Source organism: Micrasema longulum, unplaced genomic scaffold (assembly GCF_059751315.1).
Source record: "Micrasema longulum isolate JH-2025_06_02 unplaced genomic scaffold, ASM5975131v1 h1tg001161l, whole genome shotgun sequence".
Classification (NCBI taxonomy): Eukaryota; Metazoa; Arthropoda; class Insecta; order Trichoptera; family Brachycentridae; genus Micrasema; species Micrasema longulum.
Genome location: NW_028278348.1, coordinates 53,609 through 335,597, shown reverse-complemented (window position 1 = coordinate 335,597; position 281,989 = coordinate 53,609). Strand labels below are relative to the sequence as shown.

The 281,989-nt window shown below is 31.8% G+C and overlaps 3 protein-coding genes across 3 annotated transcripts; all 3 read left to right on the top strand.

Moving 5' to 3' along the window:
- Positions 1-43: 43 nt before the first annotated feature.
- Positions 44-717, top strand: LOC148276700 (uncharacterized; the record flags this gene model as incomplete). The annotated part of the gene is made up of 1 exon (XM_088233915.1): positions 44-717. A coding segment is annotated over one exon (674 nt), but the record flags the coding sequence as incomplete, so codon positions are not given.
- Positions 718-1,039: 322 nt separating this feature from the next.
- LOC148276699 (uncharacterized) lies at positions 1,040-1,696 on the top strand. Its single transcript, XM_088233914.1, has one exon. The coding sequence runs from the start codon at positions 1,040-1,042 to the stop codon at positions 1,694-1,696; it is 657 nt and encodes a 218-aa protein (XP_088090040.1).
- A 37,847-nt stretch (positions 1,697-39,543) lies between these two features.
- Positions 39,544-163,595, top strand: LOC148276698 (uncharacterized). Its single transcript, XM_088233913.1, has 5 exons — positions 39,544-39,613; positions 130,004-130,238; positions 149,313-149,474; positions 151,626-151,850; positions 162,981-163,595. Exons 2-5 carry the CDS (start codon positions 130,046-130,048, stop codon positions 163,127-163,129), a joined length of 729 nt encoding a protein of 242 aa, XP_088090039.1. The 5' UTR covers positions 39,544-39,613; positions 130,004-130,045; the 3' UTR covers positions 163,130-163,595.
- The last annotated feature ends 118,394 nt before the right edge of the window (positions 163,596-281,989 follow it).

The following is a 281,989-nucleotide window of genomic DNA, read 5'->3' as shown; positions in this document are numbered from 1 at the left end:
TAGGGCCCACCCGACCTTGCGAGGTCGGGACTATGGTTCGGAGGCCCCGGCTTCCTGAGAAAAGGGGAAGCCGACTGGCCGAAAGAGAAGAAGTTACTACAACAACCGGACGAGAAGACGCTGGAGCGGAAACAACCCCGCCACTTCGTGGGCCACATCAGACGGACGGAGGCCCTACCCCAGGTGCAGCGCTTCTCGTCGTGGACCCGACTCGTCAGGGCGACGGCATGGGTGCTGCGATTCATCGCACGATGCCGCCGCCACGAGTCCCTACCGTCCCCAGGGGGGACCTTTGAACTTCACGCCTCAGAAACACGGGCCGCAGAAATCATGCTGCTGAAGCGGTCCCAGGAGACGGCTTTCGGAGAAGAGCTGGAGCTCCTGAGACGAAAGGCGCCTATCCCGCCGCACAGCCGCCTCCATGCAGCGGCACCCTTCTTAGACAAAGAGGGAGTCATCCGGAAGGGAACGCGCATCCAAGCGGCACAGAGCTTCGCAGAGGACTGCAGCGCGCCGCCTATCATGGACGGGACCTGCCCATACACCCGGCTGCTGATCACGCACAGCCACCGGAAGGGTGGCCACCCGGGAGTCGAGAGGACGATCGCCGACCTGAGAGCCAGCTACCTCATCCTGCGACTCCGCGGGGCTGTGAGGAAGATAACACGATGGTGCCCGCTGTGTAAAATGCTGCGCAGCCGCCCCAACCCCCGCTGATGGGGCAACTGCCTGAGGCCCGACTGGCCTTCAGGACGCCGCCGTTCACGCACTGCGGGCTTGACTTCTTCGGGCCGATGATGATCACCAACGGCCGAAGAAAAGAAAAGCGCTATGGGGCACTGTTCACCTGCCTCACCACACGCGCGATCCACCTGGAGCTAGCGTCGTCCCTCGAAAGCGACTCCGCCATAATGGCCATAAGAAGGATGGCCGCCCGCAGAGGCTGCCCACACGCGTTATACTCGGACAACGCTACCAACTTCAGGGAGCGGACAAAGAGCTGAAACAGGCCGTAGACGAGCTCCTGGCGGACCCCAGAATGCTCGCCGAACTTACAGTTCGCAAAATTGAGTGGAAATTCATTCCGCCCTCATCACCTCATATGGGGGGAGCGTGGGAAAGACTCGTGAGATCTGTAAAACGAGCCCTCCACGCAACCCTCAACGAGCAGGCTCCAAGAGAGGAGACCCTCAAAACCATATTGGCTGAAGCAGAGTACACCGTGAACAATCACCCGCTCACGCATGTGTCAACCAAGCCCAACGACGAAGCACCGCTGACCCCGAACCACTTCTTGCTCGGGTCAGCCAATACACAGCCAACTCTGGCATATTATAACAAAAAGGAAGAAGGGGCCTGCCTTCATAAGCAATGGAGGATCGCCCAGAAAATGGCCGACATGTTTTGGCGCCGATGGCTGAAGGAGTACCTTCCCACCTTGGCGCACAGGAAGAAATGGCGCGAGCCCGCGCCTCCAATACAGGTCGGGGACCTCGCGCTCATCATGGACCCAAATCTGCCGCGGAATTCTTGGCCTCGCGGCAGAGTCACCCGTGCAGAACCAGCAGCTGACGGACAAGTACGAGTCGTCGAGGTGCGGACCACCAACGGCACCTACACCAGACCAGCGGTGAAGATCGCCGTACTAATGAAGGAAGAGGAACAACGCGCCCAGCAGGAAAATAGTACAGACTAGCTGCACGGGGGGAGTGTTCCGGACGCGTAAAATCGAATAAATTAAAATAATACAATAATTAGAAAGGATCCCCGGTAAATGTATAGAACTGATGGCTGGGCTCTCAATAAAGATAAAATGGTCACTTTCGAGCCTGGCCTCAGTATTACCGGGGAAAAATAGCTAGGTTAAAATGAATAAAATGTATAAAAATATATTATGTAAATGTCATGTTGCGCGCGTCGCGGCTGCCGACGAAATGGCCCGTACGGGCATTGAGCGCCCGTATTTACGCCACCTGCGGCCGGCGGCATGTAGCGAGTGGCGGGGAAAGATTACCCCCACCACTCCGAGGCAGCCGGCGCGGGTGGGATGGCCGACTCACGGAGCCCGACGCGCACCGCTTTATAAGGCGGTCAAATGGAAATATTAAATCAGTTGAGTTCCTAACTCTGAACAGTTCACACGTGTTTTATTCCGTTCTCCGTCCTGTTCGCCTTCCTGCACTTCGCTCTTCGCTCCGCTCTGCCTGCTGACTGCCTTCGCCTCTCTGCACCACTTGGACCGGGTGGAAAGTCCTTTTCAGGGCTATTGAGGTTGACTTGCGGTCGGCGCAGCTGTGCTCCTACCTTCCGACTTTGTCTTTGGCTCTGTCTGGGAGGGCGGCTTCCCACTTACGCCGGGAAGCTTGACTGCGGCAGACGCGGGTGACGAACCGGCGAAACTTTCATCGTGGTAACGCGTACGTTACAAAGGCTTTAAAAAGAAATACATAACTTTTATGAAAGGTAAAATTATGTGTCATAAAAAAACTTGTAACACTTTTTCATAAATAAATTAATGGTTTCTTTAGTATAAAACAAACTTTAATAGAAAATATTTCAAACGACAAAACTTGAATCATCAAAAAGTATTTTTTTATGACTTACTGAAGGGAAAATCTTCTTAACAATTTATGAGGCTTCTTAAGTATCAGTGGACTAGGTAAAAGGTCAAGACAAATATGAGAATAGGGAGCGTGTTTCGTTATTTTCTTTTCAAGAATATTCCTGGAGAGCCATAAATAGTAGTTGTATATAAAACAGCGTATTTTTAGAGCAAATATAGCAACAGAGACAAATTATTATATTATAAATGAGTTATAAATGAGTGAATGATGCGCGGAGGACAGAAAATAGAAACAGTATTTCGACGTAGGTTTTAATTATTTATTTATTTTTCTTAATGATTTGTTATTCGTTTTTGATTAGTTTGTTCGTTTCTTATTATAATTAAAGTTTGTTCATTTTTTATTCAAATTTTATTTTTTTGCACCACAACAGATTCGTTTAGAACATTTACCCGGATTCGTTTTAAAGATCTTGTGGCCTCTTTTCAGATCCACATATAGCAAAAACATATTTTTTTCGCGTTTGTGGTGTAGCAGTCAGCGCATTTGCCTACCATGCAAGAGGTTTCGGTTTCGATTCCTGACATGGTTAATGAAATGTTTATTTAAAAAGGTGTTATTACTCTTAAATAATCCATAGTCCCTGGACTGGTACCTGAAGGGTAAGATTGATCATTTTATCTTCTTGTAACAAAAAATGATCAAGATACACTGCGTTTAGTGTACCGATGCAGTGATCTATACACTATTAGGTGCGGAAAGGGAATCATAATAAAATCCAGCCTGTCTACAAACATTTAAAGATACTCAAAACATTGTTTTTTTAATAAATAATAATGGAACGCCTTTCACTCGAATAACGCTTGCAAATTGTAGAAATATACCTTTAAAACCAGTATTTGACTCGCCAAACGTATCTGACTCTTCGTGAAACTATGAATTTACTATATGACAAGTTAAGCGACAATATTATCTCCTGAAATGGTACTGTTAATAAATTGACCTCCACTTGATTTAACTTTTAACTGGCGTTGTTGCCCCTTTGGACCCATGTTGTTTTTTGTTTATTCCACTAATCTCGCGTTTTTTTTTGCCGAAGTGACCTCCTCTCCTCAGTACCTTCCTTTAGTCGAGGTGCAAATGTGCTAATGAGAGGACGTGTCGATCGGGCCAGTAAAAATAGCACTTTAATGAAGTAAGTGGGTCCAGCGGGGCTAAGACGCCATTTACGTAACTTTTTGTTTTGTGATATATCCATCATGGAAAAGCAAGTTGCCGGCCCAAGCGGTACCAGAGCTCGTACTACGGACCAAAAAGACGAAGTAGAACAGTGGATTCTCGAAAAACTCCATGATAACTGTCTTACATCATCACAAGTGGCTGAGCGACAAATCGTGGAGCTCCAATAGTACGAAAATATGTTTTGTGTGTCCTTTTGGCAAGCGTGTAAAGAAAATTATTTTATGATTTAAGTGTAAACATCTCATTTGTAACACATGCACTGTCAGAGAATGTCATAATCTTACAATTAAAAACATCTTTATTTGTAAGATTATGTGATCATTTTGAGAAAAAAAACATGTAGTAAGTTACATCGGTCACATTACTAAACACTGTTTTTACATTTTTTCATTTGGTCAATATTGTTGTTTAAGGCTGCTTCAAGTATTTATTTGTGTAAAATAAAGATGTTTTATTAACCAATGAACTGAACATTAACCATGTAAATATTACTGAATTTCAAAATCAAAATCGAACCTAAGACCCTTTTTAAATATATATTTTTAAAAAGGGTGGGTCCAACAGGGCTCTAACGCCAGTAACGTAATTTTTTACCACGACGCCAGTTAAGAGTTAACGCCATTGGATTATTCCCTATGAAGCTACGTAGGTAAAGTCCATGGTCTATGGAAACAAACCAACAACTTTTGAAGCATACGGAGCCAACATAACACGCACTATTTAAAAAATAATACCGAAATTGTTAATCAAAGTGGAATAACATTGGGCCGACATCATGCGTTACTTAACTGCTAGTCACGAAAGACACTTTTGTTGGATTTAATTTTAAAATGATCATCATCATCATCGTTACCTTTAAGCACTTAATGGTGCATAGGGCATTGAATTGGTACACCAATTGCAGCTATCTTGATAATTATTGTCTCACAAAGGTCTTATTTGTCTTACAGTTCAGGTGTCAGTCCAGGGACTATAAAATATTCTAGCGTTAAAACACCATTTAAAATAAATATTTCATCTCAACTGTGTCGAAGATAGAACCCGAGACCTTGCTTGGTAGACAAATGCGTTGACTACTACACCACAAGGCCGATAACTTTTTCGAAGACAAAAATTGGAAAAAAGTTATCGAATGGATTTCCTTATTATTTCATACCTAACAAAATCAAAACACCGCACACCCAAGATTCTTCTGAGACACCTATTCTCAAAACTCAGTAGTTTGCTGTTTTGTACCCTGTGAGGTGCCACGATTTGCATCCGTAGAGGAGAATAGGTGTTATGCAGGCGTAAAATAGGCGGCATTTGGTTTTTACTGTGAATATATCCAATCCCCAGACAGCCTCCATTCTGGGAAACGTGGCGCATGTTGCTTCTAGCCGCTTTCCCTGTTCTTTTTGAAAGATGCAATTTCCTATAACATATACTCCCAGGTATTTGAAACTCTAGATTTTTCGATGATTTGGTTTGACAGAGTTAGGAGATTTTTAGCATCAAGGCTCAAATTTTTACACGGTAAATGGGTTTTGAAATATTGATTTTTAAGCCCATGCAAGTTATTTAAACAAGTCAATAATAGGATGCGAGCCCTGTGAATTTCTAGAAATTCATATTTTTTTCTTTGTCTACGTTTCAACAACGATTATATAAAAGATGAAGGGGTTAAATGAAAAACCGCCACTGCGCATGATCACTGTTTTTGGAAAGACCAACTTAACCAGCAGCAAAAATACTATTTCTTTTATGTTCAGTGGTGACGCGAGAGAGAGCGCACGAACTAATCCAAGATGGTCCAAGGTCAGCCAACGCACTTGTTATTAAGGACGTTTACTACCACCTAATATACAATGGAAATCGACTCACCTGTTTGAAGTGTTCCCCCTCGGTCCACTAGATATTATATGCGGGAATGATGCGGATGTTAAGTTCTTTCTCGATTCAGCTCTGCGTATCAAGATTGGATATTGAATGCAGTGATGATAATAATGCTATTGATCTCAAAGTTATAATGCGTGAACTAAGAGGGAAGCTCTATCACATTGTTTCATAGAACGCAAGCGATGTTGGTTTGTTAATTAGCAACCAATTGGTGGCCATTTTGTTTTATTTGACAACATAAACATAACGGTTTGATCGGATGCTTTTGTAGCTGTACTTGGCTTTGTTTATAAATAACTTGGATATTACGTTATAATAAATGCAAATTGACTATGGTGAATTGCAATATATTTGGTTGCGGCAGTAGGAGCGTCAAAGGCGTTAAAGGAGTCAGTTTTTACAGGTAATTGATTTAGAATATTTTCCCATGATTAACATTGAAATTTGGCATTTATTGTCTCGACACGTGAATTAGGTTGCTTAAAAACTTTCCTTTTATCAACATACTTACTTCAGATACAATTTTTTCTCAATTTGGGAGGTAAATTTGTGAATTAAAGTATGTTTACTGTTGATAATGACAGTTGATAATATATCAGGGCCGCACTAGGCATCCATATAAGTGTGAGTTTTTATCGAGTAGAGGTCGATTAAAATTTTACGTGTAAATAGCAGAGTTAACCTTAAAATCGCTTCTAAAATGACGTGTCCGAATTTCAGGCCGCTACGACTCACCATTTCGGAGATGTAGCGGACAAGCAAACAAATTCAACACAGGACATTAGTTCCATGGAGTTGGGATTTATGTCTCAATAAATGTAACATAAGTATATTGTGAATAAAGTGAATAAATAAATATGAAAATTGACATACAAATGTACTTTCAGTTTTCAAAAATAAATATAGGCGAATTATAAAAAAATAAATTAGAATAACCCTGCTGCAATAATAAATACATAGGTACATATTAAAAAATATTTACAATGCAAATTGATATCCATTTGACGATTATCGACCTGAGTACGGCCCATTGTTTTGCTGCGAACTGTAGCTAACTTAATACCCAATAGTCAAAGAATGGTTTTCCTAGGTTTGGGCTCTTTCTATAGCTTGGCGCGTTATTACTCTGAGCTATTGACACTGTTGCGAAAACTATCACGCGGATCACAAAATAGATCTTCTTTTGATTTTCAGGAAAATACAGTTGTGTGTTTTATATTTGAATTTGGAATTTTTATATTGTTGAAATGCGGTAGGTACTGCCAGGCTGCTCAGGTTCCTACTTCTCAAGGAAAAGCCGACATTCAAAACATATAAATGGCAGAAAACATTCATGCGTAACCAACTGTGCAACCGCGTATGCAACTTATGCGCGGTATTGCAGGCAGCAAAATGATTATTTATTTTAAGTTGAATGTGCACACTGAACTTAAAAGAAAAATTTATTTGGCTACTGGTTTTGTTGATCTTCTCATTAATAGTGATCATGTAAAGTGGCCGTTTTGCATTTAAACCCCTCATAAATACACTTCAACCCAAAACTTAAGTAGAGTTAAATTAATGTGAGACAATAATTTATTTACGATTAACAAATTACAACAGGGATGGAGAATACCTTAAATAAGGGAATATGGAAATCTAGGCATTTACAGGGCTTGTGATCTATTTTTTGGCTGGTTTAAGTGGCCATTTTACACGCTGTGAAACATTCATCATTTTGCCTATGTTGAAAAATACATATTTCTTCAATTCTTCTATTTGTTGATTTGAGTGAAGTTAAAGAGCTGAAACATTTATTGTTGTGAAGAAATTCCTCTGATTGAATTATTTGACACACTAGGCAACGTCTGAAAACAATTTTTCGATTTTCAAACATCTTCATGGACCAGTTGGTTTTATTACAAAACTCTGTAAATGCCTAGACTTTCATATTCCCTTACGTAAGGTATTTTCTATCCCTGTTGTAATAAGTTAACCTTAACAACTCCCGAGGGGATGAAATCCAGTCTTTTGTCTACAAACATTAGGACAAACTCAAATATTGTAAATTTATTTAAGAAACAAAAGAAATATTTTTTTATTCTCGTACGCTGTGCATAGATAAAAAAGTAATGTTCTCGATACTAAAATAATAAAATTTTACTTGCATTTAAAAGTGTAAATTATTTTAGTTGTATATTTGTACCCAATTACAAAATTGGAGTACTGACATAAAACTTTCAGACCCATTTTATACAGAAATTTACATTTAATTTGTCGTAATTACCGAGCGTTGTTAGTGACAAGACAAATTAATTCACTCTGCTTCTCTTACATCGCTGATAAAGATATTCACAAGGTTTTCTTTGGGTTTTCAAAACATTTGAAAAGATCTGAAATCTCTGGAACGAACATCCCTTTGTCGAGAGGGGATGATAGCAGTTCAAATTTAAAATACGGGGCTCAACAACCTTAAGGAGGCCTTCATGGAACTCCAAGGAATAATATTAATACGGGTAAATAAGGGAGAAAGTGATGAGGAGATTGAATAAATAATAATTATTAAGTTATGAATTGTAATTATCATAAATACGGAAAACTCTCTTATTCTTTTGGATCGATTGAGTTCGCTCAAAAGACTCCATTATAATAAAATTAATATTTGAGCACAAGTTTTGTAATTTTTTATGTTAAATGATATAAGTTCGTATTTTGTGCCTCGGGTCTAAAAGAGCCAATGTCGGATTATTATTTTTCCTTCCCAAAATTTTACATAGGGCCGATGTCTATTTAAAAATACACTTATTTAACAAATTTATATGCAGATACATATGTGGTAGTGTTTTTTTTATTGACAATCGTTTCAAACTCCTAAAACAATTTATTATAACCTCACAAAATAGCTGTAAAATTACTAATTACTCTCCTGTAATATTATGATTTACGACATTGGACCTTTTAGACAAACTTGGTTTGCGTAAAATGAGTAAAGCAAATTTAATATACCAACCGGTTTAAAATTAGAAAATAATGTAGCTGCCAATAAGTCCTGTGTGGTCCTGTGGCTAATTTCTCGGACTTACGGATCAAAGGTCTGTGGTTCGAATCCCACTGTACCCCAACTCGATTCCTATTTTCTAATAGTAAGTTATTTACAACTCGTTGAAAATGGCCCTAAAAATGAATTATTTGGGTAAATCATAAGAACGCAAATATTTCTTTAAAAAAAAAAAAAACCAAAAACTATGAAGTGTTTCAAATAAATGTGGATATGTAAATTAAGGCTTAGTGGTAAATCAACATTTTTTTTAGTTTGTCCAAATTTTTGTAAACAAGGACTGGATTCAAGCCCCTGAAGAGCTGTTAATATTTACATATTACAGAGATGAAGATCTCTCTAGAGAAGGGAATAAAGAAGACGAGGCAACAACAGGGCTCATGACTTATCATTGGCTGGTTAAAGTAACCACTTTACACCCTGTGTAACATTCACCATTTTGCCTATATTTAAAAGTCTATATTCCTTCGATTTTTCTTTTTCTCAAGTTAGAGAGTTTAAACCTTTATTGTTGCGGGTGAGATTCATATGATTGAATTATTTCACCTAATAAATAGGCAACGCCTGAAAATATTTTTAAATTTCTAAAATTTTTCGTGGACCAAAAATGTTTTGAGTTTGTCCAAATTTTTTTGACAAGTACTGGATTCAACCCCCTAGAGAGCTGTTAATATTAACATATTACAACAGAGATAAAGGACTCTTTAGTCATAAAGTCAAGATGTCAGCTCTCAAACTTTTCAAATGTCAACAGGTAGAAGAATCGAAGAAATATAGATGTTTAAATATAGGAATAATGTTGAATGTTATACAGTGTGTAAAGTGGCCTCTTAAACCATTCAATGACAGGTCACAAGTTCTGCGGATGCCTAGTCTTCTATATTCCCTTCTCTTAAGAGTTCTTCACCTCTGTTGTAATATGTTTATAATGGTTTTTATTACACAGTGTGTAATGTGGCCATTTAAACCAGCTAATTACAGGTTTTCAGCCCTATTAATGGCAAGACTTCCATAATACCCTCCTCAAAAATATTTTTCTTCTTTGTTGCAATAAATTTTGATACTATAATTCTACATATTTTCGTCATCCAAAATTAGAAACACCTTCTTGTTGGAAAATAACGCCCGCCATCTTGATAATTTAAACGTATTTATATTTAAAATTGCTTGAGGCTTAATGTCAAATTAAAAGACCCCCTAGAACTTGTGCATTCGTTTTGGCGAAGCATCGCTAATGTCATTATGTAAATGTTATATCCAAATGAGCTGAGGCCTTAAGGTACTTTCACAAAGGGCGCTTTTTCACTCGTCCAAAGATAAAAAAAACAGTTTCTTCAAATTATTTTTTTATTATATTGTACGTTAATGTATTTATTTTACCCTTTTTTATATATTTCGCATCACAAGAACTAGATATATAGGAACGATTTGTCCGCCTTGTGGTCTTATGTTCAGCGTTTTTACCTACCATGCAAAAAGTCTCGCAATTGATTCTCAAGATGGTTGACCTAAAATATAAGTGATGATAATAAATTTATGATAACCTATTAAATTTAAAGATTTTTTTAAATTCTTTATGGGATTGCCTTTGCCTAGAACTGTCATCACGCATCAACATCAGGGTGCCCTGAAGAATGACTAGACAGATGCCACCTTTTTTTAGCAGCAATTAACGGACTCTGTTTACTGGAAATAACATATGAAATATACCCCATGAATTCGACAAACGTTATTCCCACGTATTAGGTATATTTAATGTCGTGTATTGTTCCCATAGAACAAACCTTTTGAACTTTTTAAAAGATAGTGAATCGCAGTTAAACCATTATTAAAATTATTATTTTATTTTTAAATCATTTTAACCTGAATGAACAATATTTTGAGTTTGTCCAAATTTTTGTAGACAGGAACTGAATTCGACTTCCCGGGGAGTCTTTATCTTAAATGTCCCTTATCTTAAATGTTCTTCATCTCTGTTGTAATATGTTAATATAAACAGCTCCCCAAAGAGTTGAATCCAGTCTTTATCTACAAAAATTTGGACAAACTCAAAATATTGTTTATAAATCCACCTGGTCCATGAAGAAGTGTAGAAATTGAAAAAAAATACATTTTCAGGCGTTGCCTAGTATGCAAGTGAAATAATACAATTAGATGAATCTCACACGCATAAATAAAGGTTTCAGCTCTTTAACTTCACTAACATCAACAGATGAAAGAATTGAAGAAATAAAGATGTTTAAATATAGGCAGAATGGTAAATGTTACACAGTGTGTCAAGTGGCCACTTAAACCAGCAATTGACAGGTCATAAGCCCTGTAGATGCCTAGACTTCTATATAACCTTATCTTAAATATTCTTCATCTCTCTTTAATATATTAATCTACTGAATGGGTTGTAAAATATTTTTTTAGTAAAATTTTCATTGCTTCTTCTTGAGTGAAAATAAATGTGTAAAAAAAAAAAATTAAACCAAGTATGTTCAAATAATAAGTTTCGTGAAAGAGAATTGCGACGTGTTTGTTAATAAAACAAATAAGATAAAATATATGACGCATATTTATCATGTTATGGTTATGTAACGATATTTGTTTGCTTACTCAAATATTTGCTAACACACGTATTACATAATCTTAATTATGATTAACTCAACTGAATTACTTCGGACATTTTTAATCGAACGGCGATAATCTAAAAAACACGCACTAAGCTTTATGCTTTTATTGGTTGTAAACTTCTGCTCAAAGAATCATGGCTTCTCACATGAAAGTAATCAAAAGTGAGAGTTCGCCATTACTCGAAATCCGTTTCTTATAAAGGCTTGGATTACGTCTATTTACCTGTTAGGCTTAGCGGATACACTAAACTTTACGGTCAGGTTTTTTTCTCTTTTCTTCTTAAGTTGGTAAACATGTACGTGGGCTCTTTGGCCAGCACTTAAACCAAGCTCAGACCCCTATTTTCCCGAAGAACGCCGTAGAAAGGGTTGATATTAGTTTTAAGGCCTTTTTGTACTGTCACAATATATTTCTGAAGAGATAAACATTATCTCATTTGGCTCGTCTCTTTTCGCTAAACAAATTTGGTGGAAGATCTAACCGTAGGAATTTATTGCTTTATTTTGGTGGTTAATAGAGATTTGTGTTTCGGAATTTTTTCATTAAAGAAACAGTAAATTCAATAGTCTAAGTCACTTAAAACAGATATTCACTGGTCTATGGCGTATACTCGTATGCTTCTAAAAAAGAAATACAGAGCTTTGGTTTTATTCATTCACATATTTCAATTACGAACAATAAAACTTTGGGGAACTTAATATCTTCCAGTCAATCAAAAAACAGTATTGTCAAAAAAAGAGTCGGTAAAAAATTTGTACTAAAAAAACAAAATATATATCAATTGATACTTATACGAAAAAACGAAATTAATTAAAAATAACAACTGTTTTTTAATGGGGAGATACGGCTTGCACATATGAACTTAAATAAAAGTACATTCGGCAGCCTCCGTGGTGTAGTGGTCAAGACGCTAGACTCACGCACGGAAGGTTCCGGGTTCGATTCCCGGTGAGAAAACAAAAATGAAAAAAATGTGATTTTTCTCAAGCCTGGGTGCTCTGTGATGTAATTCACCACTGTAATTAAGCCTCCTGGCCTGTTGTGGTGTAAAAAAAAAATTTTAAAAAAATAAATGTACATTATGTTATACATATTCCATGATGAGTAATGTGGCATCAGGAAGTGAGTTTGGAAGGAGAGAGAAAGCAAAACCAAGGAAAGGTGAAGAATATTTTTTTGAAAAATGCATAGAAATTAAGGGAGGTTAGGGTTCTAAAGATATATAGTAATACTCCAAAGTTGATAACTTCCAATTTAAATATCGATCAATTCATTGACATAGTTAGTGTTATTTTTTGATCAACAAGCACATTTGCCTTAGAAGGTATCTTAAAAACTAAATCTAACTACAATTAATAGTAATTGATAACAAAAAAATTGTTTTTGGAATAACTTGATTTAACGCTATAGTCAATCATTTTGATAAAACACAATTTAAATGTCTTGTATCAATAAAATAAATACCCTTTCTTGCGTACGCTCCTGCGCTTAAGTGTTGAATAAAATAAAAATAAACATTTTTTAAATGTCAATACTAAAATGAAGGCTTCTTAATTAAGGCTTTAAAACACTGACGTTACTTTTTACACAAAAGACAAAAAAAGGTCATTTAAATCATAAAAAATATAAAATTTAAATAATAAATAGTGTAATATGTTTTCTTTTCTGGGTGGATAAAAAATGCAGTTCGGAATGTGATAAAGTAAATCGATAAGAGGCAAGTCCACCTCGTAATTCAACGCGTTGAGTCCAGAATTCAAATTCTATTTTACACACATAATTGTATTTGTCATCTGCCCGGACACTAAAAATTCAGAAAAGGTATCTAAAAATATACAAAATAATATTCATATACTTAATTCCTTGCGCCAAATAATTTCAATTAAAAACAAAAATTAAATTTCAAAAAACTTATTTTAAGGAAGTGTCAAAAAGAAATGTGTAAGAAAGACACATTAAAAAATTTAAGGAATCAATTTCTTCTAAAAAGCAATATTTAGGTAAATTTGTTTGACAGGTTAACTGTGTAAAGCTAAAGGCAACACAATCGTAGCCATTTACAATAAGATGGTTGAAAATTTACCGATATTTTTCGGTATAGTAATTTCAAATCGACAATGCGAAAATATGCATATTTGTACACAATAGAGTAATTTTAAAAATCGGGATTTTTTTTTTAATGTCATAATTTGGTTGATGTTTATAATTCTAATGATGTGATTTTACTATGATTAAAGTTTTGATTCATTATTTACGGGATTAAAAACAAGCACATGCAAAAGAGCTCCAAGCTGGCACGTCACTTTAACGTCAAGCGTTATGTTTACCGAGTGCGCTTCTAACAAAAGTTGCGCACGAGTATGGTTCGTTCACGTAAAAGTGCCGTTTCTCCCATAGGACGGAAAATGTCTCGTTTTCAGGTAATTTAAAATATAAGTATTTAAAACCAATGTAGGTGATTTTTCATTAATGGAATTTAAATGTCTAGTGGAAAAAAAAAATTGTCAACATTTCAGTTGTTACTTAACCCGACGTCAATGAACCCATTTAACACTACGCGAGGAATGAGCCGGGTGTGTGATACCCGCAATTAAAAATGTATTATTTATCGTTTTATATTTCTATACTTTTTATTTCTTTCATGGATAAACTGCAATATAGATTTTATTCTTTTTCTTCCTATTGGCAGTATGTCCCATTTACTTGGTGTCACCCCTCTTGTCCTCGGTGTATACGTCGAACTAGGAGATTTTTGTTTGGCTTCCGTTTTACGGCCGGTTGCCACCTGACGCCAAGACAGTAGCCCATCTTGCTAACTGGGGCTAAAGATTCCACCGTTGACTATTATTTCTTCGCTGCCATCCTCAACACAACGTCCTGCCCGACGCCGTCGTCTTCCGACAGTCCATAGCCCGAAGTATGTCCGGCGGCCTGAGAGAAGACTTGTGCTCCTTCCGCCTGTTCCGCCGTACTGATGCACTTTATCTTTGCCATCACAGCCGTTGAGGTTTTCGCCCGTAGCCCATGGCAAAGGATCTATTTATTTATTTATTTATTAACGGACATTGTCCATGTATACAATTTATAAGGTTTAAATATTACAATAAAAGAATAGTTTAAAACATTTAAAGAAAAAGAAAGAAGCATTGACAAATATAAGGGACATCGAGACAAGATCTGGACTATTTATTTAGTGCTCGTTTACATCCTTGTAAACTTAAACCAAACAAGTCCAGATGATCTTGTCTCGAGTTAACAATACGACAAAGGCGGGTCATTGGAGAATTTAGGCCATAGTTTGTTCTATGCTGATCGATGAACAGTACTTCATTGTTTCTCAATCTACGAGTCGGAATATTGAATTTTACTTGTCCCAGTAATGATGGAACATCGATTATACCATTTAGTATGCCGAACATATATATGGAGTCAATATTAGTTCTACGTTTTTGTAGACTAGAAATATTTAACATTGACTCTATTTCAGCATAAGAATAATTATCTCTCTCTAGTCCAAGCATCCACGCTATTTTTCGAAGCAAGCGATGTTGGACTGATTCAATGTGATTTATGCGATTGACATAGAATGGAGACCAGACCACTATTCTAGGAGGCATATTCTAGAAGAGGGCGAACAGTTGAGCAATAAAGAGTTTTGATTGTACGGACATTAGTAAAATCAGAGGATATTCTGTTAATGAAGCCAAGTAATTTCAGTGATTTATTTACTGTATTATCTATATGCTCGTTGTATGTCAGTTTATAGTCCAAAACAACTCCTAAATCTCTGATGGACTTGAATACATCAATTTTGGAGTTTTCTAATAGGTACTCGAAGGAAATTTGTTGTTTTGTTCTATGAAATGACATTATTTTGCATTTTTTAATATTTAGTTCTAATTTATTGACTTTACACCATAGGTTAAAAGAGTTAATGTCTGATTGAAGAAGAAAGCAGTCTTGTAAAGTTTGAATTATTTTAAGAATTTTGTTGTTGTCCGCAAAGAGCCAAAAACGAGAGTAAGAGAATGATTTAGCAACATCATTAATAAACAAATTGAAAAGCAGGGGTGCCAAATGAGCACCCTGAGGTACACCCGATGTAACATCAATACTGGTTGATAAATAGTTATTTATCCGAACATTTTGTGTCCTACTAGTTAGATACGATTTAATAAATGATAGTAATGGATCTCTTATTCCCAAGGCATGTAATTTATACATGAGAATTTTATGATCTACTTTGTCAAATGCCTTAGAAAAATCTGTATAAAGAACGCGTTATACCCCCCAATACTGGGTTCTCACTCAAACTTAGCCACCTAAACACTTCGGTCTACTGAAGTGAATAGTGCCCACCTCCGCGACGTGGATGCGCTGAATGAGAATTACTACAGTGAGAACTGAGAAGGTGACTCAGTCCTCCAAGAGCCGGGTTAATGGTATTGTTTAGGTATGACAGGTAAATAAATGAACTCTCATTAACCATTGCCCGAGACCAAGAGCTGAAATATATATATTTTTTTATTGGAACGATTTTTAAAAATATGATAAATGATTTATTCGATAAATTGTGAAGCTACATATGTAAAAAGAAAAATTTAAACATTCTACGAAAAACAATAAAAAAGATACCGAAATAAACGGAGATTCAATTCGGGGGCTAAGGGTCATAAGGGCGAAACTACAAAAAATGCTGTTTTGTGTTAAGTACTAATCTGATATCCAAACAAAATATCCCGTTAGTGACAAAAAGATGAAACTCATCCGATAAGTAGTTACCTAGATAAATTTGTGTGAAACTACAAATGAAGCGTTTTGTTTAAAGTCAGAAGAATAAAACACCTTTTACATCATTTTGTTAATTTACTAATGTAAGCGCAAGTTAGGGTCATATAGACGAAAGCGTAGTTTCATATTTTTGTCTCTAAAACATTTTATGCTCTATTAACTGTATTTTTTATTTTCTTTATTTGTTACCCTTAAAAGACAGTATTATTTTTTGAAAACTGTTTTATGATTTATCTCAAAACTGTGTTTTTGTAGTTTCGCCCTTATGACCCTTAACCCCCGAATTATAACAACGAAAATCAACAAGATTTTAGGCGTGGCATAAAAAAAACTGAGGGATATCTTTCTGTATTGCACATATGTCCGAAATTGATACACAAAGTATGAACCTGGATGTGAGGGGTGCGCACAACGCATTACTAAAACAAAGTAAGCTATCAATATCTCAGTCTTATTACTCCAGCTACTGGATAAAAAGAGACGCGACGTTGTCAATTCAATAAGTAATGAGCATTTTAAAATGTGCCGGATATCTTACACCCAAGTTCATAGACGCCAGGGAAATTAAAAAAATGTATTTAAAAGACGTAAATAACAAAGAAATAATAATAATAACGTGAATCATAAATAAACACCATATGAAGTATGTAGAGATAATTATTGATAAATATTTTAAATGAACTAGAAAAACACATGCGTAACATTTGATCCCTAAATTTTTTATTTTTTTTTTTTAATTTATTTGGAAGTTCAACAAGAATACATACAATACATACATTTTTTAAGTGAGCATAACTAACGTTCTTTACATATATTCTCAATTATAGAACTTCAACATCTTTCATAAATTATATAAAATAAGAGTGTAAATTCAATTTAAGTAATGGTAAAGATTAAGTTTAGTGAAAGGTAAAAATTAAGAAAGATTTTTTTTTTTTTTTAAAGAAAAGAAAAGAGAAATTAAAAACATATAAGATATAATAAAAAAGACTAAAATTAATTTACATACACAAAACTAAGGATTAGGCATTTGATATAAGATACATAGTAATGTTTTTTTTATAACCATTTGCTCTATCATGATAAATGTCAATGTTAACTTTTTTTTCCATTTTGTTATAGAGTCTTAACATACTTGCAAGAGGGTTAAAATGTGCCATATTGTTTGTAAAAATTGGAAGGTAAAATGTATTAGGTGATCTAAGGCGCCTACGGGGAACGTACAATGACACACTTTGAACACAAAACACTGAATCAACATTATTGTGAATTATATTATACAAGTACATCATATCTATAATTTGTCTCCTAGTTTCTAACTTTTCAATTTTAAAATACTCCAAGCGCCCTTCATAACATTGAAGTATTCTGCCCATGTTACAATTAAACTCAAACAATTATATTATATAGTAGGATGGGAAGGCACTGATAAATGAATATATAAACCTCTCAAATCAGCTCAAAAATCGATTAATTAAATAATTTTTAATAAGTCCTTCAGGTACTCCAGCGTAAAGTTGTTTGATGAATTCGAGATCTTAGATATAGGACAATTATATATCTCTAAAATAATAAAGTTAGTGAAAGCAAATTGTTTTACCAAATCCCAAAACAAACACTCCCACACTACTAGAATTCAAATTAAAGGATGTAAGGTCTACTACAAACTTTGAATTCGGGCAAAGAAATTTCAGGTTTTTGAGCCCCAAAATATTGTTTGTATTACCCGATCATTGCAAAACCACGACCCGGATTTAATTAAATAAATTTGTAAAAAAATGGTTACTGGATTTAGGCACAGAAAAATTGAAAAACTTACTCAAAAACATTTTTTAATAATAAATGGTATAATTAAATATTGTATAACTGTATAATAGATAAACTAGTAGGTTGTCATGTTATTATTTATTTTGCATAAAAATGTCTGCCCTAAAACAGGTTGTGCTTAATAGGTAGACTGGTAATTTCCAGAGAAATTTATTACCTAGTAATGTATGTTTTAGATAAAAAAATTGTATTTTTTGTGAAGAAACCATGTTTTGTTATATCCAATAGGGTTAATATATATTTTTAAAAATGTCCCAAAGTGTATGCAACGGGTTATGCCTTTAACAAAGTATTTAAAACAAAATATTATTGAGCCAGTAATTATTATTATCTATAGAAAAAACGCATAATTATAAAAAGTATGCACAGTATTTAAAACCTTTATGAAAGGTGGTGATGGTTTATTCGCATCACTTACTAAAAAAAATCAGGTTAAAAATACGAACACTGTCTATATCGACTAACATCGATAAAACTCTTGTAGTATATCATTATAATCAACGTCCTGGAACTTATGGCCTATGTTCCCCCTCCTTCCGCCCCTGCCGCACTTTTCGTGACATTAATTTTCCCTGCATGGAGTTAAATTTATCCCCGGGGTAAATTTTTTCCCGCGCAAAATTACGAGAGGAAAAACGGCGGGTAATTTAACTGCAAATTAAATCAGAAACGTCAAAATGCAGACAATTTTGACCCAGAGATTCTCTGAATTATCTCACGTTGACTGAACATATTTTGATACCCGTATCAATTGAATTTTTTTTTTGTTTTTCCGTATTTTTTTAATTAAAAAAATACCAAAATAGCAGGGTGCGTTTTCAAACTATTTTTTTATATATTTTTATTTCGTTAATTACTCACCATATTGAAGCATTTATTGAATTTTCAGTATTTTTTTTTTCATTATCCACACTAGATGGCAAATAGAGCACAGCATTAGTACACTAAATGTAGCGTATATTGATCATCTGGTACAAGAAGATATGGTTATAAGCTTTAAGCGCCCTTCCCGGAACATAATATATTGCAACGTGGAACCACCAATCACGCCGAATTATCCACATTCGGTTTCCTTATTTAGGATTTTTACCCAAGTGGAGCTATTGAGTCGAAAATATGTATTTGTCCAGGATTTTGAGAGGTTCTTCCGGACACAGAGAGAAAAAATTTGAAAATATTAATCATTGTTAGAGACATCTGAAATGTTTGATAAAAAAACTCAATTGAATATTTATTATAATCATCATTTTCTTATCAAAACTCGATGATGCATAAAACACTGTATTGGTACACCAACTGCAACGTATCTCGTTCATATTTTGTTCATAACACTAAGCAAAGATGATCAGTCTTAAGCTCCAAGTGCTAGGATATGAAATAGTAAAAAAAAAATGTACAATGTCAACTATTTTGGGAATCAAACCCAATACCTTTTTCATGAAAGGTGGAACCATTGACTATAAGACATACATTTTTTGTCATAAATGCTTATATTATTTGATGTTTTTAAGTATCCTGCTTAAGTTTTTAACTTTTAAAAAAAAATGTCTTTTGTTTTTTTCAAAATATGTTTTAGGTATGCATTATTAAAGCTTTTTTTTGTTTTTGTGCGATCTTTTAAGCGTCCTTACCAAAAATAACAATGCGGTCTTTGTACTGTAGTGGTAAAAACGCTTGACTCATCCATGGAAGGTAAAGGGTTCAATAACCGGTGAAAAAGCATTTAAAAAAATCTCAAGCCCTTGTGTTTTGTCATGTAATTCGCCGCTGTAATAGGGGCCTTCTGGCGTGTTGTGTTGAAAAGAAAATAATTTTAAAAAATAAAATAAATTAATTAAGTTGCATTCCTTCTATCCGTGATTAATTTTACGGACCTTATGTTTACCTGTTTTTAAAAAATAATATAATTAATATAATATAATAAATAAAATATAATTGGCATGCTAAATGATTTCTTCAAGTTTTAATTATAATATCAGTCAAGATCCGAATAAAACGAAAAAATAAGCTAGTATTAAGTATTTGTTTTTTAATTCACATACACAGGCTGAATATTAATTTTTTTTTTTAAACAACAAACCAGGTCTGAAATAAAGAAAAAAAATCAAAAAAAGTATTTTCGGGCATTCGTTAACAGGTGAAATAATTCAAATCAATCTCACAAGTATTAATAAAGGTTATAATTTTTTCATTTCAAAAAACTATTGATGAAATAAAGATGTTTAACTATTGGCAGAGGGGTGAATGTTACAAAATGAGTTAATTAATAACTTAAACCAGCAATCTACAGGTTGTTAACTCTTTCTTGAAAAATTCATACATAGTTTAGCATTACAAATCAAATAACAGCACATTTAAAATTCACATAGTAAAAATGTTACAAAGCTTAAATGAAATAATTTTGTAGGAAATTTATAATATTGAAACCATAATGATCCAATATATCGAACCATGTATTTATCGTCAAAATTGCGACGTTTTTTCGGAAAATAGGGTGAAAAAATAAGGAAAATCTCGTCAAATCAGTGATTTTTCTACCTAAAACAATGTCAGTAAAATTTTCTCGAAATGCCACATTTATATTATTTTCTTATTAATGAATTCCGTTAAATAAGCTCTTAACTCCTAGGACCCCAAGGGGTAGATATTATTGATTCGGTTAGCTAAGGGAAATACAGGATTAAAATGTAAGAACCTACCTATTACAGGGTGAATCAAATTGTAACAAATAACATGATATGATTTTTCGGAAGGAAAAAAATCCTTTCAATTCTCTCCTTTAGAATCAATTTTACAAAATAATATTTTCATATATCTCCTTACTATTTGTTTTTTTGTATTAATTATAATCGACAATGTTTGCGATTCTTTTCTTCTTAGTTACATATTTATGTATGATACAGTATTTGAGGTTAGTTATTATAAGTTATATGTTTTTTTTATATTTTATGATAAAATAATCTCTACACTGTTTAAAGTTGAAAACAAAATATTAAAATTAGACAACATACAAATCAAAAGCGCTAAATAAAAAAAATAAAAAAATCCCGTGGTCCACTCCTGTAGACCCCTTACCCGGCACATCCTACCTTCACAAAAAAAATACTACCTGACAAACATATGTAACTTATTTCCCCCAAACGTTTAGATTGAATACGTAGTACACTATTAAAATAAAGTAGATTAATATGTTTTGAAGTAAATGATACCTTGATAAATAGTCTTATGGTAGCTCAGAAATCCACTTATAAAAAAGTTAGAAAATGATTTACAAGAAAAATGTTTGTATTTTTGTTCAGTTTTATTATTAATTAGCACAAAGAAACTGCTTCAAATATAAATTTCAAAATAATTAAAATTTCTTAATTCTTTTACAGATCAGATCGTTTTTTACTAGTTTATGCACCATATGCCGTTTGCTTTCATTGGCAACATATAGGTGCAAATGACACACGGCATAATAACACATAAAAACTGAATATGTAACTATGATTTGTTAGAAAATATAGAACCCTAAATATTAACAGAACTAATGATCTGTCATTGGCTGTTTTGATTATTTGATCACATTACTTTTCTAGGGTTCTCAAAATATTTTCGAAAATTCGGTTATATTAAACGCGTTTGCTCGTATGTAAAATATGTCATTTTACTTAATTTTTGATGAGGAGTAAATATTATGAAATTAAATAGGGCGCAAATATTACTACATTAAAAAAAATATAAGACAGTTGTCTGTTACAGTGTTAAAACAGAGTTTTGTGTGTAAAACAGAACCAGTAGCCTTTTCCTGTAACTAATTCGTTTCGTAAATTCATTCGTGTCGTATGAGCGAATTAGATTGCGTTAGAGTGAGATAGAGATATGACAAACGACGAAACGTAAGAGACATAATTGTGACAGAATAATCCTGCAGAATCCTAGACGAATGTTTTGGACTCGGTGGTAGCTCTCAGGTAAAAATTCTGAAAAACGGAATCGAGTGGAGAAACGTCCACTAAGTGGTGTAGTGGTTAGCGCGTTCACCTTCTATGTTTGAAGTACCTGGTTCAATTCCTGGCAGTCAATGTAAAATATTTTATTTGAAAGGTGGTTAGAATATTTTCCTTACCCTACCAGTAGAGTGTTAGAATAGTTTTATTTTTACCTTACTTTCCATGTAACATTGATGATTTAGATGCATTGCAGTCGGAGTATCAATTCAGTGGCCCATGCATCATTGAGTGTGAATTGGGAAAAGATACTGATGATGACTTACAGTTTTGGTTTTTGTTCTTGTAAACCCGGGACTATTTGACGGGACGGGATTCGAGAAGGTTGACACGAAACATTATCTTTTCATGTTGATTTTGGCATTTTTCTGAAAAGTAAGACTGATAACTTTACCTTTCTGTTCGAGATTATGTTAAAAGCTAAATTAAAATTTCATACTCACATAATAGGCGCTGTCTGTGACAATGCGTGCAAAATGTTGGGATTTGTTTTCCGAACAGCTAAGATGTTCTGAATACTTGTGTTTTTAGGCTTCTTTAAAATTCTGTAATGCAAAGTAGAATATAGTGTATATCTCTGATCTAGGTGTTATACGAGTTGAAGTACTCTTTGATGCTGGAGATGGTTTAAAAGAAATTTCTGAGGTGTTTTTACTTAAAAGAGTACGGATACTGTCCGTGATTGTACCCGTCAGACTACATAGTGGAAATGCTTAGCTACTGTAGTTCGGAGAAAAGAAGAAACGCATATTTTCTTATGTATTTTTTCCGATCGATCCGTGGTATCACAATCAATTAAAGTGCAAAAGAGTATTTTACTGTATGTTGCTAATGACTACCTTAGACATTGAAATTGGCGGCTTTAGCTGTTTTATTTTCTTGCTTGCCAACCCAGCTTGCCAATGGTAATGCCAGTAGGAAGAGCAATGTCTTTACTTAACCGTATATCTTCGAATCTTGAATCAAAGTTCAGAGGATAGCTTCTTTTAACTCAAATGACTGGGTATTTCCATTTTACTATTTTTTAAAACATTTAAATCGTGTTGCAAATTTTTTTCGTGTTGTGAATGCCTTGAATTTATTTTTTGTAATGTTAAAAAATCAAGACACGCGGCATATGATTTAACGTTAGGTGCAGATAAGTGTTTGATAATAATGATAATGAGGATATAGAAGTTGAAAAAGAAAAAAAATATTACGCAGATATGTGTCAATCTGAAACATAATATTATTTGTGATTTTGTGTATCGATTTGTTATTAATCAAAACGAATACCGCCAGAATTCAGTAGAGTAAATAATAGAAATGAGTTTATTTTTTCTGTGGGGATGTGAGGGAAATACTAATGATATTTACCAATTCCAAATAAACGTTCACCCTTTATTGGGGGACGATCGATTCTGTGACATTAACTCTGGAATCGTGAAGCAATCAATTTGCAATGGGAAACTGTCAACGAAATTACAAAAAAGTAGAGCGACAGAGTAGAAAGATTTATCGTATTGTGTATTCTCGTCTTTCAATCCATTAAGATGATAAATCCCTTTTATTAGGGGCTTTTGATGGAGGATTGTGGTAGCATTTAATTTTAACGATTTGAATGTAGACTTTCCCCTGAAATGGATGCGATAAAAATACAAATTTAACAATAAATATTACTAAATATTTGTGCATAACCGCTTACTAACTTTTTTATATGATGGTTGGTAAAATAATTTATTTAAAAAATTCTTCAACATCCCATCATTAAATTATTTATGTAAAAAAAATAAAAATATGATAAAAACAAAACCCATTATAGAATTTATAGAATGGTTTCAATACGTCGGTAGAAATATAAATATATATATAAATCGTGTTTCAATTACATTATAATGATAACTTTTACTATAAAATAATGATATTTATGCTAAGTACTTGTTTTAGTATATCAGTGTTATTATTGTATATGTTAGTGAGGGTGAGTATATAAATACTATGTGAGGGTGTGTGTTATATGTGTATGGGTGTGTGAGTATAGTATGTATGGGATAATGTGTATTGAATATAAGTGGACTTATTGAACAATGATTATCAAAGATTATCTGGTTTTTTTCGAACCTTAATGTGGAAATTTTTCAACTACCTTATCGAACGATGTAAAGTTGTTAAAAAAATAGTTACTCATTTAATTATTTATGCTTTATTAAGCAAATAAATAACATCTTTAGAATAAATACCGGATTCCACTAAACACTTTCACCATTGTAGATAAACAAAAATAAAACATCAACGTGCTGATAGGACACATGCTATCAAATGGTAACACCAACGTGCAATTGTTGGAACAATATATTTTAGTATGGCCTTTTGTTATATATTTTATTATAATGGTCATCATATTACCAAAAATAAAATTTAAAAAATGCAGTATGTATCTATATTTGCATATATTGTCGGCCTCATGGTGTAATGGTCAGAGCATTTGCCTACCCTGCAAGAGGTCTGTGCACCATGTCGGGGTTCGAACCCAAGACCTCTTGCAGGGTAGGCAAATGCTCTGACCATTACACCATGAGGCCGACAATATATGCAAATATAGATACATACTGCATTTTTTAAATTTTATTTTTGGTAATATGATGACCATTATAATAAAATATATAACAAAAGGCCATACTAAAATATATTGTTCCAACAATTGCACGTTGGTGTTACCATTTGATAGCATGTGTCCTATCAGCACGTTGATGTTTTATTTTTGTTTATCTACAATGGTGAAAGTGTTTAGTGGAATCCGGTATTTATTCTAAAGATGTTATTTATTTGCTTAATAAAGCATAAATAATTAAATGAGTAACTATTTTTTTAACAACTTTACATCGTTCGATAAGGTAGTTGAAAAATTTCCACATTAAGGTTCGAAAAAAACCAGATAATCTTTGATAATCATTGTTCAATAAGTCCACTTATATTCAATACACATTATCCCATACATACTATACTCACACACCCATACACATATAACACACACCCTCACATAGTATTTATATACTCACCCTCACTAACATATACAATAATAACACTGATATACTAAAACAAGTACTTAGCATAAATATCATTATTTTATAGTAAAAGTTATCATTATAATGTAATTGAAACACGATTTATATATATATTTATATTTCTACCGACGTATTGAAACCATTCTATAAATTCTATAATGGGTTTTGTTTTTATCATATTTTTATTTTTTTTACATAAATAATTTAATGATGGGATGTTGAAGAATTTTTTAAATAAATTATTTTACCAACCATCATATAAAAAAGTTAGTAAGCGGTTATGCACAAATATTTAGTAATATTTATTGTTAAATTTGTATTTTTATCGCATCCATTTCAGGGGAAAGTCTACATTCAAATCGTTAAAATTAAATGCTACCACAATCCTCCATCAAAAGCCCCTAATAAAAGGGATTTATCATCTTAATGGATTGAAAGACGAGAATACACAATACGATAAATCTTTCTACTCTGTCGCTCTACTTTTTTGTAATTTCGTTGACAGTTTCCCATTGCAAATTGATTGCTTCACGATTCCAGAGTTAATGTCACAGAATCGATCGTCCCCCAATAAAGGGTGAACGTTTATTTGGAATTGGTAAATATCATTAGTATTTCCCTCACATCCCCACAGAAAAAATAAACTCATTTCTATTATTTACTCTACTGAATTCTGGCGGTATTCGTTTTGATTAATAACAAATCGATACACAAAATCACAAATAATATTATGTTTCAGATTGACACATATCTGCGTAATATTTTTTTTCTTTTTCAACTTCTATATCCTCATTATCATTATTATCAAACACTTATCTGCACCTAACGTTAAATCATATGCCGCGTGTCTTGATTTTTTAACATTACAAAAAATAAATTCAAGGCATTCACAACACGAAAAAAATTTGCAACACGATTTAAATGTTTTAAAAAATAGTAAAATGGAAATACCCAGTCATTTGAGTTAAAAGAAGCTATCCTCTGAACTTTGATTCAAGATTCGAAGATATACGGTTAAGTAAAGACATTGCTCTTCCTACTGGCATTACCATTGGCAAGCTGGGTTGGCAAGCAAGAAAATAAAACAGCTAAAGCCGCCAATTTCAATGTCTAAGGTAGTCATTAGCAACATACAGTAAAATACTCTTTAAATTTAAAAATAAAGTTATTTATTAATAATTCTTGAAGGAATTCCATTGTTATGGTATAATAACTTTTATTTATACATAAGTTACTAATTCAAAATACTTGGTAAATTTCCTATGCTTTAAATAATTCTTCCTTGAATTATATAGATACTGTAGATTTTACTAAGTGTGAAATATCTATTGATGAAGTATTTTATTGGGAATGTTGTAAATACGTAAAGTGGCCACTTAACCCAGCCAATGACAGGTCATAAGCCCTGTAAACGCTCGAATATCCATAATCCTGAATTTGAAAAAATTCTACCTCATCTCTGTAGGGATATTAATAAAAAAGTATTTTATTGCTGAAAACTCTTTATTGCTCACTAGTTCAACCCCATCTAGAATACGCTTCTCCTATTTGTTCTCCATTCTACAATACTCATATTGACCATATCGAGTCTGTCCAACACCGTTTTCTAAGAAAAGTGGCATGGTTGCTCGGATTCCAAAGGGGTAATTATTCCTATTTTGAAATAGAGCAATCTCTTAATCTGTCTTCATTGGAGAGACGTATAACTGTGATGGATCTTATATGCATTTTCAAAATACTCAATGCTTTAAGTGATGTCCCATCTCTGTTGCAATCAATTTCTTTTCATGTTCCAAACCGTGTCACCAGAAGTCAAAATCTGCTATTTATAAAATCTTCTAAGAGCAACTTTGGTTTTTATACCCCAATGTCCAGAATGTGTAGATTAGTCAATTCATCACACGACTTGGAATTCTTTGGGATAGATCTTCTGGCTTTTCGTAGATCTCTTCGCGACTAAACTGTGTGGGACGAAATGGATTGGCATGGTTTAGCTCGAAGTCTTAGGTCTTTCGTTTTTATGAATATTTATTTATTTTATTTATTTTATTTTATTTTATTTTATTTTATTCCATTTTATTTGGGATTTTTACAGCTATTACATAAACAAAATAATTAGAAAAATCTTAAAAATACTAAAGCCAATTAAAAAAATCCACTGTAAATATAATGACACATAATATATAAGAAAAGAAGTTTAGTAATTGTATTTGTGTGACGTTTGTATTCATGTGTATGTGAATGTGTGTATGCGTGAATGAATGAGGGAGAGGATACATGTGCGTGTGTGAATGAAAGAGGGAGAGGGTGCGTTCGTATGGGTGCGTAAGTATGAAAATAATATATTTGCTTAAAACTTGTAAATTGTATTAAAAATGGTACAATAAAGAGCTTAGTGAAAAGTTAGAAACCTTTTTGTTAAAATTCAAATGACGAAATGATATAAATTGTTTTTTTTATATTTTTTTAAGTATGTTAAATTTCAAAACCGTATTCTGAAGAAAAAAAAAGCATTTTATTTTTTAAATTTAACTGATACACATCGAATGAATAATGTGGGACGAGTCCTATACAATACAGTAGGTAATCACAAAATGCGATATATTGTATATAATCATTGTTTTGCCCTTGTTTGTCTTTGTTAAATAGTTTTATGTTCTTTTTGTTCAGTTTCTTGCATTTATGTTTCTTTATGTAACTGTTGTAATTGGCTTAGGCCGTATATATAATAAATAAATAAGAATGTTTATTAGATCAATGTGCGCTTTCACTCTCTAATGGGCACTTTCATACTGATAAATACTATACAGTGTAAGCATAATTTATGTTTAACTAAATGTCATCTTAAGAGTAAGTACATTAAAAAAATAGATTGTATCTCTTTTAACCTATTTTTTTATTTATTTACATACATGTATATAGATGTATTTTGTCATATTGTTAACATTGTTAACATATGTCATTTGACCATATTGTTAACACAAATGGTACAAAAACTGCGTTTACTTGAACTTAATTCAAATATCAACACGTGTAACTATTGAAGGAATATGAATGTTCAAAAATAGGCAGAATGGTGAATGTAACACAACGTGTAAAGTGGCTACTTAAACCAGACAATGATAGGTCATATGTTTGTCAGATGCTTGCTCGGAGACACTTTTTATATATATGTAGCTCCAAGAGCGTTCAACGTCTTGGATGAACATATTATAGTCTCCAAAACAACGTCTATATTTAAGATGAAGATCCATAATTGGATTATATCGAGGGATAGAGACCACTGTATGAGATTGCTTCGGGAATAAATATATAACATCGCAGCTTTTTTCATTATTATCCATATACGTATATGTGTATATCATCACTGTCAAACTTATTATTATTTACTTTTCTACATTCCATTTTTCGACACGTATAAATTTTTACTATTTATATTTTTCTATTATTATTTTGTTTATTGTTTTGATTATTTTGCATATTGTTTTGATTACTTGTATATTGTTTTAATATGTAAATAAATATTTTTGATTTATATATCGAAAAGTCCCGACTTAACACGGAATTTTCTAACAAGTCGGGACATAAAAAACAAATAATTGTGTCTTTATAAAATTGTGCATTTTGTGCATTAAATGCTTTTTTTAACATTTGACCTACAAGGTGAGTTAATTTTTACCCTTTTCAGTGTATCAACTTAAAAGTTTAATTACAAAAATGCTTTCGATAAACATCTTCTTCATAACTTTCCTATAATTAGAAAAGCGTTTGCTCTTCCGGTCATCTCTGGTTCCGGAACCACTTAGTATTTCATCTCTTCCTTCAACTCCATTAACCCTAATCCTTCTCTCATCTCTCCATCTCCATGGGAATATTACATTAAGATGAGTTCTCCAAGATACTTAGAATACGACAGTTTTCATAAACCTACGTCTTACTTAAATTAGACGGAGCTTCGCAATTTGATACATTTTACACTCAAATTTTAAGGGCTTAAGGATCAGAGACCTCGACACTACAGAAACTTGAATTTCAGATTGTAGATCTGAAACTATTAGCATAATTTATCATGCACATGATGTATTTCTGTGAATACAAATCTGCTCATATGAATATTTAAATGAGATCATTAAATTAATATCATATTAATATAATTTTTCCTCTTGTCATTGAAGGCCCTGTCGCTATCACAATAGTGACATGTATTCAAAAGATTCATTTTTTTTGTATAATTCTTTTCAATAGAAGCTTTCATCTTCTGACCTGCCGCTTGGTAATTCACCGTTATTTGACGCTAGCAAGCCAAGGGGTAGTAATATAAAACTTCGAAGTAGAAAAAATCGAAAGTTGTTAAGGTCTTCAATTGAGATGAGCTGACAATTATAAACGAATAATCATCATAATGATTTTATGTACTTACATTCCATGTACGTGTCAGGTGTCTGGTTGTCAAATAATGAGTATCTCTTGCGATTCCCGTTGACAAAAATAGTGTTTTCCTCTTTCAATTAACTATTTATTTTCTAGGGCGCTTAGCTCTTGTGTGGCTGTGATGTCACACTAGTCGACACAAGACACAAAACTTGATATATCTCACTATTTATTATTTACATACAATATAACATTTTTATTATTTTTTAGAACATTTGATTTTTTTTTTTATAGGACTCAGCAAGCCAATTAATGTTTGATACGCACGCGCGTAATATGAGCAGCGTATTTACGATTTTTAATTTATTTTGTAAATTATATGTTTATTTGCATACATTATGTAAAAGGAATTATTAAACAGTATGTTTCCATGTTTTTTTTTTCAAATGTCTAAATAATAGAATATTCCGTCTTTTACTAGTGGTAATACGATGTTACATCACCGCGCGCAAAGGGGTTATTTACCACAGTCTGTTAAGAGTTAACAAACTGATTAATTGATATTGTTTTTGATTTTACTTAAAATTTAATTTGGATTTTGAGTAATACAATTTATTTTGTCATATTCGGTAGAAGAATTTGTGTATTTGGGGAGTGTGTTTACAAAGGGTGGAATACCAAGAAAGATACTGAGACGAGTGCCGGGAACAGGGCGAACGGTGCACTTAAATCAACCTTGTAAATAAATGTTCGTCAAAGGAGGCGAAATAAGCATTTTACAATACAGCCTTGGTGCCGAACCTTAAGTATGGGGCAAAGTATTAAATCGGAAAAACAAGCTAAAAAGAAAACTGTCAAAATGAGATATATGTACGATATGTCAGATGTAGAGTTTTGTGCATTGATTTTAGTATAATTTATTTTAAGTACCCTTGTTGATACGTTTATGGGGACAGATATAGTTTATAGTGACACAATCAGGAATGACCCATGCCTGTGAACTTGCCCTAACTCGCTAGAAAATCCGTGTTGAGTCGGGGCACTTACAATTCATACATAAACATACATACACATACATACACACATACATAAATATATATTCACACATATTTATACATATTATTATTTATACATACATATTATGTTTATACATATCATACTTCTTCTTCTTCAGCCTTGTTCTCTCCACTGCTGAATAAAGGCCTCTTCCAAACGTCTCCATTCCTTCCTATCACTCGCTTTCATAATCCAGGTATTACTGGCAAAAGAGGCAATGTCGTCGACCCATTTTTTCTGTGGCCTTCCAAAACTTGTTCTGTTATTCTAGGTGTCCACCGGCCATCATTTTGCCCCGCCAAGTGTCTTGCTCACTGCCATTTCAATTTCGCTGCCCGATTTATGATATCCACGACTGTGGTTCGGCGCCTTATTTCTTCATTTCTCACTCTATCTCTTAAACATACACCGAGCATCTGTCTTTCCATGGATCGTTGCGTGCATTTTAATTTCTGCCTATTTTTTTGTATTACAGACATGGTTTCTAGTCCGTATTTTGTCACCGGTCCGTATAATGATGTCATACTACATATGATTAATATATTATATTACCTATTGTATTTTTCATTACACTTTACATTTTAACAAATATATTGGCCGTTCACCTGTTATTCCACATTCTATCATAGTGTTCCATTCCATTTCGAGCAAACCAATTACTCTAATCAGATTTAAATTTTGAAAATTATTCAGACTCCTTTGTCACCTAATTCAATAAATCAAAGATTCTTGGAACTATTTGCATTATTTAAGGACAAGCAATACCAACAAAATAAAGATTAGAAATTTGTGTTGGTTTGGACATATAATGCGAATGGACGGCCAAACGGCTCAAAATATTTACGATGCGATTGACGGAATGTAGAAAATAAAAAAAACACCGAGAAAGACAAATTCAACAAATACTTAATGATAGACATGTCAAAAGACGAAATAATCGCCGCGCATGCATGACAAGATAAATGAATGTAGATGAAACAAAATTGGCGAATGAATCTTTAGATTGAAGTCTTTATCATATCTGCCTACTTCATATCACGGGCATTCTACGAAAAAGCATGAAGTCACATTATGTATATAGGTACAAGTTTAGAAATGTTTGATGTTTAAAGTTTGTTACACCTTAAAAATGAAATTAATAAAGTTAATGTTAAGAATTGAAAAATTGATTAAAATGTAACTACAATAAACAAGTATTTAAAATAACGTTTCTTTTTTATTTATAGTTTCCAAATAATAATATCACTGTGTGTGACTTGTTTTATTATTTTTATATGACAATATTTTTTTAAAAAATATTTTAAATGTAGGTTTAATAAAGAATAAACAAACAATATTTATTTTTAAATGTTTTTGGTACAACAATTTTACTTATAAAATAACGTAATTTTACAAGAAAACAGTACTGTTCATTTTCATTGTTCTCATATAATTACGTGTTGCCTACACTAAATGGATGCTGGCATACCAACTTTGAAACACGTGTGGATTTTTTTTTCTTATTTCCTGAACAGATTTATATGCTATTCATTTATCATGGAAAACGATTCGCTGGTAGTGCATTTTTCGGTGCATTTTTGTAGATTGCAGAGCATTTGCTGAAAAATTTTACTTAATGCTTTTTCCCGGTGTCCACAAAAAGCTTTTAGGTCGGTGCATCCTTCGAAATCAGTTTTACGTTCCGAAGCTCTGACATGAATTGCCGACATACAGTTTGCAGCAGATGTCCAGAATGTTGAGAACCGTAAATAAATTATGTTTAAATTTTCTGTATGAACGCCTTACAGGGAATAACATGTGACGAGGCATTCATTAACATGATTTATTTTAAGTGCCTAGTTATATAAGTACTGTAGTAAAATCTGTTTCTTGTGGTTATGGTATACAATTATTATTTCATCAATGTTTTACTGCAAGGTAGCGTGTATTAAATAAAACATGTCAACTTACACACATTGTCTTGAGTTGTACTGACTATGATTATATAAAAAAATTACAAATAAATTCCGTACAATACTGTTTGAACCTAGCCCTGCAAATTTGAACAATTTAACGATAAACGTAGCAACGTCGTTTTGAAGGCAACCGAAACTAATGGTGGTCGGAGAACGTCTGAATTAGCGCCGTGTTGCGCCTCCGTGTTGGCAGGTCTGTCACATAAAAAATTTGGTCTGGTACATGAAAAATCATAATTGTGCTCTATGATAAAATAAATTTTGAAAAAATAATAATAGTGGCATTCGTGGTGTAGTGATCAAGTCGCTTGACTCACACACGAAAGGTTTCGGGTTTGATTCCCGGTGAGAACACAAACATTGAATGTGATTTTTCTCAAGCCTGGGTATTCTGTGATGTAATTCACCACTGTAATTGGGCCTCCTGGCCTGTTGTGGTGCAAAAATAAAATTAAACAATCAACAAATATAATCTTTATTTTGTAGATAAAAAATGTTAAATTCACACTGTGTACAATATTATAATACTCGTATACAATATGTACAGTAAAAATATATATTAAATAGTCCAATATAAAGTAGTTGAGATGTTTCCACATGCTTGTTTTTGTTGCATCTATCTATGTAGGTAAACCCGTACTTAGTTAGATGCGAAATATATGTTCGTGATATTAATGGGGAATTGCACCCATAGGCACAGAAGACGATCCACAATAAATACAAATATAAATAAATATATCAGATGGATATAAATATTAGCTACTCAAAAAAGGTTCTCCATTTTAATTTAAATACATGTCAATATTTACATCTTTATATTACAGTTCACAGTCCTTATTTTTCAAACATGGTAAATAAATGAACGAGAAATGTTTTTTCTTTTCCTGTAATGTCCTTTTGGGAAACAGGGTGGAAGGTAGGAGTGATTGCTGTTAAATAGTGGGGTGCATAGACACCGTTGGAGATATTCTTTGTTATCTGTGACAATAGTGCTTCCGCGTCACACCTCAGGTATCAAAGACAATGCGGATTTTTTTTCTTCCTAAGGGTTGAAATGATTGCTTACCCTTTTTCCCGAAAGATAAAAAAATCCGAGCGCTTCGAAATCGGAAGGGAAGAACAATCCGGTTCTTTTAGAATAAATAGCTGAATCAAATTAAGGAAAAATAAACCTCAAAAAGGCATGAAATAACCAATTTAAGCCTTGGATTAATTGAAATATCAATTTTAAATAACGTAAGAATAGTAAAAGTAAAAGAAAAATTAAATCATTAAAAAAATGCCTTATGTTGACTGGTTTTTTAGCATAGAAAGTATTTTTTTGTCTAGCAACTTATCAAATTTAAAATCTGTTCAACTACGATATACTCATATCTTTTATTTTTGTATTTTTTGTTTTTTTGTGTTTTTTTTTGTAGCAGTACATCATATGAGTATATTTCAAAGTATAATAGAAATTAATTACATTCTCAGAAGTGACAACAACTCTATGAGGGGCTCAAAAAAATATTTTTTAAAGTTCATATTCAGAACAACAACAAAAAACAAAGTAAATTTGACATCTTTATAACTAAATATATGACAATAAAACATTAACCAAACAACTTGAACAATAAAATAAACGAATGTTTTTTTTTATAAAACATTGAAGATAAGAAGATAAGTCTTACGACAGTTCTAGAACAATGAAATACTGCAGTATGAAACCAACTTAAAAACCAATACTTCATATCTAGCCTGCCAGGAAACAATTCCAGGACCTCTAGCATGGTAGGCAAACGAGCCAACTAATACACTACGAGGCAGACTTCTCTCCACTAGATTTCTTTTTTCAGTATTTTTACCTGAGAGTAGCCATCGAGTTAAAATCGCTCGTCCAGAATTCTGGTTCTACATAGTCACATGCAGAGCTGTTTCCGCTCGGATACAGAAATGCATATTTGCGACTGGTTGCAAACAAACTCAAAATTTAAACACTCGATTAAATTTTAACAACTAAAACTATTCTCGAAATAAGTGAATTAGCAATAAAAACATGTAGCTAAGTAATTGAATCGGTTATTTGAGAAACCTGGCATGTCAGTCCGTCTAAACTTTTTAGAAAATCACAAAAAAACTGTTATTAAAATTTGAATGAAATATAAATAAAAAATGAAGCAAGGACTGTCTGTTTAGATAACGAACTTTTTTTTTTCTTTGTGAGGAATGAAGTAATAAGAAAACGGACGCAGCAAGCTCCGGTGACAAGTGTCATCAAGCGGAGGCGACACGGTTGGCTTGGCCATGTGCTGCGGATGCCTCCTGAGAGCCTTAACCGCGCTAGCCTACTTAACAAGGCATCAGGTTCTCGGCGTCCTGGACGTCCACTGCTGACTGTTTGTTGGCAGTTCGTGTCAGAACTACGGGACGCAAACCTGACTTGGGAGGATGCACAGAAGCTGGCAGCTAACAGAAATGCTTGGAAGATCTCTGTGGACACCATATGCTCGAACTAGGGAGCGGACATGAAATAATGAATGAATATTTTTTTTAAAAATAAATGGAACGGTTGACATGAAACGTTTGTTAAACTTTGAAACTTTGTTTTTACACAAGAAGAACAAAATATCTCTCCCAATTTTTTATTGTCGTCAGTATCTGACATTTTATATGTAATTTATTTAACATTCAGCAAAAACCAAAACAAATACACCAGATTACAGACGGACACAAAAGACTGTGGTAAATAATTCCTTTGCGCGCGTTGATGTAACATCGTGTAACTAAAAGCAAATAACGGAATATTCTAAGGTTCAGACATTTAAAAAAAAACATGAATACATACTGTCTAATAATTCATTTTCCATAATTTATAAAAAAAAAACAAATAATTTAGCCCTATTATAGCAAAATAAATTAAAAACCATAAATACGCCGGTCATCATCATCGCGTGTCCCCCATCACTGTCAGTAACCGACTGAATCTGTTTTGCACACCCACCGGCAACAGAACAGCGTCTCTATCTTTTTTGGTATGAGTTCTAACTTTGTGTTGTCTCTTATACAGATGTATGGCTGTGTTGGCGTCACGCATCACATTTATTCTTCGTGTAGCAAGGATAAATATTATTAATATTAAAATTAAGAACCAGCATAGTTATATACATTTAACTTTCCGAATCCCGTGTGTTAATACCAATTTGAAGATTACAAAATATACATTTAAAAAAAAAGAGATTCATCGAGCCTTGTATTGTATGTAAACAAGTGTGACATCACAGCCACAAAGTAGCAAAGGAAAAGCAACAGAATTAAAAAATGTCAAATCCATCAAAAACCTGACTTGCGGGGTTTCTCAAATGACCGATTCAATTATCGAACATGATAATAACACGCTTGTTACGAATAATGAAATAATTCAGAAGTATATTTTCTGTGGAAGTGCAGTGGGTGGGTGGTTAGCGCTCGTGCAACCCCTTAAACAGAATTAAGACTTGAGGTGAATTCTCTGGCATAGCATGGATATTAAATCTGATGCATATTTTCCGCAGATAAGGCTGAATTATTACGCAAACTTCCCTTTGCTAGTCGACAACGGTTCAGTGAAAAAGATACGCTTATACATATGTATTTACGAGTACAAGGAAGTTTTTTTAAAATTTTAAAATAAAGTAAGGTATTTTATCATTTTCAAACCTATTCAGTAGAAATAATTTTTATCAAATGGATTCCGTTTTCGGACGAATGTAGAGTAAAGTTCTGTATATGAAATAGAATTTGAATCCTGGAAGAGTATTTTTTATTTAATGGTTTCACTTAGGTCAATCCTGAAAAATAATATCGACGAGAGATAAATGAGCCAAAAATGATAATAAACGCTTACAGGGTACTAAAGATTGAACAACCTATAAAATCTTTCCAAAACGTCTAGATGTAATTTCTACAGTTCAGATGAAAAAACACCTTTACACATTTTATGTGAATGTGATGCTTTACAAAAGCTTCATCCTCGGGGGACCACTGGTTGAATCTGAGGATGTTAAAGGTCTCATTCCTTACATAAAAGCCCGATTTTTTAGAGATCTGGGTGGGGTGAGATTTAGCAAAATAAGAACTCCCGCTTTCCATAAAATAGCCAGGTTTTGGTAAAATAAACCAAAGTAGAGAACAAAATGCCGAACACTCTTCTAGTCGAATGGAAGGCCTGTTGACTACTGTCAACTGGCCGGCTTTTCCTAAAGAGTTTTAAGTGGTTTCCTTTCCACATGAGCAAATGCTGAGAAGTTCCTGATTGACCTACATTAGAATATCCTTTTCTTGACCCCAACAGTTTTGCTTAAATCAAAGTTATTAAATAGCACAAAAGTCCTTTTTTTTAAAATAAAAACCTTGTTTATTATAAGAAAGGTAAAAAATCAAGCAACTCCTATATAAAAAAAATATAAAAAAATAGCCAGATTATTAAAAGACATGGGCTTGGGGGGTGAGAACTATTCACGGGGATCCATCACAATAGATCTTCACAGATCGCAGTGACGTCAGGAGCTTGATAGCACTGACCCCCATCTTTGAAAATAAGAATTAGATAGTAAACGCGCGAATCACTATTTTTCTAGGCTGACAAATCTACACTAGATTTTTTTATTTTTAGAACTTTTCTGAGAAGAGGAAGTTTCAAAAATACTTGTGGGGAAGGAGAAAAAAATATTTATGAATTTTTTTATATTTATTCCCATTGAGTGAGTTAAATATGATATGTATATTTATAATGTTGCGTGGAGAAAAAAATATTTTTTCAGCACGTTTTAAATCTTAACAAGTATATGGTAAGCAAGCCAAAAGATTCTTATAACTTCGGATATCAGATAATAAAATGCATATGGCTAGGTGAATTTAATTTGACACATTTGATGTTTTTTATTTTCCAAAGACGCCATTAACAGGATTAGGAAAAAAAAAATATTTTTACTACGAGTACAGAGCAAAAAAAGTGTGGATGAATAAAAATACGTTTCCATTGTTCATCGTTACGAATAATTTATTTTAATCCACGGCAAAAGGCAATAGTTTCCCACCGTAATTAAGGCAGTGTCTAAGTTGACAGTTTATGACCCCTTCCGTACCAAGTTGACCCAGAATTGTACCGAAGTCATTTACGGAACTATGTATGTACATATGTATTTAGTATATAGACGCAATATACCCACGACGGGCTGTGGCCTGTAACATCACAAATGAAGTAATGTATGGCAAGGGAGCGGTAGTTTGTGACATACGACACTACTCAAATGTTACCCATGGCTATCTCAGGGTTAATTGAGATCAATCCGACCTTTAAAATATTTCTATCCATTTAATAAACTTTCAGGTCTAAGTAATAAGACATTTAAGCATAAAATGTGCCCATGTCTTCACAAACTACTATATAAAGAATGTCGTAGTTTGTGACATACGACGGAGTTGAAATGTTACAGATTTCTCAGATTTGTTTTCTCAGGGTTAATTAATATAAATTCAATATTTAAAAGATTTAATTGAATTAAACAAATCTTAAACTCTGCCGGATAAGAGGCAACATTATATAAAGGGTAATTGCAGTTTTATTAAATTATTGACAAGGGAATGACTTTTTTAGGTTTATTGAGATCAGATTGAAACACATTTTTTTTTTAAAGTTTTTCAAAAGAATTTTTTTAAATTGAAATTTTTTGTTTTTTTTTACAATAAACATAAGAGGTAAAACAGGGTATTGAAAAAAAAGGATTATTACACAACAATGAAATAAATATAAATAGTAAAAATAGTAAACAAAAAAACCCACAAAGGCATGGCCTGTTCGTGGGTATACAAGAAAATGTCAATGATTTTTTGCTCTTATAATAAAAAGACAACAACAACAACAACAACAAACCATCACGCCGTTTCCCCGTAGGGATAGGCAGAGAGGATAGAACGCCATAACACTCTATCTTGGCATACAGATCTCGCTTCCTCTACATTCATACATCTTCTTATGCACGCACGCCGATTATTCCTACTTTTGACATGTCCATCTCCAAGTATTTGATGGACTTGATCGTGCCATGTCTTTCTCGGTCTTCCTCGTTTTCTGCATCCATCAACATAATAAAAAGACAGTTATAATATTTTTGTGTAACATAAGAAAGAGAAAATAAAATATTCTGTAAAAAATAATACTGTATTTTTTTAATATTGTAATTAAAAAAGGTAATTTTTTTATTAAAAACATAAAAATATTCCTTATTATTAAAAGGGCAACAAAATATACTATGGAAAAAAGAGTTCATATCTTTAGTTTGTATCGATCATTTGATAAACTGCGTATTTATAGACTTTTATTTTAATGAAATATTTAAGATGTAACGTCAAACACAAAGAAGGTAATATGTTGATAATAGCGGTAGTTTGTTATATTGCGCAATTATTGTATTTCTGTTTTGTGTAAGTACTTTTTGATATAACAGATATAAAAAGAGATCCAATTAGAACGGAAAAAAATACTCTCAAAACTGATTGTACAAGGGTTTAAAATTGTAAAATGAGTTACCAGATAAAAATTAATAAATAAAAAGCCTTAACATATTTTACTCTTAAAAAAAAACGTTTAAATATTGAATTCTGATAATAACTTTGATGTAATCAAATGTTAATAAATCACGATCTTTGTTGATTTTTCTTGATAAAACACCGTTATGGTATTTTTGATATAAATATTAAACCTGTTACAAATTTATTTCTCTCTTTGTTGTATTCTCCGTATCATTTTGTTCATTTCTTACTTTTCTAATAATAAATATTACTAAATTCCAATTAAAGCTTAATAACAAATGTTCCCAACAGAAAAATGAAATGTTTTTCAAACTAAGAGAAAAAATAAAAATACTCACCTAATATTCTTATCTCAAATACTAAAAAAAAATACATGCCTAGTATGCATATAAATTTTAAATCCTATAAACAATTTACTAATCTTGAAGATGCGTACTAGGCAAAAATGCTTGTTGGTCAAATAAAACAAAATAAAAAAAAAATAACAATAGATTACTAATTTTATTTATTTTTTTAGGATATTTTTATCAAATGATATCGACTGATTAATGCTAAAATAATATAAAATATATGTAGACTAAAAAATAGTTTTGTTTGAAGTTAATATTTTTTGTTTCAGAATACGCCAGAAACCGATACATGGATGGTTAATTACGTATTTGCTTAACAACGGACTTTTATAAATAAGGTTAGTTCATTTTTGTTTTTTTTTCACTAGAACATGAATTTGATGGTGAAAATGATTAATCTTTAATTTATGAAAAGGGAATCGGAAGCGTTTTTTCCGCGTTATTAACAAACGCAATCACCGTAGGTATTTTGAACGCACTAGGGAAATATCACATACCGATGAAACATGATAAATGTTTTGAGGAAAATTCATTGTATTTAAAAATGGATATTGTGGAGAAATGTTTTCATACAAAATTATTTAAAGTATACGTCCTTACAAAATAGCGACATGTTTGGCCTTGACAATTTTCACGTCAACATTTGTGAGGATGTTCTATTAAAATTCAAACAATCACAAAGTATAAAATTGAACCAAATCGTGACGTATTAGAGGCGTGGCCAATGTAATGACACGTTTTCATGGGAATTTACTTTTTAATTCTTCTAATAAGTAGCAGCTTTCAAAATAACTGAAAGTGCTAGAAAAGGCGAGCGCTACATTCCACAGTATGAAAGCTGTCTGGAAAATGGTTATTTACTAAGTGAAAACTAAATGCCGTCCATATAAAGCCGGCAAAACACCTATTCTCCTCTACGGATGCGAATCATGGTACCTCACTGAGGCTCATAACAGACAAACTTCTAAGTTTTGAGAACAGATCTTTGTAAGAAATGAAGTAATAAGAGAACGGATGCAGAAAAATTCGGTGACAACTGTCATCAAGCGAAGGAAATCCAGTTGGTTTGGCCATGTGCTGCGGACGCCCCCTGAGAGACTTAACCACTCTTATCAACTTTAGTGACGTTAGGTTCTCGACGCCCTGGACGTCCACTGCTGACTGTTCGTCGGCAGTTTGTGTCAGAACTACGAGACGCGAACATGGAATGATGATGATGATGAATAAGTAAAAGAATTTTTTTTTCTACTCCAAAGTATTACATATTTCCCTATTATGTAAAAAAAGGAGGCACTGCATTATGATGTTCTAACTTGACTAAACCAATAAAAAATAACTTAAGTCTGGTTTCTAAATGTCAGAAATATAAGGAAAGAAGATAAAGAAAAAATACTACACATATTCCTAGAAAATATTTTTGGTAATATGAATGGTATTTTTTGGGTTATCCCGAGTAGGTTTTGTTTGTTGATTATGCGTTGTTTAAACGAAATGATGTGTACTAGTAGTTTGCTCCGGGTCGCAGTCGGCAGTAGGTTCATTTCGCACCTTTAGGACGAAAACGACTCAACTAAATAATCAATGTTTTTGAAAACTGCAAAAGAAGCATGTAAATTGTGACACCTTCGTATTCTTTCGTCGATTGTTTCCATTTTTTCAAAGAAGGCACCAAATTTGAAGTTAAATATTCCCACCCAAACGTTGCATTTTTTTTAAATGCAAAAAGATGGATAATGGTCATTGAAGTCGTTTTATGATCTTAACTCATTTGAAAGTTTTTTTGAGTTAAGTCGTTTTCAAATGCATTGAAGGTTTGGATTTGGTGTCATTTTATTGTTTGTTGTAAGTAGTGTTAGTAAACGGTTTGCCCACCACATACCGCATACCGCATCTGAGGACATAAGTCTTCTTAGAGGTGCCCACATGTACGAGACGCGTTTCCGCCTCGTATAAAGAATTGTGAGACTGTAAAAATCTCGGCAAGGCGCTGGTATTCTACTGCGAGCTGCGATAGGTATCAGTAGCCCGTAGGTATGAATATTTATTCCAAAAACTGTCGGCTGACAGTGGCGGCTAGCAGGTTGTAAATCCGCTTCTGGATTCGGCTGAGTCCAGGAAAGATGCAGTGAAGATCTGAAGACGAAGTGGCGAAGTAATCGGGCAGAGTAGAGTTAAAAGAGAGTGTTTACTGTTTTCGATCGATGTCTTTATTTCTCACATGTGCACATATTTATACAAGATTACAAAATCTGACCCTACGGTTAACTTAGGTATGGGAATGGTGCCGGCCCCCCACTCCTGTCAAGTATTCTCCCGAGCGGCCAACGTAAATAGGCGCCCCCTAGCCAACGTATAAGCCCCGACCCCCGCCTCCGTCCCTTCATTGCACAATCGAGCGCCGACTAGAGCGGACGTGAAAGGGCCGCTAGCTTGACACGCTCCCGCTCAATTCGTCCTTTATACGGCAGCGGCCGGTTAGGCACGGAATTAGCCTCGCAGACTCATACATACTAGGTTATATATTAAATACAAGTAAAATAATAATTGAAACATTTATACGAACATACAATAATAAAATAAAGGACTATGACGTCGGCTACACTCCCCCCTGTCGAGAGACACTCCTTAGTAATCAGACGTCATCTTGTTTTACATTAAGTACTGCGAGTTTGGCCGTTGGTCGCGTGAATTCGCCTTTCGCTGTCTTGACCCTTGCGGTTCTGATGATACCATCTCGTCCCGGGTTGACCTCGATAATTATCCCACGTGGCCACTCGTTCCGAGGTAGAGCTGGGTCCGTGATTATCACTACATCTCCTACTTCTAGCGGTTTTGTAATCTCCCTCCATTTTTGTCTCTGGGCGAGGGTTGGTAGGTATTCACGAAGCCATCTTTTCCAAAATTGATCGGCCATTCTTTGGGCGATTCGCCATTGTTTTTTAAGGCACACTTCTGGGGGCGTGTCTCGGTAGTCCGCTAAGCGAGGTTGGCTACCGTCATCACCTATCAAGAAATGCATAGGTGTTAGTGGTGGAGCGTCTCTCGCGTCGAGTGACAGGTGAGTCAGAGGTCTTGTATTCACAGTAAACTCTGCTTCTGCAATGGCTGTCAATAAAACTTCCTCTTTTGGGGCCTGTTCTTTTAATATTGCCATTAACGCGCGCTTTGCACTTCGGATCAACCTTTCCCAGCTACCCCCCATAAATGGGCTTGCCGGAGAGTTGAATTTCCATCGAATTCCCCGCACGGTGGCTGCATTCTGAAGCTCAGGATTGTCTGCGAGTTGTCGTACTGCTTCCGATATTTCTTTATCCGCTCCTTTGAAGTTAGTTCCGTTATCGGAATACATCGTGTTAGGGTGTCCGCGTCGCGCGGCCATCCTTCGAAGAGCTTGGATGGTCGCGTCCGCACTTAAAGAGTGAGTTATTTCGATATGAATCGCACGTGTCGTCATACATGTAAATAAGGCCCCGTAGCGCTTTTCTTTATGTCGCCCAACAGTTACATATAAAGGTCCAAACATATCGACTCCGCAGTGTGTAAACGGACGAACGTGATGATCTAGGCGTGCTACCGGTAATTGTCCCATTAATGGCGCAATCGGATGACTCCTTTCGTTTCGACAAAATTGGCAACGGTGTATTATTTGTCGAATATTTGATCTTAATTTTGTGATGAAGAAACGCTGCCTTAGATCACTCATCGTCTTCTCTGTACTTGCGTGATTAGCTTTTTCGTGGAAATTTCTTACAAGCAGGCGTGTATAAGCATGAGTTCCGTCTAAAATTATAGGCGACTTTATTTCGGCGGCCATGTTGTCTGTTGCCATTAATCTAGTACCCATTTTCAAAACATTATCCTTATCCAGGTATGGATTTAGACACGAAATTTTACTGGCTTTCGGGAGAGACTCCCCCCGTGAAAGGATTTCTATCTCTTTGTTGTAGCTATCGGATTGCGCAATCTTAATCCATGTAAGTTCCGATGCTGATATTTCTTGAGCAGTTAGTGTAGCGCTAATGATTCGCTCTCTTTTGCGACACCTGTTGACGAATCGAAAAATCCACGCCGTAGTTCTAATTAAACGTTGCCACGACGAAAACCTGTTCTGATCCGGGAGAGCATTCAGCATTATTGCACTGTTCAAACATATTGTTTCGGTCCGCAACTCTGTGTTAGCCAGGTTTCGATTTGTATTTAAACCTTTGACAGGTGGCCACATATCTTCAGAATATTTAAGGAATTCAGGACCTCCGAACCACATTCCTTTCATCGTAAGGTCAGGTATCTCTCCATCTCGGGTACCTAAATCTGCTGGATTCTGCTTTGTGGGCACCCATCTCCATTCCGTTGAGTTAGTAAGTTCGTCTATCTCACCCAATCTGTGTGCGACAAATGGTGAGTATGTTCGCGCATCACTCTGTACCCAAATTAAGACAGTTGTCGAGTCCGTCCAGTAAATAGTTTTTATAATACGGCTATCACATTCCTTTTTAATAGTAGCCGCTAGACGCGCTGCTATAAGAGCGGCTTGCAGTTCGAGCCGCGGTATCGATAAGGCACGCAATGGGCTCACCTTGCATTTACTGCCTATGAATGTGATTAAACTTTTGTCCATTGTCCTTTCGACGAAATATGCCACCGCACAGCTTGCTTGCTCCGAAGCGTCACAAAACACATGTAATTCTACCGGTGCTTCTTTATAGCTTGTGCATTGCCTCGGAATCGCGCAATTTGTTTCTTGTAAGATTTTCAACCATTTATGCCACTTTACCGCGTATTTTCCATCTACTTCAGTGTCCCAATTAGTTTTCGAACGCCATACCTCTTGTAGTAAGATACGAGGTCGGATTGTTAAACACCCAATGAATCCAAGGGGATCAAAAATGCTCATTACTTCACTAAGCATTTCGCGCTTGGTAGGTATATAGAGTTCGGACACCGCTGGAGTTTCTTTGAATTTAAACAAAAAATTGTCACTAACTGGATTCCACTTTATCCCGAGCACTCTTTCGGTTACATCTTGTCCACTTATTATATTTATAGATGTATTCGCACGCAGACTTTCCGGTATTGCTCGTACTACCTCTGGATTATTTGAGGCCCAATTTGTTAACTCAAAACCACCTCGTCCGAGCACTGTGGTAATATCGCTTCGCAATTGAATGCTTTCTTTTACCGAGTCGATTCCTATTAGAAAATCGTCTACATAAAAATTATTTAAAATGGCCATCTTTGCTTTCATCATTCCAAGTGATTGTTCCTCCGCTATTTTATTTTTAACAAACTGAGCGCTGCTCGGTGAGCATGTAGCTCCGAACGTCATTGAGCTCATGACCATCTCGCGGATATGTTCGTCTTCATTATCACGCCAAAGAAATCTTTGTGACTGTTGATCTTCGTCGCGTATTCGGATTCTCAGAAACATTTCTTTAATATCCGCCGCGAGGGCGATTTTTCCCTCTCGAAATCGTATCACGTTCCCTAGAAGTGAAGTTAGCATATCTGGTCCACTTAGTAAGCAATCGTTCAACGAAACACCGCGATATTTACTTGCGGCGTCGAAGACAATACGTAGCTTTCCGGATTTATTCACATGACTAACTGCGAAGTGCGGTAGGTAGTACGTTCTATTCGTCAATGTATTTTTCTCAATGCATGTGAGCTCTCGGGCATATCCCTTACTGATATACTCATTTATTTTCGATTTGTACGCGATAGCAAAGGATTCGTTTTTGCGAAATTTCTTTTCAATTAGTTCTAGTCTTCGTAGCGCCGTTTGCCGATTATTTGGGAGGCTTATGACGTCGTCTTTCCACAAAAGTCCTGTTTCCCATTGTCCCGATATCAGAGGTCGAGTAGTGTTTTGAAGAATATCAATTGCTCTTTTTTCACTGCAAGATATTCTAATTGTCGGCAAAATACCTAACGAGTCAACGGCATAATTTTCCTTCACAAGATTTTCTAATCGGGCGTTGTCTTGTATTGCGGCGATTGTTTGAAACGGTATTGTATTTGTACCGCCGTGAATTGCCTCTCCTAATGCAGTAACGGAGATAATATATCTCCCGCTTTTCCTTGCTTCCCTCGTTATAATCAAGGGAGCATTATCTTGGCCAATTAAAATTTGCGGGCGCACTGTTTTAATTTGTCCGGCGTCCATTACGGCTTGAGGCGGTAAATTTAAATATTGCATCGTGTTAGCTCGCATTTTGTATATTTCACTGTTATCACCGCGGATATTTACTGTTATGCGACGTGATGACTCATCCGTCACATTCATGCCACCGGCCCCGTGAATTTTTAGTCCTCGTATTTTCCCTGACGCACCTGCACGGTCCGCCACTTCACTGTCGATGAGGGTGATTGTAGACCCTTCATCCAACAAGGCGTACGAAGTCACTGTTCCCGCTGGTCCACTTATTTCCACCGGTAATAATTTTAAAAGAATCGGTCCGTTCGTTGACCACGTGTTTACAACTGTTCTATTTCGTGGGTTTTCATTGTCATAGCGGTTTTCACTTTCACTCACTAAATTCTCACTTGATTCTCTCCTTGCGGATTGATTTCCGTTCAAGGAATTGTTTTGTCGCGAAAACGATGAGCTCGAGGCTCCGACCTCGGCGGTAGGTCGATATTCGCGCACTTCTCCGCGGTTAGATTCGTGAAGCGTTTTATGGTGCAATGAACGGCACCTATCAACGCTGCACTCACGCGAATATTTACATTGCGTAACCCTATGCGATTCCCCTAAGCACGAAAAGCATAAGTTTTTACTTTTAACTATTTGCCATCGCTCGGCCACTGATAACTTTAAATAGTCCCGGCACGACTGAATAGGGTGAGATCGATTACACAATGCACACTTGTTCTTCTCACCTGTAGGTATTTGAGGCACTACCGCGGTATTTACTAACTCGCGTTTTCGATTGCCTTTTCCACTATAAATGTTCGGTTCGATACCTCCGCACAACATTGCGGCGCTCGATATTTCTTCTAGCCAGACAGAAAAATCTTTAACAGTGGCTCTGTTATTATCACCTCGTCTGGCCCCCCACCATGATGTACGCATACATAGCGGTAGTTTCGCTACTAGCTCGCTTAGTAACTGCGGGGTAGTAAGATATTCACCACCGAAGCCTTCCAGAGTGGCGATCACGTTGCTGATGGCACCAGATAGCTCGATCAGTGACTCCGTCGAACCAGTACCCTGAAGACATTGGAGTCTCCTTACTCTATCCAGCATGGCTGCGACGATGACTTCTTTTTGGCCAAAGCGCAGCTCCAAAGTTCGGATGATTTGTCCGACGTTACGCGGCTCTACGAGTAGCGCTGAGACCGCCTCTCTCGCTCGCCCCCTCAGGGCGCGCTGCAGACGTAGGAGGTTCTCCGGCTCTGATAGGCGGCACATCTCAGTTGATTGATGATACTGAGAGCTAAAGGTGGGCCACTCCAGCGGCTCTCCTGTGTAGACGGGCAGGTCCTTTGCGCTGGACTGTCGGGCCATCATGGCCCCAACTCTGCTGTCGTCTTCCACGTTAGGCGGCCTGGGGCTCCCTATCGACGAGGTTCTTATTGCTGAGGCCATCTCAGCAATAGCGGTGGCCATCTGCGCCATGGGATCTGCGGAGCGGTTGACCCACGTCTCTGTGAGTCCAGCAGCGCTCTCCTCAGATCCTTCCAATGGCGGGAGTATAGACGGTCTCTGTTCTCCGTCCAACGGCTGTGGGCGGCTCTCTCTTCTACTCTGGCGCTTCAGTTGGGTGCGAAGCTCCTTGTTCTGTGCCTTCAGGAATCTGATGGTGTTGGCTGATGCTTGAGAAGCGTTGTCAGAAGCATCGTCGTCGGATGATTCTCTTTCAGATATGGCGGGGTCCACCCGTTCGGCGGCGTTCTTCCCCGATCGCAATACAGGAGTCATCTTGGGCGGCTGTGATATTCAGTAGAAGATTCGGCAGTGAAGGACCACTTTGTACGAGACGCGTTTCCGCCTCGTATAAAGAATTGTGAGACTGTAAAAATCTCGGCAAGGCGCTGGTATTCTACTGCGAGCTGCGATAGGTATCAGTAGCCCGTAGGTATGAATATTTATTCCAAAAACTGTCGGCTGACAGTGGCGGCTAGCAGGTTGTAAATCCGCTTCTGGATTCGGCTGAGTCCAGGAAAGATGCAGTGAAGATCTGAAGACGAAGTGGCGAAGTAATCGGGCAGAGTAGAGTTAAAAGAGAGTGTTTACTGTTTTCGATCGATGTCTTTATTTCTCACATGTGCACATATTTATACAAGATTACAAAATCTGACCCTACGGTTAACTTAGGTATGGGAATGGTGCCGGCCCCCCACTCCTGTCAAGTATTCTCCCGAGCGGCCAACGTAAATAGGCGCCCCCTAGCCAACGTATAAGCCCCGACCCCCGCCTCCGTCCCTTCATTGCACAATCGAGCGCCGACTAGAGCGGACGTGAAAGGGCCGCTAGCTTGACACGCTCCCGCTCAATTCGTCCTTTATACGGCAGCGGCCGGTTAGGCACGGAATTAGCCTCGCAGACTCATACATACTAGGTTATATATTAAATACAAGTAAAATAATAATTGAAACATTTATACGAACATACAATAATAAAATAAAGGACTATGACGTCGGCTACACCACATATACGGAAAAGTTGCTCGTTGCCAAACGAAAATAGTTGCTGGAAGGAGCTTTCTGTAATCTAGTAGCCTTAGTACATTTGTACTGAAAGAAACTAATCCGGAAGTAGATACGATGCGTTTTATTTGTTTTTAAAAAAAGAAGGAAATAGATTCTTCACTAATTGGGATTTAATTGATTGGACATGATATATTCGCCAAAATGAGTAGAATTTTTTTTAAAAGCCTTAAATTTTTTTTTGGAAGTTAGCAGGTATGTATATCTACCAGGACCTATAACAAAGCCACAGATAGTAGCAAAAAGCTCCATTCGTTAATCCTTGAAAGAGGGAGAGAGACAAGACCATAAGATGTATTCAGAAGATTGATTAGGATATCGGCAGCATAAACAATATTGAAAACAAATAATTTTTCATTCAATTAACCACGACCTGATAAAAACTGCATAGCCAGTGATCAGGGATAACCCAAGGAGATTTTAAGCGGTGATGAATTGAAGGAAAAAAAACTTAAATTATCACGGGCTCAAATTAAACTTAACACGGTTAAATCAACACAATTATCAAAATCATCACCTTCCAAACCAAATGGGTGAATAGGACACTACATTCGAATGCCAAATGTAGCGTTTGTAAATTGTACGTACGTGTAGGTAAGGTGAGGTAAGGTATTTCGCGTCGATCCTGTCAGGAATCGAGACCGGGAACCCAAATAATTGTAGGTGAATACGCCGACTGCACTCCGAGGTCGACTTATCCCCACTCAATTTCATTTTTCCTATTTTTACCTGAGAGCAGCTATCGAGTCTTAAACAATTATTTTACATTATTTAGAAACATGTGTACAAAAAACTAAACAATAATAACATAATACTTTGTAGCAAAAATAAACAAGGGCCATAATGGTACACAATATTTTCATAAACACGATCAACATATAGGACTTCAAGCCAAACAATGCCAACTTGTCTTCATACCGCACTGTTTTAGTGGTGAAGAGATCTAAGAAAAGTTGGACGATCTATACCAAAGAATTCCAAGTTTTGTGAAGTATTAACTAATTTACATTTTCTGGACATTAGGGCATGCTCTTAAAAGATTTGATAAATAGCAGATATTGATTTCTGGTGATATGATTGGAAACGTGAAAATACATTAATTGTAACGGAGATAGGACATTATTTATAGCCTTAAGTGTTTTGAATATGCATTTCAAGTCCATCGTTTCTCTAACGTAGAGAAATTATGAGATATCTCTATTTCAAAATAGGTATATTTTAATATTTCAATTACCCCTGCGTATTTTTATTATTTTGTAATTGCAGAATCACTTTGTAAATTCATGTACATTTTGTGCATTTTTTGTATACTTTTGTCGCTATGTTTTATTTCGATAATCGTTCTTCGACGATAAAAAATATGAACCCTTCAAAATTCAGCGCGTGCAATAAATGAGCAAATTTTATGCTTGTTTGAAACACGGATAAAAAGACTATAAATTGAGCGGCAATCCGACTGGTGTGCGAGCAATAAATTTTTGAGCATGTACAGAGATCACTCATGGGAATCGGAAACAATAGCTGTGGCTCTTGAAAAAATAGGACTTTATTACCAAGTGCCAGGTGTATAGAGCGCGGACATAAATTCATTCAGCAAATTCCCAAAATGTCACACCACCAGCATTTTTTTCATCCTCGAATATGTTACATTTTAGGCATTTTAACTTATTTTGTGGCGTAGAATATTTTTGAAAGTCACGATGAATAACATCATACAATTTTTAAAATATTTTTTTTGGACGGGAAAAAGTAAACGTCAATTCCCTTCATAATTAAAAAGTACACATGTCACACAAAGTTCAGAAAAATCTTTAAAATTAGTTGGTGAAATTTCTTAGTTGATTGGTTGGTTTCATAAAGATTTTCGATCAATTTCAACAATTATGATCGGTTACAATAACAGATAAGAACTAGATTACGTAACGTCTTGCAGCTACAAACCGAAAGGACGGTAAGAAATCTAGCCCACCATTATGTTATTTTTTTATTGACTTTGTAGAATTTTAAATTTTTCACATAAATAGGAGTAAGTTACAATAAATCATGCAGCTACAGAGTGTATGGACGGTTAGAATGCTATACCATTCTTACAAAATGTAAGTCTTTGGTAGTAGATAACATTTATATACATATGGAAGCTAGATTAGAAACATCTTGCAGTTACAAAGCGTATGAATGAATGGAATTCTAATAGCACAAACAATTATTTCAATAAATTTACAAAAAATAAACATTAAGCAAAATTGTAAGTTTGTCAAGTGTTCATGATAAGAAGTGGGTAGTAATTTATTTGATTGCACTCACCTCGCATGCCAGTAAAGCTCTACAGCATATTTTACATTTAAGAGGTTAACATACTTCCTTGATTGGAAACTCTCACAGGTTTTGTTTAATGAAAAGGGACATGTGAGCAGATTTTTTATGTCAAGCAAATTATCGAGAAAAGCTGACAATTGAAAAAACTTACTTCAATGATTATGAAAAAGCTTTTGACTGTGTGAATTGGAGCAAATTATGGGTTATTCTCAATGAGATGATGGGTACCAGCACACCCTATTTACCTGATAAAATCACTTCGTAATAAAAGCTCAGCAATTGTGAATTTTAACAATGAACTATCATATAACTTCTTAGTTCGAAAAGACGTTAGACTGGGTTGCATGTTATCACCGGCTTGTTTAATATATAAGACTTTACTAAGGCACTTAACGGCTGGAAAAGAGGGTGCACAATTGGAGGAAAAAAGTTATCTTACCTCAAATATGCTGATAACACCATACTTATTGCACCGTCAGAAATTGAAATGAAAGAACTAATTGAGCCAATAGATGCTGCTATCTCAGACCTACTCTCCATGAATATAAGCAATAGCTAGCGTATGATCATTGATCGAGCTAATAAAGTAGCACTTTTATCCTTGTTGCATAACTTAGACAGAGTTGACAATTTCATTTATTTAGGTTCTCTTATCAGAGATGGTGGGTGTAAAGGTGAAATACGGCAACGTACTGCCAAAAGTGCTATGAGTCGGCTGGTGAAGATTTGGAAAAATTATAGTAAAATCATCAACACCAAAAGAGACTGGTCAAGGTCTTGCTTTTCTCAGTGTTCATGTATGGTGTGGAATGTTGGACACTGACAGAAAAGGAAAATAAAAAAATCAAAGCTTTCGAAATGTGGTGATGGCGGCATATGCTGCGGATCCCGTGGACAGCCGGATTCAGTACAAATGTATCTATACTCCAGAAACTTGACATAGGAGAAAAACTTACATCCATGTTTGAGAAAAGAATCCTGCAGTTTTTTGGACATATTTCCTAGGAGAACTCTGATAAATCGGAGAAAACTATTATCTGAGAAGTGTCGAAAGGAAAAGGTCACGTGAATGTTAACCGATAAGGTGAAGCAACATAGTCACTGAGTTATCAGAATTATCACTGACGAATGCCTATAGAAGAGCAAAATACCATTCCAGATAAAGAGAAACTGTCCACAGACGAGCCATGCATGGAGTCAGGCGTAATTACCAGTGGCGAGCGGTTATTTTTTAAATTGGTAAGCTATGAAAATTCTGATAAAATGTCCATAGCGGTAGTATGGCATATAAAAAACAAGCCTATTGTATGTTTAATAAATAATTCCTAATAAATGGCTCCAGCGCTTAATAGTTTCAGCAAAAATAATTTCTAATTTAGCATAAAAATTTGATTTAAAAAATACAATAAAAAAAAACATATTTGCAAAAAAAAAATTGGAACACCTATTGATTCGAACCCCCGCCTATGTCATTAGAAAGCAACGGTCTATCCGCGCAGCTATTTCATGTTTTGCGCTAGGTGTCTAAAAAGTAATAAATAAACTAAATAATTCATTAGCACATCTTCGGTGGAGTCAAACTATTATAACTTGTCTTGAAATAAAACACTATTTCTTAATAAATGATAATAATTTAAAAGTATTCCTTACCGAGTACGATAGTTCACCAAACAAAACATGAATAACGTTTTAAGAATAATTGTTTTATCGACTTTTATATCACATTATTATTCACAAAACGACATAAGTTATACATATTATAATTCTTCATATATATTTATTCTTAACACTATACACTAGTAACGTTTTTATCATAACTCTAACTAAATTTTAAAAGTTTAAATGGATACTGAAGAATAACCTACAATATTCAACTGTCATCGTATCCACAAAAACGAATTACAATTAAAAAACAATATGCGAATCTTTGTTTTTTAAAACCCACTAAAGGATTTATACTATATTATGGATCAAAATATCAATTCGTTTCGATTAAAATATCAAAATATTTATTTTCAAATTTAATTTCAACCCGCCGAAACATAAGTATGCTAAATTACTTACGACATACAAAATATATTCGTTATCTCTTTCTTACACATAACGAGTGCGTATATTGTCACCTCCCTTAGACTGTCGTAAGTCAAATTGATGTATTTTAAAGAATACTAGCCCTTATGAAAAAGTATTGAAAGACTAAATTGCATTAATGAAAGCTGCAAGATTTTACTGTAATCGCAAGTGTAATTTTTCGAACGAGATTCTAAAGTTTTAGGTTAAAGATGTATTTGAATTAGTGATTTTAAAGTGAGCAGAGTAATTTCGTGTAATCCAGTAGTTATAATTTTGACCAATAGAGGCGCAATTGGTCGCTGTATGGAATAAAGGAATATATAAATTTACTTACCCAAGAAAAGTAATATATTTTTTTGGTGATGTGTTTTTTCCTAATAATACTACAGTATTATAAAACATTACTTACGATGTCAAAAAATATGGTAATCTGCATGTAATCGATTATAAGGAGCATTCGCCACTGGTAATTACCATCCTCAGACATTAGGCACGGATCGATGAGAGAGAGAGTAATTTTACAATTTTTTTTAATGGAATTCATAAAATATTTTTTATTAAATTAAAAGCAGGGTGACACTTTAACCCTTTATTCCCTGAACATAGATTTTATAGATTTTTTAAACATTTGGTTTTTGAATTATGTTATTTATAGCTTGAAAATTATTACATATTAATATTTTTTGTTTTTATATTGAAAACTCTTTGAATAAATAAAATTGTAGCACAAAACTGTAATGTTGAGGAATTGCCATATACAAATTCGTTTATTTTCACTACGATATTTTTACAAAAATAAATGGAAACCCCACATTATAATCAAATCACAAAAGCATTTGAAAAAAAATTTACTTGATATAATAATTTCAATATCGAGGTTTGTAAAGGAGACGTGGTTTTATGTAACTAAACGGGTGATAGCTCTACGGAAAAACTGATCCCCAGGAGTCAGTTTTGGAACTAATTACTTCAAAATGGCCGAAACTAAAAGAAAATATCCAAATATGTACCTACAATGATTAGTTACATCCAATGCATCATCATAAAAGAGGTATATGAATTATTTTACACCTTGACAAATTTGTACCGTCAAGAAGCAAATTTAATGTTCGATTGACTAATAAGCGGCTTCATCGCTCTCGCGAGATCGTCAGACTAGTATGGTATTATTTTAATGAAAAGGTGCTAAAGCAACTTTCTCGAGAAATTAGGAAATTGCTCAATATTTTTCTTAGGAAAACACAAATGAGTTCAAAATTTAGTAAATTTAGTTTAGTAAAACTATTTCCGCTTAGAAGTAACACATCATTGATTTAAAACCCTCGATTTATTCACATTTAAAAGTACCTTGTATATATACTACACAGTTTTCTACGTGCCTTAAACGAACGTAGCATGTTAAATATACGTCAAACCCTAATGCTCAATGGCAGTAAACAAAAACACTTAGAGCTAGTTTACACAACATTCTCATAAGTTGAAAGGGGGTCCCACAAATGGCAAATTCCCCCCGTAAAAAGTTTCCCTTCTGCTTTCGTGGCATTCGTTCGCCCTCATTACAAATGAACAATCGATATCGCTAATTAGGAAGTTAAGTGTTTTTTTTTATTTGCGCTTTTTCATTATCATCAGATTCATCCTCTTATCCGCAGTAAATTGTGAATATAGTAGCCACCGGAAATAGGAAAATATCACGATTTTTGTTTAACATTTTTAAATTAATAGAAGACTATGAAATACTCTCAGTAAAAAAAATTTTTGGCTAATTATTTGTAGCATAAAAAAATTAATTTAAATTTGTACTTTTGAATTCCCGCAAAAATAGTCATTCCATTGACCACGCCTCTTATACGTCACGATTCATGTTTATTTGATCCCGGCCATTGAAATTTGTTTAAAACATTATTTATTTATTTATTATGGAAATCGTTTCGTCTTTTAAACTAAATCAAGGAACGAGAAAACGATTTTAAAAAGTAAGAACAACTACAGATTCCACAATAATTTATTATGAACACAGAAGAAGAGGAGAAAAAATCTATACTAAAAAAAAATAATATAAAAATTACATAAAAAGTAGGTACATAAAAGGGAGAAGAAACGGTTTAGTTCCAATTCTTCTTTCCTCCCCTCTCTCTCTGCTTCAATGAACATTAATATTTATTACTAAAAAAAATTCACAACCAAAACTAATTCATAAGATACAGGTAGTAGATGAATGTAAAAGAAAAAGTTCAAAGTTAAGCAGGAGATAAATTTTTAATGTCTCCAACAGATTTGTTTATCTATTAATTTTTACATAAACGGCATTCATTGCCTTTAACATATATTGAACATAAATATGAAAAAAAAATACTTTAACAAAAAATTATAAAATTGCATAGCTATAAAAAAAGTTACAAGTAGATTAATACACATAAGCAGCCAAAAATATTAACGAAATAAATACATAAATATGAAAAAAACAAAAAAACAAAACATTTTATTTATGAAAAAAAGTTTAAGAATAATATTGCGAGAGAAAAAAAGAAATCAGACTCGTTTTATAACTATCAAGTCCAGAACCAAATATATCAGCCTTGTCCTCATACTGATTGCCATATCTGTGGGGCCTAGGGATAGGCGAGTGCATGTGATAGTTGGTCCTAGAACTTGCAGAACAAAAAGGAGATCTGTGGTGGGTATGTCGACCTAAGTATTTACAGAGTAATATGTCGATGTCACTAAAACCGTCATTATAGGTAGTCTGTATTCTTCGAAGAGTTCTATTCTTCATATAATTAGTCTGTGAGCAATGTCGAAAAGTACAGAATGACGAGTTCTACGGACAAAGACTCGATATGAAATGCTTCTAACAATTTTTGGGCTATTGATTAGGTACTGTTTTATCACGGATCTTGACGCCACAACAACTAAGGCCTAACACGTCGCGTTTTTCTTGCAACGTATTTTTATTAAATTTATTTTTTACTTTTATGTATGAAAACATTTTTCTACAATATCCATATTGATTTTGAAAATACAATTAGTTATTCTAAATCCAATTCATAGATTTAATCGGTATTTGTAATTTAAATGAAATATTGGGGTAAATCATAAGAACGCAAATATTTCTAGGAACTCATTTATGGTAGGCAGACGGGTTTATGATTAAACCACGAGGCAGATTAATTTCCATTAAATTTAATTTTTTCCTGATTCTTAAGTACAGCTATTCCATCGAGCCGAAAATTTGTATCAATGGTTCTGGTTCTATTTGACACACATAACTATATTTTTTTTCCGTCCTTACAAGGACACTTCAAATTTCGAAAGTGCTACAATTATTAAAAGTTTTTTTTAAAAACCCGTAGCGATTGTTGTTTGTCAAACGCCACGAAGCAGATTTATAGCATGACTTGACAATTATTATACCAATTCGTCCCTTTAGTTCGTTTTTGTCCGACAGATTGAAACACAAATCTGTAGAAATAAAGAAGTTTTTTTTTTTACGAAAAAGGCATATATAATTACCGCAATTTTAGACAAAACACGTTAAAAAACTTTGAATTTTTTAAATGAAGGATTTTTTAAAACGACATTTCATTTAAAATAGTCTGTTGGACACAACATATTCAAAACATCTAAAATACTGATAACTTAGAGCTAATATCCAATTGCTAACGGTAAGGGAAATAGAAGATGACCAGACTCAGAAGTAAAAAAAAACACTATGGACAATTACTGTAAAAGCAGTAGCACTCATAGGTTCTATTAATAGGGTAGTTCAGAAGAGTTCAGTTTAGACATGAAGTGGTTTAGATCAGTTTGATTAAGTTTTCGCTGTTACTATCGCGCTTCATAACCAAATTATTTATTTCATTCAACATCTAATATTAACATGGAGTGCATAAACATATTTGTCTTTTGTTAACTCCAACTGATTTAGGAGCTCCTTCCATCAACAACCAAAAATCCTACATTTGTGATCCCGACGTGATTCAATGAATCCTACGCATGTGTTACAGGAAGGTAATGTCATCAGTTTTCCAAGGGCATTGAAAGCCCCGCTCACTTACCCGAATCTGTTTTAAAGGTGTTGTAAAGGATTTGTTCCAAGGATAGTGAAATATAGGATAGTGAATAGCCTTTATTATACGAACCATACCAGAATCTGATACAAACATCGAATGTTAAGGATTTGGGCGTTAGATTTGTGAGATCTCACATTTCATGAACACTAATATTGTGGTAATGCATTAAATATGTTAGAATTTGTTCTGCGTACTACCAGGGTTTTTGAATATAACCGCGTACTGAGAACTTTTTACAACTCCTTGGTGCAAAGTAGACTCGAGAGTAGCTCGATGATTTGGGGGCCACATGAACTGAAGTACTCTCTTATGTAAGTGAGATATCTCTACATGAGAGACTGCGGGCTTGGCTCCTTGGCTCTACCCGACAGAGTTTCTCCAGGGTATGCATGGCTACAACAGTTTAAAGACTAGAAGGAATGTGGAAAGGACTACACATTTTTATCGATTGTTGCGCGGTATGAAAGATAATTCTGAGATTATGATAATTACCTTCGACACCGTCAGCATGGTTTGTTTCATATTCCGATTTACAGGACCAAACTACCGATGGTTATGCCTGTTGGAAGGGCTACCGCTATGCTGAACAACATCGTTTTGGATGTTTATCGGTTCCATGTATCCGAAGGAGTTTTCCGGAGCAGGATTCTCCTACTATTTTGACAAGAGTCTCTTTATGTATTTTTGTCTTTTTATTATAATGGTGTAATAACTTATATTATTTACATATAAGTTATTAATTTAAAAAACACTTGGTACACTTCCACTAATTTATTTTGACCAATTAGCGCTTTCACCCTCTAATGGACATCTTCAGACTGGTGAATATTATACAGTGTTAGGATAATTTATATAAAACTAAAGTGCAGGTACATTTAAAAATAAGTTGAAAAAGATACAATACGCAATATTTCAATGGAACTTTTTATAAAATGAACGTCTCAAGATTTTAGTTTCTAATGTATGTATTATTTTTAATTTATTAATTGAATTGAATTGAATTAAATTGAATAATTTCATGTTGACCCTCCCAAGAATCTTTCTCTACGCGATTGATTGTTTTTAGGATTTTTACCTGCACTTGTCCAATATTCTCATTCTATTTCATACGTAGCAGTAACTGTATTCTTCTTCCGTCTGGACATAGACAATGGCAAGTTAGCTAGGGAAAACGTTTTTGTACTGCGCTCATGGCATTCGTTTGCCCTAATTACATATTTAGAGCAATCAATATCGTTAATTGTAATATTGTTCAGTAAAACAAGCCCGCTAAGCATTGATAAACTGCCAAGGTACAATTATTGCGCACGCACGGCCCGCACACTGGGGAAGTTTGAGAATTACACGGAACAAAGACGATAAGGAGGGCGACGACAGGACGACTACTTACTTGAAAGTGAAATAATTAGCAATAGCATATTAAAATATGTACGAAATTAAAACAGCATTAGCAAATGCTAATTCAACTTGCGATTCAAAAAAATACTAGGTGCTCAGCATGGGTAACACAATTTTGAAACGGTTCAAAAAGACGGTTTAAACGCTTCAAAGTGTTTAGCTGCAGCTCAAATTTCTAATAGGAGGCTCACAGCGGTACATTGTGATTTTCGTTCGAATCGTACGTGTGCGCGACGCTTCACAGAAAATCAAATATAAGACCAGCTGACTAAGCGCGTTAGCGCTGGTTCGGTAAACCATAGATTTATTTGTGTTTATAAATGTACGAATGTGACAGAATTTCATAAAAAAGCCAAAAATTGGCTGAAATACATACTTTTCCTTCTTAAGTTATTTAACTCTGAAAAAAAAATTCAGACATCACTTTTTTTAGTTTCCATTATGATTTAAATATACATAGTACATAATTTCGCATAGCGTCTGATCAGCGCGGGTGAAGATTGACCTGTGTAAACTGTAAATTTAACGTAGGTATGCAAAAAGCAGCCAGTCCACAATTTTTAAAATAATGATATATTGGTGTTATCGGGTGCAGTAAGGTCAATTCTACGTTTTGCTTAAAACAGACAGGCCGCTTTCATACAAAAAACTGTAATTATAACCTTTTGAAAATAGTGTCAATCACGAAAATGGCATTTCTCAATTTGCAAAAAACACTCACTGCACTAGACAAATATTACTGTACTTTCAAAAGAATTTAACCCCGTCAAATACATAATTAGATTCTTGTTTGTTTTATAAAAAAAACTAACGGATTCATTTTTGATCATTTGTCAAATTCCAAAAACATTTCAACCGTTGTGAAGGTTTGATTATTCACTCTTTTCGCAAACGTGATATTATCTCAGTTTTACTTTTCTACGGTTGATTTCTGCATAACAGCGTTCAATTCATATTTCCCATATTACAAAATATACAAAATAATCTTGAGTTACCCATACCCACTACGTGGCTCATATGTACTGGGTGTTAACGTAACCGTTTTTTCCGAACAAAAAATTTTTTTTTCAACAAAAACACAAAAATTACCCTAAAAATGGCTTCTGTAACGGTAGCCGAAACGTTGGAACAAACCCAACATAGATGAGATCACCCAAAAAAGTCACATATAAAGTCATAAATTACTTAAAGTAAAAAATAAACGTCATATTGTAAAGTTTTTAATGAAATTTCCTGAAACATCATTTTAGTTAGAGAAATAGCATTTTACTTGCTATGTTATTTTCGTTTGCAAATGAAATAAAAATGAATTCGGAATAATTTACAACCTACTACTTGCTGACAAACTTGGACGTCGTGCGCCAAAAGCGCTTTAGATTTGGCCAACCAAGATTTGTACTTTTTGTTTTAAATGGACGACATTTTTGTAATGATGATATTACTGTTTGCGAATTTTTTCCATTAGCAACTTTGCAAGAACCTTTTATCTGCTTCAAAGAAAATCCACAAATGTTTGTTTAATTTCATTAACACTTTATTTCTTACAGGACAAATTAAATTGCACAAAAAATTCACCCAATCCTAAAAAATAAAGCTTACGAGCATATTTAAATAAATAAATATTCTAAATATTTAAAGCATTAACTTTTAAACATATAACAAAATGTTATCAAATATTACACCACTTACAGACTTTTCTATGTCTACCGGTTTCAGGACGTACCCATCTCTTCTCTGGTCGCTAAAACCAGCCAATAACAGGTCATATGCTCTATAAATGCCTAGAGTTCCATATTTCCATATCTAAAATGTTTTTTATCTCTGTTGTCATTTGTTAATCTTATTGACTCCCTAGGCGGTATAATCCAGTCTTTTGTCTTCAAACTCAAAGTATAAGAATAAATAAAAGTGTTTTTAAAATAATATAAAAGATTAAATAAAATGTAATGATCATAATGTACAAATTATCGTTCTCTCGCTTCTATCTTATTGTACATTGAGCTATGCGTTTGTACGCCAGTTTTAGATAACTTTTTGTTGCGTGAAGGCACGAGACCTCAGAAAAATTAATTTACAACATGAATCAAACAAACGTTTTTAAAATAGTGAATATCTAAAAAGCCTTTATGATGATTTATTATATGAGCATATTGTTATTCTATAACTTTGGTGGCCTCCGTGGTGTAGTAGTTAAAAATTAAAAGTTAAAAGTCCGGGATCGGTTCCCGGTGAGAACACAAAAATTCAATGTAGTTTTTCTCAAGCCTGGGATTTTGTGTTGTAATTTACCACTGTAATTGGGCTTCCTGGCTTGTTGATGTGCAAAACAAAAACGCCGGACAAATATTCACTTAATGTTAGAGAAATACACGCAATAATAATATTTTAAACTTTTCATTTAATTCATGGATAATTTATGTCCTAAATAAATATATCAAATTTCAGTGTCACATTTGAGTGCTTTTGGAGGTTAAGGGATGAATTAATTTAAAATATGACGTAATAAAAGGTACGAGGCATCTGGGAAAGTGTGGGAGGAAAGAAATGTTTATTGTATCATAAAAATCACTGACTCAAGAGAAGCGGGGATTGCTTTTTCATACTAAAAAATAATTGGATGATTTTTAAATATTGCGTAGTAAATATTGTATATTACGAGTGTAAACAATTTATTACTGTTGGATTAAGATCTCCTTATTTAATAATTAATCATTTTTGGATGATTTACGTTGATTTTCAAATTACTGTAATTGTTTAAAAACTAAAAATGATATATTTTATAAGGATCTTTTCAAAACTTATTATGCATTTTAAAATACTGTTTAATTTAAACTAAAAATACATCTATAATTTTTCAATATTCCTTTACCTCACATTTTTACGTAACATTTATAATTCCATTAGGCATAGCTAAAAAGGTATTAGAAATATTTACAAAAATATTTGATTAAGAGTGATTTAATATTTCTTTAAAATTTTCAAAACGTATGTTAATTACAGTTGCATTTCATTTTCAAAATATTTTTTTTTAATGTAATTTTTTTATGAAAAAGTTTTTTTGCATTATTTTGGAAACGGGATTCTGAAAATAAAGATAAATCATAAAATATATACACATATATTGGTTCACAATGAAGCAACCACTGAATGCCCTTAAAAGTGAGAGTATTTTAACCCATCCAGATCAAAATGAATTCCTGTTGGTGTAAAAGATATTTTGTATTCTGTACGTAGTTTTTTTTTTTTCATTTTTGAATTAAAAGTTAATTTATAAGATACGCTTGATCTTAAACTGATAATAAATTAAGAAAAGTGCTGAAATATTTATTACAATCTTACAGTTTATGTTTAATAAATTAAGTGAGTTCAATTTTAATAAAATATGTTTAAAACTTAGTATAAATACATGTCCGCCCCAAAATAAATAAACTAACCAACGCAGCGCCCTAATTAAAATGAAAAAACGTTACGGTGTAGTGCGGATTACTAAGATAAGTTAATACAAATAGAGTTACTAAAGGATACCAGTAATAAAGCCCAGATTTTGGTAGGTAGAGAGTAAATGAATTATATATAATGTTTATTTAAATGAAAGGCTGAAAGCGCTGAGGCAACATTACTTATTTTTTATCCCACGGGAAACAAATCTGTCACTTTTAATGCCCTTTCATTATTTTTAGTTAAAATATCAATTCAAATACAGAAGACTGGGTATAAAAAAATAAAATAAAACTTGTTTTTTCAATTGATACAAATTGGCCGATTCAGTCGATTGCTCAATTTAACAGAATATGTGAACGTTTATATGAAATGAAACAAATTTGTACATTACGTAACAATGCTCGAAAATATACGTTTTGCATTAATTTTTAATGGGGATTGATTATTTAAACTCTGAACACAAAATACACAATCATTTCAATCGATCAATCCAACTGTATTTTATTTTGAATCATAATATGGTTCCCAAATAGTGCTACGTGGTATTTCACAAGGCGATAAAGAATTTTTATTTAATTATGTTTACATTTTTTTTTTTTAATACGTTTGCTTCCTCTTTCTATTATGTTTCATCTCAATTCATTCCAGGGCTTTTTTGGTATTATGGAGTTTCGGACAGACGTTACTATTTTATTTAACAGATCCATTTAACCGTTGTAATAATTATCGAAAAATAAATTGAGTTTGGATCTTGTAAATGTAAAAATAATAAAACTAAAATGTGTTATTTGCAAAGAGGCGATATTGTGTCGTGACGCGACGCTTAGTTTGAGAACAGGCGCCTCGACGCCTTATTTGGCCGTTATGCGTGCAAACTTCTACGAATCTATTTAACGAGTGTTTTTGTTTCCTGCGGTGATTGGGGTTAAATGAAGATCGTTAGAGTTCAACTTTTAGGGGTTGTTTCTTAGTACAAAGCATCAGTACAATATATCCCATTTTATCCCTGGTCAATTAAGCGTCGTAAAAATAATATTTTATGCCTTGGTTTCGGTGAACAAAATAATAATTTTAACTCAATAATTCTGATTTTATACCTTACCCGGCTCCAAAATTTTTATTTCACATATGGTTTTCCGTAGATCATACCAATTTTAGAACGTTTCTAATATTTAACCCATGAGCTTTCAAGATATTCTTAATTCTTTCTAAAATTATAACTGAGATATTTAAGACACCGATGTTCAACTTTAAATGAAAAATAAAAACTGTCTTTAAGATTTATGTTATGTAGTTTTTATTGTACTGTTAGAAAACATGCATGTTACAAATAGAAATTTTTAAAAAATGCCAAATTTGATGCTTATAAAATACTTCTTATTTAATTCAATAAAAAAAATAAAAAAAATTCATGATTTTTTTTATTAAGTAGGCATTTAACAATTTAAATCTTAATAAAAGTACTTTGAGTAAAAATATTTTGTTTGAACAATTATGAAGGTATCTATTTACACGAGTCAAATGAATTCAAAGTAAAATTATATTTGTAAAATAAATAAACAAACACAGAAACTAAATAAAATTATTTATTTATTTCGGCTTTATGGCATGCTGTAGAGATAAAAAAAAGAATATTTAAATAAGATTTTCTACGCGAAATTCAAGTAACCAATTTATTTAAGCACCCACGAATATATTGAAATAAATTAAAAAAAATTCTTTACATTGTCTATAACAATACATAAATTCCATAACAATAAGAGATCTTACCTTTCTTTTCTTCTATACTTTGTTACATTTTACCAAACCTATCCCCTAGAGTCCAATATATTTGTTACATAAGGTAGACATCAGAGACTTCTATTTCCTTAACGTTCAGGCAGTTGGTCAGTGGTTTGGGTTCTTTACCACATATTCTAAAGGCATGTGTGCAGTTTGCGGGCTATGTATAGCGTGTGAGCTCGCCAATAAATGACAGTAAAAGTTTTATTGTCTTTAAATTTCCTAGAGTTTTAACCATCGAAAAAAAAAGAAGATTGCAAATCAAATCAACAGACAATGGAAATTTGATGTGTATTATTTTAATAGATTTTTTATAACAGAAAAATACAAAGAGAAATATGCATTTTTATTTTTTGTAATGAAAACAGTCTAGTAAATTCAAATAAATAAAAATACGCTTTATATTAACAATATTGATTAAAATGCAAAAATAACATTGAATACTTGAAAAATAAATATTATTGAGTGTTACAAACAAAATTTAAAAAACGGATAGCGATTAAAAGTAAAAACTATCTTTAGTTGAATTATTATAGCGATAAATACATAAACATTATAAAACAGGAATTATACAAATACAAAAATAATATTGTAACTAGGCGGCTACCTACACGGTTAAATTTCGAAACACCACGCAATTTATTATCTCGGCTACGCTATGTAAAATGAACAAAAATATTTAAATTAATAATTTCATCACGTCATGAAGTCGCCCCTGGGTAGCGCCTGCTAACGTCAATCAACAAAAACATCCTCGTTTTAATTACAATATTTCGGCTACGCCATGAATCTCTTTTTTTAAATAATTTCTCAGGTCACAAAGTCGCCCCTGGGTAGCGCCTGCTGACGTCAATCAACAAAAAACATCCTCGTTTTTATAACAGTATTTTGGCTACGCCATGAATTTCTTATAAAAAATGTCAAAACGTCACAAAGCCACTCTCTGAGTGTCGCTACTGACATCATTTACAAAAACATAATTATTTGTGCTTTTTTCAGGTACGCAACATTTTTTTTTTAAATACACCTACCTAACCGATAAAATACTATTAGTAATTAAACCAAGGTGTGCTTTAAAGTTCCGTATGGCCAAATAATATTGTAGTTCAAGCATTGCTGCATTCACGTTGCTTTACTTCTGAAAGCTCAACTGCTATGTTTTTCTATGGTTATGTTTACTGTCATCTGTCATGTATTGGCGAGCTCACAGGCTATACTTACGCCCAGTTCGCATAGCAAACAAATAAAAAAAGGTTATTTATTTTGTCAAATTATTTCATTAATTTTTTTATTTATTTATTTACACTCTTTATCAAAATACAATTATATATAATTAATTTGAATAAAAATCTTTGTTGTTATACCTTATTAGGAGTTTTAATAAAACACCTCTAATCTGAAGAGTCAATTTCTAGATACAAGCAACATTATAATATACATTTTATTACCCTACCTCTTAAAAATGACTTTTTTTATTAGGTCAACCTGTAACTTCTTATTTTCTACATCCGCTTCTAAGTAGACTATTTGGACAAAACCAGCTATCTTCAGTAGACTTAATTGCCAGCCAGCATTTTTGCCTCCTTCCACGTCAATCCTGCAACCCACAGCTCCACCGATTGAAGTAGAAAGATTGTCATCGACGGCTTTCCAGGACAACGTGAGCCCGCGGGTTTAAGGAAGAGGCAACTTGGGTTCGGGTTTTTCTGGGGCATGCGCAGTGTGTGTTCAAGCAAGGTCCACTGCCGCATCCTCAAGACGTTCGTTATAAGAGGCTGCTGCGTCCGTTCTTGGACTTCAATGTTATTCATAAAATCGAACCACCTCATAACTAATATTCTTCTCAAGCACTTACTCTCAAAACTTAGAAGTTTGGTGTTCTGAGTTTTGGTAAGGTGCCAAGATTCGCTCCCGTATTGGAGAACTGGCATTATACAAGAGTTGAATAATCGGATTTTCGTTTTGACCGAGTATAGACTAGAGTTTCCAAAAACACGCATAATGTTCAAAATAATTCCTAATCGTGGTGCGAGCTCTTGCGAAATGTAAATAATACTTCTCTTATTAAAATTAAAATTATTGGTCTTCAATAATATTGATCCTATGAATAATTTACAGGTTTTTTATATTGGATACTTACACTACGATGTTTCAATGTGTTTTTTTCAATATTAATTATCGATTATTTAAAAAAGTGTATTCATAATAAAAGATTTGTAGAAAATATACGTATCTAGTGGCCTAAAAGCTTAAGAAAGAAATCGCACGGTAACTCTAAATCCTTTATCTTAAAATGTAAATAGCTCCACCGCAAGAGGTGTTCATAAAGTAAAACAAAATTTACATAAAAATATTTAGAAACTATTTAAAACACGGTTACGCACATAACGATGCACAATAATTTGTTTCTCAAGCGCACGACTAAAACTGGATCCTCCAAATTGGTTAAAATGAACTTTTTATTATTAAGCGTGATGGATCAAATCCAATATTCAGCAAAAAATGAGTACGGATATAGAAAAATAAGAAAAAGAAAGAAAATTTTTGACTGAAATATGACAGATATTATGAACCAATTTTTACAATTTAAGCCAAATTTAAATAATATGTAGCTAACCTTAAAATATGGAATTAAATGTAGATTACCGAGTACACTTATCGAATCACTGTATCTGCCCATTGAAAACTGTTATAATAAAATGCATTTACAGATCATGATAGTTGTTAACTTTTACTGTTTATATGTTTTGTACTCTTTCACCTTCGCAGACGTTAAATGTAACTCCCCTGAGTTTCTCAGTTCTAGTATGGCGATAGCACCACGATAACTTCTTCATTTTATGGCTTCAGGTCCTTTTTACGTACTTGGAACAAACGTGAACAAAATTTTATTTACATTTTACACATTTTTTATTGGCAATAACGGTCCTCTTAGGTTATGTTCACTGTTCTTCAATACTTGCCTCATAATAAAATGGATCGGTGTTTTTTTAAACCGACTCCAAAGTGTAATTGAGCTTAGTTTTTACCAATACAATATCCACAAATATATATATTTTCATTTCAGCTCAACCCAGGTTTTACCTAAAGAGCTGAAATATTGAAATTTGTTGCAATAGAGAGGGAAAACATTTTCGTGAAGGGAATGTGGGAGTCTAGGCAGGGCTTATGCCCTGTCATTGGCTGGTTTAAGTGGCCACTTTACACACTGTGCAACAATCACAATGTTAAGGATCTGGGCGTTAGATTTGTAAGCACTCTGACATTTCATGAACACATAGAGACAATCAGTGGTAATGCATTGAAGATGTTAGGATTTGTTCTGCGTACTGCCAGGGTTTTCGAAAATACCCGCGTACTGAGAACTCTTTACAACTCCTTGGTGCGAGGTAGACTCGAGAGTGGCTCGATGATTTGGGGGCCACATGAACTGAAGTACTCTCTTATGATAGAGAAAATACAAAAGAAGTTTCTGAGATATCTCTACATGAGAGAGTGCGGGTATTATCCTTGGCTCTACCCGACCAAGTTTCTCCAGGGTATGCTTGGCTACAACAGTTTTGAGACTAGAAGGAATGTGTATTTGACCACACTTTTTTATCGATTGTTGCGCGGTATGATCGATAATTCTAAAATTATGATGAGCATTGGTTTGTATGTTCCTGGTAATTACCTAAGACAGCGTCAGCATAGATTGTTTCATATTCCGATATTCAGGACCAACCTGCCTATGGTTATGCCTGTTGGAAGAGCTACCGCTATGTTGAACAACATCGCTCTGGATATTGATCTGTTTCATGTATCCGAAGGGGTTTTCCGGAGCAGGATTCTTCGACTCCTTTGACATGAGTCTCTTTCGTGTATTTTTTTTTTCCTTTTTTATAATATGTACGTATTGAATATATTTTTGTAATGTTTATGTTATATTTAAAATAAATAAATTGAATTGAATTGAATTGAAATTAAATTGAATTGAATCACTATTTTACCTATGTTTGAACATCCCCATTTCCTGAACTCTTCCATCTGTTGACTTTTGTGAAGAAAAAGAGATGAAATCTTTATCATGTGGGTGAGATTGATCCGGCTGAACCAATTCACCTGCTAGGTAACGCCTGAAAACAATTTTTCAACTTTTTATACTTCTTCTTTTACCAGGTCTTCTTTATCCAGCCAGTCTGCAAGCATTTGGACATACTCAAAACATTGTTGAATTAACTACCTGGTTATTTTCTCAAATTGATCACATATTCTTACAATAGAAAAAATGTTTTGTTGTTTGTTTGTTAAGTAAGATAAAATGAAACAATTTTAAAACATAAACAACACAAAAATAACTACGGGTAAAATACGCATTAGTTTTACTAATTGAAGCAGATTTTGCATACTCTGACACAACATGTGTTTCAAATGGGATTTTTACAGTTAAAACATAAATAAATTGTCTTTGCACGCTAGCCAGAAGGACACACAAACATCTTTTTCTATTACGACGCTCCAGGGGTGGTATTCTGGATCTTTTCTACCCCTAGAGAGTGATTAATTTGAAGATTTTATATTTTTTTCTTTGCTTCATAAAATGGCCACACTAATGATTAAACGTAAAAATGGTGTATGAAAACCGCTTCAAAAACGAAAAAAAACTAATACGGCATACAATACAATTCAACCTAATTAAGTGTTTTGGGTAATGTTTAAGGTCGCAATAATGGTCTAAATGAAAACTTTCATATTTTGTTGTAAGTGTCGCCATTATATAAAGCAAATGAAAATACATAAATCCTAAAATTAATCACTCTCTAGGGGGTAGAGAAGATCCAGAATACCACCTTAGGACTTGTTGTCGCTTAGCCACTGGTGACGATGTAGGATAATTATCATTGAGTTCTTCGAGAAGCCACTGTTCTATTTTGTCTTCTTGGTCTGTAGTTGAGTCCTCGTAAGTAAGTTCTCTAAACGTTATTCGAAAATCCCGTCGACGAAGAGGGTTCCTAATAACAATGTTTTGTCGCCATAGACTAATATATAACGGATCATCGTATTTCTTTTTTCGCGATAGTTGGAGGACCAACTCAAGCTACTTTTTATCCCGAAGTATATTATTCCTTCTAAATTATTTTTTGCTAAACGACAAAACTATTTTTTTTGTATTTATATTTATTTAAGAAGGGAAACATGAACAGAAAATATAAAAGGAAAAATAATGCAACCCACTAAACCACGAATCCGGCCTGTCAACAGGTTTATTATTTTTCCTTTACAAAGAAAAACGCAGTAGAAATTTTATAAATTTAAAAATTAATATAAACATTATTAAGAACTAAAAGCATACGTATTTTTTACACAATTTTTTTTTACAAAAATTTAAATAAATGACTGTTAATATAAAATAATAATCAAAATAAAGCCTTGTTCCATATGAGCCATTGAATTATTTTTTTCTTGTAACTAACTTGGTTCTTCCTAATTCCACGCGAGCGAAGCCGCGGGTAACCGCTAATACCAACATATAGCACTGTGTGCGCAAAAATAATTATAAATAAATTTGGCTTTTTTGTAAAAAAATGTTCTACGTAAACTATTGTTATGACGTTTCTTTTTTTGCATTTAGACCATAAAAAAATCAAATAAGATTTAAAACGAAGTATCTCTCCTATGGAGCTACAACTAAGATTGAGTTTTAGCCTCCCATAACTTTCGCTTCCAATTCTGTCTGTCGTCAGCCGCCATCTTTCAGTTTGTCACCTGGAGTTGTTTCATTGCATCTTTTCTCACTTCATCTTCCTATTTCAGCTTGAGTCTTCCCACTAATCACCTTCCACCCGAATGTCCGCTCATCAATCTTTAGGACGCGTGAATCAGGCATTCGCCGTACATGTCCGGCCCATCTTAATCTAAGCAACTTCATATGTGCCAAGATGCTTGAGGCCTAGTATAATGTAATTTATAATAAAAAATGAACTGAACAGCATGTATCTGGTATATGCTGTACAGATTTTAACTTCAAAAAAAATTTTTCGCGTTTTCCGCGCCACTGTTATCCTTTCTTGCTATTTCGCAAATTCTTCGGTGTACTTTTCTTTCAAAAATGTCCAACACAGTCGTCTATCCTCACTGCCAGTATTAACGCCTCACACCCATATGCCAATTCAGTTCCTTTAATTGTTTTATTTAAAAAAATCTGTTTTTCTGAAAACGTTACGCAATTTGAACACTGGAACCGAAGAAAAGTATGTTTTATTGGCTGTTGTAAATCTTTTTTTGGTTTCTGCTGAACGAAGCATACTGGGGTAATTTTGTTTTTTCTCCGATTAAATTTTTGTCCCGTTCAGTCAATATAGAGCTTTTATCATGGGAGAGAAAAAGCGAGATGTTTTTGGAAATAAATTGAGATTCATAAGATATAACAAACTGTATTATGCTGAACCACGTGAACAAAGTTCAAACGATATCCAAAGCTTGGGGGAGAAATTTGAGTTTAGATTAAAATGCGAGTACATTACATAAGATACGTAACAAATTTGTACTTATGCATCAAAGTCGTGGATTATTTATTTTTCATCAAACTCCTCCGTTTGAAGTAAAGTTATATTGCCGCTGTGTAATAAGCCGATTACTTCGATTATCTGCGTAGGCAATATTGCTCGGATGAAAATTATTTTGAAGGCCTTTTTTTGGGCAAAATGTTTACTAAATACATTTGTTTGTTTGATTTCCGTCAGTTTGCAAAAAAATCCAAGAAAGTAACTTTTGTAACAATATTTTGAGTATGTAAAAATGTGTGTAAACGATCTTAAATTTTACTCCCTAGAGACTGGAGTTATTAACATTTACTGCATGAAATTTTGTGAAATGATTCAGCCAGATGAATCTAAAACACATCAATAAAGGTTTCAGCTCTCTTACTTCAAAAAGTTGCAATAAGTTTAAATATAAAGAGTGCTTTCCAGCCTTATCCACAAACATTTGAATATGCTTAAAATGTAATTGACCAAACTAACTGGTCTAAAAATAAGTATTGAAATAGAAAAAAGATTTTAGACGTTGCCTTATAGGTTAAATAATTCAGCAAGATAAATCTAACTAAAACAAACAAAGGTTTACCTGTTTGTTTTCACAAAAGACAACAGATCGAAGAATTCAGGCAATGTGTATGTTTAAACAAAAGCTGAATGATGAATGTTACACAGTGTGTAAAGTGGCCACTAAAACCAACCAATGACAGGTCACAAGCTTTGTAAATGCCCAGACTTCCATATTCTCTTCTCATAAATGTTTTTCCTTTCTGTTGCTATAAATTTCAATATTTTTCAAATTGATTTTGTTGAAGTGCTATTTTCATAACTTCCTTTTTTTTTCTCGCTTACCCGCAGAAAAACAGTTTTGTTTCTTACATTTTTCTACACTTCAATACCACAACGCTTCGATACTTCGCATGTGAAATATGACGTTTTACTGCAGATAAAAAAAAAAAATGTTGTATGTTATAAGCTCAGTTTAAGCTTTGAACAACCGTTATTTTATTTTTACTCTCAAGGCTTGCTATTTTTTCAACACAACCTACAATAAATACGAGTATTAATAATTTGTTGCAAATATTTGATTATTTATTGATTCATTTCCACAACAAGCCAGGAGTCCCAATTTCAGTAGAAAATTACAGCACCGAAGAATCAGGCTTGAAAATTGTAATTTTTATTTTTATGATCTCACCAGGAATTGAGCCGTGATATATGCGTGAGAAATATGTTTCAGCTACTGCACCACGGAAGTCGTCAAAACCTAAAATGGTTTTATTATTATTCAGTTGTTATCAAACAATATATGAGGTCTTTTTTTTTTATCGTTGAATATTCAGCTAAAAAACCCAAACAAATAATGAGCGGATACGTAATATGTACCTACGTGCATAACAATCAATGTTTTTTTAAACAGGACCCGAGAAAAACTGGACACCTTAGAATATCATGCCTTAGTTTCTTAGTTCGTCCGTATTTCATATATCTATCGTTATTGAACTCAATCAAAATCGTATCCCATAGCCGCTATACACGAACGAAAACTTTGTGACTTGTGATAACTACCCTGATACTTGTACGGTATTGATTATTTTAATCTTAATCATGCGCCATAAAAAAATAAAGGCCCGAAATGCACAGTAGCGTTTTTTTACACTTTGACATAGAATTAAGTTTCCGCAGTTTCCTGAATGGAAAATTGACTGGAAATCATAAATTCATAACTGCGTTGAGTAAATTGGTAATAATAGCCCTCCACTGTTCCGCAATACGACTTTGAAAAGATAAGCCCAAAGCTAATATATTCAACACTTAATTTGTGGCATTTCATTACGAAGGGGTAGAGGGTTGAAAGGTCGCAATGAATTCCCAACTTATCAGTTTGTTTGTATTACTGTTTGTAAAAACACTTTAATGTATTACTACGTTGAGAAGGAGAGACATAGCCCGGGTGGCCTAGCGTGCACGTTCTTTGAAAGAGAATTTTAATATTCCTGTGAATTTATATTTAAATAAATAATGTTTCATTCTAAATTTTTAAATGCGTAACGCTTTTTGATAATTTTGATGCCTAAGGACCGATTTTGTAAACATTCGCCAGTAAGCTTCATACCATTTTTAAAAATTATTTTATTTATATACCGATTAACTATTTGATTCCTTTACGTAGTTTGAAACTATGTATTTCTTTTTGAATTATGTTTTTTAAAGCTTGAGAAAATTTCAGTATTTGGCTTGTTTTTTTAAAACTCCACATTATACAAAAAAATGAAGTCAGAGAATTGCTTTTTAAAAAATGTTTTTTTCTTTCTGAAATAAATAAAAAAACAATATTTTTATCAAAAAAGAAAAATACTGAAGAAAAAAAACTTATTTGCTTTTATAATTATGTTATAGAATTTTGTAAAGAAGCAGTAATTTTACATAACCAAAAGGGTGACAGCTCTACGCAAAACTGATCCCAAGAGTCATTTTTTAAAATGAATAACCTCAAAATGACCGAAACTACTAAAAAAATCCAAGTACGTACGTACGTAGTGATTATTTATTTCAAATTCATTATCATATAAGAGATACATGTGTTATTTTGTACCAGGAGAAATTTGTTCCGCCACCGAGTAAAGGGTTAAAGCTTGATGTAAACGTAAGTAACGATTTGTGGGTTAAATGATGCTTAAATGGCAACTACCCGAGTTCATCTGAATAAATGCATTTCGATTCGCCATCTTTAACGCCGCTGTCGTATTTGACACTTTTTTAATATTTTTTTTTTACATTTTTACAATTTAAAAAAAAATCACTTGTTATATTTTTACTAAAACTAAAATCCCACCAAGCCACTTTTTGTAGCTTGTTGGTGAAGATTATATTTATACTTACTTAATAATATTATTTACACTTATAAAAACAATGAATAGCAGATAAAAATTAACAGCCGGAAAGATCAGAATAAACATGCTTATACAAATAATAATAAATAAATTTATTATTTAAATACAAGAAAATATATGAAAAATTAAAATATTTACCCCTAATTGAAAGATGTTTTGATGCATTGATATTTGACATTGAACAAAAATAAAATAAAAATAGCTATATTAACTAGCGGACCCGACAGACGTTGTCCTGCCCGAACGTTGGCTTGCCTGCTCTTAGCTTGGAAAAATACTTTTCATTGATAAGTAGGTACTTAGGTACTTGTTTATGGTTGAGTTCCAAAACATAAAACAATTCATTTTAAAATACAGAATTCTTTTTGCAAATGTCAAACTCGGCTCTTCTCACCAACAGGGGTGCGCCTTATTCAGGAATGCGATTTCCAAAAATGTTTTGAACGTCAGTCTATATTATTGAGGTGTAACCAAAAATCCAGTTTAAGAAATCAGTGGAAAGAAGTTATAAAGAATATAAGGAAAAAATCTGATTGGGATCCATAAAAAGCGAATGTTGTTTGTAAACATACAAAAAAAGCTATTTTTAAACACAAAAAAAAACATCCTTCCATTTTTTTTGTGTATATGCATTGTCGTCGAATGCAACACTGGTCGATGAAAAAAATATTTTTGCTTCTAACTTTTTTTGCAGATTCAAATGAAAATTTTAATATCTACTAACACGCGCAGCGCAAAGATCTACATTTCGCCGAAAATCGAACGTAGATAGATTAAGCTGATTAGGGAGAGTTCAGTGACATAACACGAACAGAAGAATTTTATATGTAAAGACTACCATTTAAAAAAAAAAATCCTCCGCGTTGTTAAAGGAAAATATTATATATGTAGTATAAGATTTATACAAACAAACAAACGTTACATCATTGGCCTACTAGCAATAAAATTGGTCAGCTAACAACATTGGTTTATAAAACACACAACCGTCAGTTATCGTTACGAGCTGTTAATGGTTCGTAACGCTGGCGGAAATTTGATGGATTGTTTATAAACTCGTCATTAAGTAAATCAAACAATTAAACAAATATTTTTTTCATGCTTGATAGAAAATCACATACAAAACATGATAGAGGGATGATTATAATATTATTATTTTTAGTCTGATTGTGATCCCATGTAAGAGTTGTGGACTCACGGATCGAAGGTTTGAGGTTCAAATCCAACTATACTACAAGTTTATTTTAATTTTTCCCGCACAAGTTATAAACTACTCTTAGGAAATAGTCTGAAAATTGAAACATTCTAGGAAAAAATAAAACTCATAAATCTTTCAAATAAATTTAACAATAAACATTCAAATCACTATAAAGAAAAAATAGTTTATAATATTAAACGTTGTTTTCTTAGTTTTTTTTAATATTTTTTACTCTAGTAAAATGGCTACATAGTGCAGAGCCAATTCTACCGTATAAAACAAAATTTTATATTTGAAGCACTTATGGTGGTCTCAACATATCCCGCCATCGCTCGAACAAGGGTGAATGGATCCACCTTGCAGTGGCTTAGAGAAGCGCGTTTTTGGAGCTTTTTGAGCGTTCCGATAGACTCAGGCTCTTTGGCGAAGTTGGGCAGCGAAGGTCCATCTGTGAAAATTTCGGAGGCACTGCAGTACCTAGGCAGTCCAAATATTTGCCCGTATGAATAATTATACGTTATCCTTAATTTATTCCATGCTGCTTGCGTTTAATTGTTCCATAGTTCCGCTATATACATGGATGTCAAATACGATGTAAATATGATTTTCTTCACTTTGTCACCGCACTGAAAGAATCGTCTTGCTAGCATAGAGGCCCTGACATTGATGGCTGTTCTCTGTTTCTCTATGTCCTGATCATCTTTACAGTCAGTATGTGCCCCAGAAACTTCACTTTAACAGTTACCGTTAAACTGTTGTTGTCCAGGAATACAGGTGGTGATGGATGCATGAATTCAGAAAATAACCTCTTTTGTTTAAATATAAGTACGGCAGGTTTTTGGCATTGTATATCATATTGTGGTAGTTTGCATATTTTCGCAAATGTTGAATAACAATCTCATCCTGTTAATAGATGGTTATAATATATTTGAACACAATTCAACCATTATTTGTTTTCGAAGCTTAATATATTACCATAATATATTTCGTGCAAAGGAGGATGAAGAATACAGTTATGTTTGTCGAATAGAACTAGTATCCTAGACGAGTGTTTTCGACTCGGTGATTACTCTCAGATAAAAATCTTGAAAAAAGAAATCAAATGGCATGTGTAGTAGTTAACGAGTTTACCAACCATGCTTGAGGTCTTAGGTTCGATTCTTGGCAGCGTCGATTTGAAAAAATGTAGTAAAACATTGTGGATCTTCCCTGCAATATTTTACTGTTCTTGGACTGGCAATGAAAACGTCAGATCAAATCAGTCACCTAACTTCCATGTTATGAATAAAAGAGATACTTATTTACATAAAAATACAACATTGGGTGTGACCCTATTATAAACTTTAGGTTTTTAAACTTAGCAGTTGTTGCTGTTGGGGGGGAAGCAGTCAATATTTGATACAAATACAAAATGCTATACCGGTCCGGGACCAATTAGTACATTTTATATACCTTTTGAAAGCATTTTTTAAAGTTGCTTTCGCCCAGACCGCCTCAACACCCTTTTTTTTCTGGGCCTTCCACCGCCCCCTGCAGGCCTTCAGCGCGTTATCGTCCACTTTGAGAAAGACTGGTATAAATAAGTACTTAAAAAAAATACATAATATATGATGAAAAATTATAGCAAATTAAGAAAAAACTGGCTCAATAATATTTTTTTTAAAATTCTATTTTCTCAATTAAAAATACCCAATACCTTTAAATTATATCGTATATCTATTAAAATAAATTATTGTAATCTATTTTGATTCCTGATAGCATTAAGATTCGATAAATGAGTAATTTGATTGGAAAGAGAAATTCAATTAAGGTATAAAGGACCGCTCCCTTAAGGTATTAAATTACGAGTATTATTGTTTTATTGGGTATATTAAGAGTTAATCAAAAAACGAGTTCAAAGTTTACGATTTTTAAATAAAGTAATTGTAATTATGATTACAAAAAAATCAGCTCATATCGGCATGAAAAATATTTTAAATTTGATTCTCGACACAATCAATATTTGTTTTTTTAATTTTTAAAGCTGCTTTTACACGATAATATATTATTTTCTAAACTGGCACCTCATGCGTAAAATTTGCGCGCTGCAATTAATTTACCAATGCACTGTTCTAAGTATGGATAAGGAAATTAAATTATTCACTTAAAAACCCTGTTGGATATAAAACTAAAATATATAAATAACTTAGGCGTTTCCGTAGTTTTATTATGTATATTTATGTTTTTAAATAAAGTCATTTTATGAAAAAAATACTATTCGAGTAGGTATTGACACCGACATTTTTAGCATTAAGACACATTGAGGCACTATCGATAAAATCAAGAAAGCAGTATCGTGTTGGTTCGGTTATGTAGAGCGAATGGACTTCTGATAAAGGACTGAAAATATTAACTATGCAAATGTTACTGATTCAAAAATTTAAGAATACCGAAAAAGACAGCATGAACAAATCTAACAGGTACAATTATGATGGACATGTTGAAATTTGGAATAATTGGCGTGCGTGCATAAGGAGATCTAAGAATGTAGAAGAAGTGAGGTCTGTATGTACATACAAAGTTATGTGGTGTTTTATCAAAGCGAACGACGTAATGTTTAGTTTGTTTAAATTTTTTTCATTAAGAATGAGAATATGGAGAAAATTAGCTACGTTTTTATTATTATTACGTTTGGGTTATTTATTAAGCGCCACTTTTGTGAAAATCACTTCAAGGGCGCTGTACAATAAATAAATTTTCCAGCAAATCTTGCAGTTACAGAGCGCATAGACGGTAATAAATCTAGCCCCTATTTACATTTAAAAAAAAAATATTTTCATGATATTTAAAAAAACAAATTTTGAAAATGGAAGTTAGATAAGAAGAGTTTTTGCAGCTACTGAGCGCATGTACGGTTGGAATTCAAAACCCCATTTACACAATTTAGATATGTATTTGATAGTTGATAACATTTACCCATTGAACCTAGATTACCAAGGGTCTTGCAGCCGCAAAGCGCATGGATGCGTGGAATTCTAGCAAAATAAAATTAAATCAATAAATTTACAAAAAACATTATTGAGCAGATTAGTAAATTTGTCAAGTGTTAATGCTAAAATGTAGACAATAAAAATCTTAACAAATAAACCACGGTTTTAACATTATGGCTAGTAAAATAAATAAGAATATCCGAAGGGTGCATTTCGTAGATTGTAGATAGTTACTGCTGCACATGTGGCTAACAGACTGCTTGCTTATTCCAGGAATATGGTAGATGCCCACGTGTAGTTACCGAGGGAAAGGGCGATGCCCATTGTTCCAATGGTTTCCATTTTGGTCTGTATTGTTTCGTTTAGTGATGGGTACGCAATATTTCTGCTCAATTTTATTTTTGCGACAGACGCGTGTATGAGAGTGATAAAATAACTGATGTATCATTTTGCATGTTATTTATTTTTTAAAAGAAAAATAAATATTTGCATTCTTGTATTTAATGCAAATTTTAAATTTAAGTGCCATTTTCAACGAGTTATAAATGACTCATTATTAGAAAATAGGAATCAAGTTGGGGTAGAGCTGGATTTAAACCACGGATCTTTGACCCGTGAGTCCAAGACACTAGCCACGGGACCACAACCCAACTCAGAAATTATTAGAAAGCAGGTTTTTAAAACAAACTGTATTTATCAATAAGTTCACTTTTAGTAGCACTGTTGTAATTTATTGTGAGGGGTAGAACTCTAGATAGTTAAATTTTGATACTTTCGCGTCCCAAATGAATTCATTCTTAAACGGGTTTAATCAGTTCACATACTTTTTTATGATTTGAAAGTAATAAGCGCACTATTGTTAAAGTTTCCATTGTTCATAATTTGTTACATATTTTGGTCAGAATTAAGTTTAAAAAATTGCTATAAAACTAATTATTATAATTATAATTGTTACGGTTTATTAACAAAAACTACAGTTTATTTATTTAAAACATGTTTTAAATAATACGTTTCTCTGTATTATGTCTAGCCTGCTTAACTAGGTTTTTTGAGGCCGACATTTTTATGCAAAATAAAGAAAAACATGACTACTTACTAGTAAATTTATTAAAGAGTAATACAAAAATTAATTATAATATTTATTATTTAAGAATGTTTTAATTACGTTTTACAATTTGTCTCTACGTCAACCCAGTAACCAATTTTTTACAAATTTATTTGTTTAAATCCAGTCAAAGTTTTGCAATGTTCGGGTAAAATATTGAATATTTTGGGGCCCAGAAACCTGAAATTTCTTGCCCGAATTAAGAGTTTGTGGTAGACCCGGACCCATCCTCTTGTTTGGCTTCTGGTAGTGTGGGAGTGTTCCTTTTGGGATTTGGTAGAATAATTTGCATTCACAAATATTATTATTCTGAAGATATATTAACCTTATATCTGAGGTCCTGAATTCTTTAAGCAACTTTAAGCTGGGGTACCTGAAGAGCTTTTTTAGAATAATTTTAATGTTCGATTTTTGAGCAGATTCGATAGGTTTTAATACTGATTTATGAGTGCCTCTCCATTATATTATGCCATAAGTTATAATCGAGTTACATAAAATATAACACAGTCGTTTGAGTTTAATTGGGGATAACATGTTATGTTGAAACATGGAAGAGTTTTCTAATTTTTGTGTAATTATATTCTATGTGTTTTGTCCATTAAAATTATTCATCAATAATTATTCTTAAATATTTTAATCTTGAATGTTCTTATTTTTTCAATATTTGTCTAAGTATTGGCTACTTAAAAGAACAAACTCATTGTTGTCAAAAATAACCAAATTATTTTCGAATTTTAAGCTACGAAAACAATTTTACACCCAGCCGGTACGCAGCTGAACGCAAACATCTATCTCGTATGTTGATTGGGGATAAGTTTTTATAGACCTAAAGTATTTATATTGGATTAGTTTTCCAAGAACAAAGAATTTTGTATTATCCTAATTATTTAAACCAGATTATTTTATTCACAATATTTTGAGTATATTCAAACATCTGTAAAACAATTCTATTTTTTTTCCTGGCGGGATTGGTAACTTGTTGGATATGATTTGAATATATTTTGCATTCAAGAGAGCATACGTTCATAAAAATCTATACAGATCTTTAATATTTTGTTCGGATGCCAAAGTTATGTTTATATTATTTTCACGACTTGAACTGTCATTTTGAGAGGGGAAATTGCACCATACTTTTTATAAAGCAATATTCAGTGCTAGATGAACGTCAAAGGGAAAAATAACTGTACTTTAATACATTTTCCTCAGACGGTGAAAAGCGTACTATGAAAAATGGAAACTTGTTTATACAGTAATTATAATATGGGAAGTTTTAATTAAAATTTTACACTATTTATGTGAAATTTAATATGATTTGCATTTAGTTTTCATGGCATCAATCCTATTTTGAGCACTTTTTTGACATACAAATGGTATCGATTGAATTTTTAGAAAAAAATAAGCGATATTTCTCGATCAAATAGAAATGGAAAAACATCAAACTTCTAAGTTTTGAGAACAAGAGCTCGAGATTAATAATAAATACAAGATAGCTCTATTTTAAAACATATTATTTAAGTTGGAAAACGAACGCATGAGCCTCCTAAGCGAGTTTTTTGGGGTGGACCTGGCTTTTAGGCTGTTTACAACATTGGTTTATCCCAGGACTCAACCATTGTCCACGTGCAAACAGAAATTTATAAAACAAAACATTATTCCAAAAAAATATACGGGTATAAACAAGCAGGCTATCTCTGGGGAACAATGATTACTCCCTCCACTGCACGCAGGCGCAGATTGAACGAACTTCTTCTTTTATTTTTCTCTCTTTCACTCAACCACCAGCCACATAACAGCGTTTCTGTTTTCCTTGTTATAAGTTCTATTCTCGTGCTTTTTCTTAAACAGTAAAATGGATATGTTGCGATATTGGCATCACTCTCATCGGTATAATTATTCTTCGTATAGTAAGGATAAATATTTTTTATATTCAAATCTGGCTTTTTTTTTTTCACTAATTTATTTTCCAAATCTAATGTGAAAATTTAGGTTTTAAGATTACAAAAAATGCAACTTCATAATTTAAATAAATAAGAGGAATATATAAAATCTTGCGTCTTATGTAGACTCACATGTTCCACTTAGGAGCGGATAGTGGTAGAATAAGAATGGTATTCCTATCCGTATTCTACCATTGTGCCTAGGCGTACCTTTATACCAATTTTTTTAGTAAGGACCATTAAGTTACTTACAATTATTTAGATTTGTTGAACACACGGTAAAGAAATGCAGTGGTTTTACAAATAAAACAAAGAATACTATGAAGTAGATCTGAATACTGGAGGAGACAGAGAAGAGCGAATGACGTGTTGCGTTCCTTTGTAAAAGTTCATTGGGCACTACGGGCATGGATAATAACACATTCTCGTCCCTCACTCTAGGGTCCCCGCGGTAAGATTTTAAAAAAATCTCTTAAAACAAAACTTCTTCTGCGATAAAATCCAGTACTAACTTATTTGTCTACAAAAAATTATAAATACTTTCAAAACTGTCCATGTAAATTTTTCTAAGTTAAAAAAAGTGAAATAAAAATATATGAATCTTAAGTATTTTTCTTACTTCGAAAATTATTTCACATGAACAACCGATCGCCAATTGGTAGACTTACAAAAGTATGAAAAGATCGCGTGTTTGGGGGCGATATCGGTTAATTTGCGGAAACTCAAACAAAAGTCCAGTTTGCCGTATTTAAAGAAACGTAAATCGTTTTTTCTAGAAACCCCGGAAATGATTAGCATTTTTCCTTCGCTTAACTTTCTTTAATTTTTTTATAACACGTTTGACGGTATTTATGCAATTCATTAATCAGAAGTAAAACCAAATTTGGTTACTAAAGTTGTGCTACTTATTGGAATTCCAATTTACATTTGATAAAATATTCTGAAATAAAAATTATCTTACAATCGTTTCGCAGAGCCTCTTCAATCGTGCGCGAAGTATGCGGACGAGCGTAGTCATGTTGCAAGGTTATTGGCGCTAGGCTACCTCTCGACAAACTCGATGTCGGAAGTGTTTTAGAGTCTGTATGCACTGAGAACAATTAATCGTTGCCCTTCGATTCAGATAATCAATCACATAAACTCGGTTAGCATCCCAAAACACAGTCAAAAGATATTTTTTTGCGGATGGTTGTATTTCAAACTTTTTCGGCTGATGAGAAGACGGATGTGAATTTTCAGTGGTCTGTTTTTTTTGTTGCGCTACAAAAGTTGCTTGCAGAATTTTGATCGACGCGCAACTGCGTAGTACCCACCGAGCACAGATTTTATGGTATCAAAATTGTTAAAAATGAAGCCAACATGTTTTTTGGATATTCTAAAATGGTTTGGGATACGCATTTGAGTGATTTGTCGGTCATTTTTAATCAAATTGTCTACAAAATTCTGATGTTTATCATCTCAGGCAGTGATCGGACGTCAGCTGCGTGTTTCATCAACCATTATGACTTTTCCAGGCTCGCAACCATGAAATGTTACTACTCATTGATTTACAATAAATCTGTTAACAGAATCATCACTATAAACAGTCTTTAAACGACCATAAATCTCAGTAGGAGTCACTTTTTCAGCAATTAAAGTTTTGATAACAGCATACTGTTCAACTCGAGTAGACATAGTTCTAGAACACGTCTTCATACTTCCGCATCTCAAAATACACTGGATAAACAAGAAGCTTTCAAACCAAGCGCATTTGTAAAAAGGTGGAATGTTACTTCCACATACCACCTGGCGCGCTTCTAAAAGTCATTTCGTTCGCATCTACAAGCATGTGTGCATTAGTTTTCAGCCTACTCTCGTAGTTCTTGCCCTCCAAGCATAGATTTTTTAAGAACCTGGCGACTATGTGAAAGACGAGAGGTCTTATAATTAATATTCTCCTCCAAACCTAGATCTGTAAGAAAATAAACTATTCGACATAGGGTGAGTTCTTTAACATCCTCAAGTTTTACCAGTAAGCCCTCGAAGACTATTTATTTATTTAACTTTTTGTACATAATGTTATTTGTACATTGGCGGGCTTATTGCCAAATGGCAATTTCTTCCAACCAACCAATAAAATAACAGTTTTATTTTTATAATTCAAGTTACAGAACATATTCAATAAAAAAAAAAAAAGAGATTAAAAAGTGAAAAATATATAAAAATAGAAATAAACGTATTTGTTTATAAATTCTCTTAAATCAAAACTATTACTCAATGGGAAAAATGAAAAAAGCGGAAAGAGGAAAAAGGAAAGGAAGAGAGATTAAGGAAGAGAAAGGAGATGTTTCTTCAGACGTAATTTAAACAGAGATAATGTAGTAACATCTTTGATGGTGGATGGGAGATGATTCCACAGTCGAGCCGCATGGACACTATATGAGTTAGAGAGGAAAGACTAGCCTTATTTTATAAAATAAAACATTACATTAACATTAAACGTGTGTAGTTATGTTTCGAAATCAGTGAACATAAAAACGTATGTAAGTGATTATACATAAAAAATTGCTAAGGTTTTGTTAAAATGTTTGACCACAAAGTTAATGTTTCAAATGCGAATTGTAATAATTGTAATGTCAATAAATAAAATACTTTTTAAATGTACTTTTAAAGTACTTAGATAATGTAAACATGTTTTGTGTTCCTTGGTACTTTAAGTTGTTTACACATTTGATAGTTTTGAAAACAAAAATAAGGTATCAGTGAACGAAGCGATCGATGAAGTTCCCGACCCGACCGCATGGCGCCGCGCCTTACCGAAACTTAGGAAAAGTTTTCGCGTCTGGATGGTACCTAGGTATCTTGTAATTAATACAAACAATATAATTTGAGCCAGAATCAAAATTAATTAAACAATAACAAAGTCAACAAGAAAAACAAGATGAATACACTTATTTATACAAAACCTACAATAAGTTAATTTTCAAAAATGAATGTAATGTGCGTATTGGCTTCTGAGCTATTATTTAGTTCAGTTTGGTTCAGTGCCGAGAAAAGGAGTTTATTATAATAAACTAGCAGATCTGCCAGACGTTGTCCTGCCCAAAAATTGTCTTGCCTGCTATTAGCTGGTTCACCAAACGTTTGATATTCGAATTTTCGATAAACTATATACTAAGTGACATTTGACATTGAGTTCGACATTTCAACCTTTTCGTTTCGTCATTGTGTGATTTACTGTTGCCTAAAGCAAAAAAAAATGTAGTTTCACCACCAATATATAATTCTTCTGTATGTATGATGAATTTTAAATATTAAAATATTGAATTTAAATACGTACCTAGGTACTTTTTCATGGTTGAATTCCAAAACAAAAAATAATTCATTTAAGAAAAAGGATTCTTTTTGCAAATATCATACTCTGCTCTACTACCATAAGGGGTGCACTTTGTGTAGGAATGCGATTTCCAAAAATATATGAAATGTCAGGTAATATTATTTTATCATTACTAAAAATCTATAAAAAAGAATTAAATGGGTAGAAATTTTAAGGAGTTTTAGGAAAGAATCTGATTGTGATCATACAACACCATGCAACCATTTTTTTTGTAAATGCATTCTCGTCAAATGCAACCCTGGTAGGTCGATAAATAAAACATTTAGATTGAACATTTTAAGATTAAAAGACATCCGCACCGCGAATCTCTTTATTATGCAAAAATCTCACGCAAATCAGTTAAACTGTTTAGGAGTTTAGTGACATCACACGTACAGAAAAAAATTATATACACATAAAGATTATACAATATTTTCTGTTTGCAAATTTAGTCTTAGTAATGTGAGATATGATTTAAATGTAGAAATCTAATATATAATGAAATAATGTTGAAAAATATTAGAATCTTACGAAAATGATGAAACTAAAAAAAAAAAAACAAACTCTCAAAGTGCATGAAACGGAAAAAAATATATTGAACATTCCAAGAAGGTATAAGCTGATAGAAACATAGTAGAATCCAGTGAAATATAATAGTATATGATTTGACAAATAGTAAGATATTAAGGTTGTTAATAAGCTGGTTTAAATGACCACTTTGCATACTGGTCTCCTCTTCCATTTGTCATTTTTGTGTGGTGTAAAAACGCCAAAACCACTAATAATGTAGGGAGTTTAAACTTTTTAAAAGTTATACTGGCTAGGGGTGGAATTTTGAATCTTCTTTACCCCCTAGAGAGTGGTTTATTTGGGGATTTTTATTTTTTTAATGCAACAACGCTTTGCTTCATATAATGGCCGCACTGATGATTAAACGTCAAATTAAACATACAAAAGTTTCATAAACTGAAGAAAACAAAAACGGTTTGATAAATTCAACCTAATTAAGTGTTTTAGGTAATAGTTAAGGTCGCAATAATATTCTAACTAAATATATTCATATGCGGTTTCACGTGTCCGTATTTATTTGAAGTTAAATCATCAGTGTGACCGTAAATGAAGCAAAGTTTAGGTGCATGCAAAAAATAAGAATTTCCAAATTAATCACTCTCTATGGGATAGAGAAGATTCATAATACCACTCCTGATATTGCGAGAGCGATAAAAGCGGTTATTGGTCTATCCAAATAAGTGAATGAAAATGTCAATCTGCTGTTAATTTATCGATTTAATTAGCAATACATTTCTTTGAAATTGGGTTAATTGTAATTTAAGATATTTCTTTTCAAACGCAAAGTTAATCTTAACTCGCACAAAATTAAGAAAAACAAGTAACGTATCCCATTCGCTAATTTTAAGATATTCCTATAAAATACATGAGTATATATACTCGTACTTATTATTCACACCTCACACATACTATGCTGCATACAAAAAAGCTAAAAACACATTAGAAAATATAAAATCATCGCTAGATTTAAACCGCCTGACATTAAACTCGGATAAGACTCAATTGATAAACTCACGTCGCTTTTAGTGTGACAATCAAGGGCCAACCGCAATTTAATTTGAGTCTCAAACTTCATAACTAATATGCGGAACTGCGGAACACACATGCAAATGTCATATCTTTCAATGGCTGTATAGTATAAAATATTTGGGTTTATATATTGATTCAACGAACGCATAATACAAATTAAAAACCGACTAAATAAACGTACATAGTTATGTATATGGAAGATTAAGTGACATCATACACCCAGCAATTGCAAAAATGTAAAACATCGCATTGTGCCATTCGCAAATTGAATATGGCATCATAGCATGGAGAGCAAAAAACAAGACAGCACTTTATGCAATGAATATTGCACATAGAGCCAATTTAAAAATCCGCTTGAAAGTGGCAATCTGTACACCCTCACAAGAAGTAGTAACAAAGTTCAATGAAATGAACATAAGAAAAGCCTGTCTAAAATCACTCTGTTTCTGAAAGTATTTTTTTAAAACCCTGCATATCTGCAAACAAAAACGAGGTCTTTAGGAAAAAAACTCATTCAATTAGAGTAATTTCTGAGGGTGTGAGGACCAAAAGTCTTCAACAGCTTGCTGCAGAATTTCAAGGAACAAAAAAATTGACATATAAACGGATTATAGAGCTATCGGGGTAGTTAGTTTTATATGTTATTTATAATAAAGTGTGTTAAATACGCAATGACTTAAATGAAAATAGTGTTAAAGGTAAATACCAAATACTACAAATACCGATGAAAACATGTGAATCGGATTTTTTTTTAAATTTGTATTTTCAAAATCAACGATGTTTTGGAAAAATATTTTCATTCATAATTTTCAAATAAAGATTTGAAAAATACGTCTCCACAAAAACGCAACATGTTTGGCCTTGACCACTGTGACGTCAAAATTCGTGACGACATTCTCTTTAAATTTAAACGCTTACAAAGAAAGGTCGAAATTCAACCAAATCGTGACATATTAGGGGCGTGACCAATGCAATGAACCGTTTTTGTGGGAATTTAAAATTATAAATTTATAAATATTTTTTATGCTAATAATAAGCAGGAAAAAATTTTTTTTTACTCTACAGCGTTTCATTGGCCCAAAAAAAAGTTTTAATTCCCTGTTCTTGCCTTTATACAGTCTTAACAGACTTACTCAATAAAAAAAGTAATTTAAAAAACAAATGAAATAAAATACAATGTTTACGAGTATAATTAAATGTTTTCTCGTAAATAGGGTAACATTATTTTGAATTCATTCATTTGAATGAATCCATTATCAATTTCTGTATTGAAAAAGTTAATTCAATAAATTTTAATATCTTCATCAGATATTTGTTGCCTTTGGTTATGCAGCAAATTTCTATCAGATTCCGAACCTTTGTACGAAGAAGCCAATGGAATTCGAAATATCTCGATATCACAAAATGAGATAGAACTTTTCAGGTAACAAGTAACAACAACAAAAAACTTTATTTAACTTTAACTTTTCCTTCTTATACTCCACCCGAAGCCATTATAATTATTTTTCAAAGTCTAAAGTCAATACGAGTACCTATATTGTAAATTAAATTTATTCATTTATTCTATTGAAACAGCTGATTGATAGATTTTTTTAAAAATAAAATAATTTGGATGCATAAAATACAAAAAAACATAATTATTATATGCAAACACATGAAAAGTTGTCTTAATGTTTATTATTTATCCAACGTCATTATTAACTCTTGTGTGGCTGTGATGTCACACTAGTCTACATACGACACAAGCCTAATTATACCTCTTTTATTTTTCAAAGTAAATTAATCGTATTTTTTGTAATCTTAGATTGACACTTTCACACCGGATTTGGAAAGTTAAATTTGTATAACTATACTGGATGTAAATACAAAACATATTAATCTATGCCACGCGAAGAATGAATGTCCGCGAATTCAGCAACACATCTGTATAAGAGAGAGCACGAAGATAGAACTAACAAGGAAAACAGAGACGCTGTTCTGTGGCGGGTGTTGTGTAAAACAGATTCCGTCTTCAGTCAGTTGATGACAGTGATGGGGACGCACGCGCGTAATAAGACCGGCGTATTTATGATTTTAAATGTATTTTTCTAAAACAAGGCAAAATAAAATGTTTATTTTTACAAATTAAGAAAAAAGAATAACATATATTCATGGTTTATTTTCAAGCGTCTGAACTTTAGAATATTCCTTCTTTTGCTTGTGGTAACACGATGTTACATCACCACGCGCAAAGGAATTATTTACCACAGTATTTTAAGAGTTCAACATGTGAAAACGAGAAAAAGTGGTGTAATTTAATATAATTTATATATTTGGAATCTTGCCAACATAGCTGAATTTATTTTTGACTTTTATTTGTCACTTTGATAAAGTTTTACTTGTTTTTCAAATAATAAAGTCAAATTATCCATAATATTTTTTCTAAATCGGTATTTGTACTGAAAACAAGATTTATTTATTGCTGTATTTTCATTTTGTTTGTCTTTGATGTGCGTTTCTTAAGATATTCGCAAACCTATAAATAATTTGAAGTGATTTTTTGGTGATAAACGTTTTTTATTTTTAAAGCGCAGAGTTATTAAAAAAAAGGTTATTGTAAGAGTTTAACAAAATACAAAAACCATTAAAAAAAATATTTTTTTTACAAGATTTCCTTTTTTCGAAACTAAATTTATTCTTAAACTAATATTAAAGTTGAACAAATGTCGGTACTTTGACGGAAAGATGTATTATTTGTTAACTTATCAACTTAATAATATTTCCCGAAACCAAAACTACATGGCTCAGGTCACCGTCAAGATCATTAAAAAAAAAAAAATTTTTAAATAAATATTCGCGTTCCTTTAATTAACCGAAATATTTCATTTTGAAAGCCATTTTCAGCGAGTTGTAAATAACTCACTATTGAAAAATGGTAATCAAGTTGGGGTAGAGTAGGATTTGAAGCACGTACCTTTGAGACGTGAATCCGAGACACTAGCCACGGGACCACAACCCGATTTAATTTGATATATGTTTACATACGTATGCTCTTGATTGAGTTGTATTAATTCGGCAGTTCACAGATTTCCGTCCGAGTCCAAAGTTTGAATCCTACTCTCCAACAATTATTTCTCATTTTTTAATGCAGTCATTTTCAGCGAGCTAAAATGCCCCTTAAAAAGAACATTAGAGAATTTTTGTGAGCGCTTTGAACGAAAAAAAATATAAAGTAACAAGGACAACATATTGATTTTAAAAACTGACTTGCTAGAAATTGAATTCTGGTCTTAAAGATGATTTTACAAGTTTGTTTTTTTTAACAAATAAATATTTTAGTCATTTTCTTAAATATTACAGTTCTGGGGTCATGTCCATTTAGTTATTACTAACCGTGTTAGAAAATAGGAAACAAGTTGTGGTAGATCGGGTTCGAAATTCTACCACATTAGTTTTCGAAACTACCCACGGGACCACAACCAGTCTCAATTATTGACGTACAACATAATTCATTCAAATTAACAACGAAAATAACGAATAATTAGTATACATATATCGCACCCTGGAAATAACAGTGGCTCAACTAAAAAAAACTTACAGGAGAGTACACACACGCCCGCGCTATCAGGAAATCAACATTTATTCGCAAAAACAACGGCACAACTTAATGTTCACTCATTTGGACGTTGTACTATCAAGTTCCAAATCTTTTAAGAAATAACAATAGCACAATGATTATTGTGTCACTATTATTTCGTAAATTTCACGTGAAAAATTATACTGAAAAAAAAATATTATTTTTAAAAGTATTAAATGTAATATATATTTAAGAAGATTTCTGCATACTCTAAAATGATAGTTTTGGACTTGTGGCCCTATTATCGCTCAGCGCTGCTACACTGAATGATCTCGTGGCCGTAGAAAACACTTTCATACAGCCTTGAGAGCGTTTAGAATAGCAGCCCAGGTGTGGTTTAGTAAATAAATTTAAATTTTTTGCCATTTTTTTTTGTATTTTTGAGTAAGAATATAGGAACCAAAAAAATTGTAAAATTTGAGATAAAACTTTTAGTTAATATAATATGTATTCTTTTAAGATTTCACTAAAAATTCAACATTTTTTTTAAGTTAAGTACTTTTTCTATAATTCGACATATTACTTCACAGGCCCTGACCCAGTAATCCGGCGTTTTTACACAGGCAGCTACCAAGCGGGTAGCTCGGTAATTTCGAGCCTGAATTGGAGACGAGTGGCTGCATGTCGCGCTTTACTGGTGATATCCAGTAATCCGGCAGTGCTCTGGTCCAATAACTGCCGGATTACCGAGAAAACACTGTATGACGTAGTAGATATATTTATGTGAAATTCGTTAAGTTATATAAAATTATAATAAACGCACGAATTTCCTTGGTTTTCCTTGCGTACTCAAATTTGACTATGATTTAAACGGCTGTGTACAATAATTATGATAATTATTCAGCCATCAAAGGATTAGCAAGATATTATTTAATTACGAAGCATCAGTCACGCAAATAATTTAAATAATGTCATAAAATAATCTACATAATCCAAGGGCAAACTAATAATTATTATTAGCTACGGAAAGGGAATGGTTAGGTTTAGGTTAGCACTAATACTTATTAACAAATTTAAGGTTAAACGAAATCGTGACTTGCAAAAAAATAGATTTTGTTTTCTACAACACAAAAAAAACACGAAATCATTTTCAACTTGATTTAGTAGTAAAAATATTTTATAAAATGACCTTTAAATGAATTTTACTCGTGAAGTATTTTATGTGGTTCCCTTTTCAGCAAAGATAATAATAAAAATAATAATAATAATAATTATCAAAGTTTATTAACAAAAATAACAATAACTTTATCTACCACATAAACACTTAGGTAATAGATTTCTCTTGATCATGTCTAGTCTGCCTAACTAGGTACAACCTGTTTTAAGGCAGACATTTTTATGCAAAAATAAACAATAGCATTAATACCTACTTGTATTAACAAGCTAAACAGTTATACAATATTAAAAGGTTTTGAAATATTTAAATTTATTTCAACAGAGAGGGGAAAAGTTTTCGAGAAGGGAATATGGAAGTCTAGGCATTTACAGGGCTTATGACCTGTCATTGGCTGGTTTAAGTGGCCATTTTACACACTGTGTAACATTCACCATTCTGCCCATGTTTGAACATCCACATTTCCTCAACTCTTCCATCTGTTGACTTTTGTGAAGTGAAAGAGCTGAAACCTTTATCACGTGGGTGAGATTCATCCGGCTGAACCAAATCACCTACTAGGCAACGCCTGGAAACAATTTTCCAATTTTTATACTTCTTCTTTTACCAGGTAGTAATTCAACAATGTTTGATTATGTCCAAATGCTTGCAGACTGGCTGGATTTCCTCCCTAGGGAGTTGTTCATATTTGAATTTATTTCAACAGAGAGGAAAAAAGTTTTCGAGAAGGGAATATGGAAGTCTAGGCATTTACAGGGCTTATGACATGTCATTGGCTGGTTTAAGTGGCCACTTTACACACTGTGTAACATTCACCATTCTGCCCATGTTTGAACATCCACATTTCCTCAACTCTTCCATCTGTTGACTTTTGTGAAGTGAAAGAGCTGAAACCTTTATTACGTGGGTGAGATTCATCCGGCTGAACCAAATCACCTACTAGGCAACGCCAGGAAAATAATTCGAGTTTGTATTTGTGAACTCTTGTTTCGTATTTTTTCTGAAATGAATTAATATTATTTGTGATAAATAGGTATTCTGCGACATCTATCAATTTGCCGCGAGCACCGCCATTTGCAAATGGAGTCTGAAGAACATATCATTTCCTATTTCTGGTTTTCCTTTGGGAAACGTATCTGTTATCATCGAAATTCCTTTTCCGTTTGGCCTAGTCTCGAAGATATTTTATTTTGGGGCAAAAAGTTCAATCGGCAGGCCCGGAATTAAGATTTTTATAAATCCTTAAAATCACGTTGAAATTAAATAAATAAAATTTAAAACATAAAGTGCATTTTCCGTGTCTGGGCAGTAGAATAATAAAATATAACAAGATATATAAAAGATTTTTGTTTTAGACACAATATTGCTTTTAGATTAAATTTTTTAATAGGGAAATCGAGTGGAGATAAATTCGCCTCGTTGTACAATAGGGTAGGCCGATTTTTTTTTCCAAATTTTGAAATAAAAAGGGTCTAAATAGTTGCCTTTTGGATTATTTGCAATGCAAAAATATCAAAAAAAATATTCATACTACTTTTGGCCCTCAACCAGAGCTTTAAGTTTTTGAAAAAGTCGATTTTTTGCACTAAACCGGCTGTCGTTTTGTATTTAAGTGAGAAAAGCAGTCCAATTAAATTTTATTATGTGCATTAAACCTTATTAAATAAGCATCTACGGGTGTGAGTTGCACTTTGTTGTGTAATAAATGGGTAGCATTGTTTTAATGAGCCATTGTTTTCGTCAATATTTGCCGGGAGCTCAACGGAATCAGTTGCGCGGAGTGTAAACTTTTTGCATTTCGGTAAATTTAAAACGTGTTTGAATTTGCAATGTGATTAAATTAAATCTTTACTAACAAAATAATAATTTTATCAATGTAGATAATTAACAAAATGTTCAGACAGTGATAAACTTCAAACCTCGGTTGAGGGCCAAAAGTGGTATGGAATATTTTTTTAAATAATGTTTACGTTCAATGTGATCCAAAATGCAACTTTTTAGACCCCTTTCACTTTCATGTCTAATAAAATAAAAAACTTCATACATCATCGGCCCACTGTATTGTACAGTGGTTTTGCATTTGCCTACAGTGCTTGATGTCCCAGGTTCGATTGCTTGCAGGGTGGACGAGAAATATTGGTTTTTAAGGTGGTCCTTAACTGCAATATTTTTAGTCATAGGAAATATGACCACTTTTCTGATTATCGCAGGGAACTGAAATTATAGAGCGGCGAGACTATCACCCCCTCTTACTTCTGTTCACCGTGCTAAATAGTCCTAACGCTCCTTTATACCTCCGTGAAAAATTTCAACGTTTATAAGTTCAAAGATTACCCCTTTGTTCTTAATATCAAAGCAGCTTCTCACACCCATCCATAATTCTCTTCCTTCACTAATTTATATGGTGTCGATGAGGCTTGACTGTGGAATCATCTTCCATCTACTATCCGCCAGCACAGATGTTTTAACAGTGTCTCTGTTTAAATAACTTCCGAAGAAACACCTTTCTCTTCTTTAATCTGTCCCTTTTTCCTCTTTCCTCTTTATTAACATTTTCTTTTGAGAATTGGTTTTGATTTAAAGTAATTTAAAGATAAATATTTTAATTTCTATTTTTGTACGTCTTTAGCTTTTCATATTATGTTTTATTGAATGCGTTTTGAGACTTAAATTATACAAATAACACTTTTATTGTATTGGTTAGTTAGGATTTGGCAATAAGTCCATTAATTTACCAATTTGTATTTTGTACAAAAAACTACATAAAACAAACAAAAAAATATATATTTACCTCCCATATAACAAAAATGATCCAGAAATACTGTAATTAGAGTACTCATGTAGTTATCAATGCACCATTGGGTGCAGATAGAAAGACAATTCTGATTCAAGTAAAATATTGTCAAATATTCCGATTTCTATAAATTTACATAGTGAAAATTTAACTCAGCTAAATCGTACAATGATTTTTTTTTTAAATACATATATACTGCGACGTTTCCTTAATTCACAAAAAATCTTAATTCACTCTTTGGTGAGACTGAACTACTGAGCTCTATAAAATTACATATCCCAACAGGAAATTTAAGACAAAATTTACTTTTCTTATTGAAAATCATTGAGTTTATTATGGTTTTCACTCCGCCTTGCCTAGAACTCTAAGGCCTACCAACAAATATATTAATCTGGATTTTTTTGATAAGTTGTATTCTTTCATGCAATCAGTGGATTAAATTCGATCTCTTTCTTTCCGACTACCAACAAATATATTAATCTGGATTTTTTTTGATAAGTTGTCTTGTTTCATGCAATCAGTGGATCAAATTCAATCTATTTCTTTCCGATCTAGTCTAATATGCAATACCAATGGTTTTATTTAATGATTTTTTTCTAGCATGCAATCCATAATATATTGTGTTTATAAATGTTAACTAGGCATATATATAATTGAATAAAATACAGTAAAAAAAAGAAAGGGAAAAAAAATAATAGCAGAACAGTCCTCTTTAGAAAAAGTATCTTAGTGAAGAGGACTCTTAAATCAACTTGTTTTACATTTTTTATTATAAAAACAAAATAAAATAAATAAATGAAAATACCAAGACTTTTGTATTTTCTTCTCAAAAATGATTTTTGTCTGTTGCAACAAATTAAGATAATGTTTAATAATAAAAATCAAAGAATTTGTGCATTAAAATGAGTAACGAACTCTCAGAAATTCAGATGCCGTACATCTTGTAATTATGTTTACTGTAAAAAGTAAAAAGACAAAATTTGTAAATAGTAAATGAAACAATTGTTAATTTTAGTTTATGTACACGGTCATATTAACCTGCGTAAGGAAATAAATAAACAATGAAAATAATACTTCACCTGCGCACCACGAAAAAGAACGCCTATCAATATTTTTATTATTTTCATGATCAACTATCCTCAAAAATAATGTGCTTTTTTTATGGCGGAAAATAGAAAGTTGATGACAATAAACCGATTTAGACATAAAAAATCTAGAGTATGGTCCTGTATCCGTGAAGGAAAACGCTGACCATTCTCATACGCGACCGTGTTCAGAATCGAATAACCATATCTTGTTTTATGTTGGGACATAAAACTGAGACATTTCTTCCAGGACTTCTGACAAAGTCGGCATCTCTTGATCCATACAAATTACATTTTGATCACATTCCTTTGGAAGATGTATGGAAATGGATACGCATTGAAGAAAAAAGGGCCTCTTCGCGTTTGTACTCTAAATAATCCACGAAGATCTATCACTCTATGTAAATCTCTAAGCAGAAAAAAAATGGTTGGTTAGAGAGCTTTTAATAATAAGTCTGCCAAAGTGCAGTTGTTTTCGTTTTAAAATTTAAAAATAAATAATTATTTTATTTATTATTAATATTTAAAATTATAACATTTTCGTCAAACATCTTATTAAAAGTGAGTAAATAATTGTTTAACCATGGTTTAATATTTGAATTGACTATAGACCATTAGACACATACAAATCGAATTGTTATTGGTTATATGCAATCATTAATAGAATTTAATAAGTTTAGATTTAATAAAATATTTCGGAGTCACTAATATATTTCTGTCTCCAAATTTTCACATCAAGAGACCAATCTAAGTAACCTATGGAAATGTAAAAATGTAGACAGTTAAAACCTAATTGATGACCTGTTATTAGCTGGTTAACGTGATTACTTTAATAATCGTCACACAGCCCTATCCGCATCCAGTAATGCACAGCATACTGAATTAGTTTTCCAATAAGAGGGTATATTGATATTTTTTGTTACGTAGATGATAAGATGATCAGTCATTCGCTTCAGGTGCCAGTCCAGGAATTATATAACATTTTAGAACCAGCTTTCACCAATAAATATTTTTTGGTCACCTTGCCAGGAATAGCATGGTAGGCAAACGCAACAACCACTACACTATGGGGTGGGCTTATTTTTCTCCACTCGAATTACTTTGAAAGGATTTTAACCTGAGAAAGCACTCTTTCAGGGTTCTAGTTATGTTTTATTATTATTTTTTTAAATCTTCAAGTAGGGCAAACATAAATATATTCTTATTTGTGGTTTAATAATAATATTGTATGGATATTAATAAGTTCATTTATAAACGGTTTAGTCTTGATTTTATGTTTGAATTTTTTTTTTCCTGGAAATATTTTTTTCCCAATCATAATATTTTTTCACTACTTAACAAAAAGTTAAATTTTTTGACGCTATTTATCTAAATGGGAGTCAGAATTGTAGCTTTTCTCTTGAATTATGATCATGTTAAAGTTGGCTTTGATCAATTTTTTTTCCGAAATTTTGTGTTTTTTTTAGAATTAATAATTTTTTACCAAAGTATTATGAAATTGCAAAATATACTTTGTCTGTATATTTAATTAATTTATTATGGACGTTACCCTTGTGTATCTGTTTTTTCATAATAATAATTAAACTTTGTTTTGTAATATGGTTAATTTATTTAATTTTTCTTGGATTAAAAAAAATAATACGCTCTTACAGTGGTTAATATGTGGTCAAATAATTGTGTTGCAAATAATTTCGCATGAATCCTTATTAACAAATTTTCTTATTTTTCCCAAAATTTTTTTTTTGTTCTCAGAACCTTATTTTTATTTCACCCGGATATAGCTCAACACAAATAATATGTTTCTGAATAAAAAAAGTGTTTTTATGTTTATTGCACCCTCGATGAAGCAGTGGCCGTATGCTGTAACTAATTCGGTCATAACCCCAGAAAACCTGGTTTACGTTTTTGATGGACTTGTCGGATCCAACTTGATATTTGTAGCGGCACTAACACGAGAGCAGACCCTGATCTGGATTTCAACACTGGTGGCTGGTGAAAAAAAAGTTTAATAATGCGGCACACACGTACAACAAAATAAATGCGCGATGTACGACACGCGGTCTTAATGTGGCGGATGATCAAAGGATACTGAGGTGGGAAGTGAGCAGTAGTTGTGGATAAAAGGATGTAGAAAATGTGACAATACTTGACCAATGCATACTCACATAATTTGCAACCACAAAATGATCAGTCTTAAGCTATGAAAAATGAATTATTGCAGTGAAAAAACCAATACTTTATGTCAATTTTGATAAGAAGAAAGCCTGGGACTCTACAAAGCGGACATTTTATACTTGATTCAGGGTTCTGATTTTTTTTTTCTTTCTTATAAAGTAATTATGTTTTTTAGTGGCCCAGACACAGAATGATCATAATTTAAAGCATCTACTTAATTATTGCCTCGAGGTTACTCCGAATGCACTCAGCTCCTTTGCATACGCCTGCTTTAGGTCCACATTTTGTGTTGTAGTGGTGAGCGCATTTACATATATTGATATATAATATTTATTGAAATCTGGTTTTACGCTGTAACGTTCAGCATAACATAGACATCTTCTCCTTGTATACCAATAAAATGATGATTATATACGCTACGATATATATGCCAATATATTGCCCTAAAAGTACCAGTGGCGTGCACCAAGTTTTAATTAAATAGAGCAATGAGAATTATACTGAAAAAAAGCAAATATAATAGTGTTGAAAAAATGAGAAAACAATTGAACTGGATAGGAATAAAGAAAAGACCATTGTATAATGTATTTGTATTTATATATAAAGTGTTTAATAATCTTATGCCAAAGTATTTTATAAGTGAAATTATATTAAATAGAAATGTACATAAATATAGGACAAGAAATAGAAATAGGATAAAACTACCACTTAAGAAAAAAACAAAATCACAAAATAGCTTAATGTATAAAGGGTTAAAACTGTATGATGAGATGCCTGAAAGTATGAAGAATGAAAGAAAACTTACGGATTTAAAAAAAAAATGTTTTGTTTATTGTATAAAGTATTTGTTATAATTGTAAATATATTAGTTAATATACAATGTAATATTAACTAACTTATGTAAATAAATAAAATAAAAAATAATTAAGGATAAGCAGTAGGAAAAATAATATAATATACATACTACATAGTAAATGTTAAATTAGAAATCTTTCCAGATTTATTTATTTTATTTATTTATTTAATGAGCTAAATACACAATTTTACATAGACACAATTAAATGTTTTTTATGTCCCGACTTGTTAGAAAATTCCGTGTTAAGTCGGCGGTCTTCGATAGATAAATCAAAAATATTTATTTACTTGTATTAAAACAATAAACAAGTAATCAAAACAATATGCAAAATAATCAAAATAATTTACAAAATAACAGAAGAAAGATATAAATAATTCAAATATATACAATAATATTTTTAATTGAATCGGCATTCACTTCGTAACACTTCATAATAATTCAAATTTATACATTTCAAAAAATGGAATTTAGAAAATTTGTATAATAATACGTATGACATTGATGATATGCACTTAAACGTATATGGATAATAATGAAGACAGCAGCGGTGTTATATATTTATTCCCGAAGCAATCTCATACAGTGGTCTCTACCCCTCGATACAATCCAATTATGGAATTTCATCTTAAATATATACGTTGTTTTGGAGAAATTAATATGTTCATCCAAGACGTTGAACACTCTTGGTGCTATATATGAAAAGTGTCTCCGAGAAATCATCGTACGTGTTCTCGGTATTAAGAAATTTAGGTTACGCGAAAACCTCGTACGGGCATTTTGTTGGGAACTCCTTCCTTAGTCGCCTGACCAGAAAATTGTCAATTCATTATTGATATAGATTTGACGAATATTAAGAACTTTTACCAATTGAAATAATGGTTCAGATAGGTAGGTCGGAGGGCACCGAAGCATAACTCTAAGAATTAGTTTTTGCGTTCATGATTAGGGGGTTCAATTGAAGGATATTCTAGGATGAAATTATGATAGTGTAACTAAACATCGCCCAATATGAAAGACTGGCCAACAAAAGGCGCTGTCAAAACTTAAAAAAACAAAGAACACAAGACAGATCGCTCTCTTTTCCACACCGACAGCGCCTCGCAAATACCCGTCGTTGAATTTTTACAACTCTATTATAAATTTATTATATAAATAAAACACGAGTGATACTTTAATCCACAAATTTGGAATATCCAGTGACCGGTTTCATTGATTTTGCGACATCTTCGAGACTAGTATCTTTATTAAAGAGTTAAATGTATTTATACAGAACAGAGGTAAGGATAGATAATTCAAAGTTATATGTAAGTAAATTCAATAAAGTTATTTTTATCTTAAGGATCATTATCAAAATTTTTTTTTTGGGTTAACTAATATTACTAATGTTAACTAATGTTAACTAATATTAAACTATGGGTTATAATAAATTACAATGAACTTCCATAAAGAATTTTCACTTACAAACTTAAATGTTCTATTATAAATGTTTCATATCTTGTTTATTATCTTATCTCTTTCTGATATTAATTTATCAAATATTTTTGTGTACCGTATATTATATTATTTTCACATATATACTTACTGTTAACTAATTTTATTTTTTGTTTTTAATAATAATTTGTAGATACCGTTTTTTTATACTTATAAGCATATGAAAATGTATTTATTTTTTTGATTGAATTCTTTACAAGTTATTTACAATTTCCTTTTTAATTCAATTACTTTTATTATTTCCATTTAATTTTTTTTTTCTTTTTTACTATGTGAAGTCTCACTTTTTATTTTGCATGGCAGTATGCTTCTTATTGTTTCTAAATGTATACAAAAAAGCATTGTTTATCTTTTAAATTTTTACGCACTATGTTTGTACTTACCTGTATATTTTTTGTAAATGCCCCTTGGGCGTATTGTAAAATTAAATAAATAAATATCTTATAAATGTAAGTCAAGTCAGTAAGAAACATCTCAGTTAAGTTATCTTCATTACGAATCATTTAATAATCACGCTTAAATAATTTAATAAAACGGCTTTGATTTAATCTCATATCGGAATAAGTAATCTTCTAATGGATCTTATCCTAACAATAGTAGTGATAAATAAGCTGAACAAGTCAGGTAAAACGAACTTTTTTCTAAAAATTCTCAGGTCCATTTCCCGATATTTTATAACGCGTGATACTTTTTAGGGTTCACTACCTAAAGATAAAGGGGTGGTGTTTTATGAGTCTTGGGACCTAACAGGGGGTGTGGCGGGTGGTTGGTGGGGTGAGGGCGGGGGCGGGGGAGAGTAGTGTGTTGCCAGATACGCCATGCGATTAATATTAAGTTACCAAAAAATAGAATGAAACCGCAAATAATATATTTACTTTCTGACACAGACGAATGTTCTGAATTTCGCTTTATTTTAATCTTAAATTAGAAATGAGAAAATAAACAACTTACATGCAATGCCAACGTAAGGATAGTGGTATTTTTTTTACAATGTATACGTAAATGGAAAACATTCTCTTCGCATTATTTTTTGTTCGTGAGTTCACACTTGTAGTAGAGCGAATAGAACTTAAAATATTTTGGCAATTTCTTTTTTATTTATCTACATAATAAAGTAAACTAGTGGACCCGACAGATGTTGTCCTGCCCAAACGTGGGCTCGCCTGCTATTGCCTTGGAAAAGGACTTTTCATTGATAAGTAGGTACCTAGGTATTTATGTATGGTTGAATTCCAAAACATAAAATAATTAATTTTTAAATATGGAATTAATTTTTCTAATGTAAAACTCGACTCTTCTCGCCAACAGGGGTGCACTCTTCTCATAATTGCGATTTTTAAAAATGAATTAAATCTCAGTTTACATCATTTAAGTTTTACCAAAAATCCAGTAAAAAGAAATAAATGGGAAGAAATTATAAGGAATGTAAAGAAAAATCATATCAAGATTCATAAAAAGTGAATGTTGATTGTAAACATTCTAAAACAAACTTTTTTAAACATAAAAAAAAAACATCCTTCCATTTTTTTGGATATGCATTCTCGTCGAATACAACCCTGGTAGGTTGATGAAAAAAAGATTTATGGTTACTAACTTTTTTTAAAAATTCGATTGAAAATTTTAATTTCTACAAACACGCCTAGTGCAAAGATCTACATTTCGCTAAAAACCGCACGTAAATCGGTAAAACCGTTTAGGAGAAGTTCAATGACATCACGCGTATGGAATAATTATACATATAAAGAAAGTCAACAATATTTTAAGAAAAAAAAAACATGCATTTAGACAGGCTTATTGCTAAAAGCGATATTTTCTAGCCAACCGAAAAAATAGGCTAGTCAAAATTTGTACGCAATAAAAAAAGTCTTTAAAATACATATTTCATTTTGAATTACAGCTGTTTTTTGTGAGCTGATAGAACTCGCGTGGTATTATGGAAAAAAAACTAAATATTTTTTTTCTGTCGTTTGACAAGAATAATTTTCGCGATGGAATGATTTATTTTTTCGGGACAAAAAATAACCTGTATTGTTTGCCAATCTTTCAATTATTGCTATGCAGAAGAATGACGATCCATTATATCAGCGACGTAGTATCAATTCATTTTTCCACATAAGATTTTCCCAAGATGTGATTTAAAAAAAAAACAAATTAGCTTCCAATATTTGTCAGCTCTCTGGCTATTCCCATAGAAACATAAATAAACAGACAAACACACTTTAGCATTTATAATATAAGTATGTAAGTATGGATTAATTAAAACACTTTTTTATATCCATCAGATGAAGAAAAATATAAAAAGCTTGGAAGTATACAGAAAGAATCCAGAAAAGAAAAGGGGTAATTGATTTTGTCTTCAGACGGATGAATACCATAGTTATGCATGTAAAAGTGAACCAAAATCCTTTACGAATGTTTTTAGCTCGATGCCTACTTGAATTAAAAATCATGAAAAAGAAATAAAGAAATCACGAGGAGATAAATCTACCTCATAGTATGGTGGTTGGCCTGTTCGACTACTACGCTAAAGGTCCTGGGTTCGTTTCCTTGCAAGGTGGGCGTGAAACGAGGAGATGGACCATTTTATCACCATGTACATACAGACCTCGCCTCCTCTAGATATTTTGGTTATTTATTTATTATAGAACAAACTATGGCCTAAATTCTCCAATGACCCGCCTTTGTCGTATTGTTAACTCAAGACAAGATCTGGACTATTTTGGTTAAAGTTTACAACGATTTAAACGAGCACTAAATAAATAGTCCAGATCTTGTCTCGATGTCCCTTATGTTTGTCAATGCTTCTTTTCTTTTTTTAAAAATGTTTTGAACTATTCTTTTATTGTAATATTTAAACTTTATAAATTGTATACATGGACAATGTCCGTTAATAAATAAATAAATAAATAGATACAAATACAAATATATTACAAAAATAAATAATAACGTATCCCAAACTCTATGAGACTAAGAGTCCTGTGTTGAGTTGGAATACAACATAATGGAAAGTGGAAACATGTACATAATTAAATAATAGCAAAAATTAAAGTTATTCCATAAAAATATCTAAATAAACATCTGGACAACACGCTTAATAGTATTTAAATCTATGCAATATCTCGCAGCTGTCTCCTGCAATGGTCTCTTCTCTTAGACAAAATCCAGACTTATACACTCTTTCTGAAAATGGCTTTTGTTTTGGAGAACTTTATATGTTCATCCAGGAAACTAAACACTCTTGGGGCCACAAAAGAGAAATTCCTCTAAGCAAAAGTGGTACGTGTTTTTGGTATTAAATAACTCAAATTACAGAAAAACCTCGTACGAGCGTTCTGCTCGGATTTACTCTTGTAACCGCATGACCAGAAACGCGTCCAACACTCTTTAAAAAGAAATGTCTAATGTCCAGTACCCTCATGAATCGGAACAATATCTCAGATGGAAAAGTGGGGGGACATCTGAATTATTATTATGAGGCAGGCCGGGAACAGGGTGAACGGTGGACTAAAATAATTTTAGGAAACTAAATGCTTGTCGCAGGAGATGAAATCAGCAGTTCGCAATGGAGTCCCGGTATCGATGTTAATGTATGGAAGTGAAGTATAGAATTGTAAAAAAAATTATGGAAATAGCTTGAACGCTAGCGTAAGGCCTCGCAGGCGAATGTGTGGTAGAACAATGAATTTGCAAAACAGAAACATTTATATCGTACAGCGAAATGTAAAATGAAAAGAATATTTAGCGAAAAAACGATAAAAATGTTTTCGAAGCAAATGTTGAGCAAAAAAGACGCTTGCATGAGAAGATGTATGAATGCAGAGAAAGCGAGGTGTGTGCAAAAACAGAGTGATGTGGCGTTTCATCCTTTTTACCTACTTCTACATAGAACCACAATACATACAATCATTAAATATTGAAACATAGTTTATAGTGACACAAGCAGTAACGACCTATGCCTGTGGATTTGCCCCGACTTGTTAGAAAATCCATGTTGAGTTGGGGCACTTGTAATAATTTCACTCATACATAAGCAGGAGCATACAACACTTAATGTAATAATTAAACAAAATAACATTTTTTTAATCAAAATTAAGTTAATTATCAGGTTTTCATTTTCTCCTCGCTTGAAATCAAATGCGAAAAACATTTGACGAGAGAACGTCAACATATTTTTTATCATAACAATTTGAGACAAACGACACTTTTTTTTTTTAATGTTATGTTTTGTCTGTAATTAAATTAAACGAAGCAAAATAATACTTACGTATTTACGTCTTCATTATTTTGAATCGGAGTCTAAATTAATACAGTAAAAGGAATGTCTGAAGGATTTCGCTTTATTTTCGTCCTAAATAAAGTCAATTTTCTCGAGACAGGTACTGAAAGATAGTTCGGCCGTACATCACAAAGTTTCTCTAAGGACAAAATTCGAGCCCATAAAGTGTAGCGAGCGATACATATTTCCTCCAAACAGTCCGCCCAACGTAAACACATGACTATCTCTTACGATGGAGTTGTTCGTTAGGAACTTTAGTTGTTTTCTTTTATTAGTGAGAAGATAAATTGGGGCCACCCTGGGAAAGAAATATAAACTTTCGTAACTTTGATTAACTAAATTGTTTATGAATAAATATTTTTATGGGTCATGTATGTCTCAGCTTTTTGTTGTTGTAATAAATCTTGTTATGTATTTATCTTAAATCTTTTGAGACAGCTTTAGGTAAAAATATATGGTGTACATGCGCGGGATTAATTTTCTCGTGTTGAGGAAAGGAGAATAAAGTTCTTTGTATGAAATAAAAACGGGATAAAGACGATTTTGACTCAATGGCTTCTCTCAGGTAAAAATCCTTCAAAAGTAATTCGAAAGGTGATCTGCCTCGTGATGTATTGGTAAGTGTGTGTGGCAATATTACAAAAATGTTTTTTCACAACGCTGACAGATGCAGTCTATTTCCGTCATCATCATCAAACGAACTTCGAGATGACACAAACCTTACCGGACATGGAGCTTTGAGAAGTAATCTACGAAGGCTTAAAATAGGGAATGATGACTTTTGTCCATGCGATTATATCTCCTCACAGAGTGTCAAATATCCGTTATTTTAATGTTCAGCTTGCTAAGCCATTATCCTAAAGCAAAAAACAGGAGGGAGGAATATCTCTAACACATTTTGCCACATTTTTGAACTCAGCAACAATGGTAATTAGACGCATTTAAGTAATTAACATGGCGTAGAACACCTACCTCTAAACAAAAAAAAAAAACGGAATTAATGATTCAATCATCACTATACTAAAAACCACCTCAAGCAACCTGACGCTGATGTCTCAAAATAAGCAATAATTTTAATGACAACCAAAACCAATTATCGATTATTTTATTTTTGAGAGTATAAATTACGATTTACATAACATGTTAACAACCATATGCTTCCAAGGTTTATTAACTCTCTCTTCCCACTGATGTGTAACTAGTACGCATTGCATATAATAACGTTTACATGTCTTTAAATATAATAAAGATTGGGTTAATATTTTCAGTAATCCATCGTTATAAATTTAAAAATTTATTTTAATATATTTTTATGAAATAATATACACTTATTTTACAGAAAAAATGCATTTTATCAGAAATTGGAGATAAATCACGTATGTAATCAAAGTTTACTGATGTGTCGCATTGTCGCGGTAATTTAGTAAGAGTTCTGAATATACGATTGTCTCAAACATTATTTACGTCTCACTCTTGTTATGTATATATTCGTGTTATCTTATAGATATATTCGCGAGTGAAACATAGAATTCCACGCGTGATGCAGGCCATCTTAAACCACTGCCGTCGTAAACTAGTTGCTCTTAAAGCTCCGATAAGGGTGGTCCGTTTGCTCGTGTTGTGAGCATTAACTAATGGTGGTTTCATGTTTTTAGTGATCATATTTCAAATATTATATCATATGAGTTCAAATATATTTAATTAAAGCAATGAGGAACTTCAGTGGTTTTTTATTTGATTTATTATTATTTGTTAATAAATCATTAAACTAAGCTGAAAATAAATATTATTTATCAACACATATCGTATTAGTGCTTTGATTTTTAATGTTTTGTATTTCTGAAATAACTCGCGTGTGACGACAGAATTTTTTCTCTGTCTGTTCTCCCGATTGGTTCATTTACGATAAACAAACCGAATATTCCTCACCACAGCTGTTATATCATAGTTTGGTTTCTATGAACCAGTGACGTCGTACAAAGTAGTACGTTTTTACAAAAATATTTTTTCGTATATTTTCAAGAAACTTTGCAGTACTATTAAATGCTATATTTTTTACCTCGCGCAAGAAAACATTTTTCCAATTTCCCTTATTTCTGAAGTTCCTCGTAGTCTATTAATGTTCCATTTTATCAGATTGCAAATCCCCCATTTTCGTATGTACTTTGTATTTTTGTATATACCACAAAGCATCGGAACGCGCTGATTTTTTTAGCACATTTATTTTCAAATACTATTTGTTTTTATACTCAAAAACTTTTTATCCACATTAAAAATAATATTGTTTATTGAAAGTCCGTTTATTAAACATATACTGCCATTTAAAAGGATTTTTTAATGTTCTCATTATTTTGTTAAATGTGCAAAAAACGCAATTACGACAGTCTTTTTAAATTAAAGCATGGCAAACACAGTATAAGGAAAAAATATTGTGACCTCACTGTAAATCGAACCAGGAACTTTTGCATTTGAGGCAAGCGCAAGCGTATGGGCGATTGAAATGAAAAGGTGGTTTTATAAAAAGGTTTATTTTTAGTGCCGTTTTTGTGATAAATGACCTGAGCTTTACGCTTTGATGTAAAAAAAATACGTGGTTACATTTTAATCTAACTTTTAAGAAACATGGCATTTAAAAAAAAATGTCTGGGTTAGTTAAAAAAAGTCGGCTTTGTTTATGCTTTTTGGGTTTGGTTCTAGACAGTACCAACGTAAAACATTTGATTGTACCCGAAGTGTAAGACTGGTCACGTCACAATCCATGAAACAAAAATTATCTCGACACGCTGCAATTGAAGTACTAATGCAGTGCCCTATACACCACTAGGTGTGATAGAGAAATCATAATGATGATATTTAAATCTTCTTCTTCTTAACCCCCCTCTCCTCGATGGAGGTTGGAAACCATGGCAGCAATTTTTACTTTGTTGGCAGTTGCCCTGATCAAGGACTGAGTGCTGCAATGGAACCAGTCACGCAAGTATAATTAAAAAGTTTAAAATGATTTACTTTTCGTCTTTCTTCGTCTTTGGTACCTCTTTACCTTTATTTAAATAAAAAATATTAAACAACAATGTTTTGAGTTTGTCCAAATTTTTGTAGACAAGGACTGGATTCAACTCCCTGGGCAGCTGTTTATATTAACACATTACAACAGAGATAAAGAACATTGAAGAGAAGGTAATATAGAAGTCTAGGCATCTACAGGGCTTATGACCTGTCAATGGCTGGTTTAAGTGGCCACTTTACACACTGTGTAACATTTACCATTCTGCCCATATCTGAACATTTATATTCATTAAATTCTTTCATCTGTTGATGTTTGTGAAGTTAAAGAGCTGAAAAGTTTATTTATTATAAGTTTTATCTAGTCCTTGTTTACAAAAATTTGGACAAACTCACAAACGCGCCCCTGAGGTGATTTTCACAAAAATGGCGCTATATAAATCATCCAAACATTATTATTATTATTGTTGATAAATCCACCTGGTCCATGAAAAAGTATAGAAATTAAAAAAATAAGATTTTCAGGCGTTGCCTAGTATGTGGGTAAAACAATTCAATTAGATGAATCGCACCCGCATAAATAAAGGTTTCAGCTCTTTAATTTCACAAACATAAACAGATTAAAGAATTTAAGGAATACACATGTTCAAATGTGGGTAGAATGGTGAATATTACACAGTGAGTAAAATGGCCACTTAACCAGCCATTGACAGGTCATAAGCCCTGTAGACGCCGAGACTTCTACATTACCTATTCTAAAATGTTCTTCATCTCTGTTGTAATATGTTGATTACTGAACAAAATTTTTAGTTTGTCTAAATTTCTGTACACAAGGACTGGATTTTACCCCCTTGGAAGATTTTAAGATAACTATTGTATAACCACAGACGGAGAACATTTTAGAGAAGGGAATATGGAAGTCTAGGCATTTACAGGGCTTGTGATTCGACATTCACCATTTTGCTTATATTTAAACATAGATGTTTCTTCAATTTTTTCATCCGTTAATTTTTGTATAGTAAAGAGCTTTAACGTTAAACATAAGTTTAAACACAAGGTTTAAACAAAGGCAGAATGGTAATTGTTGCGCTGCGTGTAAAGCGGCTACTTTGACCAGTCAATAATCGCAAACTCTGTTATTGCATTTATTTAATTATCTAAAAAGTTTTTTATGTCTGTCATAATATTTAAATTGAAATAACTAGCTAAAAATTTCGATGGTAAACTTATTTAAAAAAGGGGCTTTTAGTTTTGTTTTTGTTCCTAATAATATTACTGAAAGCTTTAAAGAAAATCTGTGTTCAAAGTTACAACCGCATTATCACAGTGGCTTTTAAAAATGGAAACCAAACAAGTTTTATAACACTATTCTTCCCTTCCTATTGAAAAACAAGAAAATTGTAGCTGGCTGTAAAGGTCCGTTATTAAAAATGTATGCTTTAACCAATTCATACTTGAAGCCTGTGGGATTATGGGTAAAAAATAAACATCGACCTTTTATTCAGGGTTCAGTTCCCTACGAGGCTCCCTCTTGTAGAATTAAACCCAATTCAGTAAAATGAATATTATATAATAGTAAAACAATTTGGCGTTTGTTGCAGAACTAAAGTGAATCAATTTGTAAAATTGAATTTAACGTTTCAAATGAACGATACTATGTACTCGTACTTTAATGGATTTATGGCATAAATATATTATATTTGTTATTATTTCATATAAATTGATTTAAAACATTTCTGTTTTATGAGAATCGAAGATGTAACCGAATTTTAGATGGCCTAGTCGTTTCTCGCTACTGACGGGGTTTAAACCGTCAGTAGGGTCGCTGAGAGTCACATCTTGCTGGAGGGTGTGATTCTAATAAATTTTGCAAATGCCTAGTTGCATTCCACCGGCCACATTACTGACTAGTCCAACTCGTTAGCGTCCACGTTACGAACCCCGGGCAATGGGATCTTCCACATAACGGTGTGTTTACAGCAGATAACGAGAGGATGAAAACCAAGTTTCTGGTGCCTCCAAACCAGAACCAACCCGCTAAGAGAATGTAACCCCGGCGGAAAAATCCATCAAAAAAGGCAACGAAAAACCGCTCTGGTTATCTTCTCCCTGAAATCAATATGGCGAGTACTTCTAACAAGCAGTTGTCGTGACCTCGGTGTAGGGCAGGATCAAAATGCTTTCGCTGTAGTGATCGCCAACGTCGAAGAGACCTGATAAGGCACCACAAGAAGAAGAAGTCGTTTCTGAGACTTATTGTTAAGGCTGTATAGTTGTTTTTTTCAAAATCGTGCCCTTAAAAAAGTTTGGATAGAAACAATTATTTTTAAATGTATTTCTCTTTAAAAAATATATGTTCCAAATTTATAAGTGTAAAATAGGTAAAATAAATTTTAGACCGGCAGATTTCGCTTTTTAAAATTTAGACTTAACTTGAGTGCATCTACTTATACATATTTATGAAAAGATAATGTATTGTTTTAATGCACTGAAGATAATGATATATCTGATATATTTGAATCTGGGCCCCGATTACAATGGAAAGTTAAAATTTATTTTTAATTTTACCTACAAAGTAAAATAAAGTTTTGTGTATGAAAACCAGAATATGTATACAATTTTTTCTTCTAAACATGTTTAATTATAGGTTACCGACAAAGATATTTTACCTGTTAATTCAAATATACTCATTTTCGTACTCAAGTATCAGTTTTATATAGACAGTCGAAGATAACTCTCCATTGTAATCGGGGCCCTGAACTCAATAGTTATAAAACAAGTCTGTTTTCTTTTTTTTTTTCTTCTTGAAATATAATTCTTAAACTTTTCCCTATGTTTGAGAATGTTATTTTTATTTACTTTTTCATATTAATGTATATATTTCTTAAATAGTTTTTTATACTTATGTGTATTTACTTGTTATTGTTGTTACAGATATGCTATTTTATCATTTAATGTGTATTTATATAAAATCATCGTTCCCTTTCCGCAACTAATGGTGCATAGGACACTGCATTGGTACACCCATTGCCGCGTATCTTAATATATTTTGTTACATAAAGAGAAGATTGATGAGTCTTACGCTTCAGGTACCAGTCTAGGGACTACGAAATATTCTGGTTCGAAAACACCCTTTAAAATAAAACTTTCATATCAACTATGTCGGGAATCGAAACCGAGACCTCTTGCTTGGTAGGCAAACGCGCTGACCATACACCACGAGGCTGAAAAAAAATACAAATATATATATGTGTATATGTACCTACATTTTTTTTTTTTTCACATTTTGGTTAAATGTATTTGTTAAAGACTATTTATGCCTAAATACTCGTAATTTTCTTCATTTTTAATATTTTTTCTATTTGTTAATACTAACTACAAACTTTTAAATAACTTTTTTTACTTTTATTAAAATTTTTAAACAACTTCTATTATTGTTTTTTTTCCTTCTCTTTTCTGAACTTTCTTTGGTAACCTTACATATAATCATTTTAAAATATGGAAATTTCACTGGTCCATTAGAGTTAAGTCTAACTGTGTAAAATATAAAACTATTTAACCGTACCGTATGTTTTCTGAATAAAAGAAAATTAAAATAAAGTAAATAAGTAAATAAAAATATAAGATAAATAAGTAGTTAAATTATGAACAGGATAGTTATTAAACACTTAGTTAAGAACAACATTAATTTTAGTTTTAAAAAAAGCGTTGTTATCCCACAACTTCCTCAATTTTTTTTTATTCTATGTTTGATAGATTATTAATTCTATAATATATTCTTTCAAATTTTAATAAAACAGTTAAGCCCAAACCATTTTTTATGAAATTACGTTTTTTTGCCTTTAAATGTTTTCGACTGGCCCATGTTAATATTATTTCATTTCTGTAGAATGTTTTATAAGTATAAACCATTCTACAAAAATGAAATATTTACAACAAAACATTCTTTATTAAAAAAAAACAAAAAATATGATTCCATAAAACAGGGTTTGAACTTAATATTTTTTTTAATTTTTCGGCCTTACACGCAAATTGTATTTATGCTAATAAAATTATGGTAAAGGTACTTACGCAGATTCTCATTCTTGCTCGAAAATCAGTATTATTAAGAGGAAATTAAAAATTATAAAACATTTAAAGTTTTTTAGCACCGCTCGCTGTGTAATTTGTGTAAATTTTAATCAAAAGATTTTTATCTTACCTGCCTAATTTTATTGCCTTCTAATGGAAGAAAACAAAAAAATGTTAATGAAAATATATTTTCAGATACTGAAAACTGCTAATGAGATTTTATGTTTTTGCGAAAATAAAACACAAAAAACACAGTTGGCTTTTAATAATAATTAAGAACACTAAATAAATTTAAATTTAGTTTTGAGCTATGTTTATAAATAAGAATTAATGGAAAAATAACGAATTTTGTTAAATATCAATTATCTCGTATAATCCGATTTTAGAATTGTTATTTTTCTAGACTTATGGTTCGCACTTTTTAGTCGGCCTCGTAGTGTAATGATCAGCGCGTTTGCGTATCACGCAAGTGGTCATGGGTTCGATTTCCGACATGGTTGATATTAAATATTTATTTTGCACTATAATATTTCATAGTTCCTGGACTGGCACTTGAAGCGTAATCAATACTGGTCATCTTTCTCTTTCATTAACCTAAAATTATTAAGATACGCCGAGATTGGTGTATCCATTCAGTGCCCTTTGCACCTTTAGGTGCAAAAAGAGAATAATAATGATGATGGTGGTTTGCACTTTTGCCTACCATACACGAGGTCTCGGGTTAGATTCTCGATTAGGATGACGTAAAATATCTAAAATATTATTTCGTAGTTTTTGGACTGATGCCTGAATCATGAGATTAAAAAAAAAACGTGCCGATACAATAATAAATATAATTATTATATAAACGAATCTCACTTATATTAACTATGTATGTTTCTCTTCTTCTACACAAAAACCAACAATTTTAATTAATTATGTTTCTCTTCTTCTACACAAAAACCAACAATTTTTACCTACATATACAAATTAAAAATGTTTATATGTTTCAATATTTATTAATGATTTTTGTATACCTTCCACTATCATATTTTTATCCTTCGTTTGTATAATTTAAATTTAAAAAAATATATTATTTTCTCATTTTATTTTCGCTTTTTAACTTTTTTTTTTTTTTTATAGGAATTAATTATTTGTTAATGTTATTAAATGTGATTACCTTACTATGTCTACCGATTTCGAGTCGTGCCTTTCTTTTTGTCTAGACACCAACTAAACCAACATGCAAACCCACTTTACACCTTAACCATACTTGCACAAAAATATGAAACCAACGTGCCATGCATTTTAATACGCAAACCCCTACATGTACTGAATAGGTTATGAAAATATTTTATGTTGTGGGAGAAATAGTTGGAAAAAGAGGAAGAAGTTGATGGGAGGGGCGTGAGTTTCATAGGTAAAAGGGGACCATTACAATAAAACATCGTGTATTGGGCTGTATTGAAAGGTTGTTTGATTATTGATCAAATTTATATTATTTTTAAAGCGTTCCTAGTATGCATTATTTAAACATTATTTTCTTTTAATCCTTTTAATTGTATTGTTATATTTTTAAAAGTTATTTATTCAAATAAAAATGTTTATTTAAACAAATGAATAACGTATCCCTAACTCTATGAGGCCAAGAGCCATGTGTTGAGTTGAAATACAACAAAATAGAAAGTGAAAGCAAGCATATTAAATAATACAACAAATAAAAACTGTACCTGTAACCTGTTATTAAAGTAATGATTCAAATTGATTAGGTGATTTGCAAATTCAGATAAATTGTCATTGTGATTACACCTCATAATATGTTTTTAAACACGAATATCAAAATTTCTTGATGTTCTTCCAACGTAAACTGAAGGACAAGAATTGCATTTTAATTGGAAATCACCTGAATTATTTAATAAACTATTTTTATTTTTACTACTAAGAAATAATTAAAAATATTCTTATTTTTACAAGTTACAAACAAATATTTAATAACATTTAGTGAAATGTTTGGCCACAAAGTTAATACTTTAAATATGAATAATATTAATTGCATATTTATTTGATTTTATTTCTTTATCTTAATGTTTAATATTATTTTTTATGTTGACAATATTATGTCTGTGGTCTCTTTTTTAAATATTAATTTTCACCAATATCTGAGCAGTTGAAGACAAACTATACATGATTGTTTATTAAGACTAATATTGCTTGATACAATATTTTTCTTTTTTTATGAATATATAAACTGTATATTTTATTAATATATATTTTTTTTAAATACTGTAAAAAGTTATCACTTAAAACAGAAGATGCGGGTCATAGTCACTGTAAAAGACTGAACATCCATTACCCAATAATTGACATGTTCTTTATCACCAATGATATCACCAATGATAAAGAACATGTCAATTACCAATTACCAATAAATTTCCAATTAAATTAGTTGGAATCGGATTGTAATCCCGTGGCTAGTGTTGCGGACTCACGAATGCGAGGTTCGCGGTTGGAATAGCACTCTATCACAACTAGCTTTCCATTTCTAATAATGAGTTTTTTACAACTCATTGAAAATGGCTCGCATAATTTAAAAAAATGTTAAGATCATAGGAACGCTAATGTTTTTATTTTATTTAAAAAAAATGTATTTTTTAACCAATGATGGATGAATTTAAACATTTTTACCCCATCATGTTTATGAATTAAGTTACTTATTAATACAAATTAAATCTTTAGGGTTATGGACGCCGAGCCAGTTGCATTACAAAAAAGTCAATTAAAAAATAATTGTAATTTTTGTTTATTCAGAAAAACTAGAGCAATACAAAAAAATACATACAAATATTTTTTTAAAAAATCATAAAATAAAGCCAAATAAGTATTCCACATAAACACAATTATAAAAATCTAATTCATTTAGATATTAATATATTATGAAGAAGTGCATGTGTGCGAGTTTTTGTGTGTGAGGATGCGTGGGTGTAGAGTGTGGTTTAGGAAGGTATGTGAAAATGTGTGTGAGTGTATATGGGTGTGAGGGTGGGTTTAATGGAATAAGTTTAAAACCACTTTTTTTTTAAACATTTTTTTTCTATCGACCGGTTTCAAAGCTACACAAGCTTCTTAATAAGGATATAATTAATCTATGAATTTTATCCTATTTTATTTTAACAGTGATTACTAAATATTGCATCGATACATATGAAGCTAATTAGTCAAATCTTTTTGCCATGTTGTTATTGTGAAGATGGAGAATGTGAAGTGAAATAGATACGATCTTTACGGATACGGTTTTTATTTTTAGAAATGATTCATCTAAACAATTGTTGCATTTTCGTCTAAATTGGCAAAATTAGTTTTTAGCTGTACTTTTTGTCACGCAACTCATTTTGTCCGTTTTGATAAAAACACCAATATTATTAAACTTTTTAAATTTTTTTTTGGTGAAACTGGCCTTACGGTGATATTCACCGGTGTATGTATGTAAACTATGATTTAAAAATATATGTTTAAATATAATGAACAAACTATAATTGGTTAACCGTAACGCTTGATAAATTTACCAAAACCGCAATTGTACATTTTCTTAGCGCATTACTCATTCAATCCATTAATAATGTAATTCTTGCTCTTTGTGCGATTCAATATGTTATATTATATTGTGTTAGGTGGTAGCCAACGAAATGGGTGGGTGAAATCATTTCCCAAGAGCATATATATGTATGTATGTCTGTGATCTTAGCCATGATTTCCTTTTACCTCTTGGCTTGAAGGTGAGCGTTATAAATTCTTGGGTTTGTTGTTGATATCTGATTTCCAAAGAGTCATGTTGGTTTACACGATATATCCATTATGGAGAATTTGTATTTTGTTCATTATATATTGAATTTTTGTACACAAATACATGCAGAAACTCAAGAAAAACCACTCTTGAAAAAATAAATAGAAACAAAATAAACAGTTGTTTAAAATAACCGGAAATTCTTTTAAAAATTAACAATCTTTAGATTTATTAATGACAATGATACTTTCTTTATTTAATTTAAATTAAATCATTACATAGTACGTAAATGTAAAAAATTCAGTGGTTTTTTTTAAATATATTATAATTCGTTAATAAAATATTACACAAAGCCAAACATTTTATTCATCGTGTTATCCTAGTTTTGTATTTTTATAATTGCTTCGCCTGGTGACGTTTCAAATTATATTTTCGCTTTTTTGATGAGTTCTGCTTATGCGTCAGTTGACTTACCGTAAACCAGAAACATTTCAGAACTCTCTTATTATTGGTTGTTTCGGAAGAACTATTGACGTCATGCAAAATAGTTCGCTTTCATTAAAATCATTTTATTATCATTTTCATACATTTTCAAGAAACTTCGAGGTAATGTCATAATTTTTACTACACGCAAGAACACATTTTTCATGTCCAATTTCCCAAGAAGCAAAATTTTTTCACTAATCGAGTATTATTTTTAAATATTTTTCGTCTCAACACAACCCAGGTGATTTGTCCCATGAAGTTGGGACTTGTGTCTCAATAAACGTAAATACAATTTATTTGTTCATAAGTAAATACACATAGGACCTTATTATCAGGACTTGTACGTATACGAGTATGAGACCCAAAGTAGTTTTTACAAATTTTTGCACTAATAAACGTGAAATGTTATTTCATTTAGTGAAAAGGTTTTAAGTATTAAAAATATTATTTTTAGTTTACAAATAGTTTTTAGTGACACAAACAGAAACGAAACATTTGAGTGTTAAGTTAAGGTACAAAACCAAAAGATTTATGAGAAGGGAACACAGAATTCTAGGAATTAACATGGTGTATAAGCTGTCAATGACTGGTTCAATTTATAATTACCGAATAAACGTAAATGATAATGGGCAGAATGGTGTTTTCACATGATTCAATTATTATTTTTAAATCGTTTTATGAACGTTGTATTTTTAATAATATGTGCGTCAATTTATAATGATTTTAGATATTTTGTGTCTTATTTCAACGGCGTAGAGATTCTTGGAGTTGGTAAACTTGAAATTACCAATTTAATACAAGTATAAATAATATTAATATCATAAGCGCATAATTTAAAACATATTATCCTAAATAATCAAATTAATAACTACCTTTTGTAATCTGGCAACGCTTTATTTTTTCTATCCTATTTCATTCTGTTTTCTTAACGACGCAACCCAATGTTTAAATAAGACAAAGTTTGTAAAATATAAAATGCCTTCAAGGTAAACATAAACATGTTGTGACTAATTTTCAACTACACAAATATAATCAAAGATCTGATTAATGATTTACTAATTTCAGAAGAAAAGACTGTCTGCTTTAATGTTAGCAAAATATCTAAGCCAACCCAAAAACAATTTTTAAAATCTGAAACAGCCAAGACGCAGTACCCCCCGCCATCTGTTATTCGTGAGTGATAGCGCTTTACATCCCTTAAATTTGTTTCAACGACCGCCGCTAGATGGGAGGAATGTTCTGTTTCGACATAAGATAGGTTTCGGCTTTTACGCATTCTGATGTTATTTTACTAGCTAACATCGAAGATATTTGCGATATTTGTAAATATTTCTACAAAAAATTAAAGTGCAGTAAAATTAATTGATAATCGCAGATATTATTTGACGACTAAATACCGTTTTTCGTCAATCATTATTTTCGATATCACAAGCACACACTAATTGATTATAGGATCTAATGAATGGTGAGTTTCGAAAAGTTAAGTTTAGTATCGAGATTACGAAAAATTTACACTCCCAAAAAATATTTATCTAGTCAACCTTTTCCTCACTAACCATCCAAAAATTACACATGATCCAAACAGGGAGATCAAACGACTTTAGCGCCTACTTGTATCGTCACGAGAATAAAAAGTTGGAATTGTTTATGATCGTGCAATAATTTATTCATGTTTTCACGTACACATATTTTACTTATTCGTGTATTTTATTCATTTTTGTTAGTTTGCCGAATGCTTATGTACATAAAGTGAAATCAAACCATGTATTATTTACGTCTTTTTTGTTTTAATATTAAACGATTTGAAAATTTCAAAACAAAAACGAGAAAATGCTTCTATCCGTTATTTTCACGATTACAAAAAATATAGGCAAATAGCTTTAGAAATACTCAAGTTATCGAATTAAATCGGTCTATGGGGGATTCAAATCCCCTCCTTCGGTCCGACTAGGTTAATAGCTTTAGTTAAAACCTACTCATCAATACTATACATAAGCCGCTGCGTTGTTATTTCATTTTCAGAGTATCAATAAATTATTTGTTAAATACATGAAAGCAAGATGATCATTCTTACGCTTCGGCGCCGAATCAGAAACTTGAAATAAAACGATGTATTCATTATTGCATTTTTTTTGTATAATTTTTAACTGAAAGTAGCTATCGAGTTGAAAATACTAGTCCGGTTGTGTATCTATTTCACAAAGAAAAATGAATTATTTTTTTTACCCTTAAATGGAAAATTATCGTTTTATTGAAATTGCTTGCATGATGGTATTTCTAACATATGTAATTGTGAACTCATAGAATTTGTGGAGGAGTATAAGTATTTGGGTATTTTTATTGATCATAATTTTAAATGAGATCGTGATATATTTAAACTTTGTGATCGATTGCGGACTCTTGTGAGTACTTTTTATAAGTTATCTTTTATTTTACCTAAAATCACTATTAAAATTACTTATTTTTCTTTAGTAGAATCAATAATAGGATATGGTATAAAGTCATGGGGACATTCGACTAAAACTAATATTTAAATGATCCAGGGTCTACAGTACTCTTTAGTTAAGCGAATTGTATCTGCAGAGATTTACAAACAAAGAAGTAATAATTATCTCCTGTACAAAACAATCAAAACTCTGCCTGTTCTAGGACTACTGTGGCTTTACATCATTTTGGAACAATTTAATAGTAATACATTCAAGTTTCCTCTCAATCATAACCATAATACACGCTTCACGGCTAATGATGGCTTGGTAGTACCAAAAATATGTAATAAGTATGGAAATAGAACTCTCAAATATTAAATACCTAGAATTTTTAATTTATTACCAAAAGAACTTAAATTTAGCTCACATTGTAACAAGAGCAAAATAAGAGAGTGGCTACTCGGCGTTTGGTTTTTACTATTAATGTATTTTCTCTGTTTTTTATTTGAAGATCTTACGTGTGAATAATTGTTCTTTAAGAGACTAATGAAAACCCTAAGAATAAAGCGATTTCATGAATTTTCTCCGAAATAATTTGTGATTCGGGAAACGACCAGAGAATTTTTACCAGTATGTTTAATCAACAATGGATTCAGCTCTTTAACTTCACAAACATCAACAGATGAAAGAGTTGAAGGAATATAGATGTTCAAGTATGGGCAGAATGGTGAATGTTACACAGTGTGTAAAGTGGCCACTTAAACCAGCCATTGACAGGTCATAAGCCCTGTAGATGCCTAGACTTCTATATTACCTTCTCTTAAATGTTCTTCATATCTGTTGTAATATGTAAATCAACAATGTTCTGAGTATGTCCAAGTGTTTGTAGATGGACGGGATTTCCCTCCGAAGAAAACCTCACCAACATCAATAAAAGTCAGCTTTTTTACTTCTCAAAAGTCAACATATGACAGAGTTAAAAGAAAACGAGGCTCGCACAGAGACATGCATATTTTATAGGCCGAATTTTTTTAAATTATTTTTTTACTGATAATATTTCATCGATTCCAAACAAAAATATTATAACTGTCCATTATTTATTATAGGAGCAAAAATTCATTAACATTTTCTTGTATACCCACGAACAGGCCATGCCTTTGTGGGATTTTTTTGTTTACTATTTTTCTATTAATATGTATTTCATTGATACGTAAACATGCATTATTTTTTTAATATTCTGTTTTATAATTATGTTTATTGTAAAAAACAAAAAAAAATGTGTATATTTAAACCCAGGCAGAATGGTAAACGTTACACAGTGTATAAAGTGGCAACGTAAACTAGCCAATATTAATTCATATGACCGGTAGATGCCTAGACTTCCATATCCCTTTATTCCTCTCTGTTGCATTCAATTAAGATCTCAATAACTCGATAGGGGAGAAATCCAGCCTGTCTACAATCATACACACATACTCGAAACATTGTTGATAAAACTAATTGGTATAAAAAGTATAAAAAATAAATAATGGTTTTCATTTTCTTCAATTTCATCCACAGCAATAAAGATTTCAACCTTTTTACTTCTTATAATGATAATCTTCTGATAATTAAACATGGAAACAATTGTGAATGTTATAAAACCATTTAAACGAACCAATGACGGGTCATAGGCTCTGTAAATGCCTAGACCTCCATACCCCCTATAATTATTTTTTTTCCCTCTCTGTAGCAACAAATTAAGTTACAATAGTTTTATAGGGCGAGGTATAGCTATACAGAGCACATATATATCCAAGGCTACTTTCCAAAAAACAGATCGCATCACAAAATTTTCTTAAACTTCATCTCTGTTGTAATATGTTAAATTTTACTTTTCAAACGAGACTATAGATCTCTACTTGAGTATTAGTCCAAAAGAGTAGAAGGTACTAGATCAACGGTGGCATATCAATAAGCGCTCTTTATCTAAGAGGTTCTAATTGATCAATTCCAATCCGTCGCCTTATAAACGTTTGCTATGCCGTTTTGAATAGAGGGGAGGTATTCGGGGTATTTTCCAATTATCGGAAAACCGACTCAGCTGACGATTTTTTCAGGTCATTAATTTGCAATTTCAAAGTGTTTGAGTTCACGACGGCTTTCTTTCTCCAAAGAGATGGATAAATTTATTTCATTCCAGTGCACGCAAAATTTGTTATCTCCGCGATCAATTTGGACAGTTTAAACTTTGATCTTAGTCGGCCGAATTAGACGGCTCAATCATCTAGCAATCTCTTTTGCAGTCTTAAAGGCAAGCGGATTTATTTTCTTTTCCACTTCAGGAAAAATAATGACATTAATTACATCGATATCTTTGACATTTCATTCTTTTCAAGACTACAATTTGCCAAAAGTGTTTCTTCATTGAAATCAATCTTTTCGAATGTAAGCAATTTCGTAAAGTAAAAAGGCATTCAATTATACATTTGCACAGCAGCAAATATTTTCCTGTAAATATAATGATGTTTCGCTTTTGTTGTTTTTTATTTTGGAATTAAGTTGTTACCAATTGTTCATTGTCGCGTCTTTACGTTACATGGCGTAGAAACACCACGTTTGTTGTCTTTATGGATTTGAAATAAACAGTTATTTTTTAATAACAATTTTATATCTAGAACCCTGAGTTTCTTAATCAATTGGACGTGGATTGGAATTGGAGTGAGAAAAGCAGACGATTTTTTCAATATAAAATTTTAATTGTTTTTTTCCACCGATAGAACATTTTTTTTAAAAGAACCACCCTACCCAATTATTCTCTACTTATCCTCATACTTACCCAATTCACATACTCCAATGCCCTTTGCACCATTAGGTGCTGAAAGGTGATAATGATGATAAACAGTAACTATAAAGTATTAAGGGGGTATTTTTTCAGATCTTTTTTTTCAATTGATCTTCGTGTCTTGCGGGAGACCATTGAACAAACATGGATTAAAACAATTTAATGTTTGTTCTTCGAAATAATCCGTAATTTGGAGAACAACCTGAGACCTTTAAGTTTGAAATCTAGTATTGTGAGTGTGGGAAACTTTTTTTTAATATTTCGAATCAACTAAATGATGTACAATCAATTTGTAGTCACAAAGTGGTGTAGGTGGTACTTTGTTCACTGTGTAGTATTCATTACTCTGCCTATTTTAAAACATCTACATTTCTTCAACCCTACCATTTGTTGACTTTTGAGAAGTTTAATATGCTGATACCCTTATTGATGTAGATGATATTCATCTGGCTGAATTATTTTACCTACTAGGCAATGCCTAAAAGCACTTTTCAGTATTTTCCTCAATTTGTAAATATCTTTTAGCATATGTAAGTGGCCACTAAAACCAGTCAATTACAGGTCATAAGCCCTGTTAATACCAACACATCCATATTTCATTGTCAAAATGTTTTTCCTCTCTGTTGCAATAAATTTAGATCTTTACAGTTCTGACTGGTCTTAGTTGAAAACCTAAGCCTACCTGTCTTACAGACGAATCCCAGTACTTTATCTTTGAATATTGAAGGACTGTTTGATAACATATACGACACGGAAATTATCCCCCAAAATTGGACGAAATCAATATGCATTACAGTACCTTAAAAACTATCCCCAAAAAAATGTAATGATTATTGCCTTATTAGTGTTATGAGCCATATATTGAATTTTTTTCTTAAATAATATATGCCAAAATAGGACAAAGATGCAAGTGAGATTTAAATGACACTCAGTTTGGGTTCAAAAATGACTTTGGGACCCGGGAAGCGCTTACAACAATAAATATATTGCTGCAAAACTGTTTCAACCATATAAAAGTCATCTATGCTTATTTTATTTATTACGAAAAAGCATTTTACAGAGTAAAACACTCAGATTTGATAAAAATGCCACTAAGCTGCGGTGTAGAGGAGAAAGATGTGAGAATAATAAAAAACCTGTATTGGGACCAGAGCGCTATTATTAAACTGAAAAATGGAAATACTTCACAAGGTATTCCCATTCAGCGAGGAGTCGTTAGGGTAGTGTTCTCTTGCCTACTTTTTAAAACCTATACTTGGACTTGGCTCAAAAAAGCGCTGATTGGTACAAATCTCGGTGTGAAGGTACAAGGTGGAGCAATCAATGATATTCGATATCCAGATGACACCGTTCTAATTTCAGACAATATACAAGACCTTCAAGAATTGCTTGATAAGATTAACTCCGTCGGTGAGCGCTTTGGTTTAAATATTCATGAAAACAAAACTAAACTGATGGTTTTTAGCCAAGAAAGTCATTTTGAATCTCCAACTTAAAAGTCTCAATATTAAGAAAGTGAAACAGTTTAGGTACTTAAGCAGTATCATCACAAAAAATCTAGACCATGACATTGAAAAAAAATGCAGAATAGGAGAAGAAAAACAGGATTTAACAAAATGAAAATTATTCTTTGTGACGATAATATAAACCTTAAGCTGGGACAACAAATGGTCAAATGTCATATATGGTATGTCTTACATTATGGTGTAGAGGTGTGGACTCTTAAAGTTAATATTTTAAACCGCTTTGACGCATTTGAAATGTGGATCCACCGTAGAATGTTAAGAATATCTTGGACCGATATGATAACCAGCAATGAAGTATTACGTATAGGCCAATACTAATAGAAGACTATTCACCACTGTTTAGCTCCGTAAGATTTCATATTTTGGCCATGTGTCCAGAAGTGATAAATATGCCATACTTCAGTTTGTCATGAAGGGGAAGATCGAGGAACTTAGAGTGGTCGGAAGAAAACAGCTTTCCTGGTTTTAAAACACCCGTGAATGGACCAGGATTAGAACTGTGGAGGAGCTGTTTTACACTGCTCAGGATAGGGATGCTTTCTTTCAAGTGATCTTCAACGTCGGGCAGACTCGACATGACACGTGAAAAAAAGAAGACAACTCGTTAAAAATGGTCAGTCAAACGATTGAGGTAAATCACAAAACGCTAACTTTTAAATAAAAAAACGTTTTTTCTTTACAGATCGAATCTCTTACTCGATTTTGCATATTTGTTATATGTTTGTTTGAATTTTTTTTTTATTGAATCTCAACATTGTTTTAAAACGTCGATTGTGATTTTCCTTTTGCTGTTAATATTAACCAGTAAAATACGGAACGACCTGCGAAAGAGATATTAATAATAACATAATCGAGTAATGAAATGTTTATGGGTATGTGATATGAAAAAGCTTACCAATATGCCCCTCTGACAGAGTTCGAGGAAGTTAAGAGATTGCAAAGGGGAGCCGAAAGCGGATGTGGCGTGTATCAAAATAATTAAACGAATAGAACGAGAGAGGATACTGTTTCGGGGAAGCTGAAATCTGGAAACCGGATGTGGCGTACTTAAAAAAGTTGTTTTTTTTTATTTTTCATACAATGCAAAATTTCGCAGTTTCGCTTTTACCAAGTAATAATAAATAAACAGAAAAGTTATTTTTTTATGTTCAAAATATGCAAACGATACAAATATTAATGTTATTTTTTATTAGATACTTAAAATAAGTTACCAAGACCAAATTAAACCAGCTTTCAGATACAAAATACGTTTGATTTAACTTGTACTTTTTTGATTATTATCGCCATCATCAAACCCTTATCTACTCCTTGTGGTGCATAGGGCATTGTTTAATCAGGTGCAACGTATGTCGATCATCCGTTACAGGAAGTAAGGTGATCAGTCCTATGCTTTAAGAGCTAGATCAGGGACAATGAAATATTTTAGGGGAAAACCACAAAAAAAAAAAATTTTTGTCAAACAAAATTTAAAAATAATTGGTTCTTGAATTTTGAAAAAATTATAGCAAATACATATATTTTTTGGTCATCCATGTGTTTGTTCCCAAGAGAGTTGATTCTCAGGAACAGAGAATAAATGTGCAAATTCGACTTAGATATATGAATATACTCTTATCTTAAATTAATATGATGCCTTATTGGCCTATTAGGCACACTGAAAAAGATGCATTTGACCAAATCAGGAACACCAAAAAGATTATTAACACATTTTACAAAAAACCTGGGCAAATATTATTCTTATATAACTAATTTGAAGTAAATTCACCGTAGTTAATAGTTTAAATTTTCTCGCGGTAAATGCAGTTCAAAATTTATGAACCGGAGAAATGCATGCTGGATTTGATCAATTTTGTTACAATGGGTAGCATAGAGAGGTAATTAATTTGAATTAGTTTATTCTTACTGACTCCTTTGATGAACAATTTAATATTTTGATTGATAATTATAATAATAATAATAATAAAAATAAAAATAATAATAATCCAAATCATTTCTATCAAACTTATATGTTATTCTTATTTATATATTATGTAGGTGCATATAATATGCATTTGTGTGTTCATTTTGAATCAACGTTCGTTATTGTCAAACCTTGTTTTATTGTTGTCATTATTTCGTATTTACTGCATTTTGTGGTTACCTACTGTATTGTATAGGACTCGTTGCACATTATTCATTCGATGTGTATCAGTTAAATTGTAAAATAAAATGCTTTTTTTTTCAGAATACGGTTTTGAAATTTAACATACCTTAAAAAAAATAAATACAATTTATACCATTTCTTGATTTGAATTTTAACAGAAAGGTTTCTAACTTTTTTCTAAGCTCTTTATTGTTTTAATACAATTACAAGTTTTAAACAATTATTTTTTTATACTTACGCACCCACACCCACACACACGCACCCTCTCCCTCATTCATTCCCACACGCACATGTATCGTCTCCCTCATTCATTCACGCTACACACATTCACATACACATAAATACAAACGTTACACAAATACAATTACTTAACTTCTTTTCTTATATATTAAGTGTCATTATATTTACAGTGGATTTTTTAATTGGCTGTAGCATTGTTAAGATTTTTCTACTTATTTTGTTTATGTAATAGCTGTAAAAATTCCAAATAAAATAAAATAAATAAATAAAATAAATGAATAAATAAATAAATAAATAATATGGATTTAATATCTTTTGCTAACCTCAATACAGACCCATGCATTTGTAAACCTTTTTTGATTTAAATCAATATGACTGCTAAAAAAAGGGTTTTATAAAATATGATTATGAGATTTTCAATTTATTTTACAGAAGCAACAAATAAACAAACGAACTCCCATCTAAAAATGTTTTAATATATTCTAACTAAAATAAATTATATCCAAATAATAATATACGTATCATTCTGTAGAAATAAGAAAATAAATAGAATAAATTTTTATTATCGTTTCCAAGACATGGCAAGATGCCACCCTTAACAAAATCATATGTTTTATTCTCTACTAAATTGCTTCTCATCCAGATTACTTTTCAATGCATTTTTTTGGCTCAGTACAAAATTATCAAACACATAAATCTTCTCAGACAGTAAAATTCTCATAAATGAATTTTCAGTTCGCTACGTACTTCTCACCCTGGCCTGGTGGTGATTTATCAAACTAGATACCTAATATCATAAGAACACTCTTGCAGGAAGATTGCCTATTTGTTGGAAGGAAAATAATTTAATTGTGATGATTTATGGCAGACAGTTTTGCAAAACACTTCGGGAATGCTTTTTCTAGAAAATCTGTTTCAGTTTTATTTTTGAGACATGCAAATTACTCTCGCATTTTCAAAGTTCCCCGATCAATTTTATTTAAAATTAATCATATCCAAATCATAAACAGGAACATTTCTTTCAAGTGTTTAATGGACTATATTCTTTAAATGTTTTATGTGAAAGCTTTACGTTACGGTCACATTAAACCCTAAATCTTTAAATATATGAATTGACTGTACGTTTATAAAAGATAAATATTATGTTTGTGACGTCAACAATATTTTAAATTTCTTCAAATGTTTGTCAACAAGGACATAAAATTACAACAGAGACATAAAATTTTTTAATAATAGGAATATGTAAGTCTAGGAATTTTTAGAACGTATCACCTGTCATTACCTGGTTTAAGTGACCACTGTACACACTGTGTAACATTTATCATTCTGATTATGTTTCAGCATCCATATTACTTAAATTTTAACATCTTTTTTCTTGTCAATGATGCAAGTTGCGCTTGCAGTACGTCAAATCAAACGACAGAACAGGAAGTAATGTTGGGTCTGATGCAGTGGCGGCTGAAAGGGTTAAAATGGCGGGAGATTATTTTTTAATTTATTAAGTAGGTATATATGCATTTCACAGTCATCTCCACACTAATTATTTTTGTAAAAATACATTAATATACTTACCTATGTCCATATACATATTCTCAATATGATATATAAATTTACATAACATTTAACGAGTATTTTGGTCTTGCTCACTATAATATACTCACATAATAACTATCATTTTAACGAACTTATCCTTCTTTTGTATAGGTATGTAAAATACATCGAAACTAATTTATCATCGTATCTCTTCCAGTCAAGGCCAATGCCAATATTATAATTATTATTATCAATCTTATTTTCATCTTCCTTGTTTCATATTGTTATCTCTACCGGGACAATGCCTGCGTTCCAACTAATTTTGGGCGAAATATTTCGATTTCATGTACGTACAATAGGTTTCATCTTTTTCTTTCTCGTGCGAAAATGAAGGGAGAAAACATTAGCTTCGGGACAGTTACAGAAATGACCCGGGCGTGCGGGGATTTTCTTAATAATATTCTAGATAACAGGGACTTATATATTTGAATGAATGATTTTTTTGAGTCCATCAAACTTTAAAATTGCTCTTTAAAATTCATTAAAATTGACATATCATACATAGAAATTTTTCCACTGAATATTCTAACACAGATGGATAGCATTTAAAAAAAAGTAATATGGAAGTCTAAACAAAAACAGGGGTGGTATTTGGCATTCACTGGCATTCACTGGCATTGGCTGTTTTATATGGCCATTTTACACACTGGATCATATTCAATATTTTGCTTTTATTTGCACGTCTTCAAAATGTTGATGACATTTTGTATAATGCGGTTTGCAAGGCATGTAAACAAACTTGGACGCTTTCCAATATTAACTGCATTAAAACGATTACTAGCCTCATAAATTCAAAATAAATAAAGATCCACCAAACCATTTCCGCACAACACAAACAAACAAATGAAGGCGATTGGAAAAAATAACCAATGAATCGTTAACATAGCCAACAGGTTTTCAATAGTGTAGCCATTGCGTTCTGTTCCATAAAGTGTCAACTGAAATTACCTCGTTTCGTGAAGGGCCCTACAATAACGCACCCCACCCTCCATCCACTTTTGCTATTAAAAGAAAACAATTCCGCTTTATTTAACTTTGCTGGCCACCATTTTCCGGGCTTATTTGTTCCGACCGAACCGACGCGACGTGGACGACAAAGGAATGGTTTGTATTATTTAATAAAAATGAAATCAATATAAGGTATGTATATTCTTGATACGGGTTTATTTACTTACAGATTATGAAACATTTTTTTTTCACATAAGCTCTAAATCTATGGGATCAAAGTCTTGTGTTGAGTCGGGACGGAAAATTAATTAACAAAGACATATATCACCACAGATATTGAATAAAACCAGAAACATAATAAAAATGAAAGAAAATACGAGTATACATGAGGCACATCAATATGATAAACAGCAAACACAAACATTTTAATTTGGTAATGTATCCAAAATAAAACAAGTTTATTGGATTGTAATTCTACTTTATTTTTTATAAAATATACAAAGGGTATATTGTGACGCGTTTCGTCTTGTTAGGACATTTTCTAACAAACTCGGGTTTGTATATTTTGAAAAAAATAAAGTAGAATAACAATCCAATAAACTTGTTTTATTTTGGATACATTACCAAACTAAATATGGAATTCTACCAATTGTCTGCATACACAATAAACAAACATTTTATTTACATTTAACACAAAGGACGAATATATTCGAAAAATCATCAAAATAAACACTGATAAGAAAAAGTAAAAATATTATTTTCAAATAGTACACTTTGCAGAACGCGTTTGGTACACAAAGTAATGAAGTATTTTTAATTTTAAGACTGTTGTCCCATTTACACTGGAAATGAAAAAACGCAACCGATCAAAAATTTTTTTTTAGGTTGGTGGCTCAAAATACCAATAAATAAAAACAATTATTTTATTTCGTTTTCCAATTCAAAAGAGTACGAATATTCTTGTAAGTTTATATATAGTTGGATAATTTATATAGCGCCATTTTTGTGAAAATCACCTCAAGGGCGCTGTACAATTAATAAATATCCCAGTACGTCTTGCAGCTACAGAGCGCATGGACGGTTAGGATTCTAGTTCCTCGTTTTCAATTAATATAAATAAAAAATTATAACATATAGAAGCTAGATTACAGGACGCCTTGCAGCTACAGAGCGCATAGACAGTTTGAAATTTAGCCCCCATTTACACATTTTAAAAATTGACAAATAAATTTAGAGTGCTAATGAAACTAAAAAAAATAAAATAATATAAACAATAAAAAAGAGTAAGATTACAACACGTCTTGCAGCTACTAAGCGCATAGACGATTAGAATTCTAGACCCCATTTAATAAATTTAGGTAGTCTGAACAAAAGTAGTATTTTCCAGTTAGTTTAATATGACTTTTTTTTAAATTGACGATTTGGGCAAAATGGAAATTTTAGAAAAAAGGTTTTTTTTAAGATTAACCAAATATTTCATTATTTGGGGCATTTTCAAAGAGTAACAAATAACTCACTATTAAAAAACGGGAATCAAATTGAGGTAGAACGGAGTTCAAAGCAGGCCTGTGACATTAGCCACAAGCCCACAACCACGTTCTTATTATTAACTTATTGTTAAGTGTTTCTTATTCATGAACATAAAACGTGTTCTTTACCGGGAAGTCCCATGCCAAGGAATATATTACATTCAGGTTATGGTTCTGTGGCTATTGTCGTGGACTCACGGATCAGAGGTCCGAGGTTCGAGCCCCGTTCTACGAAAACTTAATATTTTTTATTTGAAATTTATTTATAAAATGGTTTATAAATGTATCCTTTGACAAAACAGTATTCATATTTTAACAACTAATGGACCAATACTTTTTTGTTTTAAATAAAAATAACAAATTTCCAAGTCTTTTATAAAACTTTATCCAGTGCTTTTATTTTATCTACGCCCTGTGGTGTATAGGACACTGCGTTGGCACTCCAATTGTAGCGTATTTTGATCATTTTTGTTAAGTGCAAGGTAACTATGCTATGCATTTATAATAACATGGTTTAAGTTTTTTGTTTTGTTATTGCTACATTAGTATAAAACTAATTATATACTTTATTACACAAAAAAATATCCATCTTAGAATAGGCTGAGCCTCGTTTAATAGAGACTATCCTAACCAGAGGACGCTCCGTATTCATTTTCTAATCCACTTGTTTTATTTAAATTTTCTGGTATTCAATATGTATACTTATTTATGCAATAAATTTATAAACATTTAAAATATATATTTGTCTTACGCTTCAGGTACAAATCCATGACAATTATTTATTTCTTTAAAATTGTAATGTTACGACTGTTTTTAAAAAATGTGCATTAGTTGTATCAAAATATGAAAAAATTAAATACAAACGGTTTTAAAAATGACAGAATAAGGGTAAAATAAACAAACGTGGCACGTGCCGTACAAATGAAAATAAAAACGTCACGTTATTTTCCCGCGTCGGTAGTTGGTACCATAATAAATACGAGCTTCATAAGACGAGACGGTACCATTCAGCAAAGCTACCTCCAATTGCAATCGGCACGGTATCGTGGTACTCGGTTGGGTAATTTCCATTGTAGTGACAAGTACGTGTTTGAACACTAATCTAAAGGATACTGGCCTAGCGTTTGCGCCCGGTGCTCAATTGTCCTATTTCCCCTATGCCTCTGGTTCGTACTTAAGAAGGGAGTCCAAAGCGTTGTAGGTACCACCAATCAAACGGAAAAAATACAGCCATCATCCTTATTTCCTCCTTATCTACTCCAATAGTTTAATATGTTTGTATTATTACGGTTTTCGTCCTTTTGAAGAGGGATCTGGGCCGCAACAAACGCCGCGCCGTCTTCATCGGTACATACCGAGACGGTATACTAAATTTTCCAACTATCTCTATTTACTTCGATATGCTCTACCGACTTGTCAATACGTGTTTTCATTACGTCATGTTAGACGTCATATGATCAAATTCAACCAATAAGTGAGGCCGAAACCTTACTCCGCGTTTAATGCTTAATTTAAATAAAAATATTTCTCTTTCGTATTTTAAACAAGCTTCTGCGATAAAAAGGAGTAACTTTGAAAAGATTTTAAAACAAAAAATCCCAGCTTGAAAATTTTTTCAAATGACATTTGACTATTTTCGAGGCGGTAAGCTTAATTTTTCATCTGTCCGTATCTACCGAGATATTATAGAGCCGGCTCTGTCGATATGTAGACACGTGCTTTAGGAAGATAGGGAAAAATGTGGAAAAATTGTAACATATAAATCCATTTTTCATAGTGGTGATATTTTTACCAAATTTCACAGGTCACATGATATTACGCATGCGTTTTTATTACCTTAAGTTTTAAATCCAAACGGTTCGATCCTGCTATATGTCAATGTAGCCACATCGAGCCTTATGGTTTAAAAACTCACAGTTACTTTAGAAATCAATTCGACTTCAACATTTAATGATTTCACTTTTGTATTTTAAATACTCTTTTAAGAAAAAAACTGGCCACCCCACAACGATGAAAATTTTAAACAAATCATAATTAAAGCGAAAATTGCTGGATGGAACCCAATTTCTATGATTTTTACTGCGTAGATGTGTGAACCGTGGAGTACTTGAATCCTTGGTACATACCAATAAATCCAATAAACTTGCTTAATCTTTGTAATAGCTCGGGAAATTTTTCTCTAACTAAACCGTAACGGGGAAGGTATGACGTTTTAAACTTTTGATTGGAATCGCAGCCTTGAAGCTGTTTTATAATGGGAAGTTAACATTTAACGTCAATTTTATCTACAAAGTAAAATTAAGTTTACTGCATGATAAATAGAATATGCATACATTTTTTTTCTTAATTTGTTCAATTAAAGGTTACTGATGAAGACACTTGAAATGTAAATCTCATTTTTATTCATTTCGGTAAAATATAAATAAAATACGGAAAATGATTGGAAATGTTATCAACGACTCCCACCTTGAAAAGTAAGAAAACTCGTTAAGAGGGTGGGGTTGTAGAAAGTAAACACATAAAGAACGTTTCGTATGCGACAGCTTGCCACTTGTGTATGTTTGTGGCGAAATGAGGACCACCCTTTCTAAATGACCTGATACGATTTTAATATTAGGAAGATATCCTTGGTAACAATTTAGTTGTACCACACATAGTAATATTAAATTGGACTTTCATATGATAATAATTAAATACTTGTGAGATATATGATAGTTAGATTATATAATCAAAATTTAAAACTAACTACATGATGAAAATTTAATCGGGGCCCTGATTTCACTACCAGTAGATAACTACATATTCAGATCATGTCTCACCTGTTCTTTTTTAATCCCTTAAAATATGTATGATTGAATATTTTTCCTTTTTGAAAATGTTTGTTTTTTTTGCATTTGAGCAGGTTTTTATTTCTTATTTATTTTAATTTTTGTCCTTTTAATTACTTTCAATGAGTTTCTTTTTTATGTTTATATCATTTCTATTTATGTAAATACTAACTCAAAACTGTTAAAATGACTTTTTTACTTTTATTTTAATTTTCAAACTTCTTTCATGTCATTTTATGTCTCAAATAATGTACAATAAACTTATGTATGTAAATAAATAAATAAATGTATGTTTTTTACCCTTATTATATTATTGTATTTAGAAAAAAAGTATCTTATAGAAAACCTTAGCATGTAATATTATATGGAAACTTCACTGGTCAATTAATGTTAAGTCTAATTTAGTTTACTATAAAACTTTGATATTGTACTCTATGTGTCCTTAATAAAAGAAAATATAGTAAAAAAAAACAAAAATGTCTCATTACCTGTAGATAACTACATTCAGATCATTTTTCACTACCAGTACATAACTACGTATGTTTTATTACCTTGTCTTATTTTATTTTCCTTATTTTTTTAGTCCTCACTGAGCTGGCCGCCGATGACCGAGTGACACGAGACAATGATGGACGGGCCAGAGGCGAGCCGCGTTGGCGGGCGCCGCTCCCGGGCTGGCTCCCAGGGTGGCAGCAGCGTGGGCAGCATCAGGAGGAGGGACTGGAGGGGCAGTAGCTCTGAAGACGAGACTCCGAGGATGGATCCGCAACTCTTCGCCACGTTACTGGCGCAAGCGACCGCTCACCAGCAGTACCCTGGTATGCATATACATTTACGTAATGTATGTTAACTTTACAGTATGAATAGGGTGAGTTATCCTGAAACAGGTAGATGAATAAATATATCTAGGAAATGTGTTTGCTAGGAATAAAAGTACTGAGAAATTAATGTATGTACCGCAAATAGGGAAAACGGTGCACTAAAATTAATTTTCACAAATGAATGATTGTAGCAGGAGGCAAAATTAGTTGGTCATAATAGAATTCTGATGCCAACGCTTATTTATGAAAAGAAAGGATAAAATTAAAAAACCAAACACTTCCGAATTCAGCAAATACTTAAAGATTAAAACGTTAAAAGTCGGAATAAATGGAGCGGGTTCATGAGAAGATGTATGCATTTAGAGTAATATGGCATTTCATCCTCTCTGCCCACCCCTACGACGAAAAGGCGTGTTGGTTTACGTCATATTTGTTATGGACAAACAATGGGCTTTTTGTGTCTGATGTTGTTATTAAAACACTTCGCTTGTCTTATGCAGATTTGATTCCCAATATGATAATAATAATTTGAATGCGATTTTTGCTAGCAAAAGTGTGATGCATTTCTAACGGGGCATATTTTCCTAGTTTAGTAAAAAAAAACTTTTTTCCCTAAATTCGATGTTTACTTATAGCCCATTTCACACGTTTGGTGCAAATCAACACGCCATGGTAAAATTAGGGATGATCAATAACATTTTATTTTTTAATTTATTGTGCACCAGAAAGCAACCCAATATGTATTTTGTTATCATGCGTACGATACATACAAGACTGAGACTGTGCGTGTACGCATAATTAACAAAAACATGTGCTTTTTAATATAATGAAATGTTGCCACAAAAAAATTCGTGGCCTCTGTTGTCAAATTTTCGTAACACCAGTTGTCAAATTGTCAAGACTAAAACAAATATTCCTGCATTTATAATGATGTCTTAATTTACATGAAAACACAATGTGAAATACGTTAATTTTACTCTAATGAACTTTTTCTTTTAGGGGATAAAAAAACATTGTTTATCTCTCGAATGTGCAATTTATTCTAGTAAGAATATTTTTTTAATACCTTAATAGAATTCAAACCAAAGATAATTTCGAAAATGTTTCAGGAGAATGAATATGTTTTATTTTACGTTGGAAGCAAGACTCAAAGAGAGTATACATAATTTCTTCAGTCCTTTGATTAATAAAACTGATTTGTTAAGAGTTTTCTTGACTCTTATCATGGCTAGCAATAAAATATATTTTTATTTTAATCTCCTTGTTTCTGATTAATTAAGCTTATTGTGCATGTCGAAAGAGTTTTCTTAATTGTGTATGTTTTTGATAATTTTAATTAACTCTTGTCTATGATGTAACACAAATCTACACAGGATGCAAGACTTGATATTTTTATCTCTGTTACTTATTTAAATGATGAAGTTTTATTTTTTGGAATCATCAAATCAACATTTTTATATCCGATTTGGAAAGTTTTTATCTTTACCATGCAAAGAATCATAATACAAATGAAAGTAATGCCAATACCACAAAAAATCTGTTTTACTTTATAAAAAAATCACGAGAATAGAACTTATAACAAAAAAAACTGAGACGCTGTTCTGTTGCCGGTGTTTATAGGAAAGAATCAATAAAAAAAAATTGTTCAATCTGTCGGTTATTGACGGAAGGCGAAAGCGCATGCTACTTATGTGACCGGCGGCGGCTTATTTATGATTTTTAATTTATTTTGCCAAAATTACATTATATTTTTTATAATCTATAGAAAAGAATGTATAAATAAAAATAGTTACCAGTAAATTTCTACCTTTTTTTTCTTCAAATGTCTAAACTTCAGAATCTCTTGTCTTTTTTGATGAACTCACCTCTACGTCTTCCATATATTTCACGAGTGTTAAACTGCAAACAAATGTGCACACAATACGGCCAAATTTTTGAACACCCAAAGGAAGTTGAAAAAAATGAAGTTACGGCAGAATTGACTTTTTAAAGACCTCAAAATGATTTATTTTTTTGAAAAAACGCACCCAGGCCTGTGAAAAATAACTGTTGTATAATAAATACACATTAGAAAAAAAATATTTTTATGCATAAGCAAAGCAATAAATAATCGGGATAAGAGGAAAAAAACAAAAAACCTTCCGAAAAAAATGTTTCGAAATGATAGTACCTTATAATAATTAATTTGGAAGCGACAGTCGAAGGAAAAATAACTAGAAGAAAAAAGCAGTTCAAGTCTAAAAAAACGAAAACAGAAGAGGCGAAGGGAAAAGGCAGTCGAGTTGTCACGTTTCCTGTTTATGTCGGAGATTCTCTCATCAACCCGGGCACTTTATAATAAAGTACCGATTGTCATGCTCCACAGAAAGGTATTTCAAACGAATCGTTCTCTGAACGTAACTCTATGAATCTAAGTATACTTTTACTTTGATTGAGAAGACAAGATTTAAATTAAACATTTCTACTTTCCTCACGACAAATGTGTAAAAATAGTCGAACATTAACAAAGTGACTTCATTAGAATGATGATTATTTGAAACATTTATATTATATTACTGATACTCAAAACATTACCTTTGTGGTGTAATAGATTTTCAATTCTAAGTGAATAATGCATTGTATAATGATAGCATTTACCAACTTCTCTGTTAATTGGTTTCGAGACGTACCCGTCTCTTCCTCAGAACACTAATTACACTTACATGCAAAACCTACTATCATCATAATTCCTTGATCCACAGCTAATGGTGCAAAGGGAACTGCATTGGTATATTAATCGCAGGGTATATTGATAAAAAAAATACATGAAGGTAAGATGTCTTTAGATCAGTCTTTCGTTTCAGGCACCAGTCTAGGGACGTTGAAATATTCTAGTGTAAAAATAACCTTTTATATGTAATATTAAAATATTATTAGCTTGTCCAAATGTTTGTAGTGAGAAGATTGAATTTCACCTTCTAGGGCCTACGGAGTTATTAAGATTAACAAATTAAAACTGAGATGGAAAAAAAATTTTAGAAGAAAATATGAAAGTTCAGGTATTTACAGGACTTATGTACTGTCATTTGGCTGGTTGAAGTAACTACTTTACACACATCTACAACCATTTGGAAACTAGTCCAAGAAACGCGAAATTGAAGTGTGAAGGTCAGATGAATATATTTACAAAACGAAAGGTTCCAGCCACCTTCACTTAAATCAACAGATGTAAATTGAAGAAATATGGATGTTCAAACACAGGCATGGAGGAAGGCTGCACTCCGGGGGACCTAATTATGGCAAACGACAAGGCGAAATCTGTCCCCGCATATTGGAGTGGGAGGATATAATCTAACCGGACACGCTTAGTAAATAACACAGGCAAAACGGTAAATGTTGTACAGTGTGAAATGTGGCCACTTTAACCAGCCAATGACAAGTCATAAGTTCTATTAAAGCCTAGACTTCTATTTTCCTTCCCTTAAATGTTCTAGTTTGTTATTATACATTTTTTCTTAGTTGTAATATTTTTTTATTGTTATGTAATAAAAAAGTTCATTGCAACGGAAAATTGGATACAAAAAAAATATTTTACTCGCTGTAAAAGTTAAATCATTTATATGTATGGCAAAGTTTCTCAAAAATGTATAAAAAAAATATTTTGAAAAATGAACAACTTTGAATGACGCCATACGTCCGAATCAACCAATGAAAGAGGGTTGTGATATATTTACAGTTTCCGGGAAGTCAACTTACCAATCAACAGAACTTACCGATTAAATCTTGGGATTTCAGGAGTTTTTTTTAAACACTAAAGCGATGAAAAAACAATCTAAATTTCATAAACCAATAAAAATTAATTAGTTATATGATTCCATAATTTTTTGGAAGATTGTCATATTTTTAGGTATTATTCAATTTTGTATAAATTATCTAAAGACATCTATTTAAAAAAAGTTACTGTGTTTTATACATTAAAAAAAATTCTGTCTACCTCAGAATAGGTATTTACTATACCTTTTGAGAATAAACAGTGCCTAATATGTTTGCTTGTACTTTAATTTTACTTTTTACTTAATTTTTACTTGTTTTTACTTTCATTTCGATTATTTGTATATTTTTTAACTTCTTTACTGTTTTGCAAAAATATCATAATACTACTATGCTTTGCAAAAAACCCCGATTTATTCGGCACTGAACTGGACTAAACTAAAATAAAAAAATACTCCGAACTTCCTCATTAAGAAGAATTTTTTTTCTTCTAGGTAATTAAGGTAAAAACACTATACAAACTTTATATTTAAAACGTGAGAATTAGTTTAATTTAATTAGAGCAGGTTACATGACAAACAACATGTATACTTCACGTCCTCATAAAGAATTAATGTAATGTCGTTTATATACGACAACAGCGGAGAATAAAAACAAAAAGGGGGAATGAAATGACAAATCACAACAGTTCTGCGTCATTAAATTGTATGCTCATTTATTGAATGGCAATAAAAAGCTACCGACTTGCGCTGCGCATGACCAATCGATATAAATAACATAACCTAACTGTTAATGTCAATAACCGATTATTTGAAAAAAACTCAAATGGGTACTTTGAGGTATATAACTAAAGTAAGCCTAAGCGTTTGAAGTATGGTCCCTCAACCTGCGACCAATTGTCATACATATATATGTTTGATAGAACGGACTTAAGTCTGTTGCGAGCAGTACTCAGCTCTTTTTGAACTTGTGAGTCTCCTAGAAATTATTAAAATGCCTACACGTACACTAAGACATTTCACAAATCGTTCTGTAGCTCAACCACAAATAACTATCGACGTGCTAATAAGCGCCGTGGTAACAATTTCTCACCGTGGTTATTTATTGTATTCGCGATCATAATATAACATCCGTGCAACACACATTAAATGTCAAAATATTTCAGTTTCGCGTCATATAACCCTGCTGCGCAATCACATATTTGAATTTCACCGGTGTAAATATGGAAAATATTCCAAAACTGCATTTTTTTAAAGTTATTTATTATTTACCATGCTATTCATTGCATTTAGCCGGCGATTGGCATATCAAATGTCGAGAAAAGCAGTCGCCATAGTAATTGTAATTTAATTTTCTCTTTTTTGTATTAGATACTTCTTATCATTTTGCAAACGCAATATATTGTATTATTTTTTATAATAAACGCCAATTTTTCGCCAATGAACCGTATTTATCTACGAGGAAAACAAAAAACAAACCGACTCACACTTAGAGATTAACACGCGTAATTTAAGCATGTTCATTATTGTTCATTGTGATCGCTCAAATGCTTAGCATGTTTTTAAGCACGTCGATAGTTATTTGTGATTAAGTTAATGAAAAAAACAGAAAGATATATGTTTTAATTAAAAAAAACATTTTATTCTTATGTTACCAGTTCTAATGTCCCAATAATTTTGTCAGTTACTCTACTCCTTCGTCTACAAATGTATTTTTCCGTATATGTAGTAAAACGGTTAACAAATGTAACGCGCATGCGGAAGGAAGCAACATTATGAATAAAACTCACAGTAGACCGATATAAACGGTCAGTGCTTTTTACTGTACTACGCGTTTTGCTTGCCAAAGTCGATATATAACGTGATGACGCTTGCATCCATCGCTGGCCATTCCATTTCATTTTGGGACGACTTTTTAGTTCGGATTTGTATGGAGTGTTTTTTTTATATATATATTATATCTCAATAACTGGGTAGCAACATTTAATGTTTGTCCAAATGTTTGTAGATAAACACTTAGACAAACTGAAAATATTATAGTACAAATAACTGAAATAAGAAGTTTAAAAATGCGAAATTTGTTTTCGGGTGCTGCCTAGTATGTGAAATAATCTAATCAGATGAATCTTTTCGCAAAATAAAGGTTTCAGAACTTTAACAACACTTAAATCATCAGATGGAAGAATGGATGAAATATGGATGTTCAAACATAAGCAAAATGGTAAATGTTACACAATGGCGGCCTCCGTGGTGTAGTGGTCAAGACTCTTGACTCACACACGGAAGGTTCCGGGTTCGATTCCCGGTGAGAACACAAAAATTAAATGTGATTTTTCTTAAGCCTGGGTGTTCTGTGATGTAGTTCACCACTGTAATTGGGCTTCCTGGCCTGTTGTGGTGGTTGTGGCCACCTAAACTATCCCATGACAAGTCATAAGCCCTGTGAATGCCTAAACTTCCGTATTTCTTTATCTGAAATGTTCTCCATCTCTGTTTTCATTTGTTTATCAACTGGGTAAATTTTTAGATATGTGGAAAGAATAACATTTTTGTAACAGGGACTATTTTGCGCAAAAGCGAAAAATTTACCAATAGACTACCTCAGTACAAAAATGTGAAGATAGTTTAAAATTATCTACATGACAGATATTCGTCTTTGATATTACCCTGCTCACATAACATCATGCGATTATTCATTAATTCCTGAAAAGAGCCTTTCAAATTCTTCGTCAAACACCCGCATATATTCAATGAAAACACATAATTTAACGAGATAACTCGAACCAATATGTAGAAAACCACGCAGCTAACGAAACCAGACCATAAAAATCTTCTTTTTACGTCTCGAATATAACTCTTCCACTTTACGAGTGGGATATATCCCGGGTTCGGTCATTTCCCGGGTTTCTCATCAATATTCAGTTTTCTCTTCGAGAACAGTTTAAAGTTCTTGGTACCTTTCAAGGGCGGCTCTCCCGTAGGAGCGATGTGGAGATGTAGAGGTCACATTCGTTCCCGCAAACCTCCTCACAAACTCGAGGCCAGGGAACTTTTATACTGGAAGATATAAGGGTCCGATCAACCGATTCAATTTGGTGAATAAACGTAAATATGTTTGTTTCTCAATAAAAGTCCCTTACCTGTGAGAAGTTTTATTTCTTTGATTTTAACTGGAAAATCAAATGTAATTAAAAAAAAATATTTTTCAGACATGTTGTTTTAGTTAATTATTCGACCTAACTCAACATATGACTTTGGTCTCGTGGAGTTGAAACTTCTATTGCGTCATTGTAATGAATATAAATAAAACATTATATCGCACCTTTCAGGCGAAAACGACTCGACTAAAAAAATCTACTTTTTGGGAAATTGCAAAAGAAGAATGTAAATTTTAACACCTTCGTATTCTTTCGTTGATTGTTTTGTATTTTTCGAAGTGAACACCAAACCGAAGGCTTTCAGCGATTAATCTATGAAAAAAAGCGCACTGAAAATAAATTATTTTACGTTTAAACACGACATTTATTAATTGAGTCATTAGATTTAAAAAACAAACAAAAGCACTTGGATAAATAAGAAAATGACATAATTTTTATTGTTTTTATTTATTCACAAAATGTCATAAACGTAAATAATTCACTTAGGCTATCGATAATTTAAATAATGAAATTAAATTAACTTAAATAAGTCATTTTGGTTTTCGGTAAGTCGGAACGAAACAATCATAAAGCTAAAATTAGTCATTTTAATATTTAAAAAAAAAAATAACTTGCCATTTGTATCGGAATAAAATTCTCAACCGGTTTTTGATCACTATATGTTTGTCTGCGTTGCGTCCTTCACACAGCAATGTAAATACAACACTTATTGCGTCGCTTCCGTACTGACTCGGAATCTAAATTTTCTGAGTAATAAAAAAACCGGTGTAACGGTTTTGTCCTATTCATACCGGAATGTTGCGTTTTTTTTAATGCAGAAAGATGCGTAATGTTCACTGAAGTTGTTTTATCGTCTTAACTCATTTTCAGCTTTTTTGGGGTTAAATCGTTTTCGTCCAAAAGGTGCAATATATTCATTAAATTATGAGTTCTTCAAAATATTTACTTCTGAGGACTTTCAGTAATATAATGCATAAATATTTTGAAATTATAATACATTCACGTTTATAAAACAAAATAGTGAGTAGAATATATCTTAATTAGTTTAGAGATTTAGATATAGTTCTTAGATTAATATCATTAGTTTTTTAGAAAAATGTGATTTGTACATGTAATCAATAATTTCAAAAAATATGTTTTTGAACCACAAAAATATTTTATGTAAACTTCAATTTTATAACAAATTGGCTAATAAATACCGTTTTCCTCACAAAAAATGGCCATACAATGGAATATTATCAATTGCGATATATTGCAAAATGTATTTTACTATCATGCGCTTTTTTTGAATATTTTATAAATACTTAAGTTGATAATCAAAAAATTTCATAAATTTTATAAAAATCAGTTTGTTGTTCAATAGTAACGTCTTGGACTCCTGAACAGAGTTTTAAGATTCGAATCCCGTTCTAAATCAACATGATTTACATTTTCTACCACATTTATTTCCGATTCATTAAAATAAGCCAAAAATTGAAATGAATGTATAATTTTATAATAGGGAAATATCACACCCTACGAATACCGAAAACAATATGGGAAATGTATTTAGAAAAAAAAATGTATTTTCTAAATCAATCCGAATTGTGGAAAAATGTTTTCATTCATAACTGTTTCGATAAAAATGATAAAAATACACCTCCAAGAAAACGCGTCAAGATTGGCCTGGACAATGGTAACGCCAAAATTCGTGACGTGAAGAATAATACACGATAGTATATTATTTTTTTTTCAACCAAATCGTGAAGAATCGTAGTCAATGCAATGAATCGTCTTCGTGGGAATTTAAAATATAAATTCAAATATATTTTTAATGCTTCAAATAAACACAATAAACATTTCTTTTACTTGACAGTATTTAAACGACCCTTTTTATTTCGTAATTGTAAATATACAATATAACATTCCCATATTGCAACGAAATTATTTTATTTCTACTTTGAAAAAATACGCGAGACGAGGACGACCAAGGAAGACGTGGCATGATCAGATAAATCAATATTTAAAGGTGGTCATGTCAAAAGCAGACAGAACTGAAGGGCATGTATGACAAGATGCATGAATGTGGAAGAAGCTAGAAATGTATGCCAGGATATACGTGTGTGGCGGTCTATACTCTCTGTCTACCCCTTCGGGAAAATGGCGTGATGGTAGTAATAGTAGAAGTAAAAAAAAAAACTTAAATGCATCGGCAAATTGCTCTTTAAATTAATCAACTAAGTTAATGCTAGTGAGCCTCTTCATCATTTTGAAAATTCTTTAATATAATTTCTTAATGTTGGGTAATTTTCCACTAAGCCATTTAAATCTGGTATAAAACTTGCCTTAATTTTGTATGTCTTGGAATTTGTGAAATAAATTGAAAATCGTAAAATATTTACTTGATAAATAATAATCTTGTTCGTTTCCATTAGTTTTCTACCCTTTAGTATTTCTCAGAAACGACTACTTCTAGAAGGTTATTGAATGTTTTACGAGATTTGGTTGTGCTAAAAGTAAGTATTAAATACTTCTTTGACATACTCGTATAATACAATAGAGATAAAGAACATTTATTTACGATTCAGTCTAAGTTTTTAATTGGATCAAAAAATAAAGGAGTTTCGAGTGTTCAAACATGAGCAGAATTATGAATGCTACAATGTTTAAGGTTAATAAATATACTAGATTAGACCACGATCTCCTCTTGACAGTGAAAATGTTTTTTCAATTAGAAAAAAGTGTTTTTTTTTAATACGTGAAAAAAATCAAACAAATCGCTGTTTATTTCAAATTATGTGTAATATGGTATTTCTTGATTACACGTCTTAATTTCTATGAAAAAACTTAGTTGGGTCTTAAAATTTATTTAGTTACATAATTAATTTATTTATTGATGTTACTATAAAGCGGATCAAACATCAATAAAGATGCGTGAAATCGTATAAAATGGCAGATGAATTATTTGTATTATAACAATTAGTAACGCAGATAGTAATTCACATGAAATTGTGGTATTTTCTTGCAGGGGAATTATTCATTTTACAATACACTTCGCTCAATTTTTTTTTCTGACAAAGTTCAATAAATGAAACTGCCAGTAACCAGTAAAACATTGTATTATGTGTTATGGGATTGAGAGTTTGATTTTTTTTTTGGTTCTAGTATTATTAATACATTTCTGCTTTTAGTTATGCAAGAGCTGTAAAAATCCCGAATCAAATAATTAAAAAATAAAATAAAATAAAACAAATTAAACAACAAATAAAATAATATAATAAAATAAACTAAAATAATATAATAAATTAAGAATTAAAACAAAACAAAATAAAATAACTAAATAAAGATAATAAGATAAAAAAAAGTAATGTAAAATGAAATAAAATAATGTAAAAAAATAAAAATATAAATAAAACTGTTGTTTTTAAAAACAGCTACCGATACCAAGACAAAATTGTCGAGAAATCTACTAGCGCGAACAAACGTCGCTTCCTGGATTCGCAAATAAATGCAGCAGAAGAGGCATCTCGCAGAAACGACTCCAAAGCACTGTTCAAAATCATTTGCCAATATGTGGCAAGACAATTCCATCCCCGGGTCTTGTTCGTTATCCCAAGGGGTGGTTGAGTCTGATATGAAGCGAGTGTGTGACTTCTGTTGGCGATGTTTCGGCAGAGGCTGTTTTATAAACATCCCTAAAGCATGCAAAATCATTGACCATTCTCCCCCGAGCTGAAAAAAAGTAGTTTAAATGCAATTATTCAGCCTCTCCATACTTTCAAGTCCGAGACACTCTAGAAGTCTGAGATTAGATGCATTTTTTACATTTTACATTTTTTTACATTTTTTTTTGCACCACAACAGGCCAGGAGGCCTAATTACAGTGGTGAATTACATCACAGAGCACTCAGGCTTGAGAAAAATCACATTTTAATTTTTGTGTTCTCACCGGGAATCGAACCCGGAACCTCCCGTCCGTGAGTCAAGCGTCTTGACCACTACACCACGGAGGCCGCCAGCAGCAGTCTTCTACAACGGGTGTCTTAAGGATACGGTAGTGGACCTGGCTTGAACACGTGTTGCGCACGCTTCGAGAAAAACTTAACCTTAATTGCATCTTTTTCAAACCTGTAAGCTCACACCGTCCTGAAAAGCCGATGACGATCTTTCGACTTTATTTGGTGGGATTAAAGAGCACTGAATTGACATTGGAGGAGGCGAGAGTGCTGGCAGGTAATAGAGACTCCTGGAGGCAACTGGTGATGTCCACATGCTCCACTTAGGAGAGGATGTAGGAAAGAAGAAAAATAAAGTATAAAAATATCAAATAAAAAATCAAAAAATAATCTAAAACAGTCAGAACCCCCGCTGATTGTGACAAAAAGTCACGATGACTTTTTGTCACAGTGTCAAGTGCTATGGAGATATATGAGAGGGCGCTCACTGTGGCGACATGACAATACGGTGACAAAATGTTCCAGTGTGACGCGACTGTCACCCGGCCCCAGCCTGTACATTGCTATGGGAGTGCGTTCACTAGGAATTTTCTGTCACTCTGCCGGCAGACGCCAACGAACGGACTTGTGTTGTAAATTTTTCAGTTATATTTAAGATTGACATATTATTCAAATAGTGATGAACAACATTCTATACAAGATAAAATAGAAGTCTAGCCATTTACAGAGCTTATGACCTGTCATTGGCTGGTTTAAGTGGCCACTTTACACATTGTCAAACATTCATCATTCTACCCATATTTGAACATTTTTATTCTTTCAACCCTATCATCTGTTGATGTTTGTGAAGTTAAAGAGCTGAAACTTTTATTTATGCGGACGAGATTTAAGGTGGCTGCTTCTTTGCACGTAGATGATATAAACGGCTAGCATTGTATACAAAAAAAAAGGAATTCTCTGATATTCGTTTGAAAGGGAAATTGTGGGATGAAATTTCCATTCAATTATTGTAAAACTATTTATAGACATTCAAAAATAATTTTAAACACCTGAGAGGATATTGACGTAATTCAGAATACAGGAAATAAAATTTACCATTTAATAATTGTTCATTATATATGGGACGTGCCTAGTAGTGTTTCTTTCATTTAATTTTCCTACTGCGTAATTCAAGAACGCAAATCACTGCGACCTCTTCGAAATCCATCGCTAAATGAATATTTTGTCACCAGTAGTGAGTAGTGAGTGCACCCACAGTGACACAACGTGACAGTGACAAAAAGTCACAGTCAGCGGGTGGTGTTAACAGAGATTTAAGTTTCGTACAGGTACAATGACTTTTCTTATTCATGTCGATGTAGCTTACCTTAACATAAGAGAACAGGTATGTCTACTTTCAAGAATATTTTTTAATTATTACCCAAACACTACGTATTTACGCAGAATTTGCACAATTTAAACATCCTAACCATACAAACGCCTTAAAACCGCTAAAGTTAAATGAGTGGGAAATCTGACAAAATTTAGATACCAAGTTATTTTGAAAACGAATTATTTGGGGAAAATTGCAATTTCAGGTTTTGGGCACTACACTGGGGCAGGAGCCCGGGGCACATCGGCCCAACATCATGAAGGTGTGCCGGCATTATTCCCTCATGAAATTATCTGATTAAATTTTCATATTCAATCTTGAGTTGTTTGCCCCTGAGAGACTTTCTCCACTCTCCCCCCTTTCATTCGATACACCCACGCCGAAATCTACCAGCGATTTTCCTGAAATGGCTTCCCTTCCCAGCCCTTGCACTGAAATATCAAATATGTTTTGTAAATAAAAATTATACAGATAAACAAATTATTTGCCAATTCTGTTGGCAGTCCGCCTTCTAAAACAAAATATGAATTTTTGTTATTGGAAATAATATTTAAAAAACCCGTGGTCGAAATTTTTATTGAATGTTCGTAATCAATTGAATATTACTGCTTATCGGCTTTTTTTGTCTACCGGTTTCGAGACGCACTTCAATAGGATTATTGTTACATTAACATCAAATTCCACTATACACATGTTAACAATTGTTATTAATAGCTAACACTAACGTGCACTGTATTTTTAAAAAAATGTATGTGAAAGAAGGCAATACTTTGAATTTACGAGTTAAAGGGTGACAATTTACCATACCTTGTGAGGGTAAACAGTATCTAATATAATAAAATAAATTTAAAAATAAAAATAAAAGTTTTTTTTTCTCGATTTGAGCATGCTGTGTTTACATTTAATTGATGAACAATATTCATTCATCAATTAAATGTAAACATTAAACCAATGTCATATGTATTGTTTATTATTTGTGAACCGTTATAAATAAAATAAAATAAATAAACAAAACAACTTTGTTTTTCACTTATTTTTTTTCCACTGACCGGTTCCAAAGCACCTTGCCGAAGAAGCTTGTTTGTTTTAAAACCGGTTGGTGGAAAAAAAAGTAGTGATTAAAAACAACGTCGTTTTATTTATTTTAATATAATGAATTGCCACAAAGTTAGTGCTTCAAATATTAAATATAAATTTAATATCTTAAATGTTTGTATTTAGTTTGATTTTACATAATTTATTGTACTACATCTAATTAAACTTAATTGTACCATATTTTTCTGTTTTGCAAGCAGAACATATTTTTATATTTACTATAATAAACACAGAATTTCAGCACAAAACTAAATTACAATGGAACCTTGTGAACGTGATATGAAATATATCATATTTTATAAATGCGCACTTTTTTTTCTATTTAAACAGCATGCGACAATTTCATCACAGAACCACAAAATCATAAATGTATTCATTATATTTCACACCTAAAATTTGATGCTTCGATGCATACTTTTTTAATCAATTCTTGTTCTATACGTTTGACTAATTTTATTGTTTTTTTTCATCCATGTAATATGGAAAAAATTGTTTCAAAGATAAAATACAGATGCTGTGATGGAGTTGGTCAGACGGTTAACTTTAAAACTGGCGTCGCGGGTTCAATTCCCGCCAGTTGCAAGAAAATAATCAAAAATTTTTTTTTTCTTAACTGGCCTGGGTTTTGTGGTGTATTTTCATAACTTCCTATCCTTCCCCCTGCTTATAATTAATTAGTTAAAATTGTTAAATGATATTGCATAAAATGATTTTATATGTAGAGTTGTGGCTTTTGATACGGCGTGCCCTATTCAAAGTCATTTTTAAAACTTAGTAATATGTAAAAAATGAACTATTGTAACATACCTAATTGAAAAATATTTTAAAACCCTTGAGTTTCAAAAAATAAACTATTATAACTTACAACGCAAATCAAAGACACTATAAAATCTTAAATTGGTCTCAAAAAATTCATTATAATAACATATCACGCGATATAAAGACATTTTAGAATCACAACTAGTTTTATGAGTTTAAACTTACAATTAGTCTTTAGTACCTTGATGTGTTTACCAAAAACCACGCAACTGAACTGAAAATAATTTAATACTGCTTTTAAATGGTTAATGTATTGTTGCGAATTAAGATCAATATGTGGCTAACATGATAACAACTTTGCAAAAATGTGTTAACTCCGCAAAAGTTTTGTTTATTTCTATATTACAAACGATAACTAACTGTTAGTAATTTGGGGATTCATATTGGAAGTAAATCCCAAGGTATTTGTAACGTCTGGTTTACAACATAAGGATTTTATTTCAATTGTGTATCACAATAAAATATACATGTAATATTGATAATTGTACTTTAAAAAAAAAATAAAACTAAAATTAACTTTATTTTATTGGGAAAAAAACGTTGCTTAAAACATGTTTGCGTTATTGTTATAACAAAGGTAACAGTTTTTAAGATGTGCTGTAAAAACGTGTTATCACGCTTTTTTGGTACCTTTTTTTGTTTAAACTTAATAGATATATAATTTTTATCACCTTTTTTGTACTATTAAGTACTTTTTATGTATTAAACTTTATAGCCAAGCTAAATAATTAATCATATTTGTGAAAAATGCGCATTACGTTTAACATCAGTTTATTATCTCAGTTTGCATACAAAGCTTATTTCCTAGTATTTATATTATGTACAATAGTTATTTTTTACGGGTCTGGATCCGTTCCTTCATTCTTTTTTACATTTTCATAACTAAGGTCTTCAGAAAGTTAATGTATTTTTCCGCAGGGGCTTCATTTTTTATTACTTCTTCTGGGTGTTCAAAAATTTGGCCAATACGGCACACAATACGTGTCCACATTTATTTGCAGTTTAACCTCTCGGCGTCAAACAAAGAACAGTCGTGTAATATGATATACATTATATTATATATATTATATATATTCGCCTTCTGGGTAACTGGTAACAAGACAGACATAACGAGAATACAAAGACAACAAAATAAAATTCTTAAACTAACATACAACCTACCCTACCTGACCTCTACGACTGAACTGTACCTAAAACACACCAGTTTGACATTAACTACTTGACTAAAATTGAGACCTTAAAAATTGTGCACAAAATAACACTGGGAAACATACAAGACGACGACATAATATTAGTCAAAAATGCTGACATACACAAATATAACACCAGACAACAAGAACACCATCATATTGAAAAAGCAAAGACAAACACAGGACAGTCAAAAATACTACATAATGGACTTAAACACTACAACGACCTACCTTACTACTTGAAAACTTTTACTGGGGACAAATTTAAAATCAATCTGAAAAAGCACATGATGACTGAACTAACGAGACTAGACGAGACATAAAATGACTAGACAATATTAAATTTCTAATGTAACCCTAACGGGTTTTTTAAAATTGTAAATAAATAAAAAAAAAAAAAATAAGGGCATTGGAAGCAATGATAGCAACCTCCAAAAAATATTTTTTTGGTTATGATGACATTCTGTTGTTTATCAACTTTATTTTTATAAAAATCATGAGTTGAGTTGCAAATGCAGTTTAAAATCATACTCCTGATGGTAATATCCATCAGCCATTTTATTTGACCAATTTTGCTTGAGATGGTGGCTTGAGATTTGAGTTTTCAAAATGGCCGTGCCGTACAAATATTAAGAAATTGTTTTGAATTCCTGTTTCTATCCGAGCTAACTTATAAGTATCTTAAAGTTAAGGTTCAGTGAACATAACATTTTTAACATGAAGACTCTCTTTAGCATTAGTGTAGCAGTTCTTGTTTATTTTTATCGAAAACACCAAAACGGGAGTTTGTTACCTTTGCTTCCAATTCCCTCATATGTCTTAGTTTGAGATTTGTGTTGCTTAACACATTTTTGCACATCACAACTCCTTCCAATTATTGTCTCATTAGCGTAATTCACACTTTATATCGCTATAAAATAATATATCATTTAGAAGCAGACATCATTATTTAATAGTTAAGATTTGAAATTGTGGGAATATAACAATTACCGAGTAGGCAAGATCAATCCTCCCTAGAATGTTTCACTTCTCCTCCTCGCCTTTCTCCCCTGGCTGGCCCCAGGGTATAGCCACATTATTTGTATAGGCCTTACCTAAGCCTTGTCGACACGCCGTAATGAAAACATTAAGTAAAGCGCCCATTGTCGCATTGTTAAGCCGTGCTTGGTGAAAAATAGATGCGCGTAAATTTCTAAACCCCCTTCAAAGGGTAATTATGGAAATTTGTTGAGACCATGGTGTAAACAAACACCCTGATGGATTCTTATATCTAAGGTGGCCCTGTTTGATACCCACTGCTTTGAATACAAAGATGGCGACCCAGTAATTCTCTAACACGTTTGTTTTCAATTAGTCAGAGTAAAAAAATCAATAAACGATGCCTTTCCTTCAATTTAAAATAGTAAAGATTATTTTTATTAAAAAAAAATAATAATAATATTTGCGTTCTTATGATTAAACCAAATATTTAATTTTGAGGGCCATTTTCAACGAGTTGTAAATAAATCACTATTTTTAATCAGATATCCTTTTTGTTTTTAAATGTTGAGTCTTGATTGCTTAAACATTGTAATTGATAAAACAATATTTAACCGTATAATATTTTTTGTTCTTCATTATAGTTCGTTATTAAGAAATAAATTTCGAGAACCAAATTTGAATTCATATATTTATTTTATTAATAAAACAAAATAAAATATTGAAGCTTGTAGATGACCTTCCTTATGTAACACCAACTAAAAAACTTCCGAAAAACTAAACAATTAAATGTTAATGAACTTATCAACTAGATTTTTTTAAGATTTATTCATAAGTTAGGCACTGACATCATTGTAGACAAAGAACTTAAACTTGAAAAAAAATGTCACATTCCGAAACGAGAGAAGAAAAATAGAGACTTATAAACCAGGGACTGAAATTATACAATAAACTACTAGACAAAACTAAACAAAAGACTCCGACAAAGTTTTCAAAATATGTAAAAAATATTATTATCAACAACGGAGTATGAATAAAAAAATATATCTTATTTTTTGTTTAGTTAATGTAACAATCCGTTAGGTTTAATAAATAAGTTTTTAAATAAAAAAAATAGTTGTCAAACGCTTGTTGGCCGTATTAAAATATTTACTCGTTTCCAAAGATCGATAGGTATTTTTCTGATGTAGGTATTTTTATACTTACATTTTTGCAGTCACTGGACTGCCGCCTAGAGCGTAAGACTGATTGTCTTACTTTTTAACGAAGGTCGCTTTCATCCTTCTTCATGCCAAATGATCTTGGACTATTTGCATCTACGCTGTTCCCGAACGCCTCACAATTTCGTCTCTTCGGCATAGCTGTAGCCGTCCGGGGTTTCTGGTAGTAATCCGAGAGCGTCAGCACAGGAGGCGTTTTGTCCATCTATTGTCTGAGCTGCGAGCAACACGACCAGCCCAGCACCATTTCAACTTTGCAACTTTTTCAATAATGTCTAGCACTCCTGTTTTGGTTCCAATGATTTCATTTCTTACTTTTTCTCTGAGACTAATCCCTAGCATAGCTCGCTTCATAGCTCTCTATGTGACTCTCAGTTTATACGCACTTTATATGTATGATGGTCTCAAACCCATATGTGGGTACTGGGAAAATACAGCAATCAAATACTTTTCAGTTAAAATTGATAGAGATTCAAACATTTTTCAAAATATCGTTAAGTTTTCCGAAATCTGCTCTTCCCAGCCCAACCAGTCGTTTGATCGATGTTAGATTTTTTTTGCTAAGTACAATTTTATTGCCAAGATTAGCATGTTTATTAACTGACTCTGTGGATACATTATCAATACATATCCTTTCAGAGATAGGTTTCATCTCTTTAGTTTTAAAACATTTAAGTTTGTAGGTGAAAATTCGTGATGGAAGTTCATTGTAATTTATTATATAAATAAAAGACGAATGATACTTTAATCCACAAATTTGGAATATCCAGTGATCGGTTTCATCGCTTTCGCAACATCTTCGAGACTAGTATCTGTATTAAGAAGTTCAATGTATTTATACAAAAAAGAGGTTAGGATAGATAATTCAAAGTTTTATAAAAGTAAATTAAATAAGGTTATTTTTATCTTAAGGATCATTCTCAATTTTTTTTTTACTAATGACTTTTTACCCTTTGTTTTTCAGAAATCATAATTTACAAAAATCACACTCACGAAAGATGGGACACTTACAATAAAATAAAATACTTAAACTCAATAAAAAAGCATTATATCAACTCATTAGTTAACCCGAAAAAAAAAATTGTTAATGATCCTTAAGATAAAAATAACTTTATTTAATTTACTGTCATTTAACTTTGAATTATCTATCCTTACCTCTGTTTTGTATAAATACATTGAACTCCTTAATAAAGATACCAGTCTCGAAGATGTCGCAAAAGCGATGAAACCGGTCACTGGATATTCCAAATTTGTAGATTAAATTATCACTCTTCTTTAGTTTTATTTAAGTTCATGCGTATTCCCATTTTTTTGTAGGCTTCAGTTCGTTAAGCATGAGAGAGAGTTTTTTGTCTTTGAAAAAAAATCATCAAGATATGCTTGATTATCAATGCAATGCCAAACGCACTATATGCACCGTATGGTGCAAAAAAAGAACGATGAAAATATAAATATACATATATATCAACTGTGGTGTGAACCCCTGTATCTGAACACTTATTCTTTCGCGACAAGGTTACACTAATTAAGCTTACAAATATTTATTTTATTTCAGGGGATCTCCGATCCTATAGACAGGATTGTGACGACCCAGGGGCTCCCTGTGTGCCTCGCAGCCCCCGCTCTCCCCAGCTCCGCCAATCTTCCCCTTTTCCCGTGGAGAGTACCAATAGGAGGCTGCACTATGCTGCGTCACAAGACCGCCTGCGTCCTAACGGTAAGAAAAGAGAGCTTATGAGCTTTCGATGAGTCATCAACGCTTTAGAAAAAAGCTCTAGAAAGTTATCAACCTTATATTTTAATTATTTATAATAACAACAACGAGTATACCCAAAAGTCATTATTATTTATGAACGCATACAAAAAAAAAAGTAATTATGCCATTTCAAATGTTTGTGTCGCAGTCTTTTCCTATAAATTATTATTTAGATATCTAACTTAAACATTACGAGACAATTTTTATATTTTTTAAAGAATTATATTTTCATAATATTGTTATAAAAGCACAGAAATAAACAACAAAAACAAAGATTTATTAAAATATTACAACAGAGATAAAAAACATTTTAGAGGAGGTAATACTGAAGTCTAGGCATCTACGGGGGTTACGACCTGTCATTGGCTAATTAAAGTGGCCACTTTACACACTGTGAAACATTTACCATTTTGCCCACATTTGAGCATCGATATTCCTTCCATTTTTTCATCTTTTGATGTTTGTGAAGTTAAAAAGCCGAAACCTTTATTTATCCGGGTTGGATTCATCTAATTGAATTATTTCACCTACATACTAGGCAACGCTAAAAAAATTGTTTTTTTTCAAATTCTATACTTTTTCTTGGACCAGGTGGATTAATTAATAATATTCAAGTCGGTTCAAATTTTTGTATACAAAGATTGGATTTAACTCCCTGCCACTTAAACCTGCCAATGACAAGTCATAAGCCTTGTAGATGCCTAGAATTATATATTAACTTTTCTAAATATTCATAATCTCTGTTGTAATATGTTAATATTAACAGCTCCCCAAGGAGTTGAATCCAGTTCATGTCTACTAAAATATGGACAAACTCACAATATTGTTAAATATATTTATATTAACTAATAATTTTTGATAAAAGGTCCATCTCACCATGTTACATCTGTTGGTCTTCTAATTGTTTTCTATCTTGAGTCATCAGTCATTGTGTAATGTTTTTTCAAAGGAATAAGTATTGATAAATTGTTAATTGAATCGGCATTCACTTCGTTACACTTTATTATATATTATATAGTATGAAAATAAAACTTTGTTATCAGTGTTTAACAATTTTTATTATTTAATCAATCCAATCACCCGTCGATGAAAGGAGTGCTCTCCCGAAACTGTAGTGTTTTTGTAAAATAATAAAAATAGTGTAACACTAAGAACAAAGTTTAATTTATTGATAAATTGCATTATACCCAGCAAATCTTTGTAATTTTTGGGTGCATTGAAGGTAAAAATGACGTTGTGCAAAAGGACTTTTATAATTGTGTATCATAAGTTAAAAAAAACTTTAAAAAAAAACAAACTTCATAAGATTCAGATATTAGAAACATCACTTCGCATTATTCCAACATAAGCAATATTATCTACTGTTTGTTTAACAGTTAACTTAGTATATACGGATTTAAAGTATCTATAGGTATTAGGTATTAACGGTATTCAGCTTAAGTATACATTTGTAAAATCTCATGAGAGATAAATACAAGAACTTAGGTAAATACTCACGGAAATACCTTTTATGTCAGGGTTCATGTGCCTTGTAACAGATTGATATTTTATTAAAAATCCGTTCGTAATCTCAAATAAAATAAATAAAATAATACTCTGAATGTATACATTTTTCATGTAATTTTTATAAAAACTTGGGAATATTTCGACACGATCAAATTTATATTGCAAGTTTTGACTAACGGCGCGTCGTGGTATTTTAAAATAATTCTAACGAAATCATTTATTTACTTGTTGGCTTATTTTAGTTCGGAGAAATACTTTCGGTGGAACGCACATCGCATTGATTTGAATCGTTTTTTTTTTTTTTAATATAGGGATGGTTGTGGAACTGTGCAAGTATTCAAAATACCTAGCGTCGGCGGCTCGCTAGCGTGTTTTGGGCCTTTATGTAAATTATGATCAAAATTTACAACGGTTACGTAAAACTTAAAATAATTATCAAAGTACTTTACGTTATAGAATTCCAATATGCTAGAAAAATCAGTTTTACGTTTGGATTGAGTATAATATTTATTTTCATGTAACCTTGAAAATATGTTTTTTTAAGTATTAAAAAATATTAATTCTTCGCTAAGGTACATAACTGACGATACTTTGTTTTCGTTTCAGGTGAGATTATTTACGCGACGAGCAACCCCAAGAAACTACCCTCCAACTCTAGCCTGAGTAGGTCTGGTTGGACGGGCGGTGGGCGGCGGAGCAGGGCGCTCACGCCCTCCAGTAGCGCCTCCAGCGGCCTGGAGGCCGGGCAGCCACCCCTTCAGGGGGGCCCTAGGCCGGACGCCTACATTATGGACCAGGATCCGAGACTGACCAGTCTTTGTATGAACCATGGTAAGGAATTATGTTGAAACATTTATATATTTCTTGTTTCCCCCATCCAGGAATCGAACTCAGGACCTTAAGCATGGCAGGAAAACACGTCAACAACTACACCACAAGTTGGACTTTTCTTCACTCAATTTCATTTTTTAAGATTTTTACTAATATATATATGTTATTTATTAAACATTATATTGACTAAATTTTGTACCCTAAATTTAAAGCGACAGAGGGGAAAAACACTTACGAGGACAGAATATAAAAGTCTTGGCATTTACAGGGCTTATGATCGATCGTTGGCTGGTTTAAATAGCCACTTTACACACATTCACCATTTTGCACTGTAAATACATAGGCTTGCATATTCTCTTCTAAAATGTGTTTTGCAATAAATTTAGATCTCAATAATTTCCTAGGAAGTGAAATTCAGTCTATCTACGAACATTTGGATATGCTTAAAACATTTTTGATAAATTTTGTTCAGTCTGTGTAGGTATAAAAATTGATATTAATTTTTAGTTTCTTCGCAAATAAGATTCAAAACTTTATTCCGTCTTAAATTTAACTGTTTTCGCATCCTTTTGAGTTTACCTCCGTTCGAAGTTTTATTTATAAAGTTAGTTTTTGTTCGAGCTGGAAGTTGTTTGTGCGCGATATATGACTGACAAAGTTACATAGAGTTTGGCATGTTTTCCTTATTCTGTTTGCATATTCGATTTGGAACTTTCTCTTCAGAACTCCGACGGGCCAAATGTAGGTCTGCTTATTCAATAACACGAAGTAAGTAATGATGTTCCATCCCAGAAGGAATATTATCATCAATAAACCAATCACACACGAGCGCTGAAGCCAGTTTTATTTGGTTTATATCAGGATATTTTGACCTAGAGATGGAATCATTAGCATTTGCATATTGATTTTACAAAAGAAAACGACAAATGCTAAAAATCTTAAGGATTTTTGCTTGTTGAATATAAAAAACCTCTATTCCCGTTGAAAAAGACATAATGAAACGTCAAAATGCTAGGATAAATATTTATTGTATGTCTGAATATTGTTTACATACAGGAATATATTATATTGTGGGGTTCAAACCATCAAGAGAGTCGCAGTGAGTCACATTTTGCTGGAGGGTGTCATTAGATAAAATGCTCAGAACGCCCAGTTGCATTCTGCCGGCAACACTACCGGGTAGTCAAACTCGTCAATAAACCACGTCGTGATTCCTTGGCAATGGAATCACATTTATAATCATAACAGATAACGAGAGAATGAAAGGCCAGTTTCTGGTGCCTCCAAACCAAAACCAATCAGCTAAGGGAGAAAACCCCGAAAAAAAAATCCACCAGAGAAGGCAACTGAGAACCACTCTGATCATATTTTCTCAGGAATCACTATAGCGAGTACATCTGATGAGCAGTTGTCCTGGCTGCGGAGTGGCGCGGAACGGAGATGCTTTCGCTGTAGTGATTGCCAACGTCAGAGGGACCTGATAAGGCATTGCAAGAAGAAGAAAAATATACTTGTACTTGTACGCTGCATATATAATACGTATAATTCGTAGTATCAATATTTATTATTTCGTGGGGATCAAAGTCCATTATTCGATGACACACACACATGCCAAACAATTTTACTTTAAATAAAGAGCATCAACACAAGAAGCCACTTAGCATTTTCTACTGAATACAATACATTATATTCTGTAAGATCAACAGTAAAAGTACATTTTTTCACATACTCGAAACCATTACAAAGACCATGGGTCTTTTTATCGGTTACATTACTACAAAATAATATTTTTTTTTGTCAATAAACGAGTTACTCTTTTAAAATGTTCAATTTCGCATATCGCAATATTTGTTGAATTTTACGTTTTTTTTCACTGTGTTTGAAAAATTATATGGAGGGCCTTTGTCGAATTTTGTCATTTATCCTCATGACAATATTGAAAAAAAAAAAAAAAAATGGCATACAGAAAACTGTATTTACCAACAATAGCTAATGTCCATTTTAGATTTTTTTAAAATTTAATTACGACAGGTTTGACTATTATTTTCAGTATTTCAACATTTACTTACTCCGAAGCCTTTCATATAGGTATACAAGACCAGCGGTACTGCACATCGGACGTTAATTCAATAACAAAATTAAATGACATAATCAGTGCGACGTCCTGGAGTACCTTAACTTAATTCCCGCAACGAGGAAACGAAGAAAAAAAAATGCCTCTAAATGGACAACAGGACGTAGTAACATCAGTAAATTACAACATATATTTCTCGTCGTTTCTCTCGCGCTCCGTAATAAAGTGTTGTATCTTATTCGTCATGTAATAAATACGCATTTAAACATAAACACAGTTTCTTATGTCAATCTTCAACTGGGATAGGAGCTCAAATTCTAGCAACCAGCAACAACCTACACTTTTAACAAAAACGTAACAAAATGACTGATGACTCAAGAAAGAAAGCAGAAGAAGACCAAACACTATTACATGATGAGATAACGTTATGTTTTATTATATTTTATTAACATATTTTGATTGTATTTATGACTAAAGAATAATTGCTAGCTATATAAGAACAAGTTTTACCTAGTGAGATAGCTAGCAACCATGCTTACCATTAATATGATGCACTATTTTCACTTATTATTTGTTTTGACTATCATAAGATTAAAGCTGTACTTCAATTAAAATAAATGCTTGTTTTGTCGAGCAGAAAATCTGAATCTGAATCTGAAAATCTCATTGTTGACTTACGAAAAACGTAAGGTTACATAATAACGCATTATCTTTAAGACGATAGTAGGTCAGGTTTTCGGATGAGTCCTACAGTTATTCAAAATAAATGCTAGCCTTTAAAACGAGTTTTTTTCTAAATCAATGCATCAATTTAACACAGTACTATAGCATAAATAAGTATAAAGTTTATAAATTATAGCTCTGCTCTTACACATGTACCGTTCTTAAAACTTCAAGTTCAAAGAATAAGCACTTTGGCGGACTTATTTTACAAGCAATATCTTCCAGCCAATCAAAAAACAGAATAGTCAAAAGAAGAGTTGGTCAAAAGTTTGTACTAAAAATCGAAAAAATGTATCAAAATGTACATAAAAAAAACCTAATTAATCAAAAATAACACCTGTTTTTAGGGAAAGATAAGGTTTGCACACATATTTTTTTTTTTTAAAAAGCAACAAAAAATGTGAAAAGTTAAAGTCAAACGAATTGCGCTGTTAAATACGGTCTGTATAAGAATCGGACCCACCAAGTTACATATTGTATAATTATTATGGTTGAATACATTACTTCTCTTTAAGAGCAAAATTGTTGTATTTAAAGAGAGTTTTTTCCGTATATTTTTTAAATGTGTTCTATATTACATTTCTATTTTTGAATAGTAAAAATATATAAATATGTTCGAAAAGAATCAAAGGAATAGTGAAAATATAAAATTGCGCATTATATTATCTGAAAGGAAAACTTATAAATATTTTGATCAATTTTTACGCTTTTTTACTTTTCTTTTAAATAATTCTATTTTAAATAACTGTTTTTCTGGAAAAGCATTAAAAACTGTTTCGATCTACTCGTGTAAAAAGTTATAGCTACTTAATTTGAATGCAAACAATTCCAGAAAAAAAAGTAGCGATAAAATGTTTAGTTCTCAGAAAAAGACATCAAATAAAATAAGCAGCTTTTTTACTTGTAATAAATTTTGCGTAGAAAAAAAATCTGTTTGAATAAGAAAACGTAAGCTAGAAATTGTGAAAAATGTAAATTACGTCTACTTGATAACAAAAAACAACATTGACATAAAAAGTGTCGAAAAACAATTTAGCGTAAAATATTGTCACAAGCAAAAGCATTTCACATGGCAATTTTTTGGCATTTCATAATATTGAGTAAAAAAAAGCAATAATTCCCTTCACTGCTTGACCCACATCTCACGTGGACGTTATTGCGTTGGATCTCTGGATGGCTGGAAGTGAGAAAGATAATATATTATGAATTTGATGAGAATTGGTATATTTAATGGAAAAGAAATATACAAAATCCATGTACGTGGAGATATCAGCGAAGTTCACTTCAGCGGTCAAAGAGCGCAGACCCTCGAGAGATATATCAAATAAGTATTTGTTGAAGGAATAAGAAATAAATTCGAGCCTCAACTTGGTTTTGGGAGAGCCTTTGTTATGAAGTAATCAGTTGAAAAACCGACACTGTTATTTCGATAAAAAAATATGAAACTAGACTCTTTCCGCGTTTATAACTAAAACCGTGGATTTCTGTAATAAAAATACATGGAACAACATTTTAAGTTTTGCCAACATTTTTGTTGACAAGGATAGGATTCAAACATCTACGGAATTATTTAAAAGAACTTATTGTTGTAAAAGAAATAAAACAACTTTGTTTTAACTACTTATTTTTTAACATATTACAACAGAGATGAAGAACATTTAAGAGAAGGTAATATAGAAGTCTAGGCATCTACAGGGCTTAGACCTGTCAATGGCTGGTTTAAGTGGCCACTTTACACACTGTGTAACATTCATGTTCTTCATCTCTGTTGTAATATGTTAATATAAACAGCTTCCCAGGGAGTTGAATCAAGTCTTTGTGTACAAAAATTTGGACAAACTCAAAATATTGTTGACTTATTTTTTAATTAACAAATTACAACAGGAATGGAGAATACCCTAAAAAAGGGAATATGGAAGTCTAGGCATTTACAGGGCTTATGACCTGTCGTTGGCTGGTTTAACTGGCCATGTTACACACTGTGTAACATGCACTTTTTGCCTATGTATGAACATTTATTTTCTTCATTTCTTCCATCTGTTGATTTAAGTGAAGTTAAAGAGCTGAAACCTTTATTGTTGTGAAGAGATTCATATGATTGAATTATTTCACATAATAGGCAACGCCTAAAACATTTTCCAATTTTTTGACTTCTTTTTGAACCCTTTGGTTTTATTTTATTAATTTATTAATTATTATTCATTTATTAATTATTAATTTGTCCAAATGTTTTTAGACAAAACACTGGATTTAACCCCGTTGGGAGTCATTAAGATTAACAATTTACAACAGGGATGGAGAATACCATGTAGAAGGGAATATGGAGGTCTAGGTATTTATAGGGCTTATGACCTGTCATTGGCTGGTTTAAGTGGCCATTTTACACACTGTGTAACATTCACCATTTTGATTATGATTTAAGATCTATATTTTTTCTATTCTTCCATTTGTTGATTTTAGAGAAATTAAAGAGCTGAAATTCATTATTTATAACTTTATTTTTTCTACCGACCGATTAATATAGAATGAAATAATAAATATCGAAATAAACAATATTTCCTCAAGTCCACTCCTGCCTAGTTTTGAGCGTATATATTTCAAATTACGCTTCTCATCCTTACAAGACCAAGATACTTGATTTATTATTTCCATACGAAGCACAATATTCATAGGATAAAATAGGATATAATTTATTAATTAAGTATACCTTGATAAAGAAGCTTGTATAGCTTTGAAACCGGTCGGTAGAAAAAATAAAAAATAGGTGGTTAAAACAAAGTGTTCTATTCCTTTCCATATTGAGATAAATATGTACATATACAATTACATAGAAAATAGGTACCTATTACTGAAATTACAACAATAACCAATGAACCAAAAATTATCTGTTTAAAAAAATTTTTTTTATACTAATGTCTACAACATATATAACGGGTAACATTATAATATGTATGTTAAATTTATAAACTTAATATGTTTCTTATATTTTTAAAATTTTAAACTATGTTATTTAAATTGTACAAATTGACTACGGGCGATAATAAATAATAAAAAAATAATAACAAGAGTTATCAAATCAAAAATTTAAATAAAAAGCTAAATTAAGATATATATACTTTTATTTTTTTAAAAGGGTGGGTCCGATGGGGCTTGGAAGCCAAATAAGAGTTATTGTAACTTTAAAATAAGAAAAAATAAAATGCGATGCGAGTAAAATGATTTAATTTTACACAATAAGTGCTATAACAATTGCAAATATTAAAAAAAATAAAAAAATCGACCGACGCGCGACGCCCTAATAATCTTATTTAATAATAATCAATCTTATTCCAGTAAATACGGCTAAATAGTGCATACCCAATTCTACCATATAAGACAAAAACACATTTAATTTATAGCAATGTAGAGATAACTTACAAAATATAGGTAACATAATATATGAACCGGGTTGTGGTCCCGTGGTAGTATTATGGACTCATGGGCCAAAGGTCCGAGGTTCAAATCCCACTCTACCATGACCCAATTTCCATTTGTATATCACAAGTTATTTACGACTTTCAGGAAATGATCTAAATATTTAAATATTTGAGTAAATAATAAACACTCAATTACATTTTTTTTAAATAAAAAATTACTAATAAATAATTTAAAAGTTGAAAACTTCCTAAAATTTTTTAACTGTAGTACAAAACTAAAATGAATAAAAATTATCAACTTGTAAGGAGAGATAAAATAAAATATTTTATTCAGTTATATTATTTTGTTTTGCCACGGGTTTTGTCATGAACCTAACGTTAAATGATCCCAAGGTAGGTATCATTATTATTTTATCCTTACCTAAAAAATAATTTGATATGTTTTTTTACCCTTGAGGGATATTACAAAGGATACTAATATAGGTAACTAAAAAAGGTTTTAGTAGGTACTATAAGTAGAAAGAGTATAGGACCAGGTCACGTGTTTCAGTCACATGCTAGTGGAGGAGTGAGGTAGTACTTTCGGACCCTAACGTGTGTCCAGCGTGCCCACGGGACATCAAGGCAATTGTATAAAAATACTTCTAAGGAAATGTTGCAGTGGTATTTGAAACAAGCCGATTTTTTAGAAATGTGAAATTTCACTTTGTTGAGTTGATTTAAGATAAAAACAAAGATTAAACTTTGGATTTTTTACTGAAATTCGATTATTACTAGTTAAAATTTGTGAAATTGAAAATAATTTGTGTTATGCAGTTTCCACACATATTGTATGCAGAGCAGTCCAATGATATCTTTTTTTAAAAAATACTTTTTCATACTGATTATCATAGAACTAACTATGGTTTTCATTACCCTGTGCCCAGAATTCTTAGGTCAGCCAACAAACATACCAGTCTTGATTTATTTGATAACAAGATGTCTTCTTTCATACGATCACTGAATCAAATTAAATAATGGACACCTCTCGCGCTTCCACTCCCATCAAATGTACTTTTAACCATTGCGTCTATCTACTTTCTTTAATAATAATTTTGTATGTATATGTAGAATTTTGGTAGTTGAGAATTGGAGTTCCTACTCCAGTTGGAGATTGACAGAAAATACACAAGGTTGCTGTTTAAATGCGTATTTATTACATGGCAAATAAGATACAACACTTCACTGTGTACCACCAACGTAGCAGCGATGATGGATTGAAGAGACCACACTTGAACTTCATGCTGGGACTGAGTAGCTTGGTCGAGCTGGACTGATTGACTGAACTGAACTAGTTAGGTTGACTGACTTTGACTGCATTCTGCTGTCTTATTAGAGGTTCCTACGTTTCTTTGTTGTTCATTGGTAAGGACGGTATGAATGTATTGCAGAACGATGCTCCCGATTTCATGTGCAATACTGATAGAGTTCCATGATACAATATGTTATATTGGATTGTAAAGAAAATGATGATATTGCTTTTTTCGGTCATCGGACTATTTCAGGTGAAACGTTTTAGCACGTGTGTGTCATCGATTATGGACTATGAACCCTACATATACAAACGTCGTTAAAAATGCCCATCGGGCGTATATAAATAAATCAGATTAGTAAAGCCGATATAAATGTGTTGGTGCCTGTCAGTCAACAAATTAAAAACACTTTTTTTCCTGCATAAGTAGGAATATTTCAATAATTTATAGGAAAACTTTTTGAAAAGCACACATAACTAAACTTTATTGAAGATTTTTTTTTATTGTCAAATCATTAAAAAAAATATTGTACTCCCAGGAGGAGTTAAAACAAACTCATTTTCGGACATTTATTCATACATTATTACTCAAGTGACTTAATTTAAGTGACATATAGCTATTTACCTAAGTGCCACAAAATTGCAGATCTAAGAATAATGTCATAGAAAATCAATGGAGCGTAAAATTTAACATTAGTTTGCTTTCTGTAAAATTAATAAATTAAAATTTATGTGCCATCTTGTTTCGTAATTTAATATTCTTGGCATAAAAAATATAAAAATTCATTTTGACTATCCAACAGAACGTAAAGAGAAAAAATGTAAACAAAGGTGTGAAATGCACATTTAAGCATACATTTTTTAAATTTATTTTATATTTTATTAATTCTTTCGTGGCCACTACTCACCTGGTCCAAAGTATCAAATGTATAATTGTGTGTATGTGTTACATCACATGAATTATGAAATAATATTTGTTTCGTTTGTATATTCTTAAAAATAAATCAGAAAATATTGTCCATTTTTGAGGTCCTGGGTTCAATTCCTAAGAGTTTTGACGTGGAATATTAATTTAAAAAGTTGTTTTTACTTAAATAATGTATTGTTCCTGGAAGCCTTGAAGCGTAAGACCTCACCTTCATGTTACACACGATCAATATACGCTGCATGCTGTGCACCAATGCAGTGGCGCATGCACCACAAGGTGTAGAGAGAGACACGGTGATGATGGTTGCATATCGTTACTTGATTTCACTGCTACAATATAGACTTAAAATCATTCAATATTTTGCCAGTGTTGGAAGGTTAATATTTCTACAATTTTGTGGAAAAGAGCTAAATCCTTCATTAATGGGATGTAGTGACAAGGGATTTCAGTGAAGAGGTATTTTAATATTGTTTTTATGTCACTATCTTGCCAATGCCTCCCTAATACTGTACAAAAAAGACAACCGCCCGTCGTTGTTGTCCCGTTTTCCGTAGCTCACAACAGATTTAATTTTGTTGTTTATTTTTAGAAAGTGTATCAGATTAAAATTTTCTGTGTCGGTACATTTGACTTTTTCCAAAAACGGTTATCATATTTATATACCATGCATACAAAGGCACCAGATAAAACTGGGCGCTTTGAATGGTTTTCGTATGGTTCTAGTTCTCAATATTATAAAGTAAACAATAATTTATTTTTTTTTAAAACAACTAAACATGGCAAATATCTTTAGTGTGTAAAAAAAATCATAAATCTAGTTCCATAATCCAGGGAAAAAATACAGGAGTGCGTTTATATGAAGAAAAGCGAAACCGTGTTTCCTATTAATGTGATAAGATGAACTAAATATTGAAAAAATAGCTAAACACGCTCAAAAACTGTTGATTAATAAACCGTTTTTTATTTTAGATTTTCGACAACTCTTCTCGTTATTTATTTTTTATTCAATGCTAAACTGGGACGGAAAAGTGGAGTGGGTTCCCTTGTTGACAAAATATCGGGTTGTGGATATTCGATATTTACGATAGTTGACCACATGAGCGCCAGAGCAGAAAGCTCTCGATCATTACGTCATATATTCTCATAAAGAGCTTTGTTTTACTTTACTTTGTTACATTAAAAAAATATCGAATTTCAGACAATGTTCAAGTTAAGTACTTGTACTTTTCTAGTCGTGACATTACATTTGTTTTCTCTCTTTTACAGTATTCTGGTTCTATTTGACACAGAGAACTGTATTCATCATCCGCCCAGACACAAATAATATCTAAAAAGGTGTAACTGATTACTTGTGATTTTAAACTGGTAGATTAACGTATCACCCGTCTTGTTTTTTCTTTTAAATCCAATTAACAGGCTCATATAAGCCCCAATTGATTGGCTTTTAATGTTATATATAATATATTAAAATAAAATAAAATCACTTTGTTTTTATGTACCACTTATATTTTTAATAATTAGATAACCAACTAGTTTCGGTAATACTTTGCCTTCTTCAGGGTAAGTTACAAACTAACATAACATGTATAAATTTTACAGTGATGGTAGAGTGGGCGTGGCTACGAGCGTAGAGAAGAGAGGGGGTTTGTGTGTGGATTTAGGCAGAGGGAACATATTTAAAATGGGACTATTACTAAGGTTTATTTGATTATCAATGATATTGAAATTTATATTTACAGCCTTTCTAATCTCCAATATTTCAAAATAATCAAGTGCATATCCTTTTTTGTTTGTATGTAGAATTTCGATGCAAACTTCAAAGTTGAATTAGTGACTATTTGTTAGAATATGGTCAGCAAACTCAGATTATTTTTTTTTAAGACATCTCATATGTTCTTTAACTCTAGTTTTAAAATAGTATTGCCAAAACTAATTGGTTGTCTAATTATAAAAAAATTAAGTGGTTCATAAAAACCAAGTGATTTCATTTTATTTTAATATATAAAATAATAATTTTCCAAAAAGTAAGTGATTCAAATTTCAAAAATATAATATATTGATTAAATAATATTTTGAGTTTTCCAAATTTTCGTTGACAAGGACTGGATTCAACTCCCTGGGGAGCTGTTTATATTAACATATTACAACAGAGATGAAGAACATGTACCACCATTTGCTACTCAAACCAGCCATTGACAGATCATAAGCCCTGTAGATGCCTAGACTTCTATATTACCTTCTCTTAAATGCTCTTCATCTCTGTTGTAATATGTTAATATTGATTAAACTTAGCATAAACAATCTTAACATAAACATTGTTTACTGGTGTATAATCTTAGAAACTATTTAAAAGTACGATTGGCTTAGTCATGGCAAGCCATGGCATGTCGACATGGCAAGTGTGACATATTTTAGCTAGAAGTGAAAACACCGCTCGCTTTTTGAATGCTTGCCTTTGTTGTAGAAACACACCGACAGTACCTTTAACTAAATCTGTTTCTGTTTGGTGAGATTTGGTTGTGTTCCTACAGCAAGGGCAGGCATTCAAGAAGCAAGCGGTGATGTCACTGACTCGCGATGTCACACTTGCCATGTCCGCCTAGATTATGCCACTGTTTGATAATTATACATTTTGTAAATTTAAGTACTTAAACCTGTTGATTGGCTAAAAAATGCTAATTGTTTTATTTATATATAGATCCGGGGGAAGAGTCACCCCCGGAGCCTGCGCCCCCCGAAGTGCCCCCACGTGGCCCTTCCTTGCGCCGAACTGGAGGACAAATGCCTCCTCAGAGTATGGAGCCTCCAGGAAACTGCACTTTCTACAATCAAGGTAGGATTTTTTAGCTAACGTGCATTAATAAATAATGGGTTTCAGTATTTATATAAATGCTATAAATCCAAATGATTTATATTATCATCATAGATTTATTATTTGCTGTTAAGGACAAACTGTGTCGTAAAATACCACGTATCTAACAAAGCTTTTAAAACCCCATAACCACGATCGCTTTAAGATATGGTAACAAATCTAGGTATCTGATCCTAAAACCGTGATATAAAAAATATTTTTAAATAAAAGTCGATTTGCATGAGAATGTAATAAAACTGGGTTGGGAGGTTTTTAACGTTGGAATTTTCGTTAGTAAAATAATTGATGCGTTAAATAAATGAAAAGCGTAAAACAATTAAACAATTAATGCCAAATATATGAAACTAGAGATACAAATATAAGATTACTAATGAGGACAAAGGCAGTCTCAAAACTCATTGTTCAAATGTTTGAAAATTTACAAGGAGTTCCCTGAAAAAATATAAGAAATAGAACTAGTTCGCTGACATTTTTTTCACTATGGACCATGGCAACAAATATCCTATTACATTTTTATTTTTTAGAATATTTTACTTTTAATTGGACCTTAGTTGATGGTTTGAAGTAAATTTTATTGACAAACATAATGTGATTATTTTATTGCTGACAGTTTTTCATAGTGACGCAATATCTCCTCCTACCATAAATTTAGTTAAGTTTCACGGACAGTTAAGCTGTATTTTCTCTGCAAATATCTGAAATAATTTTCATTTTTATTTCCTTAATGAAAGACACGATTTTGATGGCAATAGCCGTTTAAATCATAACGAGTTATGTTTTTTAAAATTTTATTGGTAGTCAAACGCATCAACCACGACACATAAATATTATTGTTAAATATACGCATTTTTATGCGAATCTAGATACCTTAGAAACTTTAGAGAATAAACCACGGAGTCAAATTCGACGAGATGTTTAGGAAACAAGATTTTCTGATTATGCGATTTCAAAAACATGATAACTTTTGAACCAAATGAGATAATTTTAGTCTATAAAGAACTTTCAATCTAACATAAGGTTTATTTTGACAGCAAAAGTACACGTTAAAATAGTAGATATGACACCACTGACGACTTTTACACTAAAACAAAGTGAACTTTTGATTCTTATTTCAGCTTAAAACAGCGTTTTTATGACGAAAGTGGACTTCCACGAATAAACTAATTTATTGCGATAACTTCTGCGTTTTTAACTTCAAAACGGCAAAAAAAAAGACTTCCGTGTTTTATCCTTTATGGTACAGATATGTTTTCAGTTTTCTAGAGATCTTCTAGAACTTATTAAATACTTTAAAATATTTAAGTGAATAAACAGCTAATTAAATAATTTTAAAAATATATTTTTCTATCAAAGGTGCCATACTTGTGCCGTTGTTAGATAGATGTTCCTTGACATATCATGTTACACATGGGACTTAGCATGCAAAGCCTGGTCCATTTTCCCTTATTAGATAATATATCGCCAATCACATTATTGGCAATGGACCAGCGATATAACGTGCTCCTATGATGATGCACTAAGTAATTTATTACCCAGTCTCATGAAATATACGGAGGTTTGAGAATTGGAGAAGCTATCCAAGTTTTAAGCCCATATAAGCCTTTAGGGTGTAACCGTGGAAGAATGTACATTTTTCATAATAAAACGCTACTCTAAGGGAATTCTCAATCGCTTTGTTCGTCCAACTTTTGCCATCAATTTTGCTGCAATCATTTTATTTGGAAATGTTATTAGGGCAAACTAAGTGAAAACATGGTCAAAATGGAAGGTAAATAAGATATTAAATAAAGGTTACTGGCCTTTTTTATATGTTATTGTGGAAATCACTTGAAGTTACAAATATTATGTACTTTACCCAATGAATGCTAAATATAATTGAAATGTTTATAATAAATTTATGTACGATGTATCTTGGATATTTAATTAGTTAACATGATACTCAATTACAGTGTAATTACAGTATTTGATACTATTTCTGATGTAGCCATTGACTCTTTAAGCACGTTTATGTTGTAACAGTGGACTCACTGATCAAAGGTTCGCGGTTCGAACCCCGCTCTATCACATCTTGATTCTCATGCAAAACAACAATACTTTTGGTTAAGAAAACCACGAAATAACATTATTATTTTCTTTTTGACATTTGTGGTTGTTGAACCCAGTGCTTATCAGCCACAAAAATAGATGGATTCTCTGAGCTAGACTGAGGGCAGTTATCAAAGCGTAGCGTTTAAAATGCTTTTTAAGTAAGAACGCACATACCGAGACGTCTAACTGTCTAACGATAAAGGCGCCTTTAAAAAAAGAGAGTGATTCCAGAAAAGGTATTTGGAATTCAATTTTGGTGGCAAGTGCGTCGTCTCCTTTGAGGTGGAATTTCCACTTCTCTTTACCCTCGCCGAGCGATACGATATTGCAAATTTTATATCCACGAGGATTCCGAGTGCCTACTTACGTTGAAAAAACTGATTTAATCTTATCAAGGAACGGTAGACGTATTTCGGTTAATAAAAAGCGTTAGAGATTGATGTTACTTAAGATTATATTGCCGTTTCTTAATTTTTTACGTAATTTAAAATGATCTAATTTGTTATTTCGACTTCAAGTTTTGTATCTTTGTGGATCGTATATAGCATTCCACCATAACTCGAGACAAAAAACTTCAAAGTTTTGAGGGTCAGTAATTGAGGAGAATAGTTGGTAAAAGGTGGTTTGATTTAGTATCGATTTTGAAATCTAAGAACGGATGGAAATATTTACGAATGAATCAATATAATCTGTTTTGCTTCACATTTTCATTGCAATCAAAAAAAAAATTGTCAGTCACGACGGTAAATTTCTGCGTAGCATCATGTCTGATCATGAAGAAAGACCGTTAGTGAAAATGCACGGGAGACAATTACCCACGAATATAAATGCCATTTTATTCGTATTCATTACGTTTCTTTTTAATTATACGCTATTGTCTCATTATCGGTGATCAAACGGACTTACCATTAAATTATTAAACGAACAAAGGCATGTGTGAATTTAAAATTCAAATTTCACTAAGTAAAATATATTTTTAGGGCTGAACAAGACAAGCTCAACAGTTTATTTTGGCTACATAAAAAAAATGTGTATGCCATTTATTTTATTTGGCTAATACCTATTTTTGGGTTAAAAGGCCTTCGTTTTCACGTGTTCGTGTACGGAGTGAAGTGCTGGACACTGAGAGAATCTGAAAATAAAAAAAAAATAAGCTTGTGAAATGTGATGTTTGCGGTGACTTCTGGGAATTCCATACACAGCCAGACGTACAAAAAATCCTGCAGTTTTTTGGACATATTTCCAGGGCCAACTCTGATCGTTTGAAGAAAACTGTCCTCCTGGAAAGTGTGGAATAAACAAAATTACTTACTTGTCAATCTACAATATGATGAGACCAGCATCATTGATGATTTCTCACGAAATGCCTACAGAACAGCACAAAACCGTTTCCAGGGGGAGGGAGACTGTCCACAGATAAGCCATGCTTGGAGTTAGGCGTATTCACCATCCTCAGATATGAGGCACAGATTGAAGAGAGAATACTTATCAGTATAATTAATTTTAATAAATAAATAAATTTTATTTACACGAAATCATTCAATGGGCTTAAGGTCAAAGGTATATGTAACTTGAATTAATTGGAAGCTTGCGTTAATAAAATATTTCCATAGAATTTCTTCTTCCATTAAACTAGCGGTGACAGTTTTTTTAATTTTTTTATTTTCTTTTATTTAGGAAACAGACAGGACAGTTACAAAGTTTAATATTTTACACAGTTAGACTTTACTCTAATGAACCAGTGTAATTTCCATATTATAAAGCAATTATATGTAAGGTTATTAATGAAAGTATAAAAAAGAGAAGGAGAAAAAAACATAAATGGAAGTTGTTTAAAAATTAAAATTTAAGCAAAAAAAAGATATTTTAAAGTTTGTAGTTTGTAGTGAGTATTTACAAATGGAAACAATATTAAAAATGAAAAAAGTTTGCAAGAGTAATTAAAAGTTAAGAATTAAAATAAAGGAGGAAAAACATGCTCAGATGTGAAAATAAAATAATATAGTAATAACATTAAAAAAAAAGGAAAAACATAAATATACACGTAAATATTTTAAGGGATTCAAAAAAACGATAGCAATATATTGATTTTTTATATATTCTTAATAAACGTAATTAAAAGTAGTTTAAAAGTATAAAAACATGTCAATGCAGCAGAAAAAAAAGAAAGACTAAAGAAAGAATAACAGGTACAGCAAGTAATCTTTAAAATTTGAAAAAGCAATGTAAGGAGAAGATTTTTAACTAAGAGAAGTCGATAAAATTTCATTAAAGCAATTTTAGCAGTAATACAAATTTCAGAAGAGAAATTTGATTAATTATAATAATATTAATGTACGTAATTTGAAGTGATGTAAGAGAAAAATATAAAGTCTAAAGAAAAAGAAAAGTATAAAGTCAAATTATTATCTCGGAGGTTCACCAGAGGCATAAACAGAAATGATCTTTTTGACTGACATGAAAAGTACATATGTTAATAATAATTAATGCAAGCTCGTCTATAAAAAAAAGTATAAACTCTCTTCGTCATCGTTTTTCAATCCGCACGGGTCAGTTGGAATGTAATATATTAAGTCACGGAAGGTAACTACCCTTAAATTGAAATGCTATTTTCTTTTCGCTAGTACCGTGTCTATTTTGAATTATACGCCATTGAATGATGTTAAATTGAACGTAGTTATGCAGAAAGTAGCCAGTCCACAGTAAAAAATTGGTATTATTGGGTGTTGTAAGGTCAATTTTATGTTCTGCTAAAAACAGAAAGGGCGGTTTCATACAAAAAACTGTAATAATCACCTTCTGAAAATATTGTCGATCAAAAACGGCATTTCTCAATATGCAGAAAAACACTCACGGCACTAGAAAAATCTTACGGTACTTTAAAAATCATTTAACCCCGTCAAAAACGTAATTTGATATTTGTTTCTAATATAAAAAAAACTAATGTATTAATTTTATATTATTTGTCATAAGTCAAAAACATTCCAACTGTTGTGTAGAATTGATTATTTACTCTTTTCACAAACGTGCAATTATCTCAGATTCACTTTTCTATGACTGGCTGCTTTCGGCATAACTGCGTTTTATTTTTAATCAGAAAAAATATTTATTTTCTTTAGTATTAATAAAAAGTGGTTCGTTTGAAACAAAACTGGAAAATTTCATTCGGAAAACATTGGTTTTAATAAAAAATAACTATGAGTTCATTGACGTAATCTAATTGGACCAAATAAAGTTTTTGAAGTTAAAAACGGTTTTTATTTTCTGTTTGTTTAATTGTGCGTAAAAACGGGCAAAGCCAAATAGATTTAATTTAATTATGCCATATTTTGTTTCCATTTTGGGTGCTGGAATCGAAATTCCGAACAGTGGAAAACCATTAAATGAAAGAAAACATTAATTTGCGTGATATTGAGGTTGAAACAATACCAGTTGAGTATTTAAACCATTGCGCATTGTTAGTTTATAGAGGAGGCTTTGTAAATTTTATTTACAGTGAACACAATATGTGTCCTATTGTACAATAAATTTTCAGAGCAACATTTATTTATTTATTTAAACACTTTATGTACACATACAGTTTACATACATATGTATAAGGGCGGGCATATTACCTAAAGGCAATTTCTTCCTACCAACCTAAACCCTTCAATTTGAGAAAATCAGTATTATATAAACAAATTGTAGGTATTTTATAATATTTTCATTATTAAACAAAATATTAATGTACACATTTATTTTTTAAGAAATAAAAACTGACTACAAATCTACACTCTACTATGAAAAGAGGAGAAGGTAAAGAGAGAAGGAAAAAGAGAGGAGAAATTAAAAACTCAAATATTCAGAACGTGACATATCATACGTGATTTGAATGTAAACGCATATTTGGTCAGCATATTTGCCTCCCATGCAAGAGGTGTCGGTGGAAAAATGGGTTTTTATACTAAAAAATTTCATGGTTCCTGGACAGCTACTTAAAACGTAAGACTGATCATCTTACCTTTATGTAACAAGAATAGTCAAGATACGGTGCAATTGGTATACCAATGCAGAGCCCTATGCACCATAAGATGGGAAAAGGGAATTATGATAAACCTTAAAGTTAGTTTTATAAGTAAAACTTTTTTCAAATTATAATTTAGTTTCCAATTAGCCTCTCGGTCCTTCGTCCTGTGACGTCACGCTCCCCCCCTTCCGGATTCCCGCCAATTACACATGGCAAGTACGAGCAGTTAGCACTCCTCTGGCTACACGATAATCTAGTTAGTATTCATGGACTATGCAAATGGCCATCGTATATATTGCAGAGGCCTCGAACCTCACAAATAGTGCTGTCATTAAAAATAAATTCAAAACTCAGAACTAAAATAAAAAATACTTTTACAATAGAGATGAAACTATTGAGAATAGGGGAATCTAGGCATTAACAAGGCTTCTGACCTGTCATTGAATGGTTTAAAAGGCCAATTTACATACTGTGAAACATTTACCATTCTGCATATGTTTAAACATCAATCAGTGGTGCGAAAACAAATTATCACGCGGATGCTGAGCGAAAAATACAGGGGGCTAAGCCTTAGGGCTTTAACGATATTATTGAGAGGAGTGGACTGTATTTAATTTAAATAGAAGGCGTTCCTCTGTTATTGGTGGCGTCCGCCTACCCCCAACTGAAGGAATGTCTCAATCGAATATATAAAAACTTTAAATGCTCTTCTTAATGCTTGGCAATCGCGATGGGAATCTTTTCCTTCAGGGAGGGTTACCTTTCTTTTTTTCCTTCAATCCATCAGCGCTTAGAATCTTCTTGGGTTATCCCCGATCACTGAACTACGCAGTTTTTATCAGCTTATGGTAAATTTAATCAAAAAATATTTGTTTTTAATATTGTTGACTCCCCTTCGTGCTACAGCGGATATCCTAACAATTCTTCTGAACACATCCTGTGGTCTTGTCTTTTTCTCCTTCTCTATGATTACCGAATGGAGCTTCTCGCTACTATCCTTGGCCCTGTTATAGGTCCTGTCGGATATACAGATCTGGTGGCTCCTAAAAAGAATTTCAAGGCTTTTAAAATGTTTTGTAATCATTTCGGCGAATTGATCATGTCCAATCAATTTAATCCCAGTCAGTGAAGAATTTACATCCCTCTCTTCTTAATCTAATGAAGTACATATTATTTACTTCTGGATTACTTTCTTTCAGCACAAAGATGCTAAGACTACCAGATTTCAGAGAGCTCTTTCGAGCAGCTTTTTTCGTTTGACAACGAGCAAATTTTTTGTGTATGTGGGCACCGCCAAGGAGACTTATGTCCTCAGATGCGGTGTGCGGTATGTGGTGGGTAAGCTGGCTCAGTATTAGGCATAGAAGAAACATTCACATTCTATGACTTCTTCACCATATTTTGAATAATCGATAATGAGAGAGCTCTTCCAACCTCTATCACAACACGGACTACGTCTTCGCTCTAGTAACGAGAGAACCCTTTTAAACCCCTTAACCGCTCTAATTTTCTTGTCTCCTCTTTCACAGTAGTAGCTGCTCAATTGTATAAAAATTCATCCACTAATGTTAGAGACACCCCTTCTTTATTTACATTTAAATCAAGATTGAAATTTCACTATCTAAATGTTTGAGTTGTTCCTTTCTCCTTCTTCTTTCCATCCTATCACCTCTCATCTCCTCTCTTCATAGTACAGTGAGAATTTTTGAGTAATTTAAAAAAAAATTGTTACATAAAATTGTATTCTGTCAAAATATGTCCATATACTTATAATTTTCTCAAACTTTAGGTTTGGGTAGGTAAGCAGAAATTGCCTTAAAGCATTATGCCCGCCATTATATGTATATAAATTGTATATGTATATTTTTTTAAATTTATTTTTGCACCACAACAGGCCAGGAGGCCCAATCACAGTGGTGAATTACCCAGGCTTGAGAAAAATCACATTAAAATTTTTGCGTTCTCATCGGGAATCGAACACGGAACCTTCCATGCGTGAGTCAAGCGTCTTAATATATTTAAAGTGTCTAAATAAATAAATATAAACATCAAAATAATTAGGCAAAGGATTTTTCGTTCCGAATATTTTGCGTGTTTAAATTTTGGACTAAGGTTCAATAAAGTTGAAATTTCCTGGTAGGAGGTCTATTTAGGCATAATGCTGTGATTGTAAAGCATCTCGCCTCCACGGAGGCTCCATGGGAAGTTTTCATGAATAAAGATTTCACAAGTGAAGGATATCGCTTCCTCGGAAGGGTTTGGCATTATGTGAAGGGTGTTCGTTTGTATGATACGCGTTTTATAATACTGAGATACCTGACTATGCATTAACAAACAACAAAAAAATGCACCTTTACATCGCCATAAAAGAACAAAACTGTTTAAAAACATAATGTTTTTATACATAAAGAGATAGCTAGCAACCGTATCTACAATTATATCATGTAAATACTGTTTTTACAATATTGTTTACGTGTATTATTTAAAGAATTAAGATGAACTAAACTATAATAAACGCCGGTTTGAAAAAAGTTATTTTTCAACATTATTGATTAAATCAGTGTTCTTACATTCAAGAAGTGATTTTATTACTCATGACACACATTCCACGTATTCCTAAATCATGCCATGATTTAAAAAAACAAAAATATTTGAAAATTTATTTATGAACCCTTTACGGGTTAAATCCACTTAAAAAAAAAAAATCTTTTTTAATTAATATTCTACTGTGAATTATAATATTTTAACTTCGTTTGTAAAGGGTGTCTGAGTTTTTCGTTTAGTTTTGTCGGGTAGTTGAAAATATAATGTTAGTACCTGGTTTATTAGTCTCGACTGTCCTTATCTCGTTTTGAAATGTTATTTTATAATGATATATGATATTGTTTTGATATTTTCGTATTAACTACAATATTTTTCAGTTTTGGTTCTTCGTCTACAATTACATCAGTGGCTTATTTCATACATTTTAAGTATTCTAGTTGAAAAAGTTTAGTTCGATAGAATTGTTTTGTTTGTTAAAAGAGTTCGTCAGTTGTTGTTAGATAAGAAAAGTATTACACTAACTCATATTTTGTTTTCTTTTTCTTTATTAAAAAAAAAAAAAATCTCAATTACTATTATATATGTATATTTATATCTGTGTGGATTTAAATGTGAATATGTAATATTTTACATGTATTTTATTCATATTTTTTAGACACTATAAGTATGATATATTAAATCATGTAAATGAATGCCTCCACACGGGTTGTGTCCAGTGAGGTATTCAGATTTTTAAAAAAGTTTTATGTAAAACGTGAAATAATAAATAAATAAATAAACATATTTTAACAATGTTTGAGTATGTCCAAATGCTTGCAGACTGGCTGGATTTTCTCTCTAGGGAGTTGTTCATATTTAAATTTATCTTCACAAACTTTACTTCACAAAAGTCAACAGATGGAAGAGTTGAGGAAATGTGGATGTTCAAACATGGGCAGAATGGTGAATGTTACACAGTGTGTAAAGTGGCCACTTAAACCATCCAATGACAGGTCATAAGCCCTGTAAATGCCTAGACTTCCACATCCCCTTCTCAAAAACTGTTGAAATAAATTTAAACATATTTTATTTTGCTGCCTTTTTAGTCTGTTTATGTCATTTTGATAACCCGTTCCCAATGAAAGATGCATATTACATATTTTCGTTTTTACATAGGCTTCATACATTTGATTTATTTCGTTCACGTGATAAAATTTTTGATTTTGAAACAAAGACTCGATAATGTTACCACTTAACTAATTAAATTATGACATTAATTGTCCATATAAATTATCTTTCTATTGTTAGTCCTAAGTATTTAAGACAATCAATTTTAATTTGTCGTTCATATTTCATGTATTTTTTTTCTACATTCTCCTCCTCCTCAGTATATAGTAATAGTCAGCGCATTTATCTACCATTCAAGAGGTCTCGGGTTCAATTTCCGACATGATTAATATAAAATATTTATTTAAAAGGATGTATTCACACCAGAATATTTCATAGTCTCTAGACTGGTATCTGAAGCGTGAGACTGATCATCTTACCTTCGTGTAAAAAATAATATGATCAAGATACACTGCGATTAGTGTGTCATTGCAGTGCCTTATGCACTATTAGGTGCGGAAAGGGAATTATGATGATGATATTCAAAACTGATAATATTACTTTTTTTTTCATTAAGCGTAAGTAAGTTTGTATTTGTCCATACAGTCAATATAGTTAGGTCATTATTTATGTCATTGTTTGTTAATACGTCAGTTTGATTTTGATAGAATAGTCCAATGCCGTCAGCATACATCATAATTTTCCTTTTAAATAAATAGTAAGTCTTTAATATATGAAATATATATTAATGGACCTAAAATAAATTGACAGACCCTTGTGATATACTTGATTATACCCATTGTACATTCAAATAGATTCTAAGATAAGGTTAAGTTAATCCATTGTATTAGATATCACTAATGCCAATCTACCAGAGCTCTTACAAGCCTATTAATTGGCTTTAAAAATATATCAACTAGTCTAAGAACTTATGTCCGAATCGTAGTCTTGTGGTCAGTGCGTGCAATAATAATTTTAATATAATTAATGAATTAATTATAATAATTATATTTTAGTTGTATTTTCCATTCTATGAATGTTAATTTATGTCAAAAGTCTTAGAAATACTGAGAGAAGCACATATTCGGGGTAGTAATTATTTTTTGTATGTTTATTTATTTATTTATTTTATTTATTATCATTTTATTACACACAAAAAATTATAATTTATACAAAGTTGCTTTGACCGCCTAACTAAGGTTATTTACCCCGTTCAAAGACAGTCAACAAAATATAAAAAAACAGTTATCAATATATAGAAACAGTCATACAAATACAGGACAAAGTGAAAAACAAAGTTAAAAAATGGACTAAAAACATGGTAAAAAATGTAATAAAAAAACGAAGCAAAAACATAATAAAAAAAAGGAATAAATGTAGTGAAACCATTAAAAATATGTAAATATGTCCATAAAAATGTGTTGAAGCTCAGTAAAATGCGAAATAAAAACAGAATACATAGTAAGAAACATATTAAAAGTCATAGTAAAAAATGAATGTATGTGTAAAGCAAAAAGCATATTTAAAAAAAAACATAGCAAAATACAGAGTAGAAAAAGAAAAAAAAACATATTAAAAAATAAAGTAAAAGATGTAATAAAAAAAAAACAACTTCTACATTTGTTTTATTTTTCATAGCTTGAATTGTTACGTCTTCATACACGCATAAACATATGTGCGGACTAATAGTACAAAAAAATGTAAATTTGTATTTGACATGCTCTTTGTTTATCTTTATTTTTGAAAAATAAAATTTAAAAAAATGGTTATAATACAATTTAATAATGTACAGTACCCTAGACTGGGCGGGACTAATTCGGCGGAATTAAGGGGTGCTGGATTGACATGGGAAGAAGCAAGAGTGCTGGCTGGTGATAGGGTCTCCTGGAAGCAACTGGTGATGTCCACATGCTCCACTTAGGAGCGGATGTGGAAAAGAAGAAGAAGAAGAGGACCCTAGACTGGCACCTGAAGTACAAGACTGATCATCTTACATTCATATGACAAAAACTTACCAAACTAGGTTGCGATTAGTAATACCAATGTATCATATTATTTGGTGGGGAGAAGATAATGAATGGGGATGATGATGAGTTTTATCCGTAAACTTTAAAAAAATATTTTCAGGCGCTGATATTCGCAAGATATTTGAATTTTTTAAACTCATATATATCTAGCGATATAAAATTATGAATGAATATTGACATTATTTGTAGGTTCAATTTATTTATTTTATAAACGTTTAATGCATACACGAAAAAATTAATACTAAAATTTAAATATACAAAGATGGTAAAATAAAAATACCCAGCAGTTATAGAAAAAGGAAGCTCTCCTCTCTGAACTTTTTTTCACTAATATGAAAAATGTCGATATCCGAAGAGTTACGGTTGAGTAAAGACATTGCTCTTCCTACTGGCATAACCATCGGCAGGTTGGTTCTGCAAGCAGAAAGATAAAACAGCTTAAGCTGCCTATGTCTAAGGTAGTCATTAGGGACATAAAGAAAAATACTCTTCGTTACACCTATGTTGATCGTAATACCACGGATCAATCGGAAAAAATACATAAACAAGTATGCATTTCTTCTTTTCTCCAAACTATTGTAGCCAAGCATTCCCAGTATGAAGTCAAACGGGTACAACCTCGGATAATATCCGCACTCCCTTAAGTAAAGATACCTTAGAAATTTCTTCTGAACCATCTCCAGCATAAGAGAGTACTTCAATTAGTATGTTCCTCAGCCTCGTGGTGTAATGGTCAGCGCGTTACCCTGCCTTTTAAAAGGTATCGGGTTCGATTCCCGACATGGTTGATGTGAAATATTTATTTAAAGGGGTGTTTTCTCAATATAATATTTCAGTCTCTGAACTGGCACCTGAAGCGTAAGACTGATCATCTTACCTTCATGTAACAAAAATGATCAAAATACCCTGCGATTGGTGTACCAATGTAGTGTTATATGCACCATTAGGTGCGGAAAGGGAATACTGCTGATATATTATGTTATATTATTATATTGTAATAAAACTTTCTTTTTCACGCAATTTTTTCATAAAATTATTTTATGCTTTTTATATGTTAAAGAATGTGAAAAGTACACATAATATTTTTTAAACATACTCGTATTACAACTGAGATAAAGAATGTTTTGGAGAAGGGAATATAGGAGACTAGGAATAAAAATGTTCAAATAAAGGCAGAATGGTGAATGTTACAAAGTGTGTGTGGCTACTTAAACCAGCCAATGACAGGTCATAAGCCCTGTGGATGTCTAGACTTCTATATTCCTTTTTCCGAAACGTTCTTCATCTCTGTTGTAAGATGTCAATGTTTACAGCTCCCTAAGGGGTTGAATCTAGTCCTTGTCTACAAAAATTTGAACAAACTTAAAACTTTATTTTTTAGTATGTGTATTTTTATACATACACAAATCTGGATTTCTCCCGAGGGGGTTGTGAATGGTTTCTCATTTAATAAGATATATACAAAAATCAAAATGTTACCTGTGTCGATATTCGCTAATAAGCGGAATGGGGAATGTTGTAAAACGTAAAGTGGCCACTTAACCCAGCCAATGACAGGTCATAAGCCCTGTAAACGCTCGAATATCCATAATCCTGAATTTAAATAAATTCTACCCCATCTCTGTAGGGATATTAATAAAAAATATAAACTTAGAACTATTTATTTTTTTAAATAATGAAGGCAGGTTAGGGTTCTAAGGATATTTCAGTGCCAATATTATATATTAAAAAAAGGCAACTGTAATTAATTAAAAAAAATAATATTTAATCGCTTTAAATAAGATGTAATAATTATATTTTGCGTTTTACTTTTATGAACTCTTTTGATGTATGGATTTTATGGGTAGGTTATATTTGACAAGTACTAGGTAGCTTGTTCTGTGGGCGTTTTCTTTGACAAAAAGGGTAACAGGCAAAATAGCACATCAATCATTTGGTCTTCAGTGTATACACGTCTCTTTTTATATTGAGTAAGTGTTGCTTGATATGGTGTGAAGAAAATATAATGCGGTGTGGATTTTTCAATGTAGTTCAGTGAAAAATAAATATTCTAGGAAAACAACAAATACCTGCATCACTTAAATATTTCTGGGTTTGTGAGAAAGATTTTGTTGTTTAAATAGTGTAATTGCCAATTAAGCATAATTTATTTAATAAGTCGAAACCTTTTTTATTTTTTGTCTCTCGTCCTTTTCCTTATCACTAAAGATGGCGGCTGCACTCGGTCAGTCGTTTTGTGGTCTGCCTCCAGGCAGTCCTGTTCTGGGCAGAGCAAAGAGCATTGGTCACTGAAGATTCTAGCGAAGATTTAGTTAATTCTTCTGTTGCTGTGATGTCACACTTGTCGACAAACGATACAAGACTTGATATATTTCTCTTATTTTTTTTAAACGATGAAGTTGTATTTTTTCATAATAATCAAATTGACATTTTCACACCGAATTTGAAAAGTTAATTTGTATAACTATGCTGAATTTTAACACAAAAAATATTTTATTTTACTACCCGAAGACTGGTGTCCACAAATACAGCAATACATCTGTATTAGAGAGAGCACGGAGATGGAACACATAACAAGGAAGACAAAGACGCTGTTCTATAGCTGCCGTAGCTGATGTTGTGTGGAACAAATAAAGTCGGTTGTTGACAGTGAAGGGGATGCACGCGTGTATTATGAGTGGCAAATTTATGTTTATTTTTATAAAGCATGAAAAAGAAATTATTTAACTGTATGTCTCCATGTTTTTTTTTCAAATGTCTAAGCTTTAGAATAATGCGTCTTTTGCTTTTGGTAACACGATGTTACATCACCGCGCGCAAAGGAATGATTTATCACAGTTTTTTAAGGGTTAAGTCACTCCATCGGGTAAGCGAGCAACCTCTGGATCTTTTCTCCTCTATTTCATCCATCACAACAAGCTTTTAGAGGCTGACGGGTTCACTTCTGGCGATGTGTCAAAAAGGTTGGATTCGCTTGTAACATATGTTATAGTTGACAGCCAATCCCCAATATTTAATTAATTCAATATGGACACATTTGTATGCACCACTGTCCATGGAATCCGAAGCACTCTTCTCTAACATTTCATTTTAAACACATCAATCTTTTTTCTCTCTGACTCTCTCAATGCCCATGTTTCTACTTTGTATAGGAATAATGAGAAAATCAGAGTTTGAACAAGATGAACCTTCGTATTTTTGGTAATGCTTTGATCCTTCCATATTTTGACTAGTCAACCTATTGCATCTTTAGTCAAAGCGATCCGCTTTTTCATTTTTATGTCACAAACACCGGTATCGCTGATGTTTAAGCCCAAATAGACAGTCATGAAATTTTTCAAGATGATATTAAATGTTCTATGAAAAAAGTTTATTGACTCCATCAATCACCAACATATTATAAATATCTCCACTAAATATTCTCCATCACAAAAAAAGTTTACATTTTCAAGTAAAGATCTCCTGTTATGTTGTACGATGTACTGATTTTGATAGCTCACTAAGGAAGACAAACTAGTATTTGTAATTACTTAACATGTTTAAATCTATTGCAACAGAGGTTGCAATAGATTTAAACATGTTATGTAAAACCAACGGAAAAACATTTTTCAGAAGAGAAAATGGAAATCTAGGCATTAACTGGGCTTATGACCTGTCGTTGGATGGCGTAATTGTCTTTTTACAGTCTGTGTACCATTCACCATTCACCATTCACCATTTTGCCTGTTTTAACATTTGAATGTTTGAACATATATTGTACGTTAGTAATGTTATTTAAAATTTTATTGTGGACATTAATTCCTAAATACTATTGCGTTGTACTATCAAAAATGACCGAGCCGAGATTTTTTTTTAAAACCTGAATTTCTAATTATTCTGATTGATTATCGTAATTTCAAAACTTATTTAAAACATTGGCCAATGAGAGGTCATAAACCCTGTAATTACTTAGACTTTCATATTTACTTCTTAAAAAATTTTTCCCTCGTAAAAATACCTAGTAAAAAAACCATACTCTGAAACATAATAAATGACATAATAAAATAATTATATACTCGTATGTATGGTCAAAAACATATTAAAATAAAAATACAGTAAAATACGTAGTAAAAATTTAGTAAAAAACATATTAAAAGACATCAGATGTGAAAATCACTAGGCAGAATGGTGAATGTTACAGGGTGTGTAAAATAATCACAATTTTTTTTAAATAACAGGTCATAAGTCCTGTAAATGCCTTTGTAAATATAAAATGCACATTTGCCCATATTTTTTTCTCTTCGGTTGAGATATATATCATAAAGTTAATTCTTTAGTTTCTGTTGAGATATTGATATCTTTAGATGATATCCTAAGGGATTCAATCCCAGTATTGGTCTACAAACATTTGTTAATTCGCAAATACGATTAAAAATTTGAAATCGCTTGATTGTTACTAACCTTACTAGATAAATAGAATGATTAGTATTGGTATGATGATGCTTTTTCAATTTTTTTATGATTAATTACTGTTAATTCCGTTAGGTTCTATTTTAGTCACCATAAAGTGTTTTTATGTACGAGAGGCAAATGAAAATGCGTTATTATTTAACATCCTAAAGCTTAAGCTTTCAAAGCTCCGAGAGTGATGCATCAAAAAGCTTTCAAGTCCTACGCTGCATGACCAAACATGATCTGTCAAGGGGAAGTTTTATATTAGTTGGAGCTTCTAACACCATCGCAAATACTATTAATTACATATTTTAAAAATAGAATATTCAAGATTATTTATCTATAATTTCATGCAATTAATCTCTGTTATAAAAGCGAGAAATAAATACTCAGTATTATACATAAACTCCAAACTGATAAAATTGATTTTCCCTGTCCCCCTTTCAAACTTTCTCAAATAATTGTGACCGGTTGAAACTAAGATATTCATAAAATTTTTATTTATTAAAAGGTACTCTTAACACAACTTTTCAAATGCATTAAAAGCCGCTAATACACGAACAAACATTTAAAACAAAACAACAAATTAACCGTTATTTATTGGTTTTAAAATTATTGTGTTTTTATCATTTTTTTTGTTACATTTTCATCTCTTCAATGTTCCTATTATAAAATAGGAATTCAGCAGTGGCAGAGCAAGACTCGAAAGTGAAAAGTGATGTTTATTCTTTAAATTTAACATTTTAAACTGATTATCATAACATTCCGACACGACGAAGTCAACAAGGAACAATTGTGACTTGAAAAATTTGGTGTATTTGTTCGGTAAGGAGTTATTTGAGTATTTTCCATTTAGTTATTATTCAATTTGTAAAATAAAAATACATTTTTATTATTCAATTATTGTTTTAAATATAAGAAAAATTAATTACCTAAACTTTATCACGTCCTAAATTTATTCATTTTTTTTTTATTTTAGAATATAAAAATGACAGAAAATTTGAAAGAAACTAATTTGAAAAATTAGGTTATTCCTGGAGAGGGAGATTGTTTATTGTAATCCAGAAAAATATATGACATTTTAAAAAATATCATAACAATAAATAAGATTACTCTTAGAAAGCCGTGCTACAAAATTCCTTTACACGCGGTGATGTAACATCATGTTAACATAAGCAAAAGAGAGAATATTTTGAAGAGTAAACATTTGAAATAAAAAAAAAACATAAAAACATACTGTTAAATAATAATTTTTTCATAATTTATAAAGGTTAGTATATAACTTTGTCCTTTTTTAGCAAAATAAATGTATAATCATAAATACACCGGTCATATAACTAGCGTGCGCAAACGCCTACTACCAATAATCAACTGATTGAACGAATTTCTTCTTTTGTTTTTGTCTCTTTCACACAAACACCGAATACAAAACAGTTTCTCTTTTTTCGTTGTTATAAGTTATATTCTCGTGCTCTTTCTTATACAATAAAACTGATTCATTGTGGCATTGCCATCACTTTCATTCGTATAATTATTCTTTGCATACTAAGGATAATTATTTTTTATATTATCCAATGTAAAATCCAGCATATTAACTCAAATTTTACTTTCCAAATCCGATGTGAAAATGTCCATATAAAGATTTAAAAAATACAAATTTATCATTTAAATAAATAAGAGAGATATTTCAAGTCTTGTATCATATATATAGACACGTGTTGCATCATAACCACACGAGAGTTAAAATTGAAAAATAAATGTAGTCGATTGTAAACTATTTTCGTGTTCAAAATAAACTTTGTTAGCAAGTTATAATTTTTATTTGTATTCTTAAAATTGTAATGATCTCTATATTTACACTCTTCATTTAGGAAATATTTTTTTTCACAGTATTTTAAAAATATCTTTTACGTCCAGTGATAAAAAAGAGTTATGATGAATTTATGTAATTTTATCTTCACTCAAAAATAATTCTACGAAAGGAAGAAAAACAAAATCCGATATCTTAACATTAATCCGTTTTTTCTTAGAGTGCGGATGGTTTCTTTTGAGATTTTTTCAAAAGCAGATCATAATTACTTTGATGATAATTTAATGTTTTTAAAGGAATCTCACAAAGGGTAGAAATTAAAAGGCAGAGGTACAGAGTGCCGGAAACCATTTCCTCGCTCTCCTCCAAAAGAGAATATATATTTTTATAGAAAATAAAAACCCATCTCCTTTGCGTTTCTTCTTTACGATTCCTTTGTTAAATATCACAGACTCGAACATTTTATTTTGTAATCCTACTTGAATTATGACCCCCCAAATTTCTGTTCCTTTTTTTTCAGAACCATAAGGAATATCAAATGAGGCTCTCCGGCAAATCCATTATCTACCTGTCCTATCTTCTGTTCCTAAGAAATGAAAATTGGAAAATAGATTTGTAATTTTCTTACAACAGAAATGTTTTTTTTTGTATAATTATAAAACAGGATGACGAGATGTTAATGGTACTTATATTGATAAAAATTTTGGTTCAATTTTAGTATCCAATAGATTATCAAAAATAATTCTTGGAATATTAAATATCCGCTTTCTTCCTAGATACTTTCAGAATTATTTATATGATTACGTTTCCATCTATGTCATTACTGTTTTTCGCTCAATCAGATAAGTCATTCTATTTTAGTCAAAAAAATAATTTCTGCTTTTTTAAATGTGTGCATAGAACTTCAAAACAAATTGTGCTGAATTAAAGTTTTAAATGAGATTTTATAAATGAAAACAGCAAAAATGTCGGTAATTAAATGAACAAAATTTTTTGCGATCCAATTATTACTTATTATTTTTATATTTATCAAAAATTAGGGTAGATAAAAATTTAAAACGCGTTTAATCACAAAACATTAGGCTGGTTTTAGGAATTATATTTGTATTTGAAATCAATAAATATCTTATGCAAAACATATAAGGTAAGCATGTTTTTTAGGGCATTTTGTTGCGTATTTTAAAAAAATTAAAGAGAGTGACAAGTATCTCCACCCTAAAAAATATTTCAACGGTGATCTAATCTGAAGCAGATACTCTTCGAACCATCGAGATTATAGGAGGAAGAATAACACTACCCTTGACATTTTCTTTTATACTGCCATTACATATTGGTCGTTAAATCTTCTAAGGCACGGGAAGGCGCCATAAGTAAAGTAATTACGTAATGAAAGCCTTAAGGAAGAAAGACTATCGTTAAAAGGAAGACTAAGACAATCAAAGAGGAGGGGAGAGATCGACAAATAATGGTTCATTCTATTTAGACGCCTTCGTGATAGGAGAGAAAGCGAGGGATAGAGAGGGGTGTACAAACTTCACCAAGAGAGCACGTTCGTACTTAGCTTGAGGAAAAAATTAACCCATTTAGCAGATGTCCGTTTGTACTGGAGAGTGGAAAGGAATACTTAATTAGTTTCCTGGCTAAATATGAAATACCAGAACTCAAGGGGACTTGCAAGACATGCTGTGCATCCCTTATCAACATACTTAGCATCACAAACGAACAATTTCTGCTGCAGGTTCTAATATTCTTAAGCAATTATTATTTTGCTGAAAACCTTGTTATTTAATTTTTTTATTTCGTTTTCTCAAAAGGACTATAAAGTTTGTATACTTTTATTTTGCTGTTAAAATTTGACATTATTTGTGTTGCTTATAATTCACAGAGAGAAATTAAGAAAAGAAACTACGTCTGCAGTTTGGCGGGAATTTAAGTATTGTAAATGTGAAATTATTCAATAAAAAAAGTATAAGAACGACCAATAATTGATGAAAATATTTATACCAAAATTATGCAAAATAATAGTACATTTATTTTACGTTTACAAAATACCTACTGGAGATAAATAGTTAGTGAAATAAAATATGTCTTCTTGATACTCGTACATAATTATTTATATCACATAAATTAAGACATTAATAAAGAATATATCTTCAAGGCTCAGTAAGTGAAAGCTTAAAGAAAATTAATCAATAAAACTGTATAACCTTAAACGAATAAACTTATTTTTTTGTTCTTAAAATAGTTCAATTATTATAATATGCGAACGAAAATGGCAACAGGAAGTAAAATAATTAATAAGTAATTTACATTCATTAATAATTTACTGTAGTGGCTATAAAAAATTTGAAATGTCAGTTGAATTAATTTTTTTTTATTGACTTACCAATTTTAAGGTTACGTTAACATTAGAAATATGAAATAATTATACATAATCTTTCAATATCTAATTACCTTTTAAGATTCTCGAGATTCTCAAATTGTGCACATAACTGTTTGAAAATATTGTTTAAATCATGACAAATAATCTAGTTGGTATTAACAAGTCAGAAAAAACACTTATGTTTTAACAACAAAATTATGGTGTTATGTTAAGTAATTTTTTGTCTGTTTTTTTTCACATTTATGTTGCTTAGGTACATAAAAATGTAATTTGTTATTATTTCTCAAACAGTTTACTTTTTAAAATCGGGATGTAACGGTATACCTAGCCAAGTTTAGTACCTTTTGTCATTCGGGTATCTTACAAGCTTTGTCCATAGATGGCTCCAGCCGACAACATTTTAAGGGTGTATCCAAAAATCTATGAATGGCTACTTTGTAGAGTCAACAAATGAATATAGTGAAACTATTCAGCATTACATAAAATATTTCTTTTAGTCAATATGTCACACAAATTCAGTGCGTTTTTATGTATTTAAACATTGAAAACGTTAAAAAACAGTATGCCCTCAGTGCCGTGTCGTGTGCACTACAAAAGGGGCCGGTTAAATAAAATAAGACGATATAGTTTTATTTCTAAAATATAAGAATTAACTACATAATATATTAATTCTTAGGTAAGTGAAGTTTGCATGAATTAACCATAAAAATTAAACTTTTTCGGTCGATTTGCTAAAAGTTTACAACTCCATTTAAGTAATAAATTCATTACATCATTATAAAGTTAAATTACTTGAAATTTTACAAGACGCGTTGATAAAAAAGAACTTGCTAGTGGAATATTTTTTTAATTTTTTATAATTGTGAAGTCTCACGTTATTTTTTTTTTTAATTTAAAAATAAATGTCAATAAAATACTGTCCAGTAAAAAAAAAATTATTAGTAGCACAAAAAATACTTAAATTTTGAATTTTGAATTCCCGCAAAAAACGGTCATTCCATTGGCCATGCCCTTAAATACGTCACGATTCATATTTATTTGTTCCTGGCCATTGAACTTAGTTTAGAACAATATCATGAATCTTGACGTCACAACAACCAATGGCAAACTCGTGGCATTTTTCTAGAAACGTATTTTCATTAAATTTCTTTTTAACATTTATGTATGAAAGCATTTCTCCATAATATCCATATTGATTTAGAAAACACAATTAATTATTCTAAATCCATTTCCTTTATTTTGACTGGTATTCGTAGTATGTTATATTTCCCGGTTGCGTAGATTTATATACAATTAAGCGTGTTGTCGGATGTTTATTGAAATATACCTATATTTATTTATTTGGATAATTTATATAGCGCCGTTTTTGTAAAAATCACTTCAAGGGCGCTGTACAATAAATAAATATCCCATCACGTCTTGCAGCTACAGAGCGCATTGACGGTTGGAATTCTTGTTCCTCGTCTCCAATTATGACATATAGGAGCTAGATTACAGTAAGTCTTGCAGCTACAGAGCGCATAGACATTAAAAAATCTAGCCCTTATTTACATTTTTTATTTGTCAATAAAGTTTAGAGATTTAGTGATATTTACAAAAATTTAATAAAAAACAAATTTATAAAAACAGAAGTTAGATTACAACAAGTCCTGCAGCTACTGAGCGTATGGACGGTTGGAATTCTAGACCTCATGTTTATGTAACAATCTTAATTTTTTTTTGTTTCTTTTTTTAAATAATGTAAATGCTTCCACTTTTTATTATGTTGCATCCTAACTCAACACAGGACTCTTGGCCTCATAGAGTATGGGATTCGTTATTATTATATTTCTGTAATATATACGAATTTGTATGAATAAGTTTTAAAAAAATAAAGAAATCTTAAATTTCGGAGAGCATTTGTAAATCATTCATATCACAAAAAGAGTGGGGTTTGCTTTTCGAACCTCTTTTGAACATGATTTGTGAGCCTACTGCACCTGGAATATACTCACAATACTTTAAATGCCCTAGTTATAAACTAAAAATCATTTTCACAATGCCGAAATCGATTTTTAAGTGTCTAATCTCATGAAGTATTTTCGCTCACTTGCCTTATTCAGGTTTCATTGTTTCACTTTTTTATCTTAGATTACGAAATGAATTTTTAATAAAATGTTGTAACAGGCGCACGGGTATGACAGAAATTGCATTTTTGTGTGTTTTTGCGTGAATTCCTGCATTTATATTTATCAAGGTAGTTTTTTTTTTAAAAGAGGTTTTAATCTCTTTTATGATATTAAACTTACCTTTTTCTTCTTCTTCTTTAATCACTCCCTATTGGAGATTGGCGACCATAATTCTGAACTCATCACGATTCTAAGCCATTTTAATAAGCGCTGTTTCATCCGGACACCGAACCAGTGTCTGAGATTTCTGATCCATGATGCGCTTTTCCGTCCCATATCCCGCCTGCCCTCTATCCTTCCTTCCATAATAAGTTGTAGAAGGGCATACATCTCACTGCGGAATATGTGACCAAAGTGTGAGGCTTTTTTTCTTTTGACACTGGTCAGAAACTCCCTCTCTTTATTCATAATGCTTAAATCGACTTCATTGGAACACGATCAGTCTATGAGATACAAAGCCTTCTTCTGCACAACCAAAGCTTGAAGGCCTCAATTTTGTTAATTGTTAAAACTTTAAGAGATAATATTTAGTAAATAATTTAACATCATCGGTACGACAGAACAATGACACTACAAGACTCGAATTTTGTAATTACAAAATAAAAAGTTTATAATAACCATTTAACATAAATGCAAATTGTATTAAAAAGTTGTTTTATTTCAAATATGTAGTATATGCAAATTATTGTTTTTTGTTTGCGGATATTTTGTACCTTTAAGTATAAGCAATCGAATTTTCTTGAAGGACAAAAACACACATCCATATAATATAGAAATTCAATTCTTTACAAAAAACAATAATAAATTGTGATTTTACTTCCTGTCAATTTTGTCACGGACTTCCGAAATAAGTTCAGAACGCCCAGAGGGAAATTATTGACCCAGTGTTTTATCCCTCTCATCCCCACAGAAGGGTAGATAATGCGGACGATTTTGTCTCGCTCTAAGGGATGCATCCATAAAATTTATACGAACGTGCTTTCGTATATATTATTCTAAAATGAACCTTAGGTTTAAGTAGGAGAATAAAGGTATTTTATGTTTTAATAAAAAAATATTGAACATAAATTGTAATTAATTAATTATATCCATCGTACCCTTATGTTATATCATCGTCATCACTACTCGCACTCGATCGTTGCATTGTCAAATCAAATGTATGTTACATGGAGGTAAGGTGATCAGTTTAACGCCTCAGGTGCCAGTCCGGGAGCAATGAGATACTTAGGTAAAAAAAACCACCTATAAAAACAAATATTTCCATCAACCTTCCGGAGATTCGAACCCGGGACCTCAAGCATGGTAGGCAAATGCGTCAACCATTACACCATGAGGCGGACATATATTCACTAGATTTATTTTTCGATACTTGAACCTGAGAGCACCCATCGAGTAAAAAACAGTCGTCCATGATTCTAGTTCTATTTCACACACATAAGTTTATTCGTCTTACGCCCGGACAGATACGAAATTGATTAAATAATAGCAAGCGTCACATTCAAAAGTATGAAAGCTGTCTGTAGATTGGATATTTTCTCAGTGAAAACCAAATGCCGCCAATATAACGCCAGCAATTCACATATTCTCTCCAGATACAAATCGTGGCACCACACTAGTGCCCAAAACAGCAAATACTGAGTTATGAGAATACGTGTCTCCAAAGAATCTTGAGTGAGTGGTGGTTTTTACTTTGTACGGTATATAGTAATAAAAGAACGTATGCAGCAGCAGCAAATTCTGGTGATAATTGTCATCGAGCAGAGGCAAAACAGTCGATTGGGCCATATTCTGTGGATTTCTCCTGCTTGCCTGCCCACTTTACAAGTCATCAGGTTGTAGACGTCTTGGATGTCCGCTGCTGACAGTTGTCGGCACTGTAGTTAGTTTATTTTAGAACTATGAGACGTGAACCTGACTTGGAGGACGCACAGGAGCTAGCAGCCGACAGGGTGCCTGGAGTCACTTTATGGACACCATTTGCTTCGACTAGAGAGCTGACATGGAATGATGGTGATGATAATTCATACCTTTTTAATTTTTTTTTTTATATATATATTTTAAGAAGTTGCTTTATTATTTACCTTGCTTATAATATACAAGGTTAATATTTTAAAAGTGGATTTTTCTGCAATTAAATTTCTTTTAATTTATCTAAACTGTTGGGATCAGGAGGGATATACTTATGTGGGCCAATCAGGAATTTCTCAGCATTTGCTCATGTGGAGAGGAAACCACCCAAAACTCTTCAGGAGAAGCCGGCCTGTTGGCAGTAGTCAACAGGCCTTCCGTTTGACTAGAGGAGTGTTCGGCATTTTCTTCCCTACATTGGTTTATTTTACCAATTGCCTGCACTATATTGACCATGTATACTACTTGATAGGTTGTTTTACATTTATTTTTAATATTATACAATTATCTTAATTAAAAGCTGCATAAGTGCATAACGAGTAAGAAAATATTGTTACACATGTGTAAACGAAGCCTTAGATTTTCACATTTTGCCCCAAAATTCTCTTAAAACTCCTTACTTTAATAACAATTTAAATGATAACAAATCGCCAAATAATTCTGGATTGATCTGATTGGATGACAATCCAAAACCAATTTTTCACGTCATAAAAAAAAATCACTTGAATTTAAAAACGGACAAAACTTAAATAATCATTTTTCTTAGCCACTTTGAAAAATCACTCTTCATTTATTTATTTATTTAATGACATTTAATTATTAACATTTCATTGACATTGAATTATTTACTGTTCTTCATGTCTCCATGGCGGGAGAGAAGCTTATGTACTCTAGGACATTGCTCTTATGTGGACGGTCATCTTATGTGCAATGCTGTTGCCAGTATTGTTTTTAATATAAAATGCTGACTTGCTTCTTCAGTCGTTGCTCTGTATTGGAAGTAAAATCGTTTGACACATGTGTACGTCATCGATAACTGGATTTTGATCCCCACTTAAATCCTTAACTTCGCAGAAGTTCATTGTTATTTATTATAGAAATAAAAGACTTGTAATACTTACATCCACAAATTTGTTTTAACTGGTGTCCGGTCTCATTGCTTCGCCCAGTCTCAAAGATGTCGCGAAAGCGATAAAATCGGCCACTGGTTATTTCGAATTTGTAGATTTATGTATCATTTGTATTTTATTTATAGAATAAATATTATATCTGCAAACTATTTCTTACTTTTAAAAAAAATCGCCATTTTTGAACAGGCTGAGCCATGTTAGATGGATCTTTGAGAACGCTTCGTTTTCATTTAAAATTAAATATGCATACTTATATTATGTAATGAATTTATAAAATAAAATAAATAAATAAAATACTTTTGAATATTTAAGGTCATCTACGTTTACCTCATGGTCCAATGGTCACCGCGTTTGCCTGGCATACAAGAGATTTTGGGTTCGATTCCCAGCATGGTTAATCTGAAATATGGAGATATTTAAAAATGTGTTTTTACACAGGAACATTCCATAGTCCCTGGACTGGCACCTGAAATATATACTGACCAGTTTAATAACCTTACTTTCGTATAAACAAAGCTATCAACAATGTTTAGAGTTTGTTCAATTTTAAATTTGTCTAGTGTGTAGGTAAAATAATTCAATCAGGTAAAGATTCATTAAAAGGCTTATAAGCTTCATGAACATCAACAGATGGAAGAATTGAAGAAATATAGATGTTCAAGTAAAGGCGGAATGGTAAATGTTATACAGTGGGTAAAAAAGTGGGTGGCCTCCGTGGTGTAGTGGTCAAGACGCTTGACTCACACACGGAAGGTTCCGGCTTCGATTCTTGGTGAGAATACAAAAATCAAAATGTAAGTTTTCTCAAGCCTGTGTGTTCTGTGATGTAATTAACCTCTGTAATTGGGCCTCCTGGCTTGTTGTGGTGCAGAAACAAATAACTAAAATAAAATGAAAATTGCCACTTAAGTCAGCGAATAATAGGTCATAAGCTCTTTAGATTCCTAGATTCCTACATTCCCTTCTCTAAAATGTTCTTCATTTCTGTTTTAATATCAGGATACGCTCCGTTTGGTGTGCCAATTCAGTGCCCTATGCACCATTTTTATACTTAAACACAGACATTCACCCACACACCACGTGATACTTTATATTACATGTATTTCTGTGTATATTTGTGATTGGTTTATTAAAATAATTAATTTATTGTATTTTTTATCTGTATAACTGTATCAAGAGTGATACTAGGAAAATCAATTACCAATTAATAAAATAAAAAAATCTTTATAGTATAATTGCATTTAAGCATTGTAAAAGTAAACATTTTTCTACTCAGAAATACGTGTAGCACAACCTTGTTTCAATTATAATATTTTTAGTCCTTAGCGCATGTTTTGCAAGCTTTAAATTAGCGAACATTGAAATTACATTTGAATTTTTAAACAAACCAGCTTTGCCAGAAGGTTTTGTTTCTCAGTACAAGCAAAAATTAGAATATGAAATATTACAATACAATAACGCGCATCTGTTTTGAAATATCAGATTGTATTCGTTGTTTACTTAATTTTTTTCAGATTTTTACATCTTTAACATAAACAAAATAAGTGGAAAAATATTAACAATACTAGAGCCAATTAAAAAAATCCACTGTAAATCTAATGACACATAATATATAAGAAAAGAGTTTACGTTATTGTATGTGTGTGACGTTTGTATTCATGTGTATGTGAATGTGTGTATGCGTGAATGAATGAGGGAGAGGGTACACGTGCCTGAGGGAATGAATGAGGGAGATGGTGCGTGTGTGTGGGTGCGTAAGCATAAAAAAATAATATTAGAAATGGTACACGATAGAGCTTGGTAAAAAGTTTAAAACCTTTTTGATAAAATTTAAATCAAGAAATGTTTAAAATTGTATTTTTTAAAAGTATGTTAAATTTTAAAATCGTATTCTGAAAAAAAAGCATTTTATTTTAAAGTTTAACTGTTACACACTGAATGAATAATGTACGACGAGTCCCATACAATACGGTATTTGTTTACATACATTTTTATTTGTGTAGTATTTTAGTTTCTATGTCCAGGCAAATAAAGACTAATGGTCTATATGTAAGATAAATAATCTGGACGAGTATTTTTGACTCGATGGTTACCGACAAATTTTGAAAATGGGAATCAAATGGAGTTAAGTCCGCGTCGTACTGTACAGGTTGACAAGATCACTTTCCGCGCTAAAAGTCCGCGGTCGAATCCTGACAAAGTGGAATTAAAATATTGGTTTTAAAAGTGGAAGTACAAGATAATCAATCCCACGTTTCAGCCAGCCTAAAAACATTGAAATATTGAATGGTAGAATCACTTTTAAGACAAATATTTAACGTCCATCCTGCCAGAAATCAAACCATAGACCTTAGGTATAGTGAGCAAATGCACCAAACGCTACATTACAGGGTGGACTTGTCTTTAGTTGCTAACGAGTCGAAAACACTTAAGCGTTCAGGGCCAGTATTGCAAATGAAGTTAAGATTTATCTTCAATTTTATCTACACAGTAAAATTAAGTTTACTGTATAAAAAATAGATAATGTATATAATTTTTTTTCTCATGTTCAATTTCAGGTTTTAATACAAAAATGTACATTTTCATACATAAACATCGATTTTTCTTTATACCGTCTCGATATGTACCTATAAAGATATCGTTTATAATCGCAGCTCTGGTTCTATTTCATATTTGATTTAGTATTTTCCATTTGCCCTGACACAGAACACTTAATTAAACTTACAAATACTGTTATTGATTTATTGTCCAAAAACGTTATTTCGTTTTGGAGATATTTCAGTTATTTTTCAGTTAGTTATTTTAAATGGTGGAATGCTTATCACGATAATAGAAAACGTGTAGATACACAATGTATTTTATTTTATGCCTGAAAGCACACACCGAGAAGGCATTGTCGGATTCTGTTCTGATGATTATATCAGGGAATTGGGTTAGTTGCTGAGGGAGGCGGTTGCTACGGGGAGGGGGATGGGAAAATAGCGGAGCTGTTGATTCAGTATAGGAAAATATCTTCTGACTAATCGGAAAGTACTGAGTTGTAATGGAAACCTATTAAACTTTATGTGTGAGAGTTTCCATCTAAATTCGTTCATTTATCAAAACGTCATCCGATAAATCAATAAGGCAAACTGTGTTAACATAGTAACATTTTCTTAATATTTTATAATCTAACCATTCCATCTTGGTTCAACATTTAAATAATATTAGTATTTTTAATCTTATTCCCGTAATAAGAAAGTTTAGTGCAACGGCAAATTCGATGTTAAAATAATCTTAGGAGCGGTAAAAATTAAAGAATTTAATTGTTTGGCAAAGTTTCTTGAAAATGTATGAAAAAAATGATTTGATAAAAATGAACTTCTTTGTACGACGTCATAACGACGTCAGCGAAGTGAACTTGAGACATCACAGGCTTAGTCATTTTTAAATAATAAAAATTAAAACGATGATAACACTATACATTAAAATATTTAAAAAAAAAATATGGCAAAGTTTGATAGTCTATAAACCAATAATAATAATAAAAAAAGCCAAATTTCTTAATTTCGATAAGCTTAGACAGCTTGTTTGCCTTGAATGTGCAAATTTTTTCTGTGAAAAAACTTTAGTTAGTTAAATGTGAATCATAACGCATATAAAAATTGTCATAAAATATTTTTTTGTTTTTGAAGTTATATATATTATATGAATAAATATGCATTGAAAAGCGAAAACTATCAGTACTTGTTAATTTAATTTGAAACAATTAATCTATATTTCACTGAATGACGTATCGAGCAACGAGATGATCATTGATTTTGAGCAATAATATGTGATTTCAAAAAGTCTAATAAATATGTTTTTTATTGGCATGGCCATAAAAATGATAACACTACAAATTAGTAATTTGTATGTCTTTATAATTAATAAACACTGGAAAATTATTTTTCAGAGTCAACTGGGACCTTAATTGTTAATGTATGAATGACACACATCTTTAGAAAAAAGAATTAGTGAATAAAATTACATAAAACATATTTCAAAGCAGGATGAGTTTACTTAAATAAGATTTTGAAAATTTCTATTCGAAAAATTCTTGCTAAAACATTGCCTCTTAGTTGTATTAAATTTTTGCAAAAAAGCAGTTCGATGATTTACAGTTACATATTTCTTTTCGGATCAATATATTTTCTAATTTCGACGAAACATAGCAAAATGGTTTCAAATATTTATTTTGTAATGTGAAACACAATTAACGATGACATTTTTTTTCCGCCCAACTTACTTCAGATATTGCTTTATAGTAAGCAAATCAGTCTAAAGGTACCTAAATAATTATGCAATGAATACTTTTTAAAATGTAATAATATGGGTATGATCTCTACATGAGCACAGAAAATACATATTTAACTACATGATATTACTGTTGAGTATAACTATTTATTACTGATGAGTTTAAGTATTTTATGTTACTTAAATATAACCTGATTGATTTGTAAATGAATACTTCAAACGTGTTAATTTAGTAATACGCTCATTATACTCACTTATAGATTAATAGATTAATAGAGTAATACTCACTTATAGATTCAAAAACTACTCTTACTCAAATGGAAGACATAACCCCCAAAATACATCACATACAAATAATATAATCACTAGATCCTCAACACATAAACAACTTAAACAAATACAAACTAATACCACATTCGGACAAAAGGATTTTTTGAGTATTATTCAATTAAAATCTATAACCTACTTCCACTATCTATTAAAGCAATTAGTTATGAGAAAATGTTTAAAAAGGCTATAAAAAAATGGATAGTGGAGCTAGGTAGAAGTAAAATGGATTGTCTCATACCAATGCTGAATCAACTGCTACACAACAGTGTAGCTTATGTTAGGTTTTTGTTATTTTCATTGTGTGTTTTGTAATATAAATAATATAGATTTAAATAAATACCTTGTTTTTAAAACTGTCTGAATATTTGCTGATTATGTTTGTTTTTTAAGTTAGTTTTTTTTGTTTATTCTCACGTGTAATTTTAAAAAACTAAATTGTTAATTGTCCTCAGCACGGGAAACTCCAGTGAGGTCACATAATTTTAATTATTAATTATAGTTTGTAAGCGAAAAATATGAATAAATAAAAAATAAAATAAATATAGATAAAGAAACATTAAAAACACGTTTTCTTTTCCTTGGTTATGTAGTCGTTGTTGCTTACAATACTGATGCGGAAAATATGCATGATATGAACTCAATACGGTGCTTTTCATCTCAAGAAGTTTGAGATACGTTACTATAAGATGTATTATATTATGTTATTTTATAATAAATAAACTATTAAACCGATTTTTTTAAAAGCGTAAAGATTGTTACAATTTTATTTTTAAATATTTTTGACACGAAACCACGTATTTTGTTTACAGGGACAGCATTGCATATAACAGAACGTTCACAACGCATTCTGGGACAACAAAATATTTATTTGTAAATTCATGAAACGTTTGTTGAAATCCTTTTTGAAAACGATACGTCATTGAAAGATACATTTTCAAAGATTTTTTATTTGTTTTATTTCACCAGGCATATTATTATCATTTACTAAATTAATGTTGGAAATTGTGAGACATAGAATTCTTAAAAATTATAATTTCGATTATGTTGCGAGAAAGTGATGATTTGGAAGTAAATTTTCCCTAAAGGTCAAAACGCGGCACCGCCATCTCAGCAGCAACTGCGATAATGTATTAATGTCACAACATTAGCACAATTTTTCGATTATTATCGTACAAGTTTGTTTCTTAAATCTATCTCTAAGCATGTGATTGTGCCTAATTATATTGCGCGACAAATTTTTGAAGTCCTTTGAGTATAGACATGTCCCATTTCCATTTCCCTGTCCTTGACGGACCTCATGAGGTATGGCGTTTCATGGCGCTAACAATCTACAAGACATTGTTTCTCGTAAGTGTAAACTTGGCCTAAAGTCGTACAGAATTATACAATCAGTAAAAGGGAAAACCTATAGTAGATGCTACGAATTAAGCACAATGTTTCCATTCCTCTCTACGCTTTACTCCGAGGCATTGTTTCCCCAAACAGCATTTTACCTCCGTGCACATTTCACGGTGCATTAGGCGGTGCACATTCGACCGCTTTATTCGCTAAATACCAAGGCCCCACTGCGCTAGTGACGCATCGCGAGAAAAGAAAACTGGGACGCGTGTAAAAAGGTTCTTATTAATTTACATGCTTGTAATTAAGTTAATTGTATGAGAATTATAATAATGCACGTGGCATTTTTATGCACTCCGCTCCGCATTGTTAAGTATGGTGATAAAGTTTTCTAGAAATTTAGTACAGAATAATTGGATCCTATTTTGTTCAATGTGTTTATTGTGTATGTATAGTATTTGATTGACAAAATACAATCTCCCCTCATGTGAGTTTTTTCCTCAAAAATGCAAAATACAATCTTCACTCCTAAAAGTTTTATCTGAATAACCTTCTGTAAGTTTTCATTATATCGTAAATACTTTTTTTTATCTTACAAAGGCCCACAATACACTGAAAATATGTGGAAAAAGTAGTGACATATGCTTTGACATCCAAATTAATACAGCATAGCAGAAAAAAACTCAGAAAACGATTTTTTTTCCAGATGTTAAGCCTACCGGCTTATGTGATAACTGAGAGATATAGCAGCCTATATTTTTCAATTTTAATAAAATATGCGGTGCAATTTTTGATGGCGGTGCGTGAGGGTTATGGCTTCAACCACACCAGAATCAATGAAGAAATATGGATAAGGATGGAATACCCATATACCAGTTCTTAGCTTGCCTCTTGCAACACTTCTCCTTGTAGTGGATCTTGACACATGACACTATATGATGGCACGGTTAAGATGATGAGACTAGGTGAAATCGATTTGCATAACTCGAAAAGCATTTAAGCTTCAAATTTTAGCGCAAGCAGATGAACAAGTATAGTGGCGGTTTCGGCCTTAGACTCAGCAACGCGACTCAGTTGTCAAAAGATTGATGCGGAATGGGAGGGAAATTATGTGGGTTTTGATTTTTTAAGAATTTGCGACAATAACAATTGGTAACGAAGCATCCGCCCAGCCAATATATTATTATAATAAATAACTAATAGCTCTTTTTCATTTTCAAATATTTTTAATTAAACTTATTAGTTTATTTGAATATTTAAACGTATCTTACATATTTTTCAAACCCACCCATTTCATTATATCTCATTTCAATTATTCGAATTCAATTGTTGTGTTTAATTTATTTCTAATTTAAATATTGGTTACACAATTAATTTTATCGATTATTTAATAAAAACCCTCTGCTATTATTTATTTTCATGTAGATATTTAAAAAAAGAGTTTTAATGAAAAAGGTAAACAAGATTATCTATTAACTAACTAAAACTAACTAACCATCACGCCATTTCCCCAGAGGGGTAGGCAGAGAGGATAGAACGCCACACCACTCTGTCCTGGCACACTTCCTTTGCTTCCTTCACATTCATACATCTTCTCATGCACGCACGTCGATTATTCCGACTTTTCACATGACCACTTTCAAGAATTTGTTGTACTTGATCATGCCATGTCTTTCTCGGCCTTCCTCGACTTCTACAACCAGACACATTCGCATCATAAATCTTTTTAGCCGTTCTTTCATCATTCATTCGCTCCACATGACCGAACCATCGCAAAAGACCTTTCTTAATTTTGTCGATAATGCTTAACTCAGCCTTGCATTCTGCTCTAATTTCGACATTAGGGCACCTATCATACATTGTTTTTCCGCACATTCGCCCGAGGGATCGCATTTCAACGGCATTCAGTCTACTTTCGTCCCTTTTTTTCCAACTCCATGCTTCGCTTCCATACATTAGGGTTGGTACCAGAACTCCATTATGAACTGCTAATTTAGCTAATTATCTATTAGATACTATTAAATATCTAAACAGTAAGAAATAAATCAAGTGAGTCAGTTTTTTGCTGTTTTGAAGTTAAAAATGCAGAAATTATTGCAATAAGCTATTTTATACCAGAATAAAACGTCAAACGTCTTTCGTCAAAAAAATGCTTTTTTATATTGAAACAAAAATCTGAAATCCACTTTGTTTTAATGCAAAAAAACATCATTAATCCCTGATAAGTTATTAAATATGTACTTTTTTTATTAAAACAATCATTATTTTATATTGAAAGTTCTTTGAAGATTGAAATTATCTCATTTGGTTCAACATTTATCATGTTTTGGAAATCGCACAATCACAAAATTTCGTTTACTGAACATTTCTTACAATGTGAATCCCGTGGTAAATTCTTAACCGTTCAGATTTTATGGCCTAAAATAAATTTGATTGATATTAACTGGCGTGTGTAAATAATCACTTAAGTGATTGAATAGGTACTAGTAAAAATAGTTGATTACAATTCTTTAAATGTCGATGGGACTTGTATTTTTTTTCCCATCATAAATTTGATTTATTTGTGAGTTAATTAAATAAAATACATGAAATTGTAAAATATTCAACGTCAAAGCAATTTATAACATTCCAGCTGTTTGTTAAGTTTATTTATAAATATTAATAAAACAAATAAGTAGCAAAATAAAGTCACTTGAATTTCCCACTACCTTAAATACTAAGATACGTGATAAAGCAATCTGTATTGTGGGATTGTATTGAAAATCGAAGTGTATTAAACACTATTCCTCAAATAGCACGCACTACAAAGTGCGGTAATCCAGGGATAGTTAACCTTTTACCCGCAACCCTTACTGGTGGCGCTTCTCCGTAGTCCAGGGCTTAAGTGCGGCAACCAACCGGTGCCGGTGCGTCACACGCCAGCGGCCGCAAATTCCAGAAAGCTCCGTAATTAATCTAATATCGCTGTGTTAATGCACTTACGGTAACCGGCTTTGTCCGCCGTTCCGATACATATTCTCTATTCGTGTATTACGGTGGTCGGTTTTGTCCGACATTGCGATAAATAAGAATTGTACCTCTCTGCAATTAATCACTTTTTGACGTTGATATACAATTTTGATTTATAAAATAATGTTAGTTAAACAAATTTACCACTAAAAAGTCTCGGTTTTGCACTTCATTCACTGCTGCGCAATTATTTTTCTACATCTATAAATATTTCGTCCGCCTCGTGGTCTAATGGTCAGCGCGTTTGTTTACCATGCAATAAATCTCGGGTTTGATTTCCGACAAGGTTTACATAAAATATTTACTGAAAAATGCTGGCGTCTTTATTATTTTTTATAGAAGACTGCACCCGTCTCACTCTTTTCCATGTACCTGCAGTTTGCACCAACTATGCACAGAACTCTCCTCTAATTTCCTTGGCGCGTAATTATAATGTATTTTTCAATAACATAGACACATTTAACTGTAGTAAACTCACTAACTATTATATAAAAAAAATTGTTTCTTAAAAAAATAAAATATTTTTACATAATAAATTTAAGATGCTTCTTTTCACTCATATCAAACACACACTCACCCTGTCTATAAACTCACTCTCATGCCCATATACACTTTTTTTATTTATTTATTCATTCAAAATTACACTAGTTTAAATGTTAATGAATTTATTAAGGCTTTTTGACTATGCCCGATCAATCCATAATAAAAAACAATAAAAATACATGGTAAAATTAATTAGATTAAATGATTATGACATATAATGCAACAGAATAACAATCTAGAAAAAAGGTATTAGTAATAAATAATAAAATTCCAAAGAATACAATGCAAAAAAGATAATCAGAAATAATTTTTAAAAATATAAATTATACCAATGAAGAATCACATGGTATCATTAAAATCAACAAAATAATAGTAAAATATAGTAGTATTAAAAAAACAACATAAGGGTATCATTGAAATCAACAGAAAAAGAATGTATATATAAAAACAAAATTGAAATGATGATTGAGATATGTTTTCTAGAAATTCACTCAATACTATAGTAAGAAAAAGGAGCAATTAATCATATGGCAAATTAAATAATAAGTTCGTACTCAATTAAATATTACAAAAAATATGAAGAAACATAGAAATATCAAGATATATAAAACGCAAATAAAAGTAAAAGTATGGAAGGAAAGCAGATTTGTAAATTTTTGCTAATTGCTAATCTCGACTTTGAAAAGTTGACCACCTCAACTCACACACATATTCACTTTCCTACCAAAACCACACTCTACTCACTTACCCACGCATCTCCACACACAAAAATTCTCACACATGCACTTCTATGTATTAATATCTAACTGAACTGGATTTTTATAATTGTATTTATGTGGAAAACTGATTTGGCTTTATTTTATGTTTTTTTAGTAAACAAATAAATAAATAAGAACATTTCGGAGAAAAAATTGACAAGAGAATATTTTAAAATGTTTTTAAATCAGTTCCTATTTATGTGATTTTTTTAAGCACCTGAGAACGCGAGGGGAATTTAAACCAACCCGTACTTTGTATTATCCTCAAAAAATTTACGTCTTGAAATTCCCGTGTTTTCTTTGTCATAGAACGTCGTTTCGAGCATCAATCAATCGGAAATGGCCAGCTAACTGTCAGACGGTTAACAAGATGAGAAGTGTTTCTTGTGTCCGTTCAAATAAAATTTTGGTTCTACGCAGTTCTGATAAAAAAAACATGAGAAAAGCGGAAACGTCTGCGGAGATCAATATTATTTTACGCTCGCAGAACAACACTAAAACCATTGTTCCGTGTTTGTATTTTTGCTCTATAGTAGTATTTTGATAAATTCTTTCAACATTTTTTTTATAGATAAAGATTATATAATACAAAGTAAAAATATATGAATTACATTCCCAGAAGTTACAACAACTCAATTCGCTACTTAAATTATATTTTAATGTTTTTTAAAAAGCACGTATTAACCACAACTAAGAAACAAAGCAAGTTAAACACCTTTATAACTAAATATAACATAACAATATACTAGGCAAAAACCTTTTTTCACATAAACAAAACAAATATATAAAACACTATAAAAAATGGAGGAAGTGGTAGATTTAGAACTTAGGGAGATAAGGTCGTTAACATCACATACAAAGCAGTACGCAGACGATTTAACTATGGTGACAGTTGCAATCAGTGTGATGATTGGAACATATATATCTCATTTAAAAAAAAACAATAAGTCTAAACATTTAGATTTGAAAACCTCGAGCCACAGCGTCTTAAACTCCGAATATGATGTACAAATATTTAATAATAAAAATAGTGTGTGCTTAAAAACGTACGACCTATGCGAAAACAACTCTCAAAAATGACAAAAACGAAGAATATGTATAAAATGGTATATTTATATGTTGAAAGTGAGGAATATATTTCAAAATAGATACATAAAGCGTTCTATTTTTTCTGTCTATCTCTATGGGGAAATGGCGTGATGGTTGTACTAGTTTCAGTAGGTCTTGGTCAAATGGTAAATTTTACGGAAAAGACAATTCAAATATTATGCTGTCAGCACTAAATTTGTGACTTAAAATTCATAATGCAGCTTGACAGGTTCCATAATACTAAATATACATATATTTAAAAATTTCCCCTTTTCGTTTTCATTCTCTATACACGCGTCTTTGTCCCAGGGACAAATCGTCCAAATAAGTGATTATGCACAGCCTACCATTATATTTGACTTTCGATAATAATATTTTATAGTGACCATGTTTTTGGGAAAATAAATGTTCATTATAAATCACCACCATCGTTCATATCTTCTTAGAAAAAAAAATGTATTAAGGGCGCCCAGCGCCCAGCCCGTTCTCAGTGAACGATGAAACTAGCCGATTACCTGCACGGATCTCGACATTTGCGCACCGCACCTATCATACATCGTTTTACTACACGTTCGCCTTAGGTACCGCACTTTGACAGTATTGAGCCTAATTTCATGACTGTTTTTTCAATTCCATATTTTGCTTCCATACGTAAGGGTCGACACCATAATTCCACAGGAACTGCTGGTTTTGCCTCCTGCGACAAATATTTGTTTGCCAGGATAGATTTAAATGCACCATTCACTCTGTTTCCGGCACTCAGTCCCCATTCAACATACTTTCCAAATTCTCAAAATTTTCTAACTAAAAATATTTAGAATTGTTGATTTTTTAAAAAAAAATATGTATAATATATCAGCAATTCGGAAGGTTTTTTCGTAAATATACGATCAATACTTTTTTTTTAGGTGTATTTAGATATTTTACTAAAAACTTTTGGAATAATAAGACTTGGCATTCTTCGGAAATATTTATTACAAAACTTCAGTACTGACAAGCGTTAGCCTTCATTTTGTATAAGTATTTTGTAGTGTAGTGTATTTGTAGAGACCACCATATGAAATTTTTGCAGGAATAAATTTATTGTATCGGAACTTCATTATTATCCTTAAACGCAAATGTTTGTACATATGTATATTTTGATAATTTATATAATTTATTTTCATGAAAATCACCTCAAGGGCGCTGCACAAAAAAAAATATATCCCAATACGTCTTGCAGCTACAAAGCGCATGGATGGTTGGGATTCTAGTTCCTCGTCTCCAATTATGATATATAGGAGCTAGATTACAGCACGTCTTTCAGCTACAAAGCGCATGGACAGTAAGAAATCTAGTCTTATTTATTTTATTTTATTAGACAATGTAATTGAGAGATAAAGTGGTATTTTAAAAAACGAAATAAAAAACCAAATTTATAAAAAAATAGAAGTTAGATTACAACAAGTCTTGCAGCTACTGAGCGTTTGGCATGTTGGAATTCTAGACCCCATTTACTAAATTATTATATTTGATATTTAATATAAATGTATATTTGTGAATACACTTAATATAATGCTTAATAATTTGTTTATGTGTAATTAAACTATTGCTAATTAAAACTTCAAATTATTAAGTAATCTTTTTACTAAATTTTTTAATTAATTATTGTACTATGTACATTAGTGTAAAATTATTATAATTCCATGGAATCACATAACTTTTTTTTTATTAAAAAAAATAATAATTTAATTTAATAATATAATTATTAAATAGTTCAAGATACATGATTTTAACTTTGCCACACCATGTATAATTATATAAGCTATCTGTATTTTAATATATTTTTGATATGTAATAATTTTTATTATGTGTTTTATACCTATACATTGATATGTGTCATAAGATTTTCGACTTAACACGGAACTTTCTAGCTAGTTGGGAGATGAAAATAAATAGTTATGCAATAATGAAATAGACTTTTGTATTTATTAATAATTGTAAAAAACATGCCTTTCCTAATGAAACTAATTTTACACCAATAATGAATATATTTTTTTATAAAAGGGCAATAAAAGAAGCAAAAATCACATATTTTTTTACCTTAATAATAAGATCGCAGTATGTTTTACTGATACGAAACAAAGCTTAATGTTTATGCAAAACAAAGTTTTTCTCCAGCATTTTTATAATTCAAAGTTCGCGAACAATGAAATAGTGAAATGATGTTTATTTTACCAAAATCCCAGTTTGTTAAATTTTCTTAACGTTAAAATGAAAACGTTGTTTTGTTACTCTTCGCGCCGAGTTGGTCCGGTAAATATTTACTCCGACTGAGTCAGTTTATCGCAAAACCGTGCTCAATCTACAATCAGGGGAGTATTAATTCCAGCCAAGTAATAGTATAAAACATGTACCAAACTTGCACTGCGGGGACAACACTACGCTATTTAACCCTTCAAACAACATCTAAAACACCTTGTTAACATAGCAGTAAATAAATGAATATGGTCGATTTACAAAAGGGTTATTTGCTTAAAGATGTGACTTAAAATCAATTGATTTTAACCAAAATTCAGGACAAATATTTTCCACTAGATGGTTGATCTCAGTTTAAAATTCCAAAAAAAGGAAATTGAGTAAAGATAGAAGGAGAACAATTACAAAAACCCAATCTTTATCTAATAAATTTCAATCTTAATAACTCTCCAGGTATTGAAATCCAGTATTGTCTTATAAGCAGTTGGACATACTCACAACCTTGTTTAATATTATTGCTTTTAGACAAGACATGCCTAATCGATAATTTACAATATTATTTGGTCTAATCAAATCCATCATCGGTAGAAATAAGTAAGGAAATACTTTTAACTAAGTGATTCTGGTAATTCACACAATTATATCCCCCCTTAACCCTTATTCACATCTAATGGTTCTTAAGGCACTGCATTGGAGTACCAAATACAATATTATTTGTTCATCTTTGAAATAAAGGGAAGGCGATCAGTCTAAAACTTCAAGTGCTAGTCAGGGACAATGTAATATTGTACTGTAAAATCACCGTATAAACACATATTTTATGTGGACTTTCCCAGGAATCGAATCAGGGCATCGAGCATCATAAACGAACTCGTCGGCCACTATATTACGAGGCGAACTTACCTCCGCATAATTTATAAAGTCACTTAAAGTTGAAAACTGATCCAAATAATCTGTTTTTATTTCTCAGAGAGAATTTATTATATGCTTATCTGCCTGAGCACAGACTATTATGTAACTATTATACAAATACAGTTAATAATTTAGAATAGCTAGAATCTTTCTTAATAAATATGATTTTTTACGGTATTATTTCTTTGATGAGCGGACTTATCAATATAACTGCATTTTTGTTCATTTAAATGTGAGAAAATGTTTCTTGTGTATGCCTGCTTCAATGGTATTAACAATTTACCTTTACGTCTACTCAAAACATCAAAAAACAACGTGCTTATTAAACATTGGTTTTAATGAAATAAGTATGCGCATTTGTATCATATTTTCAGTGGAATAAATAGTACAAGGTAGTCTCAGTAAAATAAAAATAAATATGCATTTATATAATTAAATAAGTGGTTTAAAGAGTATAAGTTTATTTTAGTAGTGTAAGTATCGTACATTCACGAAAACTGGACCGCTGTGCACGTGCAACCCACGAGTCCACTGCGTGATATCGCATGATTGGCCCATTTCACACCACGAAAAAATCTACACAGCATGATAAAATATAATTTGGTGGATCGATATTTATTGTTTTAAAATTATTTATTTATTTAATGCCTAAAATTGCCATAACTAGCACATCATGAGATCGACTAATCTCCAGTCGATATTCTTTTACAGAATTTTTACCTGAGAGTACTCGCTAAATTGAAATAATGATTAAGAAAAAATTATCATGAAAATCTCTTTTGTTAAGTTTTACTATATTATTTGAATCAGGTTATGATCTCGTGGCTAGCGTTTCGGACTCACAGATCAGAGGTCCGATGTTCAAACTCAACTCTACCCCAACTTTATTTCCATTTTCTTCATATTTCCTTTCTCGTTAAAAATGGTCACCAAAATTGAAAATGTTAATTTCTTATACATTTTTTTCAAATAATATATTCACCGAGGAGTTTGTATTGTCATTTTTATCAAAAATTTACACTATGGAGTTTTATATTTAAAAAAAAACGAAAAATAAAAATATTATTTTAATAATAAAATACATACAAACGGATGTAATAATTTTCTGTCGGATATCACGTGGCTGGTTTGTTTATTTGGAAATTCTTGTAATATGGAACAGACTTTAGACTCGTTTTTATCTCATATTAATGGTTTAGGTTGTATGTTGTTGAATATTTTTGTTATTTTTACAAATTTATCGAATATTATAACACATATAAAAAAATGGTCTATGAGTTATAAACCATTTCGCAAATACAGTTCTGTAGCTCAATAATTGGGTTCATAATAACATTTTTTTGCTCTGCTGAAAAGTTACACTTTTGCAGTTATACTTTTATGTCCACCCATTAAATACTTTACAAATGGATTAGATTTAGGGAGGGTTCGATGTCCTGCAGGGCAGCCGCTGGCACAGCGCGGGTTTAAACTGTGCGAGCTCAGATTATACCCTGTCCGCGTAATCTCTAAGTGTAAAAGCACTACAATCAATGATTTGAATCATAAAAGTTATTAGATTATTCGAAATTATTTTATGTACTAGACACATATTGACTTTTGGTGGAGTAAATACAAAAACAAAATTTCAATACAAAATTTAAAAATATAGATTACACAAACATCACTCTGTCAGATTTAAAATTTACACTAAAAATGTATTATGTAACTCAGTAGACATTATAATAATAAATATGTACATCTCCCCTCCCCTCCTTATCCTCTCTTCAAGCATTTTTGTCCTTATCCCGTCCAATTTACAGTAACTTAATGTTCTTAAAATTAATATTTAAAAAATCTTTGATTATTGAGTACATGAAAATAACATTTTGATATGTATAAATTGTATGTATTTATTTGATATGTAATATATTTTCTTTACTAACTTTGTATACTATGTGGAAATCTGTTATTAGTTCTGAGTTTATACACTTTATCTGTTTGTTTACTAAAAATATGTATGTAGAACTGTTGATTTCCCTAATAAAATAAAAATAAATAAATAAACAAATGGATGCACCAACTTCAGGTTACAACTATTCGTTATCCGCCCGGACAGGGATAGGATTAAGTACCATAGGTACTCTTACCTACAATGTTCACTATTTCCGCATTGTATTTCATCCCTTATATTTCGTATGCACTGAGGGACTATGTAAAATGAAGGGTCAGGGTGTAGAATAATATAAATCCACCCCGCATGAAGGGTCAAGTGAATGGTTGCATATGAAATAAATTTACATTTAACAGAATTGAGAATTTACCAAAATTGAAAATGTTTTTTCTAAAACCATACCAGTTTTTTTAAAATAACTCTTAAAATACTATTTTCATCTTTCTAATATTGAATAAATAATCTTACACTCCTTTGAAAACTGTGCTGTACCGTCGCGTCGGTGACATATTTTTCAAAATGCAAATTTTACAGGACTGGTAAAAAACAATTCAGAAATTAATAACAATTTTAGGTTTTCTTTATGTTTTATATGTTTCAATACGTTTATACTTTATTATTTAAAACAAATTTAATATTATAAACCAAAATAGATAGTAAAAAAATGGAAAATAACCAGGCTCTCTTCATTATTATTATTTTATTTTTTTTATAAAAGAAATATTTGCGTTCTTATGATTTACCCAAATATTTCATTTTGAGGGCCATTTTTAACGAGTTGTAAATAACTCATTACTAGAAAATGGAATAAAGTTGTGGTAGAGTGGGATTCGAACCACAGACCTTTGGTCCGTGAGTCCGAGACGCTAGCCACAGGACCACAACCCGATTATTTTTCATTTTATGTTTTCGTACATTAACTTGCTAATCAATAAGATTGATCTTTCGTTTTCTCTGTTTATTGGCACTTTTTCAAGAACAACTTTTGAAAGCGCAGGGGTTGCGTTATCTGGAAATACAGACCCTTATTTTTTGTTAGCATTTTTTCAGAGCAAATAGTGGCTTGAAATTTGCTACTTTCAATAAATATATACATATATATATACATATGAAAATGAGCGCTATGTTATATAGACCTGTTTGAAATAATATAACCACTTTTTGTTGCAACATATTAAGGCGACTAAATACAGGGGTCCAAATATATGTATAAAAAAAATATAAAAACATATAATATAGATATTCATTCGAGTAACCTTCGTTGATTGATTTTTATACACCGCAATTTTTGTGAAAAATCACCTCAAGGGCGCTTTATAATTGTATATTTAAACTTACATTCTAACTAAGCTAATGTGACATATTATATTTATTGATTTAAAATTGAGTTAATGATAAACTAAAGAAATGAGATTCTCGTTGGGATCTGAACTGTCTGGGACTGTCGATGATTCGTAAGTTTGAAGGCGATTGGTTCAAGGCAGAGGGGCCAGCAACGGTAAAAACACGATCTCTGAATCTAGTGTTTAGAAGCGCGAGATTTCGACAACTATTCCTCTGCCCAAATCAAATGCTGACCTAAGAGTTGATTTTCTTTAACATGTATTTTCCCTAATACAAGGTCCAATAGTTATCTTGGAGAAATTTCATGAAGGGATTTGAAAACTATCCAGCAAAGCCTGTGCAAATCTCGAAGATGTGAGCTACGAATATTTTTTTTACTCCCGTAATAAACCTTGCTGCTGCATTGAAAACGAATTGAAGATTATCAATTTGGTATTTTGGGAGATTTGCATATATTTCCATGACAGTAATCTAGACGCGAAACGACATAATCACTTACAAGAGCTTCAGTTGCGTCTATAGGAATATTTCTCCGTACGGATTTGATTTGTCGGAGATGGACAAGATCTTGTATTATTTTACGACCCGTGGAATATGAGCTTTCAATATAGTTTTGAAAATCAATTGACAGAAAAAAAGTAATTATTGTTTTATTTTAAATTATTTTTATTTAAAAAAATAATTTTACATATTATGTATTGTTATTTCTTATTCTTAAATTTTCTTTTGATTCTCATTTGATTCTCATTTGATAATAATTATTATTTAAATACAAAATAAATACATACGTCGGAAAAAGGTATAAAAATGCCATGCGTCGTTTGCACTCTATTCTAACCGGATCATCATCAGGATCCATTTATTTGTATAGATATATAAAAAAATATCGTTATGCATTTTGGATTTGTATTGTGTCACAGTGATTGAGACAAGCCGCTTGTTAATCTGACATCGGTGTCATTTAACGTTTCATGTTTTTATGTAATTTCTTTAATACTGGGTACCGGGTACTGGGATGTTTTTAATCGTTCCCGATCATTTTTGTTTATAAATATTATCAGAATGTTTGTAAAATTGAACAAGATTTAAAAATTTACATTTTTAGATTTCAGAAAAAAAAAACATGTAAATTCTTATCAATATGTAAATTCTTATCACCCTGTACCCACAAAGGTCCGGACCATTGGGAGTGACAAGCGGGACAAAAGGCTGGTTAAATCAGAGTCCTTCGCAGGATACCAGGAGCACAGGAGGGTAAAGGGACGAGAAGCTGATGACATTAAAAGATAAACACAATTTACCAACTGACCCTCTGCGATCCTTGTAATGAATTGAGGGTGTTTGTATATGAAGCAAAATCAAACGGCATTCACTAGAAATCGAATGATTGCTTTTCGAATTATTTTCACTGGATAGCGATTATCAAATTAAATAATATGAGGTACTGAGGTTCTGATAATTATATTAAGGAATTTACTATAAACAAAGTTTTTAGTTGATTTCCCGAATAATTTAGTTAAAATCCTTAATCAGGAACACCTTTACTATGCAAATAATATAATATGGGTAAAATTATCAGTAAAAAAACTTTGTTTTAAATACATTTCTACTATTTATCAGATATTTTGATTAAAATCTTATCATTTTATTATTAATTTCTTTAAAAATTAAGTGTTACTTTTTGGACTGCTATTCCGCTGTTACTGAATAAAATTATTATCATTTCTGGTAATGAACGATTTTTTCCATGATAATTATTACGACTTAGCTCGTGCACAGCCTAAAAAGCCATAATAAGTTCATGACTATAATATATTCATGTTAAATGTAACTTAATTTGAATTTGAATAAATGATTTGATTATTTTTTAAATACATTAAAGCAGAGCCGAAGAAAATTTTATAGATGAAAATTTAGAATTTTAAGCATTCCCAGGGCTTATGACCTGTCATTGGCTGGTTTAAGGTATCACTTTACATACTGTGTAACATTCACCATTCTGCCTGTATTTTTAAAAGCTGCTACTACTACTACTACTACCATCACACCATTTCCCCGTAGGGGTAGGCAAAGAGAATGGACATACATTCCTAGCTTCTTCCACATTCATACATCTTGTCATACATGCCCTTCGGTTCTGTCTGCTTTTGACATGACCAGACTTAAGATTTTGGTTTATCTGATCTTTCCACGTCTTCCTTGGTCGTCCTCGTCTCACATTGCCGTTCATTTTCGCCATAAATACTTGTTTTACCATTTTTTTGTCGTCCAATCGTTCTACGTGACCAAACCATCTCAGAGACCCTTTCTTAATCTTATCAATTATACTTGTCTCAGATTTACACTCTCGCCTGATTTCATCATTCGTAACCCTGTCATACATTGATTTCCCACACATTCGTCTAAGAGATCGCATTTCAACCACGTTCACTCGGTTTTTATCCTGTTTCACTTCCAAACATAAGTGTTGGGACTAAAACTCCGTTGTGCACTGCCAGTTAAGCTTCGATTGACATATTTTTATTAGAAATTATTGTGTTTAGTGCTCCGTTCATTTTGCTGCCCGCATTCACTCTTCTTTCAACATCTTTTTCTACTCTTCTATCTCTTAAAAAACATGCTTCCCAGATACACATTTTTTTCTACTTGCTCGAGACATTTGTTGTTTACATTTATTATGCAGTCAGTAACCTCACTATCCCTTTAAAATACCATCACTTTTGACTTACTTTCGTTCATTGCCAATTCGCTCTCCAGGCATACATCATACATTCTAGAGACTATTTGCTGTATTCCTTTTAATTCTTCCATTTGTTGATTTTTGTGAAATAATAAAGCTGTAACTTTGTTTTTATGATCAATTCATAGCTTTTAAAACCACAAACATATAGGTACTTTAATAAAATTTTACATAATTAATGTTCAAATAAATTTTTTTTAAATCCCAATTTTCAACATTAAAATCAACCAATCACGCGCTTTTCAACTTCAAGCACTCCCTCTTGCCTTTTTAATTACAAATGATCCTTCAACAACTATAAAGTAATCATTAAATTCAAATATGAGTATTAATCATCAGTGGTCGTCGCATCCCTTAAAATATGTGTGTTTCAAAATACTCGTATGTTCGTGAACATAGTGTAGTTATGGTCAAGGTGACGGCGTATTTTAGTATTTACATATTCATTCCGTGAGATTTCTGATGAAGAGATAATTATTGATCTGGTGAAGTAAATAAATAATCAAAAATAACCACGAAACTAGCAAAGTACTAATATCAATGCGAAAGTGTGTTTAATCTGTCAGTTTGGTATTATTTTACATCGCAACGGAGCAACCGATTTACCAGATTTTTTGCGCAAAGGTACCAGGAGCGCTGAGAAATTAAAAAACTGAAGATTTTACAACGTTTTTTAATATTTGAAATAAATACACTAAGTTAGTCTTTGAATAAATAAACGAGTTAATTGTAAGACCTTGTCTAGATGGTCAGGAAGAGATGATGAAGATTTGACACGAGTATCAAATTGTGAAGGTATTCCCCACCTCCATCCACTAGGGATTTGTCACCAAGTCTTCTCTGGATGAGGGTTAACCAGCCAAACTAATCTGGTGTTGAGTTATCTTGCAAGAACACAACTACCGCACTTTTTAGTTTGTCAGAATTATTATTGACATGGATTAAAGTACCATTTGGTATTACATCTTTATTTGAAAAACAGTTTACATTAATTTTATTTGATTAACAGTATCAAAAGTACGTTTTATTTTGAAGTTTGGTGTATAGATACTAAGTAGATACATATATATACCAATCGTAGTGTAACTTAATTTGTTTTTTAGTCTAACGTTTCAGGTTCTATTTAACTAGCTAAAATATTTAATATCACAAAGTAAAAAATATTTTCAAATAAATTTTTCAACTAAACTATTAGGAATAAATCATATGGTTACTTTTTTTAATTGATTATCATATAATTTTAAACCTATATATAACAAATCATTGTAAACTCTACTGTGTGTTAAACCGATTGCTAAGTAATATAAAATTCAAATTTTACAGAATAAGGAAATAAAAATATTTGTTATAACAAACATGTATTCAATTGTAGAAAGAATGCGTAAAGAAATTCAACCGGGTTGCGGTTCGTGGTTAGTGTTACGGAATCACGAATCAGAGGTTCGGGATTCGCAACTCTATCACAACTTGGTTCGCATTTTCTAATAAATAATTATTTCAAACTCGTCAAATGGCCTCCAAAATTGAAACGTTTGCAAAAAAGCAAAAAATAAAATAATATTTAATGTTGCAAAATTTTATTCATAAAATGATTAAGGGGATAAATGAAATAAAAACAAAACCTTTTTTAACCCAAATGACGTATGAAACGAGAGATAAAAAAAATATTGCTATTGAAAAAGGTGTAAAATTGTACATTGCGCTACCTAAAAAAATGGATGTCTGTAAAATATTTCCGTTTAAAAAAAAATATTTCTGGTAAATTTTGATATTAAATGCAGTGTAATTAAAAATTAATGTTAGCTCTTAAAATTTTATAATCTTAATTAACTATAAATAAACAAGACAAGTTCAATCAAAGTATTGGATTTAGAGTATTAATTTTTTTATAATTATATTTATAGTCTTTATTAAATAAAAAATACCCATTATTAAAACATTCATACATTATAAAAAGAAAACAAAGTATTAAAACATATTATGTTTCAATGAACTATTAAAAAATAGTTTATCATCGGGTGCTCCGATACTTATTTTAATTCAAATGAAAGAGAACAGACATCATATTGTACACATATAAAATAATAAACATTTGTTATTTTGTTTTTGGTGTTTTGGTGTTTTGAAAAAAAAAAATATTAAGAAAATAGAAAAGAAAAAGAAAAATATTCGCATTTTTGAAAGATCTGCCGTACTATGGAAATCCGGGCATTTTCATTGATTAATACTTTTCATTGGCTAGTTTAACATATATTGTTACCATTTATGTAACAACCCAAATAATTGAATGGTTTTATTTCCTCGAGATACTATTAAAAAATAAATATATTGAAGAATTGAAGAAAAAATTGTGTTCGAACGTAAGCAATATAGTAAATTTGATACGGTGTGTCCGGCCACGTTAACCAGTCAGTGTTTTTATATGCATATTACAAACAAAAAACAATTTATCACGGTTTTTTTTATATATATTCTTGGATGCTGGCAACATTTTTTACCACCACCTTTTGTACACAAAAAAATGCTACACGAGAAAGTTCTCTATAACCTTGTAGCTCTGATAAAATAATATGTATTTCATGGAACTGAAAAAAATTATAAAATTATTTTTTCCCTGACTAGGTATATTTAACATATTATAAAAGAGATGAGGATCATTTAAGAGAAAGTAATATACGAATCAAGGAATCTACTGGGCTTGTTGGTTTTAGTAGCAACATTACACACCGTGTAACATTCACCATTCTGCTCATATTTGAACTTGTATATTCCTCAAATTCTTTCATCTGTTGATGTTTGTAAAGTCAAAGAGCTGAAACTTTTATTTACATTATTTACAGGTCATAAGCCCTGTGGATGCCTAGAATTATACATTACCTTCTGTAAAATGTTCTTCATCTCTCTTGTAATATGTTTATATTTACCGCTCCCTAGAGAGTTGAATCCAGTCCTTGCCTACAAAAAATATGACACACTAAAAATATTGTTGGGTATAAATAAATTGGGCATGATCTGTTTGCCGAAAAGATAACAAAACCTTCTAAAAGCTTAAATAATATTTTTAGAAATAACTTGATCTATATATCTGTACGAAATTAGCAAAAATTTACAAATCTGCTTTTTTTCCATACTCTTTTACTTTTATTTTCTTTTTATATATATTGATAATTTTTAGGTTTTTCTTATTATGTATTTTTGTATAATTTAATTTAGTAGGTACGTACTATTATTCGGCATATGATTTATTGCTCCTATTCCTTATATTTCATACTATAATTGAGTGAATTTCTAGAAAACATAACTCCATTATCATTTCAATTATACTTTTATATATATATATTCTTTTTCTGTTGATTTAAATCATGCTCTTATTTTGTGTTATTTTTTTTAAACTACTATATTTTACTATTATTTTGTTGATTTTAATGATACCACCATTTTGTATATTTGATTATGTGTGATTCTTAATACATATGTATAATTTATATTTTAAAAATTATTTCTAATTATCTTTTTTGCATTGTATTCTTTGGAATTTGATTATTAATTACATTTACCTTTTTTTCTAGATTGTGATTCTATGTCATTATAATTTGATCAAATTAATTTTACAATGTATTTTTATTGTTACTTATTGTGGCTTGACACGAGCATAGCCTAAAAAGCCTTTATATTTTCATAAATATTTAATTTTGTAATTTTGAATGAATAAATAAATAAATAACTAAGAAGACCTGTAAAAAAAACAGGAACAGGAGAGGGGATTATTTCGGCAACAGTTTAATGCTTATGTTATTTCATAACAATTTCATATTAAATGGTTTGTTGACTATCTAGCACTCTTGATGCATGATCCTGCAATACGGCATCGGACATTGCCACTAATTTGAGTCGGCTAAGTGTAAGTAATGCAAGCTATGGCAGTAAACACCAATTTGCAATATTATGTACAGGTCAGCGATTGCAAGACGACCCAACCCAGGACTCGAATTAATATCCCCCGAGACCGAGTCTCATTTGTACAAGGGTCGTCTGAGTTCGATTTGCTGGAATTAATTGTAATCGGAATGAAGTTTAAATGATGCCGGAGCCGAGCAGTTAAAACTAATGGTAAATATTTTTAGACCTGATTTAGATTGTCAAATAAAAATGGGAAATTCAATTTAAAGTAAAGGTTTAAGCTTAAACGACAAAAGAGTTTTGGTATTCTGAGGCGAAATTCAATAAAAAATAAACAACATTTTAAAATTTTAAACTTTCTTAAATATTTATTTTAATCTGGTGATTCCTAAACTAAGATTTAGTTGAGTTTTTGAACGTTTTCTTTTTAAATTATGTTATTCAAAGCTTGAAACTGATTATATATTTTAGTTTTTCTTTTTTTAACTCCATGTATTGAAACAAATAAGTTGTACAAATATATACCGTCAGAGAATTTTAATTATAAAAAATCAACACGATATATGCATTTATAAAAAATATCAAAAAAATCAACATCATTATCAAGCAACGAAAGTATTGCAAAAAAAAGAACTTACCCGCCTTCATAATTATAATATTGATGTTGGTAAAGGAGAAGTAATTTAACATTACCAAACGGGTGACAGCTCTTCGTAAAACTGAACTCATGGAGTCATTTATAGGAAATAACTTCTTAAAAATATCCAAATATGTACCGACAGTGATAAGTTATATCAAATGCATTCTCATATGAGAGATACATGTCTTATTATTCACAAGGACAAACATGTACAGTCAGGGAGCTTAAGAAAGGGTTAACTTACAAAATTAACCAGTTTTGTAGACTTATTTAAAGTTTTTGAAATGTTTATACTTATTTTCTTTTCAAAAACCACTTATTACAGAAATCAAAAATATTTTTAGTATGATAAAATGTTTGTGGACAAGGCTGGATTTCAAACATTTAAAAAAGTTCATGCGTTGCCTAGTAGGTAAAATAATTTAGTCAGATGATTCTCACCCACATAAATAGTGGTTTTCGGTCTTTTACTTTACAAAAGATGGAAGAGTTGAGAAAACGTGGATGTTTAAACACAAACAGAATAGGTAATGTTACACAGTTTGTAAAGTGACCACTTAAACCAACCAACGACAGTTCATGAGCCTTATAAATGTCTCGACTTCCATATTCCCTTCTCAATTTTTTTTTCTAAGTATCAGTAATAATAAAAATAATATAATAATATGGTTTGGATCTCTACTTATAGATTTTGACTTATTTTGACATATTTATCAAAAAATTAAATCTTGTTTTTATGAATGTATTTTTTGCAAGCGTTCTCGTCATTGTAGCGCAAGTAGGATGTTTGCTAGTGCTTGACTTCCCCATTAGGATGGACTGCTGTGATAAAAAATAGCTGGCCTCTTAGAAAGGCTGAAGAATAGCCTAAATATTATAATTTTGTAAGGTATTTAAAATAAAATAAAATTTAGCAATATTCTAAGTTTGTCCAAACTCCTATAGACAAGGACTGGATTAAACTCGCTGGGGAACTATTATTATTATCAAATCACAACAGAGATGAAGAACACTTAAGGGACGGTAATATAGAAGTCTAGGCATTTACAGGGCTTATGATATATTTAAGTGGCCACTTTACACACTGTGTAACATTCACCATTCTGCCTATATATTTAAATATCTTTATTCCTTCAATGCTTTCATCTTTTGATGTTTGTGAAGTCAAAGAGCTGAAACCTTTATTTATGCGGGCGAGATTTATCTAATTGATTTAATTTACTGACATACTAGGCAACGCCTGAAAATGTTATTTTTTTAATTTTTATACTTCTTCATGGTCTCTAAAATGTTCTTCATCTCTGTTGTGATACGTTAAAATACTTTTGCTGGATTAAATTCTACTTTTATTTTATTTTAAATATACATGAGTGTATAATGTGACGCTTTTCGTCTTGTTAGGACATTTTCAATCATTATTAACGCCCAATATCAGACATTACTTGGAAACCTTTTTAATATTGAATTCTACCAACTAACTGTATACACAATAACTAAATATTATGATCGTCCAACTGGTGGAACACTTCTGGAAATCGAAGTTATGGCAGACGGCATTGGAACAGTACGCTTTAGTGACATACTTTTCAATTTAGATGACCTATTTTACTTTACTTTTTAGTCTTATTATTTTTATTAACATACACAGCAAAAATGCTTGCCAAAATTATAATATCAACGTATTTGGTTAAATTAACGCATAAAATACTTTTGATCCAAGATTAAGAAACAAAAATTAAACCTCAAAGGAAAATAACTCATTTAAAAGAAGTTTTAAACAATTTAAAAAAACAATTTAAAAAAACAAATGTGAAAATCAAATGAGACAATAAAATAATTTGAAGAATTAACACTATAACAAGATAATTACTAAGCACTGTTTCATTAAAAAAACCCGTACAGTACATTTTACCCAAGATTTAGAAGCAAAAATGAAACCTAAAAATTATAAAACACATCAGTAAAAGTTTAAAACAATTTGAAAAAAATTACAATAATCAAACTAAATAACAAAATATTCGAAAGGATTTATATGACAATAAAATCATAAAGCACTGTTTCAAAAATAAAATAATTATTCTAGAGGTTTAATCACTCACCATCTTTGAAAAAGTTAATTAGGTTTTTTCTATAAAAACAATACCCTACACTAAATACATCAGATACGTAGGAATTAATTTTCTTTTTTTAAAAATTTCTTTGGTTTATAATTTTTGCATCTGTTTAATCTTTACAAAAATGTTGTAGTTTAGTTTTTTTTTCTGATGGTTTCATTATTTGTACTGGTTAAATGGTTAGTTGGGTATTGCAATACCCGCCCAATCAAGCTTGAATAAAACACATTATTATATATATTATTATTATAAACCTTACTTGACTTTTGAATTTGTTTACATACCTAGGTTCCACAGTCACCAGTGACTTTTGAACTTGTTTACATACCTGGGTTCCACAGTCACCAGTGATGACAGTACAAATGAAGAAATCAGGAGGAGAAAAATGGCTGGAAACCATTGCTACTACGCGCTTCAGAAACATTAATGGTCCAAACTAATAAGAACAAATACTGGGATAATACTGTGCAAAACTTTTATCAAACGAATCTTGATATGTGCCTCTAAAACCTGGGTTATGACATAGAATATTGTGGAGATTATTGCGTCTTTTGAAAAAGAATCCCCGTAGTTATGTATGGCCTAGTGAGAGAAAACAACCATTGGCGTCGTCGCTACAATATGGAGGTATATGAAATCTACGTAGCGCCCAATCTAATCAACTCCATCAAGGTGTGACGCTTGAAGTCTGCTTGCCATATAATAAGAATGGACGACGAAAACTTCCTAAAATGCCTAACTTTTTCTATGCCATAAGGACGATGAAGACCAGGAAAGCCTAAAATGCGATGGAAGGACTACATCAGTGTCGATACGACAACTTTGGAAGTGAAGAGGTAGAACAGGAGACCGGCAGGGGTGGAGAAGACTCTTAGATACAGCCAGGACCCACCCAGGGCTGTCGAGCTTATGATAATGATGACTGTCGAATAAATGAAAAAATCATATTTTCGTCGAGTTATTACAGTATTTGAATTGAACGTAGTTATGCAGAAAGCAGCCAGTCCACAATTTCTAAAAAATTAGGTTTTGGGGTTATCGGGTGTAGTAAGGTAAATTATAAGTTTTACACAAAACAGCCAACAACAAACTGTAATAATCACCTTTTAAAAATAGTGCCGATCACAAAAATGGCATTTCTGAATTTGCAAAAAACACCCACAGCACGAGAAAAACCTTACGGTACTTACTTACTAAAAAATATTAAAATTGGTATGTTATTTATATGTTATGTATATTTATATGTTATTAGATTTTTGTTTATAATATTTTTTTAAAAATTAATGTATTTATTGTTTATCATTTGTCAAAGTCAAAAACATTCCACCTGTTGTGTAGATTTAGATAGATACTATTTTCACAAACAGTGTGCTATTATCTCATTTTCACTTTTCTATGGCTGGCTGTTTTCTGTATAACTAAGTTCAGTTATTGAATGCGATGTTATTTTTAAGTATTTTTTTTTATGTTCCTAATGACTACTTTAGACATAGACAGCTTAAGCTGTTTTTATCTTCCTGCTTGCAGAACCAACCTGCCAATGGTAATGCCAGTAGGAAGAGCAATGTCTTCTACTCAATCGTATGTCTTCGGATATTGACATTTTTCATATTAGTGAAAGAAAATTTAGAGAAGAGAGCATCCTTTTTCTATAATTGCTGGGTATTTTTATTTTACCATATTTGTATATTTAAATTTAAGTGTGAATTTTTCGTATTATGTATGCATTGAAATATCTTTGTAATGTACGTAAACGTAAATAAAATAAATAAATTGAAATAAAATAAATTGAAATTAAAGCAAAAAGTATTTTTTATTTAATATGTAAATTAAAAACAAGGTTACTAATTATTACCCACTAAGTAAATTTCGTCCTACTTTGCAACCCCAATCTCTAAACAATTCATCTTCCCTAGAGTAAATTACCTGCATTTTCCTCTCCCCCTCGGAAAACGGATCTCTAGTAACTTCTCCGTAACCAGCCTGTAACGCAGGCTCCTGCATTTACCGACCAGCTTCCGCTTCCAGGATGTCGCATAATAATCGTGTGACGTGGTTATATAATCATAAGGCTGCGCACCAGTGGCGTATAATTAACTCTCCTCCCAGGATCCGCCCATCATTGCAAATATTTGGTTTATTAATGTCGGCTATGTTCGATTTCTGAGATATCAAATAGAACAGGCGTGATTCCGGACCACGTAGGTAATTCGTATTGATGAATTAAATAACTAAACCCTTTGACAGTGTCACGTGGTCTTATTAAGCATTGCCGGTATGTTTATTTTTATCTCTTTTATAGAATTGTGATCTAAATATAGGACTTGGTTTTTATGTGAAGTAAATTTGAAAGCTCTAATTTAAAATGATGTAAGAATACCAAAAAGACCAAGATATATAAGAATAATAAAATACGAAAGACATGTTTGCAGTTATGATAATTTTTTGGGTAAAAATGTAGAACCCAAATGTAATAATTTACTATAAAAAAATTGGATAAGAAACGCGCCGATATATTTTAATTAATTATTAGTTTGGCGCGATTTACATTTTGTTTACTTTTGTGTACATTAATTTGAATAAAAAAATGTAGGTAAATGGCATTCAATTTGAGGTAGATTAAGGAAAGCGTTTTGGGTACCAAGGACGGAGAAATAGTGTGGTGTAGAACGACCTTAAAGGCTTCACAAAACGAGATACATTATTCTTAAAGAGCTGTTTATATGTGGTCAATACAAAAGATATAACAGTATTGTCTTGTCCCGGCTCCGTGGACAGTCTCTACCATGCGGGACAGAACGCTGGGACGATACAAAAATTCGACCCCAGTTCACACGTGAGTGCTGCAAAAATGAATGCACGACGACGTTTATTACGAGCAAGATAAAGAAAAACATTATTTATCGTATGCCAAGACGTATTGGAATTGTAAAAAGACGAACAGAATAATGTTTTTTTTTTCTGCCTCCATTTTCAGTGGAAAAAAGTGCGGGAGCCACACGTTCACGTCTAGCAAATCGCTATTGTCACTAGGTTCTGCCCAAGCGTGTAGCACAATGCGGCTGCGTGCGTCGATGGGGTAATCATTGTTCCTTGAAGATAACCTGCTCATCTATCTTCACAATAATATTTTGGAGCAATGTTTTTTTCTATAAATTGCCGTTTGCACGTCGACAATGCTCAAACCCCGGGACAAAACAAAATTTTATGGTACACGAGTAAACACTTTTAAGAAGTCGCCATTTAGGACACTAAGATTTGTTAAAGATTCCGGTTCTTTTTCAAAAACAAAACTGTATTTAATATTCACCTGGAAACAAACAAAGCGTAATATTACTAACGCGTCTATAAATTTATTTTTTAAAAAAACCTTAAGAAATGAATCGAAAGATATTCATTTACAGATACAAAGAAAACATTGCATTGTGATCTTCTAGAACTATCCACAACACGCAGATGACTAAAAATATAGGACATATATAATAACCAGAATTATATAATTTTCAACTGAAAAGGCACGACAAAAAATATGAAAATCTCAATATAAATTCCATTTTTGAAACATGTTTGGGAATATTTTAACGTTTCTATTTATTAACAAATGCATATATTTTATGTCAGACTTCCTTGGGTTTATACAGTTTACAGTTATGACCCCATGTGTGGTCAAATAGTGAGGGGCAACCATTAACTCATATTCAAACTGGTTGATTATTATGTAAAGGGGTTTGTGCCTATTGCTAGTGCCGGGGTTGACAAAGCTCTCAGGTAGAAGACTGAGCTACGTATATTCATGAGGCTGTGACACGGGTCTGGTTCTGGGGAAGCCTTTAAAAGGCTACATGAAAGTATCGTGAATTTACACATAAATTACATTTTTGATTAAAAATATGGAGCGAAAGAAATATGACAAAAAATTTATTGAAGCGGCACAAAATTTTTTTGAAACCTTTGAACACACCAATTTTTATGAAAAAAATTCATAAAATCTTACTTATTTCCTGTGTTAAATTACATAATTTTTTATCACACCGGTTAACCATGAAAATGTGCTAATAAAATAGAGCACCATAATATTAAATCATCGCATGCAGATTTTCACGTTCTTTGAGTAATCTGATGATGGCTCGGTGATTATTTAGGTTAATCAAACTTTCATTTAAATAATTTTAATGTCGACTATGCAAACAACTTTGATAAATACAGTTTTGTGAGTAAAATAGAATTAAAACTGAACGGGTGTTCGTCAACCCGATAGCTCCCAGGTAAAAATCAAGTATAAAAAAATCGGATGGAGATAAGTCCCACTTGTTTTGTAGTGGTTTTGGCATTCGTACTTGAGGCCCTGGATTTGATTCCTGCCAAGGTGAATGTAAAATATAGATTTTTACATGTTTTTTAACTAAAATATTTCATTGTCCTTGGACTGGCACCTGAAGCCTAAGATTGATCACCTTATTTTCATGTAACATATTATCAAACTAGGTTTGTGTCATTTGGCCAAAGTACCTGCTTCACAGATAGATTCTTATTTTTATTCTAAGAGGTGGGTGGTCATTGTTTTGCAAGCTCTTTACGTCAGCGTCAACATCGATATGTTAAGTGTTTAAAAAATAAATAATGGTAAGTACATGTCATGTAACAAAATATAGCCGCTTCCTGACAGTTGTCATTAGAAGTTCCCTTATTTACTATCATAACATGTTGTTTATCCATTTTAACGGCATATTCAGATACCTACACTAAAATGCATTTTCTGTCAATTTTGGAACATGAAAACTCGCTGATTACGTTATTCTAATGTTAGGCCAATGTTACCAATATACTGGTGCTTGATAGTGTAGGAGACTTTACTAAGCACGTCTAGCGCTAAAAGCTTGTTTTGTACTGCCCCAATTGTTTAGCAAATGGTCCACAGACATGTAATTGTACGCGAATGGGTGCTATCAGAGCGCATTATCGTCTGCTCCAGCGCCAGCGGCACTCAATATTCAGCACTATTACAAGGACTATTAGTAATGACCGCGAACATAAATACATGTAATTATTAAATTTTAGAAAAACGTAAAACGAGGCGTGATTTTTGAGTAAGTACCATTATGATATTTTTAAAAAAGTAAAGTAAATTTTTTGCAACAATTTTATTTTTACATGAAAGACAACAGTTTTATTTACTTTTCGACATAATTACCATCAATATTAATACCCGTATGCAGAGACAAAACTTAAGGTGAGGAAAGCACATTCGAATTTCAAATGCAGAGAATAACCCGAGGGTGAAGACAATAGAATGTACTCTCCTCACCTCAAGGTTTGTCTCTGCATACGGGTATAAGACTCTTGTCATATTGAACGACAAGCTTTTGTATCCCGTCGTGGTAGAAGTTTGCCGCCAAATGCACCAAATCGTAAGTGATAACTAAGGTTCGCCCACTCCGTTCTTAGTCATGAACATTTGTTCGGCCATCTTTGAAAACTCTGACACATTTGCGTATCATTCTATCACTTGTAATGTTTTGTCCATACATTTAACAAATTTGACTGTAAATAATGTCATCTGCTTTCACGCCTTTAGCACCAAGAAAACGTATAACTGCTCGTATTTTAGAGTCGGCGGGATTCTTTATTGACGGAGGCATTTTAAATACACAAGAGCAAACGTAAACACGATCAACTGATGCCGCAATAGCGTATGTGGCTTGTTGTAGGTACACAGTGCGCATGCGCGGGACATTGACCGCAGCGCTGCCGCGGCGGAATTTCAAAACGGTACTTGCTAAAAAACTCGCCTTGTAACTTACCTTGTTTTCTAAAAACGCATTTTAATTACTAATAGTTTAATATCTTTTTAATTCCCTTAAGTTTTTGTTCTTTTTAATAATTTTTACGTCTTTCATGATTTCATATTTGGTAACAGAATTGCGAGGGTCAATGTTAATATTTAAACAACCACCAAAAATGTGTTTTTATGATTTACCCAATAAAAATAAGTTTTGAGGGCCATTTTCAACGAGTTGTAAACAATCTGTTTCTTTTTTGGGTAATACCGCGTGTGTTGGATTTGTTCCGACGTTTTGGCTACTATTGCAGGAGCCATATTCAAGGTAATCTGAGTGTTTTGTAGAAAAAAATTAAACTCAACATGGTTCCCTGCACTAGATGCTACAAAAATGGATAGTAATGAGCCTACTGCCGACTTCGACACGGTACAAATTACTAGTACTTACACATACTATTTTCTACAAAACACTCAGTTAACCCTGAAGAAAGCTCCTGCAATGGTAACCGACACGTCGGAGCAAATCCAACACACACGGTATCACCTAAAAAAAAAGCATTGATAACAGTGACCGTGAGAACCTTCGCACCTATTTGAGTTGTAATATCTCACTTTTGCAAAATGGGAATAGAGTTATGGTAATGTGGGTTTCGAACCGCGGACCTCTGAAATCTGAGGCACGAAACCAAAACCCCGTTCAACTAACGTATATATATATATAAAGGATATTGCACCTGATTATTTTTACGTGTACCAACAGTGGCCTCCGTGGTGGTTAAGACACTTGACTTGATTGTCGGTGAGGACACTGCAAATTAAATGTGATTTTAGTCAAGCCTGGGTGTTACGTCCTGTAATTTACCACTGTGATGGGTCTCCTGGCCTGTTGCGGTGTAAAAGTTATGATTGAGAATATGTTTACCAAAAATGATGACTAAGTTTTGATAACTAAATTGCTCTAACAAAATAAAAACACTTATCTGTACCAACTGAAAGTTGATTTTACTACCAGTAGATGTAAATATTTTTTTTGCAATATTTATTTGATTTTATTAAATAATTAGCTTTTACCCACAGATTCGCTAGGGTGGTATTCGGGAAAAATGAGTTATTTATTAATTTTGTCGTTAAACAATTCCATGTCTGCCTAGACCTTGCCATGTCCATGTCTACTGTACTTTAAAATGATATCTCTGATAGTTTCTAAAATTCCGAGAGTGTAATGATTGTTTTGGTTAAATTTAGATCAAAATGGTTTTTGTTAATAAAACTAATCAATATGGACTTCCAGAAGCCTGTGGATTGGCCAAAAAAACTCCCGATGGAATGATATTTTTTTCACGATAAAAATAATCCTGTATCGATTTCCGGTTCTTTAACTATCGCCGTGCAAAAAAAGACAAATTCTTAGTCTATTGTGACGTAGCATCGTTACTCTGTATAATAATATATAATTTTTTTTTTCCTAACAATTTTTCCACAGGAAGAGTTTAGTTTTGGGATGAAAATAAACTAGTAACACTTTTCAGCTCTCCAGTTTTACCTGTACAAAAATCACGTTTATTGGATGCTCCGTTGCAAGGTAAAAGAAACACAAACTATTAGACAAACTCGTTTTGGCATTTATAATATTAGTTTGGTCGAATTTTCAAACGTCAAAGGAAAGATTTTTACAGTTGTAAAATTTATTTTTACATTTATTTTATTTGAAGCACGAATGAGTTTTTATTATATAAAAAAAAGAGCATTATAAGAATTTACGGATAATTTAGATAATAAATATTAAAATATTGTGCTGATATACCAATATTTTTAATGTTAATAACACAATTTTTTTTAGTATCGAGACAAAATCAAATAAACTTAACGAATTAAAATAGCTTGTTATTCAAATACTGTTTTTTCCTTCACGCAATTAAATAGCTCAAAAACTTATTTTTAAGAACAAAATAATTAGCAATATCGCAAAACTCAAAAATTGGTGTTGGCAAATTTAAAAGTATAAAATATTGATTTATTACCTCCAATATCCATGAATTTAATTGGTTTTTAAGCCATCATAATGATCATTAATAAATAGAATCCTAATAACAACTTTTGATAGTAAAATAAAGTCAAAACTGAAATGGGTAAAAGTTCTTTTAGACATCAGAAACAGCGGCGCTGTACTTTAAATGCAGCGGTCAAATTTTATTTCCCAAATAAACATCCCCTAACGGCATAGTTAAATATTAATATGTGCTGTTACAGATTATGTCTAGAGCCTGGAGCACACACCCTTTAGTACTGCTCAACCCTTTACGACCGATCCACGAAATTACAATTTTAGCATCGAGTCAATGATTTTGGCAAAATTGGACACCAAATGTACTTTATTGGTAGCATAGGAGTAGTCATTAAACGTCGCAAAAAGGTATCTTTATTAATGTTCACAATAAATAAATAGGTAAGTGAAAAAAAGGTTGGTAAACCTACATACCTTTTTAATCAATACTAATATTTGAAAAATCAATAAAATAATTGTTTCTTAAGGATAAACCAGGAGATTAACGTTGAACGAAATGTTAAGGACTCAAGACTTTGTGATTGTGTTATTTCCAAAACATTATAACTTTTGAACCAAATGAGATAATTTCAACCTATCAAAACAATACTGTTAGACTAACATAATATGTTAATTTTTATTAAATATAAAACGATGACTTGATTCATCGTTCATCGCACTATATTTCAAATGAAATGATTGAGCACGTGTGTGTCATTGCTCAAATATCTTACATTTTGAAGTGTTTCAAAAGTTTTTTTTTGTCATATTAAAAAAAAATATATAATTTAAATGAGAAGGGAGGAAGTTTAATTTGGAGCAGCTATAATGGATAAGCAAGTTTCTAAAATTTTTTTTGGAAATGAATTAAAAAATACTTTGAGATGTTGCGATTCTTAACATAGGATACATAAAGATTTACGTTTTAAGTAGTGATAGGGTATTAGCTTTTAATTCAATAATTTAACTAATCGAATTAATAAGAAATATTATTGTTTTAAAACTAAAAAAAAACCCAACTCATTAGTTAGAACACAGAAATAACGGATACATTTCAAATATACCGTATTCAAAATTCTGATCTATTCACCAATATTCTGTAACAAAATTTCAGTAGTTTTGACGTATCGAAGCCTACAAAGTTACCTTTAACTGTATGGCAGCCGCATGTATAGGGGATTGTCAGGGGGGTTTGGGGGTAGCCGGGGAAGGGAAAGGGGAACCCGCAGATTCGTGTGGAGGGGGTTGTCTGCGGTCTGCAGCGGCTGCTATGGGGGCAACAGGGACAGGATTCTCTAATTTTTACCAACCTAGATGAACCAATAAAATTTTATGGATGTTTTTATTGTTTCGAAGGGAAAACAGCAATAAAAAATAAAGACAATGGTATTATATGGCGTTCTAAAAAAACACTACAAAACAAATTAAGAGAATGTTTTATATTTTATGAAACTTCAAATTTGAAATAAAACGGTGACACCAAATAACAATAGTTTAGACATAATGAAAAAAAAATATTTTCACCAAGAGTAAGTACTACACTTATGTAGGTTTTTTTCAGAATGTCAACAATTTTTTTTTTACTAACAAAAATATTTTATTACCTCCGTTGGGCAGATAGTGCAATATTTGATCTGTTATAAATAAATGGAAATAATATTATTATTAGTATCATTGTCTTTTCTCCACTCAGCGGTGCATAGGGCACTTCATTTGTTAACTAAATGCAGCGTACATTGATAACTGTTACTTGAAGGTAAGGTGATCAGTCTTACACTTCAATACTTTATGTCCTCCCTGCTAGATATCAAACCCAGGACCTCAAGAAGAGAAGAAGTTCTGGTTCTATTTTACATTCAGATTTGTGTTTGCAGTTGCCTGGGAAATAACATTCATTTTAAAAATAAATAGGATTTATGAAAAATATCGAAATTGTGAGAACATTGAGTTGAGGATATAACTCTGGACGTGTTTGTTAAAACAATGTTAATCTTAGGCAGTATTTTATAAGGTTAGCTATTAATGAAAGTCTTTTTCTTGCAATAGTTCTAATCAACGTTGTTGGTGGAGTGAACTGTATGATTTTTGTCAGATTTATTAATTCATTTAAAATTACCCTTGTTTATATATTCATGCTTTTTAAGCTGTGTTCGTAATAAGCCATAATAAATTTTATATATAAAAGGCAATGTACGTATGTGTGTCTTCGATAGACTGAATAACTACTGAACCGATTTACGTACGGTTTTCAACGAAATGTAGATCTTTGCCACGAACATATTTATAGCTCTTTTATTTATTGAATAGAAAAAAAGTAAGGAGCGCAAATGTTTTTTTTTTCGTTCACCAGGGCTAGATTCATCGAGAATATATGTACCAAAAATTAGGAAGACGTTAATTTTTGTGAGTAAATTTTTTTTTTTAATGTTTACAAACAACGTTCGTTTTTTGTGGATCCCAATCAGATTATTCTCCTCAATTCCTTTTAATTTTCAACCATTTATTTCTTTTTAATAGATTTTCAAAGCAGATCAGTCAATCAATAAATAGACCGATTGTTTGTTTCCAATTCTTGATATTTTATTTTATGTCTTGTAAACTTGAAAATAATTTATCGATTTAATAAACTGCTGTAAATATAATTAAATTAAATTTGTGGCTTCCTTTATTCGGGCCAATAATGATTTAAAGTCAAGGAACCTTAGACTAAAATGAGATTTCGCAGGAAGTTGTTCTGAACGACTTAGCAAGTCCTTTTACGACATTTGCATTCACTCCGAACATGGATGCAAATTCGGTGTGAATTAGCACAAAACAAGAATACAATGAATGTGAGGTTTACGAAGCAGTTTTACAATAAGCTTGTTGTGAATCCAGGAACAACTCATGCCTATGAACATGCTTCGACTCAGTACAAAACCCGGGTTGAATTCAATAGATGGTATGTTATTGAAATTTCCGTAATAGAAGCAAAGACACCGATACAAAGCTAATAGGGACAGAATCAGGAAAAAATCTAAAAATATATAAAAATAAAAATTAACTTAAATAAAAACTATTTCTCATTTGAAAGAAGGAAAAAAAAGGAAACAGGAAAGGAGAAATTAAGAAAGAGAAAGGAGATGCTTCTTTAGACGTGATTTAAGAGATACTGTAGAAGGTAACATCTTTGATAGTGGATGGGAGATGGTTCCACAGTTGAGCCGCAAGGACACTATATGAGTTAGAGAAGAAACAGGAATTGTGGATAGATACTAAGAAAGTGCTTTGAGAATTAGAACGAAGAGGTAAACCATGAATTGATAAGCGTTGAAATTTTTCACGTAGGTATATAGGAGCGTTAGGACTATAAAGCACATTAAACAGAAGTAAACGGGAGTGAAGGTCTCTCCGTTGTCTAATTTTGAGACATTTCAGTTGCCTACGATAATTAGAATTGTGGTCATATTTTCTAAGACCGAAAATATGCATTATGCATGTATTCTGAATTTGTTCAAGTTTATCGATTTGCTTGGAGCTTAAATCAGTCATGGAAACATCAGCTTAATCTAGAATGGGTAGTAGTAATGCTTGTTCGAGAGTACATTTAGTATTAATGGGTAAAAAATTTTGCAACCTTCTAAGTGAGTGTAGTAATTTTACGTTCGTTCTCCATTTGAATACATCCACTTTAATTGGAAAATAATCGTGAATCGAGGAGCTTATTTCAGTTTTATCTTATATATAAAATAGGAATGACGTTGCATCATTCAAAATTGAGTTTGAATTTTAAACAATAGAAGAGTTCAATTTGAAGCACTCTCTATCAATATTGTGATACCATAGGGGTGCTTTTTTATTTTCAATTACAGCTTCCATTTCCATGTTTGATTAACTACAACAGTATGGCATACTCATCTATTAATACCCTTGTTAAATCGAACAAATTTGTTTATAACGTGAAATGCAACTCATTTATCTAGCTGTTGAAACTTGCTTATACCTCTAGTTTTAATCAAAAAGAATAAAGTATTGAGTGTTAACAAAAGGTGAGTTCTTTTTTTCCAAATTGAATTTGAGCACCAATGGTAAATTCAAACTATTTTTTTTTATCTATTGATATATTTAACATGCCCTTTATTTATTACACCTTATTCTATTTTTTATATTTATTAGTGAACACGGCAAAAATAGTTTTCATAAAAATAAACACAAGTACTGGTTGAATTTAGATTATTCCATATAAAACTTTTTATATCGAGTATTCTAAAAAATGTCGAGAGATATTTTAAAGTAATTTTCACTCTTAATCTATTATTTGTCTGCTTTACGCGGTGTTGCACAAACTTATCTAAGGGTTGCAATGACTTAAGCAGTGTTTGTTTAGTAAGCAAAACTAATTCTATTTTTATACTTTTCACAAGTTCAATTTATTCATGAGTATTACAAATATGATTTAGATCAGATGTCATTTATAAACTTTACCAATTTCAACCGTTGATATATGCCCTGTATTGTTTATTGAATAATGGCTTGTCATTGGTTTAATATATAATAATACATAATTTCTGATAGTTTAAACGATGCATCTTTTGCTTCTTTATCCAATGATATAAACATTTTAAAACCGCCCATTTCTGAATTACGCGATGTAAAAACTTAAGCGACGATATGCAAATTAATTAGTAATAGTTTTGTTGTAAAAAAATCTCAGTTTAAATCGACTTATATTTTTATTTACGTTTCATTGACTTTCAGCCATATTTTTAGGGCCAAATTTTTTATTTTCTTTTAGCCAATCAACTTTGAGAGCCCTTATATATTGGTGTGAATGATATAATATAATACAATAGACTAACTTAACCTAAACAATCTTAACAATCTTAGAATATATTAAAATGTTCAATTCGTATAGTCATTGCTTGATCTAGGCAGTAATGGAAAGTGTATCATCTCGAGTCGAGACTGATAACACCGCTTGCTTCTTGAATGCATGCCTTTGCTTTAAAAATACATCGATAGTATTGTTCAGTGAGATTTTTTTACCTGTTTTGAGGATCATTATGAGAGAAAACAAGTAAACGACGTTGGTTTTAAATTTCTCACAGCAAAGATAGCATTGCTACGCAGGTTACGGTGAAGTACATTGTGGTTAATCTGAGCAAAGATATCATAGGCATCGAATAGTTAAATATTGTTTTCTGCAAGAATACTAAACCAGGCAAAACCCATCTGAACTCTTCTAAGTATTCTAGACGATGTTGTAAATATAAAATTCAAATACGAAATACAATCCAAAATTTTTGCTTTAACACGTGTTTGACTAAATTTTAGAGAATAATTTAATATACGCAACATATTAAATACAAAGACCGCATCATTCATTTTGTCCAGCTTTTTGCATCCACTACCGGCATTGACGGGTGACAGTTTTACCTAAAACTCACATAACAATCATATTGTACCATCTAGTTTTTTACTGTTTTTTTTTGTGAAGTTTTATAGCAATGTTTTTTACTATGCAAATCCTTATTATTGTTCTCAGATTATGAAATTTAATTGTATTGTTTACCCCAAAAATATATTTTATTGAAATTTTTATAACCAATATACGAGTATACAACCGAGATAGCGAACATTTTAGATAAGGAAATATTAATTTTTAGACTTTTACAGGGCTTATGGCTACTGATTTAAGTGGCCACATTACTCAATGTAAAACATTTGCCATTTTGTCTATGTTAAAACGGCTTTATTCATTTAATTTTCTGTTGATTTTTGTGACGTTAAAGATCTGAAACCTTTATTGATATGGTTGAAATTCATCTGACTGAATTATTTCACGTACTAAGCGACGCCGACGCCTAAAAATATTCATTTTAGAATTTAAAATACTTCTTCACAGACCAGTCGGCTTAACAGTTTGTGAATAATATTCTTAGTACTTTCCTATATATTAATCTTTGTCAACCAAGTTAATTCTATATTTTTTTAAATAAGTATTGTTTTGAAAAAACTATACCGAAACTAAAATTGTATTTTTATGCCTAAAAACTACTCATATTTATATATTTTTAATTCTTAATGTTGTATCTCAATTCAACATAGGGCTCATAGAGTTAGAAATACGCTTTTTTTGTAATATGTATCTTAAAAGAACTACTAAAAATTGCCCTAAAATTAAAATATTTGAGTAAATCATTAGAACTACATAGCCTATTCTACAAAATTAAAGATTTTATATCAAGAAAGGAAAAAATTATGATGTACGAAGCCAATGTCAAAAGTAAATTAAGTTACATGATCGCCTTCTGGGGAACTGGTAACAAGACAGACATAACAAGAATACAAAGACAACAAAATAAAATTCTTAAACTAACATACAACCTACCCTACCTGACCTCCACGACGAAACTGTACAAAAAAACACACCAGTTTGATTTGAAAATCAATCTGAAAAAGCACATAATGACTGAACTAACTAGACTAGACGAGACATAAAATGACTAGACAATATTAAATTTTTAATGTAACCCTAACGGGTTTTTTAAAATTGTAAATAAATAAAAAATAATAAAAAAAACGCTAGCATTTTTTTAAAAATTCACTATTAAGTTACCCTTGTATTTTTTTTCTTTTTTTAATAAAAAAAAATAATCTACTAAAATTTATGAATATTAGTGAGGGTCCTAATCGTTTAATGAAATGTCGATAATATAACATCGGGGGCTTAGGGTCATAAGGGCGAAACTACAAAAAATGCTGTTTTGTGTTAAGTACTAATCTGATATCCAAACGAAATATCCTGTTAGTGACAAAAAGATGAAACTCATCCGATAAGTAGTTACCTAGATAAATTTGTGTGAAACTACAAATGAAGCGTTTTGTTTAAAGTCACAAGAATAAAACACCTTTTACATCATTTTGTTAATTTACTAATGTAAGCGCAAGTTAGGGTCATATAGACGAAAGCGTAGTTTCATATTTTTGTCTCTAAAACATTTTAAGCTCTATAAACTGTATTTTTCATTTTCTTTATTTGTTACCCTTAAAAGACAGTATTATTTTTTGAAAACTGTTTTATCATTTATCTCAAAACTGTGTTTTTGTAGTTTCGTTTTTATGACCCTTAACCCCCGACATAATGATATATAAAATGTGAATTGCGTGAAAATTAACATAGTGCATTATTTTTGTAGCTTGACTCTACGCCGCCATTTTATTCACTTCCCGCTTTTTTCAGGTCCAGGAAATTCAATAGTGTTTTTGGCATTTTATAGAATTACCGTTTGACGATTTCACTCGCCCGGGAAAAAGCTTCCTATAGCGCTCTCCATGGTACTCTCTCTTACTGTTTCCATTAATACATTTTATTCCCACGTACATGTTCTACTTTGCTGTTTCCCATCTATAACTTGGGAGTGCTTGTGTCATCGAACATTAAGGTAAAACTACAATGGAAATTAATTGAAGATGGAAATATCCGCAAAACATTTAATTAAATAGTGATATTACGATGCAATTAACGCTTAAGCGATATTTTAAATAATTATCGAGCACGAGGACAAAAAAATAGACATATAAGTATCATTTGAAGAATTTGAATACATTTAGGCAATCTAAGAATTTTTATAATGAATAAAAAATAAAACAAATACATATTGGGCCTTACTTGTAAACCTGGACTGCTATTCCAAACGCTCTCACTGCCGTAGAAAAAACTTTTATAGCGCGTATTTACATACTAAATACGCGCTTAAAAGTGTTCGAAATAGCAGCGCCGTTATAAAGTTACGTCTAAGCAAAGTGGTAGAGTAAGGAAAAGAATACCATAGTTATTACATTACTATAATAAGGATAGGATATCCATTCTTATTTTACCACTATGCCTAGGCATAATTTTATGCCAAAAAGAAAGTATTACTAATAACTTCCAATCAATCGTAGCGTATCTTCATCATCTTTGTTGCATGAAGGTAAAATGGTCAGTCTTACGCTTTAGGTACCAGTCCAACGACTATGAAATATTCTAATGTGAAAACACTCTTTTAAATAAATATTTCATATCAACCATGTCTGCGATGTTGCTATTTTAGGTGATACGAATAGTTGTCTCTTATTTATCTTGTAAAATTGATTGTATACTCCCATCATTTGTATGTGTGTGAATGAGAAGTGCCCTGGCGTACAGTTAAATAGAGTTGATGCTTCATAGAACGATTGGTTAAAATTATGTTTTAAAAATAAGCGTTGTCGCGTCATACCGCATCAACATTTCCGTGCAAAACGCGTAGTAGAGTAAAAATACTATTTACTGTGAATTTAAAACTGTATGTAGTGCCCTTTTACGCAGCTTTACATTTACTAACCGCTGCGTGTAACACAGTTGAATGGAATACTAGACGAGTGCTGAGTGCCGCATTTAGTGAACATGTTGCCTCCAAATGGTTTAATAAGCCACTCGACTGAGTGGCTAGGCTGTTCATTAAATGCCAGCATTCTGCTGAATGACCGTTTGTTGAACTTACGTTTAACAAAAGGGTTTTTTTAAAGAAATATTTGCGTTCTTATAATTAACCCAAATATTTATTTTTGAGGGCCATTTTCAACGAGTTGTAAATAACTCACTATTGGAAAGGGGAAATCGAGTTGGAGTAGAGTGGGATTCGAACCACAGACCGTTGATCCGTGAGTACGAAATACTAGCCACGGAACCACAACCCGATTTTTAACGTCGCTTAGCATCTTTAATTCAAAACAACTATAATACTTGTTCTATTATTTTATTTTGTTATGTGAAGTTAGGTTAGGTTAGGATAGGTTTGGTTAAGTTAAATAATAATAATAAATATTTTTGCTTTACTTAATCCTTAACTTTACTTAATAATTAATCCTTAACTGAACTTAAAAACATATTAAGTGTTTGAAAATTATTAATAAAAGTGGAATAAAACCATATCCGTATTTTTATTACTATACTGAACTTAAAAAGTTGAGTTAAATAACTCATTTATTGTCAAGCTATCCTAACCTAACCGGCGCTGCTGCTTTTGGCTTGGCCGTTTCCAAAAGACTAGTTTTTAACCAACCAACGCATTGGACGTGGAATTATCTTAATTCATTTAACCAATGGCCTAGCCATTCAGTTAAATGCCGGCATTTATTGAAAAATCTAGCCGCTGATTTAACTTTTTGAAAACGACATATATATGTACATATCTGTACCTCAGAGACAGACGACTGCAAATCCAAAGGTCAAATGTTAAACAATAGTCTAGAGAATCTACTTTCTCTAAGCGATTTATAATAATTCAGAATATTGATTTGTAATTTCAGTATCTCCATTCATTGTTTCTTTCATTGTAGGACATATTTTTTTCAAAATCAATGGACATGATCATAAACTGGATACGAAAATCGAAATGTCATTTCATCAAATTCTGGATTTGCATCCGTCTGCCTCTGAGGTAGAGATATATGTAAATGTTTTTTTTTATAATGTAAAATATTGGAACGCGATCCAAATTAGTATTTAACACAGAAACGTTTAACTGTCAATCCTCTTCGTCTTTTTGCATGAACGGTTTTTGCGAACATCAACGTTGCCTAAGAACAAGAATAAAGAAAGTTTTTTCAACAAGTGAATCAGACAGCTTAGTTGCAAATGTAGTGTTAGCAGATTGTGCTGTGTTCAACTTGACGTGAAGCAGAAGGGTAGGTTTTTGCTTAGTTTTCACAGTCTAGTGTTTTGGTAGTTTTCATCCCTCCGAGAGGCGCCTTCCAGACAGGTATACCGCCCCCCATTGTCCGCGGTTCATCTAGCCATGAACACAGCTATTCTCTTAACGTTTTTTACTGTTCCTATTTCTAGGATTCCTGGGCCCGTATCACAGTGGGTAGAACATTTATCTTCAATTGAATCTACAAAATGAAATTTAGTTTTCTGTATGAAAAATAGAATATGCGTACATTTTTTTTTCTAAACGTTTTTAATTACAGGTTACCGACGAAGATACATTCAATTTTCATACATTTTTTCTTTAAATCGTCTCGATATGTACCGATGAAGATAGCGTTTATAATGGCGACCCTAGACTTGATACGAAATATCGATTTCATTTCTTAATAATATTCAAAGCTTTGACTTTATTTTATTTAATTAACACGTACGGTAAAATTTCCTTTGACAAAACTTACAATATAAACACACTTGGTTTAATTACTTTTTAGAAAAAAACCTTACTTACATTTAGAAACAAAAATTAACCCATAAATTATATAGCACATTTCGTAGAAATTTTAAACAATTTAAAACAAACGTTAAAATCAAATTAAATAATACAATATTTTAAAGGATAAATATAAGAGGAAAATCATAAAGCACTGTTTCACATAACACTTTTACTAAAGGTTTAATTACCATTTACTGTCTTTGAAAAAGTTCAAAAGGTTTGATCCATAAGAACAATATTCTACACTAAATATATACGGTTTTGAGACGTACTCGTCTCTTTGTCAGGACACTAATTATGCTTACATGCATGCCCCACTATACGCATTAATCATTTGTGTACTGACTATGGTTCATGTGTGCATAGTGGGATTTGCATATTAGTTTTAGTAGTGTCCTGACGGAAAGACGAGTACGCCTTGAGACTGGAAGGCAGAAAAGTCCGTATGTGGATGAATAAAAATATTAACTCACATGTATGAATTAAAATGTATACCTTTATTTTTAATTATTTTATTGTCAGCGCTCTCTTTAAGTAATATATTTAATTGAATGTTCCGTTGGAAATGCATGTTGTTTTATATATTTAACTAATGTTTATTTTTACCAATTTTAAATATTTATTGAAATTTATTATTTTACACAAAGTGTTCATATACGAGTATTATGTACTAAACATTTTATAAAAAACAAACGGTTTGAGTGGATAGGAAGAAATTCCCTTAATACAATACTTAAATTGGCATATGTACAAAAAATGTGCGTGTGTTGTACGTATAAAAAGCATTAAATAAAGGATAAATACAAACAAAGGTTGAATATAATATTATTAATTAAAATAAAATTCAGAATCGTATTTTTATTGAATTTTTAAAAATATATTATTCTTAGTGTTATTAAATATTTGTATATAACCACTTACCGACTTTTCTAGGTCTACTGGTTACGAAACGTACCCATCTCTTCGTCAAGACTTTAATTAAACCAACATGTAAAACCCACAATACACCTTCACTATAGTTGTTGCTTGCAAATATAAAACTAGTTGAAATAAGAGGGAAGTAATGAAGGGAGAGGCGTGAGTTTTATAAGTAAAGAGCGACTATTATAGTGAAACAACGTATAATGGACTATATTGAAAGGTCGTTTGATTATTACTAAAAGTAACATTATTTTTTAAAGCTTTCCTAATGTATATTATTTCCATATTATTTAAATTTTACCCTTTATTATTTATGTGTAAGATTTTACTTCCTGTAAATTTATTTAAGTCATGTTAAACATTGATCGGGTGATTTGCGAATTCAAAAAAAATTATATTGTGAAGACACCTCATAGTCATTGAACACGAATATCAAAATTTCTTAATGTTTTTCCAATGTCAACTGAAGGACAAAAATTGCATTTTAATTGGTAATCACCTTAATTATTTAATAAACTACTTATTAATTCATTCTTAAGCAAAATATTACCAATATTGTTACATGTATAAAAAGCAGGTTTAATATTATTTGGTATAAATTTGGATACATTTGTGTACAAAGTATATACGTCAAGAATTCTACAGTAATTACAATGATACTAATAATGATTGAAAATTATAGAAATTTCTACTGTCCGGTTTTTCATGGAGCCCATTTTTCTTTTTTCTCACGGATGCCGTTCACGTTTTTGCTTCATGTTTTCCATTCACATTGCAATTTACGTAATTTGTAAAACTTTCCGCGCTGCTAAAGGTATTTCTAGAGATTTCAGTTTCAACAAATTTGTCTTAAAAATACACGAAAATTTACATTTGAATACACAAAACCACGTTTACTCAAAACCTATTCGTTGTTTAAAATTATTCATGATTTTATTAAATTATTCAATGTTTTCAATATGAATTAAACTTTTATTTAACTTTAGACAAATTAACACCCAAGAAGCATTTATTGTTGGCAATCAGTAGGGCGAACGCGACCCTTCTTTTGATTGCCAAATAAAAAAATAATAAGACACTGAAAAATAAATTAATCTATTTGCCAACAAAAAATGTTACTCGGGCACTTAATTCATAGCAGGTTTTTTACATAAAAAACACTTGTTGATAATGTGGTAAGTTTTCTTATAATTAAGAAATGTATGATATTATTCACTGAACTGTCAGTAACTTTGTAGACTTGATGATTTATATTTACCTGTTAATGTGAATGAAAAGATCTGTGCTTTCTGAAACAATATAGAAAAGCTACTAAATGAGTTTGAGTGTTTAACAAAATGTTTAATTTAATAAATTTATGCAGTTTGTTCAGTTTTACATATTTTCCGATTTTAATCATTTTATTACCGTATTTTGATCGTCAATAATTACAAAATAGCAAGTTGAACAATAAAACAAACCATCATGCCGTTTCCCCATAGGGGTATGCAACGAGAATAGTACGTCATATCACTCTATCTTTGCATGCAGACCTCGCTTACTCTCTGCATTTATACATCTTTTCATGCACGAACGTCGATCATTCCGACTTTTGACATGTCCGTCTTCAAAAATTTGTTGCATTTGGTCATGCCATGTCTTTCTCGGTATTCCTCGTATTTTTCAATATAATAATAAAAAAATCATGTTTCGGATTTCTGTAGTTGTAGTTACCAAGTAGCCTTACACGTTATGTTAAAAATACTCTTGCTGGAAAAATCGGTATTATGTCTTGGAAAAATGTGTGCCGGTGGTTGTAGCCAATTCAATAAATATGGCGGCGATCTTTACTAAATAAAAGATCTTGATAAAAGTGGACTGCATACAATTTATTTAAAAGCACAGTGCACTCCGTGACGACCTAAGACTTGGAGAAAAAACGAAATAGAGAGAGATTATAGCCCTTGTGCTATTTTTATGTACTATGCTATTTGTAGCCACCAGAGTAACAATACTTTGGTGTGGCACGCACCAAAATCGGTAAGAATTTAAATTAAGAACTATTAAACAAAAAACTTAACATGTCTCTTGGAAATGGGGTAATTGGTCGTGGATATGAGTTATTTTATTTGATGAGACCAGAGTCTTTCTCATTTTCTGCATTAATCAACATTCGCATTGTAAAACCTTTTAGCCATTATTTCGCGTCTATTTGCTCAACATGTCCCAACCAACGCAGTACTCTTTTATCGATTTTGTCGATAATGCTTGTCACAGTCTCATATAGTGCACAAATCACGACATTTGTATACCTATCATCCAAAGTTTTACCACATCCGCCTGAGGAATCGCATTTAGCCTAATTTCATGCTTGTTTTTTCTTTTCCATACCTCACTTCTATACATAAGGGTTGGCACCAGGACTCCATTGCGAACTTTAATTTTGCCTAATGCAACAAATACTAAAATTGAGTATCTATCAGTAACTACAACTGCCTTTTTCAAATGATACACAAAAAAAATTGTCTGGTTTTTAATTGGCCGGTTCAATAAAGTTTCCACTTTTACACCACATAAGTCAACATAATGTAAAAGAGTTGAGGAAATGTGGATATTCAAGCAGAATGCTGAATGTTATACAGTGTGAAAAATTTCCACTTGAACCAACTAATGACCGCATGACCGCAGCCCAGTTAATGTTTTCGATTTTATTTTCAAAAATGTTTTCCCTCTATTCAGGATTTTATTTAAAAATCAATAATACTTTGAGAATTTAATTTACTCAACAAAATTTATCAAAAATTATTATTATAATTTACTTTATCATTGTTATGTATGATATGTTATTTCTTTAGTGGAAATATAAATAAGTATGATATCTCACCTTTTTAGGCAAAGTGAGTTATAAACATCACCTGATTCGTCTCGTTTAATAGTCAGAGAAAATAAGCTGTCACTTAAAAAAAAAAATATGGGCTTTCTCATAATTTACCCAAATATTTCAAGTTTGGTGGCCATTTTCAACGAGTTGTAAAAAACTCATTATCAAAAAGTTGAAATCAAGTTGTGGTAGAATGGGGTTTGAACCCCGGACCTCTGATCCGTGAATCGTTAATGATTGACTATTCATGATATATCTGGTTTTTCCGTCTTTATTTTAAATGGTAAAATATGATATTATGTTAAACATATCTTGTTTTGCAAACCATAACTATATTTCTTATGATGAATTAGATGTATAAACATAAATAAAAAAATATTGTGTTGTCAATGCTATGATTTTTTGAAGTTTGATATTTCTGAAATTACGCGTGTGACGTCAGAGGTTCTTCCCTGTCAGCTTTTCCGATTGGTTCGTTTAAGGTTAACAAAACGGATATCTTTCAGCTCTCACATCATTGGTTTTCAAAAGAAAACATTTTTCATATCTAATTTTCCGTAGGGCTGAAGTTCCTCATTCGGCTTGTTAACTAAAATTCTGATTTTTTAGAGCCTACCAAACTTTACGATTGCTCTCCAACAAAATTTATAAAAAGTGACATATCATACATAGCAATATTTTGACTGACTTAACCTTTATGTCAGACGCGGTTTCTTAGTATGTGCATAAGCGCAGTGCCCTGTCATGTACAAATATTGGAAAATAAATTAGTCATTGATAGTTAAAATGTGCAATATAAATAGAACAAAGGTTATAATAATAAAAATACTTTATGGTTTTATTCCACTTTTTAAAAAATTTTTTTTACCAGTGACCGGGTTTCTTTGTGACCAACATCGTCAGACTGGTGGAAGACTAAACAAATATCTGTTATATACAAGTGCAAGCAGGACGAGCGATTTTCTCATATTTTTTACGTATGTGCAATCTGGGTTTTTGGTCAGGAGTCGCCAGTGCTTGTTACTCTGTCTTGTCCCAAAAAGAGTTGAATGTTATTTCTGGGAGTACATTTTTGTTCATGAAAATTAAAAATAATAAAGTAATTAAAAAAAAACATAAAATATAGCAGTTAATTTTTTAGCGAGATATTTTTTCAAATGTACGTATTTTTAGACGAATGCTTTTACACTTAATTTTAACAACTCACTACTTCCTTCAATCCCCGAGAAGGAATCAGTTCCATCCTTACACCGTGCATTTTCTCTCTATCTATCGTCGGGAAACCACTTTGATATAAATCCAGCCTTCATTCACATCTCCCCTCTCCTATCTCTCCCCGGAGATCCTGCCAAGGGACCCACAGAAGAGGCGTCTGTAGATCGGGAATACAAGAATATATACTCGGAGTATCGAGAATATTCTCAAGGTAATTTGATGTTTTAGAAAACCAAGATTTTATGGTATATAAACTGACTGAGAGCTCGTAAAACTGTGTTCATTTTTTACAACTTGTTAAGATATTTGTAACGAGTATTAAAATATGTTTGTTTTTTTATGTAATAATATTGTTGTCAGAAACAGAGGTGGATCCTAAGAAATATTAAATTTCAAATGCACATGAACATGCATATTATATTTACCGAATAACTTATACTATTAATGAAATGTAAAAAGATAATAAAATTCTTAAAATTTTTATTTTATATTAATTCTTGCTTTATTATTTTCTCTTTCTGATAATTATTCGATTAGCGATAGCGATTCGTGTGATGCAGACAATGAAATACTATCCCACATATGGTTTTCAAAAAATCCCATATATCTATTTAGGTGCAAACATAGACAGATCAACAACACCTCCCGAAACACATGAAAAAAGCTAGCTGCTACTAATCTATTTATCTATATACATAAAACGCGTTCGTAAGTGTGTCTTCGATGGACTGAATAACTACTGGACTTATTTACGTGCGGTTTTCAGCAAAATGTAGATCTTTTCCAATAATATATTTATAGCTCTTAAAATCTTCAATTTATAAAGTAGAAAAAATGTTAGGAGCGTAAATGTTTTTTTATCCATCACGACGAGAATGCATTTAATTAAAAAATGGGAAGATGTTATTTTTTAGTCCATAAAAAGTTTTTTTTTTAATGTTTACAAACCACCCTTGTTTTTTTTGGATCCCCATCCAGATTATATCCACAAATTTCTAATAATTTCTACCTATTTATTTCTTTTTACTGGATTTTGGGTGACACTGAAATAATATTCATTGAATACATTTTTGAAAATCCCATTCCAAAATAAAGTACACCCCCACGAAGAGAAGAGTTTGACAATTGCAAAAAGAATTCTACATTTGAACATTAATAATTATTCTTTTTTGGAATTCAACTATTAACAAGTAGCTAGTTATCTTCTTAAATTCAATATTTGAAAACGAAATATTTTAAGTTCTGGAATTCAATCATGAACAAATTCATAGGTACCTACTTACCAATTAAAAGTTACAAGATCTTTTTTACGTTTATTTGAACGGTTTTTACTACTGAATTTCTGGTAAAGTTTTTTTTAATATATTTTTTTTAAAATTTAAATTTCATTGATAAACCCTTACGGGTAACATACATTTAACAAAATATTTTCACTTTTAAAATTCACATTCTACTGTTAATAATAATATTTTTAACATCTTTTGTAAAGGTTGTCTGAGTCTTTTGTTTAGTTTTGTCTGGTAGTTTATTGTATAATTTCAGTTCATGGTTTATAAGTCTCGATTGTCTTTTTCTCGTTTTAAAAGATTGATTTAAAAGATTTAAATATACTTTATATTTTTTAATCTTAAGAGGAAACGCAGTTTGACTTTTCTTCATACAAACGTATTTCCGTATTTTCTCTCTGGATTATGGCACTAGAGCAGTGTTTTTTACACACTAGAGATATTTACCGTTGGCGTGCTTTTTTTCTTTCGTTTTTATAAAAAAAGTTTATTTTGAGAACTAGGATCATTCAAATCCGTAAAAAGGCACAGTTTTATCTGCTGTCTTCGGGCGCATGGTATACAAATAAAACTATTTTTAAAACACGCAAAACGTAATGATACAGAAAATTTTATTCTGATATTGTGTCTAAAAAAATAATTAAATCGGTGCAGTTTTGGGGTGCGGAAAACGGGACAACGAAATGTCGATTTAGTATTTTTTAACAAAAGGTCTGACATGCAGTTGTCTTTTTTGCACACTATCGGGGAGGCGTCTGCAAGACGAGGACAGAAAAACAATGTTCGAATACATATTTATCGAATTTCTTTGTCCTCACAATTTATGTAAACTGAAACAAAAAATAAAAATAGTAAATATCTAATTTTGACTAAATATAATAATTGATTTCAAAGATTCAATTGTGTTTATTTAATCTATTTGCAAGTATGAACTCAAATCTAGCAATAGCAAAGCATTGCCAGGTTCAACTAGTATTATCATAAACATGTATCTACATTATGTGCTGAAGCCGAATACAGCAAGCGAATTGCAATATTAATTGGTGAATTCTGATTTGCAATTAAACGGCTTCTGGGCGCGTTGAACAAAGAGTCTACGCTCTAGTAAATATATTGGCAACTAAGCTTGCTTACGCTCATAAGTTTTATGTGTTAATCGTAGCCAAGGGTAAGTGGCGAGACGTTTACAGATATTTAGGACATAAAAATCTCTTTCAGTTTATAAGGATTTTATGTGCTTTCTGAAATCAATCATAAAAATATTTTCTAAGAAAAATATTATTATGAAGTTTATTTATTTATTTATTTGACACTTTATATACATATTCAATATATTGACATATGAGGGCGGGCATATTGCCTTGAGGCAATTCCTTCCAACCTACCGAAACCGTTCAGTTTGAGAAAATTATAAATACATGGACATATTGAATCTTACAATTTTATACAAAAATTAAAAACAAAGATGAACAAAATAAAATATTAACACTATACTATGAAGAGAGGAAAGAGGATGGGAAGGAAAGAAGAAGGATAAAGAAACAATTTAAATATTAAGATAGTGACATTTCAATCTTGACTTAAATGTAAATAAAGAAGGGGTGTCTCTAACATTAGTGGGTAGATTATTCCACGATCGAGCGGCTACTACTGTGAAAGAGGAGGCAAGAAAATTAGAGCGATGACAGGGTATCAAAAGGGTTCTCATGTTACTTGAATGAAGAGAAAGTGTGTATATATGCTACAAGGAGCTAACACCAACATGCATTGCACGATAGTCAGTTGGTGTCAGTTTCTAATGTTATGTACCTTATCAGCACATTGGTTTTATATATTTGTACAACTTTTATGGTGAAAGTGTAATTAGTGTCCTGAGGAAGAGTTGAGTACCTCTTGAAACCGGTAGACATGGAAAATTTTGTAAACGGACATAATTAAATATTTGCTAATATTTATTGAGAAACGACGTTTATTTTCAGTCTTCACATTGGAACATTTTAAGTCTAGTAATAAATATATAGGCCTCGTGGTGCAATAGTCAGCGCGTTTGTCTACCATGCAAGTCTCGGGTTTGATTCCCGACATGGTTGATATGAAACATTTATTTAAAAAGGTATTTTGTCACTAGAATATTGCATAGTCCATAGACTGGTACCTGAAGTGTAAGACTGATCATCTCATCTTTATTTAACAAAATTATCAAGATACTCTACGATTGGTGTACCTATGCAATGCTCTGTGCACCATTAGATGCGAAAACGATGATGAAATATATGCTGAAAAAAAATAAATTTATTGAATTATGTGTCTTGAAGAATTTTAATGGCAACAACCTGGGGTATTGAACATTTGTTGGAATGACGACGGTTTTGGGTAGATAATAAAGTGTAGTGTTGTCTCCGTCCTGAAGTCAAACCATTGGAGAATTTTCCCATCTTTAGATATCTCTTTTATCTTCGATCTCTCACACATTACCCAATCCTGTAGTTTGTACTACACTGAGTTAACAGGGTGTTGAAAGAAAATATGCAGACTGTAAAAAAAAAAAAACTATTGTTTTAAAGATGCGACAAATGTAAACTTGCCGTGTTGTCATTTGATTTTTCGTACAGTCATTGTATTTATTTTTTATTTCAATAATATAACAATAATCTATATAAAAATGGAATCTTTAATAAAATAATTTGAACTTTGCTCCATTTTATCGACGTTTTATTAATTAAATACATTTTTATCTTATTTTGTTAAAGAGTTTTAAGTTTAATACTTGAAAAAAATTTTTTTTTACAAAAAAAATATTATCGCTAGAAACTAGTCACATCATCACTAGTCACATCACTAGTCACATCATCTAGTTTGAGTCAGTTTTTGCTGTCTCGTAATACATATTTTCACAATTTAACAGATACACATTAAAATTCCACACCTTTTTTTATGTCATCTCCAACTGGTGCATAAGCTCCCTTAATAACTAACACGATTCTATTTGTATATTCAGTAATAAATTAATATTGTTATATTTTATAAATAATGTTATACTTAATAATTCAATTGATTTTTGTGGATGTAGCCACTTCATTACGGAAGTGTTATTTATAAAAAGGACGATATTTTTGGTATAGCTGTGAGGGTCAAAGTCCATTAATCGATGAAATATAAGGCAACGACCCAAAAAATAATTCAGAATTTTTTATTGAATACAATAATTTATTTCATTTCATTTTTTTTCATTTCATTTTCATTTATTTCTGCACCACTACAGGCCAGTAGGCCCAATTACAGTGGTGAATTACATCACAGAACACCCAGGCTTGAGAAAAATCACATTTAATTTTTGTGTTCTCACCGGGAATCGAACCCGGAACCTTCCAAGCGTGAGTCAAGCGTCTTGACCACTACACCACGGAGGCCTATATTCTGCAAGATCTGCAGTACTGCACACAGGACGTTAACTTAATAATAGAATCAGATGACATATCCAGTGTAACGCACTTTAGTCCATAAACTTCAATTCCGACTTGATGACATGCAGAAAAAAGGATAACAGGGCGTGATAACATTAGTCAGTAAGCTTTATCATGTGGTCCAAATCGGTTCAACGCAGTCAGTCAGCTCAAGTCAGTCAGTCAGTTCTAGCATGTAGTCCAAGTGTAGTCAGTCAACTCACAACCGCCGTTACTCTCGCGCTTTTCAAAAAAGTTCCGTATATTATTCGCTATGTAATAAATACTCATTTTTTTGTTCTTTTACAATTCATGTATTACCTTTTTACATAGGGGTGTCCCGTGCCAAGAGATACATTCCATATAATTTTGAAACAAGCCTTATTAAACATAATTAAATCATGATATCAAATACATAATATATAAAATAAAATAAAAACACGTAAAACTCACAAATAAATAATACATTATAACTTCCTTCTACTTATTTGACTTGATCCACTCATCAATCCGTGCGCATTTCACCTCCATTATTCATCTCTTAATGGCGATTTTATAGTGATATCATTGACTGATTATCTTTATGGACAATGGAAGTTACCTGGTCCATGAAGAAGTATAGAAATTGAAAAAATAATATTTTTAGGCGTTGCCTAGTATGTAGGTGAAATAATTCAATCCGTTGAATCTCACCTGCATAAATAAAGGTTTCAGCTCTTTAACTTCACAAACATTAACATATGAAAGAATTGAAGGAATATAGATGTTCAAATATAGGCAGAATGGTGAATGTTACACAGTGTGTAAAGTGGCCACTTAAACTAGCCATTGACAGGTCATAAGCCCTGTAGATGCCTGGACTTCTATATTACCTTCTCTTAAATGTTCTTCATCGCTGTTGTAATATGTTAATGGAAGTAGGTTGTACACTTTAATAGAGAAGTTACCAATCCTCTTTGACTGAAAGTTGTTTTAATCTTTGGTTGTTTCTTCAGTATCAGGTTGGAATGTCCGGTAAATAGATAGAGATATTAAATTTTTTTTTTTTGCATCCATTAGTAAAATTTTTCTACACGTTTTTCGTCTTTCGTATATATTGAGGGAGCTCGTACTGACAGGGACTTTCAGGATTTTTTTACTACAGCTTTTTGTGCATTAAATCTCAAACATCGTTTATTCTATCAAAAACAACATGGGTAGCAACTCCACCTCCCCAACAGGCAAAATTCTACATATCTTAAAAATATTTTTAATGTGTTTCTAGCCTTACTTTGACAACATTTTTTGGCGCATCGTGTATTTTACATATGCATGCATGCACAACATACATATATGGAGAGGTTTAAACATATATTGGCTCTATCGGAGACACGAAGCGTGAGAGATACAAGACTATTGAAGATACCGCGCCACAAATTGACGAGAGATTTTGGAATCCAGTTAGACTATTTACGTTAAAGTTTGCAAAACCAGATTCGCGTTTTGACGGTGCCTGTAATCCTCTGGATTTCGTGATGCTTCGCTACTTTCGCGACATGTTACGGTTTTATACAAATACAAAATACGTAGTTTGTTTAATTTTTTTTTTAATCAGAAATATTAGCGTTATTACAATCTTCCCAAATATGTCAATTTTTGTAACCATTTTCAACGAGTTGTAAATAACTCACTTAAAAAATCAAGTTAGGGCAGAGTGGGGTACGAATCTTGGATCTCTAATCCGTGAGTTCGCAACACTAGCCACGGGACCTCAACCCGATTCATCATCATCATCATTTTAAATCCTTGCTCACACCCATTGGTGCATAGGGCACTGTATCAGTACCCTGAATGCAGCGTACATTGATCATTTGTTGCATTTTTTTATTATTTAATTTAATTGGAAAGCCAACAAACATTTATAAATTTATAGGATAAAATTATGTTATAAATACATATGATTAAGTCCAATACGAGGCATACACATAATATCGTTATTGTAAATGTTGTCACATAAAAATTAAACGAAGTATAAAATAACTAATCATAACATCATAACATTAACTAATAACATCAATTAATCATTACATGGTAAGGTGTGTCTTGTGCCAGTCAAAGAATATGAAATGTTGGTGTAAAGAATCACATTCTTGATCAATATTAATTATCGACTCAGGAATCGTAACAGGGCCCCGATTACAATGGGAAGTTAACATTTATCTTCAGTTTTATCTACGAAGTAAAATTAAGTTTTCTGTATGAAAATCAGAATATGCCAACAATTTTTCTTCCAAGCATGTTCAATTATAGGTTACCGGCGAAGATGCTTTAAATGTTCACGCAAATACACTCTTTTTCTTACACAAATATCGATTTTTCTTTATAGAGAGTCGAATATAACTTTCTTAACTTTTTATTTTAATTGAGACCCAGAGGCCTGAAGCATGGTAGCCATCGCGCCAACCTCTATACTACTAAGCGGACTTATCTCAAGTTGATTTTCTTATTCCGCCCTTTAATCTGAGAGTAGCCAACGAGTCGAAAACACTCGTTCAGAGTTCTGGTTCTATTTCACGCACAGAACTGAATTCTTCATCCATCTGGTCAAAGAAAGTTTATAAAATTTATGTTGGTAGCACTAACGTTGTCGTTATTATTATTGTTATACTTTAGAAAATAAATAAGAATATAAATAAGAAGCGATAAAAAGCGAAAAAAGTATTTTTAAATTCTCTTGATGAAACAAACTAAAATATAATAAGTTTTTTCTATAAGTATGAAATAAGAAAATCCAAAAATATAAGACAGAAGGAGATTTGAAAAACAATATCTGAGAACTGCCTTTTGTTCAAGAGAAAAAAGTTATTTGAAGAAAAGCCAGAAAATATAAAAAAATAGAATAATGTAAATATATTTAATATGAAACGTAAAAAGTAAATATCTAAAGAATACCAAGTGAGGTATATTATTCATTGTAAATAAACATAAATTAATATTAATTAGGACATTATGTGTACAAAAGTGATGAATAATGTTAGAATAAGTATACATGTAAATATTGTAATAGTCTATGTTAATCATAGAACTTAATACAATATATTATCAAATAAATAGTCAGCATTTTAAAATAGAAATGCACAACATTTAAAAGAAATGAATATGGAGCATTTACAGGGCATATGCCCTGTCATTAGCTGGTTTTAATGGCCACTTTACGCACTGCCTAACATTCATACTTTTTCAATTCTTCCCACTGTTGATTTTTGTAAAGCTGGTGTTAAAAGACTATGGATGTTTATACAAAGGCAGAATGATGAATGGTACAAAATATGTAAAATAGCCAACTAAACTAGACAATAGCAGGTCATAAGATTCGTGAATGCCTAGATTAACATATTTCTTACTCTATATTGTTCTCCGTTTCTGTTGTATAATGTAAATCAAATTGAATGTTGGTGGTTTACATATCATTTAACATTTTAACAAATACAATATTTTTTTATCAAATAAAAAGCTTAAAGTGCTTCATTATTATCGCCATATCTTCTTCGACCATAACCTCAAATAAAAAATGTACGGCTTTTCGTTATATCTTAAAATAAAACCGATGCTTTATACGCCATATTCCAGACGCCCATAACTTTAATGTCACCAGATAATAACGAAAAAATTCAATTTCAGGTTAAATGTACTTTGACATAATATAATTCTTTACGATTATGACGTCATTTTGGTTTACTTTTAATAAAAGACTACCTATCTCGAACACCACTCGTAATAAATTGACCACGACTTAAATTTTTTTCTAAATCGAATAATAGGTATGTAATAACAATCGGACTTTATGTAGGTTTGTGAATTGGTTAAATTTTTGATTTTACTTAGATTACTTAGATTACAAATAAGTAAAAAAAAATTATATACATGCAAAACATGTATTTACATTAACTTTTCCCATTACGTAAAAGAAAAAAATAATTCTTGTGTACATAATGGGGAGTGACGTCTTACAATAATTTTAATATTTCATTTTTAATAATTAATATTTTTAGCATAGAATTAAGAATAGTCCAAAAGGAGCGTAGGACCATATTTGAATACATCGGGCTGTGTCTAATAATCCCCCCACTATGGCCTACTTCCGCCAAGCGTATTCGTGATGTCGCCGCTTTATGTTGCTTGACGGGAAAGAAAATAATTATAACACAAATGTAAGGTAAAAAAAAAGCAATCTGTTAATTTCTCTAAAATTTTATTGTGCACGCAAAATTGACACAACAGAGTAGATAAGTAAAGGGTCATTTGATAAGAGTAATTTAATTTATGAACTTTGAACTTAAAATAAAAGACACATTTTATTTGACATAAAACGGATATTTTTATCAGGTTAAAATAGTAACAATTGAACGTAGTTATGTAGAAAGTAGCCAGTCCACAATGGTGTTATCGGGTGCCGTAAGGTTCATTATATGTTCTGCTAAAAATAGCCAGGCCGCTTTTATGCAAAAAAACAATAACGATTACCTGCTTACAATAATGATCACTCAAACGGCATTTCTCAATTTACAGAAAACACCTTTAGCACTAAAAAATCTTACGGTTTATATGCTGATGAGAAGGTTAATGCCTCTAGAAATCTCGTTTTCTTAAAAAAAAAAATTGATAAATACTCGAGTGTTTAAATTTTATAAAGTCATTAATTCAAAAAAAAGGAATTAAAAATATGTTTTGATACAGAATGTTTATTCATACATACAAAGTTTAATTGAGTTATCATTCAATCTTCGATATGGCTGTTGTCTGCATAATGCATATTTGAGGTTGTGTGGTCAGCCAGATATAAACAAATTATCAATGTTCCTTTAACACATGATTACATTGTTTTACAAGTTATTAAAAAAAAATCTTTAAGTGAATTTTTACAATTGAGTACCTTAATATAAATATAAAATATTATTTTCAATAGATAATAACACAACGTACATCCGAGTTTTACTAAGGCTGGCTGTTTTATGCAGAATGCACATCTTAGGTTTTTTGGTCAGCTAGGCTTTAAGCCATTAAACTGGTCACATATATAAATAAATTATTTTTCGTATTATGAGAAAAACAAGTGTGTGCATTATTTATATTTTTTTTTAGGTAGAAACCATTCCAACTGTTGTGTAGATTGTTTTATTTACTCTTTTCACAAAAGTGCTATTATCCCAGTTTCACTTTTCTATGACAGGCTGCATTCTGCATAACTACCTTCCATTTGTGCAATGTGCTTAGTTATTTTATTTTTGACAATTTTGTCAAAAATTAACAAGTACATAAAATGTACGTTGTTTTGTTTTCAGGTTTTTTAAATTTTTTTAAAAGAAATATTTGCGTTTTTATGATTTACCCAAATATTTAATTTTGAGAGCCATTTTCAACGAGTTGGAAATAACTCACTATTAGAAAATGGAATCAAGTTGGGGTAGAGTGAAATTTGAACCACGGACCTTTGGTCCGTGAGTTCGAGACACTAGCAATGTTAGTTTATTAATACGTTATGTAAATGGCAGAAAATGCCATATATAATTAAGAAATATTGCTTTCGATAGAATAACGAAAAGTGATGTCTCCAATAACTGACCTTAAAAATGGAAATAAAATAAAACCTTTTTATAAGTTGTCCCCTGTTCAACTGTTTTAAAATATCCATTGTCATAGATAAACGTTTTCGTATTTGAAATTTGTGGTAGGTTATTTTCAAATCACAATGTTCGCTGACCCGAAATGATAAATCTCTCAAAACGTTCCCAAATTTCGGAATAACTGTCAGGTAGAATAACGCCCGATTAATAACTAAGCCAACACGAGAAATTCTTCGGATGATTCTGGGAGCCCAGTGGCCTTCTCGGGGGTGGAAGGTCACTTCAGGGGTGGCTGGAGAGACGGGTGGCTGTAGGGATTGGAGGGGGTAGAGGGATCGGGGTGAAAGTAGAGATGGGACTGCTTCCTGAGGTGGTAGTTTTGTGATCCGCATGACAAATGCCCGGAGTGCCTCCTAAATCCAAATCAGGCATATTACTTTCTCTATTGAGGTTAATTGGAGTGACCGGCGCCTCGGAAGACATTCGCTTTACTGTGGAAGATATTTGAATACCCCTGATTTGATTTATAACTACCTCAACACGGGTTTCTATGTAAATTTAAAGGCCATATTCACTTAATCAAACTAGGTTCAATAAAAATTTGTAGAAATATTTGTTTTTATTATATTTTTCAGAAAAAACGTAAATTAAAGATTAAAACTGTCCATTTTAATTAATAATAATATTTTATCTTAAATTTTATGATCACTTATCTTAAAGGTGCGTATTTTAAATTGTGGCCTCCGTAGTGTAATGGTTAAGACATTTGACTCGCGCACGGAAGGTTCCGGGTTCGCGAGAACACAAAAACTCAATGTGATTTTTTTCAAGCCTGGGTGTTCTGTGATGGAATTTACCACTGTCATTGGGTCTCATAACTTAAAAACAAATAATGGCATAACAATTATAATTTATTAAAAAATACGTACTTATAATATAAAAAATCAAACACTGATTTGAGTCTACTGAACACTTTATTCTTTTTTCTTGTGTTTTTTTTTTCCATATTTAAATTGATAGACATTTCAAATGCCTTATTTTCCAAAGTTAATAATAACTGTTCTACAATAAGATTTTTTACAATCTAATAATATATATGGACTTCTTCTTAGGGAAGTCTATTCCACTAGATCAAGGAATATCCACCTTCTCCTCCCAAAAACTCTGCGACCTAGAATATGCCGATGATGCGGTTTTAATTGACGATTCAGTCAGGGGTCTTCAGGCCACTGTAGATAGCCTAAATAGGTACTCCGCATGCATGGGTTTAAAAAACAAAATTTCAAAAACTAATTAACTGTGTAACACTTCATGCCTTGATGCCCAAAATCCCCTGAATCTGTCAAACCAATTCATCGAAAGGGTCAAGAGTTTTAAATACCTGGGAGTATATATTTTGTTCCGGAAAATGGCAGCTTTCAAAAAGAACTGGGAGTGCGGCTAGGAATAGTAGGCGCCACATTCAGTAGTATGAAGGCTGCCTTAAGATTGGGTATTGTCCAGTGAAAACCAAATGCCACCTATATAACGCCTGCATAACACCTATTCTCCTCTACGGATGTGAATCGTGGTACCTCACTAGGGCCCAAAGCAGCAAAATTTTGAGTTTTGAGAATAGGTGTCTCTTTGGTTTGACTTTGTGAGGAATGAAGTAATAAGAGAACGGACGCAGCAAACTCCGGCGAGGCGATACGGTCAGCTTGGCCATGTGCTGCGGATGCCTCCTGAGAGCCTTAACCACGCTCGCCTACTTTACAAAGTATCGGGTTATCGACGTCATGGACGTCAGCTGCTGACTGTTCGTCGGCAATTCACATCAGAACTACGGGACACGAACCTGACTTGGGAGAATGCACAGGAGCTGGCAGCCGACAGAGATGCTTGGAGGATCTTTGTGGACACCATATGCTTCAACTAGGGAGCGGACATGGAATAATGATGATGAATGAATAATTTTTTTATTATTATTATTAATATTATTTTATTATTTTTTAATTCATACATAAATTTCATATCTGGCAAATTCTGCTTGTACTAGAAGTAGGCTCAGTATATGAAGGGTTGGCAAGCCAGAAATATTAGTATCCCTAATGTTTCAATCGGTTCCTATATGGGCAAATGCCTGTTCTAAGAAACCGATTTGTTGCGGCAAATATGGTTATCCAATAGGTTTCCTATAAATCAAAAAAAATAAAATTGAAGAAATAAAAAACAGTCATGGCCCAAAAGAGAAAAAAAAAGTACAGTACAATTCAATAATAAATACTACCAGAATTGATGTAAGTCTCGCTTGAAAATTCGCCATTAATATAAAGACAATGGTGATGACAAAAATGTGTAAAGATCGAAGTTTGTCAACTTTCCCCAATTTGTTGAAATTGCCAAAGTTAACCGAAATACTTGGGTAAGGGCCTCCTAAGGGTAGTCACGTAATCTAGAAAGGTGTTTTACTGGCTTAATTGTTCCTATTAATATGTGTTTAGCTAATGCCATGGAATTCAAAACGATTCATTTGCATATTTTGCTGATGTTCATTTTCCTTTTTTCGTTCAATTTTCCGCGCTTTCAAATAAGTTTTATTAAACAGTGTTTTATTTTTATTGTCTTTGTACTTAACGAACTTTATCAAAACCCTCATTTCAAGGAATGAATTCTTAATGCTTTTGCACTTTTAAATGAAAATAGATTCTTAATATTCTAATTTAAAGCTTGAATAAACCAGATTTTTGTATATTTTTTTATTAATATCCCTACAGAGATGAGGTAGAATTTTTTCAAATTCAGGATTATGGATATTCGAGCGTTTACAGGGCTTATGACCTGTCATTGGCTGGGTTAAGTGGCCACTTTACGTTTTACAACATTCCCCATTCCGCTTATTAGCGAATATCGACACAGGTAACATTTTGATTTTTGTATATATCTTATTAAATGAGAAACCACTCACTAGCGTGTTGGAGCGCCATCTATGTATTGATATTGAAGTTAAGGTTTCAGATTTTTGTATATTTTCTTACTTTTTCCAGTGTGAAAATGTATTTATCAAATACGTTTCAAAATTTTCATTAAATTTGTTCAATATTCTCATATAAATTTGCACAATGTGCATCAATAATTTTCATGGGGGTAAAACATTAAATCAAGATGATTTGTAATTCGTGTACCTAGAAAAGCTACCAACGTTTCTATTCGTTATGTATGTAAATACCTATGCTTAAATTATCGTTAACTTATCGCTCATTGATCATCAATTTTTACGTTATTAATTAAACTTTTATATTGATATTATACACACACACAGACACACATATATATATATATATATATATATATATACATATATGTTTTAAGAACACACTCTAAAAAATACATGAAAATATTGCAAATATTTACACGATTTAATTGGTTAGTGCGCATGAATTTTATTACAAATTAAGTATTTTATTTATTGAGTTTTATTTAAATTAACATCTTTTAAGTATAGAGACACAACTAACAATCACTCAATCAGGAACGACCCATGCCTGCAAACTTGCCCCTGACTCATTAGAAAATTCGTTTTAAGTCCAGGCAATTGTAATGCATTTATTCATTTATTCAAATACACAAACACATATAAACTTTTCATATTTATGCAAACATATAATATTTAAATGCGTATATATTATGTTAAAAACTATATTAATACATTTGATGTGGCATCTCCGTATAACTTTCACCAGTTATTCCACACCATATCACAGAAGTCCCTTACCATTCGAACAAATCAATAACTCAAATCAGATTAGCATTTTGAAAATGATTCAGACTGTAAATTATTTATATAAAAATAACACGCTGCATTTTTATCATCCTTATTCCTAATTTAATATCGGTTCAATAAGCTTATTGTTGAATTAAAACATGAAATAAATTAAATAATTCGCTATAATTTCATCATCTCTCTAGAGCCTGGACTAAGTAGAGCCGTTTTGCTATTTAATCCATCTCATTAATTATTGATGAGAGAATTTTTCGGATCTACGAATCGTATCATTGGGGACGCGGTTTTATGCTGTTCCGACCCTTATGTCAACGTCCAAGAGTGATTAATGGATAAGGATTAGTAAAATACTTTTCTATATTACTTTGTGTGCTTTCTTGATGAGTCCATTAACATTTTTGATTTAATACAATCGTTTCTGATGATTTAGATATTTATTTTTATAAAACATGTATAAATGACTGTATTTATATAAATATACATGTATTATTAACAAAAAAAAAAGAAAGAAATAAAAAAATATACAGCATACCGAATTCGATTATTTTTTTCTTATAAAAAATCCTTTGAGAAGAATTTGTCAAATTGTAGTTTCGAATAATGTTACATTATAAAAATACTTGTATACGTTTAAAAAGATAACATTATTTTTTTTCAAAAAATTATATAAGAAAGATTTATTATTCACAAAGATTTGTTTTTTTTTCGTATTTAAAATAAATCTTAACCATGTCAGTCTGTTTGTGCTTTCTAAATGTAAGTAGTACTATTTGTTTTTCAAAGTATTGCCACTGCACTTTACTATGCGCGTTTTGTCATCTCAAACGTCACGTGATCTTACGCATGCGCTGTAATTACACCAAATTTTCAAACTTTAATCGCTAGATGGTGCTGTATGAACTGTCGAAATATAATCCGCCCTCAATGACATATTAAAATATACTTACTTCTGTTTCGTATTTTAAAGGGGCTTCTAAGACTAAAGCTTGCCACCTTAAAAGAATTGAAAAATTTAATTAATGTCAATTAAAGCACAAAATGCTCCATTGTACACATGAAGCACAAAGTGCTTTATTGCTCCATATGTGTACCGTGGGCTACTTGTGTCCTCGGTAAATATTGATGTACTTACCTCAAAACTTGAAGATACAAGGCCGGTAGTGTATTATTGTAATATTGTAATCACTCGGGAGAATTTTTCCTTGACTATATCGTCATGGTGAAGGTATGCCACTTCAGTGCATAGATATGCATATCGTGGGGTATGCATCCCTTTGGTTTGCATTAATTTACCCAAAACTTAAAGATACTTCTTCGTAATCGCTTTGCCGAATTTACCTTCAACTGAATCGTCGCGTCATGGTGAAGGTATAGCTCCAATTTAAAAAAATGAGATATTGGTGTTATTGGGTGTCGTAAGTTCAATTTTATGTTTTTCTTAAAACAGCTAAGCCGCTTTTGTACAAAAAACTGTAATTATCACCTTCTAAAAAAAGGGTCGATCACAAAAACGGCATTTCTCAATTTGTAGAAAACATCCACAACACCAAAAATTCTAAAGGTACTTTAAAAATCATTAAAAATGGTCAAATACGTCATTAAATTATTGTTTGTTATATTAAAAAAAATAATGTATTCATGTATTTGTTGAAGTCAAAAACATTCGAACTGTTGTGTAGATTTGATTATTAACTCTTTTCATAAAAGCGCTATTATCTTAGTTTCACTTTTCTATGTCTGGCTACTTTCTACATGACTACGTTCAATTGTTGGTATGTACTTTCCATCATTGTTTAAAAAAAACATAACCATGTTTTTTGTAGGCCTATTATACATTACGTGAGATTAAATTGCCGTTAAGGACTATTGACAGAATGATATTTCGTTATGTGATTATAAATTTGTTTATTAACTAATTATTTACAAACAAATTCACAGGTTCAAAAACACAATTTAAAATGAAAGATTATGTACCTTCGTTGAGTAGCTATAAAAAGGGGAGAATCGGACACCTCTGCACACTGAGTTTCCGCATACTAAATCATCTATTTGGACCATGTTTACCCTTGCCGGGCGCTTGATAAAAACACGGACCAACCCTTGTGCGTTGATTCTCTCTACTTAATCGACTATTTGGACGGATGAAATGAATGAACGAGGATGGGCCAAATGTAAATTTGGCTAACACCACGTGACGCGGGCGTTTTAGCGGAGGTGCGAACCCATTTTCATCCGAGGGTGAATTTTCGAGAGGATAATATATTTTGTAAATTTATTATATTTTCAACAGAAACTTGTGTGGCACCAGTCCTCGTTTTTTTGCAAACATTTTATTCCGTTTTTTATCATGTCGCGCATTATTTATTCAAATCTGTATTTTAAATTTGCACATTAAATTACATTTTGTCTTTCAAATTTGAATTTACCTCTGAAAGTAGTAAATATATTAAAACCAAAGTCTTCCTCACACACATTATTTTTTTTCATGTTTACGATCCTGATCCTGTTCAAAGAGTGGGATAAATTATTCAAAAAGAAAATACAACAATTTATCTGTGGTAATCCAAATCTGTTTTATATGTCCCCATTCATAATCCAGGCATTTGAATTAATGTTTAAATATTTTATTTAAAAATTGATATCAGATATATTTTTCAATTGATTGTCATTAATTTTATTTCTTTACACCCATTTGTATTATGATTTATACATATTTTAAGATATGAAAATGTAATTTCACAGATGCAAAAATGCACGTGTTCTTTTTCATAACAAATCATTTACCTCTTCGTACCGAGAATCTAGTGATTTTCATAATATGTTTTACTCTATACAATATGCTTAATTATGTATTTTAAATGTAAACTGAAAACATTCTTCAAAATAATCTTTTTTTTTCGTCTCAATATAAGGTGATTTATGGAATAATTTTGAAGGCTTTCAAAATTCCCGAAATCTTGAAATATCTCCCTGTTTGCTGAGAGAAGGGATTTGGGGTATAGTTGTTGCCTGCATCATCTCTGAACAATTTCTCATCTTGTTGTTGCGTGCAGTGAATTGATTGTTTTGTTTTAGAACTGTGATTTGAAAGGGTCTTCATATAACTCACTTCCAAAGCAAGATGAATGACGGAACATTCGTTTTGCTGTCTATTTGCTGTGTATCTCTTGGAGTGAATCATAAATAGTTGCATATAAATTATCACTCAGCTGGTTAGTGTTCGAGAACTAAAGTACTTTAATTAAACGAGTTAAGTGTAACTTAAAACAGTTTTCCACTTAATATTCACATTTGAGAACAGTTTCTATCAATATCAAAATTTAATATTTTGTTATTTATTAACCATTTTTTTTTTCTCATGTATCTCTATAATAATGAATAAGCTTATATGTATGTATATGTATGTGCAGGTATGTGTATGTGTATGTATATATATGTACATGCATGTATGTATATGTGTGTGTGTATATATGCATATGTAAATTTGTTAAATATTTTTCTATGTACCCATATACCTATGTTGGTACATTTCCTTATTTTTGCTTATTATTCTATCTTTTAGTTTTTCTTATGTTATCTTTAATTTTACCTAAATTTACATACTTACGTTTCACTGCTGCACTTGAATGTAATTTCTAATATATGTAAAAGCCCGTAGGGCGAGTAAAAAAATAAATAAATAAGTAAATAAATAAGAAATTGACCGCATTGACAATGTTTCTCTACATTTGAACCTATTTTTTAGATTAATTAGTCATTTCTTTATTTTTATATGTCATGAAAATACATTATACCTACAAAAAAATTGAAACAATTGATTAACTGTTCAACTATTTTTTATCCATTAAAATGCTTGTTGAATTCGAAAAAACGTATATTTTAATAAGTTAAGAAAGATAAGATTTTTCGGAAGCACAATTCTTATTTTTAATTAAATAGGACCCTTTAAAGAAAATAATTATAACGAATTAAATATTAGTATAAAATCATCATCATTCCATGTCCGCTCCCTAATTGGAGCATATGATATCTACGAAAGTCTTCCAAGCATCTCTGTCGGCTGCCAGCTCCTGTGCGTTCTCCCAAGTCAGGTTCGCGTCCCGCGGTTCTGACAAGCACTGCCGACGAACAGTCAGCAGTGGACGTCCAGGACGTCGAGAACCTGATGCTTTGTAAAGTAGGCAAGCATGGTTAAGGCTCTCAGGAGGCATCCGCAGTACATGGCTAAGCCAACTGTATCGCCTTCGCTTGATGGTAGTTGTCACTGGAGTTTGCTGCGTCTGTTCTCTTATTAATTCATTCCGCACAAAGTAAAACCACCGTACACCCAAGATTCTTCTGAGACACCTATTCTCAAAACTAAATATTTAGCTTTTTTGGACCCTAGTGAGGTGCCACGATTTGCATCCACAGAGGGTTAAAGGTGTTATGCAGGCGTGATATAGGCGGCATTTGGTTTTCACTGAGTAAATACATAGTAAAAAATAACCTTAGGAAAATAAGTGAGTCGGGTGTGGTTCCATGGTTAGGTGTTGAGGACTCATGGATCAGATATCCGAGGTTCGAACCCCACTCTACCGCATCACGATTCCCAATTTTTTAATGATGAGTTATTTTCCAACTCGTTTAAAATATGTAAAAAATAAAAATATCTATGCAAATCATAATAACGCGTGAATTGGAATTGGGTTGTGGTCCCGTGTCTAGTGTTGTGCACTTATGGATCAAAGGTCCGAGGTTCGAAAAAGACACTCCTCATAATACAATTTACCACCTTAACTTCCATAGCAACCTCAAATAACAGAATGAACAGAACAATACAGAACATTAAGAGTTTGTCCAAATGTTTATAGATAGGATATGAATTTCATACCATGAAAAGTTATCAAGATCAACATGATATTATTTGTATTTTTTTTCACTATCTCTATCTCGCGTTTGTTGAAATAAAAATATAGAAATTTTTGTAATAAAATCATTTACGTATCGCTTTTACGTTTATAATATTACGTGCTAAAAATAACAATAAATATAAGTTTAATTTATTCAGAAAAATTAATCGTCTTTTTAAAATCAGTTAACGTCGATAAATGTTTTCTTACATAACTTTCAAAACTAAATAGTGAAAAAAAAAATTCTTATCAAAAACACGACATGTAATTATTGTCACTTGAAGATTTGTGACGATATTTTATTTAAATTTAAGTAATCAATCACAAAGTAAAAAAAAATACAGAATCATGACCATGGCCGAACAGGCCATTCCTTAGTGGGATTTTTTTATTTACTATTTTTACTGTTAATATGTATTTCATTTCTATGTAATTATCGTTTATTTTTTTAAGACTGTTCTACTTCTTATTTGCGGCCTCCGTGGTGTAGTGGTCAAGACGCTCGACTCACGCAAGGAAGGTTCCGGATTCGATTCTCGGTGAGAACACAAAAATTAAAATGAGATTTTTCTCAAACCTGGGTGTTCTGTGATGTAATTCATCACTGTAATTGGGCCGCCTGGCCTGTTGTGGTGCGAAAAAATGAAATAATGTAAAAAAAATATAAATAAAATGACTTATTAGGGCCGAAGCTAATGCATTGAACCGTTTTCGCGAGAATTTAAAATTATTGATTTAAAAATATTTTTTATGTTATTAATAATTTGATTTTTTTTTATTTTACTAGACAGTATTAGATATATCCATATTAATTTAAAATAAAAAACTAAAAAAGTGATATTTTCCTATTGTCCATCGACAGCGATTTTCAGTGCAAGATCGAATGTGCCAAGCACAAAAGAAATGTACAGAGAATATTGTACTTCTAGGCGACATTATATTTACGTACGGCTAGTTCGTGCTCTCGCATATTCATAGCCTGTTTAACATCTTTTAATATAGAGTGCTTTTTCCACACCTCCCGGTGTTCAATGTTCAGTCAGCGGCAACTTCCCCTAACCGTGTAAAACTACCTTCGATAAAAATGATCGTTCAAAATTCGTATGACGTTGTTCCCGCCACGAAAGTAAAATGTTATGTTGGATCGGTACTAGTGTGTTTTCTACAAAGACTTTACAGAAACGTTTATGTAAGATGAAAATATTATGATTTAGCATACGGTGAGGAACGAAAGTGATTTTAACGTTTACCGAGTAAGGGCCGGGCCGGTTTCATAAACAATCTATCAAATTTCCATCAGCGCAGCGCTACGGACCATTTAAACCGCTTAAAAGGATATGCGATGACAAAGAAATTTGATGAATTGGTATTTTAAAATAGTTTTTCTGCCACTTTCTCGCAGATGCCTCTTTGATATTGTGCAAATAAGACGACTGTATCGACCGAGCAAATCGAGGTTTCGCTGTCCCGTTTCCCGCACCCCAAAACTGAACCGCGTTGATTTTTTATTTTTTTTTTAATATCGGAATAAAATTTTCTGCGTCGTTCTTTTCCGTTTTTCAAAATTATTTATCATGTTTGCATACCAAACGTTCGAAGACGGCAGACAAAACTGGGCGCTTTTATGAGTTTTTTAGATGGTCCCAGCTAATAAAAAAAAACAATTAATCAAAACAACATTATCTGTAGTGTGTAAAGTTACTGGTCTAGTGCTATAATCCAGGGAAAAAATGTTTGCATGAAGAAATATCATATCGCGTTTACTCGACGAACGACTTTAAAGGTAGTTCTTCAGAAAGCCGCCGGAAGCAGAAAAGAGTGAATAACCAAATTAACACAACAGTTTGAATGTTTTTCAGTTTGGCAAATAATAAATAATGCATATCTTCATTTTTTTATAATTCAAAATTTAAAAAAAAAATGTATTTGACCAGATTTTATGATTTTAATGAGAGACAAATCTTATATGGAATAGAACTTCATACAAGCTCTGAATGCATGTGTTGACATTCATTTTAATGATATTTTGACATCAAGAAATTTTCAGAAGATAATAATTACATTTTTTTATATGAAACCTACCTCGATGTTTTAAACAGAATTGAAATTATTGAAATTCCTGAATTCGATTACACCAAGAACTCGTTTTTTTCAGAATTGTGGATTTCAAAACTGTGATAGTTTATGAACAATATCTAAACATAAGAAGTTGCGATTATTATACCAATGTCGTATATATTGTTTATTGTATGTGAACCATAATCTTTGGGCTTCATATCTTTAAAGAAGTTTTAATTGAATTAATTCACAAGCAATGTACATTATATTCTTATTCACACGCACGCTTACGTCCAAAAAGAGTTTTATTTAATAAAAATGTCTGTTTATTATTAACAAGGTCGATCGAATTATTACGTTTTTATAGATTCGTGTTTTCGGATTTTAATAGAAATATTTTCCGGTAATAATAGATTCCACGGATGTATATACTTGTGAAAGGTCACCAAAATTCTATTTAAAGGATTCGAATATCTGAAATTCAAATTCATATTCATCGCTTCATGTCACGCGACAAGCTGGTAGTTCTGCCTCATTTTTCGTCGACATTATATGCCCTTAATTCGGATATGGTAAAAGTAGGGAGAGTTTGTCTATTCCAAACACCCTACGTAATACAAGATCGACCACCTTTTAAAACCGGTCATCCTGCAAAATCAACGTCTTACAAAATAAACCATTTTACTAGACAGGTTTAAGTATAATTTTGATAGTGCCTAAAAAAACCTTATTTAATTTTTATCGGACACAGTCCATTTCATACCTTTTTTTTTCTTTTGGTGTCATGCCCGTGTTCAGGTATTGACTCCATTGTGTGCCACTAATTGCGCCTATATCCTGCCGGTATCAGTTATTATTCTTAAGGTAGCTGGAACAACTTCCCCACACTAAGTCTGGTCTAGTTGCGTGTGTTCCTTATCCAAGAAAGCTCGATAGGGATCATGTTAGGATCTGTGTTAGGATTTTGCCAGTAGTGTCTTGATAATTTATGTTCTTCTGTGATTTGGTAAGGGTACGTATTGTTTTTCTTATGTTGCTTGAGTGCATGTCGTATAAGGCAAATCATTCTTATGTTTCCTATATGTATTTGGGTTTTGTGTCGTTGTTTGATTTGTTTGTATTACTACTTTCTTCTTCTTTTCCGATGCGGGATCTGAAGCGTGCAGCCGGAGTCTCAATTTGAAACTAACACTGTATTCCTTTACTGTCATACTGAGAAATAAGAAAAAGGTAGTTGTGCTGACCATGTGTATTTGATTGATCACAAATTGACAATACTGCAGTGAGCGGTACAAAGAAAGCTTTAAGCGTTTGTCGGGCGATAATTTTAGGGATGTACGATTGTGTACCTTCTACCACAGTTCCGAAGTAATAAAACGCCATGTTTATTTTTATCACAAACTTTGAAAAGAATTTCGCAATCAAGACGTCATTTATGTATGTGATAAGAAAGGTTTTATTTTTATTTTCATTTGTTACGATCCGTATATTTTATTGTTATTTATTTTAGTCTTGAGAATTAGGTTAATGTTAATTTTTTACAATTTTTTAAAAAACTAAAATTATATTTTTTTTTTCTTAATTTATTCAGTATTCTATATTTTGTATTTAAGTGCAACAGAGAGAGAAAACATTTTTGAGAAGGAAATAAAGAAGTCTAGCTATTTACAGGGCTTGTGACCTGTCATTGGCTGGTTTAAGTGGCCACTTCACACACTGTGTAACATTCACCATTCTGCTCATGTTTAAAGTCTAGATTTCCTTAACTCTTCCATTTATTGACTTTTGTGAAGTAAAAGAGCTGAAACCTTTATCATGTGGGTGAGATTCATCCGGTTGAACCAATTTTTTTGTGAATGTTACGCAATGTGTGAAGTAGCCACTTAAACCAGCCAACGACAGGTAACAAGCTCTGTAAATGCCTGAACTTCCATATCCCCTTCTTAAAAATGTTTTCCCTCTCTGTTGCAACAATTTTTAATATCAATAATTCCCTAGGGAGGAAATTTACTGGCGGAAAAATTGCAAGTAAATCTCACGTGACAACTTTAATTTTTTTACAACTTATTTATTGAATACGTTAATGTACATTACAAGAAAATGTATTTAAGACACAAATAACACGAAAAAATAATCAACAATACAATTTGAATGTTAGTAATTGGTAAAATTAAAATATCCAGTAATTAGAGTAAAGAGAAGCTAGCCTCTTTGAATTTTCTTTTGGTAACATGAAAAATGTCGATATCTGAAAAAAAAACGGTTAAATAAAGACATTGTTTTTCCTACTGACATTATCATTGGCAGGTTGGTTCTGAAAGCAGGATGATAAAACAGCTCAAGTTGCTCAAGGAAATACAAATATCAAAAATTCAATTACAAATAGATTTTTATTTTTGAAAAAAAAAAAAAATTCTACAATAATCAACTACAATATAAACAATAAAACTTTTAAAATCTAAATTTGTTGCAACAGAAAGAAAAAACATTTTTGAGAGGGGAATATGGAAGTTTTGACATTTGCAGGGCTTGTGGCCTGTTCTTCGCAGGTTTAAGTAGCACTCTACACACTGTGTATTATTTACCATTTTACCAATAATTGAACATCTACATTGTGGATGTTTACACAGCTGAAACCTTAATTATGAGGGGAAAATTTATTAGGTTGAACCATTTCAGTGGCCGCTTAAACCAGCCAATGACAGATCATAAGCCCTATAAATGCCTAGGCTACCCTATTCCCTTCTCAAAAATGTTTTGCCTTTTTGTTGCAACAAATTTGGATCTAAATAATTCCCTTGGGAAGAAATCCAGCCTGTCTACAAACATTTGGATACACTTAAAACACCGTTGAATAATACTTACGAATAACAATAAAAATAATTATAAGTATAGCTTACGTTGGATTGAAAATTAAAAGAAAAAATGAATCAATAGGTTTTCGGTGTTTTATTTTGTTGAATTTCAGTACGCTTTGTTTATAAATATATATTTAATTTACTATGAATGCCCTTAACGTTTTACTATCATTGGGGCTTAAAATACTTTTTGCCTAGCGAGCTGCAAATCGTAAATGGGAAAAGTTAAAGGACTTAGCTTTATTAAGTTTTGTTTTTATCGCGGTTATTTAAACAGAATATAAGATAATAATAGAATCGCTACTTCGCTCTTTTTGTTTACTTAATTGAAGGGTGCGAAAAAATGGTATTGAAGGAAAATTTCATTTCGAAACTTTACTCCAAGCATTAAAACTTAAATTGAAACAGTTAGGTAAAGAACATTTTGCCTGCTAGCCATTCATAACGTGCTTCTTAATTTTAAAGAAAGTTTTTGAAAGAAAGAAAAAGAGTAGACAGTGTAAATTTTAAGATATGCATTGTTTACATACTGACGAGTTCAAACACAAAAAACTGACATGAACAATTTTACATATTTTTATTTTATTTTATTTTATTGACATAAACGGCAAATCTGCCTTTTACAAAAAAAATGTAATACTAACATATTTGGCTTAATAAACATATATATATTTTAAAAACATAAATTTCCTTATACTCAAGATTTATAAAAAAAATTAAACTTAAAAATTATACAAGATTTATATAAAAAAAATTACTTAAAATTTATATCGCATATTCAGTAGAAAGTTTAAACAATTCAAGAATAAATTTAAAAAACAATACTTAATAATAAAACATTCTACAGTAATACCACAAGAAAATCAAAAGTACTGTTTCATACAGCTGGGAAAAGTGAACACAAAACTGTATATATTATGAAATGCATGAATAAATAAATATAATTACCATTCACCATCTTTGAAAAAATTTCAAAAGGTTTGTTCTATAGGAACAATACCCTACACTAAATATATCAGATACGTGGGAATAACTATTGCCGAGTTCATGAAGTCTGTTTAATACGGCATTACAAGTATACACTGTCCGTGAATTGTTGAATTGTAGTATCGAATAGAACCTAGTTACTTAAGTACTAATGAGTACGTTATGATTACGTGGTCTTACTTTTCTTCATAAAAACGTAGTCCCATATTTTCTCCCTGGATTGATTGAATGTAGGGTTACACACTATAAATATTATATTTACCGTTGGCTTGTCTCTATTGCTTTGTATTTTTGATACATTATTTCTTATCGGAGCTAGGACTATTTAATACCAAAAAAAGCGCCTAGTTTTATCTTTGGACTTTTCGAAAAAAAAATTTCAGACGTACGGGAAACAAATATTTTTTAAAAATTTGAAAATAAAACAATATATTATTTGCATACTTTTTCTAAAAAAAAACATCAAAATTGGTTCAGTTTTGAGGTGTGGAAAATTGGACGGCGAAACGTCGATTTTGTCGATTTTATTTGTGAAAAACTAGACCGTTATGCAGTTGTCTTTTTCGCATTGTATCGGGAAAGATTCTGCGAGAAAGTAAAAGAAAGACAATGTTCAAATATCTATTCGTATAAATACTGCAAAACCCACAAAGCTTAAGTAAGATTTTTTTGGAAAATTTGCATTATGTGTTTGTTTTTATTTTATCTGAATAATTATTCGTTTTTTTTTAAATATTTCTAACCATTCCAAATTTTGCTGTGAACATATATATTACTCGGATCTATTTAATCAAATTTATGCTTATTTCGACAACATAAACGCTGTTTTTAAGATAATTTTTTACTTTTTACAAAACGGAATCAAAGCTAATAAAACCTAATTTAAAAACGTTTTAAAAAACATTCTTATTTAGCGCAGAATAAAAATCTTTTGTAAACCGTCATAAAAATGTAGCTTAATTCGGAATTGTTTGATAACAAAAGAGTCCTGTGTACATCAAGTGGAAAATATTATTAGACAGTCAAAACACCCATATGATGTAAACAGTCCCAAAGGTCACTTTAGCTTTGTGAGGGAGAGAAAATTGTATTTATTAAAGAGAAAGGCTGTTGAAATATTCGTCCAGTGAATACAAAAGCACAGTATAGAGAAATACTGGAAGTATATTTTGCAAACAAATATTTTAACATTTGATATATTATATTTAAAAAAAAACAATTAAGGGAAGATATGGAAGTCTAAGCATAATATGATTGGTTTAAGTGTTAATTTTAAACGTAATATAAAGTTTATAATTCTGATTATGTTTGAACATCAATTATATTTAATTTGTTTTGTGATTCATATTCGCCAAAGTGGCGTTTACAAAAATGACCTAGGCGGTAAGTAGTAAAAATAAAAAATCACAAAACGTTTTTTTTAAAAGATGTGTATGAACTAAAAAAGCATTCTGTAATGCAAAAAAAAAACAACTCAGCGTTACAAATGAGTTAAGACAGGATAACATTGCTCTCGTGTGTTGTGTAGGTGTGTGTTGGGGAGCCACCTGGAGCATATCGCTTATATAGATATTGTATTGGTAGAACTTCATTTATTTTTAAATTTTGTTTATTTAATGCACACAATATACAATTTCATTATAGCGTTTTTTTTTTCATACTATGAATTCCGTGTTAATATGGGCCTCATGTACTAAAATCAAAATATTATGACACGTCAATAATATACAAATTCAATTAATATACAAAATTCATAATACAAATTCGTACATTTTAAAAAATGTAGCACAGATAAGTTATTTAAAAAAAAGATGTACTTAGTTAAGGTCATGTAACTAAAAAAAATATTTCATTCCTAATTTATTTAATAATTTAATTTAATAATACTAATTCAAAAATAAAATAAAATAACTTAATATAATAATAGTAATACACTTATATTGTACCATATATATATTTTTCTCTTATGTTGTGTCAAGGGGTCTCAAAAGCCTATACCTAAGGTTCATTCGAATCATTTAACCTTACTAACGACGCCCTATGAAAAAACTTCATTTTTTATGCTTCATCTTACACTAAATGGCTTGAATGCACGTAGACGAAAACTGAATTTCACCTCGAGAAAGCAGAATACCAAAATGAATGTATAATGTGTTAACGCAAGTTAAGCTCGTTTTTTTTCAAACTCAAAAATAAACATCAAAAGTCAAACAAAATGGTAAAAATTGTACGTCATTCAATGGAAGATTTTTTGCACTATAAGATGTTGTACTTATTTTACGTTACATGTGTTATTTTATTTGATTATATGACATCAAAATGGAATGTCAAGTGGACGAAAGTGAGTATTTTCAACGCCTCATTCATTTCGTGTTCCATCGCGGGATTAAAGGATAAATCTAATAAGCGGAATAGATAAAATATATTGTTGAATAATTTGTTATGATTCCGAATCTATTTTCCATTTTTTTCTCGCGTTTCAGGTTTTAGAAGAGTAAAACGTTAGAAATTTCAGAAAGTTGATTTTTTAAGGACAAATGTATGTAGGTACTAAATAAGATGAGTTGTAACCAAACATTTTTTTTTTTGCCTGTATTTTAAAGCTGGCTTGTCTTTTTTAATGCCCCGATAGTAGTTTGCAAGCATATTGTCATTGCTCACACTTTACTACACATGTAACAAAAGTTGTCAGAATTATTCACACGGTTGCGTGGAATTGTAACGTTGAACGATGTATTGTGCATAGTTTGAGTGGTTCATAAATTAAGTTGGTTAATGTGTGGTACTAGTGATAATAGAGAATGGATATTTACATCACTCACAGTAAAAAATTGACATTAATCCTGATATTCCGAGGCTCACTTTAAACCCTACAATAACTCATATCGGGGATCGCAAGTCATCCAATTACTGCCAAAAATCTGATTTACAAAGACAAATACGTAATATTGGGTGGAAAAAATGCATGGTTAAAGCAATATTTTTAAAACTGGCATAAAAAAAAAATAAAAATTCGATATGAGAGGCGAGATATGGTTATTTGGGAGTAAAAACATAAAATTACATAAAACAGAGGCAAAATTACATAAGAATTGGTGACAGTAATTTTTGTAACAAAATTGTCCAAAATCAGTTTAGTCGTTGCTTTGATTGTTCTATTATTATTTCAGTTGGTTTTATAGCAGTTTTATTATTTAATGCATTTTATCGTTAACTGATTTTTTGTCTTATTTACTTTAATTTTAGGTATATTACATTCTTTAAAAAGTTTATTTATTGTATACTAAAACACATTTTAAAAATGCATTCCTACTTTACTGCTTGTAGTTATTTTTTTTATTTAAGCAGAGATTTTTAACATCGTATTAAAAAGCTATGGAAAAAGTGCGTATTTTGATAAATTCCAAATGCGCAAAATTTCATAAATACAATTTCGTTTACTGAATCGTGTCTGCAAACACAATTTAAAATACATTTTAACGCTATTTGTCTGCAAGTAATTCAAACGTCAGCACCCCATTTCGCAAATTCGCGACCCCAAATATCATTCCTTTTTCAGAAACCAGTCTCTACAGGAGCGCAATATTGTCGGGGTTAAACGGAAAACTCCCCATTCGGTGATAAATAAATAAAATCGAACAGTAAATAGGAAAACTGCATATGTCGGGTATTTATGGCGCATAGATGAGATACGATAAAAAAAATATCGCAGCAGTCGGAGGGTGAAAATAAAAAGTTTTTTTTAGAAGTATATGAGTACAAACAGAAAATAATAACATTGTCTCTTGATTTCTTAATTGTAGGAATTTAAAAATTTTAAGAAACATAATTCCTAGGTTTAATGTTAAAATTTCGGATTTTTGACAGACGTTTTTCGAACAAATAGTATATTGTAGGATTGGATTGTTAACAATATAAATTAAATGGGCACATTTTTTTAATAAAACATGTTTATTGTGTATCAAAGTTTACCTGAGCCCCGATTACACTTAAACAAAATAGTTCAATTATTTTATTGACAATTATTGTCAGTAAAATAAAGTCAAATCGTTTGTTCAAAAATGTGGACATTTTTATAAATTACTTAAAATATACATTTAATATTTGAAGCACTAACTTTGTGGTTATTCATTTTAATAAAATAAAAGAAAACCGTTTTGTTTTTAACCATGTATTTTTTTTTCTACCGTCTGGTTTCAAAGCTACACAACCTTCTTCATCGAGGTAAAATGGTATTTATGAAACTAATAAATCAAGTCATAATTTATTAGTTCCATACACAGCATAACACTGATTAAATAAAATTGAATACAATTGATCAGTTAAGTATATCTTGATGAAGAAGCTTGTGTAGCTTTGAAACAGTTCAGTAGAAAAAAAAAGTGGTTTAAAACAGAGTTGTTTTTTTAATTGTATCATTTTAAACATGTTTAATTACACGTTTCTGACCAAGGTACTAGAAATTTTAAGAAAATATAAACATTTTCGTTTTTAAAAAATATTTAACTTTATGGAGAATTGAAGTTAACTCTTTCAACTTACCATTGTAATCAGAGCCCTGGAATGACATTTTGCCATGCTAAATTCGACTTCTGCTTTATAAGATAATAAAGTTCCGCACCCCTATGCCTTAGTATAAAACTTTCAGCCTGAGGGTAGGTTGGCTCTTTATATATAAATGTATTTACTCAAATTAATCATTCTGTCTAATTTAATCTAACAAGGGCATTACAAATCACTATCGCGAATAAACTGATTAATATATTTTTATCATGATTTAAATTCAGTCGATACAAATTTAACACAAATTGGCATCGGGAAACATACAAGCGGTAAGAAAAGAACAACAACAACAACAAACCATCACGCCGTTTCCCCGTGAAGGTAAGCAGAGAGGATATAACGCAGCATCACTCTATTTTTGCACACAGATCTCGCTTCCTCTACATTCATACATCTTGTCATGCACGCGCGCCGATTATTCTGACTTATGATATGTCCATCTTCAAGTATTTGTAGGATTTTGTCATACCATATCTTTCTCAGTCTTATTCTATTTCTGCATCCATCAACGTTTGCATTGTAAATATTTTAGCCGTTCTTTCGCTATCTATTTGCTCTACATGTCCAAACCAGCGCAGAGCTCCTTTCTTGATTTTGTCGATAATGCTTGTCTCAGCCTTACGAAATGTACGGATCTCAACATTTGTTTTACCACACATTCGCCTAAGAGATCGCATTTTGACAGCATTCAGCCCTTTTCCAAGTCCATACTTCGCTCACATAACAGCACCCAAAATTGCTGACACAAAAAAATGTAGAACTGTTAGTTTCCCGAACAATTACCGAAACAACAAAATGAATAAAATGCAGTCTACCTTTGTTGTGGCGGAGAAAATTGTTTTTTAAACTTTTCAATCGTCAGACTACATCGGTTCGAAAACGAGTATAGAGAAATTGATATTTTTCGTTGTAGAATAAAAATTCTATCGGCGATAAAATCAAAATAATTATTTGTTTTCTATAAAAATCACCGTACTTTTTCTGATTTACTAACATACACTTAAGTTATACCGAATGTAAACTCAATTTTTTTAACACATTACAACAGAGATGAAGAAAATTTTAGAGAAGGCAATATAGAAATCTAGGCATCTACAGGTTATGACCTGTCATTGGTTTATTTAAGTGGCCACTTTACACACTGTGTAACATTCATCTGCCCATATTTAAATATCTATATTCCTATAGATGTTTAAATATGAACAGAAAAGTGAATGTTACTCAGTGTATAAACTGGCCACTTAAACCAGCCAATGACAGGTAATAATCCCTGTATATGCCCAGATTTCTATATTACCTTTACTAAAATGTTATTCATCTCTGTTGTGATGTGTTAATATTAACAGCTCCCCAAGGAATCGAATCCAGTCCTTGTCTACAAAAATTTGGACAAACTCAAAATTTTCCGTTAAACTATTGTAATTTCTTTAAAACACATTTTATTATGTTCCTACCAATTTGTATGCAGAATTGAACCTTTTTATCTATTAATGTCATTTGATACTTTATTTTCTTATTGTTATTTTTTAGGTAAATACCTATATATTAATTTATTATGTCACAAAAAAACTTAATTTATACCTGTTATATTAAAGCCTTCAGGGAATATGAAAATAATAGGTAAGATTAAAAATAGCTTCTACAAATATAATTTAAACCCGGAAAATTCTTGAAACTTGTGTATTAATGGGTCAAATTCACAAATTCCATCAAGAAATATATATCAGTTTATGCGTTTATTAGTGTCTTCAAGAATCAGTTTGAGTATCGCTGAATATAAGTCCTTATCTATGAACTTCCTTCCGCCGGAAGTCAAGTAATAGAGAAGCAAAGTGAATGAAGAGCAAGGAAGGTCATTTGCCACCCGATTCTAGGGGAGCTTATTAGATTCCGTATGAAACATCTCTTGATTGTGGATAAATCGAGAGAGGATGCTCACTAAGTGAAAACTTGCATATAACCCCGTGCAAGGGAGTGTTGAAGCGGGAAAAATAATTCGACAAATTGCATAAAGTAGTGAGGAAAATAAAAACTCACAACTGATTTTGAACTACGCTGTAAATCCATTTTTTTTTTTATTATTATTTTTTTTTTTTAAATTCCCGGCAAACTGCAAAAGCAGTTTTTTTGCAGGGATTTCTCTCTTTAAACATTTTTGTAACACAATATAATAAATGTTTACATAAAATATTTTTAAAAAAATCTTAGAAATATCAATAAAATAAAAGTTTAAAAAAAAATAAATACAAGTAGATCAAGTCTTTTTTGAAAAAGAAATATATAAAAAATAATAAGCAAACCCTTTTTTTGACACTGTTTTATTTTATATATTGATCGATCCACTAATGTCTGAGACGCCTTTTCTTTAATTACATTAAAATTAAGCTTGAAATGTCACTATATAAATATTCGAGTTTTTCTTTTCACTTTTTTCCACCCCATTCCCCCTCCTCTCTCCATATTATTGTGTACACTTGAAATTTATTTTTGTTTTAAATTGTGTGTAAGATTCCTTATTTTTATACCTAGAAAAAAAATAATAATAATCATAGTTAATTAACAAAAATAACAGTTTCTTTATCTACTACTTAGGTAATAGATTTCTCTGGATTATGTCTAGTCTGCCTAACTAGGTACAACCTTTTTTTTGCAAAGGCAGAGATTTTATTGCAAAATAAAGAATGACACTACCTACTAGTTAATTTATTATTTAGAATATATCTATGTACTTCTTATTTTCTTAAGCTGGATGGTTTGGGTAAGTAAGAAAAAACTGCCTTACGTCAATTTACCCGTCCTAATGTACATACACTATATATGTACATATAGTTTGAAATAAATCATTATTGATAAAAGTATTTTGAATAAATAATTTCTTTAAAATGTAAAATGACTTTGTCCCATTGCTTAAATTCACATATTTATCAGAAAAATATATTTTTGTTGATTAAAAAAAAAACTTATTATTTAATTATAATTAACAAACTGACTGAAACTCACAACAATCTGCATAAAAATGCCTTTAGTTTCAGTACTGTGGGATAACTTTTATAAAACAATTTAAGTTTTTAATTTTAATATTCAATTTTAATTATTCATTTCACAGATCTCTTCGCTACAAAAAAATGGGATGAACACGGATTGGCATGATTTAGCTCGAAATCTTATATTATGTGTATCGTGTTAATGAAAATTTTGCATTTTATTGCCCTTGTGTGTCTTTCAAACATGGTTTTATGTTCTTTTTATTCAGTTTCTTGTACATATGTTTCTTCATGTACTTGATGTATTTGGCTTAGGCCGTATATTTAATAAATAAAATTGCATTTCAATTACCAAGTTTAGTGATTTTTCGATACGACACGAGTTTTAAACCAGGTTTTTACATATTATTAATAAACAATTAAATTAATTTACTGTATCATAATTTTCCTAACCACGCCTAGTGGAGCACAGGGCACCGCATTGATACTACAATTGAACGTAATTATGAAGAAAGTAGTCAGTCCATAATTTTGGAAAAATAAGATATTGGTGTTATCGGGTGCAGCAAGGTAAATTCGATTTTTTCTTTTATTTATACTTTTTTCAATTTCGCATATTTTTTATACAGAATAATGTAAGGGAATAATGTAGGGGAATAATGTAGGGGACGGCATAGGATACCCTAGTGAGGCATGGGATACTCTTGTGAGGGTATCCCATGCCGAGGGAAACATTTTACAATAAGTATAATAGAACATGCCTTAAATTAGTTATTGAACATGGTTAAAAAAAATATAAAAAGAAAAACATATATAATCTAATTAACCTAATTATCATGATATACATAATAAGCAAAATAAACTGAAATTATCATGAAAAACACAATAAATGCATATAAACTTGCAGACAAAATTTAATAATCAGGAAACAATTTTTACCTATATGGCTTGATCCACTCATCAATCCGTGCGCAACCCACCTCTACTATCCATTTTTTAATAGCAATTTTATATTGAGAATGCTAACTAACTGTCCTTATGGACAATAGAAGTAGATTCTACGCTTTAACCGAGTAGTAGGCCAGTTCTCTTTGACCGAAAGTTGTATTCATTTTGAGTTGTTTTTGCAGCATCAAGGTGGAGTATCCAGAAACTCTTGTATTTGTGTGTTCTGCTAAAACCAACCAGACCGCTTTCATACAAAAAACTGTAATAATCCCCTTTTGAAAAAAGATCGGATCACAAAAACGGCATTTCTCAATTTGCAGAAAACCCCCACAGCCTTGGAAAAAACTAACCGTACGTAAAAAATCATTAAAATTGGTCAAATACGGAATAAGATTATTGTTGGTAAAATGAAAAAAGTGATGTTTTCATTGTTTATTATTTATCAAAGTCAAAAACATTCCAACTGTTATTTAGATTTGATTATGCACTATTTTTACAAATATGCTATTATCTCAGTTTCACTTTTCTATGGTTGGTATCTTTTTGCATAATTACGTTCAATTGCAAACTGGTTTATAAAATATGTAAATCCACCTTTTTGATTTGTCTCTCATTTTTATCTAACCCAGGGCCCATTATATATGACAATAAAGACCACCTTCAAATAAATCAGTTTATTTATTTAACACTTTTTATATATATACAATAAATATACATATAAGGGCGGGCATTTTGCCTTAAGGCGATTTCTTCCTACCTAACCAAACCGTTCAGTTTGAGAAAATTACAAATACATGGACATATTGAATCTTACAATTGTAAACAAAAATTAAAAACAAAGATTTACAAAATAAAAATATGTAAAAAATTAACACTTTACTACGAATATAAAAAAGAACTATTCTATGAAGAGAGAAGAGGGGATCGGAAGGAAAAAAGAAAGATAAAGGAACAATTTAAATATTTAGATAGTGACATTTCAATCTTGACTTTAATGTTAATAAAGAAAGGGCGTCTCTAACATTAGTGGGTAGATTATTCCACAATCGAGCGGCTACTACTGTGAAAGTTCAGTATCGGTCCTACCAGGAATTTAACACGAGACCTCAAGCATGGTAGGAAAATGCTCTAACCAAAATGGACGTATCTCCAGTCAGTTTAACTGTGTAAGATTTTTACCTGCCAGAAGCAGTCAAGTCAAAAAGACTCTTTCAAGGTTCCGGTTCTATTTTACATGGGAACATCACTGTTTTTTTCATTCTGCTCGAATATTGAATAAAAATATTACAAGCAATGGATTATATTACTTTTACTACGTTCAGACAAGTATCGCACACAGTTTTCTCTTTTTATAATAATTGTGAAAAGCAAACATGAAAATGTGGCAAAAAAACTGAAATTGAACAGCAATAATTCAATGGCGAGCATTTGCGCACTAAATTACGCCGAATAAGAATTAACAAAACATTTTCTTTGACATCCACCGCTCATATTTCGACAATGAAGCCATCGTGACGTACATTCAAGGGGCGGCCTGGGCGTATCGCTCAGGGGTGGAATCCGGGGCAGGGCGGGGAGCGGGACTGCCGCGAGGGGGCAGGAAGGGAGATAGAGAGAGACAGGAGTCAGATAACAGAAGGGATAGGAAGTAATGGTCAGCTAAAGAGGATTATTTTTTTTATCTAAATATGTTTTTCCGGACCGCTCCACAAGTTTATAGCGGCCATCGTGTGGAGATTACGAGGGGGGACGTGGAAATATTTCATTACATGGAGACTGTTCACATTTGCTTGGCACATTGAAGTGACGACAATCATTTACAAGAGAGTTATACGAATAAACATTAGCCAGACGAACAGCGCTAAGCATTGGTACATATTAAGCAGGTCCTCACATACAAAAGTAATTGAGTGGTAAAGCCTTTTCATAATATTTAATTATAAATAATGTATTAAAAACTAATTTACAAAGCAATTTATCTACCAACTTACAACAAAAATAACACATACTGAACCGAGAAGAAGATTAAAAATTGGAAAATTGATTTCAGGCGTTGCCTAGTAAATGAAATAATTCGATCGGATGAATCTCTTCACAATAAATAAAGGTTTCAGCTCTTTGACTTTAGTGAAATCAACAGATAGAAGAATTGAAGAAATACGGATGTTCAAACATAGGCAAAACGGTGAATGTTACACAGCGTGTAAAGTGGCCACTGAAACCAACCAATGACATGTTATAAGCTCTGTAAACGCTAGACTTCCATGTTTCCCTTCTCTTAAATGTTATCGATCTCTGTTGTAATTTGTTAACCTTAATGACTCCCTAAGGGGTGAAATAAAGCGTATATGAAATAATAAATGACTACTTAGTAAATAAGGTCAAGACATTTTTATCGAAGATATAAAAAACTTTTGAACATTTTGATTTGGTAGTTTTATATTATTATCTTCGATCTTATTAGCGTTTAATCTCGGAGCAGTTACTAAGCCACGGTGCCAGCAAATAAAATCAAAAACTAGAAAAAAAATTGAAGAAGACGCCCCGTGAACACGTGTCATTATTTTCGTATACAACAGGGTCTTCATTAAATACGATAATTATAATATTAAACATAGGTGGCTAATTTTTTACTTTGAATTGTTGAGTCATTTTTATCGAATTGTTTCGTTTAGCAAACAGCTGGCGTAGTTTGACAGAAGCTTTTTTCTTAATTAAGTCATCTATCAAAATGGAGGATCTCATGAAAACTTAATGCCACAAAACGTAAAAAAATGCACGCACCACATAAACTCCTTTCTTTTAATATCTTCCTCTTACACCATTTTGTCTCCCTTAAGTAACGCCGAGAAAACCTATATAAAAGCTTTAACGATATTCTTGAAAATTTTATTTGCCTATAAAACCTAGAACATTCGAGGCTTAATACTGACAGTTTTTATGCTTTCAATTAAAAAAGTTAAATTGATTAATTTAATATTAAAGGTGACATTACAATGAAAAAGTTATTACATTCAATGATGTAAATTTTAAGATGGGATTAGATTCAAATTTATTGATCTCATTATAAGACGAAATTAACTTAAGAAGAGCTTGTAAAAAATATTGCTTTGAAATTGAGTATAATCATTATCTTATTTATTGCCTATTCGTTAACAAACAATATCAGCATAAAAATATCACATTGTAATTTAAAACATACGTATACAAGAATTATATATTTCCATTAAAAATGCGAAGAATAAAATCAGTAGTTATGGCGGTACGAAATGTAAAGGAAAATAAAATGATCCAGAAATCTACAAAAAAGGAAAGTTTTTGTACAAAATGACAAATATCAATAACGTCGTAAGATTAAAGGAAAAAATAAATGAAGTCCTTTTTAAATTGCCTCAAAATCTTTAATATCTGCATTTGTTCCGAGACTGTCAATATATTTGGAGAAAATACTTGTATTGTCTTATTATCTTGTAAGGAGCATTCAAAATTATGCATTTGAATAAAGCAGGCACGTTAAAAAAAAATATTTACTCTTTTGTACAAAAACTCTAAATCTGAAATACTTCTGATGTCCTTTATTTTATTACTGATCGTATTCAATAAAATATTGAAGCCGAAATCTTCATAAATATATTGTTTAGTAGAGGTTAATTCAAAAGTTGTATTGTCTAGACCCTGCAATCTAAGACAATCTGCCCATAATGAGAAATAGCAGCGAGGGTGTGATATCTTCCTCTCGTTGCATAACTTCCAGATTGCTGGACTTAATCGCCAGGACTGCTTTTATTTCCCTATCTCCTGCCATCTTCGTTTAATTCCGGTGAGATTAAGACCTTAAACTATCCCCAGATTGGATGTGGAGTTAAATTTATTAGCTTCGCATTAGTCTTCACCTTGCTCGTCCCTCGGATAGAGGGCAGGCTCATTTTGACTAAATGACTATCAGGAAAAGCTATCAACTGAGCGCGCCCACTGGGACATGATATGAAACGTTCCGGGGAATATTATAGTCCACGATTACAATTAATAGCTTGATCGGTGAAATGATTCGAACACCATTATAAATAAATCCGCTTACACGAGAACATACAAGAAGAATCTAAAATATTATATTTAACGGATGTTTAGTAAACATATAACAACAGAAATGAAGAACATTTGAGAGAGGGTTCACATAGAAATCTCGGCATCTACAGGGCTTATGACCTGTCAATGGCTGGTTTAAGTGGCCACTTTACACACTGTGTAATATTCACCATTCTGCTCATATTCGAACATCTATATTCCTTCAATTCATTCATCTGTTGATGTTTGTAAAGTTAAAGAGCTGAAACCTTTATTTATGCGGGTGAGGTACGTGTAATTGAATTATTTCACCTACATACTAGGCAACGCCTGACAATGTTATTTTTTCAATTTCTATACTACTTCATGGACTAGGTGGATTTATCAATAATATTTTCAGTTTGTCCAAATGTTTGTAGACCTATACCTTCTCTTGAATGCTCTTCATCTCTGTTGTAATATGTTAATATAAACAGCTCTCCAGGGAGTTGAATACAGTCCTTGCCTACAAAAATTTGAACAAACTCAAAATATTGTTGATAAATCCACCTGATCCATGAAGAAGTATTGAAATTGAAAAAATAACATTTTCAGGCGTTGCCTAGTATCTAGGTGAAATAATTCAATTACACGAATTTCATCCGCATAAATAAAGATTTAACTTCACAAACATCAACAGATGAATGGATTGAAGGAATATATATGTTTAAATATGGGCAGGATGGTGAATGTTACACAGTATGTAAAGTGGCCACTTAAACCAGCCATTGACAGGTTATAAGCCCTGTAGATGCTTAGACTTCTATATTACCTTATCTTAAATGTTCTTCATCTCTGTTGTAATATGTTAATATAAACAGCTTCCCGGGTAGTTAAATCCAGTCCTTGCCTACAAAAATTTGGACAAACTCAAAATATTGTTGATGTTAGGTTTTTATGGGATGAAAAAAGTTTATAATTAGAGATTTTTCAGCTATTATTAGACAACAGTGAGAAAAAAATAAATTAACACTATTAAAGTTAATTTCAAAATCCACTGTTAATTTAATGATGCATAATTTATATAAAGTTTACATAATCGTATGTGTGCAATGTTTGTGTTCACGTATGTGTATGTGTATGTGTGAATGTGAAAAATAGTGTGTGGGTGCTTAAAGAAAGTATATTATTTATAGGAGGGGGTTTGGTGAAAAATGTGATTGTTTCAAAATACGTGAAATTATGTTTTGAAACTTTAATTATAAATATAACGACAGTTTGAAATTAAGTTCAGAAAAATGAGTGATGTTTCTTGAACTTTGTTGTGCGAAACTGTAGTAGAGTGAAAAAAACTAAATTTCTATGCCAGTTTACTGTGAATTCAAAGCTGTATATTGCACCTTTTAACGCTGCTTCATGTTTACTGATTACAAGTTAAATTCAGGAACTTTAGTTGAATGGAACGCAAGACAGTGTTGTTTAGTGCTGCATCTAGTGTATAAATATAATTCAATGTGTTGAAAAACGGTTTTCTTTCGTTTTATTGGTAAACGTTGAATTAATGACCATTCATTCAACGATTCCCATATAGTAAGATATATAACTAAAAATACACTGCACACGTGTGACAATTTAGGACGCGTATGTTCTAATTAGCCGGTTAAGTGTCATGAGCGCGTTAACGCGCTCTCCGTTTCCGCGTTTGGAGAGCCCGGCCGGATGTACAGAAATAGCGCGTAAATACGCGTGCTTTGTGCGCGCTTTACGCATCGAAGTAAAGTATTTGCAACGATTTTAGCTTTCGTTCACTCGGAGGCATTTGTTAGAAGAATCATGAAATAATAAGGCATGAGAAAATATTAAAATTATCGACGCGACAGCGGTTCAAATAAGAGTTTCTAAAAGTTGACTAAATTTTCAAGGCCTTCGGGGAACTGCCTGAGCAATACCTCACAGAAAAGGTCAAGTACAAATTAACATAAACAAACATATCTGTACCTCAGAGGCAGACCGATGCAAATCCAATCGTCAAATGTTCAACCCAAGCCCAAAAAATCAACGAACTCTAAGTTATTTCTAATAATTTATAACGTTAAATTGTAATATTAGTATCTCAATACATTAATTCTTTCATTATAAGAAGTGCATTTCTGCCAAATCAATGGACATGATCAGAAACTGGATTCAAGAATTTAAATTTCATTTCATCAAATGCTAGATTTGTATCCGTCTGCCTCTGAGGTACAGATATTATTTTACGTACATGATGAATGATTGCTTACAAATTTCGCATATATAATAAAAAATATTAATACACTAAAAAAAACAAAGAATTTTTTATTTTAGAATGTTACTTATTACTAACCTAAATATTTTTTCGAAGCCATTTTATAAAAGTCGCAAATAATTTTGCTAGAAAATTGTAATTCATTTGTAGTAGAAAGGGGTTTGAACTTGGGACCTCTGATTCGAGTGTTTGCGACACTATTACGGTGCCACCTGATTTAGTTCAAAAACACGCTTCTTTGGTGTGTCCGTATTAAAAAGCGAATTTCCTCACTCATATTTTAACTTAACATAATGTTCCATGAATATGGCGTCGTGTAACATGACGTCTTTAGTGTAACCTCGCATAGGTGTTATCAAAAATAACCACCAGGAGATCCAGAAATTCAAACCGCCTTATAATTATTCAGTAGATAGAACCTTATCAAGCAAATGGAATAATTATTCCGCCCTCAAAGAGCGCCGCCTTATGATTCTACCAGCCCTCGGGTTGCCGCCCAGAGGAATGCATTACGGGCACGAATCTCTGAACCGAATGTAGGTGGTTTGATAATAAAGGAAATTGCATGAGTAGAACATCGTGTGAAATATTATTGTTCTAAATCAGTTATAAACACCACGGCTTAACGTATTTTGAATGCAAAATTACATGTTACTTCGGGGAAACTCTAAATAGGTCGCAATAGAAGACGACGAAATAATTATCTTAAATATTGTTTCTCACTTATAAATTATTAAAATAATATAAAACATCACCTAAATATAATTTTGATTTGGTTGTTTAGTTTGTAGGTATGTAGTTAAATAATTAAAGATTTATGGTTGATTATAAGCAACAAATTTTACTCAAATTTCAAAAGTTTCTGTTAAAATTTACAACTATAATTGTATCCTGTTGTGAAGGAAAAATCAATGGAAATATATATTATTCAATAAATATTTTTTCAAAGCCAATCAACAGGCTAATGGAAGCCCTAAAAGATTGGCATTCATGATATATAATACAATGAATTAACTAAACCGAAATACTGAGAAACATTACAGGTCTGAAATGGGATTCTAATGTTAAGGATATCTACCGACAGATAAAGACACTTCCTTTATTTATTTATTTATAAATGGACATTATTCATTTAAACAATTGATAAGATTTTAATATTACAATAAAAAAATGGCAAAAAATATTTTTAAAAAAGAAAAGAGGCATTTACAAACATAAGGGACATCAAGACAAGATTTGGACTATTTATTTAGTGCTTGTTTATTTCTCGTGATTTTATTGACATATTTTTAAATTTGAACACAATAAACTCAATAACAAGTAAATAATATCTCTAAACACTCAGGCTTGAAAAAAAAATACATTTTCAATTATTGTGTGTTTCACCAGGACCTATACGCCAAAATTCAAGAGTGTGAAGCAATTTTCATAGCAATTACAGGTACTACGAGGGCCGCCGTGATGTATTTTATGTTTATTGTGATAATTATTCCCTTTCCACACCATATGGTATAAAGTGCACTACATTGGTACCTACACCAAGCGCAGCGTATCTTGAATATTTTTTTACACGAAGGTAGGCTAATTAATATTCCGTTTTTGGGTGCCAGTCCAGGCACTATGAAACATCCTAGTGTGAAAACACCAGTTTAAATAAAAAAATATGTCAACCATGTCATGATATCAATCCGAGACATGTTTGACCACAAAGCGGACAAGCCTCGTTGTCGAATAATTGATGCAATATTAAAAATACTTTCCAATATACGTACAAATAGGTAAGCAATACACTCGTATGATATCTTCATCATTTCTTTTTCCAAGCGGTGCATAGAGCATTGCATTGGTAAAACAAATGCACTGTATTTTGATCATCTGTTGCATAAAAGTAAGAGAATAGTCTTACGCTTTAGTTTTAAGTCCAGGAAAAATGAAATATCGCAGTTTAAACAACCTTAAAAATCAATATGTTTCATCCACTCGGCCAGGAATCAAACTCAGGAATTCAATAAACGTATGTAAAGACACTAACCAATAAACTATACGGGGAATATATATCAACTCGATTATCTTATTTAGTTTTTTTTTTGAGAGCAGCTCGTCGAGAGTTCTTGTTCTATTCTATTAAAATGAATTAAAATGAATTAAACTTATTATTAATTATAAAACCAGAAACAAAGTCCTTTAAATTACATAAAAAATACATGTGCACCTTTTGTTAAGCTAATATAATAGTATTTTGGTGTTGATTTTATATCCTACATAAAACAGAAAACGGAAAAATTAGAGTTCCAATTCTCAGGGCTCAGTTTTCTATAAATAAATCTTAATAAATCAATAATAAATATGAATACTTCTATGAAAAAGGATTACAGGTCCCTTTTTGAGCTCGTTGCTTATTCAAAAGTGTACCATTTTCTTCCAGGAAGCGGTTATAACATCACTGTCACCGTTAGAACCGTGCTCTGCGTGAATTCATCATATCTTGGGATGTACGTTGATCTTGTACCTGTGCCAGTGAAAGTGTAAATAAATTATGACCAGTTAACAATGCATGGAGGGGAGGATCTTTGCTTCCGTCAGCTTCGAATCAGCTACCTTCTACGCTCTTCGCTTCGAACTTTCCCGAAATAATCCTCGCTTCCACGACATACGTAGTTTGTATACACGTCCAGAGATAGCAAACTTTTAGAACAATATTTTCCCATGTCATAGATTCTTCTTTTCTACATATTTCAAGAGTCTCTTCGCATCATATATCGTGACATAATAATTAATATAACTAAGAAACTTCTAAATCAGGATTTTTGATAGGAAAGACACGTTTGTATCTGCCTCTATGAATGCTATAAAATGACAAGGAAAAATAGTATCTAATGTCAATACAAGGAAAGTTTTTAAGCAACATAATACACGTGTTCAGACAATAAATGCCAAAAACCAATGTAAATCATGGGAAAATATTCGAAATCAATTACCTGTGAAAACTGACTCCTTTAACACCTTTGACGCTCCTACTGCTGCAACCAAACATACTGCAATTCACCATAGTCGATTTTTATTTATTATTACGTAAATATCCAAGTTACTTACAAACAAAGACAAGCACAGCTACAAAAGCATCCGATCGAACCGTTATGTTTATGTTGGCAAATAAAACAAAATCGCCACCAATTGGTTGCTAGCCAACAGACCAACATCGTTTGCGTTCTATGAAACATAGTGTTAGGGCTTATCTCTAGGTTACGCATTATGAATCTGAGGTTACTTTATACTGCTGCACTTAAATGTATTGAAAATAAATGAAATCGCCCATAGGACGTTAAACTAGATAAATAAAAAAAA

What these genes read in the sequence shown, in the direction of transcription:
- LOC148276698 (XM_088233913.1), top strand. Translation starts at nt 130,046, where the DNA reads ATGATGGACGGGCCAGAGGCGAGCCGCGTTGGCGGGCGCCGCTCCCGG. An exon ending in AGACCGCCTGCGTCCTAACG is followed by an intron (nt 149,475 to 151,625) that starts GTAAGAAAAGAG and finishes TTTTCGTTTCAG; the next exon opens with GTGAGATTATTTACGCGACG. An exon ending in CAGTCTTTGTATGAACCATG is followed by an intron (nt 151,851 to 162,980) that starts GTAAGGAATTAT and finishes ATTTATATATAG; the next exon opens with ATCCGGGGGAAGAGTCACCC.
- LOC148276699 (XM_088233914.1), top strand. Translation starts at nt 1,040, where the DNA reads ATGCTCGCCGAACTTACAGTTCGCAAAATTGAGTGGAAATTCATTCCG.